The sequence below is a fragment of the Spea bombifrons genome, chromosome 3 (genome assembly GCF_027358695.1).
Source record: "Spea bombifrons isolate aSpeBom1 chromosome 3, aSpeBom1.2.pri, whole genome shotgun sequence".
NCBI lineage: Eukaryota > Metazoa > Chordata > Amphibia > Anura > Pelobatidae > Spea > Spea bombifrons.
In genome coordinates this window covers 114,719,233-115,007,590 of record NC_071089.1, presented here as the reverse complement: position 1 = coordinate 115,007,590, position 288,358 = coordinate 114,719,233, and the positions used below count along the sequence as shown (strand labels likewise).

Genomic DNA, 288,358 nt, shown 5'->3' with positions numbered 1-288,358 from the left:
CTGTTCTGCATCGCTAAGGGACTTGGCAGGATTGTGTATTCCTGGCCTTGCGGAGGAATTTTTTATGATTAACTAACTCGCAGGACACGGGAAAGGGAATTGGATCGCCGTGACCCAAGGCAACCCAGCTTGTAAGGTTAACCGTAATTATTAAACCAACATGACCTTTTTTGACCTCTTTACAATATTATTTACGAAGGAAAAACAAAGTCTACTCAGACTGTGAGTAGAATTGCGAAGAGACCCGTTACTAAAATGTCGGGGAGAATTACCCGGGCAAAAACAAATTATTATTTAACTAAACTTCCGGTAAGGGTTCGAGACGATCACTGTCAAAGCCTGGACTTTAATCCCCGTTGGCATACGAGACGCGTGAAACTACCGAACATAACTAATATAGAAGCAGACAGCGGGGCTCAAACAAAAGGTTTTATGACACGTAGGTTTCCAAAGGATGGATTATATTCCTACTATACGCAATTAAATTGTGAATTTATAAACTGATTTTTGTGCTGGAATGGGTGGGAAATCGCTTAGAGAGGTAGATCGCTGGCGCTGCTTTCCAGCGAAGGCTGTTCAGGCAGTTTTGTTTTTCTTTTTACATCTTCTGGGAATACTGAAAGAGGAACATTTTCATAGTTGTTACCATAACTATAATTTATTGAAACTACCAGTAGCTTGTGTTTTTTTTCTTTTTTTGCAATCAACAGTAAAGAGCATTTTGACCCCATGGAAGATGAGATGTATGGAAGAAGGTAGATAAAAGAGTGGCATATAGGGGGTTAAAAGGCATATCATAGGGCAGAGTGGCATATAGGGGGGTATCAGGCATTTCTGGGGGCAGAGTGGGAAGCCTGGGGGCAGATGTGCATAACTAGGGGGGAGAGGCGTATCTACTGAAAATAGCGCCTATGGCAAGCAATGAAATTGCGCCCCTGTCCAGATATCTAAAACCCATTTATTAGACCCTGCTGCCGATAGCAGGTATAGATCAACACATTAACACACAAACCCAGCTTTGCATGTATAGATCAATTGAAATTTACTTGTGATCGCAGCACTGAAGGTATATATCAAATAAACAGAATCAGACATACAAATCCTGTATGTGCAGGTATACAATAATAATATATGAAACGTAGCATCGCAGGTATAGATCAAATAAATACATGGAAACAGCATTGCAGGTATTAATCAACTGAATAAGACATATTAACCCTGTATGCAGGTATACATAAATAATGTATGGAAACATAGCATAGCAGATATGGATCTACAGAATAACACAAAAACTCAGCTTTGCAGGTATAGATCAATTGGAATTCACATAAAAACACGGCATTAAAGGTATATTTAAAACCCCCTAAATTACAGGCATAGATCACAGGTTGCACACCCCAAAGCCAGCCCTGGCGTCCATATTGCCCACATGGAACCTGACCAGCACCCAGATCACACACATAAGATTTGCCATCTTTGTCCCCAAACAACCCAGCACAAGTCAACTTTTCCCCAAACAGTCCGGCCTGTGCCATCTTTGTCCTATATACACCCGTCCTGTGCCATCTTGGTCCCCAAGGCTCAAACATCCTGCTAGTGCCATCTTTGCCCTTCCACAATTATACATCTATGATACACACAAACACTTTTACAGTCACTCACTAATTTCATTCAGACAATACATCCACACATTAACTCACGCTCTCCCTCATTCAGGCAGCTCATGTTCTCTCTCATTCAGACAATTGATCCACATATTAACTCCAGTGGCGTCGGCAGGGGGGGGCAGAGGGGGCCATGGCCCCCCCTACATTATGCTGTGCCCCCCAGTGTGCCCCCCCAATTGACCCGGCTCACCGCTGGGAAACGGGGACATTTCCCGGTGTGCCGGCACATTCAGTTGAAATTGCAGCCGATGCGGCTGACAGTTTCAAAGCGGCTGTAAAACCGAAGCGGTTTTACAGCTGCTTTGAAACTGTCAAGCCGCTGGCCGCTTAATGGCTTGCCGGCATGCCGATCATTGAGGCTCTTCGTCCCGCCCCTTTGAAGATGCTCAAGGGGGCGGGCACTTACGGAACAGATGCTGTGACAGAGAGCACGCGGTAGAAGAGCAAGAGAGCAGCGGTGTTGAGGCAGAAAAACGAAGACCTTCAAAAAAGTAATTATTTAATTAAAAAAAATAGTTGATAAGCAGAAGGGTCTTCAAATGTAATGTGTTATTAGAAGTAATGCACTAGAGTAAGTACACCAGATCTCACCGGAGGAGGCACATTAACAAGGGGGGGGGGGGCTGCCTTGGGAAAATTAAATACAAAAAGATGGTGGCTGGCAGGCTGGGGACATAATTACACATCAGGGGGGGTTAATACACATTTGTATGGGGGCCATTATAATAACCATTACAAGGGGTTGGTGGATCAATACACAAGGGAGGGGGGCAGGCTGGGGGCATCAAATAAATCAATACACAAGGGAGGGGGGCTGGCTGGTGGCATCAAATAAATCAATACACAAGGGAGGGGGGCTGGCTGGGGGCATCAAATAAATCAATACACAAGGGAGGGGGGCTGGCTGGGGGCATCAAATAAATCAATACACAAGGGAGGGGGGCTGGCTGGGGGCATCAAATAAATCAATACACAAGGGAGGGAGGCTGGCTGGGGGCATCAAATAAATCAATACACAAGGGAGGGGGGCTGGCTGGGGGCATCAAATAAATCAATACACAAGGGAGGGGGGCTGGCTGGGGGCATCAAATAAATCAATACACAAGGGAGGGGGGCTGGCTGGTGGCATCAAATAAATCAATACACAAGGGAGGGGGCTGGCTGGGGGCATCAGATAAATCAATACTGGCAGGCTGGGGACATAATTACACATCAGGGGGGGGTTAATACACATTTGTATGGGGGCCATTATAATAACCATTACAAGGGGTTGGTGGATCAATAAACAAGGGAGGGGGGCAGGCTGGGGGCATCAAATAAATCAATACACAAGGGAGGGGGGCAGGCTGGGGGCATCAAATAAATCAATACACAAGGGAGGGGGGCTGGCTGGGGGCATCAAATAAATCAATACACAAGGGAGGGAGGCTGGCTGGGGGCATCAAATAAATCAATACACAAGGGAGGGGGGCAGGCTGGGGGCATCAAATAAATCAATACACAAGGGAGGGGGGCTGGCTGGGGGCATCAAATAAATCAATACACAAGGGAGGGAGGCTGGCTGGGGGCATCAAATAAATCAATACACAAGGGAAGGAGGCTGGCTGGGGGCATCAAATAAATCAATACACAAGGGAGGGAGGCTGGCTGGGGGCATCAAATAAATCAATACACAAGGGAGGGGGGCTGGCTGGGGGCATCAAATAAATCAATACACAAGGGAGGGGGGCTGGCTGGGGCATCAAATAAATCAATACACAAGGGAGGGAGGCTGGCTGGGGGCATCAAATAAATCAATACACAAGGGAGGGAGGCTGGCTGGGGGCATCAAATAAATCAATACACAAGGGAGGGGGGCTGGCTGGGGGCATCAAATAAATCAATACACAAGGGTGTATAGCAAAAATGCACAAAGGAGGGTGGCTGGGGGGGCACAAATACACAAGGGGCAATACACACAAACAACAGAGCAATGTGGAAAGCATTTTTATACTAGTAGTAGTATATAATTAATAATATTAGTAGGTTATCCCATCCTGGTGTGGGGGTCCATGTGGCAGCAGAGCCTGCCCTGGGGTGTGTATTTGGGTGTCAGTGTGGCAGAGCCTGTCCTGATATGTGTTTGGTCATCTGTTTCCTGGCACTTTACTTGCTGTAGAGGGTTAAATAGAACTTTGTAATTTGTATTTATCCAGATTTTGTGGTCACTTCAGAGGACAAAACTTTCTAGGCTCGAAATCAGTGAGAGGAAAAAGGTTTTGTGTTATTTACTCTTATTTCAGTCTGAATATATTATTAAAAAGGAAACGTAGATGTTGGTCCAGAGTTTGTGGAACTAAATTCTCGATTACAGTATACAGGACACTATTCCCCTTTGGTTTCACGGCCTTCTCAGACCAAGTGGTGCTCAGCTTAGTTATATGCAGCTGTATGCATTTTGTTATCTGTGATGAGGCGTTCATTTGGTGACGCAGCGCTAAGATGGTTGTGATGCATTAATGGCTAAAAGTTTTGTTGAAGTTTCCATTATGTCTAATCTCCTTAATTTATTTGGGCCTTTTAACTTTTTTGATTTTTGGGATTTTAATAATGTGATAAAAAAGAATGATTTATAGTTGTTTGGATGTCAAATAGTGTGTCAAATTCTGTTGATCTGTATCGGCTAAGTTTCCATACATTATTTATGTATACCTGCAAATACAGTTTTTTTTTTTATCTCATTCAGTTGCGTGTGCTGTTTCCATGTGTTGTTTATTTGATCTATACCTGAACTACAGGGTGTAAGTAAAAGAGCGGTGTGGTTTAGTGAATGAGGGGACAAAGGGACTCTGGGGATGATTACAGGGGAGAGGACCTCTCAATGTCACGGTGCAGTCAGAAGGAGGGAACACTGCACTGACTCTCACTGTCTTCCCCTGATCTGCAGTCATATATTGGCAGCAGGGTCTAATATTAATATATATTGGCTGCAGGGGCTAATATTAATATATATCGGAAGCTGGGACTAATATTTATATATATCGGCAGCAGGGTCTAATATTAATATATATTGGCCGCAGGGGCTAATATTAATATATATCGGAAGCTGGGACTAATATTTATATATATCGGCAGCAGGGTCTAATATTTATATATATTGGCAGCAGGGGCTAATATTAATATATATTGGCTGCAGGGCCTATTATCAATAAATATTGGCTGCAGGGGCTAATATTTATATATATTGGCTGCAGGGACTAATAATATATCGGCAGTATGGGCTAATATTAATATATGTTGGCAGCAGGGTATAATTTCTATGTATATCGGCAGCAGGGTATAATAGAAGTATATATCCGCAGCAGGGGCTAATATATATATCCGCAGCACTGGTTAATATTAAATATATCGGAAGCAGGGTGTAATATTTCTATATATCAGAAGCAGGGTCTAATATTTATATATATTGTCAGCAGAGGCTAATATTAAAGAATGAGAAATAACTGTCACTTTAGCTGTTATTTTGAAATCATATTTTAATCACAGTCTTTACTTCAAAGAGATAAATACATATTATGTAGTTAAAAATGCACGTCTAACGTGTGTATGTATATATATATATATATATATATATATATAGTGTATATGTACTGTTTTATAATTGGCCCCCCTACTTTGGTCCCTGGCCCCCCATGTACCCCCCCTAAATATGAAAGCTGGAGACGCCACTGATTAACTCATGCTCTCCCCCATTCACTCAATGCATCCACACATTAATTCATACTCTTTACTTCTTCCTCCCTTATCACTTTCTACCCCCTCTCCCTCCCTTATCACTTTCTACCCCCTCTCTCTCCCTTATCACTTTCTAACCCCTCTCCCTGCCCCTACTAACCTTTAGGTCTGCTCTGCTGCGGTGCCCGGCTGCCCGATGCTTCACTGATAAGCGCCAACATATGACGTCATATTCCGGCACTCAGCATGAAATGCCGGCACCGGGATGGAGGTAGAAGCCTCGTGGAGGAGAATGAGGGGTGCTGAGCGGTTGCTAGGCACCCTCTCTCTCCTCCGCATCAAAAAAAAAAAAGACATTGTTTAAAAGCCGCTCACTGGCGCCCCTTTCAAATGTCGCCTATGGCCTATAGGTGCCATACCCTAGATACGCCTCTGCTGGGGGGGCAGGTTGGGAAATAAAAGGAAATAAAAACAAAAAATATTTTTCTCAATCATAGTTTTTATTAAATATAAAAATATTGTTTACATTGATTAATATTTTCTAGTAAAACTTTTTTCCTATAGGGTCGTCTTGTATTCAGGCTTTTTCTTTTTTCTCTAAATTAATATTTAGATTTGGGGGGTCCTCTTATAAATCGAGCAAATACGGTACTATCAATATTCATAGACAATGTGACAATAACATTAACACACAGTAAGACATACTGATACTGAGGGGGGGGGGGGGGTACATTAGTCAGCGTCCAACAGACTCCAGTAGAAGTAAGAAGCATAAACAGAACGTAACAGGTAGTTGATGCTGCAACTTCAGAGATAAAAGGAGATTTCCTTCATTAACCTTTTGAGTGCCAATCACGTATGGCATATGTGTTTAGAAAAGAGTAAAATGGGGAATCAGGTTGATCCCATTAGCGGGAACATTTCGGCGGTTGGGTTCACGATAAGTCGACCTTTTTTTAGCGCCTTCGGAAGTTAACGCATTTCTTTGCTCTAAAACCCAAACAGCAATGTCTTAAATCAGTGATTTTATTCCATGGTCTGCAGCGCCAACATGTTCTTTTTGAACAATAAAATCACCGTTATTGTTCCTTTATAGTTTATAGTTTATTTGATTATTGTAAATGTGTCACTTTGTTTAAAGTCACCAACATCTCACGATTTATGCAAAACCCTGGATTTAATTGGGGCAAACTGCACCCCTGTGTGTGGCTCGTACCCCTTTTTTCTCCACACAAATTTGGACCCATAGGACAAGAACCCAAAGTGAGCCATCGTGATAAGGCCCCGAATATGAGAATGAGCCCCATGAGACAAATTCAGCAATTTTAAGGGTTCTTTCTTTAAAAAAATAAATAAATTCGTATTTCTTTAAATACATTTTAATTTACAACTTTACATCCCTGTATCTCTCTAAGACCCTTCAAAATCTGCTGAGAATTTGGATTCACTCGGCATGCCCTGCTTTCTTCTATGTGTGACCTATAGATAATAAATTACATTTCATGGATCCAAAACTAAAAAGAATGAAGCACTTAAGGGATTTTGGAATGGGAAAGTAATAAAACCTCACATCCCAAAACATTAAAATGATTGGTGACCAAATACTTTATAGGAAAGCATGTATATCAATTAAACATATCCGCAAGAGGAAGACAAACTAAGAAATACAATTAAAATGGAACGCTATCATTGTTATTCATAAAAAATATTACCTACAGTATATTATAAAGAAAACGTCTAGAAAAATGTAAATTACTACAAGTTTTAGAAGGATCTCAAAGAAGGAACTGCCTGCTACAAAATCAGTATGTTTGAGGCTCGGTCATTGTATGTATTTTAAGTTGCGCATGGACAGAGGACCTGCCAGTAACGCAGGAATGTCAGGCACAACGGAGTTCTTGCTACAGAATACAGCAGATGTAGCATGAAGTCTTTAAAACTCGTGCACATTGCAAAATATAATAAATCATTGGTATAATGGCAGCCCCAAAAAGTGTCCAAAACTTGAAAATAATGTCAACTTTAAAGTTCCAATAAATGTTTTAAATGGTTTTCTGATAGAAGGTAAAGTTATTTCTATAATAATATAATAATAATAATATGAATTATTGAGGGCATTAAAGAGAAAAACGTGTTATTTTTATAATAATAATAATAAATAATAATATTTATATAATAATATTAATAATAATAATATAATAATAAAAATAAAATATGATTATTATTGTTATTATTATTATTATTATTACAGTTTGCTGGCACCTGAGTAGATGATAGGGACCAAATGTGCTTTATCACTCCATCATGGATTAAGTGTCTGTTTTTCAGATACACAGAACCTTTATCAAAATGTATTAAGTGCTGTAAATCAGACACAATGGAAGCTTTTCTTGTACCTGGGAGCTCTCTAGGTCTGCTGGGCACGAAAAAAATTCAAGAAAATGGGCATTCTATGATGTAACGAAGATAAAAATATAATATGGGGAAGTGCACTATGACATCACAGCAAGAACCCATGCATGACCTTACATACTCTTATATACAGCAACCCAAATGTTGGAAAGAGAGGTATTTAACTGTACAAGAAGAAAACTAAGAACAGTAAATCCGGTGAATGATTCATAAAACTCAATACAAAAGGCCAGCCAAGACCCGGAGCCGAGAGCCAAACTTGCGAAAAATAGAAACGCTAAACAGGAAATTATACAATTTACATAATGATCCCCGAAAAAAGATTTGCCGTTAGTTACATTACGCAAAAATTGTATTATTCATTTAAAAACTATGGTTTTTAAACTATGGGGTAAACCTTTAGTTCATTTTCTCTGAATTTTTATTACGTCTACCTTTGTTTTAAGACATATAATTTTTATTTACTTTCCAGCGGCCTTGTAGAAAGTACAACCTTTAATCACGTTTTCTTTACACTATACGCTGTCAGAAGATGTCTTTATAATGCAAAGCAAACAGAATTTTTTTTAAAAAAGAAATGCATATAAAGCTATTTTTAAAGAAAGAAACTGTTTCAATCTGGTGCTCTTTGCCACAATAGGAATAAAAAAAAAATCATAGCCTATAAAATCTCTAATTATAGTTTTCAAATTTCTTGTGTTTGAAGCCACTCGGCATGTAGAATTTGATGGATGATGTTGGTGTCCCAAACTCCTAATCATCAGTCATAATATCCAAAGCAAACAGAAACCGAGACATACGAAATAAAATAAAAAAAAATATCTAACTTCATCCTATGTGGAAAAGTAAATCATTAAAATAATTGTAGAAAAATACAAAATATGAATATTTTTATTGAGCCGGTCCTAACAAAATAGAGGTCATTTACATTTATCCACAAAGCATATAAGCCGTCTTTATTTCGTGTTCGGTTTTTATTATTATTTTATTTATTAACCAACAGTTCAATTTTTTTTCTTAACTTGAGGTCCACTTCAAGTCTGAAAAGTGGTTTAATCACCAAAGGAACCAAAAGAATGTCTCACTTTACAACGAAACCTAGTAACCTTGGAAATCTTGGGTTTGACTTGGAGTCTCTGGGTTGAAGCAATGCTTCACCGGATGCCCAGGCCACTTTCATCTTTCACTGAGCAGTGGAGTGGTGGTTGGTCATGCCCACACTCCGCCCACTTCCTGTTCCTACGCTCACTTCTCCTTGGGAAGCTGGGGCTAGCCCCGCCTCCACGTGAAGCCTTTCACCCAGAAGACGGAGAACTCCAGGTAGACCACCTTGGGAGCTCCAAGTATGTCCATCACAAAAGTAACCAACCAATGTAATGTTTCCTCTGATTGGACCACTCCACTTCAGTATTGGTCCAAACTCTGCATCAGAACCATAAATACATATATAGGTGACTCTTGCCTCCTACAGATTTAAAGAAAAATGTTAACACAGCCATGACCATTTTCATTCTTCAAATGCTGATGTAATGTGGTCTCAAGGGATTCCAACATTTTAATAGTTATGGGGAATTTAGTGCGATTTTTGACAAGAAAGAAAAATTGTAAGGGTTTTTTTTTATTTTTTTAAGAAGGTATCCACAATTGGATTTTGTGAGTCATATACTGTTGGAAATGATCTAGGATCATTTTGAGATCTTGACAAAGTACTCAGTGGTGAGTTATTACTCCATTCATGTGGGATGGTTAGGAAATCCTCAAATGATTGGCGTAGGCTTTAGTAAATGGATGTCTTTTGGAGGATGGATTAGGAAAAGGATTCTTTCATGATAAAATCTGGAGGGGTTCTAAAAAAAGCCAAAATTAAGAATCTGTGCTAGAGATGCCAAAGTTATACCAAGTACTACTTTTCTGTGGTGAAATGGATGAACATTACCTCGGAAATTAATCCCTCCTGGAATTATGTATTTTTTAACATTTTCTGTTGCAGAATATGTTTGACACAATTAGGACCACCATTAACTCGAATCGTGATATGGCCTCCTAAAACAAATATTTTATATAGTGAACGTATTTAACAATCTTCACCCAACTCTGAGAGTTCAAGGTCAATTTTTTCAACGCGTGACCTTCCCCATAAACAAACCATTTTCACACTTCACCTTCTGTCTCGTTCCCCTCAACCTCCTGATAGATGGTAAGCTCACTATAGGATGTCCCTCTTCCCCTTCTGAACCAGTATGTAATACGTGTTGATGTGATCGTTTACTTCGTATATTGTCAATTTTGATTGTCATTTTGTATTGTACCCTATTGTAATAGCGCTAGTTTTTCTCACTCTGTAGACTTTAGTGGTTCTAATCAACAAACAGTTATATTCCAACAGTAGGTTGTGGTACAGAATTGTTAGTACAATATAGAGAACACAAATCTAAAAAAAAGAACATATGATACTAGATTTTTTTTTTATTTTTTATTTTTTTTTTAAATCAATTCGCACAGAAACCTTCATTCTATGATTTCGAACTTAAAAGCCTTTTAGGCAGAAATCCCAGAAATAATTGAAAGATTCAAAGTGTATTTTTCTTGTAATCATGTGAGCCAACATGAATTGTGAAACATCTAATTATTCATGCGCTTGGTGTCTACACCGTTTAGCAATCTCTTGATCATACACAGCGTAAGTATTCTGTCCGTTATTAGGATTTTGGCACCGTTCTCAGCAATGACCTTCGTATGAAGTTGACTTTCTTGGAAGTAAAATCTTTTGAATATTTGATAAAGATAAGATTAAGATTCTACTTCCGCTATGATATTTTTACTCTCCATCTACTTTAAAATGTAACATTGTCTTGTAGGAGTTTTTTCCAGAACCTCAGTAATAGTTATTGGAAATCTTATTGATATTTAATCTGAGGTCCGTATGTGAGAAAAATAACAGAATAGGCATGCCAGGATTGGCTTTCTTTATCTATCAAAGTCAATTATCCCACTGCTTATTTGGATCTTCAACTACATTTATGTTTAGATAAAGACAAATTATCATAATTGTTGGAAATGTGAAACTGCAGGAAGGCAGAAGCAGTTTTATTTTCTTTGTATTGTGTGTTCTCTTTTTGTGAAACCAACTGTCTGAGAAAGTTTTGAGGTCCATGGAACAGTAAATGATGAAAAAAAATCTGAACTGAACAAACTGGTTGCTGAAGACCAAATCTCCAGAGCCTATTCAAGTAGAAGCTCATTTTTACTACATAAGTAATATAAAACTATATGGACAAAAGTATTGGGACACCTGACCATTACACCAACAGGGACTTTGATGGCAGCAAATTCTAAATACATAGACATTCTTTGCCGTTATAACGGCTCCCACTCTTTTGGGAAGAATTTTCTGCCCATTCATCCAGTAGAGCGTTTGTGAGGTTTGGCACTGATGTTCGACGAGACGCCCGGCTCGCAATCTTCGTTCCAGTTTATCCCAAATGCGTTCAATGGGGTTGAGGTCAGGGCTCTGTGCGGCCGGTCAAGTTCTTCTGCACCAAACTCATCCAGTCATGTCTTTATGGAGCTTGCTTTGTGCGCTGGGGGGCAGTCATGCTGGAATAGAAAAGAATCTTCCCCAAACTGTTCCCACATAGTTGGAAGCAGAGAATTGTACTAAGACATTTTGGACAGTGCTATGCAGAGTGCCCCCAGTCAATTGCAAAAGTGACAAGGCCAACATTAAAAGGGAATGTGTAGCTCTCATCTGTATAAAAGTAGAAATGATGGCCGGAATGTCCCTTTAAGGGTCTCTGTGTCCATTACAAATCCATCCAGGCATGGTGGGGGCATAATCGGCCAATGAACTCACTTAAAGGGACAATTGAATGTCCTGTGGAGTTATTCCAAAGAATAATTCCTATTTAATTACTTTCCGAGTATATTAATGTGCATCATAGAAAAAGGTAAGGTGCATATGATGGCTGGAGTGTCTCCATAAGTGGTCTTCCTTTCATGATGTACAAAAGAACTGCACATAATTTGGAAGCCTATTCCCTAACACCCCCAAAACTGTGGCAGATAAAGTTTTGGGGTAATTTATTGGCAACACAAGAACAGGAGATACAGCAGTAACACTTTAACCCATTAGAAAATCAGGTGTGCGCCCCAACTTGCTGCCCATGTTTAATCAGTGTTCAAGAAGGCCCCCCAGTCTTTTAGTCGTAGGGTTTAATCAAGGAGACTTGTTCTTGTAGTAAACGCGCAACAATAAGCTCTCTGGTTGCTGTGGAACTCGACCGCTCATAACTCATAATATTTTTGGCTGTTGGACACCCAGCTTAGAATCAGAGGGGTTATAATTATGAAGATTTAGCGCTTAGCTGCCCCCGATGTAGACTGCCCCCGATGTAGACTGATCTCCGTCGAATATAGCAAAGGGAAATAATTTAAGGACAAGAAAGTTGCTTTAGTTCACCAGCCACACACCAGTTATCAAAAACACTCTGTTAAAATAAAGACTTTTCCTGTTCTTTTCCAGGGTGTGAGTATTTGTGTGGCCTCCGCAGAACTTGGCTTCATAAATCCTGTTTCCCTTAACTTTTCAATAAATGGTCTAATATCCAGCCCTGTGGGATACACAATAATCAGGGCAAATCACTAGACAAAACGAGGTACAAAAATAGCAAGAACTTAAATAATCATTTACTTTCCATTTCTACACAATGCCACGAGACTCTGCGGACATGATGCCAAAGTTCTAATTAATTAAAAAAAAATAATTTCGATTTTGTGTGCTTCATTTTTTTTTCAAATTTGTGAACAAAATATTTATTATTTCAATTTGTTTGCGTGACACCTGAGCATGAGTACGTGAATGAAGGCAAAAGAAAACGATAGATTAAGACTAATATTAATTCCGCTGGCTTGTCTTTTTTTTATTTTTATTTTTTGGAAAAGCTGATATTTGAAATACGCCGCAATGGTTTTGCAGATTTCTTTTTATAGTCTGTGTTACCTTATCCTAAAAACATGTTTTCAGAAATAAATTTCCACCGTTGTCTGTCTAGCACCTTTCAAAATCACTAAATATCCCAATAAAATAGAGGCTTATGCTTGTATCCGATTTCCCTCTGATGAGACCAACATTCCCTCCGGCTCTGACCACGATCCGCATTTCATTGCGGGCTATTGTCATCCCTCAGTTCTAAAATTCTTCTTTCCCCATCTTCCCCCTTCTCTCTCGCTCATTCTCTCGCTCATTCTCTCTCTCTCTCTCGTTCTCTGGTCTCCTGGCTGAGAAGCTTCTCAGAAGCTACGAAAAAGTCATAACTCAAAAGTTGTGACCAGAACCGTAACTTGAAAACAATTCAATTGTTACATCATCCTTGTTCTGAAATGTCTTAGCTGGCTTCTTCCACAATCCCCCCCCCCCCCAAATACTTAAAAAGGTTTGGTTTTGTAGCTACTGCAGTTACTCAGTCTCTCCGTTCAGAGCTATGTCTACTCTGCCTCAACATCCTTAGACTCTGATGTCAGCCACTCTATGTATTTTTCTTAAAAAAAAAAACCCCCAAAAAATCCTTACGATTACAAAAAAAAAGCAGACTACATACCTCAAACAACAGTGTTTTTTGGCCTTTCCAAGAGAATGACAACATTCTCTGGCAGGTAAAAGCCGTATTCGTACTTCAAAAAAAAAAAACTTTTCCTCCAGAATTTTAGTAGATGCCATTTCATTCCTCCTGCTCTCTCTAACGAGGAGCCCAGATGTTCCTGGATTCCGTGGGCATGTTCTCCTGAGGTCTCGTGCGTGCATCAAGAATAACATAACGTTTAGCGTGTAATAGAATACGTTCACCCTGCATTCTAAAAATATATATATATATATATGGTTATTTTTCATACTGCAAATGTAATATTGGAAATATGTAGCCTTTTTTCCCCCATTGTTTAAGAAAAATGAATCATTATCTCATTTTTTTTTTTTATAATTTTCTTAGGAAAAAAAACAGTGAACTAAGCTGATTTAGGCATCTTTGTAATTCCAATACCATATTTAGTTTTGTTTCATCTACTGGAACCTGAAGGAGAACCGAACAAGGTATGCAAGTGAAGAGGGGACGTAGAACTTTATAATAGAATAGGAAACGTGTGATGGGAGAAGGCGCCCAGTTGGTAAAAACATGTTCCAGGGCTTGGTATCGGGCAACCTCATTCAATACACGTTAAGCCAGGCAGCCACTGCCCATCTTCATAGTATAGAATGGAGATACCGGATACTTCTCTTCTGGCCTGGATTGGCCACCTAGCACACTGGGAAAATGGCCATTGGGACAACGAACCCCACCCTGTGTGAGCATAGAAACAATGTGTAGCCTATCATATTCCACTGTTGGTCATTGGTAATTTGGCGGCTGCTGGTATTAAAGTGCCAGGGCCCCCTCGTCATGGCCCTACTCGTCTCACTGGTCACCATTTCCCGTATAACAACATGAGAAGAGTAGACACTCTTGCACCACATGCACCTGGGTGTATGTAATTCCGCCCCTTTGCTGTTCATTGTTTGTTTTGCCTAAATACGTGATTTAAAGTAATAATCCAGCCACCATATTCACTTTAATGCATATGATAACTTGGAACCCCCCCCTTTCATTCCCACTCCCAGCTCCTTGGCTTGCAGGAGATGCGTCCAGCTGAACATATCTGATGGTCGCCATTGCGTAATCAGGCTATACTCGCCTCTATCCAGCTCCAGCATTCTTGACCAAGAGTTCCAGGGAGTCCAACGAACCCTTCGACGCGCTTATGTGCAGAGAGAGCTCCTATTGACTTCAATGGAAGTGCTATTTGGCTGCTTTAAGCAAACCAAGAGTAATGCAAAAACCAGACCACCAAGGGGGGAAAGCTGCAGCTTCTCCTAAAGGTACCGTGACCTTTAAAGTCTACAGTAAAAAATGCATATTAAAGTACTTATACAGCATTTTAATTATTTTGGGGAGGCCACAGTTAACTATCGATTCTTATATTAAAAAAAAAAAAGAGAGGTTAACTCTTTACCCAATTATGCGACATTTAACCCCCTAGGACAAATGTATATCATTTTTGGGAGGCATTTTGCTCTTTTCAGCCTTTTTCTTAATAGAAACTTGATAAACTTTAATATATTCAGCCACATTAAGTCCGGATGACAGGCTCTCCCCGTTTGATCGTACCCCCCGCATCGCCAGGGGCTTCTGTAGACTGCTGAAGTTCTTAAAAATTTGTATTCTATTATGCGGTGACCTTGGAGAAAAAAAATATATATATTTTTTTGAGCAGGCGAGAAATAAGATCTCATTTCTGTTAGAGGCTACACAACAAATATTTGGATTTTGTCTAAAAATAACGTGGGTAGGCTCAGCGAGAAATTATTCAAAAATAAGAGAGGTTAAACCCGATACGTCTCAGAATTTTATAAACCTTTCTCAATGAAAGCAATGAATCATGAGTTAAATTTCCTCCCAAAGAATCACCAATTAAACCAAAAACGGGCCGGAGGGTGGTTTTCTACTTTGTCGGAAATAAAACTTGCTGTTCCAACACATTTTCTTCACACCGTGTGTCTTATTTTATAAAACGGTAGTCAGGAAGCGGGATACGTAAAAAAAAAAAAAGGTTTCACGCGGACAAGTAGATGTTAAATGTAGGAAGTTACATAATGCAGTTTAAATATCCCAAACATAAATCTCTCCATTAAAGCAAACCAATTAATCTATAATAGTTTTCAGAGGTTAAGCAGCGAGCCGTAGACGTGTTATTTTTTGCATTTGATATTATTATGGTTTCTGAGGATATTGCTGAATTTAGAGTATTTTATATTTCAGTCCTAATTTTGGAAAAAGTACCAACAGCGAAGCACGGAACACTGTTTATTAGAACGAGCTCGACGTCAGGTGAGCCAAAAACGCACGTTTTCAAGGTAAAAATTTTGAGACCGCTTAAGTTCAAGAAAAAAAATGATAATTAAGAAATTAACTCCGAATGACCAGCACAGCATGATAAACTCATTTTGTTGGCAACGATTAAAAATATTATATCTTATAATATTATTATATATTATTAATATATTAATAGTATTATACATATTATCAATAATAATAATAATAATAATGTATTTTGTCATTTTTCACAAGGTTGGTATTTTTGCCCCATAAAAAGTTGTAGGTTGGAATACTTTTTAGACATCCTATTGTACAGCGCTGCAGAATATGGTGGCGCTATATAAACCAATAAATAATGATAATACTATGAATGTCTTATTAAGATATCTTCTTGATTCTAGTCTTGGTTTAGGTCACTCAGATTTATATATTCATGGACATTCTGTGCTATTCCAGCATATTATCTGTTCAGTAAACATTTTGGAACTTTCTGGATCTTGGATTAATGTTAATAAAAAATTTGATTCCAACGAAGAGTCTTCAATCACTTTTGATTACAAACCCAACAGTTATGATTTGCTTCTGCGTTCCCCTGAATCTCCAACGAGTGATTTATGATAGGACTGCTTACATTTTTATATGGGAATCTTTGATTTATTTCAGGGCGTATAAATCAACGCGTTTCTCACTTCATTGGTCACTTAAAACCGCTTATCGGGGCTTTCAGAGCACAAAACCTCACGCCTCTTAACCATTCGTGTGCCAAAAGCGAACAGGCAAGGAAAGCGAAATATTAAAAAGCTTAGCAATGGGTTTTGTAGTAGATTTAATAAATACATTAAAAAAAAAGCATCTGGAGCAAAATAAGCAATATATGCATAGCGGGGAACTACCTCGTCGGGGGGCAAATGCTTTGTGAGGGGCAGAACTAATGAAGCATGTGGGCAGGCATTATAACACAGGCAGGATGGGGTTAAATGCATACATTGTGTTGGGTAGGTGCGGAATTCGAGGGGCAGTGGGTGCGACTAGACGGCGCTCTTGTGACCCGAAGAGTTCCCAGGTATGAATATATGTATTAGGAATCAGGTTATTCTTCCTTATTCATTTATCCCTCCCCTGTGGTTGAGTTGCTGATTGTGCTTGATTGGTTCAGGCAGCCATTGTAAAGGAGGAGGAGGAGATAACTTCACTTTTGACACAGATCTTATAGAAGCAAATGAGCCTTTAATTAAAAAGTTATATATACAGTAGATGTCAGAATTATGATTGGGGAAAGGCTGTAAAAGAACCAGACCTGGGAAGAAAAGTGGCCGTGTATGGAACATGCGCGGTGTTTATCCTCCTACGGCTGCACATTAAAGCCCCAAATCTGCGATGTGAGCGACGGCGCCATCTGGCACCAGCCCACCGGGCATTCGCCCATCTAATGTCAAATAACAGCATGCTTTTTGGGTTATATACCTACAAGAACAATGCAATACCATTTTACAGGAATATCAAGCATAAAAGTAGCAGAATGAATGTACTTTTTTTTTTCAGTTTGAGTCACCCCGTAGAATTTGGGATTTGTTTTTTAACTGTCCATAAAGATGTCATGTCATCAGTTATTGTTATAGCTAAGGCTTTCGTTGTGGTTTGTTAAAATAGATGTATTGCAACTCAGTGTTCAGCCAAGTGCAAAAAAAAAACGCTGGCGCCACAAACTACTAAGAAAAAAAAAAACACTGGGTTTATTTAAAAATGTTACAGATATGAAAAATATACATTTTCCAAATCTCACAATATGAAAAGTTGGGAAAGGGTATACAATCAACAAGAGCTGCTGGGGATATAGATGAAACGGTCGTTTTTGGGTCATTTTTCGCTTTAAATTATTTCCTATACAGCTTGGAGGGTCACATTTTAAATGCCCAATATAGTATCTCACAAAAGTGAGTACACCCCTCACATTTCTGTAAATAAAAAAATAATAAAAGATTAAATGAAGATTAAAAAATAAAATAAATACTTTCCATTGGCTATAGAATAAAACTCCTAGTGCAACAAACAGTTTCAATAAACAATAGAGTATAAAAAAAAAAGTTTGTATTATGTTCTACTGGATATGCAATTAGACAAAAGCCTAAAAATCACAAGTTATTTAGATAATCTGTGTGGTTGGAAAAATAATTATCCCATTTACAGCACAAAACAAACAGCAGAAAGTTAGCCAAAAAAAAAAAAAATCCTATTAAAAAAAAGTTAAAGAAAATAAGCGGAAAATATGAGCAGGATCCTTGTGGGATTTTATTTTTGTCAACAGTTTAAAAGTGTCTGAGAGGAAAATTATGACATCCTCTTCATTCTGTTTTTACTTCTTTCGATGTCCAAGTAAAACATTCAATGAAATATTTTTCGCAAACAGGACAATATGAAGAACTGTTTGAATAGAACAAAAAAAAAAGGCAACATCGTGTTCCTTTCATATTCCCCTCAAATGAATTGCGCAATTTACATTTAGTCCCATTAATGACTCTTTAGTTGAATTATGGGATATATATATATATATATATATATATATATATATATATATAGATAGATATAGATGTATATATATATTTCCTAGAGGTTCAGTGTATCACTCTGAAGAGGTTGAATGGATGAGCTAGGCCTAGGACATTTTGTTTTGAGGTCGACGAAGCGGTAGAGCCGGAAGGCGGAAGCGTTTGTCCTGTGCCGACATGCTTGTGCACATACGCTGTGCGTTACTAAAAAAAAAAGTTTTGTCCTTGTTTACGGGATACATTGTGTTACACAACCTCTGTGTAAAACTATTTCGGAACATGTGGTTATTTGGTAAGCATGTACATGATACACCAGTACTTGTTATATGTTACAGTACTTTTCAGTGTCTTATGGCTGACATCATGACAGCAATATGATGTCATGCCACATTCTGCCTATGTAACATAAATGGATATGTGATGTCAGGATACCACCCACAGAATTTAACGCCTCTTCCCCTATTTCCTGTCTAATTCAGGCTCCGTACATTCAAAGCTGCCAACAGTCTTTACACACGTGCTCTGAAAGCGATGATGGGGCTATCCCTCCCCTAACCTTTGGTGTTGGTAATGGATTATGGCCGTGCCCAATGAGCTAAAAGCCGGCTAGTGGTTGGCCAATTGTTTGGTGGATGGGGGGGGCAGCGATGCACCCAATAGAAATTTGATGTTATTGTTAATAAAGGTTGGCAAAGACAAGTTATTTTGAAAATTTTATATATTATTTTAATAAATGGGCTATTTTCAAGTGTTGTGTGTCTCAATTATTTGGGGGTAGGTTGGTTTGGTGGTATACGTTCGTTCAGGATACACGTTACCCACTACCTTTGGGTCAGTTGTCCCAATATTTTTGTCCATATAGCACATGTGTTTGTATTTTCATGAAATTGAACACCGGGACTATCCGGTCTACCATCTTTTGGGAAACAGAGGGGCCCCCTATCATTTATCAGGGGGATCATTCTCAGGTGGAGCGTTTTTATGCTGCCCATGAACAAAAATGTTTTCATAGGCTAAAAATAACAGAAGCCCCCTCCTCATCCCAGAAGCCTCCCCCACCTCCAGGTCCTCCTACCCCCTTGACCCGCCACCTTTTGCCCTGGCCCCCCACACCCCAAACACAACCCCCTGGTTAATGTGTAAGTCTAAGACTGTTCTCTAGGACTCCCTTGGCTGGACATTGTATATCCAATAGGGGTTCCACACAAAGCATGAGATTAATTAAACTAAACTAAGCAATTATACTGATGAACAAACAAAAAAAAAGGTAGTTTTAATTAACAAATCTGATTAAACTAAAAGCTTGACAGCAACATTTCTCCTTTAAGACATTGGGTCCCTTAATGAATCCAAGGCAAATACTGGCACAAATAACTGTATTAATGGACCATTTATCTTGAAGCCTTATGTCTTTTCGTAAAAATTCGGTGTACCTTACTCAGATTTCTGCACAATATAATGAATGTGTAACCTGATCACTGGATATATAAAAGTACATTTATTCTCATGTCCATGAATAAAGTCAAAAATATAAGAAATTTTCCTAAAATAACAAATCTGTTTCCTCCATATGGTACCCCCAAGTGCACCATTTGACGGTATTTTCCAAGCTATTCAGGGTCATATGTGTCTATGAAAATATGATTTAAAAACAATTAATATATTTAAATCAATTTGATTACCGTCATCTGATTTCTCTATTTGTTTTGATATTAAAATATAAGTCAATGAGGCAATAATTCAGCCCTTTCCAAATAACCCCTTATTTCTTGTATATAGAAAAATAATATAAATGTATAGTTAATTTAAGAATGGTATTTCTCGGGGACGAGGAGATACCAAAAGGTATGGTTTGGAACTGAAGCTGGGAAACTCTGGAGGGCATGGGGGCTGCTACCCTCAGAATCTGGTGGTGAGTGGGAAAAATCATGACGCAGGGGGTATGCGTCCTGTGAGTCCGGAGCGGCCATTAAATTGTTGACTCGGAAGATTTCTACTGTTGAGCGAAGAGTTTTCCATCTTGAAATGGATATGGAAAATGGACTTGTTGACCAGATGAAGATTTATTATCAATCTTAGTTTGCCCGAGGATTTGGGTACCGCAAAAATGTGAGAAAAGCTACCCTTGCAAGATTGATCAGAGGAACTGGAATCAAGGCTTGTCTTGAAAGGAACTCTAGAAGCAGAGACTAGAGCGCCAGTCTTTGTGTTTGGTCTTTGGGGAGATGAGACAACAGGAACTGTTCAGGAGGCATATGTGGCTGATGATATGTAACATCCAGCTATCCGATTTGATGTTTTCTAATTCTTCCACAAAAAAGCATAGCCTCCCTCTGACAGGAATATGCCTGGCATCAGAATTAGGAGAAGAAGGGCTTATCTGCTTCCCCTCACCCCCCTACCTGGCTGACTCTGGGTAACAATTTATCTTGAGATGTTTTGGAGCCTCTTTGAATCATGAGCTCTGGACTCATGAAAAGTCTGGGTACGGAATCTGGGAGTTCCTCTGGGGAAGCCGATTCTTATCTCTCAATGGTCTTCTCAAGGGGAGTCCCTCGTTCCTGGCCAATCAAGTGTTTTCCAAGGAATGGCATGCTGCAGAGCCTGTTTTTTGATGCAGTGTCTCCAGAAACAAATAGCCCTCCTGGCCCTCAGGGCTGCCATGTGAGCTGAGATCCTAACCGATTCAATAGAGGCATTGCATAGGAAGTCTACTGCAGACCGAATAGCTACCAGCCTCTTGGCCATTTAGTTTGGGTGCACCCCAAAGAGCAGGTCTTCCTCGTCTGTTGGAGACAAATCTTCATAGAACTTGCAACAGATGCAGAGGCTATATCAACTTTCCGATCTATAGGGTCTGGAAGATACGAAGCATCCTCCAAAGGTAGACTCAGAAGACCAAACACAAGCCGAACAGATCTTGTGCTTGGGGTAAGACAAGGACTGGTTACAGGAGGTGCATGCAAAATGTTTAGTCTTGGCCAAAGATTTTTGGGGGTCTGATATCAGCAGTAGGAGTTTCTGGAATCTTATCTGAGGACATCTGAGGAAAAAAAAAATTAAAAAAAAAAAAGTAATTGAAAAAAAATTAAAAAAAGGAAAAAGTTCTACTTAGGCAAAGACATGGGAAGCCAAGCAAAGTAGCAAATCAGTCAGCAGCCAGAAAAATAAATACTGAACTGCTCATGATCAGGGGTTCTTGTGACACAGTAGTAGATCCCAGAAACACGGGCCACGCATGCACTCTGCCGCCAGCACTCTGGGGTTGATCTCACAGGCCCCAAAAGTTGTAGTCCTCAAAAGCACTTGCACCAGACATGGCAAAGTTTACATTTCTCTTAGTATTTGGCATTTCTGGGGATAATAATTGGTGCTAGTTATGTTTTTTTACCATTATATCATGTATCATGCACGGTTTGCTCAACTGTCAAAGTTTAGGCCGTTTATAAAAGTTTGTCAAGTTTTGTATAACAAAAATATTAAAAAAAAAGCCCCTGCCACTCATGGAGAAAAAAAAAAATCTACCCTGCCCCCCCCTCCCCAGCACTCAAAGAGTTAAGGGATTTATTAATCTGTATTTGATGTAAAATAATTACATAACGGAATTTATTATATCTGTGTCTGCAAAAGGGGTTATTAAATATTTTCTAAATGACTAATAAAGGAACTCGGGTTAAGATTCAGAGGGTTGTTAAAATATATATTATAGGAAAACAGCAACACAATTACTTACCCTCCCCCCCAAAAAAAAACAAAAAAAAAACAATAGTTAACACTACAGTAGTTGCCAGAGCCACCGGGTCTGACAGGTTGTAACATTTTAAGAGTTGTTAATACTCCTGCATTCAATGCTCCTTGTATTACTGCGCAGCCTCGGCACGGTGAATATTCCGCGTGCCGATGAATAGTACCGTTGTACTAAAAACGAGAGCCCTTTCCAATTAAATCTACGGTACTGCCAATTAGTCTCTGGAGCCATCAGCCACACCAGATTAATTATGGGTGAAATATTTATCAACTTCAACTACGCGAGACTGCCAGATTTATCCGAAGCAAAGAAATTGTACTATAAAAAAAAAAAAAATAGAACGTTAATGAGGGGGAAAAGTTTAAGCCAAAAAACAATTAAAAAGGCACCGGTTTAGCAGACTTCAAACCTTCGAGATGACTGTTCTGCCATTGAGGCGTTCTTGTCTCAGGTGATAAACTTAAACATCCCTAATGTTCCTCTCGGGGCCATTGGCAGAACTTGATAGCTTAACCGCAGAGCCATGAAACCCACGAGCTTGCAGTTTTATTTTCCACTTGCTCATTGTGTTTGTGACCCCTGTGAACCCACATTTTCGTTCGGCTTCCTTCTGTCCCGGATTTTTCTGTCTGCTGCTCACCAACTACAAAGTTGGACAGACGCGTAAGGATTCGATGACATGGGTAGGCTAAGAAAGGGCAGCAGATACCCCAAATGTCGAATGAGCCCATTTGCAATTACTTTGTGGTGGGCGCTTCTGGAATATATGTCCATGCGCATTGAGGCACCATGGACCTGATGACATAGTCTGACACTTTGAGTTTCACAGCTACGTAAGGGACACAACTATAGAAATTGGTGCCGCGGGTACACGCATACCAATATAAGTCAACCACGGAGCATGAGTATGTGATCCTAAGTAACTTAGTGATAACAGGGATCCTCAGTACATGCGGAGCCAAACCTTCACTTCCTAAACTTTCCAAGGTTCCATCGCGGAACACTGGAGAATATTTGGACAGTGGGAACCATCTCCACCAATAGCTGCAGGTCGACCCCAAAATGGGACATTTTGTAGGTCTGCCAACAGCCAGGTCGTATATATTTTATGATCAGGACTGTCCTGGGGGTAATTCAGGAACTTTGCACTTGAGAAAAGAAAATCCTTAAGATGGGACAATGAAAGAGTAGCCTATTACTAAGCAATTGGTGGGTTCCATTGTTCATAGCGAGAGGGGGTGAAATATTAAAATTTAAATTTTTAGGAGTAACTGTGAAATTTGCATGCTTGGGCTTGTAACATCAGTGGAAATTTCTCCCATCCAAGATATTACATGACTTGTGACATCACAACATGTAACACATATCTCATGACACTCGGTGTGTATATTAGAGAAAAGTCTGATTCAGGAACAATGTATTTCCTTTAGGAGTTTCGGAGATAACTTTTTGGCTTAGCCACGGCCCACTTTTGTTAGAAGATGAGCAGGGAAGGTTCTGCTACACTCAGCCCAGGAGGCAAGCCAATTGGCCTGTTAATACGGTAGTCCAAACCACATATACCAAACGGCACACTGTGTTATCCAGTCCTATCCAAAACACAGTTACAGAAAGGCAAAGCATAAAAAAGCCCACAAAAATGAGCATGGGCTTGATCTGGTCGCGGTGTAACTGTTGCCAAAATCCTTGTTACATTAGACCCCTAGTGGCTGGATGTGGAATTGCAAGTGAAACGTACGAAAAGGCTTCAGGTAGTAATCTTTAAATCTTGAGAATATGTAAATCACCTTTCAAGCATTCCAAACTAAAATGTTATGAAAACCAAGATTCCAATAATACAGTAAAAAAAACAAACATTTTTCATATTTTAATTCACAGCTTGATCTGCGCAGCTCCGCGTTTTAGGACTAGGAGCTAGGATAAAATCAGAAAAAAAACGGTCCCTTTCTGTAATCGGATATTGGGGCAGTAACCTGGTACTTTATTTGCCAAGGCTTGAAATAACATATACAATGCAGGTGAAAAGTACTTAAATATTGTGTGTGCTCCCGCGACATTTAAAAGGTATATAAAATTAAGTATTTTTTGGCAATCAGAATTTTAAGCAACCTTTCCTGGTTTTCAGTAAACGTGCCAAGCAGCGTGCAAAATATGCTTCCTTTCAGAGAGTTTATTTTCTTTCAATTTAGTGCTGTGCTTTATGGAGTTATTGAGCTCCTATAAAAGTGGCAATGATCCCCATTTTTTATATTTATTTCAAGGATCAGTCCTCTCTCTCTCCGTTTATATAACGCAGAGGATTCGGATCTAAATGACTTTGTCCTGAGTCATGATATATTATTTAGGAAATGAACACATAAGTAAATGCTTATGAGATAAAATAATATGATAAAATAAAGAATAAAGGGTGGCCGAAAATGTGAAATCCTGCACACAATATCTACAGCAAACACACAAACAAACAAAAAAAAAACAAAAAAAAAAACAGATAACCTTGCGCAACAAGCCAATGTCTAAAAATGACTGCTTCTTTGACCCTTTAAATGTCAAACTCATCCATCTATCACTAAAAAGTGATTTTTACCAAATGATCAGTGCTCGATTCAGACATTTTTTGCTAATCTGACGCAATCCCGTTAAAAAGGAGCTCCGCTGGGATCGCCGACAGCACCGGTAAGCCTGCTTCTCGGGACAGGGCCGGGAATTTAGAACGTTGGCAGCTAACGGCGAGAAACATTGTTATTCTGACCCTGAACATGTTAAGGGTTACTCCTGGAAGGACAGTAATTATCATGATTTTGGAAGAGAATTAAAAATTGCAGTCAGTCACGAGAATGCGGGCGACAGGGAAAAAAAAAATCGACCTCAAAACATAAAAAATATATTAATTGGTCTGTTTTATAAAAAATCCGGCCAAATGAAACAAACCGTGGAGTCAGATATCCCATGCCTGTCCGTCGATGTTTGTAGGTACGGAACACTTGCCATGTTTAAAAGGAGATCTCCATTAATTTTACATTTCCTGATGAGCGCCTAAATTATTTAAACATATGTTATGTTAGATACTCTCGAGGAGTATTATTAACAAGGAAAATGAAAACTAATATTCTTGGCCTGACTGATAGGTGACACGAGTCATTTTGGAGAAATTGTTCAGATTATCCCGTTCAGTTAAAGTTAATATTGTATCTGGGCTGTATACAGAAAAAAGTAACCTGGGGGGAAAAAAAAAGCGAAGTAAATGGTGTATTTGTACGGAAAGTCTGCGGAAAGTAGAATTTGTACGCCAACTGGATGATTCAAGTCAGAAAAGGAGTTCCTTCCAAAGTTTAGTGCCGATAAAAGTAACTTTTTCCAGTAATATCGAAGACAATATAAAGGTATAAACACACTACGTAATCAGTTGTGTTTTTTGAGGTTTCAGGTACACAATTTTTCTTGTCCTTATGATCTAGATAAGAGCCGAACAACCGCAATCCTCGAGGGGGGGGGGCGACAGGCCAGGGATTCTGTATAGTATTTAACCGAAAACAACTCGTTGGGGGAGAACGCCCTGTAAATGGTATAGTCCAGGGGCGGCCAAACTTGCTTAACGTAAGAGCCACAGATACCATAGACTTCAGACACATTCTGTTAGAAAATGATATATAAATATTAGCACAATCCGTGTACTTATTCATTATTTATATGTAGTTTATAAAGTTTATTACCTACACATATGAATAAATGATAGAAACTGTTATTGGTTTCAATAATCACAAAGTACACAAAGTATCCGTACCAAATATTTTCTAAGGCAGCTTACTGATAGTGGAGGTCTTGCGTGTGTCTACCCATTGTACAGCGCTACGGAATTAGATGGCGCTATATAAAACAATAAATAATAATAATAATAATAATAATAATCAACATTCGTTGCTTAATTCAAAGAAGAATATTCCCTTCATTGTACAAACTTTAATTTGAACAAAATTTAACAAATTGCGTTAATTCGTACAAATCTCCAAAAACGAGAAGTATCCCCAACTAATGAAACGAAAACAAAGCAAAGGGCTCTGAATTTTTGTTTGTGTTTCATTGTTTTTTCACTCACTCGCTTTTACTCACACTCTCTTTTGCTCACTCATTCTTACTCCAACTCTCTCTCACTTACTCTTACTCACGCGCTCACTCACTGGCTCAACGCCTCCCTACATTTTCCATTGATCGTTTACATGTCCTTTCAGTGGCGTAACAAACAATGTCAGACACACAGTAACATACACATATGTACTTACACATATTATATATTTCACACACTAACATACTTACACATGCACAGTAACAATAAACTTACTCATACTAACACACACATAAGAAATAACATGCACACACACTACCATACTCACCCTCACACAATAAAATACTGACACATCCACAGTAACATATATACACGCATTATCACACTTACACACCCACAGTAACATATATACACGCATTATCACACTTACACACCCACAGTAACATATATACACGCATTATCACACTTACACACCCACAGTAACATATATACACGCATTATCACACTTATACACCCACAGTAACATATATACACGCATTATCACACTTACACACCCACAGTAACATATATACACGCATTATCATACTTACACACCCACAGTAACATATATACACGCATTATCACACTGACACACCCACAGTAACATATATACACACATTATCATACTTACACACCCACAGTAACATATATACACGCATTATCACACTTACACACCCACAGTAACATATACACACGCATTATCACACTTACACACCCACAGTAACATATACACACGCATTATCACACTTACACACCCACAGTAACATATACACACGCATTATCACACTTACACACCCACAGTAACATATACACACGCATTATCACACTTACACACCCACAGTAACATATATACACGCATTATCACACTTACACACCCACAGTAACATATACACACGCATTATCACACTTACACACCCACAGTAACATATACACACGCATTATCACACTTACACACCCACAGTAACATATACACACGCATTATCACACTTACACACCCACAGTAACATATACACACGCATTATCACACTTACACACCCACAGTAACATATACACACGCATTATCACACTTACACACCCACAGTAACATATACACACGCATTATCACACTTACACACCCACAGTAACATATACACACGCATTATCACACTTACACACCCACAGTAACATATACACACGCATTATCACACTTACACACCCACAGTAACATATACACACGCATTATCACACTTACACACCCACAGTAACATATACACACGCATTATCACACTTACACACCCACAGTAACATATATACACGCATTATCACACCCACAGTAACATACTTACACACATATACTAGCATTCATACACATACAGTAACATACTTAAACATACTAACATGCTTATTTACACGCATCCTACCTTTGTTGGCTCAGGAAGCCAGTGCCAGCTATTCTACAGGCCATTTACAAAGCTCATACAAACAAAGATAAAAGAGTTAAAAGACCACAATATAATTATTACTATATTATTATTATGAGTGGTAGCATATCTATATTTTCATATTAATTTTGGGATTGCATTTAAACATTTCACGTTTCAAGTTTCAACATTTTCAAGTTTCATGTTTTGTTTTATCTATTTAAATACTGTATAGTGTTATATTATATATAAACAGTATGTTTAGCATTATATTATGAGCTATGGTTAGTACTAGTAACCCATACAGCTTCATGTGAAGTTTAATAATAATAATAATAATATTAGCACATTTCCATACATTGCCTATGCACGAGAGCGATGAATATTATGACATTCTAATACAATCTGCATCAAATATATTTCTCCCAGGCTCCATCCTATAGAATGGCAATTTAAAGCAGAAGCAAAGGGTTAAAGCGGTTAAAGGGTTATGAAAACATCAAATATAATTTAGAGTTCGATGTATCTTGATTTTATTTGAAAGGTAGACTCATCCATCGCCATCACTTTCTCCCCATAATTCACCCAACATCAGTGCCTTCTTTTTTTTTTTCTCTGACAAAGATTTCATTATTCGGAGCAGTCGTTTTCGCCCGATTCGTGTCGGCAGTCAGAGATCCGAATTAAGCCCACATGTTTCAGTAACTCCGCGCAGCGCTGGCATCGCTTCACGGTTTGTTTTCGGAATTTCGCATTATTATATATTCAATTGGAACTCGTAATTACCAAAATGTAAAACACGGAGAAATATCTGCTATAAATCACTATTTCAAGAAAACTATCTTTACTTTTACAAGACGGGGTTGGATGCGTTTAAGTGAATTGGAACCGTCCAATTAACATATACAGGAACATTATGCATTTACTGTTCCGTTTTCGCTGGCAAGAAAACAGTATAAAAAAAAAACAGATGCAATATAAATGAGAATTCCTAGAGATTTGCGGCTAAATTATTATTTTTTTCATATAGCACCAACAATTTACAAAGAGCTAAATAAATTATATCAACGAATAAAAACTGAAATAATGGACTTCAAGAAGCAAGAGAGTAAATTTGGAAAGAGTCTTTTGGCATCCCATTGTACAACGCTGCATAGTATTTTTATTATATATATATATATAAATTAATAATAAAATCTAGTACTTATAAACGGAATGCCTTAAAGAAAAGTAACCAGTATGACAGCTGCAATCTTATAAAAAGAAGAATATATTAATGTGGTTTATTTAGGAATTTATTCTAGTAGGTAATAAATAAAAAGTAAGAAAATTGTTGATTTTTTTTTCTGTGTAAGACTCTTATGTTTCTGTGCTATGATTATACGTTAGAATTCCAACTATAGTCACGTTAAGGTTATTACAAAATGCCTGCATGAGGTGATTAAACATGCTTTTAAATTAACAAACTCTATTACATTTTTTTTTTTTTTTTTTTTTAATACAAAGGTTTGGACGCTACATTTATCTACAAAGAGCAGAATGAAAGACCGTTATGGGGTCTATAATACGCATTCCCACCAAGCTTCCTAACATCCAGACCCTTTTATCTTTAGCGAGATCTTCACCTTTGCTGAACTCAATTGACCAAAGAAGTTTTTTTTTTTTGTTTCTTGCCATGTCCTAAAATTGTGACGGAAGCTCCTGAGTTTAAATGGCTTTTATTAAGTACCCTGGGATGTTAACTAAAGTAATAAAGCTCTATCTACTCTCATCGAATATACTATTAAAACCTAAAGGACATCTTGGGCGAGGGAGGTGAGGAGAGGGGAGGTGAGGAGAGGGGAGGTGAGGAGAGGGGAGGTGAGGAGAGGGGAGGTGAGGCTAGTGGAGGGCTGGAGAGGAAGAAACTGGGGAATAACAGAAAAGGTTTTCTATGTTTTATTTTTTTAACACTATTTTTTTATTTTTAATAATAATAATATAATTTTTATATTTATATATATATATATATATAAGCATTACATACTACTTGTTATATCCTGTCTACCCATTGTACAGCGCTATGGAATTTGATGGCGCTATATAAAACAATAAATAATAATAATAATAATTATTATTATTATTATTACATAGGCTCATTCAGTGTACAGAGCTATAACCTGGGAGATTCGAGAAAAGTGACGGATCCGCTTTAATAAAAGCTTCATCGTATTCACAGTCTTGTGAACGAGTCCTCTTTATATTAAAAAAACAAACTTCTATTTTACGGATACATGTTATATAACCCGCTGAACGGTTAACGAAGAGTCCTAAAAAAGGAGTAAGAAAATATTCTGACCACATCGGCCATTATTACTCACAACATATTCTCCAAACACGTTATCGAGAAAGAGAAACATCCTTTAACGACGCAAACGTTTCTGAAAGAATCTCTAAATCTCATTTATTCTGGATCTCCATGTCTGCTGCGCAATTAGCAACAAGCACTGTTTATAAACATGTTTCTGTTCCAATCTGTATTTATTTAAAATATAAAGAAGAAAAAAAAAGGAAGATATCTCCAGAGTCTGTGGGCATGGTGTCCAAGATGAAATAGTGCCACCCACATTGATGAGCGGAGGAACAGAGTTTGTTAGTCTTGCTTTTCTATAACAGATCTGTATGTGCCTCATTACAGCCACATGAAATGAATAAGATCATTGGGAACCCACTAAAAATGCAGCGTGTGCTGACTTTAGCCACATATTGGAAGAGAGAAGGGAAAAATAAACCACAGGATAAATTTTTTTTTCTGTAATAAATGCGTTAAAAAAAAAAAAAACCCCTATCCGCATTGCAATGATATGACTCCATTCACAACGGTAGCGAGCTGAAAGACATGAAGTCAGCTATAGGGATACATATCATTTAGACCTTTAATAGCACGTGCACCAAGAATGTGGACTCCTTCCAGGTTTAACCATATCTCTTGCATGGTTGATGATGATGATGATGACAGTAGGTCAATTAACTCCACTAGAAGGCACTAAAGCTATTGAGCCGTGAGCACATTTTTTCTTTTTAGAAGGAGGGAGACTTTGGTTACAACTTTGGTTACAACTTTGGTTACCTCCATGCTGCCCTAGACCTTACCCATGGCAGCACTACCAGCCGCCGCTCCATGCTGCTGCCCTTGGTTCTAAGCTCCAGAATATAATAGACTCCTTTTAAGCGTTCGGAGCTCCGGGTGGAAAATTAACCATGGAGGCTGTGCCAACTCTTTACAGTGGTCCATAGTGTTAGTGCGCTGAATGGTGCGATCATTGACCTCCCTATTAACCGGTATATTCAGCAGCACTATAGAGAGCCTGTTTACCCCCCAAAAAGGCAATTGGTTCCCTGTTATGCTCCAGAGGGGCAGCCACCTCCACTGGACCTGCTGGCCTGGATACACCACTATGGATAATGTTTCCATGATAGGCTCAATTTATCTGCTTTTTCATTAAAGCTCTTAGGAGTACTGGAGAGCATGGGGGGAGGCAGAAATCATCAGTTTATGCCCACTGAGGTCATAAGGCAGGCAATATAGAGTATTTAACACTGTACTCGAGTTTCAACCATTTTTTTGTCCAATATGTGATTATTAATGGCAGATCTTTGGGTCCTTCCACTGGTAATATTAGAGAGTCATGAAAACTCGCTATAAAATGTAAAAGTGCAAGCATTGGCTGCATAGCTCCAGTCCGTGATGTCTGCAAACAGACCACAATTTATGGATATCTCAGCTTGAGCACAAGCAACAGAATTAGAAATTAAACTGCTTGTATTCAGGCACAAATGCCCAGAATTCCCGGCTTGTGGATCCTACAGAGGCTGGAGTTGCGCAGCCCTGCTCTTACTTGAATAGGACACATGAAATATTAATGAAATTCAAATCAATGGCAAAGCAGAGCAAAAATGAAAACGTAAAAAAATAAAACAGCTTTGTTTAGGGCCTTCCTTTGGAAATCTCCTGGAAATACCAGCATGGAGCTTCCCAGCGCAGGCGACACCGAGCTTTCCCTCTTCTGGCGGAGTCGCTTTGTGAAAGGCAGGGTTAGCAGGAGCTGTTACTCCTACTTATATGATACTCCATATTTATACATGTGTATAGCCCTTTATAGTGGCCCCTACTTTAATCCCTGTTGCCCTACCCAAATCTGATGGCTTCTGTATGTTTTATTTTTATATATTTAATTAGAAAATGCAACAAAGGGTTTTGGCAAAAAGTCAGTTAAGGGTTAATATGCCTTTTCTTGTCATTACATTCATTTTTAGTATAAAATGCCTTTAACTTGCTGTTCTCAGGTTATATCATCATGGATGTAATAATCCTCGCTGATGCCCTAGGCGTAAGATTTCTTTTGTGGTTTACGGGACACGGACAATACGATAAGCACATTTTAACCCCTCAAAATGCATTGTTTTCAATGAGTTTAGGGACCGCCCATTGTCCTTAAGGGGTTAAAACCAAATGGGCTTGATAGACAGATACAATTGTACATTGTTACTCTGAACACATAAATACACTTTTAATGAATAAATAAAAGATCTAAATAAAAGACATTATTTATGCGACTTTACTCTATGAACACTAGCTCACTCAAAGTTATCACAAACATATTTAACTATCTCCTCTGGTACCAAAATGACATCATCTATTTTTGTGCTACTACATTTAAAAGAGAGAGAAAATGTAAAATGCCTACAGAACGTTCTTCCAGACCTCAGAAACGTAAAGGGTTACACAGCAATCCGAACCCAATCTGCCGTTATCACCGGGTTCTTGGCTTGAATAAACTGGGTTTACCAGCTATTTGCTCACCAAGTAGATACGGGATCAAAACCATTTCAAAACAAAATGTTACGTTCTCATCTAATGATTATGCCTGACAAGAAGAATACAATTGGAAGTACAACGAAAACCAGGTTGGACACATTGGCTTTCCCAAATAACAAAAGCGACTTTTCAACAGGCAGCGTTATTTTAGTAAATAATAATGTGTTGAGGGTTGGGTGATGCTGGGACGTTTATCTCCATGGATGGGAACAGGTGTTTGCTCTAAGTTTTATCTTCCGGTTTGGGACATCTCCAGCTCGGTTTGCTATATCTGTGCTAACCATACATATTCTTCTTACGTAACCTCAACTGATTATTTCTTCCGAAAAATGAATGGGGGGGGGGGGAGTTCTGCTTAAGGCTCGGGAATAGAATTATGTGGTTTGGCAAAAAGAAACAGAGGCTTTCTATCTTCAGGTCACCACTTAAACCCGGTTCAGGTTGGTAGTAACTGATATTCATTACGGTACTGCAGCTGTTGGGGATCTTAGGTGAAATTAGTTTGCGGTCTTGTTCTCAATGTACATCAGTTTATCCACATCAATACCACCTCTGTCACAAACCTCACGCAGCTTGGCCATTTGCTCGGAAAAGTCCGGAATTAATATATATTAGTATGAGATAACCTCCGTCCGTTTTTCTACCGTGTTATTCAGATTATTAGGTTTTTTTGCTCTTTCATAACTTAATAGGGAATAATGGTATTTGTTTTGTAATTTTTTCTTCTTCTATATTATCAGAGTAATTAGCTTCTGTTATCGGGGGGGGGGGACACAGGTGATCATATACACCATACCTTCTTCTCAATTAAATACAGGTTACAAAGTATATAAATATGTCTGAGACACTAGCTGTACATAGGCGCTGTACATAGGCACAGAGACCACTTTTTAATCCAATGTAGAATTAAATTCATACAAAAATAGTTTAACAATATTCTAATATGTTTGGAATTACAGGCTTGGATTTTCTTTCAGGAAGGGGCATCTCCTGGTATGTTTTTTAGATGTCATGACGGTCTAAATCAGTAGAGGGGGGGGGCAAAGTATGTGAGAGGGGACATGAGGTAAGAAAATAAAATTATACAATGCAGCATTTGTCCCACGCCGTTTGCTACTTTCTTGAGGTTTGACTTTATCAACTCAATACTAGATTTAGAACCGCAAAATATTTTTAGAATCTTTTTATTTTTTATTTCACACAATATTTTTTTTTCCATTTTTTAATCACATAATGGAAAGTACAAGCTATCACGATTTTCTACAAAATGTTAAATTTCATCCTCCCTGTCGTAAAATTGTCACAAATATTTAGAGAGAAAAAAAAAACCCATACATGCTTCCCACCACACACTACGCCCTGTGCCTGCTTGGAAAGGTATTAGTTTCACCAATATTTCTTTATTAGGTTTCTAAAGCAAGCTCAAAGGTTGTTAGAAGCAGAAATGTGAAGGCCTAAAACCACATGTTTATTTTTCTGAGCTATAAAAAGTTTATAGATGCAGGATGGATCCTTATAGGGCACATGGCAGTAATTTGCAACCGCATTCCGTTCTGATACAGAGAATCACTGTCCTATACCAGAGGGAAATCCTTTTTAAAAATGATTAGAAGCCCAAACGAGAACACACACATTTCCAAAAATATATCACAAATATAAAGATAATTTACCATTTCCTCTTGGCCAAAGTCTCCGCGTTTTAACTTCATTAATAAGCCCTGTGTGGCGTTAAAGACACACTTTTTTTAAGACGTATAGAACAAGTCCAGCCCCTGGAGCTTTTTAATGAAAGACGTCCTTAGAGGCAGATCTCCGGTGTCAGCGCACGGAAACCAAAGACCCTCCTTTTAAACGTTGAGGTGTAAACCAATGTACTCATTGAGATCAATATACAGCATTAACCACATCCCTGGCACAATGTCCAAACTTCCTTCCCTTTACCCCAAATCTACATGTTACAGTTCTATACACTAGATAATGGTGTTTACTGATTAAAGTAAGAAAGATTATACATATATATATATATATATATATATATATATATATATTTATTTATTTATTTATATATATTTGCAACTTCTTGGTCTCATGAGCTGCATGACTACCCCTCTTAAGGGTTATCCCGGGTTGTTAAGCTGCTGATTGTTGTTGACGGGTTCAGACATTTTTGGTAAAATAGCTCCAATGTTAATATATTTTTGTAGAGGTTTAGCTAAGTGAGCTGGTGTGGGTTCCAGTCTAAGATACCCGTTTCTACTTGGTAGTTGAGTGTAGGGAACATCTGGTTTGGCTCGTGCATACTCACCTACCTCTTTTTTAAGAAGATGATTCTCCAAACCCTCAATGTCCAGGACTATATTTTCATTGTCTTGGAGTTCTACCGTATAGCACTTTGAAAATTAATTTGGCCATCACACATACAGACCCCATTCACATATCGGCGCATGGAGATGTATCACGAGGAGTTCTGCTCCTCTCAGTAATGGAATTTAACTATATGTTACTTCAGAAAATGTAGCTTTAAGTACTAGAATATTATAATCGGGGTAGAGCTAGACCTTACATTGGTACCAGTGGGTCCATGGGACCCAGGTGGCATTTTAATAGGGGCGGCAATTTGCTTCCCCAAGGCATGTTCTTTCGGGATAGATTTGTGGGGAAAGAGAAACGTTGCTGCGCCTCTCTTTCTCCGGGAATCTATCTGCATTATTCTGGCCTCCTGCTTCTGTCTCCTTCCACTGAGTAAGAGTTTTGAGAGAGCGTGCTTGAGAGACTCGAGTACAGGGCCCCCATCAGAAATGCTGGGGCCCCTTACAGAACAAATGATCTGGCCCACCTTCCCAGATGACCGTCCACCACCTCCTACTCTTTTTTGGTGGCAAAGATGGCACACAAGCAGGCTGTTTGGGGGGAATTGGCAAGCTGTTTCGTGGCAAAGATGGCACAATCTGTTTGGGGGCACTGGCAAGCTATTTGGGGATAAAGATGGCACAAACAAGCTGTTTGGGGACAGATATTGCACTGGTGTCTCAATACAAATTATATTTTTTTCCCATACCTTGCATTTTTAACCACATTGCTACTGCTCTTGGATCACATCCAAAAACAAATGGAGTCTGTCTAAGCAGGCCTCCGAGGACAGCCAACCTCTACAATTATAACAGTTGTATCCCTTGATGGCAGCCCTGCATGAGAGAGCATGCGAGTGAATGAATTAATCATGATATATACTGAATGATGCGGGCATGGTTTTAGTGGGATGGTTTTGTGGGGGGCAGCATTTCATTCTTAGGCAGCACAATGTCTTGGGCTGGCCCTGATTAGAGGTATTTCAGTTTTTCTTCAAAAATGATTGCAGTACAAAAAAACATACATATTGAATAAAGAGTTCTTTTTGCAAGCGAACTAGAAACAGAGAATATATATTTGACTTCCAAAATTCTGACAGCATATAGGACGTAATGTTCCCACTAATTCAGTCTGCCATATTGGTGTCTTACTGTTTTTACCTTTGTTCCAGGGGGGGGGACTATATTAAAAGGTTGAGTATTACTCATCCGAAATGCTTGGGACCAGAAGTATTTCAGAAACTGCTCATCTACTGGGATTTTAACCCAAACCATCTCAGAGAATGGTGTGAAAAAGAGAAAATATCCAGTGAGCGGCAGTTGTGTGACGAAAATGTCTTGTTGATGTTAGAGGTCCGAGAAGACTGGTTCCAGAAAACAGGCAACAGTAACTCAAATAACCACGCGTTACGTTCAAGGTATGCAGAATACCATCTCTGAACGCACAACGCGTCTGCCTGTCTGGCACCAACAACCATGCCACGTTCAAAGTCACTTAAATCCCCTTTTCTTCCCAATTCTGATTCTTGGTTTGAACTTCTGCAAGTTGTCTTGACCGCGTCTACATCCATAAATGCATTGAGTTGCAGCCATGTGATTGGCTGATTAGCTATTTGTGTTAACAAGCACTGGAACAGGTGTACCTAATAAAGTGTCCAGCGAGTGTATATGTTGAGATCCTTCAATCTTTCCGGATCGTTTTTATCCTTCAAAACCAGTCACCTTGTTAATAATGTTTACATCAATAGACTGAAAGTAAACCGACTATGTAGGGAGTTTTCAATGGGATCTCGACCTCAATTAAATAATTACAGATAACAAAAACAGAAATTAAAGGAGTTTTTCTCACTTTAGAATTGACTTCTCTTTCTAAACATATGGTCTACTCTAAAATAACATTTTCACCACTACTTGAAATAGATACAAACAACGTCACTCAGCTGCTGGTAACCATAAAGGAAATCGGTAAGGACTTGTGAAGGATTAATTAACCAGCTATGCAAACCTCTATGACATCGCAGACCAAAAGGAAATAACTGGGAGTTGCTGTCACACCACACGGGTAACGACTGCCAAATTGAAACAGATCTCGGTAAAGGACTGTGCCAGTACTGCAAACAAGGGGATATCAATGGAACAAGCAACATCGTTCCTATAATAATGAGCCCAACCAAGGTGTCTCGAACCATCGCAGCATTCTACAGAGAATGATCATATTAAATATGGCTAGGAGCTTTGGTAGCGGGCCATGTGTCAGTAGATTCGATACTTTAACCCGGGATCATGTAGTGAGATCCTGTAAAACCCACTCTGGTTGAGGGATACTGAAGATTAGAGAAACTAAAGATTATAAAACGGAAAAAAAGGATTTAGCAGAACAAGAGAATACTGATGAGCATTAGTTGAAAGAAAAAGGTTGTACGCATGCCTCCCACATGTCCATCTGCAGGTCCCATCACCATCATTTGGGACTAAGGCTTTTCTTACTTACTTTGCCAGAATGTATTAGCATGAGGGTGAAAATTGCAGAACAATAAGGTACTGGAGTTAAAATAGATTGTAAGCTCACCTGGGCAGGCTCCTCCTTACCTGTTTCTCTGTAAATGTAATTCTTATGTTATACACCGATCAGCCATAACATTATGACCGCCTGCCTAATATGTGCCGCCAAAACAGCCCTGACCCGTTGAGGCATGGACTCCACCCTGAAGGTGGGCTGTGATATCTGACACCAAGACTGGTCCTGTGGCTACGAAGCCCTATACACAACAAACTGTGATGCTCTGCGTGTTCCGACTCCTTCCTATCAGCAGTTTTGCCCCCACGGGCCAGCCTTTGCCCCCACGTGCATCAATGAGCCTTGGGTGCCCATAACCCTGTCGCCTTCCTTCCTTGGACCACTTCTGATCGGTAACGACCACTGCAGACCGGGAACACCCCACAAGAGATGCAGTGTTGGAGATGCTCCGACCCAGTCGTCTCGCCATCAATTTGGCCCCTGTCAAAGACTCTCAGACCCTTACGCTGCCCATTTTTCCTGCTTTTAACATCAACTTTGAGGATGAAATGTTCACTTGCTGTCCAACATATCCCCCCCCCCACTGACAGGTGCCATGATAACAACATTATCAGTGTTATTCCCTTCATTCTGCGGTCATAATGTTATAGCTGATCGGTGTATACTGCTTGTCATGTCCTGTGACCATTGTACAGCACTGGGGAATATTATACCTCTATATAAAATAAAAATAAGAATTATCATAAAATAACAAACTTAGCTTTAAAGTTTGCAAAGTAAAATGACTGAAGGATAAGTGAAAGTACTAGAGCTCAGCTGTAAAAGGCATTACAATAAATCCGACTTACAAAAAGTAGCTAATTCGACATTAAAGAGATTTTAAACAAGCAACCAAATTCCAAAATTTAAAAAAAATACACTTTCCAATGCCTAAGTTCAGCGCTAGAAAAATAACATATTCAAACATCAACCCCATTGTCCCATGGAGAGATGAGTAACTATTTTATGTTCTATTTCTCCCAGTAAAACATCTCCTTCCTGAACCGTTGGGATCTCTCCAGATCCAGTGTTTCAATAAACATTTATCTGGGCAGAATACAGAAAAAGGTTATATAATAAAAAGAAAAATATAAACAACAGCCAATGTATTAAAGTAGCGACTCCAAAAAGCACAGAGAATGTCTTGAAATAGGGGCCGCAGCCTTCAGGTCTCTGCCTCTCCATCGATATCGACATGAAGCACAAACGATAAAAAAAAAAGGCATGAGATCTCCGCGAAAGCCAACAAATAAAGGTGCTGACGTCTCAATAGCGCTTTCACCTTCGTTTGTTGGCTGCGGCGGAGATCTCCTACGTTCCTGGTCGTTTGTGCTGCATGCAGATTAGACATTAGTCTTAGGAGCATAAGCAGGTGTTTACCTTTTATTTTTTTTTTCTTCTTCTTAAATAAGGACGGTCTTAAATATGCCATCACATTCTTTACGAGAAACTCCATGTTTGTATAATTAATGACCTTACAGGAAGATTGGGCTCGGTTGAGCGAGGCGGAATAAAAAAAAAACGTCCATTTTCAAAACTGGTGTTAATTTCCACCCTGGAAAAAACTCTCTTTTGGAGAAAGCCTATAGCCGCGCCAAATCTTCCTGACACGGAGGGCACGGGTTGAACATTAACCTGTGTCTGCCTGTTACTGACGCTGCCACTTTCCGTATAGCATCCAATGCTTTATTTGCCCCCCTATGGGGAAACCCACCCCCTCCATAGAAGACAACCGAGCAGAGAGAATTTATTTCTTGCGCGTTGACCAGAAAGCCACTGGGGATAATCGTTGGCGCACGTTCTCGCTTCACACAGATCCACATGTGATATGTTTACTAGAAGAAGCTCTTATGGGATCACGCCGCATTTAGCACATCCTCTCTTACCCCTCGTATTAATAACATTGATGTTCTTTTGTTATTTTGTTTCTGATTCATACAATCCTGACCATCTCCCACACCAAATCTGTTGGGGGGGGGGGGGTTATGGAAAAACCTGTCCGTGGCCAAACGATCTTAAATCTAAACCATGTGTAACTGCGTGAAATCCTTTTACAGGCAGCTACATGGTTAATGTGAGTCAACAGCTATTGAGTTTAACCCTTTCTACTGCATGAAAAATTCCTTTCACTGGGCAACAGGTATACAGGTATTTTAATTAGGTACTAAACCTTCATAGCGAGTATTATTTTTGTGCCAGGTGTAAATATATGTTCTGATGATATATATATATATATATATATATATATATATATATATATATATATATTTAGCAGGAAGGTAACAGGAAGAAAGATTGTTAACGAATGTTTTTTGATAGTTTGTCACAAATCATCTCATATGTGAGATCCAAAGAATTTTTATTTCAAAATGATCTTTTTGTCCTCTAGTACATTTTGTTCTTTCTAGTTCCAGCGCTCAAAATGTAAAGATCTGCCAAAATCAATCATCTTTCATACTCGTAATGATTTTGCTTGTGTTATATCCGCTTAACGCATGATCGGGAAAAAAAAAAAGGATGCTTGCCTTCTAAATGTGTTTTTGTAGCTGGGTTCCACGTAGAGCCTTTAAAAACGTCCAGAAGCTGGCTTTCCACGTCACGAGAGGTCACTGATCCATTTATTTAAGATTCACAAGCATCCCTCACAACAGTATGAACCCAGGCCAAAGTTAATAAACTACCATTTTCATCCATCCCTAACTTCTGTACCGCAGGGGTCTGCAAATACTCGGCCGCAGCGCAGAGAATTCTCAGCAATAACTGGAGAGGTTACAACAACATCACCTCCACACAGCTCCTGCTATATTTTGTAACTCAACGTTATGTGCTAACTAAACCTAGATTACGGCTTTTACTTTTTAAAATAAGCAACATATCTGTATGGAGAAAAAAACACATTACTATTCTACACCATGGACATCACCACCATCTCAGCTTTCTGTTCTTGAGTATACTCTTACACACTTTGGGGCAACTTGAAAGACTGTCTTTAAATGCACATTGAGGGGTAGGATTCGGCCATCTGTGAACAGTCAGCATGGATAGGTAACCTGCGCATGCAACTTATACTAGTAGCCGAGAGAGGGCGCTGAACACAAGCGTCATCCAGGTCCCATACTCATCTCCAAAGGGGTAACACTACCACACAAACAGCCACTTACTTTGTGCACCATGGATTGATAGACGTACCTGGGAATAGGCTTTCTGGAGTATTCCCTCCCTTGGAATGGCTTCAAGAGGGCAGGGCTAGCCACAGATGAGGGAGGTTCCTGGCTGAAAGAGAGGCGTGGCTAGCTGCAGACAAGGGCCGGGCTAACCCCCTATAGCATTAAATAAGCTTGGAATGGGAGGAGAATTGGACATGAGTGGATGCAGCTAAACACAACTTCCCTGCCATAGATAACGATAAGAGCGACCTGGAGACTCAAGGTAGAATCACTTTACCCAGAGACCCCGGGTCCACGCACCATGTGTGTTCCTAGAGCTATAACGCCCGTCTACATACTAGACTCCTTAGCTAAGTGAAGAGACTGCCAAACTCAACTAATCCCCAATCTCCCATAATAAGCAGAGGCTCAGGCAACCGGAAGCTCCATGGAATGACACAATCTGAGGGCAGATGACAGCTGGTATCTGTGTGGCCGAGAAAAGGTTACACCATTATGGGACGGAGGCAGCATTCGCCATCAACTGTCAAAATCACGGACATGGTTCGTTTACCATCATATGACTTCCTGTGTCATCAACTGTCACTTTAGCATCTGGACAAAATGTCCATGATCGGTGAAACAGGAATTTAAAACTAATTGTGTTCTCATGTTTGACAACCAGTACACAACTCCTGCCTTTTATTATTATTGGTCTGCGGCTTATAGTATCCAGACCACATGCTAACAACTCATAAAAGTGCAAACCAAAGTGCTTAGACTTCATTGAACATATCCCCCATATTTACATATATTTATACATATATTTACACATATACTCACACACATGCAGTCATGCTATATGGGAGCAAGATTCATGTGATATTGATTGTCTGAAATGTTCCAATGTTGAATTAAAATGTCTCAAATATTCAAAGCTATAAAATATTGTGAAAAAGTAGACTTCCTGATATAAAAGAAACCATAAATCCCCCCCTCCTTTTTTTCAGACAAGGGGGGGAAAAAAAGGTATCAATGTGATATTTTGTGTGAAAGGGTAAAAAAAAAAAATGTACAAAAGAGTGGAGTTGGTAGAAAGCCCCCAGAGGGCATACTTTTCTTGCCTTTGGGAGTCTGACGGAAGTCTCTTGCAGCCGAGTGCACAATTCCTGTATAATAAATCGGAATAAATTTCAAATGCGTTTTCACTAAGCACTGAAGCATTCTTAAGACAACCGGAGGAAATTCGGTGTTTAAGCCTGCTTTCAAATACCTGCTGTCACTTTCAATGTACAATGCCCTTACTTATATCCCCAATCCACCCTCATTTACTTTTATATTCTTTGTAAGAAATGAAAACCCTTTTTATCAGTAGACAAGTGTTGTTTTTGTATTTTTAGAACAGGATACATTTTCAAAAAAAAAATTAAAAAAATTTAGCTTCTGCTACATTTTTAACGATTAATGGGGGGGGGATCCACTTTCAAAGTAAATCAAACTGAAATTTGACACATGAAGAAAGGAGGTTCGTTGGCAACGTCTGAAGCCATCCACCAAACCAAGAGTCATCTGTTGGCTTGTAGGATGGAGATCCATCGCTTCAGAGACCACGGCTCCGGGGTCCCATGGCCGCATGCTGTACTCCACTCCAGCCAAGACCCGCCGTCGGGCATGCAATCTTGGGTTTTGTCGGCATATGATCAGTCAAGGAAACTCATTTAATTAAACGTCTGATGATGACATTACTTACCGGAGAACTTTTAACTGAATGTCCCAACCAAGGATAGACCTCTTACGAGAGCTTGCGCAACCTACCACATCATGGCTGTGTCCATTACTACCATATTCGTGTTCAGTACGGAAGCTGTTGCCTGAAGGTCAACAAGACTATACTATAAAGGTTTCCCCAAAACAGCTTTTTAAAACCTCTTTTACGATGGGGTATTATTACCATTTAGTAAAGAGATCATTTGGGTGATCCCAGGAAAAAAAAGAGAATTAGAATAACTTGGTCTGTTGTAAGCCTCTCAGATTTAGGAGCGTCTTCATCTTGGTAAATTAGCTTAAATGCCTGTTTTTCCGCTGCAATCATTGCACTTTGCGAGGTCTGCACATGTATTTTACTCAATATGAGGGTTGGTTTCCAAAGAAAAAAAAAAAACACACGCAGAGGTACAGCTGGACATGGGTTGTGGTCCACTAGACAGTATTCTTTGTTTAAGCCCCCCCCCCAGAAAACACCCTGACGTGATACTATTAAAAATGATCAGCTCTTACCAGCGCTGGGATTATACCCAAACACAAAGAACCACATCAGCCAACAGCCCTTAATTTGCTGGGGAAGTCCCACCTTGGCTTATAGCTCTGATCTTGGAGACGTTGTGACGCCGGGTTCTTTGGTTGAGAAATTTGTGAAAGATGAATAGCCAGGATATTCTACGCAAACTCCATTTCTCATGACCCCTCAGTGCAGACTGCTTAGGAATCCTACTGTGATCCCAAGCAGGACGTTGTAAGGAAGAGAAGCCCCATGCGCATGGACAGAAAATAGTCTTCCAGTGTGGATAATTTTTAGGTAAAGAATGCATATTAAAGTGATTATGGATAGGAATATGTTGTATATAGATGTCAGAATTAGAAATGTGAATAATCTTGAATATTTTAAGAAAAGTATGACGTTATTGTAACCCAGAACAAACGTGGCAATTAACTTTTGACAATGTTTTGAGGCACCTTTATTTTTTACCCAGCGGTATTAACCCCTTAATGACAAAGCCGGTACATGTACGGGCTCACAATGCATTTTTAATAGATTTAAGGACAACCCATAGTCCTTAAGGGGTTAAAATATGCTGCTTGTGAAGCTTTCAGGAGGAGAGTAGGTGATCAGCTAGTAGGCACTAGCAGATGTATTGTAAAACACAAAGGATACCATAACAGCTTAAAGCATACATGGAGTCTTTAGTTGCAGTTTAAGTTTATTGAGCTAATATAGTAAAAGATATTGTTTCATAAGCTTTAGGGACCTCAGAGGTCTCTTCTGTAGAGGGAATAACAGGAATGTACATAGATAGAATCATAGAATGTGACGGGACATAAGAACCATTCTGCTAGTCTGACCATTTTGGATCACAGGTCGCCAGCTGACACCAAGGAATAGAGAGGAAGCATCCATCGTAAAATGTATCCATAAACCATAAAATCAAAGCGTGGGGTACATAGACAGGCAGAGAATGGAGAATTCAAGTAGAACGTCTTCCTCTGCAAACACCCGTTTTACATGTCACCCCATTTCTCTTTGCTAACTGGGCTCCCTCACCGTCATCTTCCTCTGTAAAAACAGGACATATTTATAGAAGCAGCCAACTAGATCTCCATCCACATTTATATAACTCCCTTCATTTGTCTTTTGTTAGATTATTCCTGGTTTATATTTTCTTCTCTCACTTATATATCTAGAAAAGGTTTTATCGCCTTTTTTGTTAACCCGGCAATTTTCATCTGCGTGTTTGTTTTCGGTGAATCTAATGATGCACCTTGGTTTTGGCGCGGTGCAATGCAACCCCTCTCCTTATATTGATCCACGTTGATTGATGATCACCGGAACCCAAACACTCCTACGGTGACATCCGAAACAAAGTCTCCATTTGTAAATCCTAACTCCAGCACAGCCTCCTTCCTTATTGGCTCCTCTACCCAATGTATCACAAAATGTTTCTTCGAAGGATTTATACATTTAAAGTCACTGGATTATTATTATTTTTTTTCTTTCTTTTCCTTGTTACATTTTTTTATGGAGAAAATCCTGTCTATAGTTAAGTATCCTGTTGGGCTAAAGACTTCAGGGTTGGTCAATAAGTCAGGAGAATAAGAATGAGTTTCATGGTTACCATCTTGGAGGCCAGTAGACTGCAGCTGTTCCGGGGCATGTCCGCTATGCCAAAAGCAACGTACCATTTTTCCAATTTTTTTTTCCCCTGTATTACAACAAGCTGCCGAGTTAGCAGAGGTTCCTCTTGGTCTGGTTCCAGGAGACATTCCTCCGGCCTCTCAGCGGACTGCTAGGTATAGAAATGTTCTCAGTACAATTGTAGACCCCGGTTACAGGGCAAGTATGCGGCTGCCTCTGTTTCTGAGAGCGTTTGTTCTTTATGTTAAACATCAGTCCTATAAAAAAAATCACAGGATCTTTGTATTTTAACTCTAATGATGAAACAGCATTCAAATAAGATTCCGCAAGCTCTGTTTCATATTAAACTTCCCCAGATAAAGAAGTTTGCCTTGGTGGACCTTTAGAACACAGACCACAAGACAACCTGTCACGTGGATCCATGTTTATAAAGTAAGCTTACAAGTCCTCGGAGGTCACTTCCACAGATGCCTTCTCCGAAGATAACCAACTATTTATCTACTTGGGCCGTGGAGATCGGAGCATTTGATTTCTGGAAGGTCTGATGGAATTTGCTGCTAAACCTTGCACATTAACATTGGCTGCCCACCAGTGAAAATGGAACTCCATTCATTAAAGCTGCCCGAGTCCGATAGGAGTTGACATTCGGTATGGAATTCGAAAACGATACCATAGAATACGCCTTCAGGTTCCGTGAATGACTGTGCTGGTGTCGCTGGGAAACAGGGGCGACGGGATTAAAAAGCTCCAACAGTAGCAGATAGTTTGCAGGATAAATAGAAAAAGGGAGCAGCAGTCTTTACACTCCATCAAATTCAGTAATTTTATGCTATTTAGTTGTCCAAAACACACTTTAATTCCACAAAAAGCTGTTTTGTATTCGGATGCCAAAAGCAGGTAATTACGGATTTGTTTTCCAGACCAATACTGAGAAGTCTCAGAAGCCGAACTATATCAAGATTCATTGGTCTGTGTGTCCGATGATCTGGACCTCATTGTACGCATTTCATTACGCGAAGATTTATTGCCCTGTTCTGTTCTGTAAACTTGAATAGACAAGTAAGGAGGCTTATACCATGTTGTGGCTTTTCTGGTCAGAAACAGATTTGTAAATAACCGTCTGTCAGACTGTTCAAGATAGACAAACATACGCCGGACCAAGGAAAACAAAATCAAGCTTCTTACTTGGAGAAATTCATGTCGTGTCTTTATACTCCGAGGTTCTGCCAGCCAAGACCAAAGTAACCTGTGACTGCGGACACCATCTGCTTGCATTGCAAATTGGCATCTCGAGTCAAGTACAGCAATGCGCTCGGTATACTAAATCGAGCCGTTGCTTAATATTCAGTAACGCTTCAGACATGAAATGCGTTATATAAGGACCTTATAGTCGATTGACGTCTAACGTCTAAGTGGGACACAACTCAACCTGATACGCATAGCTGCCAATAGTACTGAATTTGGACAGAATTAGGGCACTGTGCGTTCAAAAGTGGCCAATGATCCCCTAAAAACATTTTCCATCAAAACACCTGTGAAAATAAGTAAAAGTTAATAAAAAAAAAAAAAAAAAAATGCAAGCCATCAATCCAAAACAGGTTTTTTATGCAAATATTTGTAACCTCAAATATAGGCGTGGACAAAAATACATACATTTTATATACAAAGGCACATATATAATTACGCATATAGAGAGGTAATTATATGTCACGTTATAAAAACATTCAATTGAGGGTTTCAGATTTTTTTTATACTCTTTCTTACAAAGCAAACACTAAACGATGATAGAGATATATATATAATTAAATCAGACGGTTACGCTTTACTTTATTCAGTATTAACTTGTGTTATTCTGGATTAATTGCTAATATGTTTTGTGCCAATTATCAGTACTACAGGAGAGAGACTAGGAAAGGTGAGCTAAAAGAAGACCCTAAAGTGTAAGAAGCGGGTCTTGAGGGATATTTTTGAAGGACTGAAGGCAGGGGAAGATGGATAGACCGGGGAGGGCATTCCAGAAGATAGGGACAGCGCTTGTAAGCAGGCACGAGAGCTAGAAATCAGAGGAGTGGACAGACGAGATCATCGGATAAGCAGAGAGACCAGTGAGGAGATGTAGGTAGGTGAAGGGCTTTGAAAGTAATCCTGAAGCGCACAGGCAGCCGGCGAAGAGGGGAGATGGGTTAGTAAAGCGATGTGAGAGGAAGATAAGTCTGGCGGATGAGAGAGACCAACTAATCAATAATCAAGGCAGGAGATAATGAGCATGGACAAGAGCCTTAGTGGAATTTGGTGTTAGGAAGGGACGGATGCGGCAATGTTTTTAATGATGGAGACGGCGGATTTTTGAGACAGACTGAAGGGTGATATCAACGCAGCGTGCGTGAGGAGCAAGCGATAGCACTGTTATCATTAATCTGTAGGGGAGTTGATATGCTGTGTGGGATCAGGAAAGGAGGTAATGGAAAGGAGTTTTAAAGCCAGGGGGCTCAAAGGGGTGTATACTGGGATGTCAAAGTCTCAAAGGATGACAGAGGGGACAGCAGAGGTTACATTATTACCAAAAGCTTCTTTTTTGTTGCTAAAATGGAGTTCAGTCAGCAGTTGGAAAATGCTTTTAGGCTACCTACCTGTGGTGAGCTTACACGAGAACTGTCCGGATTGGCCAAGAGTCTCAGGGTTGTCATCTCTGGATGAATGTGCAGATTTTTAGGGTTTGGATCTGACTCCTCACAAGCAGGCCTAGGCTGGGCATCCGGCACATGCCCGCGGCTGGATATGCTTGGCTACGGCCATTGACCACAATGGACTTAAAGTGCCAGGGTGCCAATGCGGTCCGGCTCCCAAGTCATGGTTTTATTAACAATACATTATTAGAACCGTATGGTTGCCACCATTACCGAATCGCTGCGAGAGAATCCGTTTGATGTGCTATTAATGGTACACATGAGTAAAAATAAAAAGGCATTACTATGTATGTTACATGGGACACACAAGCAATGTTTTCCTTCCTGTCCAGTAAACCTTTCCTTTGACTGAAAGAGTTTAATTATATTTTTCCGGGCCGACCCTTAAACACCTGTATGAATGAACCTAAAAAAACATACCAACTTCAATGGCAATGAGGCAGTGATTTAAAAGGTCAGCGGCATCAATGACACAGATAATTACTGAGGTAGAAAGAGAGGCTTCACATCTTTGCTTTACCACAAAGAACACGGAACACGAATTAGAATCATGCTTTCCTCACCTGGAAAAAAAAACATGTATGTCTAGGTGGAGGAATTATGTGCACACCATTCATACACAATTTACTGAACACTAAACCAATCTATATCTAAATAAATAAGTATTGTATTAACAAAAGAAATCTCATAAGACTTTAGTTCTGTATTTTGGCCAATGAACAAGCTCACCTGGTACATTTGGGCACCCAATGGGAGGTCAGAAAAAGGTGATGCTTTACTAAAAACTGTCTTTTTTTAATTGAGGCATCTTTGATTAATTGGATGAGGAATATAACCTTCATATTTCACTTAGTATTGAAGTCCAAATATTTTATGGTAACAAAGTAACACTGATGCGGACTCAAGAACAGTAGTGTATATCAGAACCCAAAAGAATATTGAAACCAGAGCCTATTAATTAATTAAAAAGTAGTATTAAAAACCCACGCAGCGTTACAAATTGTGCAACCAAGTCAATTTTATTTTTTTTTATTGAAAATACAAAACTGTTGGCTGAGAATATTGGAATACAAGACATGCCGTGAATCAGGAAGCTGGGAATCTAACCAGAAAACCTGAACTATTACCGAAATCTTTTTAAATACACAAGAAACAGAATGGTCTCGAGAAGCTGCGTCACCTAACCAATGATTACAGCTTGAATGCGGAACACACGCCACATTCAGTGTTCAGTAAGCAAGTGCATACTCACAGCAACGCCTGTTCACTAAAGGGAGAGTTTGCAGGAGAGATGTGGTTTCAGCTCCTTGACTTCTCTATACAGTATGCAGGTCCAACCCCTGCTGCAGGAAGAGCTTGGCCGGCCCTGTATGATGTATAGGAGAACCAGAGATTTCTCACCTAGACCTTTGAATTATACATTACACAGGGCCACCTTATCTTGCCTTGCTGGAGAAACCTGGTGTTGTTGCTAAACTCTCCCTTTAGCGAATAGACCTCAAAAGAGATACACTTGTGTCCTCTTTTTTTTTACCTCCTTCAACTCTGACATTCAGGTGACATTATCCCTTTAATTTCGACTTTAGCAAGCAGCTGTCCTAAAACAGGGGTTATCCTACAACTCATTCCATATGAATAGCTCAGAGTGATGAGAGTTGTAGTTCAACAAGAGCTAAAGGGTTTGCAGCCATCCTTCATTTACAGGATGTACATACATACACATATATATATTTTTTTTTTTAATTTGGGGGAAAATATGACCCAGTGTAATTTGCCCTTTCTGCTGGTTCTGCCTCGGAAAGGAAACTTGTATAAATATAATGTTTAGGGCTAAAATAAGAGCTGACGGTGTGTTGACCTGTTGCTAGCGACAGGGCTCCGTGATGTGCGTTCTTCCCCCACCTACACAGGATCCCAAACATCCTGCCATTAATTAGCCAACTCTTCCAGCTGGTAAACAAGCAGACGCGCCTGAGGGGGCCAGGAGATGACACATACGGTCGCGTCTGTCCATAGTCACAACAAATCAGCCCACTCGCGTCCCTCTCCGGCCCGCCGAATGTGAAGGAATACAGGTTGCTTCAGGAGAACCCTTTATTTTTATTTTTTATTTATTTTTTTTCTTCTTCTTGTTACTTTTGTAACATCCGTGTCATTAACAGGCTAAAAACGGCATCCCCATCCTGCGGTAGGCGCTCTGTGAACACAAAACAGAAAATCTGCGATGAATTAGCGAGTCAGCGTCTCACATGGAAAACAGGCAGCTGTGAGGCAGCGCAGAAAGCCTTCCTGTTTTGTTAATGATTCTGGCCTCTGCCCGGTCATACGCCTCGCTCTTTAAAACGTCTAATAAGGCAGGGCCACCTCCTCGTCCGTTTAAGAAGATGAGAAATCGCTGTGGTTAACAAGTGGTTTGCAGCCGCATTATAAGGAGCGGGCGAACGACAAACAGCATTTGGTTAGTAGGAAGGATCGGGTTATAACTCATGATTCCTTTATACAGTTGTCAAGTTCATGTTCACCCCCCTTACGCTTCTGTAACACGTTTGTCACTATAGGGCTTTTAACAGGGTTTGTAAATACACAGAGATTACATTTTTTGTTACAAGTTTACAGCTTTACAATGCATAAAATGAAAGGGAAGAATAATGTTATTTTATTAGGATTAAAACTTTGCCAACTGCGGTGCGAAACTAATAATAAAGCATTGGAAACAGAAGCCAATTTTGAGTCACTGTGGCAGTAGCCATGTTTGATGTGGCAGCAGCCATGTTTGATGTGGCGACACCACAATGCAAAAGGAAGGGTGGACCGAATGGTTCATTAGAACATCATGTTTAGGCATATTTGAATATCCTGGCATTATGAAAGTTAACCAAATTGTTAAAGTGTATCAAGGTCTCTATCCAATATGGGAAACTTGGATTTTTTCTCTCTTTGGAAAATAATATAACTATAACTATTAACAAAGACATACATTACATGTCAAACTTTCCTTTTTGTGTAATTTACCCAAAAGAGATACCCTTTCCACAACGCAGTTTGCCTCCTTCTTGACTCACTACTTTTTCTTGTGGGAGACTTAGTTTATTATTTATTGTTTTATAAAGTGGAATTATATTCAGCAGCTCTGTACAATGGGCAACCAGGACATAAGATGTGTATCATGTGACAAATTGGACCTATAGAAACAAAAAGAGAAGAGCGTCCTAGAAGGGGGGCTGTTATAACCACAACAAGAAAAAGTGTCCAACATTCCAAACCAAGAAGAAGCTGAACGTTAGAAGGTCACATTGTGGTAATTGTATTATAAAGATACATCTTTAAAAGGTAAAAAACACCATTTTATCAGAACTTCTGTGGCCCTGAAAAGAGTACGTCATATTTTTTCTTTGACCCACTGCAGACTGGATATGGAAAGATATCCACTAAACACTTGCATCCAATGGCACCTTGACCAAAAGTGGGTTCCATCAGTTTGGACGAGTCTAGAAAATCCCTTACAGCAACACGAGTTGGAAAAAGATCCCACCAACAGATAGAATCCATTTATACACTGGAACCACTGGGTGGTTAAACCCATGTCCGTCACTTTCTAAAAGAATCGAAACAACACCACGAGCCGACCCAAGCCAAGTCCCTGCGATGCGTAACAGACACCGTAGGTTAAGAGTGGCCAAGATTCAAACTATCACTACAGTGACTGGCTCTAGAACCCTTTGTCCGGCACCAGCAGAGTCCAGTCTGGTGGCCCCTCCACATCTTCCTCATAACAACAGCCACCATTACAATACCCTAAAATGTTTGTTTTCTCTAGGGTTTCAAATTCGTCTGGACTCTACGTAGATATCATACGATCTCCCACTAAATATCTACATCAGATTAGACACCTATCCTTGTCGGGTTTACCAACGGCACCTGCCGCGGAAAAAAGATCCATATAGCTGAGTGCTGCCTCCTGCCACACTCCTGCCACACTCCTCCGATAACTACACCTTAAGCTAGTGCCCACTATGCCCACCCTCTTGTCTCTAAATGCCGATGCAGCTACAGTATATTTTCCTTAGCCATTTATATATAATCAGGTCTTTGTCTGCCGTCCCGCGTATACAGTATGTAGCCACAGTAGTAGCTTTACTAGGAATATTAGACAAGCCGGTGGATATAATTTACATCCTGTTCCGAAGGCTAAGAAAGGGTTAAAGCAATAAACATATGGATTTAACACAAAGCCAAGCAAACAACGTACTCCTTCTAGAAACAAACCCTTTGGCCTCCTTAGCATTTGCACTTTATGCACAGCAACTCGCCTGAGCTCAACCTGTCAGTCTCATTCATGAAAACGGTTAATTTTGACGGTGTTAAAGTGCACTGAGCAGAAACTTCGTGAATGGGGCTATTAATGTTTCCACAGATCTCTTTAACGTGTTTATGCAGGGGTCTGGATACATTTTATGTACATTTTTTTTCCTTTCTTTATTTAACCTTGTGGCCTATTAAACCCAGAAAGCCTAAATAACATAACCGACTAAGGACAGGCAACCATCTCTCTCTACAGACGGCATGGACTATAACTCTCATCACAATCAGCCAAAGGGTCTTTTGTTTGCAGGGAAGGAACATTAGTGTTCACTAAACTGGGCGCAGCTGGGGATGATGCTGTTATGCCATTGCTCTACTGTACACTACAACTCCCATCATCCTCGCCAGCATTTACGTGCTTGAAATATTAAATTGCAGTAAGTGCGATGCACGCCTAGAATTATTTTAACGCCTTTACGTAATCCGGTGATCAATTACTCCCCACGGCAACATTCTAAAGGGATATTCAATCCCGTTCGCCGGATTATACGGGGTTCAGTAAAACGTCGAGTCGCGTATAAAGTTGAAATACCGGGTGGGTGGTCGCACCTTTGTTTTGGAAGGATTTTTGGCCAACCAATAGGGTAAAAAGGTAGCGCAAGCCGCTAGTGGGATATCAAATAAAACACGTTTCCAATACGAGCTGTAAATTGTACAATTACCACAAAAGAGGTAGGTGTGCGTGCGCGGAAACCTCCCACGTTCCAAAACGTTCTCTGTTGCTCATAAGGTTGGAAGCACCTATTCCTGCCAGGAAAGTTTCCTCTGAAATGATCACGTTAAGGCCGAGTTCTGAAAAATTCATTCTTTCTTTCAAGAAACGGGGTTCCCGATTCTTTCAAGGTGGTAACTTATTGTGTATCTTGGCAATTTGTGTTGCCTTTCCATAAAATTAAAGTAGTTAAATATTTGTTTTAAAAAATTGTATGCTTTATCGGAACCTGCCTGCGGGACCTATTGGCCCAGTTTTCTGAATCTGACCCATTTAAGCATATTAACTCAATAAGGGATTTAATAAATCTAGCTGCACCAATTTGAAACATGAGTACAAGTTTCCGAGATCGTCTACTGAATAAATAAATTTGAAGAATAAATAATACACCTAATTGCGAACCGGTTCTAGTTTTGTTGGACCTTTTGAATGTATAGACTGTAAGAAGAGCTGCAGACATTGTTGGTGCTATATAAATAATTATTACTACTACTAATAATAATAAATGCAAATGATTACAACTAATAATAAATAAAATGATTACAGCTACTAATAATTATTACTACTACTAATAATAATAATAAATACAAATTACAACTAATAATAAAATTACAGCTACTAATAATTATTACTACTAATAAATTACAACTAATAAAATTACAGCTACTAATAATTACTACTAATAATAAATAATTAGTATAACTAATAAAAATAAAATTAATAAATACAAATTACTACTACTACTAATAATAAACAGATACACATTTTCTCCTTCTTTTGTGTTATTACTTTCTTTTAAAGGGTGTTATACACGGGATTAACCCACGACCTCAGATGGCGGCAAGTTGCTAAATCACCCACAGATAACGTCGTGCTCTGTTCAATAAAGCTTTGGGCTGTTTACACATTTGACCAGAGAATAAATATAGTAATAAGTTACATACCTAAAAAGAAAAGCAAAAATTGTTTAAACACGGCTCCTTAAATGATTGTGGGAACAATAAGCTTGCAATACAATTGTAAGAATCTTTGTGGAAGAAAAAAAAAAATAATAAAAAAAAACAAAAAAACCCAACAATATAATTGATACAAAAAATTACTCCGCAAAGAAATAAAATAAATAATAATAATAATAAAATGGGAAATAAATTCTCACGGGAATAGGACTTTGTGTTAAGAGGATGACTCATTGTCATGCTCTCAAAAACATACATTGTACTGTACGTCAAACCCAAGACAGATCAAAACGCCGTCAAAAAGGAATTTCATACAGAATCTACAAAAAGAGAATATCGTGTGTGTGTGTGCGTGTGCGTGTGTGGGCATCTGGTCTAATTAACATGGATTAGGACAAATGTCATCCTCCGAAATCAAAGACTAACTGATGGCTGCTCTTCATTACCCCATCTATATACAAACGCTTCACTGTTTCTGATGACTTAACATTTCTGTCCAATTTAATGACTTTCCCAAAATGGATCTGTGATCTTTTATCCCCCAAAAAGTCATTATTTTCTACCACTGTTTCTTTTTTAGGGCTTTCAGTTTGTTGACAGACATGTACTATTTTTATATATATATTTTTTTTAAACATTCCAAGCCTTAATATCATAAAGTAAAATGATAAAAATATTTTTTTACAAATTTAATTTCCATTTTTTTTTCTTCCACTCTAAAAATTTTTTTTTTTTTTAAAATGGTGTAATAGTAATTTGATTTTTAAAGTTGTATTATATAATTCCCCTTGTGTTACAGTTCATGTTATTATATCATATAATATATTATAAAATATATTTTGTAGGGTCGGTTTCCTGAGCAGTAAAGGGAATCCAGGCTTGTATATAAGATATTCTTGGATTTTACGTTACAAAATTAGAAAAAAAAAGCAGGAAGTAGATTTTTTTTTTACTCTTATTCCAAAAACCCATAAAACCCAAAAATCCCTACCATGAAACACGCTACTATTCCTGTTTCCACCTCTTTTCCATTTTATTTGTGGAATGTTCATTTGGAAATTTCCTAAGCACCTATAAAAGCAAACAATTCGTTTTGGACATTCATAGCCTCACGAATCTTAAAATACCTTTAAATTAAAAATGTTTAAATTCAATTTTAAAAAAAGCAAAAAAAAAAAAACCTGACTGCAAAGCAGGGAGTTAAACGTTAAGGTACATTCCGATTATGTGCTTTCCTCACACCTCCTGATAAAAACCAAGGATGTCTTTGGTTTATAAGTCAGTTTAGAAATAATGGATTCAGTAACGGAACAAAGATAAGTATTTGTAAAAAACATAGCAAAAGGTGTTTAAAAACAATAAAAGTCACTTTTTTTTTTGTTTAAAGCCACAAGAAATGTACGCTAATGCGCAGCACACCTGGATTAGATATTCATGGCCGGCAAACTAAGACTTTTAAGTAGACTACTTAAATCACAATATTTCAACTGCGGTAGAGGATTTACCGGAGGGAATAAACTAGAGAGTAAGGATTTAGGTGTTTATTGTAATGTGGGGAAGTATTTTAGAGGTAGTGTAGGAATGAGTTTCTTTACTGATATGGTTGTAGGTAAGCAGAACAGCCTCCCAGCAGACGTGGTAGAGGCTAATACAGTGAGGGGGGTTTAAGCATGCACGGGGATAGGCATGTGGCTCCTGAATCTCAGACGAGATCAATGTACGACACCAGGCATGAGATACTACCCAGATAGGAAACAATAACTGCTGTTAGCTGGGCCAGGTTAACACAGGGGCTCATAGAGTTAATCCAGGGGTCCGCCTTGCCAACCATGCATCGCGTATGTGGTTGACACAGAAATGGTTAAATAAGAGCACCTGACACAATGTAACAAACACCACAGGAATGGGGCGACACAAGGCTCATCTTTACACCACATTCGTAACGCTGACTGACACACAACTCAGGCTGTATTGGAGCTCGGATCCCGATACACGGTCAACTTTCTAACTCCAGATAAGGAGAAGCCTTGAACACCGCGCACAACACGATATCATTACGCTTGTTGTGGCTCTTAGAAGTCTTTGAACTCCTGGGAAAAAAGAACTTCCTTTCTCATCTGTCTTGGATGCTCATAGTTTCTATAATTAGCACTGAACGGATCGCTGCACTGCTGGCCTGATTCTATAAATTGGGACATTTTCTATGAAAACATCTCACGTCGACAAGGTCCTGATGATGACGAGGCATCCAAATCCATTGTTTGTGAATGTATCAAAATGTGGATCACTAGCGGACCGCAAGGTCTCCGGGGTTGACCTCAGAATTAAACAAATTATGGAATGTGCCCGGAATAAGTCATTGGGAGCATGAAGAGTTTCTTATCTACCAGAAACCTTTAACCAGGGGTTCAGAATGATCAAACTGATATGAGGACATCAATTATCAAATGTATTTGATGATTCAATTAGACACCCACGGGCGTCACTACCGCCGGCCGTGACAAACTTAACATGGATTAAATAGAAATTGTCTTTCAAAGTGAAGCCGGCTTAAAGATCTCAAAAAGAACAGAGGAGGAAAAAAAGTCACCGACCTCTATCAGTCTGAAAAAGGGCTAAAAAGCTATTTGCAAGGCTCTGGGACTCGGCGAAAAAGAACCCAGTGCTGTGGCATGAGGCAGTTCATGCCCAAACTCTCCAATGTGGCCGAATTAAAACAATTCTGCCAAGAACAGCGGCCAAAATGCCCCCAAAGCTATGGGAAAGACTCTTTGCCAGTTATTGTAAATGTTGTTGCCCACATAGGTGGCACAAGCAGTTATCAGGGCAATTACTTTTTCACATGGGTGATTTAGGTTTTGATGATCTCTACTTTTAGTAAATTAAATGATCATTAGAAAACTGCATTTTGCGTTAACTCACGCGGTCTTTGACTTTCAAATTAGTCTTGATCAGTCTTTTTCCAATGGTTCTGTCATGAGGGTTATTATTTAACATGCTGACGCCTGTATAGTCTGCATACCTGGGAAGTAACTCCGGGAGAAGAGCCGCTTCTCCGGGTCCACACCCAAATCCTATCAGTTTTGACACGCCCCACTCCCCACCAATTTGCCCTTTAAATGGGGGTGTTTCCGGCGATGTCAGCGGGATCGTCCACATACGTCAGCAAAGGTATGCTCCGGGTAGCCGGGCACAGAAGTTCCCAGTCTTGGTCTGACCTTGGGGCGAATTTGTCGGGACGTCCACAACTGGGAAGATTGGCAAATGTCCTAAATGTTTTCCACTTCTGAATAATCTTTATCACTTCGGAATGATGGACGTTAAATTGTTTGGAAACGGCCTTATAACCATTCTCAGATTGATGGGCAGAAACAATTACTTCTCTCAGATCATTGCTGATGTCTTTCCTCCCTAGCATTGTGTTAACACGGGCCTGAACAGACGGTTGTTATTATGTCCTGATATGATATGCGATAGAATTCAAAGAGGATGCACTTTCTTTTTCACACAACCTACATGGACATTATATATATATATCTATATAAAGAGAGAGAGAGAGAGATACACAGAATACAGAGTAACTTTGGATGGAAACAATCATTTTTTTAAATTAACAGGGATTTTCCCCATTGTTTTCTAATTTAAAGTGTCTCTTAATACAGCTGCCAATAATTCAGGCTGCTTGCTAAATTATGAGTGCAAACATATTACCCGTTAAAGCTGCTAATGGAAGGCAAGTGTTTTTTCCCCAACGGATTTCTCAACAAATGCTTTACTCTGATCCGCCGAACGAATGCAAAGCAGGACAGGAGGGAACATAATGAAGAAGAAAACGGACAGTAATCATCTTTAAAAGTTCCTGTGGATGACTTCTACTGATAAGGGGTTCCACTGCATTATCTGTAACCACCTGTTTTCAGGATACATATGATATCAGAAATGGGTGTAATATTAAATATTATTTATATATATAAACATATAATAGGAATGTTCACCAAAGCCTTGTTTGCATGATGGTTTGGCTTGGCTTTTATTGATACCAGAAGTGATCGTTGCTAATACACCAAGGGCATTTAAACATGGGATAGACACACGGCTCCCAAATCTAAGACGCTACCAACGACTGATTAAGGTCTGAGTCGTAGGTATCAAGCAGAACAGTTTGTCTGAATGTTGAATTCTATGACTCTGTTAGAACGGCCAGGTTGATTGTTTTTGTCACGGTTTCTAAGTAAGTGCTTTTTTAGCCAGTAAGTAAGGTGTGCCTCAAAATCGGCTTCATTAAGGAAAGTTAATGGTTTATCATAGGAAACGGTTATAACGGGGGTTACAAGGAAATGTGGTACTTGGTTTGATAAGTCAGACTCTAAGAATAAGCCTAGCTGACACATTAATAGCATTTTAATTAAAAAAAACTTAGAGAAACTGTCATTTTTTCTTTACTTTGAGTGCTTAAACTACATAAAAAACAAAAAATTTTAGGAATATATGCTACGACGATACGATGGGAGTCATGGTGTACCACTGTCCGGGAGCGCCTGTACCGAGGAGCCTGAAGCCCAATCTCACGGGGTCTTTGAGCGGCTCTGCTTTTTTTTTGTGGCTTTGTCCTCACCAACCCACAACTATGCCCACTATTTTTTTTTTCAGGAAAACTCTACCTGCAACTTTGTATAAAAGGAAATCTTAGTACGGGCCGACTGAAGGATGGAACCATACCCCACATGGTTTTAAAATAGTAGCACAAAAAGGTTACTTTTTTAAACATATATGCTATATATACCGTATATTCTGGCGTATAAGACGACTTGGCATATGAGACGACCCCCAACTTTTGCAGTTAAAATACAGAGCTTGGGCTGTACTCGCCATATAAGACTATCCCTCTACCCAGTATTCAACAACCAGCCAATCACGGCAAGCGATGTACCTTACTGGTGATTGGCTGGTTGTTGTATACAAAGCCTGCTTGGATTGGGTGGGTCAGCTCTCCCTAACATACGTACACACCAGCTTACAAACACACATATACACATACACTGCCCATACACACACCTGTCCATACACAGACATATACATACATACATACACTGCCCTTACACACACACACACACACACACACACACACACACACATATATATATATATATCTACACATACTAACATACGCCTGTCCATACATACACATTTATACACTGCCCTCACCACACACCCCTGCCTTTACACACACACACATTTATAGCATCAATAGCCGGCGGGTAGTGATAAGGGAGCACAGAAGCCGAGGTCTGAAGTGCCAGACCTCGAGCTCCCTAATGTTCAGGGCCGGACTGGGACTGAAAAGCAGCCCTGGAAAAATTTGGAGACCAGCCCCATATAGTTTATCTCACGGTCGCGCTCTTTAACCACACGCACCCCTTATACACACCCGACTCACACTATTCGCCATTCTTTTTATCTCATTATTTGTATTAAAATGCCAGAAAGCAAAAGTGTTAAAAGGCCCTAATAAATTAAATACATTACACAGAATGGGATCAAAACATTTACTACAGCGAACATTTTAGATGAAAAAGTTCAGTGGAACAAAACAGTGATCACATTATTCTTCACGATATTCTGGTAAGAAACTTTTATTTCTTTATTAATTCATGTAGATTATTTTTTTCCATATTTAATAAAAGCTATGATTGAGACATGTTTGTTTTTTTTTTCCTTTTATTTGCCAACCTACCCCCGAGTTATGCACCTCTGCCCCCAGGCTTGCCACTCTGCCCCCCTGATATGCCTTCTAACCCCCTATATGTCACTCTGCATCCAGAAATGCCTTATACCCCCTATATGCCACTCTGCCATATAGGGGGTTAAAAGGCATATCATGGGACAGAGTGGCATATAGGGGGGTATAAGGCATTTCTGGAGGCAGAGTGGCATAAAGGGGGTTAAAAGGCATTTCTGGAGGCAGAGTGGTATATAGGGGGTATAAGGCATTTCTGGAGGCAGAGTAGCATAAAGGGGGTTAAAAGGCATATCATGGGGCACTCTGCCTCCAGAAAAGCCTTATGCCCCCCTATATGCCACTCTGTCCCGTGATATGCCTTTTAACCCCCATATGCCACTCTGCCTCCCTGATATGCCTCAACCCTCCTATATGCCCCTCTGCCCCGTGATATGCCTTTAACCCCCTTTTTGCCACTATACCTCCAGATATGCCTTTTGACCTCCTATATGTCACTCTGCATCCAGAAATGCCTTATACCCCTATATGCCACTCTGCCATATAGGGGGTTAAAAGGCATATCATGGGACAGAGTGGCATATAGGGGGGTATAAGGCATTTCTGGAGGCAGAGTGGCATAAAGGGGGTTAAAAGGCATTTCTGGAGGCAGAGTGGTATATAGGGGGGTATAAGGCATTTCTGGAGGCAGAGTAGCATAAAGGGGGTTAAAAGGCATATCATGGGGCACTCTGCCTCCAGAAAAGCCTTATGCCCCCCTATATGCCACTCTGTCTCATGATATGCCTTTTAACCCCCTATATGGCAGAGTGGCATATAGGGGGTTAGAAGGCATATCATGGGACAGAGTGGCATATATGGGTATAAGGCATTTCTGGAGGCAGAGTGGCATAAAGGGAGTTAAAAGGTATATCATGGGGCACTCTGCCTCCAAAAAAGCCTTATGTTCCCCTAATATGCCACTCTGTCCCATCATATGCCTTTTAATCCCCTATATGTCACTCTGCATCCAGAAATGCCTTATACCCATATATGCCACTCTGTATATAGCATATAGGGTGTATAGGCATATAGGGGGTTAAAAGGCATGTCATGGGACAGAGTGGCATATAGGGGGGTAAAAGGCATTTTTGGAGGCAGAGTGGCATATAGGGGGACACACTTACATACACACACATGCTGATTTTTTTAACACATACAAAAAAATATTATACATTTTGTACAAAAAAATACATTATTTTACTCACCTTCTACTTCTCTTGACTTCCGTCCTCTGGTAGCCGCACGCTGTTCTCTTCTCTCTCCTGACAGGACGTCACTGGCCTGACATCCGGTGCTGCAGCAGTGCGAGGGGGCGGAGCTTCCATCTCACGCTGCTCCCATCACTATGCAGCCATCAGACTGCTGGGAATGTAATCTAAACGGCCGGTGCGTGCTGATGCCGCCGGCCGGCGGCATCAGCACGCACCGGCCGTTTAGATTACATTCCCAGCAATCTGACGGCCGCATAGTGATGGGAGCAGCGTGAGGGGTGAAAGGTCAGTGCGAGGGGCGGAGCTTTCACCCCTCACGCTGCTCCCATCACTAGGCGGCCATCGCACACGGGTGCTGGGTGTTGATGCGGCCGGCTGGCGATACTGTAATACATTTTTAAAATTTAATATGGCAAGCCGGACCAGCTTGCCATATTAAATTAAGAAAAAAGTATTATAGTAGCGCCGGCCGGCCGCATCAGCACCCAGCGGCCGCTCAGATTAGATTTCGGGCAGCCTGGGGGGCAATTGCCCCTGGTCCCAGCCCACGGACCTGCCGGCCCACCGGGAAATTTCCCGGTATCCCGGTGGGCCAGTCCGGCCCTGCTAATGTTGGGCTAATTAGAAGGAGGTCGTGATCTCCCCAACCAGCCCTGCTCATCGGGCGCCCGCCCGGCGTATAAAACAACCTCCGACTTTTGAGAAGATTTTCTCGGGTTAAAAAGTCGTCTTATACGCCGGAATATACGGTATATGCTTCATAGTTTAAGTCAGAAACTGTAGGGTGAAAGCATTCTATCTTCACTCTCCTAGTCAGCACCTCTAGTCAAGTTCTAGTCTCAGCCTCATGTGCGGCACCAGAAATCAGATCGAGGTCTGCACGGTTTTGATGGATCTCTCCGTTGACTCCCATCTCATGCCAGATTCTATCCTGCTTGTTTATTAAAAGCCTCCATCTGGCACGGCATGCTGAATGCAGAAATGCGATACGTATGATTAAAAAAAAAAAAAAAAAGTTCAGTAGCAGATCCAAAGACCAAGATGTAGTACCCCAGCCTGCCAACTTGAAGATTAAGAATGGAGACAGGCTTAGAATTCTAGGACACGCGCCAGCAAAATCGGAGTCTAAAACACAGATACTCAATCCATCGGCAATTATATCGTAAATGCATGATGGCAACAATGTACCCTTCTCTAATCACAGAGTGCGCTAATGCCAACATCGAATACACACAATCAACAAACGTGCTCAGTAAATGCCAAGTTCAACAATGAAGGATCCTTCTTCTGCTTTGTGGCGTGCCTTGTGCCCGTCCCAATGTCAGCTACCCTAGAATTACAACCCCCCCGAAAGAAAAATACCCTCACCAAATCTCAACGATCTACATAGATTACTACAGATTAGCAACCGTTCGGTGATAATCATGTAGAAACATTAAGTGCGTGTTGGGTAGAATCTTGACCTCGTAACACTCATGGAAGGTTCTAAACGCTCCGTAGGACTCCTTGGTGATTGCTGACGTCTAATTCCTTACAATCACTCGTACTTGGTTGAATAAATGCATTTGTGTGTATTTAAGCTTCTGGGACACTGCCCGTGACGTTGTATTATTTTTCGGTATAATTAACCTTTCTTGAGACATGTCTCAATTATTTGGAGAGGGTGCCGACACCGGCAGCTAAACCAACAGTTTCAACGAAGTGCAGACGTTATTTCAGCTTAATTATTCTAGTAAGTGTCACAATTTAAATACTTCTAACCGCAAACATTTAAATATGCAGCACAGCCAAAAATGTAAGATGACAGCCATTTCTTCAAAGCTTAATTTAATGAAAGCGTATTAAAGAGACTCAATAATTAACTTTATATTAAATGGATAGGAAGCCTTCATATTTTTTTTTGCTCCGCTTTTTTGCCCGGCTGTCATTATTTATGGCTTATGAACATAACTAAAAGGAAAAGGGAAGGAATGGCATTTTGGATGCTTTTAAAAGAATATCGTATGTTTCGACACTTGCCAAGGATTTGGGGATCTAGCTTCTAAACACCATCCCTTTAAAGTAAAAAAGTACAGATAATTCTCCTATAGGAATTACAAACAGCCGTTTACATCTCAGAAATACTTTTATAGAAAAATACATGAAATTACAAAAATGCTTTAAGGTTCCTGAGACTTCTAGGAAATCTAAGGTGAGGTGGCTCGGAGCGGGGCGACGAGCTCGGAGCGGAGCGACGGGCTCGGAGCGGGGCGACGGGCTCGGAGCGGGGCGACGGGCTCGGAACATCCGTACATTACCGGCTCCTCTGTTCCTGCCTTCGCATCCCCTGAATTGAAGGGTAACGTCTAAGGTATAAAGTAACGTGTAGTAATGGCTTGGAGGTGGCTGCCGTCTTTCTAGAGGCTCCATGGATATAAGTGGAGGCCTGGTTATAAGATGACAAGTCCGCCTATTATAATAAAGCATGGTTTTTAGATTGCTCAGCCTTTTTAACGTCTTTGCTCCGCTGCATGGGATAAGGAGATATCCAATTTAAAGATCTTTATGTAGGGGATGTCGGACTCTGTTACGGACTGAGGATGGTCTTCTTAAAACTGAAACCAACCGCTGCAACAGCTACCAAATAATCAGCAAGCTGAGGGTCGAAAGTCTAATCGTTGCTCCATTTGTCCGTTGGACATTCTGGGATTGGGGCCCTTTTTGTAACACGCAACTACGCTTGCAGCGGTTGAATACTAGAAATAACACAATATCAACTTAGCTTCTTGTGTTATTTCTGGCTTCGGCGACCTTCAATTACTCTATTTTTCAGATAAAGTAAACACCGAGCTTCTTCGAGACGTGCAGGATTCAAGATGACTTCTGCTCCCTGCAAGCCTCGAGACCACAAACCCTTAAACACATAACAATGTCTGCCACCACTCCATCATGTGATTGTCTTTTAATAGCTCCAATAAAACGCGAGCAAGGAAATAATAGTCTGTGCCCTTGGCGCTTCACCGTACAGCATGGAGCGTCCCAACGGAACGGATGTCTGAGTCGAAAGAGCTACTTTAAGAGTAAAACAGGAAGTTCTGTGCATTTTTTGTGCTCATTTTTCCCTTTAAACACGGCGTTCCAAGATATCTCAGAGCAATGAGTTATTGATATCCATAAGCCAAGTTTTTTTTTCCCCCTCCTTGTTTTGCCGAAACGAAGACGGAAGAAAATTGTTTGTTCTTTTCCTGTCTTCTTGGTTGTAAAAACCAAATCCTGAGCCAAACTGCAGAAAGCGAAGGAGAGGGGAAAGAGATGAAGAAGTGAAAAGAAACGATGTTTATCTATGAACGATATGAAAGCGCCAATCCGGGGTGTAGCAGCCGCCAAATCTCTCCGCTGTATCCTTAAGACAGATACACTCTTCTCCAGGAGATGACAGAATAATTATACAGCTACTGCCAGAGGGAACTCACACATGCAAGCCATTATACAGAATATAGACATTTCTCCTCTCTTAAACATTCATTAGACACGGTTTCTCGACGGCTATAAAGTCAGAACCAAATACGAAAGTAAAGTTTCAAATACACCAAACCTCGGTCCCGCGTGCATTGTCGGTAACTTAGAAGCCCTTTTAAAATGCGGTTTTGCATTACATTATTCATTTTTCTAACAATTTATTTCTGACGAGCGGAATCCTCGGCTACCCCTTTGCCCGTCGGCCACACCACCTCCGCATACATTAATGTGTCGCATCCGGACACTCGCGAAGTAAAGACGAACTGGCCCCGGGATTTTATTAACAAGTTAATACATAAAATAACAGAATTGTGCTAGGGCAGCTTATGTTGCAGAATGGGCTTCTTTGCTTGCTTTACCACCAGAGTATCACCATGAGTTGCCTCCACCCCGGCCTATGTGGTTTAATAAGAGCTGGCTATATCACCGTCTCTACCGATTATAAATCCTAAAAGCTCATCTTTTCACCCGAATGGGTACCGCTAGTGTTATTCCTTTCAATTAACCCACCGGACACGAGCAGCAAAAATCTCCAAAAGCTCGCCGTTCTTCACACAGCAAGAAGATGGCTTAAAGACCAAAAAAAATTACATTTTGGGGTTTCAAAGCCTCAGTGGGCAGAGGGAAGGTAAAACGTTTGTTTTGCAGCCACAGGAGTGATAAAAGCATCGATTTTTGTGGGTTTTCTGAATACCAAGCATCTTGAAGAGGCAAGCAAGGTACGGAAATCCCTCAATATGTTCATAAAGCTTTCTTGCCTTTGGACTGGATTATATTGGAATCTTTAGTCTGGTGCAAGAAGTGCTTAGTGCCATAGAAACTGCTTGTGTTACAGAATTAAATGATATTTTCGATTTAGACCGACTAGATCTACCCCAGGATGAAACATTCCCCCATTCTCGTCACCTCCTAAAAAAGCAGGGTAGCTGGGAGTAACTTTGGCCCCTTCTAAGCCATTCCTACCTAAGGACGCACTAAGCTTCCTTTATGTAAAATATATTAATGTCCCATAATTATGCATAGAATCTAATTAAAAATAATGTAAAAAATATTCAATATTTCCCCCACATAAATAATATATTTACTAAGCCGACGTACGTTACCACACCGGACCAGTATAATGGAAAAGCTGTAAAAGCACGACCAAAAAGTTCTTTTTAAGAGTTGGCTGTAATTAAAATCTGGCATTACTGGAGATGTAAGGAGGGTCTGCAGATTACAATAGGCACATCGGCGATTAACATAAACCAACAAGACTTCCACCCCTGGCAAGAACAGCTCGAAAAATTCATGACGCGCACTTTCCCCCCCCCCCCCCCTTAGGAAAACGTTTGATTTGAACCTCACCTGAACCTTATATTTGTGGATCTCGGCGTCAACAGAAAAAGAAAGTAACAATATTTGAAACAGCGGGCCAAAGAGAGGTTAAAGGGTGAACCGGGAGACTCTCTCCTAGGTTTTAACTCAGATGTGATGACACAAAACCGAGAAACGAAAATAGTTCGGAGCTGAAAATGATTTAAATTTGCCAGCTCGGATTTTTTTTTTCTTTTTTTTTTTTCATGGAAATCTGCCAAGACTAATTTGGATCTGGGCATTTCAAAGCTGTTTGTACAGCTCTAAATTTGCCAAAAAAAAAAAAAAAAAAAAGTGGACTTGTAGCGGAGGTTAAAAAAAGTGCAGCACAAGTAGCTGACTGTTCTCCGCCGAAGGTGAGGCCACAATTCAGATATAAAGTATCGGCTAAAGAATCAATATCATTTACAGCCGATAACGAGGAACTGCAATCCCTTTGTTTTACTTTAATAAAACCAAAAAGTTAAAAAGTTTGGGAAAAGACAAAAAAAACCCCAACATACTTCCTGTAAGATCTAAGTATTGGTAGATAACGGTCCTCTAGAAATAGGTGTTTACGTCTTGGCTTTGATGGTTGCATTCAGTCTAGCGTCTTCTTGGTCAAGCATAAATTATTGTATATACATAAAAAATATTCTTGTAGGAGATGAGGCTCCGCATGTAAAAGTTCTGAATTAGAACGCTGAACCAATCCAATGGGAAACCAGAAAAGGGCTCTTCTCTCATTGGCTACACGTGGGTAGCCAGTCTACTGCAAGAACACCCCCATGTAATCCTCATTCCCAGATCCGATGTCGTGATAAGCACATCAAGTAGGCTTCTACAAACATTTTGGGATCTTTAAAAGTGTGCTACTTGTAATATCTCGAAAAGGAACATAAAAGACAAGACCAAGGTCTCCAAAAAGCAGCAGGTATCAAAAATGGGCTAAATCGTTCTTTTCTATCATAAGATTTGTACCAGAGCACGCTGCAGATACCAAACGCCACAAGGCTGTGTGATGTCAGAAAAATATTACATCACACCATGGTTAGATCTTTAATCTCCAGACAAGGTAACAACTTCACTCCCAACTTACTGCCTACAGAATAAAGTATTATTTATTTTTAAAAGGGGAGACATACCTCCCAGTACATTTTAAGAAATACTGTATTTAGTGGGATAAAATCCTAGCATTTGAAACTCACATTTATAAGAATGCTGTGGTTTGTGACATTACCAATCCTTAATCTGTGAAAGTTTTTATTATCTACTCCTAGACAGACAACTCAAAAACCATATCTAAAACCAAGGGTTTTTTTTATAATTAATTAGGTAGCGGGGGAAATAAAAGGTCAGCCTTTTCAAGGCACCGCTATCTATGCTGATCCAGATGAGCATCATGGGACTTGTAGTCTGCAGCGGCAGATAAGCGCATTTAAACAAAAAAAAAGAAAAGAAAATTAAGTTGAATCGTTAAAGGGTGAGGAAAAAGACTCCAGTCAGCCATATAAATATCATTTTGCCGTGGTTTGTTTTGCGTAAGTAATTATCCTGATCATAGCCCCGTTTTGGCCTTACTTAAAACACGGACTCTACATGTTTTTCTTCGATGGCCTCAATGTAGCACTTGGCTTTTTATTTTGAAGCCGATGCAATGTAGCCATAGAAAACAGAACAATCTGAAGATTCTATTTTCAGAATGTATATATTTCGCAGAAACCCACGTGTGACGTAGAAAGACCTACAGGGGACAGCGAACTTCTTACAGCCTCTGCCTTCTTCTGGTAGCCAGTGCCTGATTTATAGGGTTTCTTCTGGTGGACGGGAGAGGTACATAAATATTATTTTACACCGGTTGCAGGAGCTGACCTCGAGAACAGTAGGTGTTTCTGAGTTTAACGCGAGTCTTTTTCACTTAATCGTTACCAGCCTTGTATAATAACCCATGCAAGGAGACTGTAATAATACAGGGGGGGATCACAAGCATGCGAAACCACAAAGGAGAGCTTCAAGGGGTGGTCGTTATTTATTTTTAGCTACAAAATACATGTTTAAAAACGAAGAACATGACAGCTGTATACAAACTAAATCATGCGGTGTGTTAAACGGGGGCTTCAAGTGTGGAGTAATCTTACGAGATCTTCTTCTTAATTAAGGTAGAACTTGACGGCAGACGAGAAACGTCTCGGCAATCTAGTTTCGTCTTGCTGTAAAAGCCTCACACCGTATGCAGTTCTTTGCCATTTTCTAGTTTTGGGAGCCATATGACCATCCCATGTATATTTAAATTATCTCACTGTTTTAACCTCTACCGCATCTGCTGGAAGACTAATCAAAAGTCACATGCATGCGAGCAGCCAGAAACGAAACAGAGTGGGTTAAGGGGGTAAAAAGGGTGTATGTATGTATTTTACAGCGAGTATGTGTATAAGTGTGTATGTTAGCATGAATGTGTAAGCGAGGGGGGGGTAAAGGGGTCACTTGGCTTATACCTGCCTTGCACGCCAGAAGGTGCCAGCCCTCCCCTGTAATATGGAGGTGTTGGCCGGAGGTGAAAGGAGCGGAGTTGGTGCTGGATGGAAGAGGGGTTGTGGACACCCACCCACCCTGCAGGAAAAAAGAGGCACCTTATGAGGCTCAGCTACAGTGCGTCACGAGGTGGCCATGTGTGAGCTGCAATGGAGGTCCGCGCTGCCCTGGGCTGGTCAGAGAAAGTCAGAGGATATCCCCCCCAACTGGTCCATGATCCCCACTTGCCCGAAAAAAGCATGGCACAGTGCGTCAGCTACCAGGGATAGCACCCGAAAATTGTGACTGTCCAGCAAAAACCAGGGCTGTTGGGATGTATGGTGAGGACAAGCGGATGTTTCTTAAACTGCTACAATGTACTGGCTGGAAATGCAAACGTTAATGCCAAAGAATGTTTATTTCTGTGATTTTTGGAAGCGAAGCCAGCTTCCGCTGGAAGGTAACAGACCTCCGAGTACAGGGAGCGTGGGGAGCGTTTCCATACATTAACGCTCCTTATGATTAAAATAAAGCATGAAATTCACATACGATTTCTTCCTTCAAATATTACTATTGGTGCTTTCCCAAATTTAATAACGCTAGAATGCACGGCTATTTATCATGTAACCTTTTCCCCCGGCCTACTTCTATTTTTCCAGAGTGGAAACGTGCTGTTTCAACAGAAACGCTCCTTCTATTTCCTCGCCCGCTTTTGCATATGACAGAGTCAATGTTTGCTTTCAGCAGCTAAAGAAAATAGCTTGTGATGTCATAACATAGGCCGCTAGAGACGGGCCAAAGAGCAGATCGCAGCCCGCGGGCTTAAATATCACAGAAACGGCTTTTTCTTTTCCTAGAAAGATAATAACAGTCAAAGTCAGCCTATAATTGTAGATATATAAAAAAAAAAAAAATCTGGTGTTAGAACTTGATCCATTGAAATGAAATGTTAGACCATTATTTGGAAAAGTATTCTCAGCCCCAGCACATTATTATTATTATTTATTGTTTTATTTAGCGCCGTCAAATTCCGTAGAGCTGTACAATGGGTTTGGGGTAGATAAGGCATACGACACAACTCAGTATAGGAAAGATATTTCAATATTGGAGAAACGCAAGGACAATAGGACCTAAAACGAGGGGGTCAGCAGCTTCGGTGTGATATAATCTTACCTGGGAACTTCTGAGCTCTGACTACCTGGAGCCTTCCCTTGCGGGACGCGGTCAGGACGGCCCAGTGACCTCAGCGGGCGGTCCCGTGGACGTCAGCGGGCGGGGAAATGGGCGGAGAGCAGGGCGTGCCAAGACCCCGCTTCCGCAACCCAGAGGATTCGGATGTTGACCCGGGGAACCAGAGAAGCGGTGCTTCAGCCGGAGATCTCTAGGTCAAACCTGGAGAGTTCCCAGGTATGGATATAAGGAAGTTTTACTTTACTGAAAGGATGGTAGATTGGTGGAACTCTCTTGCAGCAGGGGCGGTAAAGGTACACGGCCACCCAGAATCTAAGGTTTTTACTGAATGTAGGAAATAAAAGCGCAGATAATATGGACCTTTTACTGTTTCTTAGAGTTAACCCAGGGACAGCATGGGGGTCTTTCTCAGAGTTGATCTTGAGATTGATCTGCCTGGTTTTGAAACTTGAGTTGAGATACTCGATATCTGTAAATACCGACTTGCATGAACCTAACTCAGGCAAATCTATGATGAATTTGGGAGCCAGGAAGAACATTATAGAAGCCACTTTAAGAGCCAAGTGGGCATTGTGTCCATAGGGATCAAGAGAATTGTGCTAGCATCAATGGTGGGATTTGTCCGGCCCTTGCATTGATTAACTAAGATTAATATTAAAAGGTCCAGTTAAGATGCTAAAACATTTAAAATGCTAAAGACAATCGAGTAAATGTAAAGTGGAAAAAACTTCTGAAGCTATTAAAGAAAAAGAAATCCTAACCCAGCGAGTTTAAGTGCGCCGTTAACGTTATTTCAGGTGGCGGGTTCATATCTTCACAGAACCAATAATTATATTTTACTCTCCATCTCATTAAAACGACTTAGGATACCCAACAATTAGCCATTCCCGAAGGACGAGATCATCTACTTGGTTTTTTACATTTCTGAGATATAAGATCATGAGATTTTCTGAACATTCCGCACTCTACGCCGTAACCGGAGGAAACAACCCCATCGGTGACCGACGCATCCGAAAACAAAAGGCAGATACACAAAGCATTTGGGACATCTAGAACCTGAACAAAAGCTTCTTCTCATTCATGGTCTCCATGAGGGAAATGGGATGTAGCTGCGTTGGTCCCAGGTGTAATATTACCTTAAAAAATACAATTCTGAGACTAGACTGTTCATTTACATTACATTCAGCCTCTATTGTTTTGCAGCAGGTTTCTACAACATTGTTACTATCCAAGTGTAAGGAGGAAGCATAGGAATTCTTTAGATTTTATGGTCTCAAAGTGTGGGGGGGTAAAGATATGATGTCATATCCCAGTACCATGCTACTTCATCAGGGGCCCCCCGAAAACCCTCTTGGCCCCAAGCCTCACAAACCCCGAGGGCAGCCGTGGGTAACGAGGTCGGCATCTCTCTCAATGGCGTTCCAATTGCAGTTTATGGCTTGCCATACCCTGTCCAAACCTAGTTCCTCCTCAGCAAAGCTCCATATGGAGAAGTAAGGCTCCAGGTTCATGAACATGGAACGGTATCATGCTAAAAACCCGCCATTTTGCCCCTAGATTTTCGGCACCCACCCTGGAAAAAAAAAGCCTAAACTGTAACATCTGACCCAGAAATAAAAAGACAGAGACAGAAGGCTTGCGACGCGTCCAGATTAAGGGATTGGCTTATTTAGGATTCACAAATCGTCAGATCTCTGACCGCTCTTTAAGGAAGGTTTCTCCTCGGATGCCCAGTCAGACCCCAGGGCTGATTCCACGTTAAACCTGGTTTATAGCAACGTCTTGTCAATCAGCCTACACCATATAGCCTGCCCAAAACACCAAGCGCTCTCCTTCCACTGGGGCCGGTGAAACTCCCAGAGCCGGTGAACATATTTCCTGTTGCCATAAAATGTAACTGTAACCGGCCAAGTGTATGTCAGAAGTGACTTCCAATGACCACATGTTCTCTCGTGTTTGCTCAAAGTAATTTTATATGTTTTTCTTCTTGGGGCTTTTTTTTTTTCTTCTTATAAATAGGCTGGGTTTTTAATCCCCCCCCCCAAGGTGGCATTCTCAACTTTTCCGTTTGACCGTTCATATAAATTGCAGGCGCTGGAGAACGTGTAGTGAAAAAAAAAATATACGCCGATAATCATAGGCTACAAAGAATTGTATATTTCAGGTTACTCCGATAATTTCAAACACGGAAATGAAAGCCGGGTTTCCAATTTAACCCAACCTGCAACCACTAATTAATCAGAGCAGCCTTACAAATAATCACTTAAAAAAAGATGTTTCGCAGCGTGGAAAGAAATAAGTAAATTAACAAAACTAAAAGGAAATCACGAGACAGCAGTTGTTCCTTACGGCTATTCGGTTAATCAAACACGCAAGAACAGAAATGAGTCAAACGACACTCATATATACAGCATATTATGGTGGGCCACCAATATTACGCGTAACCGTTATGTTTGAAAACCCTGCAGCTTCGACTGCTTCAGAAGGTGTCTCAACCGGGTAACAGCGGCGGAAGCTTCAGTCGACGGAGTGTTGTTAAAACGACACGAAGGAACGCGGCTTTATGGAATCAGATCTCCTGCTAACGAAAACCAAATGGATTCCGGGTCTCTATCTCCAAATTCACGTACTTTGCCAAAACGCTCTCATACCCATAAAGCGTTTCCTTCACATACCTGCCCGTTCATGTTTTATGCCAAATACTCTGTACAATGGAGCTCAGCCGCCCCGGCCGACTGACAAACCTACGCTGACAGCACGCAACGCGGTGATCGCGCTATGATTCCAGCAAACAAACATTCCCAACAGCTTGCAAGGTTCCAAACCCGGTTCTGATAAGTTTATTTACCAATTAAATGCAACCCCAGCAGTCTGAGGCAATCCGCGTTTAACGGAAATAAAGTGCTCACGGCGGATCAGAGAATTATTTTTTTCTGTGTGGCATAGTCTCCAAGGTCACAGCTACGCCGTACGCCATCAGCATTGTGTTCGAAATATCCAGCGCAAGCTGCGAACGATACGATAGTAAAATAACACACCCGGTGTGCGGGTGTTGGGACTTACCTGTTACAGCTATGAAGAATAGCGCACCTTGGATCTAAAGTAGAAGGGGTACTGGGGTGCAGAGAATAGATTGTAAGGATGTACGAAGACCGGATGCTTATATAGTTTGTGATGATTTTATATACTTTCTATCAGGCTGTATAACCAGACATGGGTCGTCATAGTACAGGCGATAGCCAAAGGGAGTTTTTGATCACTTACAGACGATCGGCGCGAGTATGGACCGGAAGAGCAAAAAGCGGAGGGCGGGCGACTGTCCCGGACCATGAACAGAACCATTAGGTAAGTCCCTAGCTTTAAATTCCCCGTATAGGGTTTGGAGCAGGGGCTGTGGGTAGGCAGCGTAAGGCGAGTGTGAGAAATGCCGACATTCGCAGCCTCGCTCTCCCCGTTTCAACAAATTCACATTTCTGGAAATCTAATTAAATCCAATTATTGTAAAAAGCCCAGGAAGGAAAGTATTCTAAAGTGCGGCTGAACTTTGATATAGTTTTCAACATACAAGAAAAGATGCTTTATTTATTTATTTTTTTATTTTTAGAGAACAGCGGATAAGCGCGATGCTCACGTGTAAATGACTCTTCTATAAGGAAAAAAAGGAAAAAAAATAAAGTTTGACCAAAACAGCCGTAATTAGCCTGCTGCTATCAAAACCACGTCCTTGAAGTAAAAAATATGTTTGTGAACATAATCCCCTTCGAGTTTCATCTCGTAATTTTGGTGTAAACTACAGGCTAAATTAAGAAATAAGTTAAAATAAGTGGGAATCCGATACGATATCGCGCTGTTCCGAAAACAAAAACACTCCGCTGCTAAAAACAAGATTACTCTGAAGACTCCCTCGCAAACAGAGCGGCCTTAATCAGCCACGTTGCGCAACCTTCCTTACAAAGGTTTTTTTTAGTATTATTTTTTTTTATAATATATACTAAGCAAAAGTTGGGTCTTTTAACCCAAATTAACATCCTGTTTTGTCCGGCTGTACTCCGGCTACCTTTGGGAGAGGGAACTCGGCGTATTTACCGGATTGTTATGGGTAGGGCGGCTCCTGTTGGACCTCCAGAAAAAAGGGAATAATAGTATATCTAATGCGGCTTTTGTCAATAATTATACGTTTTACATAAATTCAGATGGCATAATAAAAAAAACCTGCCTAGATATCGAATGCGTTAACGTTTTGAAAAAAGTCGGTAACGAGCATGTTTAAGAAAGAAAATTCAATTAGACGTGAAACGCAGAAAATAGACTACAGAGGGACTTCTGAATATTTGGGAAAGTGGCATTAACAGCAGAATAAAAAAACCAAAATATATTAAAAAAGGAACCAAAAGCCATTTATAACTTTATGTTAAATAGTTAACGGTTACCATGGTTACCATGATTGGTCCTTCCAAGGAGCTAGCGATCAGAGGGGTTCTGGAGTACGGCTTCCACTACTGTTTCTGCTGAATATTCATATTCAGCAACCAAACCTGTTTTTAAACAGCAGCGATTCGGGTTGATATTTAATAAAAATACACACATCCTTCCCAACGAGTGGCCAAAGAAATACGATGTTGTGGTTAGGGGCAGGGCTTTACCAAGCTTTAATCTAACTTTGTGACCCATTGACAGCTATTTATGTAACTGAAAGAAGGAGAATGTCATTTATGCATTTATTTTATTTATGAAGCAGTTTTCTGCTGTTTCTAGACACATTGTTGGGGATTTTAAGGTTGTAGAACCCTGCGATCCCCTCATACCCAGCAAACATTCCGACCTCCTAGGAAAGAAGGGATGTTTCTATCGTAACGCTATAAAACAAAATTGCCTTCAAAACCCATTAACTTGTAGTAGATGGGGGGGGAGGGGTACCAGTATTGGACATCATCTTAATTCTTGCATTACTTAGCAAAGCAAATATAAAGGATTATAGGATTCATGATAGGTGGTCCCTTAGGCAAATTCCCAGTTTAAATACCTTTTTTAGTATAAATAAGAAAACCCAATTAATGCAGCTTGGCTGGCATAATTCTGGATAAGCAAACCTACAGAAAACCAGACGCGCAGGCGCTACTCCAGAGCACTTACAGATAGAACAAGAAAAAAAAACAAAAAAACTTTAAAAGTGCAGCGGTTTCCATTTCCACACCAGATATACACGGTAAGCAGGATCGGCCGCTTCCACGCTGTTCCGTATAGCCCCACTCACAATAACACCAACGCATCACGGCACGACTGGGAGAAGCAAACCGGATAACATTTAAGAGTTAAAAGAACGGCACAGATCTATCGGCAGAGATTTCCTTACGGAGTAGGATATAAATAAGTGCACCCCACCGGACCCCATCAACTCATCCCCATCCAAGCCGCCCTCCCCTACTGCTTCACCTCCCCCTCCACCACCGACTAGATTGTAAGCTCACAGAGCAGCGCCCCCGTCTCCTTTTGCACCACTTTCTTATTGTTTGTAATTTTAAATCATTCCACTGATTGTAACAGCACTACGGAATCTGCGGGCGCTATATAAATAAATGTGATGTAATGTAACGCAAAAGTGTCCTTCATTGGTCACTGGAAGCTAGAGTTCCGCCAGGCCGTTACAAAGTGTTATGGAACATTTTTATGCTCTAGAGCAGGGGCGTCAAACCGCAGGCCTCGGGGGCCAAAAACAGACTAGGACTTAGGCCAATCCTCGTTTGAAACATCTGGGGTATCCAGAAAAGCTGTCCTGGATCTGGCCCTCAAGACCTGGAGTTTGATATCCTTATTCTATAGGTATAGATATATTCTAGAGCAACGATGGTTAACCTTTAATGCTCTGGCTGAAGGGGAATCCACTTCGTATAATGCTTAGCAGGTCATACGGAACGGAGACAACGGTAAACGCAAAGGTCCAAGGCAGATCAGAAGAATATGGAACCGGTATATACAACATGCTTTTCAGGTTTGAATGCCCTCTTGATTATTATTAGGTTGATTTTAGATGAAAGACCTCCAGCTGGCGGTTAACAGATTCTCCAGCGATTTACAGGACAGCAAAATAGGTCTGGGAAAAGAAAAAGGAAAAGATGCCATCTCTGCCATATGGAGGATTCTATTAATACTACTTCTGACGTGCAGCAATCTATGCAAATAGACAGTTACCAAAAAAGTGTATGTCAAGCTACACCACTTAAAGCTGTATTTAAATGTAAAATATGTGTATACACAATGCTGATTAGGGGTTCTCTTTAAACCTCTGAATGGCAGTTTATTGGCATAACTGTAAATTCATGCAAACATCTACGACAGGGACTTAAATACAGACACGGCAATAAAATACGCCTCACCCACTTATTTTACTGCAGCGATCGCTCGAATAAAGGACCCGAGGGTGGATAATTGTGCTGTGTATGATTGAAAACGTATTTTCCACTAAAAAAACAAAACCAAAAATGTTCATTACATAGATGTATTTGCGCTACCAAAAAAAAGTTATTCCTCCCCGTTGATTTACCCCACCTCTCTGGGGGAAGGTGATTGGCTCTAGCAGCCTTATCCGTAGCAAAAAGGGAATAATGTCAATAATGTAAATTTTGTTTTCCTCTTCGTCATATTTGCCGTGATATATATATATATATATATATATATATATATATATATTTTTTTTATTATTATTTGTTTTAAAGCCAGTATTTTATTCTGTATAATGATGGCTTCTGGCAGGGAAGGAGCAGTTTGTGTGACTGGTCTGAGAAGCCTGGATATCCGTATATATATTTTTTAGTAGATGGGTTCATGGAGAGATCGCAGCACCGTTTAGTATCGGCTAGTTAGCGTCAGGAATGAGCTGAATGACTCATGAAGGGGATGTGTGTGTGAATTACAAACACTGCGTTGGGTATAATAAAGAGCCGGGTTATTTATTGCAGCGATGCTGCCGTGCTTTTTCCTGCAGGGGCGCCGGTTAGATTGTTTGGGAAAAATACATAGTAAGTACTGTTGTAAATTAATGATAAAATAATAAAAATATATGAAAAAAAGAAATATTTTTGTCCTCAAGTAAAAAAAAAAAAAAAAAAAAATATATATATATATATATATATAAAATGCAATATTTTTTTTCTTACTTTATGCTATAAATACATTCTAGTCTATCCATGGCGTTGCTTCAAAAGGATACAAAATAGTTAATTTGAGAAATAATATTGGCAAATTGAAATAAAAACCCTCACTTGTTTAATGTTTTGGTCTCGTGTATAAGTGCGGAGGTAAAATGAAAACTAAGAATTCCATTTAATTGGACATTCTCTCAGTGGAATTCTATTGGAATAGGAAAGAGTGTCGTTAGTTTGATCAACAGTTGTGGGAAATAGAGGTCAGGCAATAATTATAAAAACGGCGTGTGCCCTGGAATAGGACCCCAGGATGATGAGTTTAGTTGTAAAAGAGCGAGAGAACCTGTTTAGAAGCCAATATCTGCCATTAGGAAATGGAAGCCTACGGGCAGCTGGCACGGTAAAAGTCCACCGGCTTGGGAGACTTCAGCATTTCTTGTGTAACGTTAATTCGGCTTGCGTGGAAAGGTTCTGTCTAACTGGCCAGAAATGTTGCAGAAAATCTAGTTAGATTACAAGGTTCTTTCTAGAAATAAAGGGTCCAGAGCTCTACAGCCCAGCTAGAAGTGAGCTTCTCATTATTCTTTAGACCTTAAAAGTCCTAGGACGTTAGTATAAGCCTATAAAATGCTAAGCAACGGCCCAAAACAGGTCCTGGCTACTTTGCTTTTAGAGAATCAGCCCTACACAGGTCCTTCATGGGCGAATGGTGTTTTGTGATGTAGAAGTAGGACCTGAATTTGGTGAGAACCCCCCAATTCACAACACAATTGGTTCCAGTTGCCAGTGTCAAACTTTGCGTTGGTCTGCCGAGACATTGTGGGATGCCTGGTCAAAAGGTCGTTTCAAGAATCTGAGCCCAGCCTGGTCCCAAACCCATCCATTCACTCAACTCTATATGCCTAGAACCTGGTTCTAGAGGGGAACGAGCCCGCCTTGACACCCCATGCTCCAAACCCTACCATTAGATCAGCTCTTGAGCTGCAAAAGAGCTGAACATGGAAGTCTACACATGAGCCAGTACTCTTGTAAGGTCTAAACTAATCAAGGTGATAAAGGCCTTTTAACGGGTCCTGTCCCAGTTCACAAGCCTCTTCATTCGATAAACTGGGCGCTAACTCCTTCCGGCTCGCCCATCCAGCTATACTCAACGTGCTCTGGATGTTACAAAACCTCACAAGTCTTGTAGAACCATGCAGTTATTAGACATTCTGGACGTGAAACCACACAAGTATTTAGCATGGTTCCTTTAAACCCTTTATTCTTAAATGTTAAGACCTCTATGACACACATTGTGTTCCCTAATTACACTCATAAACCTCACACTCGCGGAGTAACAGAGCCTGCCTTCGACATTTCCCAGATTTTCAATGTTTCCATTGTGTCGGCACCATTACTAGTCTCATTCGTCAAATACCTCGCCAACACAACATTTGAAAAGATCCATTAAATCCATCACTTTTCTATTATTTTCAACCGTAATACTTATTATCAACGTTAAAAACGTGTAAAGATTTTACTACCCGCTTAAAATAAGGCAGAAATTTGATTATTGGACTTTCCGCCCCCCCTTCTATTTTTCATAATAAATGTAACACACAAAAGAGACAATATTCTAGAACTTGAGGTCGGGAGACTAATTGCTGAATTACTTCATTTTATGATTCTGCAAAGAATGGGTTTTATGCCTATTTACTCATTAAAGAATAATTATATATGTCTGGATAAAGCATAAAACTCGAAACACATTACACGGGATTATTTCGCGGCGCTTGTGTGAACAGCATGTTTGGCCAGATATTCGGAAACAGTGACACGGCTGGCTGTAGGCAAACGTATTCCTGGACTTCTGGGAGCAACTAACTTTTTCTAGCTAATTAAACACAAATGAAAATGTCAATTCTGCGGTAAAATAAAAACCTAAATTAGGTTTAGTCGAACGGTAAAATGTTATATATATGATTCTACGGTAAGTTGCTATCCGATGAATGGATAAGTGCGATCCAAATATGCCATGTCATATAATTTTATTTGATGCCAAAAGCGCTGTATGCAGAGCCAGCTCGGCGTGGTGGGTACCGGCGGATAAAGTGCAAGATGGCCGGCTTGCCAAGATACAAGCAATAAAAAAAATGCAATTATACCGCTCCAGCATGGAATTGTGACCCAAGCAATAATGTAAGCCCATGCAGGGTATCACAATTAGGGTGCCATAATGAATAACAGACTGGTTGGGTCATTTTGCTGTGTAAATTGTGGGGCAGCAGCTCTCTGATTGCTCATTGAAACAAAAAAATGGAACGTGATGGCAGATCAGCCCCATTCGGCCCCCATCTAGTCGCCCGTTTTTTTCCTGCTGTAAGGACCCAAACCTTAATCAGCCCTTGGTCTCGTCTTAGATTCGACCTCAATCACCATTTGTAATAAAATAATTTGAATCCACCATTATATAAAATCACCCGAGCTATTAACACAACGTATTCAATATATAATCTTCTCAGAGATGTTGGGAACTATTTGTCGTTGGGGAACCACTACGTGGAACTAAGAATAAAGCAACAGATGATAAAGTGAAAGCATGCGGTTTCACCAGACCCTTTGGTTCCCATGTTTAGTTGTTAGTTTGGACAAGTCTACAGCCATCTTGTAGCTGTCATTCCAGAAAGAAAAGTGATGGAGCGACCCCAATGGGGATCATTGTTGAAGTGGGAGGAGGCAGCAAGATTTATCTCGATGATTATTCACCTTCTGCTCCTTTTTATTGAACACAATAATGAAAGGAGATGTTGGAATGTGCCGTCTCATACGGGAAGTCTTGTTCGCTGGTACAAGCGCCAGCAGGGCAGCGGTGTAGTTTTGCCATTGGCGTCATTGGTTGTATTTCTTTCTCTAGGGCTAATAGTGATACGTAGCTCTTCATTAGGTTCAGATTCTCCTGGGCATAGATGACCCACCCAAGATTACCCTCTCTAGCCATTAGATACCAGACTCGTCCTATACATGTTCTCTGTTGAATCTAAGAAGCTCCAAACCACTTACCTATATATAAAAAAAGCTCAGGTTTATTAAAGCTTTTATTATTTTTGATAGATAAGTAAAATATTGATATGATCAAATGTAAGAACATGCATGATCTCTGAAAGGGTCTAGGAATTGTGCCTGTAGAACACGCTGATGACACATAAGTCTAGACATGTTAGATATGATGCAGGGCTGAGTGTTCATGACACACGCCTGCTGGCTTTAAAGTTGTGGCTTCCTCAGAAAGAACTCTAATTAGCTGAGTCAAGTTTTCTGTGCAGTAAATGGACTCGGCGTGGATAATTTCCACTTCTTTGCTTGTAAGCACTCATTAACCGTCCGGTTATGGACATTATCCAAGCGCAGAGACCTGCCAGGATTATTATACCAGTAGCTTATTTAATTTAAGAAAAAAAAATGGACGCTATTCCAAAATGTAGATTGACCGAGAGCACGCACCCAAATGAAAGTCGGTAAGATACGATGCATTTGCCATCTGCTCGCGGTTTCTGTATCAATACATATATACGCCGTCAAAGCAATTGTTTAAAGAAAAAAAAATCTTCGGAATGTAAAGGTAATAGATATTTCAATTTTGTTTATATGGCAGATGGGCTACAACTACAATCTCTGGTTACCAGCTATAGACGTTAGCCCGATGGATTAGCAGCAGAATAATAGTTATGTCCTCCGGCACGAGGTTTAGAGGCTAACTGTCTGCTATTGATATTGGCCACCAGAGTCAATAACGGTCCAACGGTAACCATGAAGTCTACAGCCACAGCGTAATAACCACCAGCTTCACCCACTACATGCCGAGAGTCTCTGCCTAACTCATGCCAAACGCATTTAGGGCAAATGAAGGACCAAACACACTGATTATAGATCATATTAGTTGAAATGATCACCTAGGTGGGCTAGAAACCGGTTATAAAAATAGAACTTTGTCCGAAGAGCGCAATAATAGAAATTCATAACATTTACGGGACTGGGGGGGGCTCATTCTTTACGAAGAACAAGATGCCAACACAAATTCCCTTGCGTGCCGCTAGTATTATTGCTAGCGCGGTTTTATATGTCAACTGCTAATTCTCCCTGAAAGAATCTATAAAACGGGTTTAGAGAAATCGCCCTTTCTCTGCTCTAGATTTAGAGAACAGAGAAGAGACAACTGGGGGCCTCTACAGATTTTTTTTTTATGCAGCTCAATTTCTTCTAATCACACCTTAAAGTACAGGCTTGCCAACAGATTAAAACAATTGTGTTTTATTGCCTCTAATAGACTATAAATTGAAAATGATTCAAACTTCCCTACAGTCCAGAGCTAGACGTCCAGACTATTAATAAAAAAATTAAAAAGGCGCGATTATGAGAACGCAAATATAGCTTCCCTGAGGCGACGTTTATATTTCATTTCTGTTATCTCTCCCTTTATATCTTTTCCCACTTCTGCAAGTTCTTTAGAATTGGTGTGACAAGAGACCAGACAGTATGGCCAAAATATTCATTCCATAATAAGATGGCAGGCCGGTATTATAAATGTCTCTTTAAAACGGATAAAAAACTATCAAACAAGGCACAGCAACATACGTTTTCTTCCACATTCTATATATATATATATATAGTTCAGGTTACGGGCGCACGGTGATACACATCGAAGTAACTACAAGGGAAGCGCATCGCTTCCTTCAAAGAAAAGCCAGAGAAAGAATATAGGGGATTTATGCACAAACATAATGAATTAACGGCATCAACATTCTACTGGTTGCTAAGGGCAACGCGTCACTTTGCATCAGAATTGTCTTTTAGAAATTTGTAATAACGTAAATTGAATGTGTTATCCTCGTATCCTCTAGATTGTAAGCTTGCGAGCCGAGCCTCTCCACCTAATGTATCGGTTTGTCTTAGTCTGTCAGTTCTCGTCTTGTCAGACCCATTGAATATATGTATTGTATTAAGCACTGCGTACATTGTTGGCGCTATATAAATAAAAGATGATAATAATCCCATACCGCTAGGAACGCCCTGGCGATTAATTAGGAATAATATAAGAAATAAGGTTAAATAAAACGTATTTCAGCAATCTGAAGACTCTGCTATAGGTATGCTAAAAGCGAAATACATTTAATGTATACAGATGTCCTCATCTTTCCAAAAGGAGACCGATATTACCGAGTTTTATTTCCCTGGAGAAATATTTCCCTTTCACAAAGAAACTCACAGAGACCACAAATTACTTGTAAGAATCTCGAAAGCTTCTTCCTACGACCACTTGAAAAACGGAATCTCCTTGAGATTACGAATAGATTTTTTTCTTCTCCTCTTTACTCTGTTATTACGCACCGTGAACGGGGAGAGCGGGCCAACCCTGTGGCCGTAGCGGCGGATTGCCTCTCTGATGTGGCCGGGCTGGATGGCATCGCAGTTCGTTTCTGCCCCACCAGTCGCTGCGCTCTGTGACAGGGGGGGAAAAAATGAGAAGCTCAAACTTATTTAATGAAAAACACACACCACCAAAATCAGGTTTTTCTTTGTTTTTATTAGTTTATTTTGAAAGCAGACGCAGACGATTGCCGTCCATAAAGTTAATTACAAACCCCCAGACACTTTCACATGCCCTGTCCTTACCAGGCTCGTAGAACGGAGTACGGGAGAACGAGATCTTAGTAATTCCGCACAGGTAAGGCACCGGGTATCATCAAAGTTACATTTAAAAACCCAGCATAACATACAGTGATAGAACGCACCGGGAGAAGAGTTCATTCTAAAAATAATATTAATGCCAATGAAGGATTGCCTAGAATCCGGACACAGACTTTAACGTACTAAGTTGTGACTCTTTGTTCGCACTAAATCACTTTTTCTATGGACGTGGTTGCCCAAACTCTAGGTTTAATAAAGTATGAGCTGGACGTATATATACGTCAGAGGAGAAATGTAAGTACAAGCGGCTTAGATGTAACGCAATGAAGTTCTATTTCACCGAGAACAGACTTTTAGCAGATTACTACTAATCATAGCCTTTCTATTGAACACATGCCCTTTCCTACGGTTCCTTCGCTTATTCACTATTGTGATGAGGGTGAAAAAAAAAAAAAAAGAAGTTTTCTCCAACGAGAAAAGTAGATGTTTTGACCCCCTGAGAAAAAGAGCCATAAAACTGAATGAAAGCTGGATATCTCTCCCTCTCCTCTGCAGGAATGACACGTTTACAAGTTGTACCAAAATGAAGTCGGCAAATTCATTAACCCGGTTTAATTTTTTTTTTTCGTTTGACTTTTTTACTCTGCCTTTTCGAAACAAACATTAAAGTTCTTAGGCGGTGGTCCGCTCGGTACGAAATATCCCCGTCGCTGGAAATTCCACAGTAAATACAGTTTAATTCCTTGTCCTTCTGAAACTGGAAAGAAAACGATGTCCCCGTAGAATGATTTCAAATGGAGAACGTTTGCCAACAGAAATAATTAGCAAACAGTAACTCTTGCAAAGGCGGACAAATCTAGTTACAATTAATCTCCTCCAAACGCTATAAACGAAGACTCCAAAGAGATGTAAAAATAACACGCCAGTTATGTTTGCACTGCAATTTGCATAAACCACTATATTTAAAAAAAAAAAAAAAAGTTTAATATTTTTAGTTTTTATATGGATGATTTGGGTCAGACCACCTCCAGCAATGCTAATTTCGCTTTGATGAGCGTCCCACGGGCTTCTGTAGAATTTAACATACTCGTTCGCAAACATATTTTTCCTATATTAAAATATCATTTTTCTTCGATTTGTATTTTTTTTGTTGTTGAATTACCCAGTCTGTTTCAGTATTCATGGGGGAGGGGGGGGGCCATTAACGATCTGCCTTTAACGAGTCCCTTTCTTTAAAAAGGCTCGTTCTTGAAAATGAATGAACGTCCATGAAAAATCAGTAAAAACAGTTACTCCCATAATGACCCCAAGACAGTCCAGACGGTGGTATAAAAGGTTCCATATCTTGTTGGGATGCATTTTGACAGAAAAAAGGGTAGGGTCTTTATCCATAGGAAGAGACCCCATATTTTATGTGACCCGACATCTTTTTCTATGTTGGCCCAATCAAAGGTTCTCACCTTCAGCTAAAGACTCCATCTTCTCGTGCACCAAGATGGCTATACCCATTTTTTTTGGGGGGGGGGTCTTTATAATGACGTCGGGGGGGGAATGATGATGTCATAGAAGATGCAGATTTTGCATAGAGAGAACATCACAATCATTATGGGTCTTTAGAGGCTGACCTGTGAAAAGTGAAATTCTCAAACGGATAGGCAATATGTCTCCTACCGCTGCCTGTCACCAAGCCCCATATGCAAATTATTACGTACAGCAGTAAGAGACTATGTTGAATGTTTATATTCTTCACGGTAAAACATGTTTTCACCCATGTTTCACTATATGTACATATATAGGACATTGCATTCCGTACCTTTTTCCTTTTCCTCTGCTTGGTTTTGGAGTCTTGCCCCAGGCTGCCGTTTCCCAGAGCTCCGGCTTGGCTTTTGCCCTGGTGTGGGCCAGAAGATGGTGGGGTGGGGGTGGCAGGCGGTGTATTTTCTGGCGTGTCAGGATTACTCTTTAATGTTGGTGCTTGAGATGCAAGTAACTTTTGAAAGAGAGGTACACGAAGTTATAACATATACACTAATTTTATCAGACGTGGCTGAGGTTAGTATAGCGAGGGAATTTAAACACGCATGGGGTAGGTCGAGAGGGTACGATGAACATAAGACAAGACCGAGACCCAAGTGTGAGGTTTTTACAGCAGAAAAACAAACGATGAAAGTCTGTTTCTATTACCATATAGCCACTTCAATAATCATATCATGTAATATCCCCAGCATCGTAACGGAATCTTGCAGGGAGTCTTATAATTATATATATTATATATAGTAAGAACAGGAATGGTAATACCATGAAATACTATACTTTATTCGTTCTTACCTCAGAAGAGTTCCGACTCTGGGTAAAGGTGGCGGACATTGCGTGCGTGAAAGGGTCGCACGTCTTCGGCGCCATATCTTGCTTCACCAAGAGGGCCAGATCCACTAGCTGTCACGTGTGTGAAAAGGATTGTAAATTAGAGATATTTTATTGCATTGTATTTGGGGCTATTTCCACACGCCTGTTTTGGGCAGTCACAGCTTCACGGTAGACTTTAAAGAATTCCTGCAGGAGTTTGGGTATTGGAGTAATATGCATAATATTTATTATCAGTATTATTGTCCACAGTATCGGTGAAACAGAACCCGAGGAGAATCCATATCCTCGCATTAAAACATATTGAATACTAAAAAGGGGTACTTTACACCCTCACCTGAGCCACGGTCTCATATGCCAGATAGGCCAAAATCTCCATAGCGACAGCATTCGGTTTTATCTCCATGCTGCTGCAGTCCAGCCAGTCCCGGAACTTGGAAGCCTTCTTAGCTGCAGGTTAAATGTGAAAGGCCAGTTACTTCTTCTCTGTATCGTTAACAAGGACGTGATTAGAACACAGTATACTATTTAACCGCTTTGTTAAATATTTTTATCTATTGCTTTTATGAAAACTACAGACATGTCGGTTGTCTCTAGTACATTGTATAGCAAAACTATACTAAATATATCCCGAGATAAGATTTATTGTTTGGCGTCAGATAAGATCTGGAACATTCTGGAACGTAAACAATAACCAAGAAGTTACAAATCCACGTTGATCTAAAAACATAAGGATGAGCATAAAGTTAAATAGAATAGAAAACACATGATTCTAACTATTTCCATTTTCAAAACATTCAGGACACACAGAAGGCTTCCCGGCATGCATAACAGCACCGGATCAGGGCCGTCATCGGACATTTTTGGGCCATCACATCCCACAATGCTAATCCCCAAGGTGCCCTCCACGTCTTAAAAAGAAAATAAAACATAAAACAAAATGTCAGAATTATTAAAATATATACTTTTGGAAACTCTTGTGGGACACAGAAAAAAAAATGTAGACTGTCGGGGGAGATTGAGGCTCAAAACACAAGGACACTTCTCGCACTTTTTAATGAAAATAAGTTAAAACACTCCCAATAATAATAATAATTTTGTACACATTGTGTGTGGTAAGAAAAGTACCCCTAGAAGGGTGAAAAGAACGGGACGTATGAACCCCGTTCCCTCATGTACCGTTATACAGAGGCGAGTTATTTGTGCGCATAGTCGGATGGAAAATAAATTTTAAATCTAAATTGCTGCCTCTGATAAATGACTGCAGGAAATTGAGAGAAAATTAAATGTTCAAAAAGAAACATTCATAAAATAGAAAACGTTGGCTGGAAAGCAAACTCTGGTCCAAAAGAGTCTAGCGATTTATACTCCGCTGATGTTCTGTGGATGTCACCAACATACTTGATGGATTTACTTTTAAACGGTCGCCCCTCGCGAGAGACTTCATGCGTCGTGCACATAACCCCCCGAGATGACAGGGAATTTACAAAGAAGGAACTGTCCAATTATAACAATAACAGAACCTGCTGTGACCCAGGAGCAGTTCGCCTCAATATACTTTGGAATTCCACCGTTGAGTGCATCATCGCAAACCAAAATGGCCGCCTTTCCAATAGGGGGGATTTTTAAAAATGTTTTTTATTTCATTTCTTGCGTATAAAGCCATTTTTATTCAGAATCCAATCACTGCCTTTATTTCTATATTTCCTTTTTTTATAAAAAGTCTATAAAAAAAAAAAATATATATAAAAAGTGGCTAATAAAGCCATAAAACTGAGCCATAAGGACACAAAGTATAAATCAATACGTCTGGTGTAGAGAAGGGTCTATGATTCTACGAAATAACAATACTCTGGCGCGGTGGCCGTCCAGGTAAAGCTGTAACTATGCGGCAAATTACGCAAAAAGAAAAATGTATATACCGCGGTACGGATTCTTTCGGACAGCGGTGAAAAAAAGTGGTAACATCTGCTAGGATTACACATGTTCCTCACAGGATGGTGGCCACCATGTGGTACGGTGGACATGTATCATAGACCACAAAGTTCTCCCATCCCTGGCTTCTGAGAAGAAGTTTCCTCATATCAAGGAAGCTTTGCGCTTCTCTTGGTTAAAAAAAATAAATAAAAAAAATAAGAATCTGCCTCACCAGTACCGTAAAACCCGCAAAACGCCTCCTATTTATGGACAACTTAACAAAAAAAATACTTGAAAAAGAAAAAAAACCCAAATGCGCATTTACACGAAACCGGCCTCCACATGAAAGATTTTTAATTTCGATATTTATTGTCTTTCCCTGAGTAAGCAGTATTCCTTCTTTTTTTTTTTTCTTTTTTTTTTTATTTACATTTCTGCCGGAGCCTTGATTATAATTTTCAGGTTTAAAAATGGTTTTATCGCAAACCTCTCATTTACTGGAAGTTTGAAGTACCAGCGGCTTAATGTCTTGCAGATGCACCCAGGCAAATCGCAGCCGCTCGTGTAGGCGAAACCAAATTTAGATTTTATAATAAAGCTTCACAAACATGTTTTTCAGGCTTTTTTTTTCTTTTATTGACATTTACATGAAGCTGTATGTGTCATATGTTCTTTCTTTGGTAATCCACGCATAATAAGGACATTTCATAAACATGTTGTTAGGTTCTTAAAGACGCTATTGTGTTACCGGTTCTGGGGTCACATGACAATTAGTAAATTATCCTTGCGGCTTTGACCCTCGGCATTGGCTCTTAGTCACATGCTCTCACGCGATAAGTGTTGGCTAATGTATTCGTCCGCGTTCTGGGATTTCAGGGGTTAAAGATGATTAACCCTTGCCTTTGTAATATGTTTCTCGGAACCGAGAATGCAAAGCCGGTATTGGACGTAGCATTCTGTCATCCTCGTGTTAGATCACGCCGATACGATTGTCACAAACGTTCCACAGACGTCTAAAACAGAAGCGCTTAATACAGCAAGAGGACTACGAAAGAGATCTAAAGGCGGTGACCTAATGCCGAGTTTACACAGAAAAAAGAACGTTTAATAAAATAAATGGAATTTAGAAGAGGAGAAAGCGGTTGATCTAGGCATAGTTAAATTGGATTTGTCATTTAAAAAGGTTATAATCCCATTTCGCCATTAATGATATAAATAGCGAGCGGCTGCATGTTTATACTTTACACGGATGCCAGCCGGTTCTTGGTTCATTGGCCTGTTTATCACATGTATCATATGCTCCGCAACGAAAATATGCCGACATCAAAGGGGGATACCCTCGCGCAAGCTGTCCTCCCGCTATGTCTCTCCCTCACAGTATTTTAATGCTCCCTCCCTCTCACTTAAACCACTGCTCTTCCTCCCCCATCTCCTTTCCTACCAAGTTATTTAAATTACAATATATATAAAATATGAAATACCATATTTTTTAATGATATTATATTCATGCTATTTTATTAGTAAATTATAAATATACTGAAAAAAAAGAGCAGAATCTTCACAAAAATATCTAATCTCAACTGTTCTCCTTTCGCAGAACCTGATAATTGCCATCTTGTAATTTGCACATTATATATTAAAGGTGTAATATATATATAATATATATATGTATATATACACAGAGGGTACTTACAGAAGCTCAGCTGGCGACTTTCACAGAATTCGGCATACTGCGTGGAATCCATACTTCGGGTTTGTTTTTCTGCTCTCTACAATTTAAGTGAAAAATATAAAAGATTGATACATAAAGGGACAGCTTATAAGATATTTAAAATGAAAATAACAGAGCGTAGTTTTCCAATAATTCGGGATGTTAAATAAACCAATTATGTGTTTAAAAGGTAATTTGCAATATAAATCATTTTGCAGCGAGCTAGGATTATCGCCGACGTCATAACACATCGCGGGGTTCTACAGCCCTAAACGTCACGATAATGGGTACAGAGAAAATAAATTGTGTGAATATAACCTTACAACAGCTACAGATAGGACATGTAGAAGGAGGCTAGCGGGCACGCCGTGCGGCAGTTACCTAGTTACCCACACTCGCTGCTTCTAACTTCATACAGACATTATTATTATTTAATGTTTTATATAGTAAAAAAACACATGACACCTCACATGAGGTGAGAGTAGGTTCTCACCCTATTAAGAGTGTGCCTTGACGTGGCGGGTGAGCTTAATTATGCTTTGGCCAAATCTCATTTATATTATGTTTATATATTTGTTGCCAACTTTATTAGGGTAAGAAGCGCAGACAGTATTTTGTTTTTGTATACATTGTACAGCCAATACACTGTTTCTTGCAGCATGCTTACACCTGTTTGGTAGGCCTCGTATTATACATTTGTATTATTTGAGCCTGTGACTAGCTTAGCGCACCGACATTTTTCCTTTTCAATGTTTTATATAGTGCCTAACGACTTTGAAACATCGAGAAGGTGCTGTCCTCCTTGTTGTTGTATCATGGAACAAAATATTGTCACGCACACCGATAATGAGTAATAACTTCCTGTCCTACGGTTTGATTTTTAAGTGAAAACACGGTTAAAATTTTAACAGCTCAAATGTAATAATTTAAAAAAATAAATAAAGGTGGTGATGGCTAATACTATAAATCCTATTTACCATTCACAATATTTGGACCCAATTATGTTTTGAGAAAATGTAAATATGGATCATTAATAATGTAATACAATCCCATAGAGGCTCCGGATCGTGTTGGGGTTTTAAATCTAGAACCCCAACACACGCACCCCTAAATATCCCCAATACAATGAACAGCAGGCTACTGGAAATCATTCGGTGACGGCCCTTTCTATTCATTATCTGGCGTTTAATTATCACCAGAAGTTATTAATTTATTCCTCAAAGATAAATATTTGCTGTTGCCTAATGCTTAAAACACGTATCATTTATTTCAATATTGTCTTTGATGAGTAAACGCAACAGATCCTCACCCAAATAAATTATTCCCAGGGTGTTATTCTCTCACCATGCAGGCGCATATGATAACAGTTACAGATAGAGGAATTATCACATAGAAGGAAATCTTCCATTTTGTAGCTAAAACATGTTTAAAATGAAAAAAGCATTCATACACTTCATTTGTACATATTTTCAATGATTCTCCCTACGCCAGATCTAGTTACACAAAACTGTGAATTTAGCAATTACTTTTTCCTAAAATGCTCTCAATTCGGTTTTTCTTTCTATTTGTTACGATACACTGAGGCCGGACCCAGATGCAGCCAATCAGTAGCTTATGGAGACGCCACCAAGGATTTTTAATGTGAGTGGTGTTGGGGTAAATGTGTCAGTATATGGTGGTAGAATGACTGTATGTCAGGGTATGGGGTTGGCGTGTGTTTAGTATAGGGTGTTGGCGTGAGAGTTTGTGTCAGTGTATGGTATCAGGGGTAAGCCTAGGGTTAGTGGAGGGGAAGAGAGTGTATGTATGTATGTATGTATGTATAAGTATGGTGAGAATAAGTGAATGGGTGTAAGTGTATGAATGGGTGTAAGTGTATGAATGGGTGTAAGTGTCTGTTAGTTACAGGGAGGGGGCAAAGAAATGCTGCACTCAGATGCCACTTACCAAAGGCTCACCCCTCCATCTAACCAAATATCAGCAAACGTAAGCACTCGCACAGCTGGCTTTAGCACTTTGGCAGTGGCAATTTCCCGTGCCAATGTCGATTAGACGTTTTCCGCACCGAGATACACTCGATAAGCGTGTACGTGCATGTGAGCACTTAAGAGTTCGTTTTTTGGATATATGCCCTGGGAGCTGAATCGCTAACTCGTGAGTCTGATTTTAGAGTGCAACGTTCACTTTGAGCAAGAGTCGGGATTTTCGACGGGTCATTAAATTCAGCCCAATATGTCTGACATCTTTGTTTTTTTTGATAATGACGCGTTACACGCTCTACCGTACATTCAAAAAAAAAAAAAAAAAAAAAAAAAGCTAAATATTTTGCAAGCCACACGCTGATTTATGTTTCTGGGGGGGGGGGGGACGGTTACAGCAAACCTCGGTGTACTACCTTTTGTATCTAACTTGATTAATCAGATCAAAGCTGCTCCAGAAGGAAGTGTTTCAAAAACAATCTATTTTTGTTTTAGCCTTTTCTGGCAATTAGCGACAGCGGGACCGAGTTAAATATAAAAGAAAACAAACAAAAAAAAAAAACAATAAGATAAAACATAACCTTAAAAAGTCATTAAAATCAAAGGGAAAATCAAAATAAACTCGAAATGTTTGTAGCCAGGAGGGAATGTTCCGTAACGCCGCCACGGTTCTGCTCCAGAGTCACGAGAGGACAGGCTCGGGTTAACTCTTTTATTGCTGGAGTCTGCAAAACTTACTCCAATCAGATCTATAAAGCCCAGCAGAGCGGCAGCTACATTTTTGGAATACCCGAGTTGCTGAATTTGGTCACGGTCTGGGTTTAGCGGATTAACCCTTACAAAAGGTTTAAGCATCTGTGTAGATTTCACGATACAGCGGTCAGGGTTGCCTTTGCTTACACTTTGGCCCGAGGCAAGCCTGCCCAAGTGCCCCAAGCCTTCTTGGTTGCAGGTGGTATAGCGTGGTGGAGGTCTGTGCCTAGTGAAGACACATCAGGAGGTGAAACACCCTGACAGGGGAGAATCAGGACGGCAAAGGTCTGTGGAGGCGGCTGCGCCCGCCACCATCATGCTGCGCCCGCCACCATCATGCTGCGCCCGCCACCATCATGCTTCACAGACCTGCAGTCTTGAAGACAAACTCAGCCCCAGGGCAGCTGCCCCTTTTCCCCCTGGTCAAAAGACAGCTCTGGGGAGTTATAGAGAAGAGGTTGCCTACCCTGGTCTTGTTTGGAGATATTTCTACAAATGAAGCAGATTGTACGTTAGTTACTTTAAACATTTTAGACGCACACTGAAGAATCAGCAGCAACATTCCATAAAAACAAACGTTTTCCCGATTGTGAAAAACGTAGCGTTTCGCACTGATATCGCTCCAGATTTGCCTTCATAAACACGGGTCGTTGTTATGATGAGAAAGTAAAAAAAAAAAAAAAAAAAAAGAAGAAAAAACATTAGTTTGGGATGTCCTTGAGTAGCGGAATACTTGAAAACGTAATCTCTAAAGGGTCACCTCAATACGAAGAGCGCTTGGCTTCAAGTGAAAGAAATCTCATGTGACGCGAGATATTCCATTACAAAAAAAAAGGGAAAAGAGACAGAGGTGACCTTGTGGATGTCCACTTCGAGCAAAATAAATAGTGGAAAACTGGACTGTCAGCATGAGTTTGTTATACTAACTAAATTGTAAAAATACAAAACGTGGCAGGCTAACGATAAACTGGTAGACTAAACATCGCTGCCCGGAAAATCTGCGAAAAATTGTTTGTCATTTACCAAACTCTGGGTTAATAATATGTAAAAACTGAGGCGACTGCTACTTTAAGAGAAGAACATCCAGAAATGATCCCTCACCGTGACAGCTCTATAAATAAAAAGTAATAATAATATTAATCTCACTGAACTTGCCTTCAGAAGCCGGAAATATTATTATTACCCGTTCGGTGGCAAAGCGCAGTGTTTGGATCTACTGCGCGTTTTCATCTTTGTGTATTTAGGGAAATAGATCATCCTAATTGTAGTGAATAAAAGCGAAGCGTACGATGCACTTACAGATTGTACGCGCAGGCAGGTTTCCACGCTGGCTCCTAATGATTGCCTGGAATCTGAAGACAGCACCGCGTTCCGTCCCTAGAGAACGTTACCAAATACTTCTAGAAATAGGGAACGATTGGCTCATCGGAGCTTTCTGCGCTCATTGTGAGTTATAAAGCGGTGGCGGGCCGCGTGTGTTAAATCGAATGAACTGCTCTTTTATTTAGGATATAGAGAAAATTTTAGCATCGTTAGACAGACCATACAATGTGACTAATAGGAAATCTTGTGACAAAAAGGATGGTCTCAATGTTATGGTGTTATAGTCAAATGTTAGATTGTTAATTTTGATGTTATCACTTTTTACCATTGTAATACCGTTATGGAATATGTTGGGGCCCGATTACTAAAATAGGTGCCGTCCAAGTCAAATGGGGACATAAATACTCCTACAGGCTGGGAAGAGTAATTCAGATATGGACTCCTTGGGCACCGAGCACAGAGGTAAGGTCTACGAGAAGCAAAAAGAATAAAACATCTATGGTTGGCTGTCTCATGCAAAGATCTTATAGACCCGGAAAGTATGTTTGGGTGGAAGCAGCCTGATATGACCATAGAGAGGTTTCTTCTGCAACAGCAAGCGAGAAGTCCTCCCAAAAGGCACCGTCCGATGGGGTGAATGAGGTTCATCTCTCTTCAGCTGGCATCTCTCACATGTTGCTAAACCCACTTGCATTAGAACTGGCGATGAAATGCATGAGGTTATAAATCGGTGTGTTACAGAGTGGAACAGATTCCAAGCCTCCCCGATGCCACAGCAGATACTCTTTGGACTAACGTGGCGACAAGCGCATTGACCAAAAGATACCAAGACGTGGCATAGATGGCCAAGGACACGCGTGCAGATACAGACACCGGCACGGTGCCTCGCGGCGGAGGAGACTTCATCACATTTGTTCTGGCAGCGTCATTTTGCACAAAGGCTCTGTGGAGCGTATGAAGAAGTCTGGTATTGTGTTACGGCTGGCCATTTGCTAGGAACCACTTGATCAAGCGTAAGGGAACAGATCACCGTCAAAGACTACTGCAGGCTGACCCTTGGCTTGCTTAAAGCCTACTCTGCCATTGGTGAGAAGGAGAATGATTAATGTCCAGGCCACCTACCTCCTCCCCGCCAGATGCCCCGGTATCATTCCTGCCACAACGCCACATCTCTGTACTATGTTTCACACCAATGTATCAATGATTGTTGGTGTTGTGACAAAGACATACACATTAATAAATGTTTTGATGTCCAAGATTTGTTTCATTATTATTGACCGTTTGTACGTTATAACTGTATATACTTGGCTGGGCTGTTGCTGTTTGTTTTCTGTGCCACAAAATGCCGGTTATTTATAAAAAGTGCACCAAAGCTATGTGTCGTTCCCCACCAAAATAGTGGATACAGATACTTTAAAAGTATATATATATATATATATATATATATATATATATATATATATATATATATATATATATATATATATATATATATATATATATATATATATATATATATATATATATATACACGCACACGCACACACACACACATATATATAGTATTACATTTGGGTCTTCATATTTCCTTTAAAAAAAATTTTTTTTACAAAAAATGGAAACAACGCCATGCTATTAAAAAGCAATCCCATTTGGTGAAACATTAAATAGCACATTATGTATGAAAACAAAGTAAACATTTATCCTGGCACAGGAGAGTGGAATTGGACATTTGATTTACTTGGCAGGAAAGGTAGTACTATATTAGTCTCAAGTATGTAGAAAAGCTAATATAATATTTAAATATTTACCTAACTCGTTACCTTTCTAAGGGTATGCAGCGGGGTCTTTGTTAAACGTGGGGTCTTGCACTACGGCACGCCACCTGCCACGCACGTCTGTTAACAGCTGCGTCGACTCTTGTGGCTGGTTGCAGGCCACACAAAGAGTTAAACACATCTGTCTTCAAGCATTGTACTGGGAAAACTAGATCCAGATCCCTTTCTTACCCCCAGCATATACCAGTAACAGCCATTTGGCCCATCTAGGCTGCCTATTATTCCTGCTGTAAAGACCTTAATCATCACTTTTTTGTCTTATAACAGGAACATAGTATCGGTTCGTACCTTTATTTACTAATATCGTGTATATTTTTTCTATCGGGTATGAGGCTCGTATATTTATTACAGCACAGCCTTAGGACCATTGTAGAGGAAACTCCAGTGGGCTACGAAACCTATTGGTCTATGCTATTTTTAATCGTCTAATTAGTACATATTCCCATATGATCGGCATTTTGTGTACTACTTGACTCTTATGCAGAAATGTAATATGCTATTAAATAAAGAGAAAAAGAAACAGACCAATGAAAAAGAACAATACCAATGCAGCCCAGTAACATGTATAGAAGAGTAGATCGTAAGCTTGTGAGCAAGGCCCTGTGTACCTCGCGTATCATTTGTCTTATGAATGCACGGACTGTAAGAATCACTGTGAGAATCGTAGACCTTATTTAGTTATAAGATAATAATAAAATAAAACAGTTACTATGCGTGGGAGAGACTATTCCTCCTATTACTTCTAAAGTGGACATCAAACCCAAAAAAAACACAGCCTTGGTCTGTAATAATGTCCCAGTAAGGAAGAGAGTAAATTATTATAATTAAAAGTCTTACTTATAAAGCACCAGTAGATTCCATAGAGCTATAATAAAGAAAAGAGGATTAGAGTTTAATAACATTACAATTAGGATAAAAGGCTACGCTCTCGTGAGCCCACGGTCCATTAGGACGTCCAGGGCTGGAATGAGACAGAAGGCGGGTAGCTGTTTGGAAAGAGGAAACTTTGACTTCCAACAGTTGGTGAAGAACGAAGGGTTTGGCGTTCCACAGAAGAACATAGAACGCTAAGTCCCTAAAAAAGGGTTAATGGATAATGGAGCCAGGAGCAAGGGGGGTTGGGAGCAATTCACGTGGTATTGGATTCTGGATTTATATTCTTCCTCCAACATTTTTTAGCAACGATTTAGTGAGAAAGGAAAGCTATTACGGTATTACCCCCCTTGCCTCCTACATGCATTTGGTCTCATCTCCTGTGCTTTACCCAACACCCATGCCTTCTCCTCTTTCCTCCTCTGTCCATAGGGCCAGTCTGTCCGCGCGATGCATGGTCATATCCCTCGATCCCGACAATCGCTAATTCAGCTAGGGTTGTTTACCGTGAAGTCTGGTGCAACCCCTGTGGACAGCACTTTGCCAGCGTCTGACGAGTCAGGGGCTGAAAAGCTTTGTTGCTGAACGAAACCGGTCAGGAAATCCAGGCTGGAGATTACCGAACCGGGCTTTGAGAATAACAGCAACAAGCGAATTCAGGGTTTCCATTACGCATGAGTCCAACCAAGTCGACTCAAGTTTCATCTCAAGCGCTAGAAGGCCTCTCTTTTTCACATATATTATCCTGTTTAGTTTTATTTAAAAAATAAATAAAATGCAAGAACGATCAAAAAGGTGATGGATGTTAAGTATAAATGTAACACGATTTGTGTCGGCACTTGTGTTAATATGCAAGCATCTCCTGGTGAACACAAGGATTCCCTGGTTTCGACCGGGCGGCTTATTGTCTTACTAGGCCATGCCTATCATCCATATTTCTGAATACAGAACAAAAAACATGAAATGGAATGGCCCCCACAGCCATGGCTTTGACCCTTCTTTCCAGCCCAATTATCCGTATTATTCAGAAGCAGGAAAGCGATTATAACCCCCCACACATAACGTATTAATAAAGATGATTCATTTATCACACGCTGGGGTACTATGGTTAGACACCAAGCCAGAACTTCTTCAAAGCAGATCTGGTGAAGACCACGGTGAAGAACTTAAATAGAGCGCTGTACATTATAACAGAGTTCTAACGGCACGGGCGTTTTTCCGTTACCATGTAGCGATCTCTCACAGTTTATAAATTTGAGTGAAATTGCAGACCTGCAAATAATGAGACATTTTCCCCTCGGAGATCATAGAGCATATTTTATATGAAACAGCAGCTCAATTTAAAGGATATGGTACAAAAAAAGTTTTTTTCTTGGTTTGATTTATATTGTTAATGACACATTGTGGATTATTTCGCCTAATAGCATGAACATCTAAATATATAATATTTCAGGCAGCCGGCAGGTCCTGTGGGTGTAGATGTAGCTGGAAAAGGCTGTAAAGATACAAAAAGCACCGCGGCAGAATGCGGTATTGGAGCGGCACGCACCCACAAACGCTTAAAGTGAGGGGTACCGGCTGTGACTAGGTATCCAGCTGAGAAGGTCGGCCTAGTTTTGTAAAAAGTAACAAAGTTTGTGAAAAAGATCCTTAAAACCAGACACACAAACAATAAAGGATCCCCCACCTTTACCAAATATTACATTTATTACATATTTACAGATTATACATGATTTAGGAACTCACCATATGTTCACCATCTGAACTTGTTCTTCTCATGATCTCCCTCCCAATTATTGCATTGCTATCCCTTTATAGCGACAGCTGGGGGGGGGGTCTTATTTTTTTTTTTTAATGGATATCTTTTAAGGGTTGAAGGCGATAAAATAACATCCGAGCAAATAAATGATGATACAATGCTATTTTTACAATGTTTCCCTACAGACGTCCGTTCAAAAATAGTGCTTTTAAATCAGATGTACAGGTTGTTTCAACGAATGATTCAAGTCGTAAGCACCCAACTTTTCAGGGGCTCGCAAGGGGACCCCGTTGCGAGGACGGCATGGTTAGAGGTGGGCAGACACATGGCAAGAAGCGGTGCATTAAAGGAGCACCCATATCAACCTTCAGTCCATTACAACTGGTACTGATGATTAAGGGCAGTGGTGCAAAATTAAATTAAATCTCACATTTTATGGGCTGGCCTGGGGAGATCCCCCGATCGCCTAAACTGGCCCAAGAACCCCACTTTTTAAAACTTCCATAATTACGCTATCCGCCTTGGAGCTGGGTAGACTACGCTATGGAGGCTACGCCGGCTACAGACCTCCCTTATAATTTGGCAGCACGGCACAGAGGAAGCCTGAGCAGGCAATAGGGCAACCTGCCCCAGATTTTGTAGAAGAGGGCTTCCACCCTAGGGTCAGTCAGTCCTGAGTACAGGTCCAAATAATACCGTGTGGCAGGGCTGTTTCGATCCATTCAACATGGACAAATATAAAAATCCATCAAAAGCTAGACTGATGTGATGTGATGTAACTTGAGACTGGGTGAAATAGTACTTCTTTACTTAAATACGGCTTACATTTATCGATGAATAAATATTAATACATTGCGGTAACAACCGCATTTTACCCCGAAGAAATATCGGCACGGCTGAGAAATACCGGAAGCCAACGCGAGAACGTCCATTAAAACCCACCTTTAAGTTTCAGTATTCCCTTTCTGGATCTAGAGAGGGATTTTTTTTTTTTAAATGACATCATTTTTCAATTTTGCCTATAATGCGGAAAAAGGTGCTCATCGCACCATAATAAAATGTAATATCCCCGAACCCGTGACTGCATTTCCCGGTACCGAATAACTCTACGAAACGTCGCTCAGCCTTGGAAAATTTGCTATTGTGCAAATCTGTTAATCGCCAAGAAGGTGACAATGATATTTCATCTAAAACCAAATTGTTTAAAGCACAAAACTATATCCTGCTTTAATTAAAGCGTCTTGCCCCCCCCCCCCCTTGGCTCCTAAAAAGAACCTTTGTGCAAAGAACCGGAGCGCTAAACGCTCTGCTCCGTTGATTTATAGTTCTGCAACGTACGAGTGTTGGAAGTGCAGTGGAAATCACTTAAAGGATTAGCTGCTAAGGTAGTAAAACTCAAAACTAAAATAAAACATCAAAATGAGCCAGACTCAAGAATGGAATATAAACAATGGAAATTTACTAACCTGCTAGCACAGAGCCAGTAGAAGGCAAAGTTCAATTTCATAAAGTGCAAAGATATTAAACAAAATGACACATAACCTCCCCAAAAAAACGTCCTCCTCGCCGCTCGCGGTTGTCCAAGTTGAACTTCAGGAAAAGATGGACATCACGGCCAAAATGTATCATATAATGAGTATGAGAGGTTCCTACTTGTTCCTCGGCTGAGTTGCCTTAAATTATTTTGAGCCCTTTTGGTTGTTTTATAGCACAGGATTGTACAATAGTCTAGATATTACGGACTGTACAAACCGAAACACAAAGGGATCGCACGCAACTATCTTGATGATTATACAGTGTATGGCTTGCGTACAAACGCTCTGTAAGCGAAACCACACCGCAACAAAAACATATCCTGTTTAAGCCGTGTTGACGTCAGAAGTGTGTGTTTATCATCTGTTCTGGACGCGCTGCCATGTTTGTAGGCCCAGGGCAAAGTCTGAACTGAGAGTCTTTGCTGGCGTCCCAAACCACGATCACTGGACGGCTTCGAGGTAATTGATCCCTCAATGAAAGGGCGCTGCGGGGTTATGCTTTACGATCGGAGGATATTTCTACGATTTAAAAAAGGTTTTCTGCAAAAGAGGGGGGGGGGGATGTCCGTACTCAACCCGAAACACAACAGCGGATACGGCTTTACGGACAAAGTTCCAATTATTGAAAGGAGGATTCGGAGGAGGAATAAGGAACCTGCTATTTCTTACCCGCTCACACTGCTGCTCCGGGAATAAACTGAACCCTCCTTAGTCAATATGCAGCAAAAGCAGCTGGAGAAGATGGACCGAAGAGATCTGCGTCATTCAGAATTTGTACATTCATCTGTAAAATGGGCTTTTATTGGGCCTCCAAAAATCAACCAACCAGCGATAAAATATAAAGAAGAACGTCTGAATCCACTAGTGGTAAAAAATGTTTATAATCATTCCAACCGGGGGGTCCGGGGACCACCGGGAAACAAATCCATTCGCAGACTAAAATTACCGTAGCCCTCATGGCTCAGTGAATGGTGGAAGATGCTCGCGGGTTGCCGCATTTTAATTCACGGGGTAACATCTTGGATTCATGAACTCCGGCCCGCTGGGTCATATCGGTTCATGCTTAAAAAGCGATTATTGTACAAACCTTGAGAACTAGAGTTATCGCCGTAGCAACCAACGCAATCGTTCATTGCATTACATTCATAGAACATCAGCAGATTCGGAAGCTGTAACGTTAAGACTGAATATATAGAAAATCGGCAAAAACATGAACGCGTCAAGACATGGATAATAGACTTAAAGTCTATTCATTGGCAGCCAGCAGGCAGATAGCATTGGTTCCTACGGTGCGATGACCACCGTAGAGTTAATCTTCTCCATTAGGAAATAATCCTCCCAAAATAAATTTTCTATCGTTACCTGGTGGTCTGGAGTTTAATTTAAGTTCCAAAACCTCTCCCTCGCTCCTTAAAATATTTCCACGTCACTCCGGAGCGATCCAGCGGTGGTCCGATGGAAAACCTCCACCGGTACCTTGTAATTATAGGGTTTTCAGTCTTTCTGAAAGCATGGATTGTGGCAATTTGTACATTTCTAGGAAAAAAAGTAACTAAAATAAACAGGCAACTGCAAGTAGGAGATATTACTGCTATAAAAAAAAATACATTCGTTTTTTTAAATTGGTTACGGCCATCAAAACGTGAGTTAAAAACCAACGTTATTTACTCGGTAATAGCCAATATTTCCTGATCTTAAGCGATATCCGATCCCCTACCCGAGAAATGTCAATGTGGGAAAACTACCCACCAGATAACAAGAACGTGTTTATTTTAGGAGGATATTCTATATTTCACCAGAATAATAAAAAAAGTGATTCTGGAGAAAACTGTGTAGCCGTATTACCATAGCAACCAACGGTACATTCCTGCTCCATGGACGATAATATTTATCGTATCCAGATAAGCTGCATAATGGTCTTGTTAAGCCCGCGTAGGAAATACTGCCCTTTGTCGGCCTACACTGAACGACAAGAACATCACAATATCAGTAGGTCAGCGTCAACATTTGGAGTGTTGAGGCTCTCCTGTCCTCAAGTGACCTTCCGGTGGGTGTCAGCAGCGATGCCTACCGGAAGGGAATGCTCAGTCGTTCTGAGCGCCATTACAAACAAACAATTGGTCAGTAGAAAGCCATGCTGGCATCTGCTGGCAGGGGAGGTCCAGGCTGTCAATAAACACATTCAGGACGTACCAGTACGTCCTAATGGGCGTCTAGGCACAGCTTTTAAGAACGTACTGGTACATATATATGGACGTGAAGGCAGATGACATTCCTTAGTGTGCATTGGGCAGATGGGTACGCATGGCTTCACGCTGCAAAAAGCGTAGCATAGGCCCATGTGTTGTGGCTACAACCAATCCATGTTTTTAGTTCTCTATACAGATATTTGTATTCGGCATGGATGAAACATCCTAGGAATGTGTTTTTGATCATGTGACAGAACCAAGGTCTTTCTGGAATCCTAGCATGTTAAATGAATGGCCCATTAGGTTTAGGAAAATTTAAATATTGCCCCACACGGTAAAAACTATACCCTAACTGGTATTGTAAAGGGGTATAAGAACTGATAATTAGCGGTGTGAGGTCTTTTCAAGAACCTAAAGCTACAAGCACTCAAGCTCCATCGCCCTGCTTCTCTCATCCGTCGTTAATTAGCAATGCGTGCTACTTTGTCTAAAAAACCTAAAATACAAAGAAGCTGAGATTTCATCTCATGGTCACAAAGATACATAGATATTCCAACAAAACAAATATCTGAGACAAACATACGAGCAGCAGAATTGGATGAACAACGACAGTTCAAAAATTTGAGATAAAAGACAAAAATCGCCTAGGACGGAAAATGTACCTCCATTCGTTCCTGTTTAACTTCATCAATCTCATCGTCTTCCATCAAGGCCAAAAGCTCCCCAGTCTGGTCTATGGAGCTGAGGAAGTCCTGGGCCAGTTTCTGTCGTTTGTTGGCATTGGCCGTGCTGTTCAGCTTCTCTGCGGAAAGAGAACAAATTGAAACGGTCACACGCGACGCGCACCTCTGGTACGGCACTCACATAGATTACTGGGCCTCTTGACTGGACTTGGGCTAAAGGTTGGCATTCTTCCCCATCAGATAGATCCTGGGAAATCATTATTCTTACCGACAAATAGAACATTTTTTTTTCGAAAGGAGAAATTAGATTCTAGACGGATTTTTAGGTTCTAATGATTACGATCAAGGTACCAAATAATGATAAAGGGAAACTGTCACTGACTTGGTTTTTAGCATAACTATTGGGGTGATCTCCCCAGGTAGCGCCATTTACACTACGGAGTACTATATGTAGCTGAAATAGTCTTCAAAACACAAGGTGTATCTGAGAGAACCCCAAACAACCAAGCAGTACCTGGCAGAACCCATAACAAAAAACCAGCAGTACCTGGCAGAACCCCCCAAAAAAACAGCAGTACCTGGCAAAACTCAAACAAAACCTCGGCAGAACCCCAACAAAATCCCAGCAGTACCTGACAGAACCCCAAAAAAAAAGCAGTATCTGGCAGAACCAAAAAAAACCAGCAGTACCTGGCAGAACCCCTGGCTGTTTTGGCAAACCTCTGGGTTAAATGAGATATTTTTGTTGCGGGTTTTGTTGCATTGTAATGAATAATAGAAGATGTTTTAATGCTCTTTCAATCCGCGATAAGTGACTTAGTAGCGCAGCATGGTGACATCTAACAGAAATATTTCACATGGAAGCCCCCTGGGGTTCATACACTCGTCCTCAAATAAACCCCACACGAAAGTAAGCGAGTTATCTTTACTTGGCCAGTTATGGCGTTTAAGGATTAAGCTCCGTTTTCGAGCATGACATTTTTCATGTTGAATACACGGAACCGTAGCTTTGGAGAATAAGAAAAGTAATGCTGAACAATACAGCCTTCCTGTAATTAGAAAGGGCTTCTATCAGGCGCACGCTGTGCAATATATAAAAACGTTAAGGGCAATATTTGAGCATGTAGAATAAAATATGAAAATAGTTAAAACTGTACTAATAACATATATATAGATATATAAAATCTTCGCTCTGTTAATTACTACATAATCCCTTCCAAGGTTACTCTTCTCTTTCCTGTAACGTATTATTTCAGGTGTTTTGAATCTCCTTGCAAGCTACGGTACTCTTTTCATAAATGGCAAATACATACAGGGACACTAAAGGTGAAAACTCTGCATAAAAAAATGAATTTATCCTGCTTAAAAAAATAAAAAAAAGCATTATATGTGAAAAAAGTATGGAGGCAGCCCGGGGCAAATTCAGATTTTGTGATGAATTTTGTAAATCGGGCCACGAGAATCCCTTGGCGACTAGCAATTACTTTGTAGAAAGTGGCGATGCCCAGCCCCACCGTATATATGTTTATACATGGAGCACAGGGGAACGCATAGACCTGAAATAAATACACCTCCAGCATGAAGAACCCCAATGTTCTCCTGCAGACCTCATGCTCTGCACATTTTCATTGATGGCGGCAGGGTATGATGTCATAGCCCGGTGAAAAGCGCAGTGTACAGTGTTGGAAATACTGGGGCTGGACAACAATCGGGACAGGTAAACACTTTTTTTGTTTAAACTTATGAAAATGATTAAGCAATTACTTACGATTTCTTACATTAAATATACAGTTAAATCCATCATTATCAGAAGAAATGATAAAAGTAACTTTAAACTCCCAAAGAGTGATTTCTATTGACTCCAACGTAGAATTTTTCACATTCTAGAACATAATTTGCAAAATGGTTTTCTAACGATCAATTATCTTTTTAAACTTAAACTTAGATCAGCGAACACAACGTGCCACTGGAACACAGGAGTGATGGGAGTGATAAAGGAGTGATGGGAGTGATAGAGGAGTGATGGGAGTGATAAAGGGCCTCTGTACGCCTATGAAGAGATTCCATTAAAAATCAGCCGTTTACAGCTACAATAGTCATTTACAACATTAACCCCGTCTGCGCTGGATTTCCGATACATTTCATGCTATTTTAATGGACAAAATGTGCGACCCCAAACTTTTGAACGGTAGTATAATATATAATCTAGCAAAGGTTCTCTTCCCTTTTAAAAGAAAGAAAAAACTGATAACTTAAACCCTTTTTGTTTTAATATGTTGTACATATATATATATATTTGCCCCCCTGAAAGAAAAGCAACTGCATGTTAAAGGATAGAGAAACGAGTGCTATTCCCATTCAAGCGATGGTGGAACGTCGAGGATTCTTTTAATGATATCACTCATACATTGTAACATAATTCACAACGCGCTCGTGTCAGCAGGCAAGCACGCCACGGATAATTTATTCTGCGTGTGTCACCGGCAGCAGTTCCCAAGAATTTGATCGGAACTTTGTGCGGAACGCATTAACAGCTGTCCTCGGTAATAAATTTCAAAGCGATCCTTCCCCCGCCTATTGAATGAAATTATAAATGCTGAAATCAATTAGCCTTTTAATCAGTCCCAGCTCCTCAAAATCTCCCTGAAAGGAAGCGGCACACAAACAAGGATGTTTTACCGATTCCTCTGACGAGGAGCCAGACACAATGTAATCATTTTCTTGTTCGTAAGCAACCAAAAAATAAAATAAAACAAAACAAAATAATTATTTTTTAAAAAATCGTCAGCGTAGGAATAGCGCAGACGGGACGTCATGCGCAGCCTACCTTCCATATCCTCTTCTTCTATGCCTTTAAGTATTTTGGATTTGTAGTCACGAAAACCCATGTATTTCAAGAGTCTTCTGAGCTTCTTCTGAAAAATCACAACACATTACAACATAATACAGACGGTGTTACCTCTAAGGTGAATACATCCGATAATAAATGGTTATTTTGGCGGGGAGACATTTGTAAGCGACATATGTATAATAATATTGATGATATAAACACACTCAGGGATTTGTTATTTTTTATACAGAAATCTCAGAATCCAGGAAAATCACCATGCCTTTAAATACCTTATCTCTGCGCATCAGGAAAAGGAGATCTTCAGCGGAGATCACGCGGGCTCCTCTCATCTGGGAAACATCGGCCGCCTGCTGGAGCTGCGAGAGACAGAGGGGTTAATCAACTAAGTGTCGGATCACGCCAGAGCGTCACTCGGGTTACTTACGTTCCATAGGTGGAGAATCCATCACATCAGATATTCTTATTAAATAAATAAAAGTACTTTTCACCGTGTCCTTTTTATATTAAAATAAGGCTTTGAAGACATTATAAGCAGCGACGTATTCTGCGTGATGTAGTCTGACACGGCCTGGGGCAACAGCTTCTGTCCCGCTTCCTCACCAGCAAATCGTCCTAAAGGACAACTGGGACACCCAGTTGGTTGCAGCTGAATGGGCCAGTCGGGGGGATTGCCCCTTAAACTGGTTCATTAACCCTGTAGAGGTCTTTGCGTTGGCCGGTGGAGACCTTTGTGGTCTCGTTGAGGAGGCGAATGAGGGGAGGGATGTATGACTGCCATGTACCATATCGGCAACTGCTGCTTGCGCGGTATATGAGATAATTCTCTTGAAACGCCAGGTCTCAAAGCGTATATGGGGAGCCAATGTACCCAATGCATATGACCAGGACCCTTGCACACTGAACATTACTGTGTGCCGGCCCCCGGGCCCTTGTGTGGCTGGTGTGTCAACTAAAAAAATATAACTGACCCATTTTAACGTGCCTCCAGGTGTAAGTCTTCTAGTAGAGACGGTGCCTCTTTGGGCCCCATAGCTCACCGTCTCTCCGTTCCCCTGTTATGGTTTCCTATATTAAAACACGGGTTTTCGGGAGATTATTGTGACTCTGCTGCATATATTTAAACCCAGAATGGGATATGTAATATCACTGAAAGCGGAATGAGAAAAGCCTACCCGCGGCCTCCACCGAGAAACACAATCTCTCGCCTCAATCACTTTGTGTTTGGATTCTAGGAAAGGAGAAAAAGCGTAGAGCCAGGGCCGGCCCCGACACCCGACAGCTCGCTGAATGAAGGCTGTGATCTGCGTTTCCGCAGAGCAGCTCGAAGCGGAGAAGTAATTAAAGGAACACGGCGCGGGACGTCGTACATGCGCGAAGTGAACAGTAACACCGCTTCTGACAATATCTGTCACTTCACGTCAGCCTCCGAGTTCAGCTCCGGGATTGAAGCCGGGCTGAATGGGCTTTACACACGTCAAAAACAACAAAAAAGCACAACTGTTACTTGTTATTGTTACATTGTTCTCTTTAAAAGGACATTCAGACAAAATAAATGCGTATGAAAGTAGTTTGTAAGTTCAGCACATATAATATGCTCTTGGGAATCCATTACTTGTGAGAAAAAGGGGCTTTCATTGCCTCACATGAAGCCCCTAAAAACAAAAGTGACCCCCCCATTGGGTCCATTTAAAGGATTGACATTTATGATTGTGTTACTTTTGTTGCGACAACTATTCTGCGTGCGCAAGTATCTTGATGAAGGGGTTTAGAACACTTATAATTAAAGAGAAATTCGGGGCCAAACCACCGCACGTGGGGCAATAAGCGGAAACATCCCGTTGGCCCACGTCCGTCAAGCTGCCAAAACTTCTGCTAGCCCTGAAAGAAGCAAACGTTCTGTCTTCTGTAGCACAGGCGCTCGTAATAAAGACATTTATTACGGCTTCCATGGAGACCCGCACCGAACAGGCCTTTCCACGGGGATCAATCCGAAAAAGAAGAAATTCCCCGGCAAAACGCGCAGGAAGCCCGGTTAACAGGACTTTCAAACTCGCACATTAGCAAAGCCGACGAGAGATTTGAATGCACCTGAAAATCATTTGGTGAAATCCTATCCGTTGCCGTCTTGCACACTCCGGCTACGTCTCACTCAGTAGAGCTGTCTGAATCGGTGCATTAATACTTTTCAGATCCCTTGCTGCTATGATTTGAATTAGGTCTATTCAGAAGTTGAAAAGATCAACAAAAACAGTAGCTGTTTCTAATATCCAAATGAGAAAAAAAAAATAATAAAAAAAAAATAAAATATATATATATAAAAAAAGTTGGCAAAATTACACCGGGCAAAAAACTTCAGTCCATAAATCATAATACGGCACCGCATGCATTTTTTTTTTTCCACACTAATCAGACGCACACAAAACATTAACTGTGTGTCGCGCAGACAACAGAAAACATACTGCGGGGATTGTCAGGGAAATTTCCCCTGCAAAACCCACTTGGGCCCTTACTGCTACAACCAGGGCAGAAGCTAAGGGAGTTCGCAGGAACCCCGCAAAAGTAACATAATCTAACTTGAAACTGCCCTGGAAAATGTAAGAATGTGAAAAACGATCGTCCTATGTGCTTGGCAGCAGTAAAATCGACTTTTATTCTGATTAGATTCAGGGCATGCAAGGTAGATTTTTTTTTTCCACCAGAAAAAAAATGGAAAATATTACACGCAGAGTTCACTTAATGCCATTTCTGATCAGTCCTGGTCCCCGGTTCTGTCGTCATCAGGAATATTATTTCATGCATGATCCGACCTCTCCTGGAGGTATGGGGCAGGGGAAGGGTTAATGTTAATGCCAAATCAAGAGCTTTTATTTGAATATTAAGTTATTGGAAGGATAGAGGAATGTGAACTCATTTCCCACAGAATGAACAAAAAAAACTAAATAAAAAAAAAAATTAAAAAGGAAAGCAAATTCTAAATTGCAATTTATTAAACAAAGCGGGTTTCCTTTTCAATAACTATTTTCTGTCTACATACGTTTCTCTACAACGTATCACTGATAAGGACCATAGGTACAGAGATATCACTGAAGTGCTTTTTGTCCCACACGGCCAGCAAAAACCACACAAAAACTACACACAAACCTGTGCGCGAAGCAGGAAAGGTAGGGGTTAATAAAATGATCCTGCCATAGGCATACTGTTTTATTATATATATATATATATATATATATATATATATATATATATATTATATATACGCAGTAGCTGCTGCACAGACTTCACATACACAGAATGATGGACAGATCCGATTGGCCAACTCTTCCCTATCTTCTATCCAAATATTTATCCGCACGCTGCAGTTACTCACCTCAGCGAAAAAAGATTATTATCGGGAAAGATAAATAAATAAATGTATGTTATTTGAGAACACCCGAGGCGTTTGCATCCAGCAAAATGAATCATTCATGCAAACTCATCAATGAAAATTCAGATCATGTTATGCCATGCTTAGGCCATCTACAGAGCCGGGGGCTATTTAACCACTGGCGAGTCAGAGGCTATTTAACCATTGGCAAGTCGGAGGCTATTTAACCATTGGCGAGTCAGAGGCTATTTAACCATTGGCGAGTCAGAGGCTATTTAACCATTGGCGAGTCAGAGGCTATTTAACCATTGGCGAGTCAGAGGCTATTTAACCAGTGGCGAGTCAGAGGCTATTTAACCATTGGCGAGTCGGGATGTATTTAACCATTGGCGAGTCGGGGGCTATTTAACCATTGGCGAGTCGGGGGCTATTTAACCATTGGCGAGTCGGGGGCTATTTAACCATTGGCGAGTCAGGGTGTATTTAACCATTGGCGAGTCAGAGGATTTTTAACCATTGGCGAGTCAGAGGCTATTTAACCATTGGCGAGTCAGAGGCTATTTAACCACTGGCGAGTCAGGGGCTATTTAACCATTGGCGAGTCAGGGGCTATTTAACCATTGGCGAGTCAGGGGCTATTTAACCATTGGCGAGTCGGGGGCTATTTAACCATTGGCGAGTCAGAGGAGGCAAGGTATGCCTCAAATGGTTATAGAATTTCCATGCAAGTTGTTCCACTGGCTGACATTGAAAAGGTTTCTTACGGCCGCAGGATTAATGAAGAGCTTATCTGTTTAAAATTGTTTAAAATTTATCATCTCATCATGATTCAAGCCACAGGGATTTCTAAATTCACATGTGCACACTGGAAAAAAACACACACGTAAAAATACAGCATGGCGTTTGATACCTTAGTCTCATAATTACCAGTTAGGAGTCCAAGTAAAATGCCAAGTGATGTGGAAAAAAGGAGTACAAAGTTGGATCAAACACTGAAGTATGCAAATAACAGGGTCATAAATATTCATACTAAGTTACTTAAAGAGAAACGTTAATTATACCAAAAATAAAATATAAAAGCCAGTTTTATGTCAATTTTTTTTAATCATGATATAATTGTGGGTTTTTTTCGATACGTTGTCAAATGTAATTTATAAATAGTTTTAAAGAGTTCAAAATAATGGGGAAAACATGTAACATTTTTGTTATTTATTAATCATAAGAATCATCTAAGTGACCCCAAACTTTTGAACAGTAGCATATTATTGCTTAAATTCTATAACTGTCGCTTAAATATTCAGATTCAGATTATTTAAAGTAATTTAGGGTTAATACATGTAATCTTATTGACGTTTTTGGGGGGAAGGAGCTATAAAATATATATTTTAAAGGGTTAAAAATGCCCGGTCTTTAAAGGCATTACGAACCGACCATGTGGGCCTTATGCAGAGAAATGGCACGGGGCGGATGTGTGTTTACGGCACAGGTCACAATTGTCCCTTTAATAACCAATGAATAGTAACTTTTTTTTTTTTCCTTTTCCAGACCTTTTTTTATTACAATATATAACATAAAAAGGAGAATTTAGTTTATAAAAAAGGGTGCCTGTTAGAGAAAATATATAATTTTAGGTCTGTGCGAAATAAAAAGTTTCACAGTCTGCAAAGAATGCAATAATCTCCTACTTAAGGCATGTAATAAACAGTAGTTCCATCAACAAAAACCCAAGCTTTGCCATAACACATGGAGCTGATTTGTGAAATCCTGGTGTATATACAGCCCATCACTTAAACCAAATGAACTTTTAAATCAATAACATGTACGGCGGGGTTCAGTAGACTCGACTAAATTGTTAAAAAATAAACATTTGTGTCAAAGACGAAAAATACAAGCCCGGCCCCGTGTATTTTTTACATTATCTAAAAAGCTTTCATGTGCGGAGGGCGCTGAGGCCGGCACTTAGAGACGCCAGTCACAGACGCGCCGGGCAAACTTTCAAGAGTTGGCAGATTAAATGCACGGGCGCTCGGATCGTCACTCCGCTTCGTAAAGATTGCAAGCTTGCGAGCCGAGCCTCTCCACCTAATGTATCGGTTTGTCTTAGTCTGTCAGTTCTCGTCTTGTCAGACCCCTTGAATATATGCATTGTATTAAGCGCTGCGTAAACTGTTGGCGCTATATAAATAAAAGATAATAATAATAAAGGATTCGTTCTTATGAGTTGCATGTGGCAGACTTGCAGTGTACCTGTTGTGGTAAATGTGTCTTAAAAAGATATTTACAGCAATACCTTTCTTCCAATTGTTGCAAAATTCCACATTTTTCTTTATTGTTGAATCCGGTAAATGACTCTGCGCTCCTGGACTCTAGTGGTGGATTAAACTTTTCCCGAGACGCGTACGGGATTGTGTGTCCTGGCAATTTTAGATTTCTGGTTACAAATAACACTACCTAAAAAATAAAACGTAAGCTCTGTGCTCAACTGATTAAGCGAGATGGTGTGAAGCGAGCATCCCCGGGCAAGCTAAGAGGGGGTCTCTATTAAATGGGCTCCTCTGCCATCACAAGCACATCTCCCCACACACTGTATGTATATATATATATATATATATATATATATATATATATATATACACATATACATACATATACACATTTTATAGGTAAACCGTTCGGAGCGCCTGTGCATGCGTGGTAAGCCGCCCCACTGATTCAAATGGGAACACTTTCCTGCCATTGATTGGCTGATTCAGGCAATGGAATGAGCACCATAAATATTTATTGAGATTTATAAAAATAAATAAAATCTTTTAAAAAAATAAAATAAAAAAAATCAATATTACGTGCCTATTCTGCTATGCGAGGTGTTACGATTCATTTAATATTATATTTTATATATAAAAAATATATTTGATATTAGCACAGTGAGGAGGCAGCTGCCATCCACCGCCCTAAATGAAAATGTGCTTATGACTAGCTGAGCATTCTGGGAGTTGTAGTTCCATAACCCTGCCATAGTGAATTGCAGCCACCTTGTAACCCTGGCACTGGGTTTGGCCGGTTCCTAAGCCCACGGAGGAAGCGTATCCAAACCGGGACGGACGCGGTACGTCAGAGGAGCCGTGGGTTAAAGCAAACGCGGCTCACGTGCCCTCGCCGGGGGCAATCGGTAAGCGCGCCCGGCAGGAGCTGGACAGATACCTGGTTTTGATTTTCAAACGCGCTTGAAACCAGAGGAGCGGAAGCTGCGGTATTAGGTAAACATCACCTGCCAATTTGCATGCCTTGGTAAACTTTGTGGTGAAGAGAAGAAAGGATTTATTAACACAGCTTACAGCCACTACCCGGGTCACAGAAAGTCAGATTATATCAACTCCGCAGCGGAGGAAAATCATGACGTTTATTAAGCTACAGAATCTAAAATTTCCGTGAAGAATGGGCTCATTATATTACGACGAATAACTCAATGCACTAATTTGGGCTAAACAGTAGCACTATGGACTCGGGCTGGCGCTGGGCCAAACCAACCGACAGATTTAGTGGGGAAGCAGAATGAGCGTTCGGTGCCTATACAGGATATTTTGCATTAAGTTACGCTGTCGGAAAAACCCTATATACCGGAGAAGAAAAAAATGGGGGGCGCATGCGTTATATTAATGGGTTTAGCTATTGGGTTAGGATCAGTAGCTCCCGGGCTATTAACAGAGCAGACATTAACATATTCCATGATGGATAATCTGCGGACACAAATGCTACAGGAGAGCTTATTCGGTCTATTAATTACTTAAGGACTCGGTGGACTCTGCGACAAGTCACATGACTCTTATTCACCAAGCGGATGCCGTAGAGCTATTATAATAGCGGGACAGCAAAAATTCACAATAGCGCTAAAAGTGCAGAAGGAGAAGATGGTCGCGCGCTTCGAAAGAAGGTTGTGTTTAAAAATACCTTAAATAGATTAAAAACGGATTTTAATTCAAGCCTATGGTTCCATGGAAACAGTAAGAAAGCAATACATGGGCACAAATCCGAGCTCTGCCGAGACACAGGGACTTAATCCGAACAGAGCTTTAAGAGTTTTCGTCAATCACGTGAAATGACGTTCCCGGTCTAGAACCTTTTCTTCAAAGAACTATCTGACGCTGACATTTATCAGAAAGTGATATAAGGGAGTGATTTACTTAACCCAGCGCTTAATCCCAATCCTATAGTATAAACGGAAACGTCCCTCTGCTCGCCCAGCCCTGCCACCAGTAAACCAATCGGAAGCCTCCGCGGAACGAGCCGTATTCTCAACGCGTCTCCAAAGGAGATCCCAACACGACGCCACACACGATTCTGCATCATCACAAACCTTACAAAGGGGGGAAACCGAGGTGACCGCACGGCACGAATAACAGCACCGCACGACAATAGTATGATTATTGTGTTATATATCGCCGTCATTTACTGCAGCGCTGTACAAAGGGTAGACAGGACATTACATGTAGTGCAGAACAAGTGGAATGAAAAGGAAAAAAAGGAGGTAAGGAGGGTCCTGCTCAAAGGAGCTTACAATCTAGAAAATATTAAGATTGCTTTCTTGGTCTGTCTTTGTATGTGAGCAATTATTTTATTATTATTATTTAAAGTGTCGCTCTGGTCATTGCTTCAACATTCTCCTCCCGTGGTAGACACAAGTGCATATATATATTATATCTATATCGCTATATATAATCTACCTCATTTATGTAGGTTTATTTAGTGTACAGAATTGTAAAATCTGCAGATCCGCTCCCGAAATGCATGCACTTAAGGCTGGAGTATGTAGTAACGTTTCTAATTTAATCAGTTTGTGGTTATTTGCCGCCATTCACCTCGGAGGCTTCCTGACATGATTCAGGGTTATGTGACATTGCTGGCGAGCTCCGCTAACTGGCACAGACCTCATTACCTCATACCCAGAGCGGGGCTGAGGTCACTCGCTCGGAAGCGTGGGACACTTCACATTTCAGCCAATTCCACTTGCTGCTTCCGTAACGTTGCTAAACAGCATCCTAATATCCCCATTACTCAGCCGGCCGCGCGAGGCTCGTTCCAGCTCTGCCCCCGCTAGAAAGTCACAAGTATTTTATTGTTATGCCGCCCCGAAACCCCCAACAAACACAGCAATGTCCCTGCGCATCGTCTAATCCGCTTCAAATGCTTCTGTAATCTCTACTTGTTTGGTATTTTTTCTCTCTCATACACGCACACGCATGTGATGTGTAGACGGGGATGCTGACAGCTGTGCAGTTAATCTGTAAATATAGTAATAATAATAATAATAATAATAATAATAATAATAAGTATCTTAGGGCGAGACGGCAACTAAAATCACAAGAGAGAAGCAGAAGGACGACAGAAGTATTAGATGTAATGGAAATCATGTAGAATGGGCCAATTCTGTTGCCGCAGTCGCTCTTTATGTTGAATTCAGCATATAACAGATCAGTCAATATATTCACATTAACAAGTTTGATTTCCCATCCAATACGGCGTCCCCACCGGTCCCCGTATCCACAAATATTATTTCAATAGTAATACCAAGGTGCTCGGGGGGGGGGGGTGGAGTGATTTGCCCCTTCAAATGATTCACAATTCCTTTGATCGATATTATCAACAAACCACAGCTCTTAGATATTTGGATATCAGAGATTAAAGGCGGACTTCAGTGTCCAAGGCATCCTCATCAACAAGGAACGCATCGCGAGTACTTCTTCGCTAACACGCATTCTTCGATAAATAAAAGGGTTTCACTTTAGGAGAAGCTGTAGCTCCAGCGCTGAAGCACAACGCCCCTCTGCGGTCTCCTTTTCGCCTTATTCATTGGTTACCTGAAACGGCCAATAAGTGGCAGAAAAGCACCCACACTGCAATCAATGATATATGATATACATATAATATAAAAATATATATTATATATATATATATCTCACTTTATATACACAGGCATTGGGGTCTCGCTAGCACTGGCGCCGTGAGGATTCCTGGAGGGTGTAGAAAGCAGGAGATCTACTGCAAGCCACATAAACGGGGAGTAGGGAAGGGGCAAACATATAGAGGGACATGCATTTGAAATAAGGACCAATCAGCTATCACGTGTATCAGAGGTCATACTATGGCGTGTCCCTTTAAGAGGAAAGGGTTCAGTAGAAGAAAGTGAGAAGCCTCGTATCTTTGGTAGAACTCCACATCACCTCACCAAACGAAAACATATGTTTCCAAGATGTGACTTCTGTCACACGCACACAAAGCCTTCCCTTTCAACCTCCAGATTAACCCTTGCTCTGATGAAAAGGTTCATCATACGTTCTGAAACAAAGAACCACTATCAAAAAATTAGCGAGAGACATTTAATTTCCAGACTCCCATCACTCAAAAAACGCTGAAGCGGAGGAAAACTGCCAGAAGAAATATCCCCTCCGCCGAAAAGCAAGGGGGCCATTCTTCAAGCTCACATGGAAAGGAGAAAGAAAATTAATCAAAAAAGGTTTTCTTTCAATGCGAGACCTAAAATATTTCACATTTATACATAAAGGGGCACGGCTTTGTTTTAAAGGAAACAGTAGACTCGAACTGCTATTATATTTTAATACAAACTAATGGTGGAAGCCGCCAGCGCTCCAGGACGTTAAGGCAGACTGACGGATATATGAAAGTTAACCCATTAATTGCCTTTACTATCTATACCGACAATTGGTAATAACAGAATGGATAAAAGGAATCCGACCAGGCATCATGGAAAATACAGCCTCGGGTCCTGTCCCCGTAAAACTCGAAGATGGAGTCTTTGCCCAAATTCTAGAAAAAGGGCTGATGTTACCCTTCCTTTAAATGAATAGTTCCGATACATACCCACTCCCACTACCCTAATCACGTTACTATAAACCCCAACCCCGCTGCCCTTCTCTGCACTTCCGCTACATACAATTATCACTAATCCTAAAGCAAAAAGGGTCACCGACGACCTCTTCATCTAGTGATACCCCAGTAGCCCACACACAATATATGTGGAGCTTAAAATGCAAGCGTGCAATAGAAGTTTCTTTAACCCCTTCATGACAGGCTCACAATGCATTGTTTTTAATGGCTTTAAGAGCAACCCATTGTCCTTAAGGGGTTAAAGCCTCTCCAAAAAGCTCGAGGTATAGACACAGTGATATATACACACGGTACGCCAAGGATGAGACACTCGGATACAACATGGTGGGGGCTTTAAAGACGCATGGGACAGGAATAGGACTCCTGAATGTAAGCAGAGACCAGCGACTGAAGTCTCGAGTCGTGGCATCAGGAATAGCGGCAGACGAGACGGACCCAATAGGTCTTATCTGTCGGCAAATTCTATGTTTCTATATGAAACGTTACTCAGAACTTGGTGTTACTCCGCAGACCTCGCGCCTCTGTTCCCGTAATATTATGCAGATAAAGTCCCCACTTCTTTTTCTTTTTTTTATTTTAGTTTATATTTTTTTTTTGTAGGTACAACATGTCTTGCTAATTCTCAGATGATAAAACGTACTCATAGCCTTGTCAGCGCAAAACAGAGATACCCCGTATCGGAGAGCGATGAATACGCTGCTAATTGCCTCAAAAAACACTCCTCGGGTTCTGCGAGTTTTGAAAATATTTTTCTTCCTGCTTCGTATCTTCCGCGCGCAGCCCAAATAAGAGCGCACACATACCAGGCTGTTTGTGTCGGAAGCACCGGACTGATTGGGGACAAAAAAAACCCAAAATAAAATAAAAAAAAAATTAGAACTTTTGAAGCAAAAGAGATAAAAATAATAATAATAATAAAAAAGATTAAACAGCAGCGATGGAAAGAACATCCACCCCGAGATTGTGCAGAAGAAGCCATGTGAGAAGCTGCCCTTGGAGCGGCTAAAATATTTTTTATTTTATATGCACGCAGCGGTTCGTTTGAGCGGAGATTATCTGCAATATACATAACACTACTAATTATACTCGAAAGGAACAAAATATTTATTTCTTGGTATCAAACGTTCGGTGAGCAATACATTCGGATTCTTTATACTGTCTCTCTTACCAAACAGAGGACGATAAAAAGAAGATTGTAAATTACGGTAAGCGATGAAAAAATAGGCGATCCTCTGCTTTTTGGGTATTTTCTTCAATATTAAATTCAAGTAGCTTTTTGGGACTCAAAGCCTTTTTTTTTTAAGTTTCTTTTAAGAAAACAATTCATGAAACCAGACATTAAAAGTACGCTCCGCACGATCGTTCGCAGATTAAGCGAATAGGGCCCTTTTGCTTGCTTGCGGAAAAGCACCTTGTCCCTGTTCTTCAGAAGAGCCGTCTTCAACTATTGCCTCTATTTTTATGAGATTACATCATATTATTATAAAAAAAAGCCCCCCAAAAAACTGCAGAATCATTGTTTCCAGATAACGAGAATCTGCAGATATTTACAAATATCTGGAGTGAAAAAAAGCGAGCCTTCTTTAATTTACGGGATTTGATGTATTAACGTATTTTATCATTTACTTTATTTTATCCATTTAAACCACTAAAAACAGAGTTTTCTACTTTCCCCATTTATTTTTAACAAAGAATTCTAGTTTTGCTGAAATCTGCCATTAAATGATGTACTCAGCACACTTAATATTTACAAATTATATTTTTTTCTTTAAAAATCCAGTTTTTTTCCTGCAGTTTGGAATCAGAAGTTATCAGTCCTCAGGGGGTAATACATTTTATTCTATTTCCATCATTCTATAGAATGGGGGGCGACACTGACATCTCCAGCGAGCAGTAGCCAACAAGCAGCCGTCCTGAAACATTTAGATGACGAGGACGAGTATCGGCCGTTGCTACAAACGTCGGGGTCAGCAGACATGAAAGGCTTCCTGAGGTCAGTAAGTCATGAGCGCTTGTGAGTGTGCGCTCTCCCTCGGTAACCTGCCGGGACGGAAGTGCAGACAGCCTGTGAATCTTAAGACAGTATTTGGTGCAGACGCGCATGGGGAAGCGCGATCAGACGAACCGTGAGAAAAGGGAAGCCCATGGTTTGGGAACTCGGCTCATCCTCACTGTCCCAAACAGGTCGTCGATATATTATGACTGAATATCAAAGCCCTGAAACTACTACTTTAAGCCCATTTGCTCCCACGCTATCCGAGATAATTATTTGCACTTAGAGAACAAAGAATAATAAAACACGGATCAAACTTTAAGGGCAAGCGAAAGCAACCCGTAGAACGGTGATGAGGAAGTTATAAGGGTTAGTGTAAAACTGACCCCCTTTGAAACGTGATGTTAAAGAGGAACCGTCAAACTCCGAAAAGCAGAAACTTTGACGTTCTTTAGATTGAATAATGCTATATAACAGAGTCTACACATTAAATCAAACAGTATATGTATCATAAAACACCCTTTACATCACGGGAGCATTACATTACTTTTATTCATATAGCGCCAGCAGATTCCATAGCGCTGTTACTACAGAGTCAGTAAAATCATTTTAAATCACGCACGCAATAAAGCAGTAGAACATGAGGAACGGGCCCTCATTTTTATACGTTCTCAGGACCTACGCAACTAAGTTATCGCTCCCCGATGGTTGGAGATTCTTGTTGGTTGGTTTAGGCAGCCGGGTGAGAAGAAGGGAGAGAACCTCAGGACCGGAGATTGAGTTGACATTCTAGTGGTGTCACCGCCTACCATAAAGTTCTTATAAACCAAGTATCTCTCACAACAGTTACAAAGTTACATCCGGCCCCTATCTAGTCCACCTGTTTGTCCTGCTGTAACGACACAAACCTTAACCAGTCGCTGATCTCGTCTTAGATTCAGGAACCATTTGCCTATCCCATGCATGTTTAATACCCACACTGTATTACCCTCTACCACTTCTGCCTATTAAATACTTAGTGATGCTAAAAGTTCTGAAAGTAACCCTTTATAGAAACACTTAGCAGATACTTTTGCCTCTTCTCCTGGCTGTTGACCTACAACATCCCTGTAGCAAACTCTGTAGCTCTTTTAGAGAAGAACACAATGTATAGTTTGCGTTATAATATGCCAAATAAAGCTAAGACACAATAAAGCGTAATGATGACTCAATATTCGCCATGACCACGGAGCACAGGGGTTTTTTCCCCTTCACGGCAGACATGCGGTCATCATGAGAATAGTAATTTAATACCTACTGTATAAAACAAGCCAGGGGAAAGTCTCGCAGCTGCTTTTGATTAGATCCTTTCTGTGTAACAATGGCTGCTAACCTCCTGGAGACGCGTACAAGCTGAACATCTCACAGGTAATGGTAACCAGATGGCAACCACCTCGCGCTGAAAATTATGGTGTGAAAAAAAAAACGGTCAGTCAAGTCTTCTAAACCTTTCACAGCTTCTGTGGCACCGTAATGCTTTCTATATTAAACTAAAAGGGAAAATCATTAGTCTGGGCACGTGCAACCAGCCCCGTTCTGGGCTTTTTTTCCACCATATTTCAGAGCGGAGCGGAGCATAAAGTGCAGGAGGTGGGATTAGAGCTTTAGAGGCTCCGAGGAGTTATCGGCTTCACGTCTGACTCAATTAAAGTAGCCGAGTTGGCTTGATACGTGATAATAGGTCATCGGTCGTCAAGGGGATTATAGGGACAAGGAGCTGACAATCAAACGAGGGCAGAGTCCTTAAGAGAAACCTTTTTAATCAGCAGAACATAAAAGTCTATGACATAAAACACCGGCTAAGAATGTTTCAGAGGAATAATACATCTATCATTTGTTTTAATTCCTTTAGTTTTACTAAAAGCTGTGACCGAAGCCGTTCCAGTATAAAAATTGAATTTTTTTTTCTGTTTTGGGTATATAATGATATATATATATATTATACATTATATATAAATATATATAATTCTCCAGGCAAATCTCAGTGATCCCGTCGTATCTGATGTGTCTCACAGATAATACCCCAGATCAAACTAAAACTTCTTGGCAAAGATTCCAAAGTAAATGCATTCCACTCCATTTGAAGTGCACTCATCCTACCCTTTTGTACCGCGATTTTCTGATTACTCAATGCCATTCTGCGTTGCAAAAAGAGGGGATTATAGGAAATCCCTTTGCTTAAGTTGTCTAAGTGGCTGATGAGCCGAGCACAGAGATACTTAAACCAGTTTAGAACGTATAAATATGATTCATTGCTTTTAATAGGGGGTCTCTCCAGCTGCCACTGACTTACGTACTGGGCCCAGTTTAACTTTTTTTAGTATGGATCAAACCAGGAATACATACTTACTTTTAGTCGACCCGGCTGAGAATCATAGGAGTAGAAATCCAGCAACCCAAAAACTCAATCATCCACTGATATTTTTATTAATTTTTTTTTAATCATTCATGGTGCCAGATTCAGAGATCAGTACATGCCGATAACCGCCGGCAACCAGGATATAAGCCCGAGCCATCATGACTACACTGGCAAATTCAGGACTGTTGGCAGCTGAACTCCTGTAAACCAAAAGCCTCGTGAACCCCTATACAAAAGGGTTTAAATTACACCTTAAATCCCCCACAACCCTCCTGTGGTCAAAAGCATTTATATTTCAGTTTGTAATTCATTATTCCTACTGCTGCCTCTAACAATATTGGCTCCATAAATCAGCTACTGTGTGTACGAGTCCGCACACGAAAGCGGGGTCTGGATATTCACGTGTATATAAAAAAGAGAAAAAAAAAGGTTTTCTTAGCTAAATGAGACTTTCGAATGCGTTACGAGGAGCAGGAATTCCGATGTTCTCCTGAGTGTGAAGCTGTGGATATTCTTTTTCCCTTTTTTCCTGCCAGAACAGGAACAATAGCTGGCAAACGTACTCTGCTGCTCGTAAGCGTTAAAACGTGTCAAGTCAGCGGCAAACTCCGGAGGAGCGCGGTACCACCCAGAAGTTAGAGTCAGCACCGGCACACCGTCAGCCGTGTAAATCTCCCGCGCACAACAGAGACCCAGAAGGCGTCACAACCGTTCATTCCACGCAGATCTCCAATACTGAATCAATGTTTTCGTATTATGTATAAAGGTTATGCATTTATATACTTGGTGAAGCAGTCGATGTTTATGTCCTGTGCTGCGTCACAGCATGTTGTGTCTTTGAATTAACCCAATAGAGCCACTGGCCACAGAGGGTTAAATATACTATGTGGTTCCGGTGCAAAATTACAGCAATGGTTATAAAACCTCTTTGAATATCTCTCCACACAATTAATACAATTCCTGGCACATAAAGGGTTAATGACACCAATGGTTGTTACTAACCTTTTACTCGTATAGCGCCAACAACTCCCGCAGAGCTCCTTACAGTCCCTACATTCAAAGGGTCTGACAGAACTAGAGCCGATAGACTAAGACAAACAGATACATGAGGGAAAGAGGGCCCGGATCCCAAGAGCTTACAATCTAGAGATTATGAACAACTAAATACATTTCCCCCATTTATAGAGCAGTATATCAGCGCTGCCGCCCCACCGTCAACCCACTCAAAAGCCACTTATTGGTATATGAAATATAAAAGGTTGACGGGCCGAATATTATGATTATTCATTTATTTAAATTGCATACATCATAATATGTAGACATCCAGATGTTTCTGTACCAAACCCTGACTGTGGCCCATTGCGCAAAATCATCTACAGAAAGAAATCGCGTTTGGAGAAATTGCTTTATCTGATTACAAAATAAACTTCTCAAGTAGAATACATCTACATGATGTCACTTTCTCTGCTTTTTCCCTCCATCAAGATAACGGCCCGGCCAGCGCGTCGAGCTCGACGACAAAGCGACTTTAAAATGTAAATTAAAATGTTACAAAAAAGTAACCGCAGATTATAAAGGATCTGCCGCAGTCCTTACACGACCTGTTCCGGCACCCCCCGCCAGCTCGTCCCTCGCCCCGCATTAACCGGCAAACGGGAACGTCCTGTCACAACGACATTTTCCCTGTTTGATCATTTCACGATGGAGACGTCAATTTCTCCGCCTGCCCGCAGCCAATTCCGCAGCCCTCCGATAGACAGGGGAACGGCCCCGGCTCTGAACGTACTTTTTTCACGGTCTGCGTCTCGAGGGTTCTGGTCTTGGAACGAGAACGTGTATTTAAGGTGCGGCCTCGAGACTCCCGAGGACGGAGACGAGAATAATTACTGTACGTTGGGAGAATCTGAGAGGTTTAGTCACAGATATCAGTTTGTGCGTTTATTCAGGGGATACAATTCCAAGAGGAACGCTGTGCAAAGCGCCAGGCCGGAAAGAGTAATAGCAGCAGGGACATATGGTATGTAACGGCATGTAGTGGAGCGTCTGCCAAGTACACGTTATTTTCCCTAAAGTATACACGTTATATATTTCAATTCCTCATGCGAGGCTTTGTTAGGTACAAAAGCGTGCGTTTAGGAGCCGTTACAACGTCTCAAACTGTTAAGATAGCGGCTCCGGATACAAATATAAGAACATGCGCATCACCCCATTGTGCACTCATGATTTATAATGGTATTTATTATTTATACGTTGTCACTAGTTATCACCAGATACCATAGAGACCTTCCTATCGAGAGTTACCTTATAGCGTGGTGGGAAGCCACCTATGACGGAAGGTGCACCAGCCAACCCTCAGCGAAAGTAACTTTATCCTGTTCCTGGCCCCGAAAACAGCCCAAAGCATATCCATGTGATTATTCTCCTCTCTCCCCTAATGAAGTCATCACTTTAGTAGATCTGTCATTATTTCTTGCTACAAACCAGACACCTTCAAGAAGCTGCTCAACCCAATCAACACCTTCTACCCGTCTCACGTGACTCCAAGTCAGAATTTGTAAGAATGTTTTTAAAAAAAAAAAAAAAATTCTGAATTAAAAAAGGAATATATATATAATGTAAATGGGTTACGCCGTATTAGTCCAAAAAATAAATAGTGTCAAAAAATCTGAGTATTGCAGAGTATGCGTTGATACCTTTTTTATTCGACTAACATAATATTTAAAAGACAAGCTTTCGAGAATTATCCTCTCTTCATTAGGTCTGAAGCAATACTGATCAACATGACAGAGGTAACTACTTAAAACAAGTGATGCTATTAGAGAAGGGGAGGGGGGGTTAAGTGGGATATTAGAGAAGGGGATGGAGTGCTTGAGTGGGGTATTAGAGAAGGGGAGGGTGGGGGTTGAGTGTCATAAATTGGCCTGGAGGTGAAGAACACAGAGAGGTGGAGAGACAACCGAAGGACAGAACAAATAATCCTAGTGAAACCAACAAACACATCAGATACAATAACAATTAGACACACGTTGGACATTAAGATGAATGTCATATGAAGTTCTGGTAATCCACATTAATTCCCTCTTTTATGGTGTTGAAATCTGTTATTTTCATCTCAAATGCTTTCCTTTCCCGAGAGTCTCTGAAATCCCCTTTGAGTACTTTCATTTTCAGGTTTCGGACGGAGTGATTATTCTGGGTGAAATGATGTCCTGCCGGGGTGCAGTATGTGTCTTACTCGTGGTTTTTGATAGAACTTCGGTGCAGTTTAAGACCCGTTTCTCAGATGTAGCCCCGTTTGTCACATGCAGAACATTGTATCATGTACCCCATGTTTGCAGATGTACATGAGTATGAATTTTTGATGTATGTTTTGTTGTTGTGACTGGCTGTGTTACAGTTACATATATGTTGGCATTGTTTGCAGTGGGATTTGTTGCGTCGTACGGTGCCATTCTGTGTATGCTCCTGTTCTGGGGCCAGTTTGCTGCACACAAATCTTTTCCTCAGGTTTGGTGGTTGTTTAAAAGCCAGTATTGGGGGCTGAAGGAATATTTCTTTATGGGGGATGTTGCTATATAAAGACTCCACATCCATGGCGGTAAGTATAGTATTAGCAGGTAGTGAATTGGCTGAGTTTATTAAGAAAATCTGTGGTGTCCTGTATAAAGCTCTCAGTGCTGATACCTAGGGGCTTAAGATTTTTTTCTATAAGGCCAGATATTGATTCAGAAAGTGTTCCCATAGCTGTTATAATGGGTCGCCCTGGCTTGTGGATTTTAGGCAGCATGTAGAAGGTCCCTATTTGAGGATTGGGAGGCACAAGATTTTCTAATTCTTGTTGCATGTGTTTTGGGAAGGATCCGATTAGTTTAACAAGTTCTTCCCTGGTGGGGTCCTGGTTCAGTTTTTTGTAGTAGCATTCATCGGACAATTGCCCATTTCCTTCTGGAATGTAGCCCTGGGTGTTCATGACGACTACTGATCTAACATCATCACTTGTTTTAAGCGGTGACCTCATGTTGTTTAATATGGCTTCAGACCTTTAGAAGAGAGGATAAGCTTCTCGAAAGCTTGTCTTTTAAATATTATGTTAGTCCAATAAAAAAAGGTATTACCGCATACTCTGCAATATACCCGTATTTCCCCATGTATAAAACACTTCTATCATGTCCAGGTTCCAGGATGAGTGTGATGTTAGCTGTGCTGGGCATGATAGGAGTGTTATTGCTGTTAGCAATCATGTATTTTTAATATAGCAATCACACTCCTATCGTGCACAAGCAGCCAACACATGCACATGCACATCACTTTCAGCCTCCCTGTGCCCTGCCCCCCCCACTTACACATCAATGCTATCACACACACATATTCATTCATTCCCTCATTCACGCAGACTCATAACCCTCCCCCACCCTTACCTGAACTGCAGATCTTCCGGTGCCGCTCGCAGACTTCTACAACCACTGTATAAGACACACCCTGTTCTTACACCCCAAATTTTTCAAAAAAAGGCACGTCTTATACATGGGGAAATATGGTATATCTCTTCAAACTGGATAACTATCAAGCCAAGACACAACCATCGTTCCAGATGTACACGTTAATCAAATATTTCATTATGACACAAACCCTAGCCAAATGAACACATGCGTCCTATGAGAAGTCATGTCACATGCATTACAAACACACAAAAACACAAGTAACACAAAAAAAACCCCAAGAGAACGTCGGTGTCTATTTTTCTCCGTCTGCTGGAGTTCGGGACAGGTGTGCCGTGATGTGGCCGTAAATGTATATTTACAGTAGGAACAAACTGCATACTCCGGGGATATGTCACAGATGGTTCTCGTGAACGGTTTTATCCCGTTCATGTAAACACAGGCCAAGTTCCGGTTTGCTGAGTTGTATATACACTCGGCGACTTAGTATAAAATCTCAATGTTTAGCTTGCCAGAAGATTGCTTCCATCCTGTGATTCATTAGGGTCCCAGCGGTAGCTCCACTTCCTTTATTTTATACAATCACAAATTATATTAGTTTGTCTTATTTTGATAACCTTTCTTAATTAATGTCCCACACAGGAAACTTTATGACGGCTTTAAAACAGGGACTTTATTTCAGTGACTGGGGTGGCATGAGGGTCTGTTTGTGAATACCAGACTGAAGACCGACTGGTGCCTGCCGCGCTCTAATTGTTTATACCGCTGGATTATTTAAGTTAATGCAAGTACTGTTTTCATTTTTTAAATCGCCTCTTCTGGGGAATTTCAGAAATGTGGAAATTAAGTGTATAGTGTTACCGTCTGACGGGGAGAGAGAGAAAAAAGAATAACGTGTGGGAGGACGGAGATCATGTTTATGGTGCAAGTAGCAAGGCAGGCCTAATGAAACGGATTAGTGTTAAACTGAAGCCTAGGCTGTGCACAAAGGCCTGAAACAACATTGGAATATGTCAAAGTTCTATAGTAAGAAAAAGAAAAACACTCTCCAAAGTTTTATAGAAGTGTAGGGGGGGTTGTGGTTAGGGCAGAACGGTCAGAATGAAAAAACAAATTCAAAAACCCTAATGAACTAAAATCGTTACCGATTGTATCTGATGAGAGATTTCGCTTTTTTCCCCCACAATACGTTACAGAAGTTTATTTTAACCTCTTTGCGACGACTTTTGCCACCCCGTAGTGATCAGTATTTTTACCATATTATTATTCAGTCATGATTCTCCTATTTCAACCGTAAATGTACCCAAAAAAATTAACTTCTTTTCAAAAATACATTAAAAATATAGAGAAAGAACAATATATATATATATATATATATATATATATATATATATATATATATATATATAAAGAACGTTTTCCCCACTATGTAAATTGCCACTTAAATAGACTGACAAAACACACAACTTAGATAAGTTTCTTAGGTGATTTTGATACATCGTCTCCATTATTATTATTTTTTTTTTAAATACAAACATTCACAGTTTAGCAGCCCACCAGTTCACAATACCCCAACATAAGAATATATACTTTTTTTTGTAGAGACCACGTAGACACTTGGCGCACAGCTCTTTTATCACAAATCCTTACCAAAATGTTCTGAAATATTAATTCAAAATCCCCCCCAATTATCCCCTTTTGTTTGACCGACCCGTGTATTGGCTGCAGCAACCAACGCCAACCACAGAATAGCCTTTGAAAGTTTTTCTTTATTTTTATAATATCTGAAAAACTTTAAGCTGTATCCTTTGAGTATCGCAGTACCATTTATTTTGTTCCTGGAAGCAGAAGCAAGAAGAAATAAACTTTATAGTAGAATGAGGCAGACTAAAAAAATGAATTGGCTCACGGCCATCAATATTACAATTGACGTCAGGCGTGGCTTGAAATGGTAGAATTTCAGGGACCACCCCGATTACCCATGGGATTTGTGAGCCTTAATTTTGAAGGCTGAATGAGAGAGTCAGCCGGAGCATCAGATATTTGGTGAACATCTGATGTGGTTAAGGTGCTATCTTTGTGAACTAGAGCAGCGGTGCCAGGTTGCGCCATCATTACTTTCTCTCTGCCCAAATGCTGAAACCCTCTACATTGACCTGCGATTCCCTCTATCCACTCAGGGGGTGAAGTGACGGGCGATCAATGTGGACCGCGGTGTAACAATGAATGTCGATGTTCGGTCTCTCCCTTGCTTCAACACAAGATGAAGGAAGAGAGGCAGAGCGTTGAGACAGAGCTGATGTTTACCAACATGGGTGCATGTGATCACTGCGATTGGCAATCAAATATCACATGACTTTGAGGGGTCAGGATTGGGTCATTGGGGACTGCCCTGGTTGGTAACAGATGGGGCCCCCTAAATATTCCTACTTAGGGTCCTAACAATAAAGCCAGCCATGTAAATAAGATATTGCCTTGTCAAGGGAAAGTCCTAAACTGACAGAATACAGTAATTACTGAGCTCAAAAAGGTACTCGCTATAGGATAAAGAAGCCAATTAGTTGCACTATGACATCATTCAGAAAGGGATGTTTGTAATTTCTAATTTTGCCAAATCCTTCACCTAGTTTTACCCATATGTTGCTTCCCAAAACCTGAACTCAACTCGGATTCTCTCACAAAATATAGAATGTCCGAGGAAGACAGAAAGGAGCGAACAGGGAAATCCATGCCTGGTTTCATAATCATTTGTGGTTTCCAAACAAAGAGTTAAAAATAAAAAAAACCTCAATAATGCATTCAAAGTCAGGTAATAAAGTAACCGCAATGCTGTCACGTTAGTTAACAGCAGAGTTTATTACTTGTTTCATTGTGTAAGTTGTGGAAAGGCCTCCTTTACTGCGTAGTTTTCTTAGTTCTGTGGCTCGGTAATCCGCGGGGGTCAGTAATCTGACAGCACTCGCGGTCATTCCCAGAGCATTAGCGAAGACCCCCACGGCCTGTGCGATACCAACAACACAGACCTAGTCACCTTTGGCTAGGCCGTTTAAAATGATGTGTGTATAGCCAATACAAATCCATTTAAAGAAAGGACAGGACATGTTCAAGTGTGAAAAGAGAATTCCGCAAACCACATGTATCCTGAAGAGGAGAGCGGAATATAGCGGCACCTAATTAAAATTCTTGCCCTGCCTACCACGGTGTTCGAGTAACTAAACCAATGCATCTAGACATCATCTTTCATGCACGATGCTCTTCTTTTGCTGCCCCACTTTCGGAAACAGTCTAACGGCTCCCTATTACCTCAAGAACTGATCTTAAAATCTTTACACCAACCCAAACCCATCCATAATGCTACTCCTCCCATACATTACTGCCCTCATAACAAAATACTCCCCTACACGATCTTTACATTCTTCCATTCAACCACGACGGTCCTCCTCGCTTATCACCTCTTCCTTTGGCTGCTTAAAAAAATTCATTCGTGCTGCCCCCATACCAACTCACCTCTACCCAACCTCCAGCTTACCTGCCACAGTCATCTATGGCACTATTTCTCCCTCTCTCTCTCTTCTGTCTTTCTATACGCCATTCCCTCTAGATTGTAAGCTCTTGCAAGCCGGGCCCTCTCTACCTTATGTACCACTTTTGCCTTTGTCGCCTTTGTTGCCTGGATATATGCAACTCATATTTGGAACACCGAGTGGTCTTATGCCCAGTGATTTGGGGATCATAAAGAATAAACCATTTGACATAATTAAAAAGAGCAATAGAAATATCTACATATTACTTGAAATGTTCCGTCTGTGTGTGACCACGGATAGGATCATTTAGTTTACAGGTCTGCAAAAACATGAAAGAAAACCCGGCTCCCAATGCAGATTGTGACTATGCAGCTTTTTTATGTGCATACAAACATAACATTATATAACGTTGTGCAATAAAATTACTTTTATATTAAAAAAAACAAACACAAATCTGTTCTCCAGAATTCTGAGTTTTGATTGCTTCCGCCAGGAAACAATCACGGAAATACCGGGAGCCGTTGTACCTTTAGCAGCCGGCCAAAGACATATTAGAACTAATCAGCAATCATTACAATCAGATAATGGAGTATACCTTTACAGCCCTAAAGCAACGCAATGTACATTGTAAAGTGAATATAATCACATGATAGTGTGTGTGGGGGGGGGTTACTAGGCTCTTAACATTATTCAGAGGGCTGGGGATTGAAAGGGTTACTTTATTATGAATGACTATCTGTGCATCTAAACCACCTACCTTTGCATACAATATATGGACAAAAGTATTGGGACACCTGACCATTACACCAACAGGGACTTTGATGACATCACATTCTGAATACATAGACATTCATATGAAATTGCCCCCCCCCCATTGCAGGTATAACGGCTTCCACTCTTCTGGGGAGACCTAGCTTTGTGTCCATATATTTGGGCACAAAGCAAGGTCCATAAAGACACGGTTGGATGAGTTTGGTGTGGAAGTAATTGACCGGCCGCGCAGAGCCCTGACCTCAACCCCATCGAACACCTTTTGGATGAACCGGAACATCAGCGCCTGACCTCACAAACGCTCTACAGTTTGAATGGGCAAAAAATCCCACAGAAACTTCCAAGAACCTTGTGTAAAGTCTTCCCAGAAGAGTGGAAGCTGTTATAGCTGTAAAGGGGAGACCAACTTCGTATGAATGTCTATGTATCTAGAATGTGATGTCATCTAAGTCCCTGTTGGTGTAATGGCCAGGTGTCCAAATACTTTTGCCCATATAGATCATCTATAGACTGAAAAGAGGCCAAGATCTGATCATACGCGTTGAAATTGTTCCATAATAATTTATATATTAAAATCCCACGTTTTTTTTTATTTTTTTTGAGGATTCCACGGGGAATCTGTACTCCCAGAAAAATATACATCTTGTTTGTATTGTGTTCTGCATTTCTGTATTCAATAAACTTGGTTAAATAAGACATTTTAGCATTCACTTTATCCCGAGTGTGTGTCACAAAGCACGAGCACACAGACTTGATTTAAAAGTTTCCTCCTGTTCGAATCAGAGGTCAAAACAATGAGTTATTAAAAGCACTTTCACTTCCCCTACACCAAAGCCCCGTCTACAGCCTGCAGGCAATAGGTTAAGAAAGCAATTTGTCTGCCTGCTGTCCTGTCTCTTCTCCCTCCTGTCCAATTCCACTTGCCTACTTCTTGTTTAGGGTTACAGCAAGTCACGGCAACTGAGAAGCCCTCTATGAGAAATGTCTTACTTCCCAGTGCAGGCTTAGAGGGTTATAGGTTATAAAAACGTCTGATATTTTATTTATCAAATCTGATAGAACATAAACACTTAGATACAGGAAGGGCTAAATGTCTCTGCAGAAAAAGCACAGAGTTCCGGCCCGCGCCATAGACAATGAAGTCTTCTTTCCTCAAAGCTGTGCTGATCACCTGCAGTCGTTTGTTTTACTAAATGGCACAAGGGGGTTTATTCATCAGCTGAAACCATTTGTCTCGTGGGTGATAAATCAGACCATTTACTAAGTGATTCTCTATTTATTAAACATGGATATCATTTCCAAATATCTGGGAGCAAGTTTTCCACCCTTCGCTCCCCGCTGTGTCCCATTTTTGATACCCAAATATTAGTATGAAATTAGCATGAAATCCTTAAATCAACTTTTTATCGGTAGGGTCATGGCTCATAGCCAATAAGTCAAATATTCCACTAGAGCTAACATACAATAATAATAATAATAAAATCTCTTTACCAGATTAATCATCTGAGTGTGAACAATGTCTTCCACAAGCACTGCCGTATCATACAGAGGTCGACGGGCATCACCCAAGGAAAACCTGCAACAACAAAAAGGCTTTAGAGAAAACCATTTGTTCAGCATGAAACTTACCAACAACTCGGCTCAACCATGTTAACCCTTCCTGCGCCAGCCTCTCTAGAACTCAGTATGGAGTGTGTGTGTGTAAGATAGATGCTTGGCAATTGGTTTATTTGACAGTGTGAGTTATAAGGTATTTGCTGTGAAGTTAAACAATCCAAGTGCTTGCTACTGCTGATTATGTTCATGGGGAATAGGATGTCTGATCCAAAGTTGGGAAACCCTGGGACTCCAAAGCCCTCACCGGGGCGTTGTTATAGCAGGTAGGTAACCGTAAATTGCTCCTATATATTAACAGCCTTCGCTGAACAGACATGGAGTGCAGACCCGAGCTCAGCCTCCACTGGGTTCCCAGCGATCGACCTGGAAGGGAAGGCATAGCTTGGTCTCCTTTGCGTCTACAGGAATTATATGAAGCACAACACTTTTTCGGTTTCATTGGTCCTGTGGCACTCAGCTAAAGAAATGCATTGTTTCCAAGTTTACCCTTCTGAGCAGGCTATGCTACACAGCAAATACATATGGATACATTAATACAAAGTGTCAGTTATAACGATGGTCTAATGTTATTTCAAACCACAGGAAGAGAAAAAAAAAAAAAAAATCAGATGCCGACCCTCACTCCATATCACTGCATATAATTATGCGCAGGGACCGCCTGTCTGCAACTTTGTTGAGCCACAGAGTGAGTGCGCAAGAGGCCTGAAACAGGAAGTGGGAGTGCGCAGGAGGCCTGAATCACTTTTAACAGGTAATACAGTCACACTGCCCAGCCACATCCATTGGCCACTTGGTAAAAGGAATTACTGTCACATTTATAGTATGTCTGGGGTGTACAGGTATAAAAGGGAAATGTAGTAGTCCAAAGAATGCTAATTTGTAAAAGAGCTGCTATATGATATAGGAGTCACCTAGAACATAGGGTTATAACAATGCAGAGGTCGCCGGCATATCGCAGGGTGAATATGTTCAGCAATCGCTTTCTGAATCATGTCCACGTGAGCCGGACCTCCATTCCCCTCTGACTTAAGTGCTATAATCGATCAATATTACAGCTTGTTCTCATGATTCACACGCCCATGAATCGTATGGTTTCAATAAATTACTTTCAGTCATGCTATAAGATGTGACAATTCCCCATCACAGCATCTGTCCCTTGTTCCACAGAGACATAATTGGGGCTTTTAGGGCTGTAGAACCCTGCAATACCCTCATACCCAGCAAACATTCTGACCTCCTAGAAAGAGGGGCATCTGGGGAGGAGAGAGGGGCACGTGGATTTGGATGCAAAAACCTAGACTATTTGTCCTAAAAATGCACACTTAGAAAAGCATTATAAACATTTAAGTCTATGTATTGACATTGTTAGCAATATATATATATCGTTTTTGCATATTTAAGTTACTACCAATCATTGAATAATCTGCTCCAGGCTTATAATAAGTTCCATTTGTTACCATGAAGAGTCTTGATCAGGAAACCAATGAACTAATTATCCTGACAAAAGATCTAAACTGGACACTGATCAATCATTTCTTTTCTGATGATAACAAGCCAAGGCTCAACACACACACACTGAACAAAGCGCTTGATTTAGTCTGGGAACCCGGGGCAAACAAGGCATATTCATTTACTGTCTGCCTGGAAATTGAAAAAAGCCACACAAATAGGAGATAAATACAGAAAATGCATATACACACAATCATTACACACAAATTCATTAAAAAACCCAAAAAGCATTAGTTACAAATATGTTACATATTATACATTTTTTTTTACCACTTTAACAAATTGAAAATAGCCTGATAAATTACTACACTTAAAATGTGATGTATTATATTGGCCCGATTATAGGACCCAATTTTTCCCCTAAAGTTAACTCTTTAAACAGGGGGTGCCGCTTCTAATTGAGGACTAACATTTCAATAGGGTGCCGAGTGGAAGCTTTGCTGGTGTAACTACTCGGTGCGACTCTTTGTTCCCGTCTCCCCGTGCCGGTTCAAAATACTTTAGAAAAAGCTGTTCTGACCAGGACTGCACAGATCTAGGTCGGACGGGCCCTTTCTAAACGATTTTGAACCGGCACGGGGAGACGGGAATGTATCAGAGTCACATGATGTCACATGACCCCGCGGTGAAAGAGCAGCCGGACAGCAAGCCACAGAGGTAAGCAGGGGCAGAAGGGATGGATGTGTAAGTGGGGTGAGATGAAGTGTGTGTTAGTGAGTATGAGTGTGTAATTTGCATAAGTGTGTTTACATATGTTGTATGAAGGATAGGGGGGCAAGGGGCAAAGAAGACAGACATGTTTGGGGGCAAGTTGGGGGGCCACAGGGCAATCTTCGACCAGGGCCCTGTGGTTTCTAGTTACGTCCCTGGAAGCTTCTTTCTATAAACGGGGGCTGAAGGTGAAGGCTGCTAACCGGTTTTGCACTACATACATTTGCGGGGGATCAGTAAGCAGCACCTAAGCAGATAGCGCTTCGCGTGTAAACCGCAGAGGAGAGCCGACGAGGTCAAGATGTTCTGGAAACAATTTCAGCAAAACCTTGTGAGTCAAATGATAGGAAGTCACCTCAGGTAAAGCCATCGAGAAAAGGTCTTGTTTTTAGCAAACCACTGTGCAATCTTGACATGTGTAAATAAACCCCGCTAAGTGCCCTCCTTTAATCTATTTTTTGTTCTTAACAAAAAGGAAAAAAAGCGGCAGCAATTTGGATAAAATAAAGGAACACGAGTGGAAAACAAGTAATAAAAGTTTAATGTTTCAAAGCTCCCTGGGTTTTGTACTACAAGCGAGCAAAAACAAAGGCAGATATTTCTGCAGATTACCACATCCGTTTCCATTAATTATACTCTGGTTACTGACTTTGTACCAAGAAGTGCGCTCGGCTGCTCTGTTCAGTACCACCACTGAGAAAATTTAAATAAATAATAAAAAAAAGGGTTAAAAATAGAAAAAGAAAAAAAATAAGAGTAAGCGTTTTTTGCACGAAGGGAAGGAGCCACAATGAAAAATACTTAGGAACTACCTTTTTTGTCATCTAAGAACACGAGCCAACCTCCGATATTCTGCTCCGATTCCGATAAAGTGTGTAAGAACATTTACCCGCTTGTCAGGAATGCCCCAGCAAATGCAGGACTGTTGTCAACTAAGACCTCCCGTACTTTAATATGAAAGTGTAAGTACTCCTATTTGATATTATAAAGCACAATATATTTTGCCATGGAAACCCAGGAACTCGGTGGCCAGCCCCCCGCCCAACGATCAGATAATCTGGGGGGAAATCTATTTGGTGCAGTTTTGTTGCATTCGGAACGGTGAGAATTATTTATAATGCACAAATCTATATCGCCTAAAAACGAAAGCATTTAACTTATATTTTCGAAGAAGAAGGAAAAAAAAACAAGAAAAAAAGGGTTCTGCACCCTATTGATTGCAATCAATCTCTAATAAGCTAGAGGGTGCCGTCACCTTTCTCACGAATTGGAATAAAACAGGGCATCATTTGAATCTTAACGAAAGGCAGAAGGAAAACTCTGCAACATACGGTGACGCTGATTCTTCGGGACACCAAAAATATATATACCGTATTTGCTCGATTATAAGACGACCCTGATTATAAGACGACCCCCCAAAATCTGAATATTAATTTAGGAAAAAAAGAAAAAGCCTGAATATAAGACGACCCAAAGGAAAAAAGTTTTACCAGTAAATGTTAATTCATGTAAACTATTTTTTTTAATAAAAGCTATGATTGAGAAAAATATTTTTTTTTTGTTTTTATTTCTTGTATTTTCCAACCTGTCCCCCAGTTACGCACATCTGCCCCCAGGCTTGCCACTCCAATATGGCACTGTGGCCCATGATATGCCTTTTAACCCTCTATATGCCACTGTGCCCCATGGTATGCCTTTTGACCCCCTATGTGCCACTCTGCCTCCAGAAATGCCTTATACCCCTCTATCCCATTCTGGCATTTAGGGGGTTAAAATGCATATTATGGGGCAGAGTGGCATATAGGGAGGTATAAGGCATTTCAGGAGGCAGAGTGCTCTATTAAATGCCCCCTTAACGCCACTCCAGAAATGCCCTATGCCCCCATTTAACACACACACACCCTATACCCCCATTTCACTAACACACACACACACACACCCTATACCCCCATTTAACTAACTAACACACACACACACTCTCTCCCCCCCCTCTCTCACCCCCCTTCCCCCGCTCTCCCCCCTCTCTTACCTGTGCTTCCAGCCGGGGCAGCGGGTTGACGTCGCCTTCTGCTGCAGCCGGAAGGAGGTGTGGCTAGCAGCGGGGGTTTGTATGCGTCCGTCGCGTATACTTTCCCCGGCTGTCAGAGATCAGAGTTCCCGGCACCGGTGCGGGGAACTCTGATCTCTGACAGTCGGGGAAGGTCTATGCGATGGACGCAGACAACCCCCGCTGCTAGCCACACCTCCTTCCGGCTGCAGCGGACGTTGTCTACGCGGATCGTGTAGACGTCAACCCGCTGCCCCGGCAACACAGCAGGAAGCACCGGTAAGTGTGTGTATGATGGGGGGGGGTGAGACAGGAGGATCCAGGTCCCCTGCAGCGGTGCGGGGGATCTGGATCTTAGTCTCCTAATCAGACCTCTATTTGAGGTCTGATTAGAAGACGACCCCGATTAGAAGACGAGGGGTATTTTTCAGAGCATTTGCTCTGAAAAAAACCTCGTCTTATAATCGAGCAAATACGGTATATTTTTTTTTGTATTTGTATAATTTTAGAGCGGAGTTGGACAGCTCTTCCAAAGGTCAACCGTAAGTACAACATATGGCACACATTCTCCAATAATGTCCTTAGGTGCAAAATATGATTTATGATATAATGGTCAGTATATACCACATTCTGTGTAATTTTGATTAAATATAAAAATAATGTCTATTTGTGTTTCAGAAATCCAGCTCACCTGCGCGTACCCGGGAGCAGTGACCGCCAACTCATAATATATACAGAATATATATTGCAAGCTGCATTTTCTTTTTATCATTTTGGTTATAATATTCCAAGCAGCTACAAACTCGCTACATTGGAAGTTGCAGAGCAGAAACAGAGAATTTCCCCGGGACAGGAATCTCTTCCCACGTTGATGGCAGCGATGTCCGGTACTACGTAGAATTCCCGTTGTTGCCTTGCCCTTGTGTCTTCAGTGAGGAAGAGCGACGGAGGGCCAGGCTGGGGCATTAAATGATTTTCCCATTTACAAAAATATATATATTTGGAATGTAAAATGCACCACAATCCACACAACACAATCAAAAAAACAGAAATCACAACCCATGGGTAGTTTAAACATTTTAATTAATTAAAAGTAGTGACGCTTAGATGTCCCTCTGACTTTATTCTGGGATAGAGGCTGAACTCATAATAGCCCTTTGGAGCGTGCATTAAAAGTGACGCGATATCTACCCTTCCAGACTACTTTACAGCGTACACGGCTATAATAAAATAAAAAAACTGCCCGGCCATAACTCCTCCGTAGCCGGCCTGGCTATTTCCTTTCCGCGCTATTTATAACCAATGAATGGAATAGACATTTAAGGTAAACGCTTGAAAAATACAAGTATACGTGTTTATTTAGTCACCTCGGTAACGATCGCATTCAGGACACACTCAAGAAGTATTTCGACTACAAAAGAAATATTGTAAACTTCAGAGGCATGAAAAATACATCCATTCAGCAAAGCCTAAAGACATCTCATTATAAGAAAATACATTATAAATATTATGCGAGCCGTGAAATGGTAGCTTGTAAAATACGTCCATTCATAAACAGTCACGCTTAATGGGATTAAAACACTGACCGTCTCTATTAAATGGTGATTAGCCATAGTTCAGCGAACATTCACAGCCATTCATTTACTCGGTAATTTCATTGACCCCGGGATTACTCAAACTGATAGAATACCTGGCTCTAGAATACCCGGGAAACCTTCACATTTTAAAAAAACTTTTATGGGCTTTCAGCATTAGTAAATTAATTTATACGACCTACTGCTTGTGCATTTTGTTTTGGACATACTTAGTTCAAAAAGTCCACAATAACCCTAAAAGCTGAAAAAATTGTGGCAGCCTTCTCTTCACCCATCATAAGGTCTCAACCAATGAACAATCAGGGGCAGATATAATTTAATGGGGAGGAATAATCATGCAGTTCCTGAGAACAAGTTAAGACTGCTCCCATGGTACACGTATAGAGTGAGGTTTACATAGTTTTCTATTGCTTATTTTAATCATCACTTATATTTTTAACCCATAGCAATCTTTTAATGCTTGCTTCCTATTATAGCTGTAGATACATCTCAAAATAATTATTGCTCTGTTGCGTCAACCTAAGATGCACCCAATGTCCAGACCTGAACGTGTATCAATAATAATTTATATATATATATATATATATATATATATATATATTTATTTGAGACATGGACACAAATTAAACCATAGGAACAATCCGTTCTAACAAACAGAAACATTGTGTGGAAAGTAGTTCAATGGATAAAAAAAAATGAAAGAAAAGGCTCAGTATAAGCCTTATTGGTATAAAAGCTCAGTATTGGAAGTCAATGAGTTTTTCAATGAAATTGTTGTAATCAGGGTAAATTTATACGGCCTCGGGTGTCTCGTCGGGATTCATCTCCGCAGCTTACGTGAATTTTCTCCAAATTCAGCGTCCCAGTAAAATTCTAAGACAGACGCTGCTGGACCCAGATGGTTCGATTTGCTGAACGGCTCTATCCAGCCTGGCAGGTGATCTGGGCTAACGGGAGACACGTAACTACATCTCCGAGGCACGTCAGACATTACATACAGGTGCAGCTGTCCCCTCCGTTACTATAACTAAGTAAACCCCGCATCTAATACCTAAACCGTAGCATCGCGATCATTGTGAACGAGCCGTGTGAACTAAGTAACATTGTGTCGGCCGGTACATAGAGCTCAGAGAAAAGACGGCCGTGGCTGGAAGTCTGCACGCGGACGCGCAAATAATTAAACTGCAGACTAAAGAGCTTTAAAGCACCGAGGGACAGAGTGAAGCCAGGAGAGGGCAGTGCGGCCAACGGAAAGCAGGAAAAATGACTTATCTGACTCGCTTATCACAATAATGCTAACGGAACAGTCAAACACCAGTACAGGGAAAATAACGCACAGCCACGCAACCTACTGCTGGGGAAAAATTGGTACTAAAGGTGCTGTTCCACTACGACATGTTAAGCAAACAAACCTTAGGAGTTCTCCCATTTTATTATTTCCTCTAAAAAAAACAATCTTCCTTAAACAAAAGATCAAGAATATTTAAGAATGTGTGTTTTATAGGAGGTACCTGAAGTTCTTTCAGATCACATGTAAACTGAACCCTATCATTAAGTGTCAAACAGAGAAACCAAATGTATTTTCCCTGCTGTATAAAATTAAAACTGACCGAGACGCATGGAAGTTGTAATTTAACTGCTCACCTCACCAACTGATGATGTAGGGCGAGTTACTAACATCTATTGTACCTTTTGAGTATATTCACTAAAGGGAGAGTTGGCAGGAAAGTTTGCAATACGTTTGCTCTTGCAAGAAAGGCTGTGTTGGCCCTGTATAATGCATGATTCAATGCATAAGACTGGCGAGACCTCCCTGATTTAACTATACAGGGCAGGCTAAGGTCCTCCTGCAGCAGATGCTTATTGGGGAAGGCTCTCCTTTTAGTAAATAAACTCCCTTAAAAATGGGTAAAATGAACTACAGGTCATATTACATACACACAAAATGCCTTTTTTTCCTACTTAAATTGGGAAATACCAATTAGATTAAAAAACCTGATACAGGCACAGGTCTGCAGAAAGACCGAAGTGAAAAATGTAAATAAGCATCTATACGGCAATTCAACGAGACCTCGCTATAGCACGGCGACGTCGAGACCCTCCTTACGCGTCCCTTTTTACAGCCGGTTAATGTTCAGTCACATCGTGTAACATTTAGTATAAGAGCAACAAATTGTATTTATAGTCTAATTACAGAACAAGATCTGCCTCATACAAGTTACAGAAATCACGGAAACTAAGTTGATTAGATCATATTTGTATACGTTTTCTTTTACTCTGTATTATAAATCTATGTGCTGTGTAACGAATACATCAGCGACAAAGAGATTTCAAGACGCATTAGACACTCGCCTTACGTGTATTGCCGTAGGAGCAGTCATTTTAACGTCCTGTTACCGAGTGCTGCACGGCTACTCCTCCCAATCTACTTACCGATGAGAAGTAACCAGTCCCCAAAATTAGGAAATGATTGGTTCTTTGTAAAAAATGGGAGCAAGGAAAAGAGAAACTATTCTTAATAGGGAACTAATTACACAGAAAGCAAAAATCCATCTCATTTAAAAGTAAAAATGTTTCAAAGATTACAGCAAAAAGCTTTGGATGACAAAGCATGCACTGCTTTTAATACACTCAGGCAGTATATATATATATATATATATATATATATATATATATATATATATATATATATATATACACACACACACGTAGTATCTGCCGACGTAGACCATACCAACATATCTATACATTTATATCTGCCCCAACTCTGCCTGACTAAATGCCTTCACTCAGCCTGGCTCAGATCCAAAGTCTAGTTGAATATCTCTAAGATGAAGAATCCAAACATGAAATACTGCACAGGGGTCTATTCACTAAAGGGAGAGCCGACAAAAGAATTGTTTCAACTCCTTGACCTCACTATATACTGTCAAGGTCCAGTCCCAATGAGCTTCTGCTGCAGGAAAAGCCTGGCCGGCTTCTGAATTATACATTGTCCAGGGCCAACTCCACCCTTCACACTAGAGAAACTGGCTAATGTTAGTCCTTCATGAAGTATAATGAAGCGGGGGCATTGAAACCACAGCTCTTCTGCAAACTCTTCTGACAACTATTTAGTGAATCTCTGGATCAATCTATCTGGACCTTTCTATGTGTGATCTCTCCATCAAGAGGGGTCGCTGCTCATGCATAATGTAAAATGTTAGAGATTAGCAAAATTACTGAATGCGAATAGTTAACTTCATCTGAAAACGTGACGTGGATTTTACCAGCTACATTGGCTGAAAACTGAAAGAATTGGAAACAAAACGTTGCATTTCACAGGCAGTAACGAGAAATCACTTAGTAAATCACCTACCAAATACTTCTCTACATGTTTCAAAGCATTCCAGATGCAGATAACTCTTAAATAAGTGTTTAGTGGCCGGTTTAGCTACACCTTTTATTACCCCGTTAATAGTTAGGAGCAAGCGAAGGCATAAATTGCTTTTATTTTAGATTTTTGGAGAAACAAATCCTGACCTGTCACCGGCATAGCCGTCGAGTTCGGGATGAACAGCAGGCGGGGGGCCGACGATCGACAGCCCGTTTTGCATACGCAGACGGCATCTCAGTACTTAAATCTATCAAGTGCAATCAAAGCCGCATCGCCGGTGACATAACGCAGCCACCTGGACTCAATACCAACACAGGAGGACAAAGAGCTCGGGATTTTCCAGAGGCACCTTTCCAATTTGTATACAGCTTTTTCTACCAGCAGAAAAGAAATCCGTATCCTTCCTGTGTTTTGCTTGGTCGGGAACGTAAATGCAAAATCCAAGCTCCGGGTTGGTGAACTATAAGAACCCCACAAAAGACTCCATCATTAAAACAAAACACTAAGTTTAAATATTATTCATTTTTACCGTTTTCTCTATTTTGTTTTATTCATTTTGATGTTTACGGTTTACTTTGATTATAACTCAGTGTCGCTATATGTTGAATCTCATCCAGCAAGATCACATATAAACATGATTTAACGGTTCAACCTTTTTTAATTAAAATCTAATCTTCTATAATAAAAGGCATCTTGTATAGTAGCATATTGTATTATTGACCGGATGATTTAATTTCCCCCGGAGTTCCCTGAAAACACGATTCCCTTTTCATGACGTTTTTACATGATGATCTCCCACATCTCCCTTGGTGTTCCCAAAATCATAGAACCGGATTCATATGGAGGCTCATTAGTCAAAAACAAAACAAAAAATAAATAAATAGCAGCCCTAGGGCTGCAAGGGTTAATAGTTTCACACTTATGTGTCTAGGTTCATTTAACCAAAAGCACAGCAGTACGCTTTATCACACCTACTCTCGATATCCTTGTGAAAACAAGGGAAATAAAACAAAAGAACATACTATTCTACGGCTAAACTGTCGCTGAACGATCTTTAGGAACATGCTGTTCCCACGTATTTGCCAGAAAGTGCTGTCTCAGGACGCATGTTTTTTTTCTTGTCTTTTCACAAATAGGTTTCATAATATGCTGCGAGACGGTATAATAATCTCCCCGAAACGTTTGGCGTAGGTATAATATACAAATGCGAGATGTATATTAACCGCGATTGTGTTATCGCTTCACAGGACTACTAGCATCTACACACGCTGCAAAACACACAAATCAATGATACTGCACTTGGCAAAAAAGAACAAAATGATTAAAAAAAAAAAAACACAATTCAAGCAACTTTTCATTTAAAAAACGATAACCCATTGGGTGCTGCATGAGTTACACGCAGCCTTATAGACACACTTGGCACCCCAGGATAAAATAACCACAATACAGCTCAGACTTTTTTTTTTTTTTTTTGCAAGTCTAGCAAAAAAGGGAGTTTTAAAAAAAAATCCTCATAATATTATTTTAGCTGCGCCAATCAGGTTTTGCACTTGTAAATGAATTACCAGGGCTTTTAAGCTGTAGGTTTACCGACAGGGCAATTCATTTGCGCGTTTCCTTTAACTCCAAGGAGGAAGAAAATGACAATTTTAATTAAAACGTGATTTTAATTCTCCTAAAACATATCCAACAGTTTTGACAATGAAGAACATCCAGAATGTTCAAATATGTCACATCAATACTTCAGCTACTGAAACAGAGGATCTGATATAGTCAATATAATTTACAATAATAATTATACAAAACCATGGAAAATAATTCAGTTTTCAGATGAATTGGTAATTCCCAAAGGGGTGTGGGGTTGTGGCAGGGTTACACAGATTATGTTCTACTTTGGTGAGACACTTATTGAATCAAGGCTTTGGAGCGTGTTGCACTTAAATAAAAGAAAAATATGTATTTTAATATTTTTAGATGGTTAATTTTATTTTTTCATATTATCCCCCGTAAGCCTCCCCTTTTGCTGATGTAACGAGTAGAGCTGCAGCAGCTATGGATACATTTCCCTAAATGGGCCCTCCTTTCCCTCCCTGCCCCTGAAACGATACTGAGCAGCACTGCCTGAATCGAGTAGAGCTGCTGAGCAGCTCTGGATAGATTCTCCTAAACAAGCCCCCCCCCTCCTGCCCATAAAACCAATAAAGATACAGCGGCCCTTGACCTGACAGTGTGCTGAGAAAAACAGATGAAAGCACAGGTAATAGTCTTAAGAATTAGGAGGTGGAATGCTGAGCGAGAATGTCAGGAGGCACAGAGAGGAACACTCAGGGAGGTGAGAGACCAGACAAGGAGTAGCAACAAGCACAAAACAAGAGCAACATGATGCCCTGCAAACGCCCTGAAGAGGGTCCTGCTGAAAGGGTTATAAATACAAAGGTTAATGAAAATAAAAGCCCAACACCAGCTCATGTGTAAAAAAATAAATAAATAAAAAATGCAGCAACAAATGGAATGAAACCCATCGGCCGAGAAAATAATTAAAAAAAAAAATGAATTAAAAAAGCCCATAATAAATATAGTCAACAGCAGCTGGGCGATAGGAGATCTGCCTCTTGCATCAACAGAGTTCTAGCCCAACAGCAGAGGCAGGGCCACTGTCAAGCCTTGGTGCTGCAAGAAATGATTAAATGTAGTCCAACTACACGTCCATTTGTTATAGTTGTATAAATATACACAGTCGCAATTAAACTCCGTACACTGACTGAGGGGCCGACAATGTAGCGGGAAGCTGGCTCTGCTGGCAGCGGTAGGTGTGATGTAAGTGGTGAGTCAGTAGAAATCAACCAGTCAACATATCTGCAGCCAAACTCAGAGCCTGTTTTGACAAGTACTTTAATGGCTCAAAAAAAAAAGGGGGCATACTGCTCTGACAGCCACTAATTTTCCCTTGCATCATAGATCCTAAATGTTATTAGTGTAATTTAAAACTTTAATGCTTTAAATCCCACCCTCCACCCTACCCAAAACACCCCGTCTCTAACGGGGTAAAAAAAATCTCTTTATTAGTGCTTGTTCAGCCAACAATGTCAATAGCAATTTAGCTGCACAATATCCATGTTCAACAGAGGAAATATTTTTAGAAGTCTGTTTTTGGCCAAGATACACGGAGGGAGGGATGGACACGTATAAGCTAACATAGCACACTTGTTTTGGACACTAGCATTAGCCTAATATTAATGTTTTCCTTGCTTTTTATAGGTCACAAGTTGTTACACTTTCTGTCACCGGGGGCGATGACAAATTTATTCAAGCCGCCCATGTTGTTCTCGGAACGAGGAGAGGTTTGTAGCGCAGAGATTCAGATACATTCTATATGAATGAACAATTAACCTACCTGTCTGATACAACGTTATAGCTTGTATCCATGCCTGCAACTGAGCAATCTCCCTTCCAACAGTTTTTGGCAAACTACAACTCCTAGAATCCCCAGCCAACTAACAGCAGTTGCTTTCCAACAACAGCTGCGGCAAACCCCAAGGTTTTCAACACTTGGACTAATGAGCATCGCTCCCATTTAATCACTTGCTTTAGGAATGCAGTGCTTACATTTTAGAACATGTTTGCTTGGTAAATCCCATTTGGATCTTATACTTAATAAATTTAAAGCTAGCGCAGGCTTTACTAATACGAAAAAAAGTGTGTAACCAGGACAAATACAGGCGTAAAGCTTTCCACATAAATAAAAAAAAAAAACGGAGGTGCTGATACGCAGGAAGTTAGAGGAGGGCACTTCCTGTTGCATATCTCTTTTGCTTACGCTGACCTGGGAGAAATTTATGAAAGCGTAAAAAATGAAACCGGAAAGAATGTTCCTTCATTTAGAAAAATTATGTATAAGAGCTTTTGTTTGAATTTAATCAAGTAAGGGTTCAAACAGGATGAACCAAAATGAAGCAATTTATATTAAAATGCGCCAGCTTTAGCTAATAGCATCATGTTTTTACCTAAAAATAAATGTTTAATATTATTAATTGTTATGGTGTACACTAGGAATAATGAGCAGTGTGGATACCAGTAAGTCATATGTTTGTTCATTTTGTATATTATTCATTTTATAATATTTTTGAGTTTCTATTCTATCTAAATGTAAGTCGAGGCAAGATTAATACAGCCTAATGTAGTGTTTTGCAACTAGGTCATAAATATTGGCGCTGTAAAAAGACTTGAAGGTCATGCCAGTTTCAAGTATAATCAGAAATCTTATTAGAACGCACATTTACGTGAACATTTATTTTGGTAGACAAATGGCTTTCAGTTGAGGGAGTAAAATTAGCTCAAAACCCCAAGTTGCCTTTTTGCTGTGTAGGGCTAAGTTCCAGTCATCGGAAATGCTTTGCTTTTTTTATATAAACCAAATACTCCAAAAATAATACGGTTTTAGAACTGCAAACAGTCAGAATTTGCCCCATCAGCTTCCGGCTGTATATTTTACCAGCTTATGCTTTATTTTACATCATCATTGCGGACATCCTTCTATTTCCAGAGCCACAATGTTTTCAGATACTAAAATGAGATTTTAAAACAATACAATGGTCAGTGACCAAGATTATTTATTTTAAAGATTTATATTTATTTTGTACAATCCACAATATATTAAAACAAAGACATTTATTTATTTACAGTAGGTGCCAATTTATGTCATGGTTCCCATTAGAGAAGATTTAAGGACATAGAGGAAAGATGGTCAAGATTCTAGGTAATTGGAAAGATTGGATTGACAAATGGGATTATTTCAGAGAACAATTATAATATATATATATATATATATATATATATATATATATGATATAAAAGGTACTCAAGCAAGTACATAGTGTCAGAATAAGCCAATAAGATACTTTCTTGAACGTGAAGTAGTATTAAGTCACCTTCGCATTAAGCCCAGCGCACCAAGCAGTTTCCGCAGTAAGCTGCTATTCTGTTGTATGCTGTGTGTTGTGAAGGTGGGTTGTGAGGCTGACCTTGCTGTGTGTGGCGGGGGGTAATTTGGGGGACAGGAGGCCGACACTGCTATGTGCATGAGGTGAAGGGTGGGTTAAGAATTGCTGAATTGCTGTGTGAGGACAGGTTGGAGGCTGGAGATTGGGTGTGCTGGAGGGGCTGGGTTGGGACACAGAGAGGAGAGAGACAGATACAGAGACTGAGAGGAAGTAAAGAGAAGAAAAGCAAGATGAAGGGAAAGAAGAAAAGCATAAGAACCAAATGTAGAAAAAAAAGCAGGGAGAAAAAGATAAGGAAAGAGGGAGGCAATCAGACTTAATTATAATGAACTAAACGGGTAAATATCAACACCCTGTACTACATGCTTTCCTAGCGACCAACTTTACGAGGAAAAATACCTCCTTGGGACCAAAATCCCTGCGTCCCTCTTGCCTGGGAAGGACTACTGGGCAGTTCTACAACCTGAAAGAAAGCGGTGTATACAACATTCAGAAAATTTACTTATAAATCAAACTATGTGAAAAACACACCATATTGTAAATATACATCTCCTAGGTACATAAATATCTATAAATAGGGGAGAAATACATTACAAAGTCTGTTTAATGCTTTATCTCCAACCACAACCCTAAACTAAGGAGTACACCTCTTTAGGTCAGACTTCGTAGGGACCGATCAGTTTCACTCACTGACCCTGAGGTGTGAGAAGAGGCTGTGAAGTAAGTGGCCCAACTATTTCTTGCTTCCTGAAATATGAAGAAAATAAAAATAGAAAAAACAATATTGTGACAAATCAAGTGTGCCTTGGAACAGATTCCACAATGTGAGTCTTGGCCAATGTGTGCGATGAGGACAAACATTATTTCACTATTTAGACATCACGTTTCATAAAGAATTACTATTTAGAACAGGTCTATATAAATGACCTCACTAAGCAATCCATTTTCCTTTCTTTCCTCTAACTGCATTGGCCCGATCAACTTTCTTGACTAAGACCCTTCAAAATCACCTAGTATGTTTATACACGGTGTGCCTGATGTATTCATACGGTACAACTGCAGAAAGATGAATGGATTTTGGCCCGTGTCCGTGATTTGCTGTGACATAAAGCAGCGCACAGCAAACTACACTACAAAGAGAAAAAGAACAAAATATCCCCGGGATTTCTGGATTGAGTCGTGGCACAAACTGATCCTACGCTAAGCTTTGTGCAGCAACTAACATTCCACGTATCGGTCCTGCTCAGTTGTAGCCTCCATATGGTTTTGACTTTGACCCTGGCAAGCCGTACAATTTTGCCACAAATAAAGAGGTTAGTCTAAAATGACATAACAATCTCAAGGTACTTAGCAACACAGACCCTCTATGCGAAAGAACACTTAAAAAGCGGTAGAGGGGAATTATAAACATTCAAATCAATAGCGTCCGCTGACAATTGACCACATCAAACGCTAACAGTAGATATGTAAGACAACGAAGAGCCATTTATCACCTAGCTGGTTACACATCCTTTAATTCAAGGTCGTACTTTGTTCGCATATACAGTATGTCTTCCATATTCCATTTCAAAACCCTTTCAGCCTCTGTGTAGGTTATCCGGATAGCTTTCATGCAAACCAACCCCACATGGCAAGGTGATACTGTCCAGGGTACCAAGCATCACGTATACGTTGTGCTATCCCTGTTACAAGGAAAGGTACAGATGAGATGCTATCGAAAGGATCCCAGGCTTTGTTACTCCGCGTATGGTGACAAATGGCATTGTCACAGAATACAATGAGTGCAGACAAAGCGTTTGCTGGAGTAAAACATCTGGGAGAACTATTAGTGAGTGGGTACCTCTTCTAGTGCCCAGATCTGTATTCTATGGTAGCTAACAAATTCAGATTATAACATTTATGTCAATCTTAAATTAAGTCAATCTTAAAACGAGGCGGTGAAATATACGACGAAAGGGTACTTTACAAACCCAACACTGCGGCTTCAGTTCTCAACTATAAAATGCGCTCAGATCATATTATACATTACATTATTATCACAGCGTAACAATATTCATATTAAATGTGTTTCATAAGTAATTCAAGATGCAATGATATTCACTACTAGAAGGGCAACATAGGTGGATCACAATCTAAATATACTTTAATTCAGGAGTATTTAGAGTATGCAGGGTATGGCGTACGTAACAATTAACCTTTAATTTTTCTACAAATACAGAATCTCGATTTTTTGTAGAAAGGCCTCAGCTTCCTGTGTTATTTCCGTTGTTTCTGTCCATTAACATTGTTGCCCTTTCAATCTCCAACTGGAATGAATATTTAAAGGAATTAAAGAGCGTGGATCAGGAGAGGACCCGTGTTGTATGTACATCCTTGGGACTATAAATTCCTGAAACATCCCCAACAATACATATAAATGCAGAAGGGGTTTATATTTGAAAGCTGGACCTGATATACCCAGAACAGTACTGTCTTTTTGTTTACAGGGCAAACAAGGCAACTGCCCAGGGCTCAACTCCACTCGGGGGCTCTTTTAGTTTTGCCACCCGAAACAAGAACGGAACTTCCTTTATTAGAATCATCTGCCATAATCTATTAAATCAAATCTTGGTATGGTCATCCGATGTTTGTGCAAAAAGATATGTATTAATCATCACACTCGGGAGGCTTTAACTCTAAGACACACACTGGGCAAAAATCTACAGTTATTTCAGCAGTATGCCCTTAATTGGATTATTTTAATACTTCAATTTGGCATTATGCAAAACCTTTTGTATCATGGAAAAAAACTATAGCTGAATAAACATCAAAAAAATAGAAACATTAATCTAAAGTTGTAGACTGTGTGTCTTTCGGACCCTGTAAATATAATTCCGAATATGATTGGATAAATTGAATCCAGGATTCTTGTTTAAAGATATACCTTGTTGTCTGAGCAAACTGGGCTTGCTAAAGTAAACCGAGTTGCAAAGAAGAGCCGTCTGTGTTCGGGAAGGCACGGTGGTTGTCTAAAAATGTATCTTTGTTATTCCACATCCAGGTGACAGTTGCAGACATCTGGGTGTTTATGCAGGCTAACTTTATCAGGACCATCAAATATTAAATATTCTGCACGCGGTTTTCAGGAGCTTAGAAACGTGTAACGTTGTTTTTAATGGCTCTGCTGAAGACCACTAACTAAAGACTGACGGACAGAAGGTGCTGCATGCTCATCTAAGCCGCTCGTTTGCCTGTTACTTTAATCAGTTAACAAAACCGTGGTCTTCATAGAATCAGTGGATTCAGGGATGAAACAAACCACGGAATAAAAAGTATATCCAACATTTATTTCTCCAATTGCCTCTGCGCTCATTCCTATTATTTTCTGTTTCTAATATGCTCAACAAATTAATAAATATACCGCAAACTAAAACTCTTCTTTGTATACAAGGTGATTAACCACTAATTAATATAAAAAAACACAAGCAATTAAAATATAAAGTGGAAATACACATTCTTATATTTTGTTTCCCCACAAATTGATTAGTTGCATTTGGAATGTACACTGTTCAAATGATTTACAATCTGGTCCTATATTGGTATAAGAAAACAAAAAAAAAATATAACGGTAAAAAGTATATGAACTATACATCACACTACAATGTATAATCCTACTTTTCCATTCACATTCTGGTAAAAGAAATAATTTGCAATGTGCAATGAATAAATACGGCCTACATGCAGTCTTAGTATTTGTATTAGTATGACCGTTTAAGATATTGCTATAATGTGCACCAAACGTATGATAAAAATGACAGAAAAATATTTTGGTCCTTTGGATTTTAAAACCCCTGTGACAAAAGAATAATATTTTAATTATTTGGGAAACAAAATGCCATGTAACAATTTACATAACGCAAACTACCTCAACACTGTATAACAAATAACCATTGTAATATATACATGAGACCAAAAAACTAACGTCATAAACCCTTAAAGGCAGTGTTTTTATTTTTTTTAACACAGGAGCGAAAGCACTTTTGCTATGTTTACATTATTATTATTATCATTATTTTTATGTATTGTTTTATATAGCGCCATCAAATTCCGTAGCGCTGTACAATGGGTGGACAGGCCATAACAAGTAGTATATAACATAACAGTTTGACTTACAGAGACAACAGGTGAGGAGGGCTCTGCTCAAACGAGCTTACATGCTTTCCCTCATTAAGTGTAACATAATAATAATAATAATAATAATTTTCAGGGCTTGTTTTTTGTTAGAATCCTTCCACATAAACTACATCCAGTTTTAAAAAAAAAATATATAGTCTTTCTTCCCTAAATCTATGGATCTACACCAAGAAAATTTCCTTTAACCCTCCCACTTTCCAACCTTAAGTATATTTTTTTAAAAATGGTTCTTCTGGTTAAAAAAAATCAGAAGCACAGAGGACGTAAAATTACATCCTCTGTCGTAAAGTGCAGATTTTCTGGGATGTAATACTACATTCTCCAGCCTTAAGGGGTAAAAATAAAATAAAAAAAAAAAAATAAATAAATAAATAAACATGAAAGGTATCAAAACCTGTGACAAGAAGAGACTTCTAGAGGTGGCCGAGTCAAAAATGAATATTATGGTTCTGTGGATTTTTTTTACATTTACTAATATGCCAAAAAAAGTATTTACTAATACAGCAGAGATGCAGAAAGGGATGTGATGGTGTAAAAATTCCAGTGGTAGACATTATTGATTTTGCGTGTTACCCAACCACGATCCCACTGGCTTCTTTGTCATTATTTTATAAATATATGACACATATATATGCTTTATCACAGTAACGCTTTCATACACATTTCTTTTATTGCCTCAGGGCACCAGAAGCAATAAAATTTTGTTTTATGAGACTCCATTGAATATAATTGTTTTACATACAAATTTTGTCTCAAACCACAAAATGCCATGCCAATTTTTGTAACAGTATTAACCTTTTCAACCCTTAGAGCGCTGGCTACTTACTACATAGGCAGCGATCAGTCCATGAAGCAGGCAACCTAATGTTGCTGCTTGCTGCCATGGTTGCCGGTGCTTTGTTAAAGTGCCAGTATGATGCCCTCTTATCTCGTGAGACCAGCTGTCCAGCATGACAGAAAAAAGGTTTAAGCCCTGCTAACACGCAAGAATCAATACCTGTGACATCACACATGCCTCCCCCCATAAAAAATAAACCGTTTAATTGAGAAATATACACTAAATAAGTGTACAATTTCATTACAAATAAGCTGATAAACATTTAAGAAAATGTTATCGTACCCTCAAAGCACGTCAAACCCAGGTGAAAAAAAAGCGTGCAATATATCTGGGAATTTTCTACTTCGACTTTGTTTCCCTACAACTGTTATTGATTTTAAACACTTTTTCTATACGTCTAACCTGATTTTATATTGTATACTGTCGACTACATGGGCTGTGACATCGACATGTATGTACAAGCACATCTACTGCATACATTCACCAAGAAACGTGGGTCTTGTTTTTTTTGTATTTTTACCATATTATTCTATAATAGGATATAACGGTTTGCCTTAACCTAGGTACCTATGAAAACATATACAAAATATATAGGTTCCCCTGGGTAAAGTATATGTTCCTAAGGCTTCCAAATTGAATTATAGTAAGACTAGAGAAATTGGTCCAGCCTCTCGCAGGGGAAACGTGTCCTTAAACAAGAAAAAAAAAAACAGGAAGAAAAATAAACTTATTGCTAAATATCTAGTATGATTAGCAAATAAAGCCATAAGCTCACAGGGTAATGCATGCACATAAATCAATAACCTACAGCGATAAGTATAACAAGGAAGGCAAATGCACTTGTATTCTTTTGTTGAATAAGACAAAAAAATTCACAATGCTGAAAATTGCATTAAAAACAGCCACGGTGTACAGGAGAGAATTTAAAAAAGTAGTAAATAAACAGTACATTTAGCACTTGATAGAAACATTAATGCAAAACGCTTGCTAACCGCTAGGCCACATTCAGGAGAAACTGGTGACATATGAAAATATTGCAGGTTCAGGAGGTACATATTATACTTCATATTATACCCAGAGTGTAAAATAACCAGGAGTAAAACGTCCCCGGCTGGGTGGAGGTCTGCCCGTTGCTTAGCTTTAAGTAGCTTTAAGGAGGTCTGTCACTTTACCCAAATTTTAGTTATCTACACTAAATAAACCTACGTAAAGCTGTTAAGTAATTAGAAATAAACACTCTACACACATTATAAATTAACTTTACGTGTGCCACCTGTTCTTAGAAACTGCAGAATTGTTTCTCCGTTCCGTATTGTGAGGCCGTTGGTTGTTACTGACAGACTCAAGCAGCCTTTGGAAAGGTGAGGAGAAGGGAGGGAATCTCAGGAGAGGACGTTGGATTTGATAACACAGGCCCTCCAATTAGCCTTTTAAAATTAAACTTGGATCAGTGAACACAACGTGCCATTGGAACACAGGAGTGATGGGAGTGATAAAGGGCCATTGGAACACAGGAGTGATGGGAGTGATAAATGGCCATTGGAACACAGGAGTGATGGGAGTGATAAAGGGCCATTGGAACACAGGAGTGATGGGAGTGATAAAGGGCCTCTGTACGCCTATGAAGAGATGCCATTAAAAATCAGCCATTTCCAGCTACAATAGTCATTTACAACATTAACCCTGTCTGCGCTGGATTTCTGATCCTTTTCATGTTATTTGCTTTTCTTTCAAAAACAAGGACGTTTCTACGTGACCCCGAAGCATTGAACAGACGTGTATACAGACACGCATATCCCACAACCAATATATTATTCTTTTAGTCACCGATTGCATGCAGGTTACTATGGGGCCTTCCAGAAAAATAACCCCCAAACTTTGTACACAGTCATGGTATTGAAAGAGAACCTGGGTTTGTGTTTTTGGTGAATTTGAAACACACATAAAAATACAAATGCAATCTCTTTCCTCTCTAGTACTTTAAGCAGATAAACCAACACATTTCTCATTGTATTCATTTCTATGCATTTTTAATTTCAGTTCTCTTTTAGGTTTTATGCCTTTTGATGCGCAATATTATTTTCAAGTAATGTTTGCCCCCATGACAATAAACAAGTTACAAAAAACCCCCTGAGCTATTTAATGCTGGTGGGGGCAGACAATGTGTTGCCCACACTTTTGGATCAGCACTACTGCTGAATAACAGAGGATATATTTATTTATCCCATTTTAGTCATGTTATGTTCTCAACAGAATCCCATCCAAAGGTTACCAACGGAAGTACAATAGGAGTGGGCTTCTAATTGTTTGCCTGCATGTTACGCAAACAGGAATAGATAAAACGCGGCCTTCGTAGGACGGCTACCATTCTAAAAATACTGTCCAACAGCTGTTTAAAATTTAGGGTTTTTTTTTTTTTTTTTTTTTTTTTTAAGACCATAGCAACAGTGTTTGGTTGTTTCCAATTTCTAAAACCACAAATAGTAAAAGTGTACTCAGTCTATTGCAAACATAAATAGCAAATGTACGCTTCAGCACTTTTAAAAGGATATGGAAATTGGCAACAAAAATGCAGTTCATGTCGAAAATTTACGAGGACCCTGCCATATTTCTAGAGAAATACAATCAGGTAAAAATTAGGAAGATCTTAACCAGCTGGGTGGCATTTTTGTGTTTTTATACTTACATTTTTCCGAACTGAAAGAGTCTCATTATACACTTCTTGGCACTCGATAAAATAGACCACTGGTACCTTTGCTTAGACCACAGGTTTGTTGTGTGTGTGTTTAGCATAACACAAACATCTTTCACCTTACATATCCTCTGGAACCAGAATGCCTCCGTTCACGTTTTTCGAGGCACGTTACCCAAATGCTTGCTAAATTAATCTTTTTTTTAAAGCTTAGAGGCTTGTTGCACAAATTAGATTTAGCATCTGATTCCTTCCCGTATTCCCAAAGTGGTATCTATCACGTTTACTCAGATACTCGGGGTTTTGGGCATTGCATACGCCGATACTTTTAGCCAAAAACATATAACGTTTCTGCTTCCTCATTCTGTTGCAGAATATGTTGGCAGCCGATCGGCTATTTATATCGCTGAGATTCTGACGTCGTCGGTTGATTATTGTATCTAAATTTGTGTTTATATGCTTTACGGGCAGGAAAATTAGCAGTTAGCTTCTACTTTCATCTCCTTAACTCTACGAGTTTCAGGCAGATAGGCAATGAATAAAAACACTTGATTCACAAAAGAGAGCTTTTTTTTTTTTTTTTTATAGATATATTCAAATATTGTGTATTGTTTCATTGGTATGATGGACAGCAGCTTTTCCCTCCACATGGAAACATAAACGCCACTGATTTTCTACATAAAAATTATAGATTTTATGGCCGGGGATTTATGCAAATTCCAGTGAAAAAATTTACAGAATATCAAGAAAAGCATAGAAAATAATATGAAGTATGAAGTATGTTCTTGGCTTAGAGACTCAGAGCTCCTAACGTACGAGGGATGAAAATGGTATTTTTAGTTCTGTAACGAGATGTAACACAGCAGAGGTATTTAAAGAATATTCACAAACTTAATACCATATTGATTCATAAATATCACACAGTAATTGTGTTTGAAGAAAAAAATATGAATGTATGTATATATAAATGTTCCCCAGTAATCATTGAGGCTAAAGAAGGAAAACAAAGTCTAATAAAAACGAAGTAAACCAGCAGTATAAAACACAAAAATATTTTTTTTATAGAAATATAGTGGAATAATAGATACAACGGGATTCGTTTAAAACAAGCTTATTCTTAGGAAAGTTGAAGTTAATGTCCTATTCCTTCCCCACATGCTGCTTGTTGAATGTTTTCTGGGGATGAGTATAATGGGGTTCTACAGCCCCAGATGTCACTCAGCATACATTTATACATATTTATATAAAACACATTATTCATCTACAAAATGCCTTAAATTGAATAAGCCATGAATCAGTAGAAGACAAACTAAGATAAAAAGCAGCGCTCCATAGTCGCATCAATAAACACAACCCCTAGGACAAGTGCCCCTCTTCGATGAAGCCTAATATGTCGTATGAGGAGTCTTAATTTATGGAATATGTTGCAGCTAATCAGAAATCCATACTTCTCTGCAACAGCTTTCACCAACCACACAGCAAGCTTGCACTCATATCTTGATTTAATGTTTGCTAAAAAGCTCTTCGTTTTCTATAGCAGACTTTAGCCTCCATACCTACTTCTATCGATGATATTCCAGAATACTTTGGCAACCAATTTTTTTGTCAAAAAGAGATTTGGTACCAAAATTCTAACTTTGTGAACCATCTACAACACTGAATCTCCTTTTGTAAAAATTGTATACACTCAATAATAATAATAAATAATTTTAGTATTAGTGGTAGATTTATATATTATAACTATTCATTTATATATTCTAGACCATTGAGACATTTAAAGTAAAATATTTATATACAAAAATGAATAATGGACAACTGTAATGCATTAATGCAGAACACTTGACATCCAATGAAATTGAATCAAGTTTTAAGAATGTACAAAGTGCAAACATGGTTTGGAAAAGATTATACAATGAGGCTCTGTAAAAAAATAAATAAAAAAAAAAAAAAAAAAGATTTATGCCAATAACAAATATTGAATTAAAACACACACATGAGTGCGCACACACACACTATGTATTCATGTACATACAGTACTGTGCAAAAGTTTTAGGCAGGTGTGAAAAGATGCTGTAAAGTGATAATGCTTCCAAAAATAGACTTGTTAATAGCTTATTTTTATCATTTAATAAAATTCAATATGAGTGAATATTCTAGTGTTTTTCTTCTGGTGTGACCACCCTTTGCATCAATTATTCTAGGTACACTTGCACAAAGTCAGGTATTTTGTAGGTATATAGATAGGTGTATGATTAACCAGTTATCAAAAAGGAGGGTCCAATGATCACCAACTTAATATGTAGGTTGAAAAACAATTAACAGAAACAGCTGAACAGGAGTAATAAAACTGGATGAGGAACAGCCATATTCCACTTAGAAGGTGAAGTTGCTAAAGATAGTTTAATGTCAACAATCATACACCATGGCAACAACACAAAAGGTAGTTATACTGCATCAGCTCCTCTCACAGGTAGAAATTCAAAGGCAGACAAGGGTTTCTTTCCAAGATCTATTTAAGAAGCACAAAATATGGCAGTGTTAAGGACACGTCATGCTTACTGCCATTCACAGTAAGTGGGACCCAGGTACACCATCTACTGTCCAGGGAAGTCTGGTGAGAAGCGATCTTAATGGAAGACTTGCGACCAAAAAGCCATACTTCAGACGCGGAAACAAGACTAAGTGACTCAACTCTTCATGGACACAGCAACTAGGGTGCAGAAAAATGGCAGCAGGTGCTCTGGGCCGATGAGTCAATATTTTAATTACTTGGCTGTAGCAGAAGGCAGTCTCTGTCTGCCGAGGGGCTGGAGAGCTGTACAAGAAAGGGCAGACTAGATCGATCAAATGGTTCTTATTTGCCTCAATCCACAAAGAAGGTTAGTTTCTAAAAAAAAAAAAAAAACTGTGTGCAAGTGTTCCTGGAAGAATTGATGCCATTTTGAATGCAAAAGGGTGGTCACCAAACATTGATTTGATTTAGATTCGTATTCTCTTAATTTTGTAACAAGAAAAAAACAACCTATTAAAATGTATTTAAAAATTCTTACTTCACATCTGACTAAAAACATTTGCACACTACCGTACACATCGATATACACACATACACATATATACACACACACATATATATATACATACACACTCCATGCATATCTACATACAATTTTGTTTTATATTTACAGCAAGTGTAGATAAATCATATAAACCTTTTTTGGTATTTTAATATATCTCAAAACCCAAACATAAATACATTTTTATTGCTTCCTTTAAAATGTGCACAACTGAGGCGTCCAGTCATTTGGGGTTACAGCCATACCAAAGAATCTTAAAATTAGGTGATAATATCGCTAGGTTTCTGTAAAAGAAAAAAAAACCCAGCCATAATTACAAGATATTCCTTTTTGATGGTTTTGATCAAACGAGTCATGCAGGAATACGAACTATGAACTGAAAAACCCAATGATGAGCACTTCAAAAAGAACCTGAATTTACTGCACAAGAAGGCAAAGGATTTAAAGCAAATCTATATGTAAACACATTCCGATACGTTTAACATGTCTCCTGCCGGCTACCACAGTGTAAATCTACTGCCACTGTGTGTTCCTCTAGCATCACATAGACTATATGATTTAGAACAGGCATGAGATAAATCCAGGATTTCTGCAATTAGACAGAAGCTGCCCATGTGGGGAATATTAAGGGCTCTTTTCAGTAGCATCTCATGTAAGAGTGAGCCTTTATTTCTCGGCTGCACACAGGCTCTTTCATTTATCTGTGGAGTGGAGATGTGTGGTCTTCCCATAGGGCCGAGGTGAGAATTCTGTGGGTTTCAAAGAACTATTATCTATCCCGGTTTTCCGATTAAGCATTTTAACATACCTATAGTGTTAAACTATGCCTAAAATGTTCCTATTGTATGCTAAAAGGGCATTTTTACATATTATACCTTCACATATTTCTTCTCTCTCTTCACTATGTAAGATAAAAAACAAAACCAGTTGAGAAACTGGATAAACTTAAAAGAACGTAGTGATATGAATAGGCCAGCTATTGTAGGCTTGATCTAAGCTCAGATTGTAGACATAGGCCTAATGCAGAACTATATTAAACTCATCTGGTGAGTAATCACATGTACTTCGTCATGAGTGTTGAGACCAGAGTCTCCAAAATGGCAAGCTGTTTCTATATATAAACTAACTTAACCCCTAAATGACAAAGCCCGTACATGTACGGGCTCAAAATGCATTGTTTTCAATGGGATTAGGGACCGCCCACTGTCCTTAAGGGGTTAACTAGATGAGCCACAGGCTACCTTACCTTATGTTGCTCGTCAATAGACTTGCCCACTTCTGTTAAGCGCTCTCTTGCACTTCACACACGAATGGTAATCTATACTTTAGTCTCTACAGATTTCATTTTCAATGAAAGATAAACTAAATAAACAAAAGGGTAACACTGTCCTACTCGCAATTAGAGATACGTGGGGGGGGTCCCATAACCATGAAAAAGCACCGCAAGTAGTATTTTCCAAGGCAAGTCTTATGCAGAAACCATGTTTTTTTTCTAAATTTGTGCCAATTCATACGCCCCATGACATCCAGAAATGTGTATAACGTGGAGTGGAAATTAGTTGCTTCCAGCTTCTTTAATGCTTCTTTTGGAATTATGATGGAAGTAGGCAAAAATGTGAAAGGTCATGCTTATATTAAGACAGTAAAAGCAGAAAAAAAAACAAAACAACTTTGGGGTATTGAGAGTACCCATCACTGTCAACAGCTGTTCTTAAATACTTGTTTTAAAAGGTGGAATTTCTGAGGTTACAACACATAAAACACACTACTTTAATCAGTCCCAACTTGTAGATGTGTCTCTTTTTTAATACTAATAAAACAAAAATAAGATAAGTGGGATTCATTCACTAAAGAGTTGGCAAGAGATTTGCCATTTCATCTCACTCACCTAACGGTAGTTACAAAGCATTGCCACTGACATCCTTCAACCGCCATAAAACACACGATTCAACGCATGAAAATAACGTTATGCTGCGTTACTATCGTAGCCTACAAAGTAGTTCATCTCACATAAACTGCCTGAGCAACACATATGGCTACAAACACTCTGGTTTGTATCTTGAAGTTTGCCGGCAAAGGATTCCGCTACTTAAAATTAATTACTATGGAATGTTTGGCAAGTGTAACCCGAGGGTTCAACCTCTTAGACGCAGAAATTACAAGCAGCCCTTCTCTGTCTTTCTGTGCTGTGGAGGGCCCTCCAGCACGGAAGAGAATCCTGTAAGAACAGCGAGTAATTAAGTCTTGCGCAGTCTACTGTACAAATGACAGAACACATGTTCATCTGTAACAATCCAGCGACAGGATGGATTAACTCTGATGGCGACCCCCCCCCTCCCCAAATGTTTATCTCTCCATAAGGACGTATACTTAGAGATGTTACATGATCCGCTGCACAAGACTAGACATTGCTTAACCACCTATATCCCAGCAGACTTTGGCCTGATTGGATAATGTTGTGTTTTATCCTCCGGGGCATTCTAATAAGGCCATTAGCTTTTCCTTAATGCAAGCTATACATGCTTAACATAACTAATCTTTCTGTGTATGTCTCACCTGAAACCTATTTTTTGGTAAACTTTAGTTAAGCTTCCTATATGTCTGCATTGTGTAACATATTATATTATATTATATTATATATATATATATATATATATATATATATATATGCATGAATTTTCCTTGAAACTTTATTCATACATATAAAAATAGTTATTACTGCTAATATATAAAAAAAAGTAGCGATAGACAATTTTCACAATATAGCTCAGCTGCAAGATAGGTGCTACTGCTGTAAATATATATATATATATATATATATATATATATATATATATATATATATATATATATATATATATATATATATACACACACACACATATACTATGAAATACTATATATACACTTTTGAAATTCTAAACTCCATTCTCCCATAATTAAAAATGACTCTAAATTCCATTCTCTTTATTGCACTTGTAGAGTGGAACCAGAAGAAACAAGCTGGCAACCTTGGGACTTAAGTGTAACCGAAGTATAAATCCTTTGCAGAATATATGGGTTTCTGCTTAGTAAAAATCTTAAACGCATGAAATCTTGGCTGCTAAACGATTTGAGAAGACCTTTTTGCTTATCTAGCTCATATTGCGTGAACTACAGCCAGAACCTATTATCCTGTTGGTTTATTTTTTATTTTTTTTGCTATGTGCTAATAACTAGCATTGACTTCCACAAGTCATACTCGATGAGCCTCTACATCACAGCATGTTTTCTATTCTGGCACGTGGGAGGTCTCCCTACGACAATGCTGCCTTAACTACCAAGGAGATAAAAAGCTGCACACAGCAGATACAGTTTCATACCATGTTTAATCATTCCTTGATGCCCTTTTATGACTCTATATGGACTGCATTTGGGTAGAGTAATTCTCACATGCTGTTTCTCATTCAGTAGGAAGCGCAGAATAGGATGTGGAACGAGCCAAATCTTCCTTCATATCCAGGATCCATGGACGCCACTGTAATTGAGAGACATCCCCGACCAGATAACTATAGACTTTCATTTTCCTTTCAAATAATAGCTCTTCCAAAACAGTTCCAAGTAAAACATTAACTTACAGCAAAACTGCCTTAAGCTGAATTTCCAAAAGATTACGCAGGCTTTTGGTTGAATCTGCCAGAGTTCACTTTATAGACGTGTACTGCTCACAGCTTTGAACATGTAAAGTTGTTTTCAGTACTTCCAAAAAAAACTTTTTTCTTGAATGAATACCAACATCAGGGGAAAGGAGACAAAAACTTTTTTTCTTCATCAATCATCTCTCTCTCTCTATACAAATACTACTGTTTGATACATCATAGTCTAATGGTTTTCTAATCAGATACTATCCCGTTAAAATCAATAGACTAGTCTCTTAACCTCTTAAATCTTGAGAATTATGCAAGTAAAAATGAAAATTCATGACTATTTTTCCAAGACAAGCACACAGCAGAAGTTCGCCTACTACCTAACCTTGTGTGTCCAGACGCTCACAGTATTTGTGCTTTGTCCTATCCACAAGGTAAACAAGGTCCCCCTTATTTGATATGAACTCTCCCTATACTCTAGAAGACTTTAAAATGTAAAACTGTGTTACAAGCATGGATCTAAATTATCAGTAACATATTCAAACTGAAGTAAGTATACTTCTATTATAAAAAGTTTTGTTTCTAAATTCCTATTTACATCAAGCCCTTATATAGTTAAATACCAAATATGTTTTTGCAGCCAATGCGTCTGACAGAAAAAAAAAAATCATTGCCAAAACAGTGAGCAATCCTAAACCATAATTATTATGGAATAAAATATGAATAAAAATGACTGAATTCCTTATTTCTTAATAAGAAGAACTTACACAACTTTTAAATGTTATGGTTTAAAAAAGGAATGAAAAAGAAAAAAAAGTGTCATTTTATGGACAAATTTTATTTTGTGTTTTTTGGAATTCAGAATATTTCAGAATACTTGCTATAAGAATGATGTTACAGCACTGCAGAATATATAAAACAATAAGTAATAATAATATCCATCTTCCAACGGAATCAGAACATTTACTCATGTTCTGGGACATTTGGGTACTGGCCTCTTCATAAAGACACACAGCACAACATAGTACAATGCAAAATCTAGAAGCACTTTTGTGTCAAGATGAAGCGACCTTCTAATTTCTTCTCAGTCTGCGGGTCCACTTAATTGTTCTGCAATTCTCCCCAGGAGAAAACTTTTTTTAAAGTAAAATAAAGGCTGAGGCCAAAGTGAGATGAGAAGTTGATGTGGCCAGTTAAGTGACGTCACTATAACCACACAGTCCTGGAATGGTCAAGAATTGCTTCTGTTCCAAAGATACAAACCTGGGAACTATGTCTTGAGCGATGCACTAAAGTCACCCATCCAAGCTCCAGTAGCGCGACAGGAAATATCATATTACAAAAAAATAGAGACGTCAGAAATAGAATTAAAGTTGTTTATGTTAAGAGTCTGAGGCTAAAGGTTTACTTGTAAACAAATCGAATTTATTTAATCTGCTTGAAGTCTCCATGATGGTTTTCAGAATCCAAATCAATGCAAGGAAAATGTTCTGCTGTATATAATTTGTCAATACCTTAGCATGATTCAGACACAATAGATGTTTTGCCTTCTATTATATTATGTACATCTTCGTTTATATTTAGCAAATCATCGTTTTGGGGCAAAGTATTTATTGGACGTTCGGAGAATATTAGCGCATCTTCAGGCCTAAAGGAGGTGCCAAATAATTCCTCTATCAAAACATTACAAATGAAATTCTGCGGGATTCCAATAGCCCCTGCTGAAAGTCTGTCACCAAAAAGTTCCCCATTACCGAGCTTTAATAGCTTAGCTGCAAAAGCATTTTTGTCTGCATCAGTTCTCATGTTCAGTTTATGTTATTTGTTGGAAGCACCTCTAAGCTTTACCGGCATTTCAAGCCGTTTTCAACAGCTGAAACTCTGTTGCCATGTTTCATGTTACTATAACTTTTTTTTTATTTTTTTTTTTAAAAAAGCTGTTAAATGAGCTCATTAAATGAGAAGACACACCGTGTTACTCAGTTACCCAAGTCTGTCTTATTATAGAGATAATACAGAAACATGTCTGCAATTGAACTACACGGTTATTATGCGTGTTCGTATTACACTGACATTCCGTTGTAGAAAGAAGAATCTGCTTTAAGATCTGAAATGTTAAGATGTATGTACAGGATTCCCAATAGTTTTATGAGCGAGGCCATGTAAGAAATGCAGAAAGATCATTTATGGCACGCAATCCATTCAATTTTCCTATGGTTCAGGACACTTAGAGTAGTTACTCATTTGTAAGTTTTTTTTCTGCAACTTTGGTTGTAAATTTATTGTGCATATCAATTAACTTCTAATGGTATATTATTGTGTATATGTTTGTGTAACAACGTATGCAATTAAATTTGCATTTGTGTTTTTTAATGAATCCTTTGAAACTCAGCGGCTTGTGAAAGCACACTAGTTTTGTCCCACTCCCCTGGCACCCATAGCCAGTAGCTTGCATATAATTGCCCAGCGAGATCGGTGCTGGTAATAATCTTACTACCTTGAAACGGGACACATTTCAATTTGAAAACCTATACACATTTATATCATTTTCCACACGCATAATAAAAATCTAAGTTGGTTACCTAATTGTTTGTGATTAAAGGACTTTTTTTAAATTTAATGGATCTTGTTAAATTGGCAATCCAGGAAGAGACTTTGAACAATAAATGTATAAATGAGAAAACATAGCTTAAAGCTACAGCATCAAATTTTTCCACGGCCACCCAAGTACAGTAAAGATGTAGAAAAAGAAATGATTGCTCCCTACAACAATCTAATATAACCTGACCACACACAGGCTCGTTGCAAATATATATGCATATTAAGGGAAATTGTACAACAATATAAGGGCAAGTATATAAATGAGAACGTTTTGAACGTGTGCCATTTCCTGACTGATAGCTTTCAGGAAGGTTTAAACTATAAAATCACGGCAGAACGAGCCAACAGCCGAGAAATGACAATCCCATGAAAAGGAGATTTTCTTCTTCCCGTTCGTTACTTGTGGGAACAGATTTCAGATTATCCTGGAACAGAAGGTTTAGAAGAATGATTTACCTGCACCTAACATGCCTTTTTTATTTTATTTTATTTTCACACGAAAGGGTTAAATGACAGGAGGTTAAACCAAAAAAAAAATGAGTATACACAAGTGATTTCGATAAAAAAAAGTTATTAAGTGAAATATGTACATTAAAATTGTGTGAAGATAATTAAAATTCCAAAATATGCAGTCCAAATGTGCATGTATTTTTTATTTTATATAATTAAAGTGTTCTTCCAGGTAATTTGGGAGAAAAAGTACCCAAATAAAAGATGCTTTAAAAAGATCAACATTTTTCTTCAACACAAATTTCCAAATTAACCATAAAAAGGATTTTTTTCACACACATTATTTTATTAGATTTTTACTTTCAAACCCATGTGTTGTACCGAGCCCTGTAATTTTAATGTTTGCAAATCCGGGACTGAATTGAATTAGTTAACCCATGATTTGTAGCCGACATCTTTAAAACACATCAACTATTTTTTTTTATTTTTTTTTAATGAACCACCAAACTGTGGGCAGAGGGTACATAAATGGTATAACTGGTTAACCCATAATGACCCACGGAGGCCTATTTCCCACCTTTTCACTCAAATAGTCTCATGGAGTGTTTAAAATGTACAGGACTTTACATAATTTCTACAGTTTAATTATTTTCATGTGGCAAAAAAAAAAAAAAAAAAAAAAAATTGTACCTAATGCACCACACACCATAAAATATAAATTACCCCCCCAAAAAATAGAAATGGCTTATGGTATTATCCTCACGATTTGTCACATTCCTTAATAAGCACAGATAGAAGGTGTCTCAAACCAACGCTATAGCGTCTGACACGATTATTATTGTTTTATTTATATCGCTCTAATAACATTCTCTCCAGCATGTTGTATATTTGGCGAAAGATAATTATGACCTTGGAAAAATGATTTGTACGCGTACAATCGGTGAGGTATCATGATTGGCAGTTGTTTGAGAAGCTGGTGGGTCCAAGCCTGGCAAACGGTGATGAAGGAGACACGCTTGGCTGCACAGTGTCTCCATTTAGTATACGCGGTGCCGTTTCTGTGTTTGGCAAGAGAACATTGCCTTAATGAAAATCTTCCCAATGAATCATGTTGTTTCCATTAAGTCAAACAGCACAGTCTACAAAGAAACACTAACATGAAAATAATGAGAAGTAGTGAGAAAATACTGGGACAGGAAGGATCCAGGCATTTCTCACATTAACAGACGTGAAATTACGACCCATTCCAACAACAGGGGGGGAAAACATTTTCAATTTGGTGCCGTTAAGGACTCTTTTACATGCACATCAGGCACCTTTTCTTTGTTATTATATATTATATTATATAATATATGTATTATATGTATATATATATGTATATATATATATATATATATATATATATATATATATAATATATTTTATGTAGGTAAACGGCTTCTGTTAAGAACTATTCCAAAACCTCTTTTCTCAATTGCCCTCAACAGCAAGACCCTCACCTCCTTCAATGCCAGAATGTCTTCTGAGAAGTTGATTAGAAGAATGAAACACTTTAGTTACGAAGAAAGGCTTTATGGGTTTACATTACAAAAAGGCACAAATACATACGGGAACAATACCAACCGCTATACCTTCAGAAAGAAAGCAGTGAAAAGGGTTCTTTACAGTAAGAGCAGTAAAGATGTGGAACTCACTATCCACCCTCTAAATACGGGCTTAATGACTTTTTTGCAAAGATGAATATACCGGGATATAATTGGTTATAAAGCACAGTATTAGTTATAGTTTGTTGATCCAGTGAAAAATCAGATTTTTGAGTCAAGAAGGATCTTTCCCCTTTTTCAAGCACATTTGGAAATCACTTTAATGATTGTTTTTGCTTTTTTCTGGACTTTTTTTTTTTTTAACCTATACACTATTAGCTTTAATAACTTCGATGTGTATAGGAATCAGAACTTTTTTTTTTTTACAAGAGCTGTAATTGGACATTTTATAAATGAAAATACAATTAAGCAAACCTTATCCGCTATACAGAATTACTTGTTACTAAAATAAACTGCTGCACACCAAGCGTTACGGAACGCATCTGCCGCCTATACTATTGGTGACCAATTCTGGCCATTAGGAAAAAGATAAGGCAGGAAGCGATCATCAGAAGGAAAGTTACTGACCGTTTTGTTGTGCAAGATCGACTTTTACTATAAATAAGGTCTGCATAAAAATTTTCTTTAATTAAACCTCAAGAAACATTAAATGTCCAAGTCAGGAGCTCCAAAAGTCCACCTACTGATGAGCATCACCCTATATTGCAGGCTAAATGTCTGCAATAGAAAAGGTATACTGTATAGAAAATACAAAAAAAAACACAACAAAAAAAAAAAACATGCCAATTTAATTTTAAGTAGCTCTCATTAAAAGAATGGCTGGAAATCCTGGACTATAGAATGTATTTCCAAGATGGCCTACAACTAATGGAACTACCAGATAAGCTTTCAAATCTATCCACAATTAGCCACGTGAAAAGGCCTGGCATAGACAACAAGAAATTGTAGAAATAAAAGATTTTCTTCTCATATCAAAGAACCATTTAGTATTTACAGCATTTATTTTGATTCTTGCTTGTGTAGCTATAATCTATAAATGTATTCCACGCAACGTGCGGAATCACACTGCGAAGGCAGCATCAATGTCACACACAACTAACCACAATCTAAGAATCCTTTACAACTACGAAGAGGATTATCAGACCTCAAAAAACCCGACCTGTGATAAGACATAGTGTGGGGTTTTTAGTGTGAAAGCTTTCCAGCCCTTTGGGCAAAAGGGTTTGCCGTGTGGTTACAGCTGAAGATTTCTTTACATTCGTTGCGGTGAAGAAAAAAAAAAAAAGAAACCAAAGCAACATTACCTTGTGTAACAAGATTTTACTAAAGAGGGAAAAAAATCCTCTTTTAGGTAAAGGAACTTTCCCTCATAAAAAAACACTTATGTGATCTATGAAATACTCTGTTTATTTCTTTCTCCTCTTTTCTGTGTACATTCCCAACCGTATTGTTTTAAGTTACACCGTGTGATAAGACAGGCGGAAGATCGCGCTCATATTAAGCACATTGTAGGCATTATAGGCATGCCTACGGTCACTAGTTTACCCTTTTTTTCCTGAAACAAACATATACAATAATTCATTAATGCAAATGTATATTTTGGAAATTGATAAATCTCTCCAGAGGTAGACAATAGCCTTTTTTTGTGACACAAAACTCTTAGCGCACCTTTCTTGTCCTAATGTCCCCTTCCCCTAGGAGTGCAGAACGTTGCTGGATATGAGGGTATCACAGGGTTCCGCTCCTATTGTCTCACCCCCCTCAACCACCGACTAGATTGTAAGCTCGCAAGAGCAGGGTCCTCTTCTGCCTTGCACCAGTTCGTTATTGTATGTGTTATTATACGTTTATAAAATGTTCTAATGAATGCAACAGCGCTGCGGAATCGGCCGGCGCTTTATAAATAAATGTAATTTAATGTAATGTTCTACAGCAGAAATGTGTTTGGTTTTTTTTACAGTTTCATTAAAAAAAAAAAAAGACTTTCTTGTAAATGTCTTCCTTAATTACATATTATTACATATTCATCTATATATATATAGCAATCACTCTATCCACTAGCAAAGCACAATGCAACACAATGCAACACAATGGCAACAAAAAAGGTGCCCAAACATACATTAATACCGTGGGCTACCTGCTTCCGAAACATACTCTCTGGGGGGTTTCTGAACTGGCAGGCAGCTATATGACCACAAATGAGAGAGGCCTGTCGAAAATACTGTGACTTTTTCCCCCCAACGTTTTTCATACTTAACGAAAGGTTATACATATGGAAAGGGCTCTCAAGAAGTCTATATAAGGAGCAACAAGTTATATTATGTCGTAATTCAGCAAACATAAGAGCGCTATAAATAAATGAAATCATACCTAATGTAAAAATTCTATGAATAACGTGCACCTTATAGTATTATAGTGCTTGGAAAGTATGGAAGTTTTATATAAATTAGGTATTTCTGAAATCAGGACACCTGAATTGATAAAATTGGAGGGGATTTTCCATAACTTTACCTAATTTTGCGAGGAAAATATAACATTTTTTTTTTTTTAATTTTCCCTAGTTTTCACTACATTTCTCATCCTAAATTTTCAGCTAATTATATACCAACTAAGGTATCAAAAGAAAGCTCTATCTCTGCTTGATAAAAACAATATATAGTTTACATGGATCCACTATTCGCGGAAAAAGGGGGATAATCGCTGAACCGACATACCGCAAAAATTCCAAAATTGCCCCGGGACTTGAGGTACCAAAAACCCCTGGGACTGAATAGGTTAAACACATTAATTACTGCAGAGTAGCTTCTATAAGTATCCTAACAAAAAAAAAAAAAAAAACTTGCTTGACTTAGAAGCTGCAGTGCTGCAACTGCCCTCCTTGACCACGAAGCAGCCAATCAGAGGCAGAAAACGCTTCCGCTGAAGTTAACGGAAGCCCTTTCTAAGCAAGTGACTGGGGGTCTTAGCAGCATGTGATGGCTGGGGTGCCCCTTTAAAATGAGGGTGAGAGGACACCAAGGGTCCCAATGGAATCTGGAGATACTGAGCCTGAACACGGATGGATGTAAGACGTGAAAACGCACGCCAGCAAAGGGCTCTCTCTGCAAATTGCTCTTCTACACATTGTTGTGATATTGAAAATGACAGCTTACAAAGGCTTTGCTCCGAGTCCCAATAAACACATCCATTACACATGTAATCCATTCTTTTGAAATCTTAGCTCCATGTTGATTTAGCTGGGAAAGTTGTCGCAAATTAAAGCCTGTAACACAAGTAACCTGGCACAAGTGACTTTTTGTAGCAGAGCACTATAGACCAACATGATCGGCGGCGCAGAATGTAAACAAATGCTAAGTGAACAAGTCGCCCACGATAATCACATGATTGTGTTTCTCTGAAAGAAGAAAATGTAAAATTGCTACGTTATATATTTTTTTTCTTTTCGGTTTCCTCAGTCCTTAGGCAAACTTCTATTTAGTTATTTGTCTTGAAGTTGAACTGGGGTACAAGCTGTTTAAACATAAAAAGAGTCTAGATTACTGCACTGATTCCTGAGTATATACACACACATGTTCAGGGTGTATATTTGAATGGCACACATACCGTTGAAAATGAATACAAAAATTAACAACTCCAACAGTTTTTTTTAATGTTATATTGTATGGAATAGCGACCTTTCCTCCTCTCGGGTAAATTAACTTGCTGAAACTGCCGTTTTCTAAAGATACAGCCAGGCATTACCTTGCTTTTTTCCCCCCAATAATTTACGAGGAGGAAACAGTGGTGAACGGAATTATTTATATTACAAAGCAGATTAAAAAAAAAATAAAAGTTAAAAGCTGATAGAAACCACCTTGGAAGCCAGAACCGAGCCAGACATCTTTCTGTTGACGAGAAGAAACCAATCCTATGATGGTTGGTAAAATGCAGATAACATAATATATATAACACCACCACCATTGCCCTTTACCTATAACTGGGGAGGCACTGGCGACATCCCCATACAAAATTAAATCCCAAGTAGTAGTCACCTAGGGAGACCACCCCTCTCGAGCTATACCGACTTGCCATAGTTTCAAAAGGCTGGGTGGTCTCCTCGCTGCGAAAGCACCGGCTACTTTTATAAAATATCTATTACTAAGAGGTGGAACTTTTTGGTTTTCCTCTTCCTTGGAAAAGTATTCAAAATGTGCTCCTTTTTTTTTTCTACATAACCACCATTTGCATCCAGGCAGGTCTTTAAAGAAACAGTCACTCTGGTACATCAGCTGGCAGCCGTCACCGCTCTTTCTAACCCATTCATGTGCTGTTGGGTTTCTCCAAGATTGTACAACAAGAACTGCTAAACGCTGATCCAACTCAAAACAAGTTATTTTTGTTGAAGGCATGGGGCGTCCGCAGAATTTTTTTTTTTGGGGGGGCAAAATATCTTCACTACCCCCCTCACCACTACAATACCTCCTCCCAAATGTCTACCTTTTACTATTACTGGCTGAGGTCTAATCCCAATGGTATAAAGTCTCCAGGCTGTCGGCAGAATTGGCACCAAAGGAATAAACTTTAAATACCGCTGATAACTATATGATTAACGAGTCGGTCAAATCGAAACAATCGAAAGTGAATGGTCACCTAAGAATTTCTTTTACTGGTCAATTACTGGAAACGCCTATTTGAAGATTGCTCCACGTATCCAGGCAGGTCAGGAAATAAACACCCTGGAGCCTCCCCTTCTCTTTAGTGAATACAAAATTTAAGCAAAACCAATTTTATTGGGGACGGACAGAAATGTGCTACCAGCGACATGAAAAAAAATTCTCAGGTAACAATTCACTGTTTCCATGTCACTCTGGTAGCTGCTTTCAGGAGGTGAGCTCAGAAAACACTGGCTGCAAGAAAAATGTAGCATCCCCAGACAACAAGGTCTCCAGATGATAATGCTTGACGAATGTAAATCCTCTTCCAAGTTAGCCAGCAAACGGGCTATAACTTCCTTGATGCTGCCAGTTTTTTCTCCACTCCATAAAATAGCAAAAAGGCTAAATGAGTTTTTCTAAGTAGCCCTTCTTTCTAAATGGATCAGTAGGCATCTGCGTAGCGTAGGTCAAGGGTTTGCAAAACCAGACTGGTAAAATGATATCCATTAAACAGAGGGGGGAACAAAAAGCACGGAGGACTACTTTATCTTCAAATAATTGAAGGTAAGACTTCAAAATAGTGTATGAATCTTAGTCGCCCTCCTAAACAATGTTAGGGCTACCAGCAGGACTGTCTTAAGGTAAGCAGTTTCATGGAAGCATCTCCTAGAGGCTCAAATGGAGCTTCCAGGAGACGAGACAGAACTAAATTTATATCCTAGACAGGAACGAAGGTTCTCTTGAAGGGCTTGATCGGAGTAGCTTCCGAAAATCTATCTCAGAAGCCCAGCTGTAGAGAGTCCAGGATCCGGTTGATATTATGTAGCTGAATCTTCCAGATCTTGCCATAATGCAGGTTGGTAACCTTTTTTCTGCTCTGGTTTCATGGTTTCTGCACCCTCTTCAGAGGGCAGACTAAACGCTTCCACTTTACAATAATACCACTTATAGTTAACCATGGAATATCTAGCAGCGATAAACTGATTTATTACATCCTATCACAGTATCGTGCTTGAATTCACTGAACTCCTCAGAATGACCCATTTTTCCCACAAATGTTTCTAAATGCAGACTGTCTGGCTGGGTACTTGATTTTATACACAAATGGATCTGATTGAATCCCCTGAATTCAATAAAACAGGAGTGTCTCAATACTCAGTACACAGATAAGTTACAGAAATTGCCACTTTGTGACGCCTAGCATAACAGAAAATATTATGCATCTATACCGACACCTGTCAATTTGCATCTAATATATAGTCGTGCCTATTTTCAAGCAACTGTTGGAATTCAAACCCTATACGTTCCCCTATCTTGTCTTATATCCAGATTAAACATGAACAAGAATGCGATAGTAACTCAATCAAGCACTTATGTGGCCTGTCCTCTGACAAATCCCTGATAAAGAGAGCCTCACATTTTAGCTCAGTCTTTTGTTTATGCTTATTTTCTTCTTATTATTATTATTATTGGGAACCTATTGGGGCTGTGCACAAGTGTAAAGGCGAGACCAGAGACGGATGTTCTCGCTCACGTGCCTAGAGAGATACCAACCGCACCAAACAGACGAAGCGCCAGAAAGGCAGAAATCTATGTATGGGGTTGTTTTTTTCCTTATGCATGTTAGTTATAGGAAGCTCCTGTTGGTGGGTTTAGTACGATATGCTGATTTTTTTCTCTGTTGTGGCAAATCTGAGACTGTCCTCAGCAGAGATGTACCTATGGGGTATTAAGCTTATATTTAGGATAGACATAAGGTTATCTTATTCATACTAAAAATCCCTCACCAGACTAACCTTTGCCTCTTCTGCTGGAAGGCAGTTTCCTGCACCCATCATTCCATACGACATACAATATTGGTTCATATTACATCTCTATTACAACATCCTCTCCTAGCATTTCTCATCCTTCGTAATACACTTCCAAGCTCTCCTTTGTTATCAAAGGGAATGGAATGCTTGATATAGATTAGACAACACCAAATAAATGGGTAGACATCAGTGAGGGTCTGACAGCCCATTATGGACACTGTTGGCACATGCATCGCTGGCGAACAGCCAGTATTATTTATTTTTAAAATTAAATTCACTGAGGTAGTCATTTCAAAAATGATACTTTTAAACATAGAAGAGGACTAATTAAACGTTATTTAGCTTATAAAATGTTTCATGTCTCCTTAACTGAACTGAAAAGAAAATCTAGTTTTCAATCGGCTTTTCTGGCAAACTCCCAGCAATGGCAGATTAAAGAGATGTCTGTTCAGCCACAGAAACCGAACTGCCTCGTCTCACCAGAAGTCTGTGGTTGTTTACGGTTTTGTTTTGTTTCTTTGCAAGCCTCAACAATGCCATTTTACAGACTGAAGTTTCTGCAGGCGATTGGGAAAGTCAATACCGTAAACATGTTCAGAACCAGAAACACTCAGAGGGCAAAGTGCAACAAGGGTTACCTGCAACAGTAAACGTGCCGCACGTGTGGCTTTATTATCATCCTACAACCTCCAATATCAACGCGCCTCCTCTCCTAGCAAACCGCTATTAACTAAAACTATGGTTAGGCAGCCTGTGTGGAGTTCACCACAACGCAAGGCATCTTCATCTCTTCTGATATCGCCCAATAGTCATCTAGCAATTATACTTCTGAGTTACATAAAAGGGACATTACTCACTAGAGTAGCCACTAAGCTGTTGAGTAGTCATAGTCACTTTCAGAGGCAGGTGAATAGCATTCATTTAAAATCGGCAACCATACTACTTATGGACCATTAAAAAAATAAATGTAGTCTTTATTGAAAGACTTTTTTTTTTTTTTTTTTTTTTAATCTTTTAGAACAAATTCTCTAATTCTGTAATCGTGCTTAGCGATGTCAATTCCTTTTAAATAGACCTAAGACATATTCTTGGCGCTTGGGCAAATCTATTTACCTGTTTAAGGACTAAGGGTCTTTTACACTTAAGGATGAAAAGGTTTCTTCAATTTTCCCATTGTTTCCATGCATAATATTATATATATATATATATATATATATATATATATATATATATATATATATATACACACACATACACACACACACATATACATATACACATACATACATACACATACATATGTATTTGTAAGTAGCGCTTGCTGGCTGCTGTAGGTCCTTTGGCCTGAAAGGGTTCTTAAATCTAGTCCATAAACCTATCGTTGATAGAAGAAGCACTGTTTGCTGGAACTGTTTATTTCTAAATGCCAACCAAAGAAATGACAAGTTAATATGAGAGGTTATTCCTTTTAGGAAACTTATATAGCGTTAAATGGCCAAGCACATGATTTGAAATGCCGTAGCTCCCGGTTAATAATATCATACTGTGCTAAATTGTGATATGTTAGATCGTATTACACTTCTTTTGTTCTGAGCAGCGCTGGCTTCTGAGTAGCAAGACCAAACAAAATAAGTACATTGAAATATCAGATGTATCTAAATTTCAAAGTTTTGACTTGTTGTGATTTTAAAACTAATTTAATTTAAAACTTGAACTCAAAGAAACATATTCCATGCTACAAAAAAAAGATATACACATAGTATCTTGGGACGGTGCAGCGATTTGCTTTACTCTACGTCAACAGCGGTTAAGGCAGCTTCCATATCACGGGCAAAACCCGTCACCTTTCCGTGAACAATTTTAGACAGCAAAGTGATTTCCTAAGTGCAACATGTCCTCTGTCTTTTTGTTTATGTGTTTAAGAAAGAACATTCTGTGTAGTGCAAACATAACCGCGTTTTCACAGTACATTGCTATAAAACCCTGCAATTGACTTAGTTTATGTTATCTATTTTTGTCCCTCCAGAAAGCAGCAATAATGTGGTCAGAAGACCAAAATGTAAGTCCTACTGCAGAGTAATACAGGGGAGAGGAGGGGGACGGTGTTTCTTCTGGCAATCACACCCATGCTGTAGGTGGGAAGGGAAAATAAAAGGAACTCTTTTTACACTATGGTGTACAGGCACTCAGAAATACAACTTAAATGGAGTTGGGATTTAGTAATTCAGAAGGATCAGGATAAACATTAAGAATACGGAGGATGATCCCCATCATACTATCACTCGCTGAAGGGTGTATGTATATACACAGACACACACACATATACACACAGACACACATATGTATGTCTATACCGAGGCTTTATTCCTTTGGGAAAACGAGATCTGGTGGTGTGCAATGGAGTGTGTATGTATGTGTGTATGTGTGTGTGTGTGTATGTACTGTGTGTATGTACACATACATACATACACACTCCATTGCACACCACCAGAGCTCGTTTCCCCCGTTTGTCGTCATTTGGTGAATTTGTAAGTTGTGTAACTGCCATACGACGAAGGAATAACGGAACCTAGAAGTGAGAACTAGCCAAGTTTCATGGATCAGTTTTCCTTCCACATGTTTGTAATGCCCATCCAGAGACTTATTAAACGTTTTAATTTATTTGAATTTAAAGGGAAGCTGTAATGTGTGTTTGGTTTTATACTTTTACGGCGTGTTTCAAGAAAAGAAAAAAAAAAAAAAAAAGTATGAGTTTAGGTAGTCAAACTGCAAGTATCAAACTATATTTATCTATTTCCCTGATTTTATAGCCTCTAAAAGTCGTTTTCCACGGGATAAATGAGGCAATGACGCACCGCGGAGCTGCCTATTTCTAAAAACAAAAGCAGAAAAACAAAACCGTGTCCCTCATTGGAATTTTGGGGGTCTGTAAACGGTAGAGGGATATGTTAAAGAGTGTGAGAGGATTTCGGAAGGATACTAGAAAGATAGCAGATAAGGTTTGATCTGCCTCCTTAGTATGAGAGCTCTAGGAGCAATTGCCCAGGGTATAAGCCATACTATATGATATCCCTCTATTTCCCTGGTTTGTTTGTCATATTTGTTAATATACATACAGGAAACGCTCAATAAAATTGCTTTACAAAATAAAAAAAATGCAGATTTTAAGGGTTTTAGTTTAACCCATACATTAAAAATCCACCATAACACGCAGCAGCAAAGCGCTGCTATATCTGCACATAAAAAAAAATTATGTTGACTTAATCAGACAGAAAATATGGAAATCTTCTAATTTCTTTATGGAAAATTAAACTGTAAAACATATATATGTTACTGGTCTTTCCGTATGCTATCACAGCATGCGCACAACTACCTGCACAAACTTCTTGTGATCTGATTGAAAGGCTACCATTTATAATTCATATACCATAATGTATGAAGATGTTATCCTTCTTGTTCTGACTGGACGAGAAGGAAATTTACAAGCAGGGCTCAGCAAAACGCACACACGCAGTCACTTCTGGAGGGGACGGATAAGCCACTTTTTAGGGCTGGTCCACAGTAGGTCAACCTCAGATGTGGGCAGAGAGGGGGAAAAAAACAATATTATTCCTACAGTAATTCTGTTGAATAAACTGTGTTGGAGAGCTTCTGTATATGAATCCAGCTGGTAATAAGTCACTCACGCAGATGATGAAAAGAGGGCTTTTTCTTGGAGTCTATTAAAAAATCAGCAACCTTTTCCTACCCTACAGAAAATAAAAATGGAGTTAATAAAAATAAATAAATGGGAACGTTAAAACCGACAGAAGATAAGAATCACGGCCCATCTGGTCTTGCCGTTTTCCAAAGTTTTTCGGACGAAGTTCCGGGACAGGTTGGGGATACACAATTCTCCACTATGTACAAGTGCCATTATACATGCGCAGCATAAATATCTAGTCACTGATATGGAGACCGGGAATATATTACTCATGTTCGTCAGTTTAAGGACTGTGCCATCTTAGTTTTTCAGTTCTGCAACTTTATCCAAAATATATTAACCCACTTTCCATTTTTTTATTAAATGCAATCAACATAATATAATCCACTTTCAATACATTAGAAAAATCATCCCCCTAATTCTATAAATTTTGTAATCTGACTGGCTATCGATTTATTTATTTGGTAGGAAAAAAAAAAAGGTGCACCTTTTCATTTTGATCACACACTATGACAAAAAGTTATCAGATTAAATAGAATAGTTCAATTATATTGATTTTAGTTTTATTAATGTGAAATAGATCATATGCCATACATATTATGCAGCATAATAAGCAATATTATGTGGAATAATGCAATAATTGATTGAATTCGAGTTTAAAATCAGTTAACTGAATGGTCTGAAAGGGAGAACAATCTCTTTGCCGTTAATGCCGTTTTTCACACCAAAAAATAAATAAATCTCACAGGGTGTAGTCTAAATGTCACCAGTTTAAAACATATTTTCACTAGCTCGCGAATCGCAGAATCAGTCTGCCGCGGCTCGATGAAACATCACATGCTCGCACCTAAAGCCCACACAAATGCAAACGAGAGGGCTTAGCACTCAGAGGGCACTCGGAGGACAGGGAGGGAGCGATACAGAGGCTGAATTAAAGACATTTTAATTTGCAAACAGAGGTACCATTATGCTGTAACTATTTAAATGCATGTCCCTTAACACCAATGTAACAAATTAGCAGAGGGGAGAAAATAAAATCGGGTAGGACCAGTTACCCCGAGCTGAGGGTCCCTTTAACAGGCAGAGCTTTCAGTCCACTTGTTTACGGATTGTCAGAGATCCAGTTATTATAACATTACCCACTTCGGTGCCAACCATGTATGGGATCCGTGGTTGGCAAAGAGTCCATAGATTGCAAACCATGTGTCCCGCATGCTGTGGCACTGTAGTGTCCCCCACCTGTGAAAGACATATCTCCTACTTACAACAGTTTTCCATTAAAGAGAAGAAGATGCTGCGGATTGGCCACAGAATCACCAGCGGTTCATGCATCACATAATAAGTATATATTAAAAATTTATATTTAAAGTAGAAACATAATAATAAAAAAAATAATGTTACATCGTTGTTTGCTAACACAGCAGTCCAGCGTTACAAACAAATAAAAAAATAGAAGTAGCAGCTATTGTGAGATAAGTGAGCAGGAACGCTGGTAAAAACAAAAGGCTGGATCCCAGCAAACATGGAGGGATCTTTGTGTAGCCCACTGCAAAACGCATTCCTTCAGTAAATAAAATAAATAAGTAAAGTAAAAAAAATAAAAAAATAATAATTAAAAAAACAGCATTTGTGGACTACAAACACCCTCGGCCAAATGGTCGGAGGTAGCCCACAAAAGAATTAGCCCCCTTTGTGCAAAAATGTTGGCATGCATGTGGGTGTATAATGTCTACCTATACTTTGTTTGATTCTAGAATTTAATATGTTGTGTGCTAAATCTTTTGGGTAAGTTCAATAAGAAGCATGGGGACTTTCACAATATATTTTTCGATTCAGCCGCTTTCATAGTCCCGTAGTGCTGTATTATATAAAACAATACATATTAATATTTACTGCAACCGTTTACGGCCATACATCTATACCGAGCTCTGTTTGGAACCAAACATTGCACCAACTAAAAGTGGCACTAAGCACTCAAACACTTTAGAAGGTACAGGCTGTTGTCTCGTGCCATTCAGCACTGCCTGCATGCAACAGGGATCGGCCGAGGGGAGTTTAACTAACTAGATCATCTCTACCATTTATAAGCCAACATAAGTGACTTTCGCTGCCAGAACACTCTGCCTGTCAGCACCTTGTGACAGATGACAGGCTGACATGGTTGTTGACATCTTCAGCTGTCAGACGGACAACTAGAGAAGACGTGGAACATCTCAGTAGCTATACATTTCTGAAAATTCCAATGAGATGAAAGATAACATTGGCTTCTATGAGAAAAACCACAAATAAAAACTCACCGGCTCATTAAACGAGAACTGTAGAAAAGTAATCAAGGTACTCTACTACAACGATGAACCGGCCCGGCCAAGACCGGCGCATGTTTTAACTTAATGTATAAAAAGTCACCAAGTGTACGGCCGCCATTCTTTCCCTTTAAGGCATCAATCGGTGGAGGAAATATTTGGAACCAGCCTCTGTATTGGAACTTTGTCTACCTTCAGTTTGATTCCCAGGGACAGGAGAGAAAATGTATTAATAACTGCAGAGGTAAGGGGCAATGAGTAGTGCTGAGGAACAGATGAATATACATATTATAAAAATGATCTTTTATTCATCTCACTTACAGTAAGTTCCTAACACTGTCATCAAAGGGCATTACATCATCCAAACAGGGATTATTTGGGGTAAATGAACCAAGCTTTACTCATGGCTCCAAACAATCAGGACAGCAGCTATGTTTTTTTTAGGATGATGGAACCTTTTTTCTGATATATATGAACTTTCTAAAATTAGAATAGCAGAAATCAGCTTCTGTGAAATAAAAAGAACGTCAGGATGATGATCTGGCCTTTTGTTAGCAAAACTCAGCGAGTGACCAACACAAACAACCGTGACGCTCATTGTTTAGCAGGGTTCGGAACTTATTAAGCACCCATCACAAAAATAGTAAGTCACATGTCGGTTACTCATATTACACTCGCATGGCTAATTGTTACGAGAGATGAACTCATCTTAGAAAGAAGCATTTTTCTTTCTAATTTATATAATTTATAAGTGCTTATTTTTCAAACACATCTCCTTTCATGCTTTTGTACTTTTACAATAATGACCTTTTACATGCCCACCCCCTAAAAGGACTACACATTTTCCCATAGAAACAAACAAGCAAGCAATATTTTGATGCAGCAATGTGAGAAAACATTTTTTTTTTCTTCAGGAAAAAGCTGGGACTGATCCACCCGTGTTGGCATGTTGTCCCATTTCAGAAGCAGAATGAATGCTGAATCTTGTCAAAGCGCATTAGAAACTTCCACAAATCAACAGCCAGTGAGAGGAAACGTCATCCCAAACCGGGACAGCCAGCATGTGTAGATCTGCTTTGTATCTGTCAGAAACCAGAAGGAAATCGTGCCTCACAATCCAATTTCACTGCTACTGTGTGGGTTCTATAGCTGCAAGTTTTCGCTACATCTGCGTAAAAGTGAAGAAAAAAAATAACCACTTGTCTTTGGTGGAAGCTGCAGCTCTGCATATGTCCTCCTCCTCCGTGGTCAGATGATTCAATAGACTCACGCCAGCAGAGTTTGCCAAGCCAGCGCTGGAGCCGACTGGCCGGAAGCATATCACGTGCAGAGGTTTCTGTTCAGCATTTATTCATTCCTGAACCTAAAACAGCGGGTGTGGGGCAAATGTATCTACAGAACCCTCTCCATCATTTACAGGGGGCATCATGATAATGTATAGGGACCTCTCAGCTACCATATGCCTTGACGTGAATATGATGGCTGGAGATTCGCTTAAATGGTTTAATATTTTAAAATGAGCAAAGGGACATTCATGCTTTAAGACAGTATTGTTGGTTAGTATCGACAAACACTTTACTTTATCTAATTGTGTTCCAATAAACATCTTTTATCCTCTGATCTAGAGGCTGGCCATTTTTGTTAGTCCTGTGGTATTTTTAGGTGGATTCCTCAGCTCAATTTTTACATCAATACCGACAAAGTCCGGACAAACACGACTCCATCCACGTAATGTAATAATCGCCAGTCCGCTTGTAAAAAGCCTTCCAGTTGAATTAAATTGGCTGAGTAAATCAATACAAATTTATTCTGTCCGCTGCAGGGTGCATACACTGTATCCGATTTATATGTAATTCCGTTTATTACCAACCTATTCCCTGCAAGCTGACTTCTACAGGTCTTACACGTCTAGAATGATTTATTCATAAAATTATTAGCCAGTCTATGCCTATCCCAGATACCAGGCATTCTGTCCCATTTGTCAGTCCAGTTGACATTGGCTGGGCAATAAAGAGAAAGTTTGGCGAGATCTGATGGGGAGGTAACAAGACGACCATATGATGTGGCAGCTTCTGTGGTAATATCTCTTTCTTATTAAGCAAACAGCACTGTGCATACCACCCAACTTGTCGACATGTTAAGTTTGCCGCAGACGGATTCCTCTCTTTGGAGTTTTTTTTACTGCTTGTTTTTATTGCTGATAAATATGGATAAGCTTCAGAAACAGAAACCTTTTCTCCTTATCTTCTCTGATTTAAGGCATTATCTTGTCTCGCTAAACCCTCATAAGATTGGCATCAAGCAAGAAATAATTTTGGAAAAATATCGATATTTGGAGAAATAAAAAAGGCGTCAGCGTTTAATAATTTTACAGACAGACGGTGAGATCAAATAGAATTACCAATTGGGTGGCTCTCTCCCGGAAGTTCTGGAGACCCCCATCACCCGAAGGATATTGATATACTGGAGACTTGGGGCGACTAAAATCATAATGGGTCCCAGGATAAAAATGGCCACAGAATAAAACTGGAGGGTCAGAGGTTTAGATATAATGTAAGGAAGTTTAAGTTTCAGATAGAGCGGTGGATAAATGGAAGAGCATCACATTAGAAGTGGTAGAGGTTACAGTGAGGGAATTTAAACATGCATGGGATAAACAAACTAAGATTAATCTACAACAAGGCTGAGGACTGATTAAGGTCAGAGTCTTTACATCAGGAAACACCGGCAGACTAGATGGCCCGAATGGGTCTTATCTGACCTCATACTCAATATTTCAATGTTACTATCATTAGGTTAACACAGCTTCCTCGTCATCACAGAGCATCTCTTGGATCAAACCACGCGCTGACCATCAACATAGCGGAAGTGATATAATGAAACCTGAAAAAAGAAGAAGAAACCAAGAGTCCTATTCCCACTATGTTCACCAAAAGTCATAGCTGCCACCTGTCCTTAACCTGGCGAGACAATGGAGACAACTTGGTTTATGTCCTAGCTGTTAGAACTCTTTTTGAATCTATGGGGGGGAAATGAGAATTTTCTAGACAGCCGACAGCAAAAAAGTCAAAACAAAAGGCCGCTAAATTCAAATACTGCTACACTTTTTCTTCAGTTTTTACAGTCCCGAGGAAAAATTCTGAAATCTATTTGCTTGTTTCATGGAGATTTTGACAGAGGCAAAAAGTATAGAAGCCTTATTTCATACGCTGACTTGATATTATGCACTCCTCACCTCTTGACCTAAAAGGGTTAAACATACAGATCTTACATTAGGAAGAATTAACTCTGACACACAACATTTTTTTTTTCTTTTCCTCCCACAAGATATTTGCATTCCCTTCAGAAATATTCACACATAGGTTACATTTACTTATGTATGCGTGTGGTTATACATTTGATCGCACTCCAAAAATGGGGTCATAGGTCTCCTTCTATGCATGGCTTTCCTGAATTTTGTTTTGGTGTAAATCCTAAAAAATGGATCTTTTGCATTTTTAAATGCATTTTTTTGTTCTAGTCTTGATAAGAGTTCAGTATGGGTGTTCATTTGTTTGTTATTCTCAAGGTTTAGAGCATGTGTAATTCAGAGCCAAAGGTATCCTAATACACCGTTCCTTGGAACATACTATATAATATCTTAATCCCCCATTTTTGACTCACCGTCTCAGACAGACATAAAATTGTCCGTATAACCAGAATCGACTCTAATTGAAAAGTGCCTTCAAGGTGCCCACAAACGTAAAGAATAGACAATGAGATCAGAGAGCATAAAGGAGCAACAAGGTAAGAGAAAATGGGGGCTCCAGCAAGTTTGCCCAATACAGTGTGAATACCCTGGGATACCGAGTGAAAGCATCTCCGCTAATTATTATGAGAAGAATGTTGGAATAAAAGTCAGAATGTTAATTAACAACCAACATGGGAAAAACATGACAATCCATTCTGCTTTTCTTATCAGAAAAAATGTAAAACTATTTTTAATTTGGTCCAAAATGGGTTAATTAAATAGAGTATATTATATATATATATATATATATATATATATATATATATATATATATATATATATATATATATATATATATATATATATATATATATATATATATATAGGCTCGTTTTTTCATTTTTTACTTTTTAGGCATTATTTTATTAACAAATGCTTTATATAATCTGTAACAGACTCTATAAAATGCGCTCCCTCTCCAAAACATTTCAACACATCAAAGACGATAGGAAGCGAGTTAGTGGCGGGGTCAAACTTTCTATATAGGGAAAGCAATCAAACATACAAGATCCCCAAAGCCAGATACCGGCGGCCTCCTTCCTGGCTCAGTAGGAGAAATGGTCTGTCACAGCCATCCAGGGCAAGCTAGCCATGGCCGCCCACACTAGACCACCATGGAGAAGTCTGGCACACCAGGACTAAGCTAAACATTCATAATGTTCTCCACGCGCATAACAAAGAATTTCATATTGGGTTTGCATTTCCCATTTCAGTCTAATAAATTTGCCATACTAAGCAAATTTGGGTAATGGAAAAGAATTGGTTTGTTATACAGTTGCTTTAGTTGACCCTTCCACTTCCCGTGGAAACTGTTAAAATTTACACTCTGCTAGTGTTTCACATTTTCTTAAACATAATCATTCTTTAAGGTTAGTTAGAAGAAAAGGAAACTGTTATAAGTGCCTATTCACAGAACACAGAAATACTGTAAATTCGACCTCCAGTTGACAGTCGGAAGAATTGTACCACGCTAGTCACGGAAAGAATAACAGCCTGGAGAAGAGTTTTTAACCAAGTTTGCTGCCGAGTTCACACCGTTCAGCTGGAAGGCAGACGTCGGTCAGCGACATATAGGCGGCCTTTACACTCTAGTAAGCTTTTTATTTTTTGGGGAGACAGTCATTTGAAATAAGCACCACTGTTAAAAAAGGCATTCCAACTAGTAGGTTGGGTCCAGAAAATGCTGTTTTTCTTGTAATATAATTAAGGACAATAAAAGATCCTGAAAAATGTTTTATTTACTGTTCTATAAAATTATCCTGCACTTTACAACAAATCTGTCACTGTGTTTTTTAAAACAAAAACGTTATACATCCAGGAAGAAGAGAGGATGAGCATTAATCTTTTGTACAAAAATATATGGTTAAAAACAAGTTCGTAGAAACAGATGTTTTTAACCCTGGAAGTAGAAGCATCACCTGGGGAGGTTCTAATAGTTTTTGTCTGAAACTGCAATCAACGTAGATTTGTGCTGCTGCGTCAACATTCGCTGACCCTTACTCAATAACGTGAGATATATGCAGTATAGGCAGATAAAGTTCCAGCACTTTGGGATAGATGTTGAGGTAGTAGCACCAAGGCTTGTTAAGATCGCTTTTGTAGCTTCAAAGAACATTGTTTTTATTAAAAAAAAGCAGGCCTCATTTTTTAAAGGCTTAGGATCACAACTTAATATTTCTCAAATATCTGACAACAGAATCACAATCTTTTTGGGCTTAATATTCCACTTTTATAACCAAGCTAGTGAGTGGAATCCAGTTCATATACTTTGTGACCAAATTGTTGATTTTGGTGACAAAGCTGCTCACGTACCAGCTGGGACAAAACATCCACCTTTCCTACACGTGAAAGAAAGATATTTTTACAGAGTAAAAGCTTACACAAAAAAACGGATCTGTACTTAAAGGAACATGATTATGTTACTTAAAACAAGAAATCAGACAGCAGGAGGCCGACAGCTTGATCTCCAGTGCAAGAAAGTCATGACGTACTAGTAAGTCCCAATGGGCTTTTAAGCGTTTTTTTTTTTTTTTTTTTTTTTTTTAGGACGTACTGGACCATCCATATTGGCATGATGGGGTTAAAGTTCTCTAACATGCATGCTTCTTTAGAAGGATGTCAGGGACAATAGACTGCCCTCTTAAAATATACATTCATGTGTATATGATGACTGGAGTGTCCTTTTAAGGCTAAGCCCACATAATACCAATATTTGCATATATGGAGAAACTATAAATAGAATATAGTTTTTGCTCTTGGGTTGACAGTCAAAGCCATCCCAAAAATAACACCACGAATAAGTTGATACAAAGTAAAAATTGAATTCAGATATTATTGTATTCTTGCCCAAGAAACCAACCATGACTGATAGTAACTCGTTATTTTTATTTTTCAACTGTCTGATCTGAATATTTAGCTTGAAATTATGCCACCGGCTACTGAAAACATCCTAACTTTTTGAAGACTGGTATCACTTTTTCTAAGAAACAAACTCAAATCAAACGGTTTGACAAATGACAAAAATATAAGTTCTTAAATACGAAAGTAAATCACCAAGAAGAATAAAGGCTGTTAGACATTAAACCTCATTTGAAAATAGAAATTTAAAAAAATTCAATACTTAACAGCAGAGCAATTTTTATTAACATGAAGGCTCAGTTAGTTAACTGTTTCTCACTCATTACATAAGTCTAGCTTGGTATGCTAACCTTCATCATGGACCCTGCTATGTACAAAGAATCAGCATGCTATATGTGGCTAACATTTCCTTTTCTTTAATGCCATTGGTTTAGAAAAATGCCAATCATTGTCTGATTTTAATCAATAATTAAAACCTCCTGCATCGACATGTCGCAGGTATTAACTGCACAATAAACGTTCTGCTTTAGTTGGCGTCTGTGGCTGTACTGGACCTTGTTTTTCCGTTCTACATCCAAACATGCACATAGAATGCAACAACTCGTTGGTTGTGATAAGTTTTTCAAGCTCTAAGACCCTAGTGGTGTTACCGAGAACTGAACTCAGCACTGATATAAGTAGCGCAAATTTAAATTGTGTCGCTAAAATGACTAAGATAAAAATATCTCTTTGCGAGAACGGCCAAGAGAAACCAAAGAAATCAGTAGTTTTAGAACACGGTTGCAACCCCTCCCCACCCCCCAAAAAAATATATATTTACTGATCGATTCCAATTGTCCTTTTTTATTAGCAAAATAAAATACAATAATATAATAAGGCTTTTTAACCAACATTTGATAAAAGAATGTTGGCATACTCTTCTTGTGAACCATTTTATTATGGTATCTCAAAAAAGCCAACTCAAGCCATCATATGTCATTTAATATAAAAACTATCCCAAATAAACTGCAGATTACAATGCTCGTGTGAAGCAACACAAAATCAAAAGATTATGGGGTATCTAAAATATTTGATGTGAGTTTTCAAGATCACTTGGAGAAAAAAAAAAAAAAAAAAAAAAAGGTTCCCTCTAATCATGTCATATTTAAAATTGGCAGGCCTTAAAAGAGTTCTACTTCCAGCAAAGTTTACTAAATTATACCACGATCTTAAACTGTACCAAGCTCAAATAGACTGAATGCATGACTGATGCGGAGTTTGCCTGATATGAAGTATGTTCAAATGTATCTGATGATTTTCAGGACCTCTTCCAAGTAAGCTTTGCAGCCGAACTGCTGACCACATAAGTGCCTCAGAAAAAAAGACATTGATTCGGTCGTTGATAAGACTGACATCACTTTAATGTTCAGCATTAACCAACCTCAGTTAATGTATAAACCGTATAGTTTAACGAGCAATAATTTCATTTAAAATGCATATATTTACAACTGATATCCACAAAAATAAAAAAAGGAAGAGGAATCCTGATTATGCGGATTGCCAAATAGTTTTTGTAAAAGAACATTCTACAGCTTCCTCTACAGGTAGATAAAACACATCATCGAGTGTTAAAAATAAAAGGTTTACTGGTGATAAAAGGCAAGTTATTTTACCAGTTCTTGTTTAAAGGATATTCAGGCACATTCAAAACTATTAAATTATGCCTTTTTTGCCACAGTGTTTCAGTAATTTTTTGTTTATTTTATTAATTGATGGTTAAATTAAATTATGCATATTATCTTTTGTAAAAATCACACATGAAAACTCAGGTAAAAATACAGTTCACATTGTAAAAACACTCTTTAAATAATGCTTTAGAACTTTCCAGAACAATATATGTGAGGTTGAAATACAAAAAACATTTTTTTATAAGACGTAATAGTATTTGCTTTCTTGTATCCAAAAGTCTCCTTAAAGCATCCCCAACATTATTTTGAACAAGGATTCAAAATATACAGCCATGCTAAAAATTAAACTAATATTTGCAGCTGGAAAAAAACTAACCTTTGAAATATTATATATATATATATATATATATATATATATATATATATATATATATATATATATATATATATATATATATATATATTGAAGTATACTGTCTTAATATATAAAATGTACAGCAATGTCCAACACATACCATTAATATTAATAATGGAAACTAAAAATGTAAATTGATATAGATCTATATATAGCTATATATATCTATATATATCTATCTATATATATATATATATATATATAGATAGATAGATATATAAAGATATATATATCTATATATATATATATATATATATATATATATATATATATATACACACACACGCATATATACACACACACTATATATTTATCTATATTACACACACATTTATGCACACACACACACACACACACACACACACAGCACCAGTAATACTTCCCCCTTTTTTCTTTCCCCAAACAAAATGTTTAAAATCTAACAAAGTTTAAAATGTTATTAAGTCAATCCATGCTGTTCTGCAAGGATTTCAAGAGCTTTGCTTACTAAAGTTTCTGGGGGGTTATTAATTGTTTTTTTTGGGGGGGTGAAAAGCCTTTGAGAGGGAAACAATTATGCGAAGTTGACATATTAAGGTAAATCAGCTAAGATGAATAGAATTTCTGTACTGTATCTGATTGATGAAGGTTATCATCCATCTTTACTTTTGAAAAGAATATATAGTTAATAAAAAAGGCTACAATTTCTAGGAATCGAAGGGTTAGTTTGTAGAGGAGAAAAGTTCACTTAAGGTACCAGAAAAAATGGGGGGAAAAACACCTTTGAATATGCAATTACTAATCTAAAAATATGTGCAAGATGTATAAGCAGTCTTTGAAAGTACAAGACATTTTTTTCCCAAAAATGCCTGGCAGGGCAGTTATCACACCATGTCTAATTGATTACAAATGTTTGAAGACCTCAGCAATAAATCACCACTTTAATCCCACATTAACCTCTCACCATAAACCACCCCCTGAGCAAGGCCCATGTCTCAATAAAAAAGGACGGATTTCTCCAGCATCATTCCCAAACATTTTTAACCAAATTCACAAGTAAAGTCATTAAATACGACGCTTCCTCTTTGATTAGTCGCCTAATAATTTTCCCTGACCCCTGACATAACTCCCTTGTTGTATCAGGAGCCATAAAATATTAAGACACACACCGACTAAAAATAAGTCTACAATGACTATTTTAAAGGCTGTGTGTGGCCTTACCCATATATTTTTGGCAAGATGCTCTTTTTTTTCGACCACAGCTATATTCATCCAAGAGCAGTGGCACTGGAGAGTCTCTGTCTCACCTGTCAAAGCTGAGGAGCGTTGTTCAAAAGGACCACCAAGAGTCCATGGATTGGATCCACAATTCTACCGCGGCTAGTACCCGATAACTTCTCAATAATAATAAAATAAAATGTAAAAAGCTAACAGAAAATTCCCACACTTGGTCACCTTGCCACAAAACATGGAACAGCGAGGTGACCGGCGGGCTGGACGACTCCATCAAGTAAAACTATGCTGTGTTTTAGCCGACACTCGCTGTCACGTCTGTTTGAAGGGACCGCAAACAGACAGCATTAATTACACGGTAGTTAAATTCAAAGACTTCACGAAGTACATTAAAAAGTTGCAATGCCGAGATATGAACGCGTAATTTAAACTAACAACATGCAATAAAGCTTAAAACGCATTAAATTGGAATCGCAGAAACAAGTATTAATCATTTTTTTTGTCAGCAATGAACTGAAGTTGTCAAACACTTTGTGACGTGGTGAAATTAAAAGGATTAAGGCAAACAGTTGCCCCGTACCAATGACAGAACCAATATTAATTTAAACAGAGCAGGGAAAAATATGTAGTTCAGATCACCATTTATACGGCTAGTAAAAAAAAGTGAGAATAATTTGATGAAGACAGAGTACACACAGAGTACACAATTTTATTAAATAAACAGGAAATTACACAGGGAAACTGGTGCTGTTCCACTGTGTCTTTCCAATATCACTCAAACACACTATATATGCATATAGACACTATATATCTATATATCTATCTATATATCTATATATAGATAGAGATACACAAACATACCTTCAAAATAGACAAGATTTGATTTATATATATATATAGGTGGCAATGTTTTTAAATTATGTACACAATCACAATAAATATAAGACTGAATATGATAATAGTAAATATGATTATTTAAGAATAAATAAGTGGCACTGTTGCTATGGACTACTTGAGTTTACGTCTTTTTTAATTACATTTTTAATTATTTTAGCACTAGAAATTAATGTACATTTTCAAGGCTGTAAAACAGATATCATTTTAGCTGATGAGTTATATTCTTTCTACAATTTGCCATGCAGATGGATATTTAGAAAATGTGTTTCTCTTTCAACAACTATACTTTAAAAAGTGAGGTTTTGGCTATAAACCTTTCATTTGTACAATATGTCTATTTGTTTGATAAATGATTCACTCTAATCGTTAATTGTTGGGAGGCGATGAGAAAAATGTTTAAACAAATAATTCAACTGTTTAAATACGGTATGTAGCAATTTAATAATGGTTAATACTATTGATTGATAATGATCATGAAACATAAGCCAAGTGACAGTGAATAACTAAACAGGCAAATAATGAATATGCTGTACATATATATATATATATATAAACATTTATTTTTTTACTTTTATTTCTTTTTTTTAGGTAAACATGCACATTTGAACAAATTTCTGCATTTTTTTTTAGCAAACTGCTAAACTTTCTTTGGGCCTCTTTAATGAAAGCGAAGCTACAAAGTTAATACAGCGAGATTCCTTTTACAGACTGCAGAGATAAATATGCTATTATATTCCTAATTTTAATAAAAAACTTTTGATAAACTATTATCACTGATAAAACCAATGTTTAATACACTAACTTTTCTTCCTAACATCCATAATGTATGAAAATCTCCTTTGTAGTGAGACATATTTTCTATCTTACAAACTGCAGCGTTATTTGTTCTTTACATTTTAAGCTACAAAGCTATAATCAGTAAAAAAAAAATAAAAAAAAAAATGCACACAATTTACAGAACACATTTCCCAATTATAAAATATCTACTAAAACATTGTTTTTTCTGTAAGCTGTGGATAAACTTCGTGACCTATATTGCGTTGCAACCTCAAACCAACGGAGCGCAGTTCTCCAAAATATAATATAACAATGTTGAGAGCGGCCTTGATCTTGCCGTATATGTGAGACAGTCTTCAGAAAGCAAAGGAAAAAAAATTAAAATGCTTCTCATAACTACAGTCTGCTTTTTATGTTACGCACAGAAAGCAGAAATAGTATTTTGAGCAATTACCAATTTCCCTGCTAAAATCACTAGGGGCCAATATAAATCATATCAGCAGCTCAAAAATAAAGGCCTCTATTCTGTAACTTTTCACACATATACATTGTGCTGAAACAGGAAAAAAAACGTTAAAATTGAGTTATTTCATGATATTTTTACTCAGAAAATAAAGACTATAAAAATAAAATAATGCACGATACAGACTGAAATCTAAAGCGTGTTTACGTATACATTTGCTTTTGACGCCATTTATTTTAGTATTTTAATGTTTAAGATTTTTTTATTAATGCACATTAATGTTGAATAGTATATGGGGACAAACGTAAGTATCCAGGGTGCAGATTTACACAGATTTACACGGGCTGCACATAATTATTTGTTTTCAAGCAAATTTATCTCTTTGAAGAAGAATAAAAAATAAAATAAAAAGGCTTTTTTGTGTATATAGATCTGCACGCATATAACAATTTATGTCAATTAAGAAGCCTCCTATATATATTTTTTTTAAATAGACAATCCAATTATCCTTCAATATGCGGGTCTTTAAACATCTACTCATCTGTGACCTTAACCTATTTGTTCCCATACATGTAATGTCTTGCGGTCTATCGCTGTCCTGCTGAGATAAGGCCAGGATTTTGATGGATAGATAGATGAATCTGGGGGGGAAAAACAAAACCCACAAACCTGATATTCTGAATCTTGCACATGAAGTAGTTAAGGACATGCAGCCCAGATGCGTATGTTTCCATTTATCTAAGCGAACCAGAAACCAACTCAAAGACCTTGAAAAATATATCACAATTAGATTTGGGCAGCTATTATCTTAATATCCAGTCTGCTAAAAAGAAGTGTGAAATTTATGTGAAATGTGTGAAAACTGTCACATTCACATTTAATGTATTTATTTTTTTTTATCGCAAAGCCCCTGCTCTTAATATTTACACTTAAAACTCTTCAAGGACATTAAGAATGGCTATTTCACCGCACTCATCAAATATTAAACAGAAACCGGCCAGCAGCTCCACATGGGGCTGGAAAAGGGTATATTAAGTTTCCTAACAAGGATTACATTTTTAATTTTGAACGTACACGTGCCCGTAGGGTAATAAACAAATATCTGCTCGCCATATATCAATGTTTTTGTTCAGCACAAAATGTTAAGGGATAGATTTCAAATTCAAGCTGTGGGGCAATAACAGAGATAGAGACAAATAATTTAAAAAAAAGCAATAATTCTAATAAAAATTAAAATGACTACAAGCAATGCCAAAATATTATTGGATTGGGTGCATAAAATTACAAATCCAGCAAGCCCATTAACCACAAACACAGCTTGAAAATTCAGCGACCTTGAGAAGGAGATGGTCTTTCCCGGATTAAAGTAATCTTATTATCAGATGTCGAGTCGATCGTACAATACTCTGAAAATATATTTGTACATTTAAAATTAAAAACTTTCCAATTTAGGAATCTGAGACCTGAGACTGAAAGGATAAAAAAAAAAAAAATAAGCTTATAAAAATCTAATTTCGGGGGTGTTAAGGTAACCCTAAAAACAGGTCGATTGCAAGTGTTTTTTAATTTACTTTTAAATAACTAGAATTACTCTTTATTGGGAAATATTGCTTATTAACGGAACAAGGAAAAGTTGTCATAATTCTTAGGGGAGGACACATGACGTGGGAGCATCAAACGAAGAATCAGATCTAAGAACCAACAATTTTAAAGCAAAACCATTCTCAATAGTTTGCCGACAGGCCGAGATCATATAGCAGAGCACTTACGTGAAAGAGAACTTACCTTCAAAGAAGAAGAGCCCTTTCAGATTCACTAAATATACTTTTAAGTCTGAATCCATTAAATAAACATTTCATACGTTTATGACTATTTTTATTTTAACAATTGTTCTGACTGCAGTATGAAGACAGACGTTTCTACACTACAAAGCGAACAATTTAAAGACACGGAGAAACCATGCAATTAAGACAAAGTGCTATGTGGGAGAGCTTGGAATTTCAGCGTGTCCTTAAAAATGCCTGGAGAGCAAATGAATGATGTGCTGAAAATGCATTTACATAAATAAGAGAAATATAACCACAGAAGACGGATATATAGACGTTTGTGTATGTATGTGTGTGTGTGTGTGTATGCATGTATGTATGTGTGTATGTGTGTGTGTGTGTATGTATGTATGTGTGTGTGTATGTATATGTGTGCGTGTGTGTGTGTATGTATGCGTGTGTGTGTGTATGTATGCGTGTGTGTATGTATGCGTGTGTGTGTATGTATGTATGCATGCATGCATGTATGCATGCGTATGTAGCAAAGACACACTGAAACAATGCTTTCTTAGACGCCATCCATTGCAGCAGAGAGAATTTCCTTGAGAAGAAAAATGGCTCCCAAAGCAGAGATTGTTTTGATAACTTTGCCTTTGATAAGTCATGGTTTTACTAACAATACATTAGAACTGTATGGTTTCGAAGCCTTTGGACCGAATCGTTGCCTACGTCACCGGGCATTAAAGTCACTTTGTGGTTCTACTGAATCTCTCAGATGTGATATCCTTATAAACTTACGTGAACGTATTCATCGCTATTAGTTTCAAGGCTTTATTTTCAAGGATACGTCAAACTTTTAACACATGAGACTTAAACCCAGACACTAATGAACTATTATTAAAGTCTAGCGTACTCTTACATAGCAATTTAGAACACTGTTTTGACTAAAGTAAAATCATCTTACTGTACAACTATATCCTTGAGACGCGTGTACATATATCACGTGTTAGATACACATACCATGTACAGACCAGGGAGCATAAACAGTAGTGAATGAGAAACAAGCCTACTGATAAAACTATCGTAACATGAGTAAAACCATTTTAGCCCCCTCACACCATAAGAGTCATTGCTACAAAAAAGACGCATTCTATAAAGATGACAAAGTAATTGCTAAGAAAAGGGGGTAAAACAAGTCCTGAGCTCCCTTTTTCCCTTCCCTGCTTAACCTTAAATTTCCTCCAAGTCTCCTCCATAAAAGCGCCAATCAACTCCATCATATTTACTCTTATGACTGCAAATACATTCTACAAAGACGTAATACTCAACTCTATGGAACATTTTCATTTTTGCTCTTCTGATTCTGTATGCAGGCTGGTACGGTTATGTCTACTTAATTACTTAATTCTCCAGGTAAGGACCAGTTGATTGAAGCACTGGAAGCTGGAAATAGCGTAACACTTACTGTAGGCTACTTCAGCCCCAGTGCCATGGACAGGCAATGTTAGTCGAGAAACCATGTTCCGCTTTCCAATCTCAAGGTTTCTGGAGGCACATAACTTTGCTCAGCCAGCATCTAGACAATTTACGCAGCGATTCATACAATACATATATTCAAGGGGTATCACAAGACTAGAATTGACAGACTAAGACAAACCGATCCATTAGGTGAAGAGGCTCGGAATGCAAGCTTACAATCTAGAGGGAATGGGGTGAGGACAGACATAGGGAACAGAGAAAGGTAAGAGGGAGTGTGGAGGTTGTATTAGTGAAAGGGAAGTTATGGTGCGGCTTCTCAGAAGAAGTGGGTTTGGAGATACATGTTGGGAGGGAGGGTAAAAGCTGGAGGTTCGGTGGAGGTCGGTTCAAAGAGATATGGGGGACCCCAAGTGAAATCTTGTAGATGTGAAAAGGAGGCAGTGATAAGCGAGGTGGAGAGTATTAGCCCATGGGAGGCTGACAGCTTGTTTATCCGTGTACTGGCAGGGAAACGTCCCTAGCCGGTGCAAAAACATAGGGCGTACTATTACATCCTTGGTCATCTAGACCAGTTTTTGTAAGACATAATAGTATGTCCATCATGACGTGGTTAATTAAATGGTTACTTTTGCCTTATAAGTAACATATAATGACCTCCATAACACCACTCCTTCCTACATTTCTGCCCTCAAACAAGTACTCCCCTATTTGATCTTTACATTCTACCCATGGGCTAAGGCTCTCCTCCCCCATATATCTGGAACCGACCTCCACCAAACCTCCAGCTTTCACCCTCCCTGCCAACATTCAAGAAACATCTCAAAATCCACTTCTTCAGAGAAGCCGCACCATAACTTCCCCGTCACTGATACACCCCACACTACCTCTTACTACCTCTGTTCCCTATGTTTTTCCTCACCCCATTGCCTCTAGTTTGCAAGCTTGCATTGCAAGCATCTTCACCTAATGTATCAGTTTGTCTAAGTCTGTCAATTCTAGTCTTGAATATATGTATCGCATGAAGCTCTGGGTAAACAGTTGGCCATCTACTTAATTTAAAGAAAAGCGGATGAGCACTTAACAGAAAGATTCTCAGTATTTTATTAGATTAATCTGTTCATGTACTTGAGGGAACGCATCAAGCTATCTGCTGACAAATTCAGTGTAACAAAGCTTGGCGCTAGAGCCGATTACATCAGGATAACAGAGAATGTCTGAAACATTAAAAGAAAAAGGTCTATCCAGACCTTCCTAAGACCTCTGATAAGCCCCGCTGGTGGATTACAGTCTCTCTTGCTTCTCTCTTCAAAAAAATTAAATATTAAAATATAATTAAACACTTGTCCCCAAGAGATAAGGGGTACCATTCCTTTCAAAGAGACATCCCTGAGGTCAACAAGTAGACTAATCAAAATTTGAGACCTTAGACATATTACAGGGGCATACAGCAATTACTAGAAACAACCATAAGTGTAAGTAGATAACCTATACCCAGAGTCATAAAACACTTTTGTCATAAAACACATATTGCACCAATAGTAGATATATATATTCCCAAAAACACTTGGAATTACTTGTAGCCGTGGCTCCTGGCCGGCTCACTCATTCATCAAGGGGCCCAAGACAAGTGCCTTGTGGTTAACCTAATCTTGAAACCAATGGAACAAGATAATTGTTTGTATGTCCTGAAACATGCTAGTGGCTGCTGTGTTACACGTTTTTTATAGTAAGATTAATGAGTTCCACTGTATACCAACTGTTCGCACAGTGCTCTACAAAGTACACAATAAATGAAGTGATGTACCAACAAAAATATAACAGCGAAGACATGATGGCAGGGGAAACTTGAAATTCAAGAAAGGCATTGGAAGACAAGCTGACATTTTTGATAATTAAGTGCAGATTACATGTTTTACAAGGAAGAGAAAAGAAACTCCGTAACCGAGGGGAAAATCTGATGCATTCTATATCATATGCAAGAAGCTACAAACACAACGCCGACTGAATTCCATAATTAACACTGGATGGATAAAATCTGCGGAACACACAGAAGGACAATGGTTCCTCTCAGCGGGACGGTAGAGGACAAGAGCGTCTGCAAGGATCTAGTTTTTAAAAATACACAGGATTCAGCAGGACGACGAAGAGGATTTGGGAGAAAATCTAGGCATGGGTCAGACACTAATGGTGGGTGTTTTACATCCGAGTAGGCAGCACATATTTAATAGCCCAGATCAACAAAGGAGAAAATTGCCGGACACCGTGAAGATGTGGGGGCGAATTTGTGCATGTGTATTGGTATAAGGATGTGGTAGAAGAGATTCTATAATTGTATAAATACACATTCAGGACTAGTTATTCCAATGTCCAGACCAGGAGGAAAGACCTAATTGTGCATAAAACCAAAGCTGGCAAAAGTTGACCTGCGTTGGATATTTTCCCTGATGTCCTGCATACAATTAATTCTATTACAAAAAAAATAAAAATGTACAAAACTATGTCATTCATTAAATGAACATATACATGTTGGGGCTTTAAAAATGGTGGTAAGGAACACTGAAGCATTGGAGAAACTCCAGGAGAACACATTTTCAACAGTGCTATTTCAACTTCTCTGCTGAATACAGACGCGGCATTCGGATCCTCATTCCTAGTACTACTAAATGCCCAAACTCTTCCCAGAAAAGAAAAAAAAATAATCTTTAATTATGTGAAATGCCTCGTTCACATTTTTTTTTGCCAGGAACTAATAGGTTGCTGCAACAGATATTTAATTTTAAAAAAAACAACTCATCGTCCAAAGATGTAATTGCAAGCTTTTTTATTTTGTTTATTTAATATTTTTTTTTTTTTTTTTTTTTTTTTTTTTTTTTTTTTACACAAAAGTGTTAAACTCAGTAGGTGGACCATACCATTAATGTCTGGTCTAAGTAGAAAAGCGCCTTTTAAAATGTTATTTAGGTACTACAAAGGCTATTAATATTGTAGATGAGTCTACCTGATTAAACCATCATTCTAACTACATCATCCAATTTGCCATGCAGTCTTTATTACCTCCTGGCACTTTCCTCCCACCCAGCAGCATGTTCCTTCCTATTTGCCATTCCACTAAATTCTGGTTTCCAATTGGCCCAATATTAAACACATCTTAATTTACGACAGAGACGAAAAAGTGATTCACAGATCAAGCAATGAATATTTGCTTACTTTGGTACAGTTGATGTGCTAGGCACTGGGTACAAAATTCTTTTCGACTTAGAAAATCTTGCTTTTACATTTTTTTTCTAAAAAGACAGCCACCTAGTTCGGAAAATTCTTAATTATCCAAATAACGGCAGAAACAATTTACTTATCCTAAGCTAGGTTAAATTCATAGATCAATACCTCTCTAGGCCTATTCCATTTAAGAACTGTAAGTGACTAAGTCATAATATAAACACTTAAATATATGCTAAAAGTGCCAAGTGAATGGGATACATCTTTAAATGTAATTTGGGTGCTTCCACAGCTCTGTCTGCTGTGGGAAAGCTCATGTAGACAGACATGATTTAAACTCTGTAAAGGAATCTTCAAGCAAGCACTTCTGTGACAGCCAATAATACAATAAATGCGGCTAAGTACGGTAGTTAGCTAGCAAACCTTAAAAAAAGGTAGAGAATAAATAAAGATTCTCAGTATACAGGAAGAAAAGAAGCGAAGAAATAACCGGGAGTCCAATCTAGCAAATCCAAGGCAGACAGATCCAGAATGCAACCCTCCAAAAAAAAAAGTGGAATTTATTATAAATCATTGCTGAATGTTCAGAAACATTAGGCAGACGCCGTGCCAGTTCCGCTGACTTTCATAGAGACAATAATAAACTAAGAAAAAGATGTGAGGAAATGAGAAGAATGACATGGAGAGCCTTCAACAGAGTATTGTACGACTTCTGCGCTCCATATGCTTTAACACAAGTTTGAATTTTTGCTGTATTTGTACTCTCTCCAATTCCTCATGAGTCAGAAAAATTAAAAAGCTATATCCTTCTGGATGCCAGGAAAGGCCTTACCACGATCCTTTTGTCAAAAAAAAAAAAAAAGAAAAAGCGAGGGAGAGAAAAGCCACAGTAGAAGGCTGTCCCAATTTGAGAGCCTCTGATGTCATCAACCACATGATTCTGCCTCTCCACTAACGTAGCTTGCAAAAAAAAAGTAGTTTTAAAGGTTTTGCTTTTTTGGATTGTGTGAATGCTTCATTCGCCTCACAAACAACCACAGAACCACAAGTGCGGTGCAAACTTTCTCCGGGAGGACAGCGCGGAGCCTCTGGTTTTTAAATGGTTAATCTTCGCAGGTCGCTACCAGCCTTCAAGACCACCATTGTCAGTAAGTGCTCTTAAACCACATTATATGAAGTAATAACGGTCCCTTATTCTTTATTTGACATGGAAGGGGGCTGGGGTTAATTTCTGATGCCACATTGTCCTCTCTTTTGCAATGACTGCTTATATGACGATGTGTATAGTCTGAGAATCAAAGACCTAAGCGCCTTGAATGACCATGGTTTGTATTTACAGTCTGAGGCATCCAGGGATATTTTCTGCCGGGACGTACAAAATAAAAAAAGAAAAGAAAAAAAAGCTCTCGAGGGGCCACCGGACAAGATTACGCTACGGTGGACTATGGCGTCAAACAGCCTCTTCAGCTCGGTGACACCATGTCAGCAAAACTACTTTTGGGGTAAGTACCTATTAAGTACGGTCGTTTGCCTTAACCTGCACAGCTTTGAAAGAACAAGTGACAGATAAGACACGAGCTAGAATATACATACACTTTACTTACGGGACCGGCACACATCAGCCGCCACAAACTACAGGCCAAAAACACCCACCTGCACTAAAACGGACAGAACTGCATACAAAAAAAATGAAGGCGTTCGAAGTAAAACATTAAATTCTATTGTACACATGCACAAAAATAAATAAAAGCATATGCCCCACTCCTCTAGATAAACACGCTCTTGTAATAGATGCTCTGGAGCTTGACTGCCAAACATAGCAATGAGATCGACATGCGCCGGGTGAAGCACCTGGAAAGGCATTCAAGTGGCCGGGAAGGTAGAGTTATGTACAGCACAGAGTTTATTAACTCACCTAATCATTTCAGTGAGTTCACTCAAATTCCCTTCCTACTTCCAGGCACCCAACTGTTTCAAGGAAATTAGGAAAAATAGGATTTAACCGCAGCGCTCCTAAAACACATCACGCTATTTGATGCACTGTGAAGTGAGCTGTTACTTGGCAAGATTTGCACAGAGACGTATGTAAAGCGCTCCTAGGTGCGGAGGACACGCTGCGATAGACTCGTTACAATAATGCAACTCCGCTTGTAACAAAAATGTTTCCATCAATAAATTACAGAGTACCGTCACACGGAGAAATAAAATCAGATTGACGTTTCTCTAGCAGCAACTAACCTACGCCAAAAGAGGTTGTTTTCTAAAGCAGTAAACACAGATGTCTGCAGGAAATACTATAAATATAATTTAAGAAAAAAACCATACAAACAGTAGAAATACACATAAAACACATTTACTAATAAATATATATATAATAGGAATGTGTGTGCAATTGAACTAATAGGACATGCCCTTTTTTGTACTCAAAAGCACCAATCAGTCATAAAAAGGCAATTTTAGAATACCCATAGGTACCATTCATAAAATCTGCCAAAATATTACAGAAATGAATACAGCTTCTGCTCCAGATCCCTTGAGACATCAGTGAAGGGTTAATGGGACTCACACAGACAATGTCTAAACAGGGAATTGTTCCACGTTCCTGTACGCTTGGAAAAAGTTGAACAGAGTTTTCTTCTTATTTTTTTTTGACGGGTTATTGAGACAGATCTGTATTCATTCCGGCTGAATCATCTTTTGACGCTGCTAGGCAGACTTACTTGCTACAGAGCACTTACAGCATTTTCTGAATCCACTCCATGACGAGACACTCGTGTTGGTATTGGCGTTTGTATTTTTCCCCCTTGGATTCTCAAACAAAAATGCTACATAAACTTTATTTAAAAAAAAAAAGCGAGGGGAACACGCGGATCCCTTTGGAGACGAATACCTGGTGGGTAAAGACCCTTTCCGGGCCCTCCTACTACTGCGTTTCAATTGGCTGGCTTAGAGCAAATTTAAATACAGTCAGCTACGGTCACAGCAACGTCAGGGTTACACAGTTGTGCAAAAAAACTGAACTATGATATATGTTCCATTGGTACATGCCTAAGAAAAAAAAAATTTTAAAAAGGGAAAAAAAAATTTATAATAATAATAAAGATTTCAGTAAAGTTAAGATAAAATAAGGAGAACTTTCTACGATGGGAGTAGGATTTGATGTCCCCTTCAGGGACTGTAAGCAGAGCTTCTAAGAAAACATGTCAGTCACTTGTAGGCCCCCCATGAGAACGGACCCATGAAGTCTAGGTAGCCCCTCGGTATTTGGAAAAAAAAGAAATGCGTTACCGGATCGGAGCACCGAGGGTAGCCAGACCACATTATCCCTGTGTTTACAAGAGGAAACACAGTTTACATGTATAGGGATTTTTTTTCTACGCGTACTTCCAGAAGAGATTAGGACAAATTCAGCTGGCTAGAATTATCATAACACTACTGAGCTGATCATTTAATTCATCTTTTAGAGGGTCAGTACGAAGCACACTTAATAGATACCGAAGGAGCGGGGGGTTTGCTACAATAGGGGGCTTCTATTAACAGGATGAGTTCTAGTGGAGGATATGCAATGCAAGGTCCCCGCATAAATTGTGTTCTAGGTAAAACTTAACCTAATAGACATTAAAAAAGTAAACGAGTCACAATCAGAAGGCCTGCGGACATTTGTAATCACAGCGTTAGTTATGAGACATTCATGGCGCATGTAAAGCGTAACAATCCATCTTGCGGAATTCACAAGCCCTGGGATTCCGATGTAAGAACGAATCCTAACGGGTCCCAGTCTGACCGGTGTATATTTTTCCTGTCTGTCAGCCTTTTAAGTCTCAGCCTCTCCGTTTATTTTCGTTACACCAATTTGGCTAATTGTTGGGCCTACTTCTTAAAAGATTGGCGTAACGGCTTTCACCCAGCTTGCCGTACACAGAACAGACGTAACCATTCGCTGTGTAAAGAATCAAATAATACATAGACTGTAAACCTTAACATAATGTAGGACCATATAACGGCCCTTGACCGACAGAAAATGTGAATATTCATCACCGGCTTTATGCTTCCCTGGCAATGAGTGGGTTAAAAGTTATGCAAATGCCGGGGAAAATATTTAAGGTGATAAACTACATCGAACAGCATACACAGGCTTTAAGTTTTAGGGTTCTTCCCCCCCCTCACCTTTAACCCTTGCATTGCTTGTTCACCTGCCCGACACGGAGTAAAACATACGATTAAACAAAACGGTTTAGACGTCCCTAACAGTAGGAAAGAGATTAGATAGGAAACGTTACATACGAAAGCTTTTATATTCATTGCATATTTTTAACAAGTTGCGTAGAACGCCCCCCCCAAAAAAACCTACACTTTTATTTCTGTGGCATTTAGGTATATTTTAACAGGAAATCAATATATTAAATCACCAGCTTTTAAAAATGTGAAACTGTCAAAGTCCCATTTAAACTACACGTATCCTTCTGAACGCCGGAGTCCGAGCCGAAGAAATAATTACATATCAGCAACCTGAATTATTCGCACTATTACAAAAATAAAAAACCCCTCTCCATTACAAGTAAATTACAACATAATATAATAATTATACAGCGCAATTCTTTATTACAGCATAATTTAAAATAAAATATATATATACTAAAAATAAAGATATTTAAAGCTCCAAAACATCCTGTTTCTTTATAAACACAGCAACAATCACTCCAAGAAATATTAGATGCCCACATTTAAGACTTGGTTTAAAATTACATTTTCATTTAAAAACATACAAATCTCTCTATTTTAGCACGGCTGAGGAGGATATTATATAAAAACTAACACTTAATGCAAATTGGCTGCTCAGTGTTACCTACCACATAAAACACTCAGATTTCAAGATAACAAATGACTTTTCCGACTGAGAAACAAATCGCTCTGCGTTCCGCTGCGCCCGTCGTCTACCGGCTTTCAGAACAAAGTACACTTATGTTGATTATGATATTTTTTAACATTGGGAGACAGACGGCGACAATCTTAAACCCCCCCCCCCAAAAAAAAGACCAAAATTTTACAGAGCCGGCAAAATTAAACTTTATTCAATTGAATCTTTCACAAATCAATCCTCTCAATGAAAACCCTCTGAGTTACATTATGCAATTACAAGCATTTTCTGCCGTCTCAAAATCCATGTGTTTTTAATTTTTGTGCCCTTGGTGGTCCTAAAATATTGTATCAGCAAGTGTGTGCGTGTGTAATAATATAAATATATTTCTATCTCACAAATTTTTATTTTTTTTACTTTATTTACACACACACACACACACACACACATTGTATTTCTAATACTGATTAAAATAATCATTTTCAGTGAATATTTCAAGCGCACAAACACAAAATCCATTACATTTAAAATATACAAAAATATGTATTATGTTCGAATATCTCCTTTCAAATGTCTAGATGAGAATAAAAAAAAAAGTCACTTTGATTTTAAATAAAATAAAAAAAAAACACAAAAAAAAAACATTCAGCCCCAGACCAATAGTTTCAAATAAATAACCAACACTAAGAGAACTACAACGCTCCTAAGACTTAAAGGCATAACAGTTGAATTTGTACTCAGAACCCTCCCTCTGTCAAACGCAATCCTGAATATACGGGGGAAGAGATGCGTACATTTATATTAACGATTCAAATAAACTGCAATTCTGGTTGCATTTTCAATACTGTTGATTAACAAATCATAGCCGTGTAGCCTGTTTGAGTCATATAACGGTTAAAACCCGATAATGGACTACACATTGTTAAAATGCTGACGAAACGCTCAGGACAAATGTGTTTCAACTGTATGTCTCATTTATTAATGAGGAAAATCATCATTAGATAAAACCATTTAGATATTTTGTGATTGTAAATACACAGAATTTATATAGCGCCGTCAATGACTGCTTAGCTGTAACATAATCAGAACAAGGGGTACAAATAAAGGTGAGGAAGACCCTGAGAAAGAGCCGTATTACACAAATTCATGATCTGATACTTAGTACACACGCAGACATAGATGTATCTTTAACCACTTTAATCGTTCTGATGTCCCAAATAATCACACTAAACTACAGAATGACAACAAATACTTTACACCGATAAATGGCCGCCTATTTCCTCGTGAAACATCATCCGCTCTCACTAGTACAGCTTATGGCATCTGAATTGATCCTATTTACACGAGATGAATACACTGTTTGAGATCTACCTTAAACCCTCTTCTTCACAAATTAAATTACTTATCTTGAAATGACTTCTTATAAAGTTACAATATTTCATACAAAAAACACGATATTTACCTTTAGCATTAAATGCGTGACAATTTGGACAGGTGGCCTCATGTACTCTCCGGATGGCGAATCTACATTGACGGAATTTAAGTCAACGGCGCATTCAAAAGGTGCTCTGCTACGCCAGACCATATTATCAAACCTTCAATTTACAATCTACTCCCCCTGCCTACCAGAAAAGTATATTTTGATATTGTTATGGCCAAAAAAACACATTAATTTATTTCCTGTAAAAGAGGGATATAATTAAGAAATGACCCGTGCTTTTAATTTTGATAAGCGCAATGATTTAAATTCTTTAATATGGTGTCTCAGGTGATAATACGTATTACATTAGTATACCGTTATAACCGTCTTACCTGTGCATGCGCAGACTGCCAGATTAGCAATAATATAAATTATTAGAACGCATCTATTTCCCAGAATCCTTCGAGACGACTACAGACAGGCTCCGAGATAATCAGTCAGGGAGCAGAGAACGTAACCTTCCTTTAAAAAACATGGTTTCTTCTACAAATAAATAGAAGCCTCGCTACTCAAGAAGCTAAACGGTTCACCCCAGGATAACGTAAACGAGGAGAGAAGGGCTGCAAAGCGGCTGTCACCTTCACAGCGATTACAGAGATTTGGGAGGTGGGGGGGGATCTAGAATTAATATACAACTAAATATCCATTTTAACATTCACTAGTACATTCCATACGCACCGTAGGATAGTGACCTACAGAACAGTCTCCAGTGTATATAACTTTTACCACGACATATATAAAATATGATATATATCTATCTATCTTCGGGTGAACGAGGAGCCATCATGCCATAACTGGTTATTACGCTGTTATATTCGAGTGTCAATGAGCCTAGGGATGCTATCACTATTGTTTCACAGACGAGAGGCGGGGGAACCATTCAAAAACGCTGTATGTTTAATGTATGTAATATTGTGACCTCCAGAGATTGTGAAATGCAGGTAATGCCGTAACATCAGGCTCAAAAGGCTCTATTATATCTGCAAAACGACAGGTGTAAAGCATGCGTTTAATTTATCATGAGCAGCATTAGAAGATATTTGCGTACCCCGAGCGTTAGTACAAGCCCCCTGGCATTTAGGCAGCGGATTTAACCATGATCCTTTTTTTTTTTGCGGACTAAACGCTGCGCAGTAACTATTCAATTCAATAACAATAACTATAAACAGAGAATTGGACGGCAGATAAGGATCAGTCAATCTATCTAGTCTGCCCATTTTTTCTTAATTATCGATCAGTTAATGAACTTGTCATACGCAGAGTAGCCACGGGTTTAGATTCCCTCGTTGTATTGACCAGGTCCTGAACATATTACAGCCTCTCAAATAGACTGAAAACAAGCCTGCTTCTGCATAGATGATGTCCACCCAACAAAACTGGTACGGTGGCAATGGGGATGTCGTACGAATGTTGGTACAAATATCCGCCCTGTTTTTGAGTGTCGTCTGGGGGATAGGGGAAGCAGGTGGCCGCGAGCCCTATACTTTTATAGCGAGCAGTAGCTTGTTCTCCGTCTCATATTGATCTATATTGACGGACCTTTCATGTATTGGTTTTTCAGCACAAATCCCTCCTTCCATAACTTCGCTTTCACGTTGCATATAAAACACAGTAATCGATCCTCGCAGCCAGACCCAGTCGTGCGCAAAAATTTTTTCCCCTACATTGTAAAGATATAAATGTGCAGCGGAAGGTCAGCAAAGGGTTACAGATTTCATTTTTTTTTTTTCATTTTTTGACGGAACCCTTAAAAAATAAATCTTTAAACATGGATCTCAATGTTTCACAATGAAACAAGTATTTTTTTTTAATTAAAAAAAAATTAAAGATCATAAACAGATGATGAACGTATAGAAGTGTCTTCGCTTTATACATTTAACTGGTGCGTCTGAGTCTTGAGCATAATTAGAACGTCGTACAATTAAGGGTTACCAATTCAATAAATATAAACACGCGTGTCTGAAATGGTTTTTTTCCCACCTTTTTGTGTTGCCGTGTATCTGTATAGCCACAAGCTGATTTATTAATTAGCGTTATGACCCCGGGGAGCGGCGGGTGACCCGCGCAGACACCCCGTGCAGGGTCGCCGTTTTATTCGGCTTCGCAGCGAGCGACCGGTCACTCCGTTTACACTTTTATTTCCCACAATGTGTCTTGGTAGCGGCTTGGGCTGCTTCACCAAAATCCCTCTTCCAACCACAATGTGAAAATAAAACCCCTTTTGAAGCCGGTGGGTTTCACGCAACACGATAGTCGAGTTGTATGAAGTAATCTAAGGGGTGCAACATGTGCCATATTTGATGTTTTGAAAGATTTATTCTTACTTGATATTTATGTTGCTTTGGGTTGGGAAGAGAGCAAGAGATGTATAGCATTTAGTGAAATATTGCAAAGGCCAAGCAAGAATACAACTGGGAACGTATTAAATGTTACTATAAATCATGGAACGTTCAGTATATAACAGACTTAGAAGTGCCATAAAGATCTGTTATTTTTAATGAAATGTTTAATATGTAAGCCTTATAAATAATTATACCGTTTCTTTCTTCCCCGTATATTAGAACCGGACTTTATGCCCAAACCACCAGTTTAATTATAGACACTAAACATATAATAAATTGTTAAAATATATATTGAGTCCTGCAAACCAAGGGAACAGAGGGAGTAAACGAACAGGTCCTCCAAAAGATGCAACCAGGTAGACATCAGTGAAAAAAAAACAAGGCAAGGTCGTTGGGGAAATCAGAGCTGAGTTTGGACCGTTAGTAGACCTCGATGGGTCACTCGGCTACCTACAAATATGAAGATGAAGGTACGATTTGGTAATAATTGTATTGTCAACAGACCTTTTATGTCATTTTCAAAGACAAAGTACCACTAAATTGATATTTATTGTGAAAGAATAGAGAAACAGAATAAAGAACTCTAGTGTTTGGAAGCAAATTAAAAAAAAAAAAAAAAAAAATATATATATATATATATATATATATATATATATATATATATATATATATATATATATATATATATATACACACACACACATATACATACATACATACACACACACACAGGTGAACAATTGCAAGTGTACCAATAATAAAAATATATTATTTTTTTTTCATTAACTCATGGAAAATAAAGTATCCTTACTATATTGGATAAGTATTGTCTATTCTATTAGACGACTCAAGGAGTTAAACGCAAACTTATTTCTCTCCTCCATGACTTCACTTGCGCCATAATTGTGCCAAACCATTGTTTACTTATCCGTCTAGGTCAGATATCTTATATCTGAATCCACTTTGTGGTTTTAAAAAGGAGAAAGACACGGCGGCTGCCGATGAAACAGCCTTTCATTGTTCGACTACATTTAAGAAAGAAAAAGAAAAAAAAAAAAAAAGAATGGTTACAATCATCAAGGCTTATTACACTAATTCTAAAGGTCATCCGCATAGATAACTGTATAAAATCAACAACCTTTAGCCAAATCAAATGAAATAATCTGCAGGCAGCGCACTGTCTCCAGAAATTACTGTGTTACAATTGGGAGAAGAAAATTCCCGGGAAGCAGCCAGTCTGCTTTTAAACAGGACTACATCGAGATTTTCAGTGCCCTCTTTACATGACATAAAAACAGTTCTATTTGTTTAAATAGAGCTTTAAATAAGAACAATGATCTTGTTTTGAAAGCAACATTACTCATATAAGAGAAGTCTGGGAAAACAATAAAAGAAAAATAAAAAAAGATGGCTATTTACTCTTTTATGGATATTAACCAATTTATGAGATCATTGTGACTGTACGAGAGAAAATGGTCCTCTGTCACATATTCCAAGAACTATATCACTCATATAATATTTTTGTGTGCTTCAAATACAAAAAATAAATCTCTGGCTGCATGTACTGGGAGTTGCACATCATTAGCAGCTGGGGAGGGGGTGAGTTGGCCACCCAGGCTGTAAAGCCTCAATCATATCGGCTTCTTTAAGAACTGGATGAGAGAGGGAGATCGTCAAACCCCTATAAACAAACTGATATTTTAATAAATCCTAATAAACGATCATATTTTAAATTAAAAAGACACTTTCTACTCCAAAAATAGCAAGTAGGTCTGAAAATCTCAGCAAACTGCATTCGTTATTATCCAAAAATTCTAGACGCCACAAGTTGGGGAGTCCCCCCCCCCTTGCATGGGCCGGATAATATTTCAGCTTCTAATATGAAAGCTGCCTGTAATGACTTTATGGTAGAAGTAGCTGCTATGCGTGTAATACCCAGCAAAACCCTTACAAATCCATAGGAACAAAAATATATATAGAACATAGTTAGCGAAGCATGATAAAAAGGTCCACGGAAAATACAGCCGGTCATTATCACGTCTTCCTGATAATGGCTGATATTACTCATGTATAAGGAGTGATTTAAAAGTCATTAGTATAACGGGACGGGCGTCGGGTTTCTGCGAGTGGAAACGCGGCCGTTCAATAAAAAAGGCACCTTTTTAATCGCTACCTACCTGGGTCTCAGCGATATTACGAACGGCTATTAAAGCGCCGAGACTTTACTGCACTCCACCCTGTGTTCGCTGTATAAACATCCTTTAAGCCAAGTATTTCAACTGTTATAAAGAGGTGTTAAAACGAGGGTAACTGTAATAGGATTTAATGGGGTAAAGTGCCAAAACAAAGGAAGCTATATAGCTGAGGAGAACGGCATTAAACCGTGAAAAGGAAAAGCAGGGGGAAAGCGGGGACGGTGGGAGCCGTGGCTACTGTGTCCAGAAAACTCCGGGAAGAGGTTACATTCATTTCAAATAAGGAACGACGAACAAAAACGCTGGACTATGGCTCTTTTATACGGCATAGCGTCCACACAAAATGCACACATACAATTACACACAAACTACACACATACACAGAGTGGCTACTGCTGGTCTTTTTCTTCTAATTATTCAGACATCTATTGATGAACAATCTCCTGATTCCTACATGATTTATCTAGTTACTCTCACTTATGAATAGTGGAAGCAGAACCCCATTATTAGTCTATTGTTGCCGCCGAAAGGCTTCTCCGTCTATCAACTACTTTACTCCTGTAACATAGTCCTTCCGGCACATTGATCACCAGCCTTCAGTCCTCGCGCTTCGAATCCTGCCTTATGCATCCCAACATATTTAATGGATATTGTCACACTTTGGTCCTTCGTGTTATCCTGTAAGGTAAATATATGAGGCGGCTCCGGACAGGTTATGCATTTTATTATTACGTATTTAGTAATATGTACTGATACCCGTCAAAAATCCAGGAGAACCTCTGCCAAAGCATTACTAACCCAACAATATAATATACATTCTACATCCAAAGGAGGCGTTCGCCTTCATAGGGACTGACTTTAGTAAATGTCTTGCCTTACCGGATAAACCTATAGGCCCTGTATAATATTATTATTATCTTGTATTTAGATAGCGCCAACAATTTACGCAGCGCTTAATACGATACATATACTAAGACAAACCGATACATTAGATGGATCGGCTCGGCTCGCTTAACAGAGGATATCCGACTCCTCACACTTCACCCACCATCTACTTCATTCTACACGTTCACCGTTACAATTCAATGCCTTATTCACTAATAATTCTTTCCTACCCATGCACAGTGAGAAGAAGCCGCAGTACTCTGTTAAGATCAAAACTAGGAAAAAGTGTTAATTAGCAGAACACCAAAATATTTGGGTTATGTCTTATTTTAATCTAAAAAATGAAGAGGCCCATTCTTTGCACACAAAACAAACAAATACGCTGATAACACACGCAAGAACTTGTCACTGCATAATATTTCTCATTTATTATCGGTAGCTCCATATAAAAAAAGTTATCATAAGATCATAGCATTGGAGGATCTCCAACTCCCACATAGTTCTCCTAGCAATAGAGGGGGATACGTTATGCATTATACATTAAACTATTCGTATAAAAAGGAAATATTCTGGTTCAGAAGGGGGGCACGCAACGTATGGGTTTGCGGAATGTTGTTTGCCCCCCCCATATTGGTGTCGAAGAGGTTAACGTAAACTCCGGGCAATTTGTAGGCATTCATAGCTCCCCAAACCCTCCCGCACAATAAAAATAATAGCTACCCTTTTTGGAGAGAGGTGGGAGGTAAAGCTCCTGTGTGCGACCTCCTTCTTGTTTTCCTTGTGTGTGTGTGTGTATACAGGCTGAGCCAAAAGCGCGGCCCCCGTGTGCTGGTTTTCTCCCGGCATCGTTATTTTCTTTCTATTCAAGTGGCGTGAGGCTGCAAATATTTTCAGAGAGCGTGCCCGGCTTTATAAGACCCCAGTTATGGGTATTTCAACGTGGGTGGCGACTGCAGGAGGTCTGCTTCACGGACCACAATGCAACTATATGCTTTATTGCACAAAGCTTCCTTTTCATCAATACGTACGCCGTTATCCCTGCCGGCGCTGCCCTCCATGCGCAAGTTCACAGCCGTTTTAACCTCTCTGCTCCCTGCTCGGCTTTTTAATAGTTACTGTGCAATGTACATGTACCGTATATTTATAATTCCATTATAATTTGAGAATACTTTTTACAAAAGTCTTTTTTTTTTTGCAATTCTTATTACCGAGACACAGTCATAAAACCAATCTGCCAGGATTCTGTAGAAAAAAGGGGGGGAAAAGTGTTTGTCTGGGCACAGACTTGTGTTGAAATGTCCATTTTCAGACGTCTATCTTTTAAATTAGGCTTTTCATCCGCTGCTTGTACTGCAAGCGAGCGCTGTGAACATGATACGTTAATGATTGACAAGCGGCGTGGTATAAACTGCTAGCGCTCCAATGTATTGGGTAACAACGAACGCATGTTCATGTAAAACCGTTGGGATGGCGTTTGTGCGCGCAGGCATTATCTAGGGCTTATTTGCAGAAATTTATTTTTTCTAAATTCTACTTGTACAATACTATGTGGGAATATATTTCTACCCAGCATCCCATACTGGTAAAAATGTAGGTTGGTGCTAGGAAGAAAAACAAAATAAAACATGAAAAAAAAGGTTTAGATACTAGAGTATCAAAAAAAGTTAAATCACACTGAAATAATTTTCTGCATTTAAACCATTGGACTAAAATGGTTACCCATGCAATTACTATAAAAAGTCAAAATATGTTTTTTTATTTTCATTTGATTAAGCAACATATATGTAGATTTTTATCCGACTTACTAAAAGTTGCTAAAACAACACACTATTATTCCCACGTTTTAATATACAAACCTCTTTGGATTAAGATACATGTATCCAGTTTATTTAAAATTTTGAAGCCTAAAAGGAATAATTAGCTATAAAAAAAATAAGCAAGGCTATATTGCTGGAAGGAGGTTTAAAGGATATAAGTAAAAATATCTGTCTCTTTAAACACTCATTACTATGAGCTACAAACCATTTATAATAAAATAATAAAAAAATAAAATAAAAATCCTATTCATTGCCCGATTCAAAACTTCATAGTCTTTTATCGCTTAAGGTGCTTGTTCCTTGGTGCTTTAAAAAAATGTAATTAAAAAATATAATAATATATATATATATATATATATATATATAAAATAAAGTCTTTGTGTAAGCCATAAGGAATAATAAGGCTTTGTTAATCTTATACATGTATTGCAATACACATTAAAAACAATTTTCCTGATGCCCTGAAGATTACTTGGCTATAGAAGAAGCGGAGACAGCATCCATCCAACAATTATCTGATAATTTAATATGTATGCAATACATACTTCACAGTAGCGTGTCCACGCCGGGAAACTGCGTAAAATATGGCTTTCCTGTAAAGGAGAGACATATGTGCTGTGCATGAACGTTAGAAAGCAGCACACACGATTTTTAATAATGCAGATCGTTTTCTGTGGCAAACTGATTTTTGCAGCATTATAGACAAAACAAAATAAAAAAGCAAAAAAACAAACAAAATACTAGAAAAAATAATATAAATAATTCTGTGAAACGGAGGGAGAGATGAAAAGCCTATTCCCAGTCATTTTGGTTTTCATTTTCTAAAAATAAGTACATAAAAAGTATTTTACAACCAAACACAAATCATAACAGTCTCAGGAAGCCATATTATTGGTGTTTGCGCAGAACTCTTTCACATGAGTTTAATTTACCAGACAGACTGGGGAATTGGCAAAACTTTTCAAAAACTGAAAAACATTGTTTTTATACTTCGAGTATTAGAACAATAATAATCATAAAATTAAGTCTAAACGATGATGTTTAATAATTATAGCTATTGTTTAGGCCCTATTTGGAAGAATCATTCCATAAACCTTTAAAATGACCTCACTTTATTTTTCTATAATACTGGTAATTGGGAACAAATGAATGGGAAAACCAAAAGAACGCGTTGAATATCAAAATATTTTTTGTACTAAATAATAAAAACACTGCCATGCATGCATGCTTTTTTTTTTAATTTTCACGTGTGATTGTGTGTATATATGTGTATATATGTGTACATACATACTGTGTGATTGTGTGTGTGTGTACACTTACGCATGCACAAAGAAATCAAAAAAAAACAAAAAACATTCCAAACGATTGCTTGGAGCGATCACTTGATTGAACGTAGTAGAACATAAAGCATAATTACTGCATGCATACATTTTGACACAAGAACGGACCGTGTACGGCTTTCCACGAGATACTTCCCCTGATAATTTGAAATGTATGTAAAATGTAAAGTTTTCTGAGCTTTTGCCCCAATAGAAAAGGTCATCTAACTTCGACTGCGCTTTCCTTCAACTACAGCGTTTACAAGCAAACTCTTTGCTGGAGTTTTATGATACACAGGAGTGAAAATAAAATACCATGTAAGCTCAAGCAGGGCTCACCTTTTGTTTCTGTCCAAATGTTTATGCGATGAACTACTTATTATGTATTGTTTTATAGCACCTTCATATTCCGTAGCACTGTACAATGGGTAGATAGGACATAAGAAGTAAACATAATTTGACATACAGAAACAGGTGAGGGGGGCCTTGTTTACCCATGGTACAGCACTACAGAATATGATGGCGCTATAAAATCAATAATAATGTGTTATTTTAATTCCAAAAGAATGTACATAAAAATGTTGAATAAGAATGACTTTACAAAGCTGTAGTTAACAAGTTACCGTCATTCTTGTCTAGTATTGTTTGGTTAGAATTATATATATATAGAGGAAAACAAAGAAAATAAATGTGTTTCTTTGGTTAAAATGAAAACAAAAAGCACTGCCATTTTACATTAGCCAGAACGTTTAGTTCCAAAAAAAGGAATTCTATACATTTAACGGCAGTTAACTTGCATAAAGTGCCTAGGAATGATAATACAGACTCGGAAAAAAAATGGTGGGTGCCATTGGGGCTCTCAACGTGGCCCCAATAATACTCCTCTATCTTCACCACTAACTAAGCGCTGAATGTGCTTCTATATTGTAAAAACTACAAGAACGAGATGTGGGGGAGGGGGGTAATCACCTACTGGCAAAATAATACCTGCAAAACTAAAAGTTAAATCCAATACCTGGTACAGACGCGTCCCCGAAGGCGTTAACCTGTAAATCATAAAACATAGCTCTGATTTACAGAAGGCAGCGGGGAAGCAGCCACCTTTCTGATGCTTTACAAACTTCTTTAACATAAAAAGAAGTTTATTTTAGGTTACATTTAAAAAAAAAATGCATATATGTATCAACCGGTCCTTGAAAGTGCCAGAAACAACACTGAAAGCAGTAATTCAGTCAACTGAAACAGAAACGCTAGATATTGAAAATATTAAATCAACATGCTCGATGCGAGGTGTCACTTGGAAATCATTTCAGGGTTTTTTTCTCTCTCTCCAGCATGTGCGTCTACTGTGCGAGAGAAGCTTATTAAAAAGGAAAAGTTGGGGGTGGGAATCCCATAAATACGTTCACATTAAAAACCCTTTAGGGGTGTAAATCTTATACGCCAAGGTGTAAGAGTGCAATGAAATCTTAGCTTCAATGCACATATTGGATTAATACGAAGGAGAACAGCGTTACATTCTGAGGCTTTTTATTATCGCTCGACGGACATCGCTCCTCTGCGTTCTATCAATTTCCAACCGAACTTAGAAAGTGAAATACGTTTTTCGTGTTAGCCGTACATTCCATCAGCATTAGTTAGTCGTTTTCCCATATTCATTCTGGCATATATATTATATTTTTTTACTATTATTATTAGGTTACATACCTGAGCAGAGAGTCTTCTTATTAAAAAATCCCTTTTTGAAAATGGTGGGAGAAAAAAAAATTAAAAAATATTGAAAAAGATTTAGGTATTATAAACCTTTCACGTCAACGTGCGAGACGCCTATGAACAGCTAATGCTTTTTTGCAAGGAAGCGTTATTTTTCTAGAGTCCTAAAGGATATATCAATCGCACCCCTTTACCTACACCCCCCCCCACATCATAACTGATAGCATCTCCTAGAATAAATATATATATATATATATATATATATATATATATATATATGTGTACCGTTCTCGAATATGCTAAGGAAACTCGAGCAAATTCTTTTTTACTTCTGTGTAATGATCTGATGCAGAAATCCGTGCGGAAATTAAACAACGGCCTACCTGTTCTAGCCATGCTTAGGAACGCGGCCAACTCCATTTTTTTTCTTTTTATTATTGATTTAACCTTTACAGGAATGCCACACATCCTCAGCGAGCTGCCCTTCAACGTAATTAGAACGCGATACACCTTGGCTAGAGAAGCGAACAAATTATTTACACAGAGAAAACCCCCAGCAAGATCATCTGCATAAAATGTATTTCTAGGGCAAATAGATCATGAAGCGTGAAGGAGTTCCCCGGGTATATCGGTGATCCAGTGGCAGAAACATCAGGGATGCCGATAAGGAGCATTTAGGCTGGATCGAAAGTTTTAAACCTTTATTATTATTAAAATTAGGTATATCTGTGGTCCCAAAAGCTTAAGTTTTATCTCGTCCCAATATAACCATCACCTAGTATTAAAGACCCCCCAACAAGAGACTGACAGCAACTGAAAGTGTTAAACGCACGTTTTAGGTGACAAGTCCTGTTTAAAAGTAGCCACAAATACCTACTAACATGTAATAAATATCTGATATGTTACTAGTATTACATGGCTGGAGAATCTAGGCAACCATGGGTAGACTTTGAAAAGCTCCACAACTATTTTTGTATGTTGGGCTCCTGAACATAAAAACAAATCAACGGTTTGCTGGTTAGAACAAACCCAGCATTACTTAATTTGTATAAATAATAACATGGAAACGGCAGATAAACCCATTCTGCCCGTCTGGTCCCACCGTAAAGACTCTCGATCGGTCCCTTGGTCTTGTCAGATGCCATATGTCTATCCCATGGATGTTTAAATACCCTCACTGCGATGACCTCTGAAAACGTTTTACCGCGCCATCAGGCGGAATCGTTCGGTTAAGGAAGAATAGGAAATTTGGGGCGGGTGTGTTGAGCAAGATTATATTATATACATGCCTATTCTATTCATCAATGGTCTGCAAAGGTAAAATAACGTCAGAAAAAGAACACAATAGGCCGCCAGTCCTTACACTTTTCGTACTAGATGGCCACCTGTTAACGTTACTTTTCAGCACCATCCAAACCCACCGTGTTATAAAGCAGGTTTGCGTCAGACATACCGCTAGCAGAGACCTGTGTAATCCGGACACTCCGCGAAGCACCATCCAAACGGCTGCAGCTTAGAGCTTCCAGAAACCAAGCCACAGCGATATTCCGTAAGGAGAATATAAATATACCGCCCGCTTGCCGCAACCAGACGCCTAAAGGGTTAACGCAGGAATTTAGTCTGCAGAGCTTAGAACAAGCAGTACTTCCAATGGAAAACAGCAAGGCTCTGAGGGGCAGTAAATGTATCCTGTAGTTTACAATGTCACATAATCAATCCTTTTATCCACACTTCACTCCAGCATAGCTAAAGTGTCAAATTCACTCTTCACAAGCCCTCCGTTTGTACGCATCCGTCTATCGGGGCTAATCGCGTTTAGGCGGGCCAAGAAAACACAAGATAATTAGCGTGCATTCATTAGAAGAGTTTCGGAGAGCTCATTGGCTGTAGAAGAGGACTTTGTATACAGCGCAATAGCTTTTACTTGTCATATGCCATTCCCACCTTCTACACCTAGCGGGGTTCACAAGCTAACAACAGTTGCTGTAAAAGAGTCATGAGACTGCAATTCCCATCATGCATTACGTTGCTGCAGTGGTTATTAAGCATGATAAACGCATGTTATTATTGCCCACTTTAAGTTTTTTTTCTTTTCTTATATTCAAGGCGACTTTTTCATCCCCATACTCACTTCGAACATAAAGTTGAAAATGTGGCGATTATCAATCCAGACATTTAATAGATCTGTCAGAATCTCTTTGTAGTGATAATTTTCAAGAAAAGACAAAAAAAAAAGTTACAATTTAAACTCCGTGGTGGTTGTGAAACGAGACGCTTCATTCTGTTCTTGTATTATTCAAGGTTTTGAAAGCTCAGTAAGGGCCGTTCCTCCCCGCAGGCATCGGCTGGGTGCCGCTTCTACCCCGAGCGACCCCGTTACAAGCCACCTCCTATAATGCTGGAATTGTGCATTTTCCTTTTCAAACATACAAACACATACAAACACATAATTATATAGAATATTATAACAGTCCGTCATTCATCAAATACCAATGATTTTTATGGATATTATGAACTTAAACCGCAAATCTCGCTATAATTTCATATCCTTTTGTTATAGTCCTATGTCCATAAAGAATATGTATGTCACAAAAAGTAACTTTCTATTTTGAACCCCTAGAGATGAAACGCAGTGCGCGATTCCGTCCCGTGACGACGGCACGGTAACCGTGTAAATATTGGACATGTAGAAATCCAAATAATTAGTCTTTACAGATGCCACGCGTAGGTCACACACACACATAGCAAAATGCATCTCTATTTCCGATCTGACGTCATGTACAGCGTGTCTGACATCAGCGCAGGATAGCATCACCCCTTAGTATTTACAGCCTGGCTGGGAAAAAGCAAACTCACCCTGCAACGGATATCTTACATACATGGAAAAAAACTGTAGGGGTTCCCCAGTGACACAAAATAACCCAGCTATTAACTAAGCTTCCCCAGGGCTTGTCTAAAAGTCTTCAGTCTGACTTGGATGTACTTGCGCAGGCAGGAATGTGGTGGGTCCCGTAGAAGTGAGTGTGTATTTCTAAATGTGATAGCATGAGAGTTAGTGTGTGTGTGTGGGAGAAGGTTTGTGTAAACGTGAGCATGTGTATGTAAATGTAAAATGTGTGCTAGTGAGTATGCCAGTTGCCTGGGGGTTAGGGGCTTGATGGGGCCACATGGCTTTACCGCCGAGCAAGAAGCTGCCAGCCTATGCTTGGTGGCAACTAGTCACACGTTGATATTTGAATACCGATCCCCACGTACAAGGGCAGGAGTGTTATTTTAATTTGGAATACATGGCCCGCGGCCCAGGGTTCTACGTCAGATGAGCTAGGGATTTCAACAGGGAACAGAATAGAAGCTGCCGAGTCTAGCCAGCTACTCGGTTCCTAACCCAACAGTTTCTGCTCTGCATTGTACTTTCACTTAATGCACGTTAATGCTGCATAAAACCCACTGAATGCACACGCTGTGACAGCTAAAGGGAGATTGCTGCTCTTGGCTTTCTGACTTGTTAACAAATGTTTGATGAGAGCTTATTACATTTCTTCCAATAAGCCTCAGACACTTGACCGGCTCGGTCCCTTTGCACGTTCCGGCTTCCTTCGAGAAATACACACCAGGCTGATTCAAGCTTGTGTTTTAGTACCAAATGTTTGCATTCCATGAAAAACGAACAAGCCACACTATTTATCCGTATATTAGTAGTAATCACTTACCTAATGTGTTTTTACACGGTCTTACTTGTTGGAAATTGTTAACACGCTGCGCTTTTTTGGCTCTCCGATATTAAGGTTTTCATTTAAATTGGCCCACTTAACCATTTCAGGATCAGAGGGAACAAATAGCCAAATCTACACAATGAGCTATTTTACTTACCAGGCCTGTAAAACAATGCTATAGGAGATTATATTCAAATATTTATATATATATATATATATATATATATATATATATATATAATTTTTTTGGGGGGGGTTTTACTTTAAAGTTTTCATAACAGGTGCATTCTATAGTTTTAAACACGTGGGCATATACAGGGAAGAGTTTTCAGCGCCATTAAGGACAGTTCATTCTGTAGCACAACTATATACAGCATATACGATTACATATATAGGTAACAAAATATATTGTTCACTGTAGCACGGATGGGCACCCAAGACGCCACTGAAATAAAAACCTTTCAATTATTTCAAGCTCTTCTAAGACTACTTCAGAAATCAACAAATGAAGCTCTGAACAAGCTTAGAAATTGTTACAATGTAGTTACATTACAGAATTCCGGGAGCTCAAAACATCTACATTGTACATTAGTTTGAGAAGGGCCACCTTCATGCTTCACGTCCAAACTTTTACATAACGCACTGCTTTCTGTAGGTTATACTCTGCATAGCTATTGTACTGCGCTGCTAAATACGTCGGCACCAATATAAATAGACGTAAGGAACACCGCTCCCAGGATAGACGATGATAATCGGTGATGCAGTCCCACTGATCCATCCCCTTGGTAAGCAATATAGCCATGAAAAGTTAGATTGACTCACCCAGATTAGGTTACAAAGCGTCGGAGAAAGCGATATATGGCCATATAGTGACGGAATGACCGGTTTTTATGCCTTAGGTGGGTGTTTTGAGCGGCATTTGTTGGGTATGCGCTGAATTATTGCTTTGTTTAGTATAATATTAGGATTAGATTGGTGTTACGGAATTTGAATTGCGATGGGTTAATCTCTGTGGAACCTTTACACTCCATTGCTCAAAACGAGAATTTTTCAGCTAAGACGCAGGAACTGCGCTAGCCAGTACTCTTTGTAACTGTCAGAGTACGACAGGAGTTATAACGCAAAACCAGAACTAGATCTTGGCAGGTGAGCTAGCACTTGATAAAGAGAAAACGGAAATGACATCATCGGTCGTCCTGTTACTTATCAGAAGAGACCGCAGCTCGATGCTTAAAACACCAAAACATCTGGCAAAGACAGAGCACTACTGACTAGAACACTTTTCTTTTAACGACGTCTTTACGGAAAGGTAAAATCTCAGTCGTAGGGTTTGACGACGTGTTTAGAGTGAATTATAACCCACCTTCTGTCCAAAACCCATATCCCCGCGGCCGTAAACATCCCGAGGAGAAAACCACCTGCAGCCGTTCTTTGGAAATCCGCTGGAAACAGGTGGAACACATTGTGAGTGATTTCACCCCAGCGGGCCTATTGCTGTTGTTATGAATCATGCTTTAATAGTCTCCGTATTATAGAATTTCCTCTTCGCATTAACAAAAAGAGGAGATTCAAGGGGGTTATTCCTTAAGCACAGGACAGCCGTTACAGAACATTTATCTGCGCCGACGAGAGAAGACGTGGCTGCTTAGCTTAGAGCTTTACTGAATAAAGGCAGCAACGGACTGCGCAGCGAGACTTCTATCCGCAGCTCCGTTGTGTCGGTTGCTACAGCAATAAAATCGCTTTTTATATGATGGCTCCGGCTCTCACATAGTCTAATGTAAAGGACATTTCCTATATTAAATAATTATGAATCCTGTTCAGCTCAGCATGGAAAATGTAGGTACTAACCTTTGTTATATTCACATATGTAGTGTGTGCGCATATATATATATATATCTTTCTAGAGAACTGTCCCCAATACTCTAGATGAGGTCTAACCAGATATCTGTGAGATTCCAGAACCTCCTATCTCTTCCGGATACGAATGCCTCTCACTACACCACCGGCTTCCTTTCTCCAAAGTTTGTTGCATTGCCTACTTAGAAATACTTGTTCCCAAGTCCTTCTCATCTGTTGTTGCTGACAGCACAGTGCCGCCAATGCTATATTTTACATTGGGATTTTTACACGTACCAACTGCATTATTTTATATTTATCAACATTAAACTACAGCTGCCACGCTGTCGACCATTCTTCTAATTTACTTAAAACCATTAGCCATTTGGCCTATTGTACCTGAATATCTACATTGTTGCAAACCTTTGTCTCATCCACAAAAAGAGATACGCCTTACCTTTGAGACCTTTTGTAACCACTTTATTGTACACAGGTCTTTAACTCACGTATTACTCTATGAATGTGCTGGCAACGAGGAGGTATTCATACAGAACATGAAGGTTTATAACGGAAAATAGGGCTGCAACAACGAGTCAATAAAATTCATAATGAAAATCGTTATCAATGCTCTGAAAGATACCCTTCAATTTATAATAACACTAAGATCCAAATCCCCCGCAGCACTCCCGGATTCTCCTGACAGCCAGTGGGGGGGTGTCTGTGCGATGCACGCAGACATCCTCCACTACTGTCCTCCACTTCTGCTGGGGCTTCTATGATGGAGCTTCAGCGTGACGTGACCTTCCGGTGCTCAGTCATAGAAGCTCCAGCTAAAGTGCCAGCCAGCTGCAGAGATTTTTGACGTTCACTGGCTACCCCTACTAGACACCAAGGAATCTGTAGCTCGGGGGGTTCTAACACTTATAAGAGGCAGAGTGGCATATCGAGGGTTCTAAGGCATATCTGGGGGGGCATAGCAGCATATAGGTGTATTAGACATATTTGGGGGGCCAGAGTGGCATATCTGTGGTATAAGGCATTTCAGAGGGCACTTTCGCAAATAGGGGGGTATAAGGCATATCTGGGGGGCAGAGGTTGGGAAATAAAACAAATGCATTTTGAGCCCGTACATGTACGGGCTTTGTCATTAAGGGGTTAAATAATACCTTTTTATCTGATTAACCAATCGAAAAAATTGTCTGCCAACTAATCGATTATGAAAATAGTTTGTCGCAGCCCAAATGGAAACATTGGGTCAGCCTTAGTGAGTACTATAAATCTACTGCTGCAGCTTAACTTCTAAGTGTTATGTGAACACGGGATATCAAAAGTCATAAATCGTAGTACGGAAGGGCATTAAAATGAGAACATTTGAGGTCCATACAGCACGTTGGATGACTGAGGGTGCAGAGACACCTAAATCAGCCACACGCTCCAATAAGCACTCACTGTGTATAACAAGTATTTCCCAGATGCTGATATTGCTGGCTTGAAGGCCTGCCCACACACTACCCCCCCAATACTAATATCCCAAAAAATGGATACTCTGATTACATCGAACTGTATTCCTCCTTGATGCAGCCAAAGGAAAAATTGTATGATACAACCATAGATCTAAAAAGTAGCATTGTCCGCATACAAGCCAACATAATTCATCACCGTAATTAAAGCAATATGACTTCAAAAACGCTGATTCACTGTCGGTATTAGGATTTTGGTGAAAGAAATAAGCTTTTGTTACAGGGGTCCAACTGTGTTGACTTCAAGCTGACAAAAGATATCTAAGCAAATTGCTCTGAGTCATGGAAAGATCCAATGAAGGACCTTATGTTCCCGGCATTAAAAAACATCCAATAAAAGGAATCATTATTACACGTTGTCCTGTCCACAGACACCATTTGCTCTGTGAGGGGTCCTGTGAGTCTCTTTTGTAGTCAGCCGATGACGAGCATAGTTTTTTCCCTCCATATAAAAAGTCAGCCATCCCCACAGAAAGTTTCAATCTCAAAATAGACTTTACTCACAAACCACAGGCAGTCATGCTAATACCGTGAAAACAATTGTCACGTTCGCAGGGTACATGTGGGAAACAGGGCAGTTAATTGCTGAATACTAACGTCCCTTGCTAGTTAACTGGACTTCTATTAAGGAACGTCTCTGCATTGTAAACTTGCCATGTTCTTAATTACAATTGGAGATCTCTTTAATGTTGGTTGCTGGGGTACAGAAGGTTGGCGATTGCAAAGCAGACACTAAGATTAAAAACGTAGAAGGACATGAATGGCTGAACAGAGCGAATAAAACACAAACGTTCAGCTTTGCTGCGGTAAAAGAATGTCCTATAAATCCAAACATCTCAAAATACATTAACTGACGATCTCAGGTGCCGTAGAAAGCATTTTATCTCTTCAGACTTTGGGCTTTATGGTTCTATTTGTTCCCATAATTTTAACCGCTGAGAGCCCTCGGATTGTACGAGGCGCAAGCACAGCCTTGACATTCGTGCGTTCCACAAGATCACCTAAATTCTGGAACCGCACCATTGCTTTAGATGTAAGCTACTTGACATGTAAAGGGAGGTTATGTTCTCTGTTTTCCTATCATATCAATGAGAAGATACCGTGTGTATGGGAAAAGCTAATTATGTTTGGCAGCTAAGCACCACGGATTCTAGAACAGAACAATTTATTTGTCTCTAGACATGACCTGCGCTTGCGTGAGATAAGAGCGATGTCTACGCTCACGCCGTACGGCTTCGTAAGCAGCACTCACGGCCACAGAGATAATTACGCCGGATGCCAGGATCCTGCTTGCCGAGAGACAGACACATTGCAACATTTCAGAGTTACAATCTATTATCATGTCTCGGCTCAAGTGTGTAATTACAGAAGCCCGTGAAATCATTTTCCGGCTATAGTTGTGTCCTTTTGCTGCACAAATAAAAACTTTTGGGGTTTTTTTCTAAGTTGTTTGCCAGTTATTTCTGCTGATCGCACTATTAAAATGTTATTCGTAATCCAAGATAAACAAAGGTTTTGTTCAGCATGAACCAGCGTCGTAAACCCATTCCGAGATTTTAAGATTGTGAAACGTCTGGCATAGGCTTTCAGCAGATGTGGCGCTTTCATAAATCCTGCGTTTATTATTTAAGGAGTTGGCGCATTAAAACACACACAATATACGCAAGTTAGAAACAGACCTTGTTTGAGCGCAGGAAGGAGCAGCGATGTATACGGCACCTTTCAGTAAAACATTAAAAGCCGCGCTGCCTACGAAAGACAATGTGCTAGATGATCGCTTAGCAAATACATAGGTGAAAAGTTAGACGGCGCGAGGATTTAAGCGAACGTACACTAAAAACTAAAACAGATAATGTGGGCAGGTAACTGTACATAGCTAATTGTGTGATAGAACATAGGGGACCGCGGGCATGCGCAGACACACGAGAGAGATAGCTCAGTCGGTAAATACCCTGACTCCAGGCATCATCTCAGATTTTATAGAGGAAGGACTTGATATAAGGATTTTGTTTCACCATTTTTGCCAGATCCTGCCACTCAGGTTTAACGGGGTAAAACGGTGCTGTACATTTAGACCAAATGTAAAAGGCAGCTACATGCTGGATATAAGTTACTCTTTTTATTTTATAAGATTGCTATAATAAAGTATTTTGATCTAACTACTTTATAACTATATAAAAAAATAGATGTTGAAGATGTGCTTCTTTGTTAAAACTTGTCTAGGCTAAAATATAACAGATCAATTATACCATTAACAGCACTAAACATGTATTTACTTACATACAGGCAAACTGACTACAATGCTAAAAACCAGTTATGAAATGGGTTCCTAAAAGCTGTAAGTAATCGTATAAAAAAGGTGCTTAAATGCTTTTGTCGAGTAAAGAGCATTAGCCTCTCAAACTTAATTGAAACAGATAATGAGAATTCCCTTTAATGAAACGTTTGTTCTTGTCGAAGTGGTATACTGATTGCGCCCTGAAAACCTCAATCACATAAAACACAGAAGAGACGTCGGGTTACAAAACACAAGGCTGTGATTTTAGAGCCTTCGGGAGAGAATTGAGAAACTCGCCAAAGCTCTAAATTACAGCTCGGTTAACCAGAAAGTGTTGATGAGCCTCCTCTTCATTACCGTGGCCTGAGATGGCTTCTGTCTTCCCGATAGGGAGGGAGAAAAAAAAAATGCAAGCAGACAACCAGGCGGGAAGAGACGGCGTGTACAAACACTAAGGAGAGAAATCCCAGGGACCAAGGACAGCGCGAGCCCCGAGCTTACGTGATTCACACTGAGAATATTATGAATGTTATCAGACGGTAGGAAGGGAAATGCTGAGCACCTGTCTGGCCAAACGTGGACAGTCAGCTCCTTCACGACCGCATAGGAATAACAATGACGACTTCTGTAAAAAGTGAACTTAAGTTCAAGAGTGCAATTACATACCGAAATACAGCAGCAGGGCTGCCTCCACGCCGACGTTTACTGTCCTGAGAGTTTTCAGGACAGATGACAATTTAACTCAATGTCGTTGGATCCCTCCTTGCCTTTTGCTTCTATACATTCATCTGTCCCTTTTCTAAAGCCTAGATTTCGTAATTCAGGTGAGGGGCTCACTCATGGATTCCACTAACCTTACAGACTGAATGATCATATAAAAAACAGCCCCATCGACATTTCTTTTACCGACCATCAGAGAGTAGATATCACTTTTCTGATTTATCAACAGCATATTCACTATCATTCAATAGTTTGGGGTCACTTGTCTGTTTTTTAATGGAAAACAAGGAAATGTCTGGCTGTAACAATTGCAAAAGGGTTTTTTTAACCATCAATTAGCCTTTTAACTTAAACTTGGATCAGCGAACACAACGTGCCATCGGAACACAGGAGTGATGGGGGTGATAAAAGGCCTCTGTGCGTCTGGTTTTCTGTTCCATTTCATGTTATTTTAATAGACAAAAACAAGGAAATTTCTAAGTGACCCCAAACTTTTGAAGAGTAGCATAGGTCAGAAATATTTGTAGCTCCATAATTATTTTCATGGATTAGCGGATGAAACTCCAGAGTGCATTCAGTAGGACGAGTTCAGGTTGATTTATAAAAAGGCAGAACTCTCCTCTTCGCATGTTAGCGTAAGCCATTGCTTTAGGTACATTTGCTGACTTTATGCATTGTCAATCAAATCAGAGGTTTTGGGAAAAGATAATGTGCGTGAGGTGAAAAAAAACAAAAAAAAAACAAAAAAAAAAAAAACACATTTACACTGGATCACATGATGTAAACACTGATTACCTAATTTGCTTATAAGACTGTCCAGTACAGTATAGAGTTATCTAGATTTACTTGTGTACAAAAACAAAAGTCTATTTCAAAGAGGCTGTTAGACATAATGGAACACTAATTATAAACGGCAGAGTAGTATTATGTTATAATGGGAACAGAATGCTAAGCATGAATGTCTACCAAGTTGAGTCGATGTAAAATAAGTCCTGCCTACATTGTCAGATTATATAGGATACACAGGTATAGGTTATATATACGGCTTTTCCTTCCAGTCGCATTATCTTACATTTTTCCATCCCAAATATCTGTGACATTGTAATTGCACTCTTCTGAAAATATGACAATTATTTAAGCATACAACTTTGATTATTCAATATCTTATATACTTTAGAACCACAAATAAACTCAAGAGTTTGACTAACCAGAAAGTGAATCTAATCATGATTACGACATCTTAATCACTATTTGTAAGACACATAAAAATAAAGAAGTTTAAATGATTTGGTATCAAATGCCTCCTTTTGTCTATTAAAATAGCATGAAATGGATGAGAAATCCAGCGCAGGCGGGGCTAGTGTTGTAAATGACTATTGTAGCCGGAAATTGCTGATTTTAATGGAATATCTTCATAGGCGTACAGTGGCCCTTTATCCCTCCCATCACTCCTTTATCCCTCCCATCACTCCTTTATCCCTCCCATCACTCCTTTATCCCTCCCATCACTCCTTTATCCCTCCCATCACTCCTTTATCCCTCCCATCACTCCTTTATCCCTCCCATCACTCCTGTGTTGCAATAGCACATTGTGTTCACTGATCCATGTTTAATTATAAAAGGCTAATTGCTTGTTAGAAAACCCCTTTTGCAGAAATGTTACAGCTAGTAATCTCCTCGTGACCCCAAACCTTTAAACAGTAGTGTACATACAGTCTATATACAAATACAAAGGCACATGTAAGAAGGCTACTATAGTCACACAGTCTATCATGGTGGCAATTGGTATACAGAGTCCCAGTCCAGAGCCGAGGGCTTAAAAAAATCCTAAATGAATCCTCCCAACACAAAAATCTTACAAGGCTAGCTCAGTTGAGAACACACAGTGCTAAATAGCTTGCCCTCCGGTAAGGGACCACTTAGGAGAGTCTGAGATTTCAGCTCACATGCCATTACAGAGGAAAAAAATCGCCATCAGCATATCAGACTAATCCCAACCACAAAAGCAGCGAAGAACCAAAATGTAAGGCAGACTTTCTCTGCATGATAAAAATATAGAAACTGACCAAATAATCAGTCTTTTTTTGCCTTCTTTTGGATCAGAAGCAGTAAGGATGAGTCGAAGGGTTAAACTTGATGGACTTAGGTCTTTTTTTCAATCTAAATTACTATATTGCTAGATCATATACAAGGCATACTGCAAGACAGCACAGAACACAAAACAATCAACTGCATGATCAGGTATATACAGGCATAGCATGTGTCAGTAACACATTAGCATACATTTGATCCAAGGAGAAATCCGATTGCCTTTTGGAGTCAAGAAATAATTTTCCCCCCCTGATGGCAGAATTCGAAGTAGCTTTATTAGGGCTTTTGCCTTCTTTTGGATCAAGAATAGGAAGGTTAGGTAGAAGGGTTGAACTTGATGGACTTAGGTCTTTTTTCAACCTTATGTACTACGTAACATTTGTAAGCGTACTGTGAAGCAGCAGAGCACCAAACATACATCAACACAAAACAGTTCAAAGAAGCAACGTAATCACACACAAACAGCAGATAAGCAGTTTCAGGGCCCACGGACACTGTACTTGGAGTTTCATGGGCGAGCTGTAGATGGCACTTCTCTTGGCACCATGAGAAAGGAGGCGTAACTCTAGACTCTCCATAGGGTCTAGCCCTTAGGGCTTTCCAAAGAAGCAAATATAGAAAACAAACAGGATTAAGTCAATTTAAAGACAAGGTGAAAGCAGATTGACCTTTTGGCTTCTAACGAGTCTCCACTTGGGAGAGCTTCACACTTGCGCGATTAAAGAAGAAATCTCTCCATCGGCATATCAGACTACTACCACCCACAAGAGCCATTTTGAAGTTGTCTGTATTAATCTGAGCCAGCCTTATAAAATAATATAATATAAAACATATGAATAGCCACGGACTAGGATTAACTCCATTTACTTACATGTCAATGCAATTAAGTCCTTCTGTTTCCTGCGACGACCCAAGGGAGGTTAGACATTTTCATTACCGACAATACGGGATTGAATATTTTAACGGAGAGATAGAAAATCAGCAGGTGTAAGCGATAATACCCGAACCATTCCTGCAACAGCTGAATTAGGAAAAGTATTCGGCCCTCACTCACCTGCATCTGGCCAGTCAAAAAGGGGCATCTCCAAAAGCAGGCCGCTCTCCCTGTGTTGTGAAATGGACATAAACGATATCGCAGGAAGCACTCCCTGCTCAGACTTCAAAAAGGAAGCATACATGGAACAAACCACTTGAGAAGGAGGGGTGGAATTTATTGCCTCAGTATTATGGAAGAAACCACTTGAGGCAAGGGGAGGTGGAATCCATTCTGGACTTCCCCTGCCTTTTTTTTAGCCTTCAATATCTACTCACATCCGACACACAGGAACGAGCCAGGACAATGAAAAGCAAACAAGAGAAAAGGGGTACCCACAAAGTTTTGGGTGGTTACCCCCTTTCTCAATGTGGCAGAAACGGTGCTGCTTACCCAGTAGAAATCATACCGAGGACCAGTGAGGACATTAAGGAATCTTCATTGTAAAACTGGTAACAAAATTAAAAAGGTGCTGATCTACCTACTGTGCTAAATGTAACTCTCTCCTAACTAAATGCAGCATCAGAAACATCATTCCTGGCATGGTTGAAGGCCTAAGCCTTACCAGAAAAAAAAAATATATATATTTGATTCAAGTCAGATTATAACATTTAATTGTCACGTGACACAAAAGCAGACATAGGTTTTTGCAAGAGAAAAGGCTTCTTACACATTTCTGTGTTTGTTGTGCGATTAAACATTCAGAATGAAATGACAAAAAAAATAATTGCCCTCGTTTGGGGAAAAAAAGGCATGGAATTCACTGCCAAGAGAGGTGGTTCCATCCAATACAACGGATGCCTTCAAAAGCAAGGTTCATACAGGACAATAAATGACAGAATAAACATTAATATTTCAGAGGATGGTTGAGGAAGAAAGATCCCCTTGAGTGGCAATAATTGAAATACAGATTAATTGGGGGTTTTTTGCCTTCTTTTGGATCAATAGCAGGATGGATTGAACTTGGGTTGAACTTGATGGACTTGGGTCTTTTTTTCAACCTGAATTACTATGCGGTAGGCCATGGGCCGTTCAGCAGCAGTAGGGATAACGCGTTAAGCCGAGTAGATGGAACAGCATCTTTATAGAGGTTGTTGGGTTTGGTACTTACATCATGCTTTGGAGCTCAGGCGCAAAACTGGTGGTCTTCCCCGACACCCTCCCCGACGATGAGGCCGCAGCAGAAGCCATTGTGTTGGTCGCTGCAAGACTATGGCTCATCTGCCTAAACAGGCAGTTGCCTGAAAAATACACACAGCTTGGATCAAAACCGAAGATCTTCACCATATATAACGAGCAAATATCATTATTACTTAATTATTATATCCCATGAGGCTCAAACACTCGAAAATTAACCGCCATAATGTGTCATTTTCTTAAGAGCAGCAGTAATGTCCGCTAGAAGCTGCAATAGCCACTGCCTGACTGAACTGGCATTGCACAGAGCAATCAAAAAGGCGGGAAAACTGTTTTCTCCCCTGATTGGCTGCTCACATTACACACTGCACGGCAACATGTAGGATTCAGCATTTATCCAGGCCGCACGGGTCAGTCTCAGTCAGGGACAGATTTGCTTAATGGCTGTGACCAAGTGGGTCACACCACAAAGAGGATCTCCACCACAAAGAGGTTTATTCCCTAAACTGTGGCTTTCAATTCTCACTTCAATATTCGTTATGAAGCGCAGGTTTCCCCAGCAAGCAAGGCCCTGCACAATGTATAATGAGACTGAAGAAATCTCAGATTTAACTATACATTCTTTATACAGGGCCGGCCAAGCTTCTTCTTGCTTTAGTGAATAGACCCCAAAGTCTGTCACATTGGACATACAATTGGAAATATGTACCAGAAAATGTACTCTCAGGTATGGGAGAAAGAGCCTGCCCTGCCAAAATAATGTCTTCCACTACGTACGGAAACAATTTAAATGGTTAATTTAAAATGATTGTGTGCGAACTTTGTTAATAATCCTAAAATGGGTCCTCGTTATTTGATCTATAGAATTCATGACAGACCTCATTCATTTTCACAGATGGAACAAATCGCTCACATTCGGCGAGTAAAAAACACTTTTGCTAAATATCCCTCAAATTCTTAGCTTTCTTCTAGTTTATAAATAAAACAGCCAGGAAAATATACCTAGATTTTTTTAAATATTAATTTACCTTTTTTTATATAAAATTATTTTTAGCGGCCCTAGCAGAATATATTACATGGTTGCCAATCAAATTTAGTGTGGGCCTTATATATTTGTTTCTTGTTTTTACAGTTGTGAAGAGATTAATATTAAGAGTATAGACTAGGCATCAAACTATATACCCCCGGGATATTGGGCAATTACCATAATCTAAATTCATATAGGGGTAAAAAAAAGTTTATATAATAATTACTTATGCCAGGTAGGTAGGAGAGCCATGAAAATATAATAGGTTTTTTTAACCCCAGAAACAACACTAAAAGGAGTTAAATATTTTATCACAGGCACATCCTAAAAATACATTTTATTTAAATGTATTTTTATTTAGCACATTTTTAATTAAGAATCCAACTTTCTAAAATTATTCTCACCCTTTAAGTTTGGTGCAAATTGGTGGCAAAATGGTTTCCACGGTGACAGCTTAACATTTAGCATTTTGAAGCAACAAATAGGATTTCAAAAAAAAAATACAAAAATTAGAACTACAAATTGCTGATACTGATTTCTCAGTAAATTGTTTCCTTCTTAGTTTAACCCTTTGGCTCAGAGGTTAGCACAGCAGAATCCCCCCCATCACTCAAGGGATTGAGGCATTTATGATTTAGCAGGGTTTTTTTCCCAAGTTTTTTGAGGTTTTCTTCCTTCATACTCCTGCCTTGGTGAAAATATTTGAGAATGCATTCAGGAACACAGCCTCCTATTTGCAAACAGTGACACAAGTTATGTTTTGTGTCAAACAAAAGAGGTACTTTGCAATCCTGCTGTACGGTTGGAGTGTATGGAAACAAAACACCCCTTCACAATTACTTACCTCCTACCCACTGAGGCAGATCAGCAACCACTACCTCTGCAAAGCTCAGGCCGACCTGCCCGAGTGAAAGCAAACCTCATCAGCTTGCTAATAAGAACGCACATGAGTGCCCTTATCCATCATGGCCGCCTGCCTTCACATCCTTACTTACCATGGCCGCTAGCAGCCAATCACGAGCCAGTTACAAGCGGGACCGACCCTTGAACTTCCTCCTCTTTAGTATAGTGTCTTGCGTGGGCCAAAGTACGTAAAATGCGCAATTCTGCTCTGAAGGCTCTGAAGGCTTATAATCCGATATTTTATATTTATATTGTTAAGGAAATGTTATGTGTAACATTAATTATGTACGGATTACTAATGTAATTAACCATTTTAAAGGCCTCCAAAGGACCTGTCTATAAAATCTGATTTGATTTTTTTCCTATATTTTTTAATGTCCATTAAAGGGACATTTTACTGTCCCAGACAGTCCAAAGAATATTGCATATTAAAATACTTAATGACTACATTAACACGCATCCTTTAATAGTAACAAAAAAAACAACAGCTCCTTGTCTCCTTCATGGTCTGACGATTCTTGCCACTGATTGGCTGCTTGAAGTGGCCAATCAGTGGCAGGACAGGACTCTCTTACGTTCTGTGAGTCAGTACTGGTGCCCAACACATCTCTTGGATGATAAATAGCTGAAGGGGGTGAGGAAAGGGCAAAAGCACATGTTGGCATCCTGCAGAACCCCTATGCATTCGGAAGAGGGGCACCATGTAAATGTAAAGTGACCTTTCAGCTATCACATGCATTAAAGTGCATATTCCCACTGGAGCGCCTCTTTTTAAGGGGAACTTTTACATCCCAAATATAAGTGATTGTAATTCTTACACCTATGTGCCTTTCTTTTTTTGTTTTAATAATATAAAGTTTCTCGTATTGCTTTCTGTTGGCCTTTATACGGGAACTACGTGCATCGCACTTTAAACTGACCTAATTTTATTTCTGATAACAGCTTTACAGAGAGGCTGTATATCTAGGGCTCGAGGCTCATGCGCAATGTAGGGTCCAGGAAGTGGTTTACAACTTCCTGACCGGCCCAACAATAAGATTCTGACGCAGTCTGACATACACCTTAAAAAATAAATGTTAAAATAATATAATAAATAATTATGACTGAGATATAACAGTCCTCCTTTGTTTTAGGTGGACCTGGATCTTGGTTCTAGCTCATCTTTTTAACTAAATTAAAAATGTAAAACAATACAGAGTGTGGGGGAAGGGAATCTTGAAGGATTCTTCACCACACTGAGCTGATACTTTATGGCAATGCTAATGAAGTCCGTTCCTCTATAGACTTGCATTAGTCAGAGTGTCAGGCTGTGTGATTGTGACTGAGCCATTCAATGGTTTCCCACAGGCAGTATGATAAGGATTTGGGGGTGTTTGTCTAGTAGATCGAGGCTCAGAGAACAGAGCGAGAACTCATACAAATGGCTAATATACAGCTGTCTGGAAACATTATATTATAAAAACTACAACTGTTTTTTTTCAGGAAACTAAAATATTTTAGAAAACATATTTTTAATCTGATACTAGTTGAAAAAAAATCCCCTTTAAAGGAACAGTCATGTGATTTTTATTTTCTGTAATTAATTTGGCACCTCCTTTAAGAGATCTTGGACGGAGCTCAGATAAAAGAATAACCTCTTAAAAACCAAGTACTAACTCAGCCCAATTTGATTTTACATTTCATGGGCAGAAATATTTTCCACGAAGAGAATTGTGCTCTACAGCAGACTGTGGACAGTAAATACCGTTAAAGAATGTAAGTTTGCTTGTTAAGTCCACAAGCAAACCTTGTGAAGTATGTAATTAAAGCTTCAAGCCTGGCAGCACCAATGGTTTTTAGTGTAAATTGGGCAGCCTAGGTGGGCCAGATGGCCCCTATCATATGCCTGCCTCCTTGGCCAATTCGGTAAAAATATATCCTTTACTCACAAAGGAAAGTACCATCAAAACAACTTTTTTGATCATAAACAGACAGGGTTCCATATTTCTATTTCAAAAGTGTGGTATTTTCTATTAAAAAAAATGCCTTTTTTGCTTTTTTTTTATTATAATGTTTTGCACTAGACCAGAATAGACCTGCCATGCTTATAAAGGAAAATTAAGTAACGGAAAATTAACATATTTGTCGGCATTCTATCCTCGTACAAAAATATGTCATTTTGTGGCACCCCATTTACTAATCTTACCTAGATAATTGTGCTTCGATGTGTAATTTTTCTAAACTTTCATATCATAGAAATTCGTTAAGGGTGATATTTTATCTAAATATATTGGATTTGCGTAGTTATTGTTTTTTGGTGGGTACATGTTATGTAAGCTTATTGTAGATTTGCTAAGGTTTATAATAAACAACATCTTTATTATGACGTCACTGGACACATCAGGGAGCAAATATCGACCGGGGGACCAAAGTCTCGATCAGGGGACAGTCCCCCGAAAACAAAGACCTCGTACTGGACTAGATGACGGGGCTCCAATGGCATTTGCGCATATTCAGGAAAAGAAATCCGGAGCTCCGGACTTCTTCTCACTTATATTGCTGACGAAGTGGACAGTAATTACGTTTTAACATGAAAAGATGAAGAAGTGAGGTGTGAGGATGCCATGGGGCTCTCAAATGGCTAACGAGGACTTAAATCGGACGCTATTGGGGACTACAAATTTAGTTTTTTGTGTATTTTTTTTTTTTACTTTTGTAAATTATTTACTCTGAAAGGAGATTAAAAAAAATAATTTAAAAAAAAATATTTTCAAATATATATTTATATAATTTATGAAATAGACATTTTCTGCTAAACATTTGCAATTGGTGCGACTTATAAAACCTAGTGCTTTTGAAAAGTTTCCCAATATGTAAATATAGCTTAAGGCCAAAAACTTTAAAAAAAAAAAAAAAAAACAATTTTCCATTTATTAAACTTCTGCTCGTGTATACGTGCAAGAATGCAAACATGTATGCTATATAATTGTGTATAAGAATGCTGGAATGTCGTGTAACGTTTTCAAATGTATTCAATAAGGTTATTTGAAATCATGTATTCGCAGGAATTTGTTCTCGGTTGTTCTACGGACACACCTGGCAAAACTCAGTAACTTCTAACCTGAAAAACAGTAACCTCCAACTATAGGAGACTTTAATTAACCAATATATTTCCCTCTCTAATCAAGACCAAGTCAAAACATCTTTAAGTTATTTCATCCCAGACAAATTAAACTTGTTGGAAGCAGACTGGTAGTCTGAAGCATCCATTGAGCTGTGTTGCATAACAGAGAGCTTTCTGAAAATGCAAAAAAAAAAAAAAGAGGGGAGGAAAAACGCCGAACTGTCCTATAAATGAAATCATTCAGAGGCATTTAAACAAAATTAAGAGAATGAAAATATCACAACATGCCTTTGGGAATATAGCTTTGATCAGGATGCAGTTAACATTCATTTCCAATCAAATAATATGTTTAGGACCGAATGGGGGGGGGTGTTTTGGGGAGGAATATAGACCGCTAAGGCATTTTACAGTATCTTTCCTAACACAAAGTAAGGAAGACCTCACACAGCTCTGTGGACCACAGAGAAGCTGCTGGGTAACACAAGGTCCAACTGTCCGCTGAAAGAGTAGACTTAGGCAGAGGTGAATGAATGAAAGAGATGTACAGTAATTTACTTCCAGATGGATAATTGCTTTCTGCACTAAAAACACGGAATGTTGTTTCCGAGGCAATCACAGATATTTTGGTCTGGCGTGTGGACGGACCCATCTGTATTCCATTCCCTTAAAAACACATGAATGGATCTAACACCTTTTGATTCACAAAACAGGAAAAAACAGAAATTGTACTTCCCAAAACATTGTCGCACGAAGTCTGGGCATTAACTGTTTGCAGGACTGAGAGGTGGGGGGGTTTGGAACACTTATTTTTCGTAAAAATGTCTTTCCTGTTCATGGTCTACTCTAGGATTTTAGCTTTAATTTGTTGCAGTTGTAGCTTTATTAGGAACTTGTGTCTTCCTCCTTTAAGGTACTATGGAGGCCTGTGCCACCTGAACCACACACCTTCATAGTGTCGATGGACCAGTGATATGGGAGATCTCCAATTTCCCAAAACATTCAGCCAGCCATTCACACCTACCATGATGTCCTTAATTCTCTATAAGTCCTTTGAACCACATCCCCCTTAGCCAGAATGCTTAAGGCTTACTTATCGCGCATGTTCTGTGATGTTCTTTACTTTGTAAACCTGCAACTCTTATCAACCTAATAAAATGGGATTAAAAGGGTAGCCATGTCCATTCTGCGCAGTCCACACTCCCGAGCTACCTTGTTTTTGTTGGAACTCAGGTGTGACCTGTCCATGCCATTGGCAAACAAGTCTGTTAGACAGGCAAACATATTGGCAAGCGGCAAGTGTAGAGGCCAAGCAGCTCGACACACTTAACGGATCATTTGTTCTTTTAATATGTCTGTGTGTTAGGAAAACACAGTTTCTATTGTCTGTGTTAAGCCTGAGAATGCAAGGATGAGAGGTCCTACTTTGGTAGCCATTCTAGAGTCCTTTGGATCAATATAGGCAAAGCAAAGCCCCAATATTTCCCAGTGAGATGAAAAAGATGGTGGCGGCGGGTTAATGTATTTATTTACTGAGGTCTTTTAGTTATGACATGAAGGACCTAGCAAACTTTTTCACTAAATTAGCCCCCAAAAAAATTCTTCTGAATGAGCTGTTTCCTACAAACACAGATTCCAGATCAATAACGAATGTATAAAATATATTTACCAGAATATAACATATTAATCGTCTTTGATACTGTACAATTTAATACAAATGGATTAAAACAAATAACACACTTCACAGTCGGCACATCAATCACATACATACTAATTCTGCTTTGCCTGTTCTAAAAATAAAGCAGAGACGGGAATTTACAGAAAAATACATTTTACAAAAATAGCCCAAATTACATTTTAAAATATGCTCTGCCACCCAACATGTATCAATATTTAAATACTCATTATAAATGTGGAATTGGTTCGGAGTCATACAGTTCATTTTCTAAAATAAGCTGAATACTATATTCCTTGTATTCCATATTTATATGATTTTGCCAGATGAATATTTATAATCGTACTGTTTATTTGACATGTTATTTCAGGGAGAACTTTGCCAATTTGACAGCACAGCAAGATAATAAGATATAATCATTTTTATATGTTTTTTTTTTTATATATATGAGATTTTAATGTCTTTAGTGCCAGGGGTACAATCGGTGCCTTACTAGTGTTGGATTAAAATCACTGCTTCCATAAAGCATGTATTCATACAAACATAGAATATGCCGGCAGATCGGCCCCATTTGGCCCCCGTCTAGTCGCCTGTTTTTTCTGCTGTAAAGACTCAAACCTTAATCAGTCGTTGGTCTCGTCTTAGATTTAGGAGCCGTATGCCCATCCCATGCGTGTTTAAATTCCCCTCTGTATTAGCCCTTGCCACTTCTGCTGGGGGACTGATCCACTTACCTACCTACCACCCTCTTGGTGTTTAACCTTCTTTACATTACATCTCTTTTTCTATTAAATGATAACCCTGATTACTGTGTATCATTTAAAAATAAAAAAATTAAAGTGTTTTGATATTTCACGCTGTGTTTGGATGTTTTGAGCTGAGTTGATATTTTGAGTTCCCAGTGGAGCAGTGAGTTTGCCATTGAATTGCTGTCAAGTTACATTTGACGGTTATGAAGATGCATCCAACATTTGATAAGTTGGTCGTTTGGCAGTGGAGAAGCACTTCGTGGATACAACACGTCTCCTTGACTTCATTTTGTCAAGTGGAAGCCCTTCTGGGTTTATTCACTAAAGGGAGAGTTGGCAGGAGAGTTGGCTTTGACTTCACTATACATTATGAAGAGCCAATCTCAATGAGCTGCTGCTGTAGAAAGAGCTTGGTTGGCCCTGTATACTGTATAGTTTTAACAATGAGATTTAGTTAAAAAGGTCTCATTATACATTGTATTACACATTATACAGGGCCAGCTCAGCCCTCCATGCTGGTAAACGTGCTAGTGTTGGCCCTTCATAATGGATAGTGTGAAAGTTAAAACCACAAACGTTATCTAAAGGCTCCATTTTCTCTTGGGATATTAAGGTTTTATCCATTTTTCTTACACTAACTAAGGGAAAGACAGCAAATGAGAACGGCTTGAATCGTAAGTAAATAATAATTTAAATGGCAGCCACATGTATTAAAGAATTGTATTAAATGTTGCATTTTGGTAATTCCAGAACATCAATAACACTTTAATTTGGAAAGCCTCTCCTCACCGCTCAATGAAATTAATCACAAGACATCAGCTACATTTTTACACAATAAATGTGATTAATTTGACTGTGCGATATCCATGATAATCTGGTTAATGGGTTACATTTGTTTTAGCTCTGACTAATCACCCAGCTGTTTGCGATACGCTACAAACTGAATTCAGATGTCCAAATTGAGTCACAGACTATTCCATTATTGCTTGTTCCCCATCAGCCCCCACTCAGAAACAAGTAGCTTTGTTTAATTTGCTCCAAACCAATAAATGGGCAAGTGTTTTACTCAAGAGACAGAACTAATACCCCACGGCAGACCCTGCAAGGATCGTTTGTCAGATGCTCAGATACTTGTATCGCTTTCTTTTGTATATTCAGGTCTGGACTGGCCATCTGGCACGCCGGGCAAACGCCACTGGCCAACAGCACCACACTCTCACCGGGTCAGGTGCTGCAGTATCCGACCCAGGCTGGATATACCTGGCCTTACTTATGTCATCAGTTGGCCGCTGGCCTTAAAGTGCCAGAGCCTACTCGTCATCGTCTGTATATATTCCTTCCATTGGGGAAAAAACAATAAATTTTTTTGGTCCTGTAATCTCTTTAGCAAACCTAATAAGTCCTTTGAACCACTTTGGATCTACTTTGGCAAACTTAATATCTGGGGTATTGTGCTGGCAAACTGAGTTGGAGCGACTGGCTACTTCTCTATTCTCAGAGGATCTCACATTCCACTAGTTGGATCTCAACTGTCGCAACTTGGTAGAAGCTCAGAAGAGGAGAACAAGAAGGAATCACTTCCAGACTGTGTGACCCTAAGAATCCCCCTGAGAATCTGCCCCATCACCCTGAGACCCTGAGAATCTGCCCCATCACCCTGATAATCTGCCCCATCACCCTGAGAGCCTGAGATTCTGCCCCATCACCCTGAGAATCTGCCCCATCACCCTGAGATTCTGCCCCATCACCCTGAGATTCTGCCCCATCACCCTGACAATCTGCCCCATCACCCTGAGATTCTGCCCCATCACCCTGAGAATCTGCCCCATCACCCTGAGATTCTGCCCCATCACCCTGAGACCCTGAGATTCTGTCCCATCACCCTGAGATTCTGCCACATCACCCTGAGAATCTGCCCCATCACCCTGAGACCCTGAGATTCTGCCCCATCACCCTGAGACCCTGAGAATCTGCCCCATCACCCTGAGACTATGGGCCAAGCCCTAAGAGCTCCCAGGTATGATGATTAGAGATAAAATATCTTATGGACTTCACTTAGCATTATGAAAAGTCAGCCCTGGTGAGGTTTCCCTGCTTTAAAGGTCAAGCTGCATACCCCCGAAATGCCTCTTTAGCGCATAAATCCCTTTTTTACTCCCATTGATCTAGGAGTTCTGAATATTTGCAGATTTTCAGCCATATTCTGCCTAATTTTTCTAACTGGACTTGGCCCCCATACTTTCCCTCTTACTGTCCTCAGTCTCCTCGCTCTGCTTTCCCCACATTGGTGCCTGAGGCTACTCCTGATTTAAAACTGATCCCTTCTGATAATATTTAAATATTGATACAATATTCTGTGGAGAACTAATAATAGATCTTATTAACACAGCATGCAGAATGCTCCTTGAGATAATCCTCTTGTACCGTCACTAAATTTACATCACGAACAACAGAAAGAGTTGAAAGAAGTGATTTACATGCAATTTGCTTGTCAGAATCACATATGATATCTCTGTCACATAAATCATATTTGTTTATGGAAACACCTCTCAAGTGTACCGTGATTTTATTACACGTTGGGAATTCTTTTTTCTCATATCAGATAACACCAATAAGCAAGAACGGGCTATACTTACCCCAGGTCTTTCTATGGGCCTGCTTAGGGAAATTTCCACAAACCTGGGCATTGTCAATGTTTGCCCCTGAGTCTCAGGGTTTGCCCCTAATCTCTGAGTCTCAGGGTTTTCCCCTAATCTCTGGGTCTCAGGGCAAACGGACACTCAGTCTGGAGCGGACTCCTTCATAGTCTACTCTTATTTCGTGTTGTCCAAGCATCCCAACCAGTGCTTTTCTCACTGCAACACCACAACCGAAACTCCTGCTTGAATACAGGTGCCTTGATTCAGAATAAATGTATCCCCTTACATTTTGTTTATAGAGCAGATTTCGTGGCGCTATTACAATAGAGGACAGTGAGAATTAACGATGACGTTAAAATTTGACATTAATTTATACACACGCTAAGCCCCAAAAGAGAAGAAGAAGTCTACCTTACTGGCACGTTTTGGCATCTTTTTTCACTGCATTTTTTTTTGGTTTGTCTCTTTTTTTGTTTAATTCTGACTCATCTGAGGTTCAGGAGATGGGGAAGATGCAATCTAGACCCAGAAATGAAACCAGTTGTGGATTTTCAGAGAACTTATAAACAGACAAGTTGGAAAGGGGAACACTATGAAGTGAGCGGGGAAAGAAAGGAAGAGAGGCTCATAATATTTACAACCTCCTTACTAGGTGACAAATCAACAAGAAAATAGAGTAATAGAGCATTTAACTTTTTCGGGTCAAAGCAACATCTATCTTGTGTTGCCCAATAACCCATCACTAATTATTTAGTGGTAATTTACCCTACCTTTTTATGTATTCACTAAAATAAAGTCTCCTTCTGGAGAAGCCCAGAACCCACAACATTGTCCCATTTTCACACAACTGATTGGCTGCTTAAATCAATCAGCAGCAGGAAAATGGTTCCATTAAAATCAATGGAACACTTTATGTACATGCACATGTGAGGGTTAGACCTCCCAGAACCCATGCCAAGCCAGCCGTGGAGCTCACCAGCGGCGAATACACCGTAGGTTCAGGCAGAAGAAAGCGTGTTTGGCTAAACATATCTCCTGCAAGAGTAGGAGCTGGGAGCGGGAAGATGTGTATGGTGAGATTGTGCAGAATCCCCCAATGCATTTATAGGGGGGCCACAGGACAATTTAAAGGGACCAATCATATACCTTAAAAGTGCATATGATGGCTAGAGTGCCTCTTTAATGAATAGCCAAAGCAGGGACAACGCAGTGGTCACAATGTCACCAAGGGGTCTGTCTTCACTTGAAATGTTCAGACGTACAAACAGAACAAGCAATAGATTCATATTTTTAATGAATTCATTTACTTGTAGTAAGGCTGTCGTGTTAAAGAAATAAAAATAAGAGCCTTGGAAATTCCACGAATGGCTAAGTGCATCTGGTCATAAAGAGAATGGTAGACAAGTTAATGCGAAGAACATCAGATAAAAGGTAAATTCATTATTTCATTACATTTAAGATACTAACATTCCATTGTCCTAAGATCACATTAAACAGAACCAGGACTGCATGTCCGTGTAGGGGTAGGAATTAGTTATTGCAATAAATGTTGTTTGTTTTAAAACAGAAACATGCTTTTTCTACTTTTTTTATGGAAAATGGGATATTTATTTTGTTGGAGTTATTTCACAATGAGAGGTCCAGGAAATATTGTTGAGGGACATTGTGTCTTCTGATGAGCCAGTCAGTTGAGTCTTAGGTCGTTTCTAGAAGTATTTCTAACAGATGGACCTCAAATGACCACTGTATAGTCTAGGGGGGGAATTGTGGAGGTCTGGTTTGATGTGCCCCAAGAGTATAGGGGGTAAGTTTGCAGGAGTCAATATTTCAGGAAAATTGGAACCTTTGACCAAGATGACCGTGAAAGTAAGGTTTTGGTGACCCTGACATAATCACCTTCTCCATACAAAAAAAATCCCTGTATCAGATGAATACCCCACGGGTTTTATATGGGAAAAAGGAAATGTAACAATAACTACAATGTATCACGTTATTTGCAGGGAACTGGAGAGGTCTTTCAAACAAGTAGCTTTTTGATCTGCCAAAGTGGATGTTCTGGTTTTTGTCATTAAAGCAGACTTGCTCGGGGATCTCCTCTGTCAAAATACAGCTGAACATCGCGCCAGCTGTAAAAGTTTTTTTTTACTTAGTTTAAGTATGAATGCGGTTTTCTGTTGTGAAGTTATAAAGCAGTCACCCAACTTAGATCCAGGTATTAATATTTTGCATAGGAATTCAAAATCGGGATGGACTGCTAATATCAGCTTCAAAAATCTCACCACGTGAGACACGCTGTTGCCATGCATAAAAAGCAATTCTTGAGCAAAGTTTGAAAACCGGTCTTATCACTAGAGTCAGGGGCGGGCTGGCCCTCCGGGCCGCTCCATAATTCTTTTAAAAAAAAAGGCCCAGTTTAACTTGGACCAGCACACAGAACATTTCAGGGTCGTGTAACACAATGTTATGTTACCCTTCGGCGAAAGCATGAGAAATAACTCTCCTTGAAGGTAAAGAGGGCAGAGAGGCGGGCAAGGAAGGAGAGAGAGACAGGGTTAGGATGGAAGGAAGGCACGAAAAGCGTAAGAAACAAGGTTTCAGAAAGGAGAGGAAGGGAGGGAGAGATGGCGGGAGAGCTTGAGAGAGAAGATAAGTATGTATGCTACAGTGTATGTGTAAGTTAACATATGTGTGTTAGAATGAGTGTGTAAGTGTATGTTAGAGGGAATGTGTGTTAGTATGAGTTTGTATGTGTAAGTGTGTTAGCATGCGTGTGTGTGCTAGCATGAGTGTGTGTTAGCATGAATTTATAAGTTTGTGTTTTAGTGCAAGAAAGTGTGTGTTATTAATGGTGTATATGTTAATACTGTATGTGTGTTGGCGTGAGTGTGTATGTGTAAGTGTGTTAGAAGGAGTGTGTGTGTTGGCAGTGTGTGTTAGTATAAATGTGTGTAGCATGAGCATGTATGTTAGTTCTCTACAAGAAAAGAATGCATTTTAAAGTACATTCAAATATTGAATATTTATTCTTTGTTGGTGAGGCTGCTTACTTAAGTAAATTGCTATTATCTCCATTTAAATTCTGGTCTGGAATAACTGGAAGAGATATTCATGTGAAGCGCCACTTTCCTGCTGTCTCCTGCCCCACTCTTTTGTTTATTTGTTCATTTTCTGCTATCTGGATCTAGGAAAGATAAAGTACATGGAATGTAGAAATAATGGAACTTCTCTGTATTCAATTTATTTCATTTGCTGGCAGGGAGATCAGATATGATAGAAGGACGTATGATTCACAGTTAGTTATGCTTTCTTTTTATCATATTCAGGTGCTTCACTTGTGTTACAGACGTCGATCTAAATTTGAAATTTATGGTCTGTTTCAAAATACAATAAACAAGATAAAATATAATGGAAATGTTTTATTACATTGGACAACATATATTACGGTAAAGGAATTAAACATAAATTGGTACAACTTAAAATAAACAATATATTTACATTTTCTGTTCTCAGAATCTGCATTATTATTTCTCTCCTTTAAGTTATCTCCTCCCCCCCGATGTTGAGGGCCAAGAGGGCCCTGCAGAAGATGCCCAGGTGTCCATCTGCTCAATGTATTTTTTATTGGCGGAACCAATTGGCTCTGCAGGTGGATCACGGATAGAAATTCGGAATTTGGTGGCTCGGGGGGGGGTAACAGTATTTAAAGGAACAGTCATGTAAAAAAAAACTTTAAGATTATCACAGTTTTTGGGAAGCAGCTATCTCGTGTTGAGGTAACTAATTGTGAGAGCTGGAATATATATAGGGGTTACGTATAAAGGGGTAAAAGTGGTGCAACCGCCACCGCAACCAGCTGAATAGTCTACTTTTTTAATATTATTATTACACAATCTTAGTGAGATGCATGATGGGAGATCCAGTGGTATAGAGCCCTGTTGCTACCTATTTGAGTTCTAAAAAAAATCTATATTTTTCTATGATGCAGGTAAGCAAATGTATAGAACTTCTACCAGACACATCAAAAATGCTGAAACAAACGTAAACCCTTTTTTTTTATCTATACATTTGATTGCAGTCCATCAAATCTCTATATGACATATATCATACGTTATTCATACCTTCTCAGCCGGTAAACGGAAATAGCAAAAACATTATTTGGAATACAGAATATCAGTCACGTCTTACTTGTAAGGTATTTTTTTGTATCGCTGTTGGCAGTGAAAGGGTTATATTTTTTTGCTTTTGTTAGCATTTCCTTTAAGTTTTGGATTTTGCAAATTGATGCATATTCCAAACAAATCCAGCCTGCCCACCGGTCCAGGCTCCGCTCGCTGCTATAGGAAGTGCTGCTTTGAATACCTGCATGCTCTGCCTCCAGCTAAGGATGACAATTTTGCTTACGTTCCACCTTTTCCCTTACAAAAACACTCACAATAACTGCACGGCACAACATCCGTAAGGTAAAGGTGAAACAAATGCTATAATGTGCGCCATGCAAATACGGCACAAAAGACAGCCGGCAGGTTTATAAATACAGAATGTCAGCGTATCACATCTATAGGACAATTATCTGCTTTTATACCGAAAAATATATGTTTTCTATATTAATTTATTATAGTGATGTATATTGTAATGTAGTGTAGGCTTTAAGATATTATTCTAATAAACTTTACAAGAAGACCCGGGCTGACATTATATGGGGTCATGTAAGAGTTTGGTAAAATTGCCTACTTAAACACCATTGAGCTGATCGTTTAAGGTAGAACCAATGAACGCCAGCTAATGTAATGATGCCCTATGTGGTATCACCAGGTTTTACCCGGAGTCTCCAGGTGATGCTCTGGTTCTCTGGGTCTCCAGATCAGTTTCCTCTTCCTCTGGGAAGAGGGGCGGTGTTTGACTATGACCACGCCCTACTGGGGCTAGTCCCGCCTCCATGCATAGTTAGCCCTTCCCAGAAGAGGTTTGACTATGACCACGCCCCACTCACTTTCCCTCCTGCTCTGGGCCAACTTAAGGCTGTCTGGGGCTAGTCCCGCCTCCATGCATAGTTAGCCCTGCCCCCTCGTGAGCCACTTCCCGGAAGAGGTTTGACTATGACCACGCCCCACTCACCTTCCCTCCTACTCTGGGCCAACTTAAGGCTTTTTAGGGCTAGTCCCGCCTCCATGCATATTTTGCCCTGCCCCCTCATGAAGCCACTCCCCAGAAGAGAGCGCTCTGAGTAGCCTACCCTGGGAGGGTCCTCCGTATGAGTATATAAAGCGAGCAGCCATCTTAGCTTTCTCTTCTTAGGGTTCGCAGTTTTTTCTTTTTTTTAAAAAAGTTGTTTTTAAGGGATACTTGTAAATAAATAAATAATGAATTGTAGCTCTACCATGTACTAATAATAATAATTAGCCTCCGGTTGCCCCTGCAATGACGAGGGCAGCCATGGAGTGGCAGGCAGAAAATGCTGCCCTGGGTCAGGCATAAGGCAGCACCCGAGTTAAATACGCCCTGGGCGCAGGTAGCTGCCCCACAGCCCAGGAATATAGGCATAGAAGAGTTTTTCTGAAAATCCTTAAAATACATCATCTGAAAGAAATTCCCTAAAGCTTATATGACTTCACGTCTTTTCTTATCCCCGGCCCAATAAAATAACACAAATAATACAACAATACTGTAAACGTTCGCTGCCCTGAATTAAACCCCAAACCCAGAGAATGATTTCAAAGATGCATATTGACATTGCTTTATTTCTGAAAACGCTCGCGGGAGACAAAAAGACTTTTGTTCCGTCATGATTTAATCGCACTTCTCTGAGAATCTGCCCCCAATCAGTCTGTCTGATGAACGCATTACATTACATTCTGTGTCCGGACAGCCTGTCTGAACATTTCTCTCCTTCCTTCCAGAGCTAGCCTTAGTTGGGAGAGAGCTCTCCCCTGTGACGGAAAAGTTAACTTTTTTTTCCGCGTTATTCTATTAGCAGATGGAGATCAGGCCGCCGCCGCAAGGATAACCCTTTTTTTTTTTTTTTTTTTTTTGCTGACTGGTTGCTTTTTAATGAACTTCATAAAACTGCGAGGGAGGGCTTTTATTCAAAGGGGGGGGGTAACTACAGTGTGATGTTTCTAAAACATTTCTCCTCTTTATGCCACGGATGCCGACAGGCACAAAATCTGAATTAAAAAAAAATGAAAAGATTATTTATTATTAATTATTAAGAATTTTTTTTTAAAAAAATACTAAAAATAATGACTAAGTAATTTAAAAAAAAATCTGAATTTTAATTAAAGAAAATGAAATAAAAAAAAAATAGTTTGATACATATTAACCCCAAAGGGACACATAACAGAATAATGAACTGTGTTTCGTAAATAACTTGATTAACCATTTGAGTGCCAGATATAACACATGCACCGTCTTCCGTCCGTCACTTAAAGAGTTAATATCACAAACTGTAATAAGGATTATAATGGCGTTCTACGAAACCGAATGGCGAGAAGCCCCCCTTCCCCACCCCGGTGTTCACTGGTTCCCTTCCATTTGGATCGCAGTTCTGCTCATCCAGCGTATTAGTCGTTTTTCTGCCAGCGAGCCTCTGTTTGAACACAGTTTCCCTGGCTTGTGTGACAATGATTTCCTGCTGACTAAATCCTAACTGAAATACGATACATGCCAACTATAAATATTTCATAACGAGCGGCAAGTTGTCAGTGGCTCGGGTCTGATGATCGCAGCGTGAATATAAAGTTATTCGGGCACCCTTTCAGTGCCGTGGCTGGAAGCCCGACGCTCTTAGCGCCCCCTCTCCCAGATGCAACAACGGGGTTAACCCTTTCCGTGCCAAAAGGGTGAACGCCAACAGCGCCGTCACTGTCAAGCTGTGAGGTGATCCGCGCTTGTGGATGATAATGGGTTAAACATAATAATATAAAACTTCTGTATAGAAAAAGAAAAACTAAAAAAAAACAAGCAAATGCAATTTAACCATGTTTAGCATCGGTGTCGTGTGCAGCAAAACGTATAACTTATGGGTTTGATAGGAGCGTAATTGATAAATAATAAACATAATTAATATTTCCTAGTCATTTTCACTTATATCTGACACTGCAGGGGTTAATCAGTCCTGGTCATGGTAAAGCAAAAATAAAATAAAAAAAACACACACAACCTAAACAAAAACAAAGGATGTGCATGAAAAACATAAATATTTTTGTCTTTGTTTACTGACAGTTAACCCCACGTTGCCCACGTGTTAAAATATAGTTTTATTGAAACGGCTCTTGGTTCAGTATTCTAAATCTTTTTTTTTTTTCCTTAAAATTCTAAACATATCTAACCGAGTTCTGTAAAAGTAAACTTCTGGTTTTAACACGTGTCCCTTGTACGGTGTTTAGTAAAACACAGTATGCCTTGCATAGCCCAGTGCTGCATTTTAACCCTTAACAGGACAGAAATGTAGTTATATTAAAAACCAAAACGCACAAAAGGTAGTTTAACCATATCCACACCCTGTTCTTTTTATTCTGTAGCTCTTCCATGGCAAATGAACGGTTAAAATGTTCTTATACATAAAACCTTCACACATACACATAAATATTTATTCAAAAAAGGCAACATATATAAGTGCTGTACATATAGGCCAACACAACAGAACAATATTGCAAAAATGACACACCATGGAACAAGACCGATCTTACTGTACAGGCAAAACACACACACATTTTTATGTTATTAATATTAATTTACTAAATTGTGTTTATTACAGTTTCTGCCTGTTTTCGGACACTTGGAGGATGAGTGTATTGTATAGGTGTACAAATAAAACACTTTTACTACAAAAAAGGAATGTGAATTGTGTTTGTACGTTATCCCCGGTGTGTATTCTGTATTGTACTGTTTGCTTAGATTTTACCATATAAATTTGAAAAAAAAAAAATTCCATAGACTGCAAAAATTATCCCTTTTGGACGTTTTTTTAAGATTTAGATTGCAGAAGCTTATTGATAGGACCGGGACCACCCGTGAGTGGATCACAACTCCCGTCACTCTCAGCCACGACAGAAGCCGGGGGCGATGGGAGTTGCACAGATATTGTATAGCTTCTACAAACAAGAATGACTTAGCTTTTAAACATTTAAGTCGCAGGGAGCATACAGACAGGAGCGAGACCACCTGTGGTCTCAGCCAGGACAGAAGCTGGTGGTGATGGGAGTCGCAGAGCACACACATCACACCACCCCTGGTTGTCCACTCTCATTAACCCCTAATCCATCAGAATTTAAACTTTCAATAGCAGACGCCTTAGAATTTAACCAGTTCGCAGCCTGATCAAGAAAGAGCGTGCCACTGAAAGGGTTAAATCTCAAGCGGATCAGCAATGCCTTCCGATCAGAAAAGAACGCACAGTTTATTCCGGGTACATCCGCATGTTCTTGCTTCATTCATGAGCTTAAAAACAAAACGTCTTTCTATAAATGGGCCAGCACTCCTCACCATCATCATCACCCTAAGAAACCAAATAATAAAAGCCCACTGCCACTCGAGACAGCTTCCACCCCCCAGACCCGAGACACGGCCAAGAAGGTGGAAACAGGACATGCCAGAGTACAGCAGAAGCCAAACGTGACTGCGTTCTTCTCATAGGTCCTTATCTGCGGGAGGCGTTCTTCACTCTTACTATTGGGTATGGAAAGTCTTTTAATAAGATCTGCCCAAAACAAGCAGTCTCTTACCTCCTAACACACGGGGAACTGTCTCTTTTTCTAGATTTGATTCTGTGCATGAGCTTTTGGGCAGCTAGGAGGGTCCTTTAACCCCTCTGAGTCCTGGCTGCTGCTGGTGGGGGTTAATCATCATTAGTTGCCCAGAGGAGGGGGGCAGGTGGGGATCTGGGCTTGTGGGGCTGGTTGGAAGGTCGGCCCATTCTGATGACCCCCTGCTTTTTGATGGTTGGGGTTTGGGGCATGTACATGGCTGAGATCTGGTGTCAGAAGACCACGTGTTTGTGTTTCTCAAATGCTGGCTGCAGAGGACTCGCTATATAAACCACAAAACCCCTAATCATGACAAATCCAGCCTCCTAAAGAAAAAAGACACATTTTCGGGACAGACTGCGGCTTTTTCTCATCTCCAACCACAGCTTTCTTTCTCTTTTTTTTTTGCGTCCTCCACTTTGGGACCAGGAGATCCTGCAATTCATTTCAGCAAAACAAAGATTTTTTATTTATTTTTTTATTTTTTACTGTTCTGGGGATTTTGTGGACTTTGTTCTGGAAAAGGCTGCTGCTGTTGGGGAGAGGAAAGAAGCTGGGACTCCATTTCTCCAGGCTGTCTCCTCGGGTGGCAGGCAGGAGATGCTGATTCTTCTGGAGGGTCTCTGTTGATGTCCACAGGCTGGCTGAGACCTTCTTCTGGAACAAGACCGCTGGAGAGAGACACCCCGTGAGAAGGTTACCCTACAGAGAGGCTGATCCAGCACCCAGAGACTGGAGACCACTCTTCATGTGCCAGGGAGTGTGACGGGGTAACAGTGACCACAGACCCTTCTTCAGACTGCATGCAAACAGTACTCCCCCGACACACAGACAGCTCAGGAGAGGTCCTTACAGAGACGGCCACAGAGACTGCATCCTGCTCCATTCTTTAGGCTGTATTCTAGAATAGCAGACATAACCCCAAAGAGACCTTAATGATAGACTTCGGGAGACAGCATGCTCAGACACTTCTCCCAAAGAGACATCTCTCCCTGTTAGAGACATCTCCCTGTTAGAGACATCTCCCTGTTAGAGACATCTCCCTCTGTTAGAGACATCTCCCTCTGTTAGAGACATCTCCCTCTGTTAGAGACATCTCCCTGTTAGAGACATCTCCCTCTGTTAGAGACATCTCCCTGTTAGAGACATCTCCCTCTGTTAGAGACATCTCCCTGTTAGAGACATCTCTCTGTTAGAGACATCTCCCTGTTAGAGACATCTCCCTCTGTTAGAGACATCTCCCTCTGTTAGAGACATCTCCCTCTGTTAGAGACATCTCCCTGTTAGAGACATCTCCCTGTTAGAGACATCTCCCTCTGTTAGAGACACGGGTTGCATCCTGTAAGCTTTGGCTTGTAGTTAAAGGGGCAGACTTCTCTTGATACATTGTAGCAAACTCCCGGCTCTTGTCCCAGACGTGGTCCTCAGAACCCAATTTGTAGGTCACAGTCGTTTCTGTTTTAGGGTCAGGTCATGTCCTGCTGTCTGACCCCAATAGCGAAGTGACCGTATACCGGACCCGTGTACACAATACCGATCACCCGGTACCGACTCCAAGACATCCGGGGCCAGGGGGAGAGACTGAGCGCTCGGCACCTTACATAGTAAGGCAGGGACTCAGTGACCATACAGGACCCCACAGTAAGGCAGGGACTCTGTGACCATAAAGGACTTATCTAGAGTCAGGACTCTGCACACCCGGGTCTGTGGTTCCTCTTCAAATGCTCAGCGGAGTCACTAAGTTTGCACCGAGGGCAGGGAGCAGCGGGTAACCGGCACACGGGGAGCTCCACCAGCTGGACACGACAGCAGCAAAGCCCACCCGAGGAGACCCAGCAAAAGCCTACCTGCCCCAGCAGTGCCTGCCTACCTGCCCCAGCATCTCCAGGACCAAAGACTTGCAGCAAGTGACCGACACCCTGATCTGCACCAGCCCATGCACCCCCGTCCCAGGGAAGGCTCCCAGGCAGCCAGCACAAGCCGACCTCCCGACCAGCCCCCCAAGCCCGGGGTGTAACAGCCCGGACTGGCCGTCCGTGACCCACCGCATCTCAGCCTCCCGAGCCTCTCGTTTTCCTGCCCCTCACCCAGCACCCCCAGCCTGCTTGCACCCATCTCCCTCCCCGCCAATAACCCCTGGCTGTTGTGATGCGTATTCCCGTAGATCCCAGCACCAGCCGGAGGTTCAGCCCGCCCTCCAGCAGCCTGCAGCCCGGCAAGATGAGCGATGTGAGCCCGGTGAGCGGCCCCCAGCAGCCCCCGCCCCAGCAGCAGGAGGCGGCCGTACCCAGGCTGCGGGCGCAGGACAACCGCACCATGGTGGAGATCATTGCCGACCACCCGGCAGAGCTGGTCCGAACCGACAGCCCCAACTTCCTGTGCTCAGTGCTGCCCTCCCACTGGAGGTGCAACAAGACCCTGCCAGTGGCCTTCAAGGTGAGTGACCCCGGGGCTGGTGGGGTGCAGGGGTAGATCGGGGTGTCCTAGTGTGTCCCCCAAAACAGGGCGCGACAGGTCCCTTTAATCCCACTCTGCAGAAAGCAGCCTCCTGTCCAGCATACCTTATTTACCCCAGATAAATGCCCATCAAAACCTAGCTACTGGCGGGGAGGGGGTTAAATATTATTATTATCAGTGGATGGGAGTGATGGGAGTAGTGATTCATGTTAAAAGTTCTGCAAAGGGTTAATGCTAGAAAGTTGCAACATATTATATTATTATTATAATTATTATTAATGCACATTGATGAATTTGAAGGGTTTTAGGCATTTCCTAAATATTAACTGTTAAGTATCCTTTTTATTAGCATTACGAGTATTACAGGCTGATTAAAACTATGGACTAAATAGTATTATTATTCATTGATTTATTATTATTATTCATTGATTTATATAGCATTGCCTTAGAAATCCCCATCATATTCCGCAGGACTGCATAATATGTATTATTTGGGGGGAAAAATGGACTAAGAAATAACCCAAAATTGATGCATGTCAAAGAGCCACCCTTTCATTGCCAGTCTGGGACAGTGATGTGCTGAACAAATTGGCAATAAGCAGGTTAATTATATATATATATTGTTTGGTGATTCAGTTTCGCCCAATTTGGTTTATTTTCAAATAAATATTGCTGATTAACCATTTGCAGATCATTGTGCTATGCGTAACAGCTAAGTATCAGTGACATCATTATAAATTGCCCCAATAAAAAAAATATAATTTTTTAAATCACATTTTTATTGATTAATATAGCACCATCATATTCTGTAGGGCTGTAGGATGGGTATAGAAATATTGTTTTTAAATTTGTTCATTATTTCAGGGTTTGTAGTGACTTTTCGAAAACGACAGCTTTTATAACTCCCAATGTTGAATTTTTAGGAATTGTAAAAATTATTAACACTTCATTGGAAAATGATTATTTTTTTGAGTGGCATGAATGTTGCAATCACCATAGTAACTTTAGAAGTTCTGGCTTATTTGTTCCACTTTGCACTAGAATTTTATTTATACTTAATTTAACCCTTAATTTCTTTTAAAAGGGGCATTTTAGCAGGGTTAAAAAAAAATACCCAAATTAAAAATTTGAGACAAACTAATTTTACCCATCACTTCAAAAAAGGGTGTCAGATTTTTTTCCCTTAAAAACCTAAATCTATTAAAGAATTATAACCCTACCTGTGTAGCTACAGAGATCTGTAAATGGTTAAAATTATATTTGTTTTAATATTTTTGAAACGCAACATTTGCTTTTTTTTTGGAAATTAAACAATTTCGGAAAAATCACATTGTTAAACTCTGTGAATGAAGGCTTATTCTAATTTTTTATGCAATAAATAAGTTTATTTGCATGGAATGTTTGCTGCTTGAAAAAAGGTTTCTTCCATTATTACAAACCTTTTTAATTGGTTAAGTGTTTTATAAAGTTTGAAGCCGGCACCTGCCGCGTTATATTAAATAATGACATATTTTGCTTGATTTGATAGATATTTTAAATATTATATATTTGCTTCCATTTCTATTCAGTGCATCTGGGGTATCTGGCTAAACTTTTGGGATTCCGATGCTTATATATGTAAATTGGGGCAAATTTGGCACACTTTCCATAGCAGGACTGGGGCAGTTTTCTGGGGCAAATAGTTTTCCACTAAAATATTGCCCTAAACGTAAATATCTATTACGATTTCCACTTAATGAAAAATACAATTTAAAAAAAGATAAATTTAGAAAATTGTCATTTTTTTATTTTGGCATTTTAGACACAAATTCAGTTATTATCTCTGTTTTACATTTTTTTTACATGTTTGTTTAGTATTTTTGTGCCCATTATTACTTTATTATAAGCAGATACAATTTAAATTATTGTTTTTTTTTTTTTTTGTATTTATCATATTTTTTTTGTAATTCCGGCAGCAAGTTTGCAGCCGGTCCTGATAACTAACCCGTAGAAGGGGTGCATGTGGGCCGTGGTGAAAAGGATTATTTATCAAGGCCCGGATACCGGATCTTGTATATTTTAAGAAAATTATTAAAACGGCGAACCAATTCTTCCAAATCGTAGCCTTTTCTTTATTATAAATTATTGTGTGCTTTTTATATATATTTTCCACTACCTTGAAAGTTTTAATAATAAATCAGTAACACTTTATGCGATGAATGAGCCCCTAACATAACAGTAGAATTAACACTGTAGGGGTTACATGTATTATATTTAAAATATAGACCCAATTTTGCATTTTCCTCTTAAAATTTCCCATTGCTAATGATCCTTAACATATTAGATTTACATATATATATATATATATGGGTCTGTGTATACAATGCTAGCTATAGCTGCACATATTTAAAATGTTAACCCTTTACATGCATGCACAAGGCAGTTGGGAACTTCTTCATTAAAGGGTTAATGCCAAGTTATGTTGCGCATGTACTGTAACCTTACATATAAAGGCAGCATTGTTATACATTGCTTTATTGCAGAAATATTTTCATAATATCCCGTTGTACTGCGCTACGGAATATGGCGGCGCTATAATAAGGCAATAAATAATAATAATATAGTAAATACTGTTGTGCATACAGAATAAACTCTAGCTATGTTTGCATGAAAAGCTATTGTACTCGATCAATGGCGCTAACATTGCTCCCAGAATTTAAGTAAAAAAACCTTAATCAGTCGTTGGTCTCGTCTTAGATTCAGGAGCCGTATCCCTATCCCATGCATGTTTAATATCCTCACCGTATTACCCTCTGCCACTTCTGCTGGGTGGCTGTTCCATTTATCTACCACCTTCCCTCTAATATCCTTACATTTAAGCCTCGGATCCTCTAGTGTTAGATTATGAGCTCTTGTTTTAACATTTCCCTTCCTTTTGTTATTTGTTATTAATAAAGGCAAGGATTTATATCATCAAAAATATACATTCTCGAATAATAAATGCTTCACGGTTTTGTTTAAGTGTAATACATTTTTACTTACAATACATACAACACTTTTCTCTATAGCTTCACAAATCATTTGCCAGATTTCTTAATTTAACTATTAAATAATCATAATAATAATAATAATAAATACTATAATGTTTGCTGTTAACTCCATCAGTGCCGGATGGGTTAGCAATTCAAAAAAATGTGATTATTAGCTTTTACTTAGTATGTTGAATATCGACCTTTTTAGTCTCTAGAGGCCACCAATGTGTCGCGTTAAGGGTTAAACAAAACACTTGAAATAATAATATTAATAAAAATAATAATAATTCCGCTAAATTCAGCTCCCCAATTTGCATTATTTGATATGAATTATAATATATGAAACAATTCTTGCGATATCACAGTTGGCTTTTAATGTGTCCAAGTAGTGGGTGCAGCAGCCGACCCCCCGCCGCTATCTGCACCTGCGCAGGAACTGAATAATCTCACAGATAGATCTGTTTCCGGCAAAAAAGGAACTCGCCAGCAAGCCTCGTACTTTCTAACGTTGGCTGCTGTGGCTTTAGCTCTCACGCAGTAAATTGATTCTTTTCCGTCCGCTTTTTTATTTTTTTGGCTGATAAATGCCTTAGGATCGGGGGTTTTGGGTAAAGATGATAAATTTAAGGTTCTTCCCTAATAAATAATTTATCTTCACTTTTTTATGGCTCCTAAAGAGTGAAACTATCTGATCCTGACAACAGAGGTCTCTATTTTACCGAAATCTTAAATATTACGCTGAAATCGTTTATTTCGATTTGCTCCGTTACACGCAGGTAGCGATGCCTTTTAGCGGCTGCGCTTGCTTGTTTCGCCTGGGATCGTCACGTTCCACTTTATAGCGTAGCTGGCTGCTTTTATTAACTTATTTATGAGGAGCTAATCTGAACTTCTCACGCTGACATCAGGGGGGTATCACGGCAACTATACCAGGACAGACTGGCCCATATGGGCCGGGTTTGGCCGCTAGGCTAATGGGCTAGTACAGTAAGTCTCTCGGGCTACATGATTGTTCATGATAATATATTGGGGTTCAGCAGCGTGGATCAGCGCACATCATATTCATAGAAATATAGAATCTGCCGGCAGATCGGCCCCATTCGGCCCCCGTGTAGTCCGCCTGTTATTCCTGCTTTAAAGACTCAGACCTTAATCAGTCGTGGGTCTCGTCTTAGATTCAGGGGCCATATGCCTGTCCCATGCATGTTTAATACCCTCACTGTATTAGCCTCTGCCACTTCTGCTGGGTGGTTGTTCCGCTTATCTACCACCCTCTGAGTAAAGTATTCCATGGAATATCAGCCTGTTTTGTCTGCTCCCTGCAGCCAGTAATAATATTAATAACACTGCGGGGTATGGATTAGATGCTCTCTCCGTAATATGCAAAACGGATGCAGAACGACTGATTTGCGATTAGAAGAGTAATTAGAAAACTTTGAAAGTATTTTTTTCTGCAGTAAAGTTTCTAAATGCTGGATTTCTCACAAAAAGCCCCAAAACAGATATTTTTCCAATGTCAGACCTTAGAAACTATAGCAATGCCGTTGGGCAGACGGGTTTACGGAAGTCAAAGGTTTTGATGGTTTCTCGAGGGGACGAGATATCCAGAAGCCAAAAATACTTGCTTTCATAAAAAAGTTTTTTGTTTTTTAAATTTTTAAAGTTTCATTTACTTTTTTAAATAGCTTAATGTACAGTAAATTATTGCTCAATGTTTCCATGCACTGGGAGGCTGTGTCAGTTATCTACTACCCCCTCTCCTGTGTGTTGTAACTTTACCCCTTCGTTTTCTACATTCCACCACCAATTTATGCCCCAAAATACTTCCTTTTTCATCAAAAAATGATGTCCAGTTGGGAATGATGGGCATCCTCTGACAGTCCAACCGATGGGCTAACAACTCCCTTTCAAGCATGATGGGAATTGTAGTCTAACATAACTCCCATCATCTTAAGCCAGACACTTTCCAACAATAGGTATGATTATCTCTGTTTCATTTAATTCCTCCCCACTCCACGAAAACCAATTCCATATTTTTTATTTTTTATTTTATTTTTTACATTTTTTTTAATGAAATCATTTTTTTCTAATGAAAACTGAAATTTCTTGGGCAGGAAATAAATGGTGGCCCCGACAGACTTACGTAAATACAATACTTTATTTTTTGTTCTCGGAAATCTCGGCCCTGTGTTTGTGTTGCGAGAACAGAAGGCCTGCGACGCCTCCGATTACTTTTCTTTTTTTTATATTATTATTATTTTGGAGAAAGTGCCAGTGTAGTTTTGTACATAAAATTTAACGATACCCAGTGCTCGGAATTAATACCAGACTCCACAGACTGTTTATATATATAAGCCCCCTTTCCTCTTTAACGACGTGTAGTTACAGGTACTCCGTGCCGGCCCCGCACTTCTACCGCGTGTCGTGGAGGGCAGATGTATTTTTCATATAATATTATATATTTTTTAATGAAGGAGACCAAATGCTTCTGTTTTCAGTCTGTAATTTGTCTCCGTTTTAATATTTGTTTTTAATTACAGAGAAACCCAGACCCATTCGGCCACCTCAAGTCTGCCTACCTTAATCAGTCGTTGGTCTCTGTAACATAATTTCAAAAGGGTTTTCTAACCATCAATTAGCCTTTTAAACTCAGATCGGCGAACACAACGTGCCATTGGAACACAGGAGTGATAGGAGTGATGGGAGTGATAAAGGAGTGATGGGAGTGATAAAGGGCCATTGGAACACAGGAGTGATGGGAGAGATAAAGGAGTGATGGGAGTGATAAAGCGCCATTGGAACACAGGAGTGATGGGAGTGATAAAGGAGTGATGGGAGTGATAAAGGGCCATTGGAACACAGGAGTGATGGGAGTGATAAAGGAGTGATGGGAGTGATAAAAAAGTGATGGGAGTGATAAAGGGCCATTGGAACACAGGAGTGATGGGAGAGATAAAGGAGTGATGGGAGTGATAAAGAGCCATTGGAACACAGGAGTGATGGGAGTGATAAAGGAGTGATGGGAGTGATAAAGGGCCATTAGAACACAGGAGTGATGGGAGTGATAAAAAAAGTGATGGGAGTGATAAAGGGCCATTGAAACACAGGAGTGATGGGAGTGATAAAGGCCTCTGTACGCCTATGAAGAGATATCACTAAAAATCAGCCGTTTCCAGCTACAATAGTCATTTACAACATTAACCCCGTCTGCGCCGGATTTCTCATCCATTTCATGTGATTGTAATGGACAAAATTTTATTTTTCTCTCGAAAACAAAGAAAATTTCTAAGTGACCCCAAACTTTTGAACGGTCGTGTATCTATAATCTAGGCCAATTACTTAAACTTCTCATCGGCCTACGATGCCCAAGACCCCGTGGTGCGCTAATTCCCGACTCGTATGGGTGGGTTTACGCTCTTCTATTAGGGAAGCGAGACCCCCTTTTTATAAAGTCACCTAATAAGACTTTATAGCATTTCTGTTTACAAGAAAACACCAGACTTGTCGAAGAAATGATTACTTTGATGTAGTTTGATGTGTATATGGTCTCCGGTTTCACACACGCCTGCTGTATCCGTGCCGGCCCCCCGAAGATGGAAGAGGGGATCTGAGGGCCTTTCTCGCACTTACAGCAGCAGGAAGTATAAAAAGTCGAACGTGTTTTCAGAAGCGCGCTCTACAAATATTTCCACATACTCACATTTTAATGGCAAACTGTTCGCTTTATAAAACACACACCGTAAAGGGTTTTTTTTGTTTTTTTTAAACCTTCTGTTAGCGTATATTTTGATTTTTTCATATCATTTTGTTTTTAACCCTTTTATCACACCCCTGAGCCATCAAAGAAAGCTTTTTACACAAACTGGGGATAATTTGAGGATGCAATCCACTTTTTAATTAAGGCAACGTGGCAAATATCCTTTTTTCTTAGGAATTCCTAAAAAAAAGTGTCCATTTGTATTAAACGTTGGCAGTCGAAGAGTTAAAAGAAAGCTATACCCTTTCCAGCAAACGCCAGAGAAATACGTTTTGCTTCCCAGAAATCATTTGAAGATGCTAGCGAATCCGTATTTTTGTAGTATTTGTTAAAACAGCGGATGCTCGGTAAAATCTCGCACAGGGAATCTTTGACAAGGAGTCCCATGTTAACCCCGTGCACGCTGGGCTGCTCACCTCAGAGGGAAGCCTCTCCTCTCTTGTTACATACATTTAGTTGTTGCCGCAGGGACGGGAATATCTAGGTTCTGACGGTACAATGTGTTACATTGAATTAGTGTGGGAATGATACGCTGGCAAGGTCTCCGGAGGCTGGAAGGACAGTTGGGAGGCTCTTAAGTTCTCACCCAGGATTGTGAATCACGCATCCTTGTAGACGGCGGTGTCAGCCCTGGCAGTCTGTCTCCTCCATCTGTCTGCTTCTGTGCTGGACCTCAGAGCACGTCCGCAGTCTCTTAACCCTACCTAATAATCGGATGAGCAAGAAGCAACCGCTCAGGCTGTCAGCGCCGGTACTGAAATGGTTAAATAAATGATCATTCCACGATTAATGAGCTCTAAATGGCTAATGATTGTTTCGGAACAGTATTTCAGAGTTAATATTAAGGCCGTGGGAGACATTAAAGGATGTCCTCACCCAATGCCTTCTTAATCTATTTTTTTTAATATTTTTGAAGATATTTTGAAATTATGTTATTTACTGGGTGCTACGTTTAACATTTGCGATAATGTGCACATAAAATACATATCATATATTAGCTGATATAAAAACTGATATTAAAATATTAACAAATAGAGCATTTAGCCCGGCGCTTTCTTCTTTAAGTATAAAGTTACAGTAACATTTTCTGTTCATGTCTGCTTTCCTTTAACCCTTTGTTGTTTTCACAACCAAGTATTTGTTATGGATTGTTATTATTTTATTGCGGCACCAAATCACCAGATATTGGCCTATTGGCCCAGAGAAACGGGTTTGACGCGTAAGGGGTCTCCTTTGCTTCTTCCTCGCTATACCCTGCTATGATTTAGTGCCAATTTTTTCCCAGCGGTCGGTGAGTTGATGAAGGACTCAGATACGCACTGTATCTCTATAGAGATTCTACGGGGATTGTATTATCGCTAGATAAGATTTATGGGTGCTTTTAGCAAAAAAAGGAAATATATATTTTTTATACTAATATTAAGCTCAGGAGAAAAAAAAGAATGTTTACTGATGTATTTTAAAAACTATAAACAGACAGAGTTTCTGATGAACATGTCAAAGGAGATAAGCGGAACAGCCTCCCAGCAGAAGTGGTAGAGGCTAATACAGTGAGGGGATTTAAACATGGATGGGATAGACATACGGCTCCTGAATCTAAGACGAGACCACGGCTTGAGTCTTTACATCAGGAAAAATGGGCAGACTAGACGGGGCCGAATGGGTCTTATCTGCCGTCAAATTCCGTTTCTCTTTTAATACTGGAAGTGAAGGAACAGGAAGGCAGCTGTTATTGTGTTACATATATCTGGCATACTATAGAAAGACAGGTGTATACCAAAAGGAGGATATTACACTCAGCCACGTTCACGTATCACGTAAAAGGGGACTCTCGCGTTCTGAGAACTGAAGAAGGCACTAAAAAAAAACTTACTTTCATAGCAATTTGTAATCTGCTTCGTGGAATCTACTTGCATCACAGCTATGTCCTGACAAGGTATCCCTACCCCTAGTCAGTTCCTCTCCACAGTGCGCATGCATGAAACTTTCTATGCTGTACATTTATTAACATTTCTTAAACCTTTTCTGACAATATTCAACGTATTCTCCTTGTTTTAGTGTGTTGTTTAGTACTTATATACCGTACATTTTCCCAACATGAAGTATGTTTCTCTTTAGCATCACTATTAGGATGAATCCATTTTTTGTCCTGGCCTCCCCCATGTTTTTTTTTTGTGTATTACAAATATACTTATAGATAGGCACTCCGAAAGGGTATATACGTTTTTATTCTTCCCTTTTTCATGTTTAACCATTTCATACAATGAATGCTGTACTAAAAAAGGAATATTATTGAAAGAATGCTTCTTAAAAGGCCTTTTAGGTATATTGATGCATATGACATTAAAATATGATATATTCCTAAATAGGCGGGAATCAAATTTTATGCTGAAAATCAAATACATATTAAATTGTTTTTATTAGAGATTTATTCAAGGTGAAAAAAATAAAATAACTTTACCCAGTACATTAAAGAATAACATTAATTTTAATAATTTTTAAAATGGAATAAAAGTTTAACTATTTTTTATGTATAGTTGTTTTATACATCATGAAAACTGAACTAAAGGAATGTTGACAACAAATGGTTTTGGAAAAATGATTACTAAATTAACGTGATGAATTTTAAAAATATAAAATAAATTAAAAATGTATATTTGTATAGGAGCCTTTCTTAAAATGCATGCTCACTTTTTATCTAATACTGCCAGATATTGTTTATAAAATAATAAAATATATAATAAAAATATTTAAATATAATAAAAATTGTAAAATAGACCCACAATCACCAATGGTTATAATATTTTCACAATTTGGTATACATTTTCATGAATTTAACTGAAATGAGCTTACAAAGAGCTTGATAAGATCTTGCAGCGTGTAATGGGTTAATTGTCACCTGTTATTTTCTTAATATATATATATTATAATATTATACAATAATATAAAATATTATTTGTGTTTGTCAGATATATACGAGGAAAGGAATGCATTTTTCACTACAATACCACAGAATTAATTTTCATTCATTAAACTTTAAATACATTTTGTTTTTATTTCAAATATTATTTTGTGTATTATCTTTCTGATAAAACATTAGCTTTTGTTGCATTTACATATATTTTTTTTTTTTACATATTTTGTAGACTGAAACCCAATTACCACATACACATTTTTTTGATCCAAGAAGAGGCAGATCTGTATTTTAATTTTAATTTAGTTATCGTGCAGAATAATGAAAAACCTAATATAAACACAACAATGCATATTTTAACAGATTTACTTCAAATCTGCCACTACTATTTCAGACCAGTATTTTATTGAAAAAGTCAAGATCCTTTGGAGTTCTACTCCTACAATTGTAAATATAGTAAGTCTAAAGCAAATGGCATAAGGGCCAAAGGGCCAAGTTCGCATTTGCTTTATGATTACAATTGATTTCAATTAGGGCCACTTTCCTGCCACTAATTGGCTTCTTCCAGTGGCCAATCAGTGGCGTGAATCGTCAGAACATGGAGGAGGGAAGGAGCTGCAGCCCTGAAGCTGCAGCTTCTACCTATGGTACGTATTTTATATTTTTTTCTTGCTTTTTAAAGAATGCATATCAAATTACTCACAAGGTACTTTGGTGAGGCTGCCCGGGACATTAAACTGTCTCTTCAATTCCAAATCATCTGTTCCATGGGTCTTCTTTTCTAAAAGCACCAGTGACCTAAACGAATATACCAGTGAACAGAGAATCATTTTCTGCATTAGAATATTAACATCTCTCCCGCCTGACGTATGTTTTGAAAGATCGTCTCACTCCAGAGTCCTGCGCCAGTTACAAAGATCAGACAAATCATAGCTGATCAGCTGCTGGTCAGCTGAGAAAATTCGGAAACAACCATTATGTATAACATTGTTTTATTGTTTTATACGATAATTCTCACGCTACCTTGTCCTGTATAGAGCTGAATGAAATAAAAAACGTCATGTGTCACCAACGTCACATTAATCCCCGGCATCCTATTTACACAGGTGGTTGCCCTCGGAGAAGTGCCGGACGGTTCTGTGGTCACAGTCATGGCTGGGAACGACGAAAACTATTCGGCAGAACTGAGAAACGCTTCCGCAGTCATGAAAAACCAAGTGGCGAGGTTTAACGATCTGAGATTTGTGGGAAGAAGTGGAAGAGGTAGGCCTCAACGCTAGCCTTTTGCCTTAATACTCGGGGAGTGGGGAGTCTGCGTCATATTGCGGCTGAGATTGTTGGGTGCTTTATGATTGAGCGCGTTGACGCAAAACGCGTTAAGTATGGAGCAACTTGGTCTGTGTAGATGAAGCTTCTTACTTTTAAATAAGCTTTATTTGTCACTCGCAACTGGTTGCCGCTATGCCTTTCTACAGACATCTTGTGTCAATATCACCCACCTAATTGAAATCAGAAATGTTAGCCTTGATTATGTCAATGGGGAGTCAAGAAAAAAGCACGTACCTGAGGTAGAAGCTGCAGCTGCCCTCCTCCTTTGTCATGGGACCAGAAAGCTATTAAAGTGTATACGATGGCTGGAGTGTTTCTTTAAGTTCCATATTATTGGCAGAACTGAAACAAAACTTTGTTCCTGTCAAGTTTTTTTGTTTTTTTTTGGAAATCCTGGGTTCCAATAACCTCAACTTCACAACTGCAGAATTTTATGAGCTCTGCTGGAAGGACACCTCTTGAATTAGTTTGTATTTACTGAGCTGGCCGCACAGATGACATGACATCATCTAAGAGAAATGCAAATATTTCTTCACGTTAATGCCTTGGTTGAACATTTTACTGTAAAAACATTGCAATTAAAAAAAATATAAGTTTCCTCTGTAAAGTCAGCTAACAGCTTTACTGGGGACTGAAGGCCAAAGATCTTATCCACTCCGCACGGACCTTGAGGGCATTTTACAGCGATAATTAAGCTGAAAATGTTCCTCGTTTATTCATTAAGTTAGACAAGTAAGACATCTCATGATTTTTAGGAGACTCATATTTTCTAGATTTGAATTATATCATTTCAGTCGATTTTTATTTTTCATTTTTCTCACACATTTTGGCGCGGCTTTTTGTGTAGGACACTCTTTTTATTTTTGTAGGAGATGTTCTATGACGTGATTCCGTTTAACGTTTTACGTTTAACGTTTAACAGAAATCTGTCCGTGCAGGTTCCCGGATAAGGCGAGAAAGAAGTAAATATTATTTAATAAAATTGGTTCCACGGAACTAACATAGGCCACGGAGTGGGGTCCCAACAGCCCCCTGTCATTTTAAATGGCCAACGGGTGATACTTTTGCATTAAGAGGTGTGGTTATAGGTGTGGCTGGGGGTGTGGCTTTACCAAGACTTTTTATGTAAATATGTGAATTATTAAAAGTATTAAAAGAAGTATGCATAAGTGGTTTATATGATATACATATGTATATATATATGTATATATATATATATATATATATATATTGTATATATATTTATATATTGTGTATATATATTATAATATGTATATATATATATATATATATATATATACATATTATAATATGTATATATATATATATATATATATATATATATATATATTTATTTATATAAATATGTATATATCCCATTTAATGAAATCCAGAATTAAATCCAAGTATATGCCCTTATCTGTCCAGTCCACAATATCACACTTGACGTTAATTAGTTTCGTTTTTAGCCTAAACAGAGGCTTATCAGTGATATGACTTCACAAATCCTTAGCGAGCGTTCAAGACTGGAGGCTCGAAATTTTGAGGTCACGGTGAGCTATGCCTCCATTCCAGGGTGACTGAGACCCGGCGTATTGCCATGATCCGCCACAAGGTTGCTAGGGCTGCAGTCCATCGATAGCACCGCTGCCAGCCGTCTTGGATTTACTGGGGCAGTCTCAACGGCTAGACTAATTGGGACTGCTGGTAGCTCTTCCATGTGAAATAATAAAGGCCCCCAGTTAAAGTGAGCATTACCTATGTGCTGTATGTACTGAATGTAGAATGTTCACTCAAATATCGGCTGTGTTTTGCCAGAGGATTATGGGAAGTTCTATTCCATTCCAAATTAATTTAGAAATGTAGAATTTGACGGCAGGTCAGGCCTATTCTCTCCATCTAGTCTGCCACTTTTTTCCTGACCTAAAGACCCAAAGTCGTTGGTCTCGTCTTAGATTCAGGAGCCGTATGCAGATCCCCGTGAGTGTTTACATTCTCTCGCTGAATTAACCTCTACCACTTCTGCTGGGAACAGGAGTGAGCCTAGGGTTAGTGGCACCTAGTAGTATTTCTTCTCGACTCCCCCTTAACTAACACACATACACACATACTAACACGCAAACTTGCTCTAACACACACACTCACTCGCAGTTCATACACACGCAGTTACCTCATCGACTCCATTACTATGGAGGTCAAACCAAACTTTAGGAAACAACGCGAGGGTTAAAGCTGTTTAATCTTCACTCCATCCTTTGCCATATTGCTAATCATTCGCTCTGAACATAAAACGGCCATTCTTCTATATTTAGGCGTTTTTACGCTAACATCAGAAAAGTTAGTTGGAGGCCGCAGTAACAATGAGTCACGCGTACAGGACTCGGCAGATAACAGACCTGCGCATGGAGAATATCACTAACGTAACTCGGCAGCTGTGATCCGGTAACCCCTAACTGAAGGGGATGCTCGGAGATAAGTGCCGGCTTCTGTAATAAACACTTACGGATATAAATCATCCTGTCTGCGCTCGTGTGAGTATCCTAACGCTTAACCTCCCACCGCGAACCTCATCTTCCTGTAACTCATCCATGAGAGTAACAACTTCTCATAACAATTATTGTGATACTAACACGGTAACCCTATCCGGACTGCGACAGGGAAAGAATCGCAGGAGACTGCAGTCCAGTAGTTCTGACATATTGGTTTTTTTATTTATAAACATATATTTCTGCTGCCTGGCAACTAATAACTGCAAAGATAGCGACTTTCTGCCGTCTAAAATGAGGTGTTCCGTATTCCGAAGAACATTATGATTCATAATGTCAAAATGTGTTATTGTTAAGGTGGAATTTTAAAATTCCCAAGCTGCAATTTAGCCGGTCATTAAATAGATACAAAGAGTAAGATGCTAGTTTTAGTTTTTACATTTTTAAAAATAAAAAATAGGTATTTTTTACTGGTTTTGTATAGTAGCCACTCAAAGTTGTATTGTTCTTAACATACCCTAAATTTGCTCATACTGACGGTGGAAAAAGTGCGGAGTCTTTCCCGTTTGTTGCTGGACAAGGCAGATAAAACTCCTGAAGAAATCACAGCAGTTTAGTGAATTAAAAAAAAACTTACATTATGTGCGTAACTGGAAACATTCCAGGTTTGACCCAGAGTCTCCGAGTGAAGCCGGGCTTTCTCCATGTAGTGCAGCAGCATTTGGCTACGCCCACTCCCCACCCACTTCTTGCCTCCTCCCACCCACTTTCCTCCTACTCCCCACCCATTAAAGGCTGTTTGGGGCTAGCTCTGCCCCAACGCATGGCTATCTCCGTCCTTATCGGTGGCTAGCCCCACCTGTATGTGCACACACCTTAATGACGCTACTCCTGCAGGACTGGGAGATCACTTATCTGGGAAGTTTGCATGTACTGTTATTTTTAACATAGTAATTTGAATAAAGTCCATCAAGTTCATCCTTGCTATCGGTTCTGAAGTGTGTACCATGGGATAAAACAAGTTGTCACCAATTCCGTGAACCAAAGTGAAAAGAAAGTGTAAAAAGGAAATAATAAATAAGTGATAATTAAATATGTTTCTCCTACACGTTCTGCAGCTCCCAAACGAAAAACACTCCTCACAAATGTTCAAAACATTGTGAAGTCTTTCTTGTGTGTACCATGGGAGCAGTCATCTGAGGAGCTGCGAGAATATTCCTCCTACATTAAAATTATTGGTTTTTTTGGGGGGGGGGTTGAGGGTGAGTGTGAAGGTAGGAAGTTGTCTCTAGACAGGAAGTTAGCTATGAGCAGAGTTTACCTCAAAAGCTGGTGAACCTTTATTCACTGCAGTCCTTTTTTAAACAAAATATCTTCAAAAGAAACGAGTCACTTTGTTTTAAACTAAAAATGTTGAAAATAACATTAGAAAATACAAATAATAGCAAAGTGCAGTTATTAGTAAATTAGTTCTGTGTGTTCTATAGAATGCTGCATATCTTCCGTTTCCACGGCAGCCGGACTATCTATCTATATATATATATATATATTTCTGGAAAAATGATGCTCGTGTAAGCAGGAGATCTTTGTCATTTACAAGAGGCCCTGGCAACCGGCGCGCTGTCTCGATCCTTTAACCAGGAGCAGAAGCTCTGTCCCAGATCAGTTGGGGTGACTGTTTATTGAGTCACCGCCTCACGCCCACAACTTCCTGCCTTTAAACAGTTTGCAGAAGCGACTCCGACATGAATAACCGTCACGAATCTAACTGATCACAACTGTCGCTCAGTCTGAGCTGTGGGAAGAAATTCCTTCAATTCCATAATTATATATATATATATATATATGTATCTATAGCTATCTATCTATAGATAGCTATATATTTATATATATATATATATATATATATTATGCACCTTCAAACTGAAACGTACGACGTTAACACTGTATTTGCAAAAAAAATTTTAGTTGACTGAGAAAAAAATTTACTTTTTTTTGCATGTGCAGATTTTATAATTATTTCCCCATAACAAATTTATATTAAATTCCTGAATCCTTGTCTTACACGCTGTAGCACTTTTACCCGCTTTTTTCCCCTCATTCTATATTTTGTCAAATTCTGACTTTTTTTTTTCTTTTGAGATTTTTTTTTTTTTGCCGGATTTATTATTTACCTAAAGTCCGCTAACAAGGCTGATTCTATTTATCTGTGAAAAAAAAAACAGCTGTAAAAATATAAAAATTTTTCGGTAGTGTTAATCTGTACAGGAAATAAGACATTTGCATCAAAATGTTTTTAATACTGGTTTAAAAAAAAAAGCCACCAATACAGCAGCGAGCTACAAAAACTCATACCAATGGGTTTATTTTGTGATGCTGTGATATGAATTAGTTTAATGGTTTATTGTTAAAAATTCTTCTGAAATTGTCTATATCGTTAACGAAATAGTCATTTTTAAAATAAAAATCTCTTTAATAAAAGGCTTTACTGAGGGTTTCAACGGGGAGTACTTAAAACGCAAGCAGAACTCATCACACGGAAATCCAAAAATGTTAGGTTTTCTGCAAAATGGTCAAAACCGATTTGAACCGCGTTGGCGTCAGTAACTACTTGGATTCTATAGAAAAGTTTAATGGCCGACGTGATACCTCCAATGGGTTTAGCTAAAGCTGGTGGGAACTAGTGATGTATTTATCCCCGGCGATGGGATATGACATCATATTCCGGTTCTCTGTTGTAAATAATGCAGCATAGATACTACGGGGGGGGGGGTGTCTGCACAGATCTCCGCAGGATAACCTTCTTTGATCTCCCCACTTAGCCCATTAAGATTTGCGTCGCCCTAGGGCCGCCGCTCCGGATTTATTGTCTTAATCAAAGGCCTAGATAGGAATACACCACTGGCAGTAAATACAAAGTGACGTTTTTAGTGGTAATTGTCAAATTTAATTTTAATTACATTTTGTATTTAATCTGAATTCTGCAGCCCTTTATGGACTCGGATTCTCAAAGTTTCTTCTTCCGACATTCTACGGCGAATAGTTATGGAGGAAAGCTGCAACTGGGCTCACAGCTTTTACCATACTTCTGTCTGTGGGGCAATTCAGAGGGTAATACTTCTTCTATGCTTCTGGCCGCGGTGGTCAACGAGATACTGAAAAAGTAATTTGTAGAAATATGATGTCATAACTCATAACCCATACAATATGTCCTGTGTGTGTGTGATACTCGACAGGGAAGGTTTTATGGACTGCTTTATATAAAGATTTATAGGGATTTGGAAAATGGTGAATTTTAACTTTTTTCCTTATGATTTGCAGGAAAAAGCTTCACTTTGACAATAACGGTGTTCACGAACCCACCCCAAGTAGCCACGTACCACAGAGCTATAAAGGTGACGGTGGATGGACCCAGAGAGCCACGACGTGAGTAAAACATTACTGTCCGTAAACCGAGGGGGTCCGGTAGCCATGCCTATTGGCTGCGATCAGCCTTTGAAGGGTTAAAATAAGCGTGTCAATCAGTAGAACATAAGAAAGCCTATGTGTTGCCATTTGTTTATGAGACAGATGTTTCTACTACACAATTAACCCCTACCTTACCACTACCTTGTGTTTAAGTAATATTTCCCCCACGTGACTGGTTGCGCGTTTCGCACAATGTTTTATTGTTTCTATCTTTTGATAATGGTCGCCGGACAACTTGAACTGTTAGATAGTCCAATGGGGTCACCCTGCCGCCTGCCGCCTGAAATGTTTGCTTGTGTTGCTTCCTTTTCTTGAGTAAAAAATAATGCTTGAGAGCGGCGAGTTCCTGCATTTTGCTTTTGGCGTTGTTGGTGAATACGTTTGCTTTTGGCGTTGTTGGTGAATACATTTTAATGGTAGCCTTTTGGGGAAAGCCTTGCTCTTAACGCACAGGCTTCCTCTACAGAGAAGAGAATGCTGCTGATTGTGTAAAAAAACAAAAAAACATGATAAATTTGTCTGAACGCTAGAAACAAAAGTCAGGAAATAAAAGTAGACGTTCTTTTGTGAGAAGTGATGGCTAGCGTGCAGGAAAAATGTCCGATCCCTGCTTACATACAGCGATCAGAAACTTTGACATCACAATAACCCCGACTGTAAACCACCCTATAAGAAAACAATATAAAAAAATTAACATGGGGAACACACAAAGGCAAATATGTATACAAGTGTATTATAAATTATTATTATGATTATTTCCATTATTATTATTATTCATTAATATTACTATTATTATTACTTTTACATTTAAAAACTTAATTAAAGCTCAAAAGCTGGAGAACAAGGGGTGCAAAAATAATGTCATATATCTGGAAATATTTCCTATCAATATTTTGTTTATTTTCTTTAGCATTGTTATGGAGTTTAACCCCTTGTGTATGTCTACTGTGTCTTTTACTGTGGACTAAAACCTACATGGACTGCATGTGCAATCTACATGTATGTATTGGATACATTTACTAGGGGGGGTAGGGGATGTATTTATTATTGGTCTAGATTTAGTAACCCATAGAGTGGAAAAATGATAGATCAGAGTCCTATTTATTTGATGGTCTGGCGTAAATAAAAGGGACTTTACGGTAGAATCATGGCTGCTTTTTGAGTTATCGCAGGAGGATTAGAACGTAGGATTTGTTATTTTCTCCTGTAATTCAAATGAATTCTCTATTCCCTTTTTTAAACTTGTGCTTGTGAAATTTTGCATGTTCCTCTGAACTCATTCCACCCCCCCCCCCAGGAAGAGCAGAGAGTCTTATTCACCGAGAAATGAGGTTTCTCAGTCGACACATGGCTCGGTTTGTATATACAAAACTCATTTTCGTAGTAATTCATGGGATTTCTTAAAAATGCAGGAAAAAAAAACTGATTTACATTTATATAGTTATTTTATAAATATTTTATAGAAAAAAAAACCACTTGTGCCAATTAAAGGTAAAGAAAGAATAAATAAATAATTGACTGATAAAAGATAAAAAAAATATCCGTCACATAAAGCAGCGATACATCCTGTGAATTGTGTTTTCTAAACAATAATTGTGTTTTTTTTAAATAATAATAATTTTCAAGTTGATGCTGCGGAACTCATACATGTCACAGGCGTGAACAGGGAAAACATGCGCAGCACTACGCTAGCTACGAATTTTAAACACAACCCCGCACGTTTTTATACACCTCGATGTTTCAGGTTTTTTTTTTTTTCGTTAAAATTATATTTATATTTTTTTCTTCTCCCAGAGCTATCTGTTCTGCGGAGTGCATTGGTAAGGTGTGAAACGTGGTAGGCACGTAATAATGACATTAGTGGCCGTTGTCAGTCATGTGACGTTTCAGCCGCATTCCAAGCACCACACTGAGCTGATGGTTTATGGCAAGGCTAATGAAGTCCTGCTTATGCTAATGAAGTCCCTTTCTTCGTAGACCATAACGTGTCTTCCTGGATGATTAAGACTGAGACCACAAAGCAGCACTTAGTTTGTTGGCCTAGAAAACTGTACTAAGATTACAGACTGAAAAGGAGAAAATGACATCATATTTTTCAAATGGTTTTAAGTGATACTGTAACTGGCGGGAGTTCCGTTTAAAGAACCCTTAGAGTTTCCTTTAGGGTATAAGAACCCAGGAGGAGGGCGTTCTCCTCAAGTACCTTTTTAAAAAAAAAAAAAAAAAATTCTTATATTTACAGTTTCCGGGTATAATATGATGACGTTTCTTGTGTTTAGTCACCCAATGGGCAACACCGTGGGAGTGGGATATGCTGGGGTTTAAAGAATCGTGATAACTGTGGCTTCATTGTGTGTGAGATGCAGCCTCCCAGAAGAGCATACTTGGCATCTGTCCCAAATTAGCCAGGGCAGTCCTGCTAGTCAGGTCCCCGGAACGTGGGCTTTCAATACTTCCTTCCAGACATCTGAGGTGTAATTGTTGCTATTAATTCAGCGTTTGAAAGGTTCCTAGAATATCAAAGAGCCTTCTGAATAAAAGCTGGTTGCCCCAGGTTCTGTTTGTCTGATACCGGAGATCATTTATAGACGTTTAGCTGGGAATTATGAAGTCACCCTCCTGCGCATGTGATGAAGAGCTGGTCGAAGTGATTCTCGCATCGGCCGATGACTGTTTTCTTGACTGTCAGGAGCTGGGCAGCCGGCCAGGCAGGAAATGACAGATCCACAGGCATTCGTGTTGTGAAACCTTCCGAGGGACTGAAGCGAGGATACACAGGCTGTTTACACATTCCTTTACTCGCAGGGAGCGTGGCGAGCCAGGCCGTTCCCGTGTATCTAGCATGATGAATCCAGCTCAGGCCTCGGACCGCGCTCCATGCGTGATCTCTAACACAGAGCTCTGCTCAGATGGGCACCAAAAGGGTTAACTCACGGAATGTCAGATAGTATGCATTACAGACATAAAGGAGCATGCATTCCGTCTGTCTGTCTGTATATCTATGTACCTTGCTGGCTTATTGAGTTTGTCAGCTTCATTTCATTCTTTTGTTGCACATTCATTTGCACAAACATTCAGTATGAATGAATTACACGATCACATATAACACATGCAACCATCTCCGCCACGGTCGACCCACTTAACCCCTTCTATAATCCACGCAAACAGACGCTGCCCTGCAGGGGGCGCTACTGACCAAACGGACCAAAATAACACGTCACCTTTCATATCATTTATCATATATGGAATAATTCAGGGACCCATGCATTCCTCGATATGAGATTTGGTACTTTATTTCAAAGGGGGAGAAATGAAATGTTATCAAAGAAGCCATAATCCAAAACTAGAGGGTTGGAGGCTTTTAAAGAATGTAAAGAAGTTTTACTGAGAGGGTCGTAGATAAGTGGAACAGCTTCCAAGCAGAGGTGGTAGGGGCTAATACAGTGAGGGAGTTTAAACACACATGGGATAGGCATATGGCTCCTGAATCTAAGATGAGACCAACGACTGATAAAGGGCTGAGTCTTTACAGCAGGAGAAATTGGCGACTAGACGGGGGCTGACTGATTCATTCACAATCTGTTTCTGATCCAACAGCATTTGCATACAATACATTATATTTACTAAACCAAGATCATGAAAACTCTCATTCTTGCCCTCTGTCGGCCGTGCTTTTCTTTGCATACATTTCTTATTATTGTAGTAGCCGTCTTAACATCCTACTCTCATCCTACTCTCAGAATCTGCATGATTTTTCCTCCCCATTAGCTTATCTCTCTTCTATTGTTAAGTTGCTGACTGCCCTTGATTGGTTCAGGCAGCCTTCAGGCGTGAGGAGAAGGGAGAGAATTTCAGGGCAGATTCTGCCTCCGATCTCCTGTAAATAAAATATCTCCAGAACAATGAATCCGATTGGCAAACCAAATAATGTGCATGAAGTTCCCGTGAATAACCGGCGCGGAGAGGACTGTCTGGCTGTAATAATACTTTGCAGACGCCGCGCAGGTACGGCAGAGCTATAGATCACGGCCTCGCAGAAGCCAAATGGGGTCAAGAATCTAAGATACGCCCCCTTTAAAACCGTACGGCTTCCCGGATTTGATATATTTAATGCAGGATTTCACGTAATCCCCTCTCAAGCCACAAATTACGTCGTGGCCCATTTTCTATAATCAAGGTATTTCGGGTAAAGCAGGGCTTCGCGGCAGCGGTCTCTAAAGACACCTCAGTCAGACACTCGAGCCAGAGTTGAATCTTAACTCCCATTACCCTCGGCCAGAAAATAGAACTTGTCAGCTGATCGGCCCCATCTAGTCGCCTGTTTCTCCCGCTGTAAAGACTCTTAATCAGTCGTTGGTCTCGTCTTAGATTCAGGAGCCGTGTGTCTATCCCATGCATGTTTAAAATCCCTCACTGTATGTCCCTCTACCACTTCTGCTGGGAGGCTGTTCCACTTATCGACCATTTCTCTTACTCTCTAGTTTTTAGATTAGGAAAGTTCCGCCATCTTGCTCTGTGACCTGAATCTTCTTTACCAGTACAAAGGGCTGAGCCAGCCCTGCATAATGTATAGTCATAATGAGATTACAAAAAAAAACCACATTAATTATACATCATGCAGGGCCAGTTTTGGTTTTATTGCAGGAAATCTTACTGGAGTTGACCCCATAATTCATGGGGAAGTCAGGGAGTTGGTACTCTCCCCCAAACTCACATATTAGTGAATGAATATACAGGGTTTGTCAATTAACCCTCTGCACATTTACCTTTACATTTCATTACAGCAGACTCCCATTTTATTGTTGGCTTGACATGCGAGGTGGTCCGGGCTACAGTATTTTATTGCCCCGGTTCCTTTTTAACAAGTCCTTGGGGTAACAAAGCTGCAGAGACACCGGCCATCTCTTCGGTAACAGCTCGTGCCGTGCGGAGTGCGATGCTGCGTGTAGGGGATGACATATTTAATGTGACAGGTGCTAATCTTACCGCGCATTCGTCCCACCCCACACGTTAATACGGGCGTGCGAGAATAGCTCTGTGCCCCCCGAGGTGTCGGCACACGGACCACACAGGTTAAGCTCCGCTGAAAGCAATCAAGTCGGATCGCCTGCACAATTATTTTACTTGGATTGAAAAGCTGCAACCCTTTGAAATTTGGGGAATCTTATTTCTGCGGTAGAAGCGCGGACCCCGTCTCAACAACTTGTCCTCCCCGATAGGCAGGAATATTTTTCAGATGAAACATAGATGCCAGGAGGGGCTCGGGAAAATGATGATTGATCATGCGCACACACATACACTCACTTACACACATTCACACACTCACTCAAGCACACACACTAGCATTCAAAAGTTCGGGGTCATTGAGCTGTTTTCATGAACATTTCTGGCAGTAACATAATTGCAAACTTGGATCAGCGAACACAACGTGCCATTGGAAGACAGGAGTGATAAAGGAGTGATGGGAGTAATAAAGGAGTGATGGGAGTGATAAAGGAGCTCTACGCCATTAAAAAGCAGCCGTTTCCAGCTACAATAGTCATTTACAACATTAACCCCGTCTGCGCTGGATTTCTCATTCATTTCAATGTATTTTAATGGGCAAGATATTTCTTGTGACCCCGAAGTATTGCACAGTGTGTGTGTGTGATGGTCTGTGATAATACCCAAAGCACGTTGGTTTGCGGTATGGCAGATGCCGGTTCTATAGGTTGGTCTAAGGGATCTTACCCCCAGTAGGTAGGATAAAAAGAGAAAGAGATGAAAAGTAGGAAATAACACATTTTTTGTTGGGGGGCATTCCCCAAATTATTTATTTCCAAATATTCCTCTAAATAACAACCCCCCCCAAACCAGCTTTTTTAATACGATTACTATGAAGAGCCGGCCCCTGGGAGCAGTTATCGGAGCAGTCATTTGTCTTCGTGGTTGCAGGCAGAGTAGGCAGGATGGGGTTAATCACGCCGTCCCTTTTTGGGATTTCTTTACCTTAACATGCTGTGTGAAAAGGAATAAATACGATAAGCGCTCGTATCCCGCGTTTCGGTTTAGCAGCCTCTTGCGAGGTCCGTTACCAAAAAATTGATAACCCAGTGGATATGACGTATAACTCCCATCATGCTCAGGCATCCTGACGGCATCTGGCAGTCCATGTTTGGACCTGCGTTTTGCATCTAGGGGTTGCAATGCTTCAGCGGACAGTTTTCGCTGGCTGAGTCTGATGTGAGTGGTTCGCAAGTCTTACAACCTCAATACGCGGAGCTTTAAAGTATTTTTATTGCGTCCCCTCTTCGCTCGGCCTTTTAAAAAAATTATTTCCTGTTTCCAAAACCACAGGAGACTCCGCTGTTCTATTTAAAGTGTTTCTTGGCCCCTGTTATCACGCACGGGCCCTGCGTATGAATGCGGCTACATTCACGCACAGTTGTTTTGAAGCTAAAGTGCCGCTCGCTTCCTCCTCGGATGGGTTGGGGAAGGAGACGGCGAAGAAAGTATCACCATTGCAATAGAAGTTACCCCAGCTGTATCTGCAGTCACATCGAGCTGTAAAATACTTGGAAATGTATATAAAATAATAACAATGGGACTCTTACTGTAATTGTTACATCATCAAAAAAGCCTCCACATTGGAGCGCGATCAGGAGAAAACGATCAGAAAATGATCATCTCCCCTATAACCAGAAAACAATTCAAATGAAAGCTCTCTTCTATTTTCTGAGCCGCATGTATTGGATGTTGCTGGGTGCGCAGCTTTAACCCTTTCAGTGCCAGAGATATGAGGTTGGCAGTGTGGTACTTACTCTTTGGGCACTGAAAAGGTTAAAACAAAAAACATTTTTACAGAACAGACAGGGGTTTGTCGCATGCTGACTATGAAGACCCCACCATGAAGATCGTTTGACGGTTACTTAGAGAATAACTCCAGGGTTCATTCATTCACCATAAAGCCACATGGGGGCAGGACTCCACATTTACCCAGGAGAGCTCTTTACGGGCAGATTTACCTCCTTGAAGACAGGAGAGAGTCCCGAGACGTTGTGTCCCGATTGTCTTTTCCTTGGGTTCCCCGCCGCTTGTGAAATCTTTGAATAGGGATACGTGCCCTGCACACACCGGGAGCCTTAGTGTATACGCCTTTCATTCCCATCGTCGGACGTTTGCCTCCCTTACGCAGAGTGTTATGACATACCTTAGACAACAAAGAGACCTTCTTCTTAATTGTGTATTTATGTATGTTCGCGTGTCGCGTAGCGTTAGCGTGTCGCGTAGCGTTCATGTGTCGGTATAGATAATTTAGTAATTGTGTCTTATTCTGTGTACGTAGCGGCGTATGTCTGTGGTCGCTGGATCTCAGTATGGTTTTCTTAGCCAACATACTGTATATATATATATATATGTGTGTGGAGGGAGACATGTTTATCCTATGGAGGTGACCCTTTTAATTGTCCCAAGCCCCGCCCCCTTTTCTTTGCACATGCGCTGCCGGTGGCCTTTTCCTCACTGTCCCAATTATCTTACTGTAAATGAATGAGGGTACCGCTCCTCCTCCTGCAATATATCAAATGGCCAAAGAGGGGCGTTTTTTGTTTTGGGGGTGTGGCTAGAGGCCTGGCTGGGGGCGGGGCCTTACAAGACTTTTTACGTGACTTTTGGACCTGTTGATAGATGTTTAAGGCATTTTGAAGAAGAATATGTTTTTTTTACATGCTTTCATTTGCAAACTCGTTTCCTGCTGTTTCTATATACATTATCGGGGCTTTAAGGGCTGTAGAACCCTGCGATACCCTCATACCCAGCAATCATTCTGAGCTCCTAGAAAAAAAGGGGCATCAGGGGAGGAAAGAGGGGCATTTAGTGCCCAAATAGGGACTGTCCCTCCTAAGAAGGGACACTTGGGAGGTATGGCCAGGCAGGTGGATACCCTGTTAGAGATGATTTCTGTTGCGTAGACGGCTTCTCACTGACAATAATAATAATTAATTGTTATTTTATGATTTGCTGTTTCTAGGACACAGACAGAAGCTTGATGACTCTAAGCCTAGTTTGTACTCTGAACGGCTCAGTGATTTAGGGCGATTACCTCATCCCAGTATGAGAGTGGGGGTCCCAACTCAGAGTCCTCGCCCCACCATGAATTCTGCACCAAGTCCTTTTAATCCACAAGGACAGAGTCAGATCGCAGGTAAGGGGCAGATACGCGGTTAGGTTATTATTCGGGGTGGGGGGGTTGGTTGTCAATTATAAACCTATTTATTCATTTTTTTTACACTAGTCTCGGTTCCCAGTGGAGGCTGCGATCCGCAGTTCATATGTACCAAGCTGTGTATATTGTTTAATAGCCTACATTACAACGGGGTGTCAAGACATTCACACAACCTGCTTACACATGGCTCATACCCGTCACAATGTCCGCTAATATACCACGTCCCGTGTACCACGTGGCTGCTCCCAGGGATTTTGCCCCAATCTTTAAGTGGAGGGGGTCACACAGTCAGGTGCTTATGCTACCGGTATGTTGTGGATGAAATCCCTGCTTGAATGCAGGTGGCTCAATTAAGTGTATCTTTAAGGTTTCCACGAGGACCCGTATTAGAGCCATTTGGTGATTCACTTCATAGAATCTTCACAATGGGTTATTGAAGGGTTAATATTCCATGAGTCTCTGGGTCCTCTGATTAAAAAAAAACGTTCCCAGGTATGAATATAGCACAGAAACCCCCGACAAAGAACGAAAAGAGAGCCATCCACGTTAAAGAGTTAATATTAACCTTTGAATAACCGGAGAGGCCGATGCATTCCATCGACATAGCTGGAGATCAGGAAGCCTTCCTGCGCAGCGTAACAATATCATCCCGAGCGGTGAAAGGTCTGCTTTATATCAGCCTGGAAGTTAAAAGGAATGAACTCGGCATCTGCAATTTACAAACACATTGTAAACTGTCTTCGCCAAGCGTTAGATCTGCTAATTGTGGCCTCCAGGTACTCATTTATTTCCTTAGCGTCGGGATCGCGCGACGCAATCAACTTATTACCGGCCAAACGCGCCTTTTCAATTCTCCTCCCCCGGTTTGCTGATTATTGCCCCAGTCTGTGTGATCTTCCCGGGGACCGGCGCGGAGGAGACCTGGACGGGGCAATTACGTGGTATCTGCCCTCGTTCCAAACAAGCAGAGCCTGAGAACGCAGCGTATTATCTGTGCTTGCTTTCAGGGTGTGGTATTATTATTATTATCAAGAACATCGACGGTAGCAAAGATTACACCATGGGTCACCATTTCCCAATTCGGCTTCTGGGCCGCCTAATGTGTCCCACGCGTTTCATTAAAAAAAGCCGCGGTATCTCGAGAGAAAACCGAGTCCATAGTTTAAGCTGATACTTTTATTATTGTAAAGTTCCATAAGCTTTCAAGATCTCAGAGGTCTCTTCTTCAGATGGAAATGACAAGACGTTCTATCTTGCGAGAAACCTAGTGGAACATCTGTCATCTTCGTCTTTGGATAAGCATTTTTTTCTGTTTAGTTTTGGGGCAATATATTCTCACTTAATTATTACTAATATTTATTGATTTATATAGCACCATCCTATTCCGCAGCGCTGTACAGTTGGCATAATAAATAGTGCGTCACATGAACGATTTGGACTCACGGAACACAAATGAGGGGGAGGGCCCTGGCCAAATGAGCTTACAATCTAGATACAGAGACTGTTGAGCAGCGGTTAGAATGTGCATTTATATTTTACTTTTTTGGGAGTGTTTCTTAAATATGGCGGGCCTGAAAAAACTCAGTATTTTAGATTTTTGGTTAAAGCAGATTTTGCTTGGCAGTCTTCATAGGTTTGTGATGACATCAGCCCTAGTTATGACATCGCTCCATTAGTCCACCAATCTGTATCCAGGATGCTATTCATACATGGGAACTTCCCCGGGGTAGGCTTCCGGGAGCTCTCCGTCTTCTAGGGGGAGCGACTTCATGTAGGGCCAGGGCTTGCCCCAGACGGTGGGAGAGAGCTGGCTGTGGAGAAGAGGAAAGTGGGCGGGGAGTGGGCGTGGTCACACACCAACTTCCTGCGGAACTGGGAAGCTGACCTGGAGACCTGGGGAAGCAGGGCGATACCTGGAGACTCCTGGCCAAACCCGGAGAGTTCCCAGATACGGACATGTTGTTGAGACACATGGTCTTCTAAAGCCTTACGCACATGGTCGGAAGTTTGACTACTCATCAGGGAATGTCACGTCTTATCCCCGCCCCCCAGGATATGGTAAAACAATCCAGTAATGGCTGCCTCCCATGTGACAATTCCTTAAAAAAATAGAAAAAGCAAGCCCTTAGTTCTCGTCAAGTATTTAGAACACTGACCGTCACTTATAACAAATGATCAGAGGAAGCCATGCTTTCACCAAGCATCTCTTTGGAAAGAGATGAGTTAAATCCATCTGTGTGTATTTTTTTAATTTGTTTGCGAGTCTTGCATTGAATATCGGAAGTTAGATAAAAGAAACCCCGGTTCCTGGGCACATGCGGCACGCGAACGCCGTGGCTGAGCTTCAAAGTCAGAGCGCAGCTTGTTTGGAAGGAGATAACTTGCAGCGCTCTGCGTTTGAAGCCGGGCGAGCGCTTTGCTTGCGACTCAGACAGGAAGAGACGCGAGTGCCGGTTCTGTACCGGAAGCTGCTCTGTGCATGCATACCCCTCATATTAACCCCTTCACGACAATGCATTGTCAACCCGTTGTCCTGAAGGGGTTAAATGCTGGGCTTTATAGCACTTAAGCTCATTCATACCTGCAATACATCTGCTCGTCATTAAAATAATCATTATTCTTCTCTAATGCCCCCTCACGTAGCCCATCAGAATCCGCCTGCATCCTATGCTTTTTAAAAATAAGTTGTTTTTTTTAACGTTCCTGCAGTTTTTAAGAAATTTACAATAATAGATCATTTTTGACGATTCGTTTTAGAAGTGATGCTTAGAGGTGTTGCTGGGATCTGGGCTTTATCAAGACTTTTTCTGTACGTTTGTAATACGCTGATATTTATTTCAAACTCTTAGAAGAAGAAGAAGTGTGTGTTTTGTTACACAATTTATTAACCCATTCTCTGCTGTTTGTATACATTGTTATTGTGGCTGTAGAACACTCACACGCAGCAAACATTCTGAGCTCCAAGGAAAAGAGGGGCATCAGGGAGTAAAGAGGGGCATCAGGGAGTAAAGAGGGGCATCAGGGAGTAAAGAGGGCCATCAGGGAGTAAAGAGGGACACTAGGGAGTAAAGAGGGACATCAGGGAGTAAAGAGGACCATCAGGGAGTAAAGATGGACACTAGGGAGTAAAGAGGGACACTAGGGAGTAAAGATGGGCATCAGGGAGTAAACAGGGGCATCAGGGAGTAAAGAGGGACACTAGGGAGTAAAGAGGGGCATCAGGGAGTAAAGAGGGACACTAGGGAGTAAAGAGGGACATCAGGGGGTAAAGAGGGACATTAGGGAGTAAAGAGGGACACCAGGGAGTAAAGAAGAGCATCAAGGAGTAAAGAGGGCAGAGGGATTTGGGGCCCAAGGGAAGACTGGTCCTCCGAGACAGGGACATGTGGTAGGTGTGGGATAGACAGATGAACATAGGGAATAAGGAAAGGAAAATCCTGGCAAGCATCATGCTGTACGAGAAGAGGAGTTTGAGCCGGCTCAACTTCCACACCGACGAACAAGACTGAGCCTGGTGTTGGGCTTTTGTCCACATCGGCTCACCTAGCGACAGATATATATATATTGATGTTTTCTTCTGTAAAACATTTTTTTTTTAATTTTTTTACACGTATAATTTTAGGAATTAGGAGTAGAACAGTCAACAGATTTCACCCTAGAGCCCTAAACCTGAACTACCTTGGAGAAGAATGACTCTTAGAATATCTAATATGTAGATTGTGATTGTAGGTATGTTTGGACCCGTCGCCGGTGGCCCGGGGAGCACCAATGTCCTCTCATCCTGGTTTTTTTTCTCCAGGGCTTTACCGGTGGTTCTTTACGGCAGTTTTCGCGGCACAAAAAAAAAAAACCCATGTAGTTTCCATAAGTCATATTGTTTGCTTTATTTCATGTTATTTCATAACATTTTTTAACCAAAGGAAATCAAAACTGCACGGTTCCCTGCAAAGCCAATTTATGCGAGACGTTAGACGCAGAGATATTCGATCCAGGGCTTTATAGGTCAGACTAATGAGGTCTGGTTTAGTCATCGAGAAGCCGTTCCACCCGTACACAACTGTCCAACAAACCACTGGACGTAGACAGGAATCAGGGAGGTTGGAGGGATTGTCAGGACTCTGTCCAACCCCTGACGTTTTTTGGACAGTTTAATAGGATTAAAGGTACTTTTCCTCTTGGAAGAGCTTTACTCGACTTCTGGTTAATGCTGAAATTGGATAATTGAGTATTTTGGCAAAACTCACACGCAATGGCCCTAATATTTGTCTTAGCCGTATCCACCTCTACGGACGTTAAAAATACGAGACAAGCTAACATGCAGCGAACGGATAAATGTGAAATCCCAGATTTTTAAATCCTCTTTAAAAAGCTAAAGTGTCATTTATTTCATTGGGTCGAATTAAATATTCTTAAACCTATTATATTAATATGCGGACAGTGCAGATTAAAAGTTCAGCTTCAAGAAGAATTTCTTTTGGTCGTATTTTTTTGAGAAGACCATTCAAAATCACTGGTGCAACCAAGAATCATGCAAAAAAAAACAACAACAAAAAAAACGACATTGTAAAAATTATCAAATGTGTATCCCATAGCTGCTTTCCAGACCACACACACACAGAAGGGTTAAAAAATGTTTATTGATTCCGCTGAGGAAATTGGGACATTTTCCCTGGATCGAGAAGATATCGGCGTTTATAATAATCCAGAGAGTTCCGTAAATCCTGGCATCAATCCCTTTCTTCAGTCTTATAATTAGGGTTTCGCCACCTAAACGGTTATTACGTTGTAAATCTAAATCTTAAATCCGTGATACAATTGTTTTGCACAGCAGGCGTTTTGGATTAGACGTAGACATTGGAATGCAGCCCCATATGTAAATGGCAGTCATTTGCATACCGGGCTGGGTTTGTGATGTGACAATAGCCGAAGAGCTGACAGTTCCTTTCTGTTTTGTTAGATTTTTTTATATTTTTTTGGTGCTGTGCAGAGATTCAGCAATTGACTGTATTTTTCCCGACCTGGGTTTAATTTTGTATGGCTCTCATATTCTGTAAATAGTGTGTGTGTGTGAGGATAATTGTTCTTCTATACAAACTCTGTTGACCCTAGGCCATCACTGGTCCTCATCTCATCACTGGCAAAGTGTGTCTGGATTTTTTATATTTTTTTTTGTAACTAGAGGAATAGCCGGGCTCCTTATGGAGTTTTGAGATATAGAACTTTAGATTCCATTTATGGAACGTTAAAGATCTCTGTTACTAATCTGTAATTTGTTGAGGCTACATTTGAGGAAACCATATGTTCTGAACGTTGGATAGAATAAGGGGGAGCTTTTTTTCCCCCTCACTGAAGATAAAAATACCAATGAGGTTCAATGTTCTTTCTCTCTGATTTTTAGACCCGAGGCAAACACAGTCATCACCTCCATGGTCCTATGATCAATCATATCCATCCTACTTGAGTCAGATGACATCTCCATCGATTCATTCCACCACTCCATTGTCCTCCAGCAGAGGTACAGGGCTTCCAGCCATCACCGACGTCCCCAGACGCCTTCCAGGTAACTAAGAGCCCACACCATTTCATCACTGCTTCTTACCACCCATTTCACACCGCATTACCATTCACTTTCACAAGATGCTATTGGTTTCATGGAACAGAAATGTTCATCGGGTGGGACGGCGGTAACCAAAATGTGATCCAGGAGCCATCAATGGTGCTAATGGATGGACCATATGGATTATTACACATTTTGAAAGTGGGGCATCTTTGTCCCCTTGCAGGAGATCAAATGTTGAGCTTTCTCAACATGCCAGGTTTGGAAATGATACATGGCGAGAAGATGGTCCTCGATGTCTAAAACAATTCCAACACAGACTCAAGAAATGTAGAAGCTGCTTGGGTATAATATTTTCTGTCAGGGCTCTAATTTTCATATTGAGGTTGTGTTCCAAATAACGTCCCAGAGAATGTAACAGGTTATGCAGATCGCTGGCTGATGTAACACTCGCCCGTTCCCCTCCAGCAAGACGGCTTTTAATCCCGGCCGGAGGAGCCGACGATCGGAAATTAGCGGGCAGACTAAACAGACACATTGTTCGCTTGTGCCGATATTGTCTTTCAGCTTGTTCATTGGTGCTAATCATGTTAGTGTGTAGGAGTTATAATTGAGAGTCGCACCCAGCTCTGCCCAGGTTGGTATGTAATATCTCCCCGAGCCAAGGAAATCATCTCAGCTGGTAGTACAAATAGCGACATAATCAACATAATGGATTTATTTCATAAACAAAGGGACCTAATGTTTCATGGCACCGCCTAGGGACCTTCCACCACACCCAGCATTGATACTTAACCCTCTTACTATGGTTAGTGGAATGCGGACCAAGTGATTCAATCTACACTCCATACCAGCTAGCTGTCCCAGACTTTTATTTGCAGTCCCTAGTTTTGGCTCTCTGCAAAGTTTTAAGAACAACTTTGAAGGCGTTAAAAAAAAGTCGTAAAACTTATCATGGGAACTTTTTTATTTCAAAGCAAGGTGAAGGGAGAACGGGAGTTAAATGTTTTAATTTAGAGAGGGGGTGGCTTCCCAGTAATGTTTAAATTGATATCGTATAGAATACATGCTGGATAGGCTTAAGGATACACCGAAGAACATTTACTATATTAACTTTTATACCTCACTTTTATAATTAGAGTATGTAGACAATTTATATATATTTTTTATAGAATATATATATATATATATATATATATATATATTTTTAAAGAATAAAGGGTTAATGGGAATGGCATAAGTACCTGTGTGCAGAGAATGGTGGACTCTGGGGCATAAAGATGTTACAGTGCCCCCTAGAGGCTATAAAGCATAAAACATAAGTATGTACCGGCGATTCCACTTAGACAAGACCAGGTCCAGTAATGGCGATAGCACAGGACACACTAGCCAACGGGTGCTCGCCTTTGCTCTTTTATCATATGATAATATTGTCCAGCGGCAAAGTGTCCCTGGAACGTTACTTTTAATATTAGCCTTAGCAGTTTAATCCCACCTTGATCCGCGCCGAAATATTCTCCTACTTGGTGCTCTCCATAGACCATGAATCACGCCGACCGCTATAAAGACCTTCAAAAGTTGCCTTACCGAAACCTAGATTGAATCCTGAAGCCCCCCCACGCAATTTATTTTATAGAGATTAACTTTTCAGAGTTTCATCCGGATTATAAATGATTCTTAAAAACAAAGCGCTAATTGACCACACATGGTATCAAGTAAAGCCCTGGCTTTGTAGCCCTGCATTGGGTTTGATAAATCACCCCGGCGGCAGGTGCTGGTTACTCCTAGAAGATAGGAGACGCCTTCCCTTCGTGCAGGTTTCAGTTCACCCGAGACATAAATCATTAGGTTTTCTTTTTGTTGTCGTTGATAAAAAAAGGTTGAAGCAAAGACAGAAGGGGTGGGTTTGTCGTCTGCGCGTGTTCAGGGTCTTATCTTGGTCTCCTAACCACATCTGAAGCCGCTTGGCCAGCTACGGGTTTCATGGAAACAGATTTCCCTCAAAGTGTTTCCATATGGCCTTCCCCGATATATCTCGTCCTCTGCGAGCGGAACACAGACGCTCACGCACAGGACTGGAAATGACTCTAGAATGTGACAGCGGAGTCACGTGGGCTGCGGGGGCTCCGTGTGTGGCCTGTCGGAAGAGCCAGCTGCCCAACCACTGGCTTTTGTTCTGCAGCGTATCCAGTTTCAAAGCAAATCCTTTCCCAGTTTTCTAGAGTTCCTAATCAATCTGTCAAGGAGCCTGCGCTGACTTCCTCTTAACGAGAAGTGTCCTTTCCTTTATCGAGAGGCATGAACGGAAAACAGAAAGGACTTTTTCAGTTTAAGGCCCCCCAAATCTCATGTAAAAAAAAAAACGGAACTTTTTTTTTTGCCAACAACAGAACCGTTTACGTGAGCAACTGGTAACGGCGAGGACGGTTTGTCATGGAGCCAGACAGATCCGCGGAGACTGGAAAACCAGTGATTTCATCATTCTTAATTTGGCTTAAGCCGATAGGTCCCTTGGCAGATATATGGGAAAGATCGCTGGTGCCTTCCGTAGCCCTGGAATCTGTATCATAAACAGACCAGAAACAGTGTTTTGTTTTGTAATGATCGTCCGGTTTGTCATGATTTAACCCTCGCACGCTCGCAAAAAACACACATGCACAGATCACATGGATGCGTCTGCACAATATCAACGTGTGCGAGCCTTTTGGTAGCATGTTTATTTGGCACACAAAGGGTTAAACCACGCCGATTTGGATGTTACATACTTAAAGCAGGACTGGTTTCTTCTAAAGCTCTTGTAAAACGGACAAGAAAGTCATCTTAGCCCCTTTTCCCTAGAATGAAGTTAGTTTATTTTTGTATCCCGTATAGCGGTTTAACACCAGGACCGGAGGAAGTGGAGTCTGATTTCTGATCTCTGGCTGGAGATCGCGTTAGGGAAGTTACCAGAACCCTTCGTCGGCTCTTTAAATCATTTTTTATGTTTTATGTCTACATTTTCTTTGACGTCTTTTTGTCTCTTACCCTTATATCGATGGAGAGAACTCGTGTTCCCGACGCATTGCTCCATGTGTTTAGTAAGCATGGATAGGTATGGTTGCACGTATGTGAGATGCCCCATGACAGCATGCATGCAGAGTACATGGTGCTAGGAGTGATGGGGTCTGTACTCCGGTTCCGTGCTCGGTTCTTCACTGGTTATTTGGTAGAACTTGGTGTTGGTGCCAACATTCCGAGCATGTTGCCAATTGTGATGGTCTGGGTCAGTGGTTGCCATCCGACTTTAGCCAAATGTTCTTAGATCATCCATGGTGCTGGTAGCCTGAACCCTATTTATATAATGACGGTGGACAGTCATGATTTTTAAAGGTGTTGTTCCACTCAGTTTTACATATTTGTCATTTAAATGCAGAATTAGAGATCTCCTTCTTTGTCCTGTTAAGTTTTTCCTTCGTCATACCTTTTTTGTTTAAAGCTGGGAACACTTAATTGTCACATGACACAAAAATGGACACTGATAGGTTGTTGCCATAGAAACTGAAAAGCTTCTTAAAAGTTTCAGTGTTATTTTGATGTGATTAAACCTTCGAAAGAAAGAATAAAATAACAGATCTCCTAAGGTTTATTTAATTAACATGCTAGAGAGTGCGGTTAATATTTGCGGAACAGCAACTTTTTGTGCAGTGGGTGCAGGGAACCTTATACAGGTGAGGGTGTCCATATTTTTGGGTTACGATTTCTAAAACCCAATACAATAAAGGCCATCTCCGCGTCAGGTAAGACTAAATGATCTTGCGGATTATTTCTTTTGTTGGTTGCTTTGAAGCTCAGCCCCTGTCTGGGACTCCATTGAAGTCATTATGTAAAACAAATATTTGATCTGGAAAGTCCACGGCCCCGTCCTCTGATCTCCCCGTGGCATGAATTTATCAATTTATCCGCTGCTGTAAACAGAATACAGAGCTATTACTCCTATTAAGGACAATAAATATTATTTTACTTGTGATTACACAAAATCGCCGTGGCTTCGTGGCTTCATGAGGAAGTTTGGCGCTCAGCTCTGGCCTTACCTTATTAAAATAAATACAGGCAACTAATAAAATAAATATTTATTAAATAAATGGGGAACTTCGATACACAAAATACACCCATTGCCTTCCCGGGAAAGGTATTCTAGACACGAGTAATTATTCCTTAATAAAGAAAAGATGGCTGTTTACACAGAAACCGGCACGCAAAACCAGTCCTGCTACCTTCTCCGTTTGTTAGCACTATTTAAAGGTGCCGTTCCACCTACCCGGCTTAATTTAACACTTTTAGACTAAATTCAATATCGGAAGCAACATTCCTTGTACTTTTCCCAGAAACGATTCTTTAATCATGTAAAGTCTTGTCTCAGTAATATTTCTCGTTCTGGGAATACGTAATTGTCATGTGACATGGAAGCAAGCACTGATAGGCTATTGCCATAGAAACTGAAAAATCTGCTATTTTTTGCGTGTGATTAAACTTGCAGAAGAAAGATTAAAATGACAGAGCTGCCCAGGGGTGTCTTAATGGGGCAAAACCTCTTTTTATTATTTTGTAATTATATATATATATATATATATATATATATACGTTATATATATATATATTATATATATAATGTATTTATATGCAGAATAACTTGTAGATGAGTTATTAGGGTTTTTGCCTTTTGATCGTCTAAATACAGTTGCTGGCTGAGTGTCATATGAGTTGTTTTAACAAGACCTGCCTTTCCCTGGCTACCTGTAAGCTGTAGAAACAATGGTGGAATGATTATGTTTCAGACGCCCGTCACTGTTCCGATCCTCTAAATACCTCGGCCCCATAATTCATGCACGAGCAGATGGCGGCTCTCAGGAACATATTAGCCGGTTCCTATAAACTAATGCAAAGTGACTGCTGAAATGTTGGCAATTTATTCCGTATAAGTTATCAAATTAATAAAGCTATTATTTTATAATTAACCTGACATTCCGACGCGGAGTCGGTTAGAGCCGGGGTACGGTAATTGAGACTGAAGGACAAAATTGCTGCGAGGCTTGGAGAAATTTGCTCATAATTATTCCCTGTTAACCACAATTTTGGACTAGTAATTTTTAAATGAATGGCAACTGATATTACCTGGCATGTGCCAAAAAAAAAGCACGTGGAGGTCAGTGAGGAGCTGTGTGCCGCGGTACCGAATTCTGGCGGTTAGAACAGGTAGCGGGGAGACCGGAGAGCGGCTGGGGGGGGCAGGGTAGAAAAGAAAAAATCCATTGAGAGAACACGGAGTCTGGCGCCCAGCCAATCTTGGGTTCTTAATGAGACGCTTGCAACATAATAAATGGAAACACATGGATGTTTAATTGTTCCTTGTTTCAGACTAAAACATACGAGGCTAAACTGTCTGAAAAAAAGGGGCTTTTTATAATGTTGTGTGAATATTACTTTTTAGTGCCACTTTTTTGAGGTTAAAATAAGGGATTTTTTTTATGTTTCACGGGCATATGGAAAATTCTAATGCAAGGTTCAAGCTATTGTACATTATATATATATATATATATATATATATATATATATATATTTAAAATAATTCTCCAGAGAAACAATTATTATTTATTTGTATGTATACATATATATATATATATATATATATATATAGTTAGAGAGAGAAGGAGAGAGAATGTCATTATATATATATCTATATATCGATATATATATATATATATATATGAGTGTCATATTTCATAATATAATGTAATATTGCATATATTGAGTCAGATCATGCCCATTCAGTATTCATTATGTCTTCTGTGCTCTTTTTTTAGGTGCGTCAGAGTTGGGCCCATTTTCTGACCCAAGGCAGTTTACTAGTATTTCGTCCTTAACGGAGAGCCGCTTTTCCAACCCGCGTATGCACTACCCGGCGACATTTACATACACCCCTCCGGTCACCTCAGGGATGTCCTTGGGTATGTCTGCGACCACTCATTATCATACCTACCTACCGCCACCCTACCCAGGATCCACCCAGAACCAAAGTGGACCCTTCCAAACCAGCAGCACTCCCTACCTTTACTATGGTACATCTTCTGGATCATACCAGTTCCCCATGGTTCCCGGGGGCGATCGATCTCCTTCCAGGATGCTTCCACCATGCACCACCTCCAACGGTGGCACGTTGCTCAGCCCCAACTTGGGCAACCAGAATGATGGCGTGGATGCGGATGGAAGCCATAGCAGTTCTCCTACTGTGTTGAATTCCAGCGGTCGAATGGATGAGTCTGTTTGGAGGCCTTATTGAGTATGTTGTTTCCTTTGCCCAGAAAAGTACTCAAAACAGTAGCATTGAAGTGCCTTTAAAAAAATGCCATTATTCTATGCAGTGTCAAGTTTGAGCTCAACTCACAAAGACACTTAAGAACATGACGCAATAGAACTTTATCAGCTATACTTTTGCCTATACATTACGAATAAGTTTGATAAAAGCACAGATGGCCTTAACTTCGTGCCTTTTTTTAATGTAATATTTATATTGAACTTAACCATTCCAGAAAAATATTTTACTTTGTTTCTCGTTGAAGCGGTTTGTCAAATATTTGAGTGACTTCGAAAAAAGAAAGGGATAATAAGGACAATAAGTAAAGGACAACGTTTCGTGTCCAGAGCTGCCACTTCCTGCCTCTCTAAAGATTAAAGGGAAAAAAAACTGGATTATTAAGACTGATTTCCAGTAGTTTACTGCACAAAAAGCTTTCCTTTGATGACCAAATCTATGCGGTACAATCGCGGCCTCAATGCCAGATCGGTATGATACCAAGTACAAGCTCAGTGATGTGCACTTACACAGAATTATTATTATTTTTTTTTTTTTATTATTTGCTTTTGTGTCAAAGCAACAAATACACAATAATAATGCGGAAAAAAATATTTTGCAAAGCAAAAAAAAAAGTTGCAATATTAGCTATACAAGTATGAATATTATGCTGTGTTGTTCGCCTGTTTTAATTTTTAAATTATAGATATGTATAAAATTGGAGGATTTTTTTTTTTTTTTGCTAAGGTTGATCAGCCTTTTTTTTTTTCATTTTAATTTATAATTATTTAATGTTATTTGGACCCGCAGGTTTTTTTTATTTTTTATAATGTGCTGCAAGGTCCCTAAACATGTATATTTTTTATGTCACACCGCCTTAAAATTCTCATAAGGGTTAAAAAAAAATCTTTTGTATATTCAAGTATATATTAGTTTAAAAAAAATGTTCCACAGGTCTCTGGCAATTGTATTTCAGTTGCAAAAATCTGCTTTTTATGCTTAATAATTTCTTTAATATCGATACAGCCAGCGGTTTGCCATATACAATGCTTCATGCTTTATTTTCTTAAGACAGAAACCTCCTGCTTCCTTGTGAGTTTCCTTTTGGGGATTAATGCTATCTTTATGACATTATCCACTAATGTCAGCCGACATTTCATTGTCTTTTTCACTAAACGAAAGGTGAAGGTACATCGATGACATCTCAGTAGTTGAAGGGCGGCAGACAAACATATATCACGGAATGGATTTCTATTTTGTTATGGAAAAGTAATGTAACAGCTTTGTTTGGACCCCCTTCTAGTTAAAGAATAGAGAATGCTGATGAGCATAGATCTTAAATTAGATACTTTTTAGAAGTCTGACTTTTTGTTTATTCTACGGAACATTGACAGATTAAAGTGGTATCCACTTGCATCTGTCAATGTTCCGTAGAATAAAGCAATAACAAATCAGAATTCTAAAAAGTATCTAGTTACCATATAACGGATTTATTTGGGGTAGTAAAATTGGGTCTGATATCTCATGAACCAGACCAGTGAGCTGCCTGCCATTATTTTTAAAGGTGTTCTAGGAAGAGTTCATAAGCCATGCCAAAGAAGCCTTTTATGTGAACATTTGTATAGGGTATTTGTGCCTGTATGTGCCCATGAGAGAATATGGCAGGCCTTAAATTTCAATCTTTATATTTAGCTGCAGGTAATATTAACACATCAAGATCATACCCAGAACAATAATAATATTAATAATAATAATAATAAACATCATGCTCAGAACAATAATAATATTTATAATATTAATAATAATAATAATAAACATCATGCTCAGAACAATAATAATATTAATAATATTAATAATAATAAAAAAACATCATGCCCAGAACAATAATAATATTAATAACAACAATAATAGTAAAAATAAAACACCATTCCCAGAATAATAATACTATTAATAATAATAATACATCATGTCCAGATCAGTAATAATGTTAATAATAAAAAGATGAAACCAATAATAATAATAATAAATAAAATATCATACCCAGAACATCTTGGCAAATGGGTTTCCTACGGACCTCACGTGGCTGCTTGTCTGCATTCTTACTTTATGATATGATTCACAACGGACAGCTTTTCACTTAGATTTGCCGCATGATGATGCAGATGAACGAACATTAAAGCATTTGGTGATGCAGGAGAACAAGCTATGATCGTTCCTTTTTTTTTACATTGAATGCTTCAAAAATGACAGGGTACTTCATATTCATTTGAAATATTTTTATTTTTGGGTTCAGTTGCGTATCGTTGTAGCACCCATCAAAATACGAGCAGCTTTAGATGTACAAAACCTATTGTAGTGATGTCACAATAGCTTAAAATGCACTCTACCCTACCCTATTAACTTAAATGATAACCCTCCAGGCCCCCGGCGGCCACACTTTGGATAAAATGCACTACAGAGTATAATTTTATAAAAAATTCTCCTGAGTTGATTAATTATCGAGTCATTGGTTAAAAAGATGGTACACAGAAAACGGAACTTTTTTTGGGAGGAAATCTTTTCCTCTAATGAGAAAGCCCATCAATACACGCACTGTATGCCGCCATGTTTTTAAATCAGGCGTGTTAGTGCTTTTTTAACACATTGTTTACTGTTAGATTTTGTGTTTTCTAATCCAGGCTTCTGGTTCATTGATGCAGAAAAGATCCGGGTCTGAGGAACGTTTATGTGCACTAATCATTGACCTATATATCGGCACAAATCTTAAACCTTTGAGAAGTGTTGATCTAATCGGATTATTACTTATAATGCGTATCATTTGTCCTACACAATGTTTACATCAGGGCATCATAGTCTGATAGGTATAAAAAAAACAAAAAACCCAAATTGCTTGTCCCCCAGCGATACCCCGTAGAATCAAGTGTCCTTTTCTATAAAGCTTCGGCAATAAAGACGTTCCCAGATACGCATCCTATACGTTTCTCAGATTAATAATGCACTTGCAGCTCAGGTACGATTAACCATTTCCATGCTGTACAACAAAAAGCCTTAACTAATTCCTGCAAAGAGTCTGCTGGTAACCGGCCGAAATATAACCCACGCAGCCTAAGATCACATTGCAGCCAAAGCTGAGATATTAAACGGACAGACAACCTTAAACAGAAAAATTCTAAAAAAAATTCTAGAAAAATTCTAAAATTCTAATCCGAGACTCGAGACAGTTTTTAGGTAAGGGTATTTTTTTAAGGTTTAATTACCGTTTAAAGAAGCCCACGGGCATCCTGCACTCTGTAATAATCAGTGCCTTTATATGAGATCTGTTTTTTTCCATTATATTTTGACATGTTGGACACAATGTAATTGGTTATTATATAAATATTTATTTTTTTTGGTGGTAGCTCTAAGCTAAATTCTGTCTTTGCATACAAATGTATGATGATCGATGCCAAAAAACACGTGGAAAACCAGTGTCAGAGTTCATATTACATGAGGGTTTTTTTGTTAAAATAAGTGATTTTCTTTACTGTAATGATGTGGAATTTTATTTTGTTTGCTTTTTTCTTATATATATGTTGTTCAAATGGCTGCTGGCAGCAATCTAGAGAAGGTTGTCTGAGCTCCTTGTTAGAAACTCTTGGCCCTTGGTATATCAGACCGTTGATATACCAGACATAGAACACGTCTAGCGCTCAAAGAGTTAAATCTGCCACCACTCTAGAGTCTAGCAATATGTTACTTTACAAAGCACCATAAAGGGTTAAAAATAATCCGTTACCTTGGATTAAACTCTAAACATAAATAAAATGAACAATTAATTCATACCCCCCCCAACATATTGTCTTAGTAACTCAAAATTATTAATTAATAATAAGCAGCTCATTAAATATATGGTCGTTAACCCCTGAGCAATTTAGGTGACCTTCCCCTACATTATGAGACGCAGCACTGCTAATTTAGATGAAGCACCAAACTGCTATTCTTTCTAGGATTTCTTTAGGGCATGCTAGATATCTGATACATGCCAACTATCCTCTTGTAGATGGGACAGTCAGTCTGTCCCGGGAGACGTTCCATCGGCTTTGCACTCCCTACATTTGTGGTAACTCGCAGGTTTTACGGCGTGTCCAGTGGGGTGACCTCACAATGGTAGGATGCTGACCCACAGCAGTGCCCCCTTCCACAGCCGGCAGAGTGCCAGGATATGACATCATAAAGTCATTTAAAGCCATCACAGCCTTAATAGTGTAAATGGGCCAGTTGGTGAGATCAGAGATCTCCCTTCTAACCATCCCATTGAGCATCGGAGCACTGAAGGGCTGACCACCCAAGAGGGCAATCTCCCCCCAGGTTTAGCATGGCGGGGGGGGGGGGCATTACTGACTCATTCTATCTGGACAGCATGGGGTAGAAAGTGGGCAAAAACAGTATCTCAAACAATCAATTATGCAGATTCATTGAATTCTGAACACAAATCTTTCTTATTACGCTCAGCATTTTTTTTTTTTTTTGCCTGGCCGCGTAATCTAAATATTTATCCGTGCCCCTCCTTGCCCCCCCTACGATACTCAATAAGTAAATCCTCGCTGACTTTTTATTTTTTTAATAACCAGTTCTCAGGAAGCAGATAATTAACAAAACTTCAGCACATTCCGGTAATAATCTCCATCGAGCAGTATTTATTCACAGGTAACGCGTGAGACAAACAGCACTTGGACACAAAGCGTCTCCGTGTCGCGGTACATTCTTACCATTTGTCTATGCAGAAATGTTGAAATATAGTAATATTTCGTGTTTACAAAGACTTTGTTTGGTTTTTGAATATTGTACTTTGAAACAAACCAGCCGAATTTTTAACCGAATTTGTATTTTCTTGGTACTTAACATTCCGTTCGAAATATTTTGTATTCCCGGCATCTCCTCTAAAACGAAACGCTTCTAGAGTTATTTTTGTAAATACGTGCTTTTGTTACAAAAGGCAGTTTTTCGATATTTGCTTGTTATGCACACATTGCTTTAAGAAATTTAGCTTTTGTTCCGCAGAGTGTCTGTGGAAACGTTTACTCCTATTTAAAAGGGACTTTCTGTGTATTTTATTTTACGTCTGTAAATTTAATTATGATGCTCTGCACCGGATTATTATTATAAATAGATGTTTGAATTTTATTTCCAATAAATGGCTTTTTGATAAATCTTGAGGTGGATGTTAATGTTCTATTTATAGTGTGGATCATTTTTTGGGGGGGGAAAAAGGAAAGGTTTTTGGGGCCCCGGCTGGATGTGGGTGGAGCTGGGATCAAGTGGGTGGGGTTTGTGGCATGCATGGCAGAGACCACGAGTTGGTGAAGATCTGGCAGAGATCACGCCTGAGCCATCCAGGACAAATCTGGTACATAGATGCGGTTCTAATAGATTGTAAGCTTGCAGGGCTAGCCCTAAACCAAATGGCACACCAGGAAAGAGTATTCTTTGGCACCCAACCTCTCCCAATTTAATATATATATATTTTAGTTATCAACATGGTTCACTATACTATGCTGGATTTGGGACACCTGACCATTACACCAACAGGGACTTTGATGACATCACATTCTAAACACATAGTCATTAATATGTAGTTGGCCCCCCCCTTTTTCAGCTATAACGGCTTCCACTCTTCTGGGAAGGATTTCCACATAAAATCGCAAAAGTGTAATAGTTTTGGATGGAAGTATATTTACAAATAAATAGGTTATTTTAGGGTTATTTGGAAGACAGAAGAATTTGGAAGAAATATTTGTTTACAGTGTGGAAAAGGAAATAAAAAATTTATCTGAGATACTGATAAGCAACATTCTTGAATAATGATGCGTTTGTGTAAAACGATTGCTCTACGCAACTTTTTTACACAAACAATTGTGTAAAACAAGACTGACAATTTAAAATGAATAGGTGAAGATTGAAAAAAGAGACCAAATGAGAAGAGGACCCTGATCCTAAGAGCTGGCAATCTAGTTAGCTGGCAAAAGGGACATGCCCCCAGCATTCTAAGCTACAGAGTGAGCACAATAGGGTATGTAAGAGGGCGAGATAAACTTTATTTTTCTTGATTTCCGCAGGGTTATACATCACATCAAAGCCAACGCAAGCAATACAGAGAAGTATACAGGTTGCATCAACACATGTTCTCGAGAATGTAATTCATCACTATGGCGGCAAAGAATAATGAAGCCTAATACTTATATAATGCAAAAACTGAAATAAAGTGTATGCTTACAAAACATGTGTGAGTCAATTCTGTATTCCATTGGATCTTTCTAGAATACCGTATTTGCTCGATTATAAGACGAGGTTTTTTCCAGAGCAAATGCTCTGAAAAATACCCCTCGTCTTATAATCGAGGTCGTCTTCTAATCAGACCTCATTCTGCTGGGGCCAGGCTGCTTACAGGGCTTTGGTCGCGAGCAGCGTCTCTGCAGTTGAACAGGAAGCTAGCACAGTCCTCACATAACTCTGCCTCCCCCCTCCTTCCTCTGGGGGCGGGGCCAGAGAAGTTGCTCGCACAGTCGGGCCCCTGCAGAAGTCTGCGAGTGGGAGATCTGCAGTTCAGGTAAGGGGGTGGGGGAGGGTTTTTGTGATTAATGTGTGAAGTATGTGTGATTAATGGAATGGATGAGTATTTAAATGTTTGTGAATGAGTGTGTGTGTGTGATAGCATGGATGTGTAAGGGGGGTGGTGGTGGTAGCATGACATAGGGAGGCTGTAATCACACTACTATCATCCCCAGGTTCCAGCATGTACTGGCTGCCTTGGCTTGATAGGAGTGTGATTGCTGTTAGCAGGTATATATATATATATATACCTCCAGAAATGCATTTTAACCCCCTATATGCCACTCAGCCCCATGATATGCCTTTTAAGGCATATCATGGGGCAGAGGGGCATATAGGGGGTTAAAAGGCATATCATGGGGCATAGTGGCATATAGGAGGGTAGAAGACATTTCTGGAGGCAGAGTGGCATATAGAGGGTTAAAAGGCACATCATGGGCAGAGTGGGAAATAAGGCATTTCTGGGGGCAGAGTGGCAAGCCTGGGGGCAGATGTGCATAACTGGGGGGGCAGGTTGGCAAATAAAAGGAAATAAAAAATATATATTTTTCTCAA

General features: G+C 39.5%; 2 protein-coding genes across 5 annotated transcripts; one reads left to right on the top strand and one right to left on the bottom strand.

Annotated features, from left to right (window-relative positions):
* Positions 1–48,565: 48,565 nt before the first annotated feature.
* SUPT3H (SPT3 homolog, SAGA and STAGA complex component) lies at positions 48,566–224,865 on the bottom strand. Its single transcript, XM_053458482.1, has 12 exons — positions 224,740–224,865; positions 222,843–222,972; positions 128,016–128,100; positions 103,402–103,488; positions 103,109–103,196; positions 100,261–100,400; positions 87,332–87,407; positions 84,059–84,171; positions 83,686–83,793; positions 83,171–83,347; positions 81,058–81,168; positions 48,566–49,193 (listed from the first exon to the last, which is right to left on the bottom strand). The coding sequence occupies exons 2-12, from the start codon at positions 222,950–222,952 to the stop codon at positions 49,152–49,154; spliced, it is 1,137 nt and encodes a 378-aa protein (XP_053314457.1). The 5' UTR covers positions 222,953–222,972; positions 224,740–224,865; the 3' UTR covers positions 48,566–49,151.
* RUNX2 (RUNX family transcription factor 2) lies at positions 192,630–282,093 on the top strand. 4 transcript variants are annotated; one of them, XM_053458477.1, is made up of 8 exons: positions 192,630–193,076; positions 193,268–193,430; positions 243,870–244,141; positions 254,951–255,107; positions 260,981–261,085; positions 269,136–269,309; positions 274,729–274,890; positions 280,728–282,093. In XM_053458477.1, the coding sequence occupies exons 1-8, from the start codon at positions 192,939–192,941 to the stop codon at positions 281,201–281,203; spliced, it is 1,647 nt and encodes a 548-aa protein (XP_053314452.1). In that variant the 5' UTR covers positions 192,630–192,938; the 3' UTR covers positions 281,204–282,093. The 4 variants fall into 4 exon arrangements, with proteins under 4 accessions (XP_053314452.1, XP_053314455.1, XP_053314454.1 ...); XM_053458480.1 differs by lacking the exons at positions 192,630–193,076; positions 193,268–193,430; positions 274,729–274,890 and having other exon boundaries at positions 243,854–243,943; positions 243,983–244,141; XM_053458479.1 differs by lacking the exons at positions 192,630–193,076; positions 193,268–193,430; positions 274,729–274,890 and having other exon boundaries at positions 243,854–244,141; positions 280,737–282,093.
* Positions 282,094–288,358: the final 6,265 nt, after the last annotated feature.

Coding starts and splice junctions, on each gene's coding strand:
- RUNX2 (XM_053458477.1), top strand. CDS start 192,939: ATGCTTCATTCGCCTCACAAACAACCACAGAACCACAAGTGCGGTGCA. Junction 193,431..243,869: donor TCAGCAAAACTACTTTTGGG/GTAAGTACCTAT, acceptor GTATTCCCGTAG/ATCCCAGCACCAGCCGGAGG. Junction 255,108..260,980: donor TGTGGGAAGAAGTGGAAGAG/GTAGGCCTCAAC, acceptor TATGATTTGCAG/GAAAAAGCTTCACTTTGACA.
- SUPT3H (XM_053458482.1), bottom strand. CDS start 222,952: ATGAGCCATAGTCTTGCAGCGACCAACACAATGGCTTCTGCTGCGGCC. Junction 128,101..222,842: donor CCTGAGCTCCAAAGCATGAT/GTAAGTACCAAA, acceptor TTGTTGTTGCAG/GTTTTCCTTGGGTGATGCCC. Junction 100,401..103,108: donor AGAAGAAGAGGATATGGAAG/GTAGGCTGCGCA, acceptor CTCTTTCCGCAG/AGAAGCTGAACAGCACGGCC.